General features: G+C 44.4%; 1 protein-coding gene across 1 annotated transcript; it reads left to right on the top strand.

Moving 5' to 3' along the window:
- Nucleotides 1-51,500: 51,500 nt before the first annotated feature.
- Nucleotides 51,501-213,143, top strand: SLC6A17 (solute carrier family 6 member 17). Its single transcript, XM_069756318.1, has 12 exons — nt 51,501-51,578; nt 89,562-89,944; nt 130,731-130,888; nt 138,763-138,889; nt 152,075-152,256; nt 159,654-159,764; nt 159,852-160,093; nt 168,331-168,523; nt 187,144-187,336; nt 189,687-189,846; nt 201,841-202,003; nt 207,429-213,143. Exons 2-12 carry the CDS (start codon nt 89,662-89,664, stop codon nt 207,795-207,797), a joined length of 2,181 nt encoding a protein of 726 aa, XP_069612419.1. The 5' UTR covers nt 51,501-51,578; nt 89,562-89,661; the 3' UTR covers nt 207,798-213,143.
- Nucleotides 213,144-288,358: the final 75,215 nt, after the last annotated feature.

The following is a 288,358-nucleotide window of genomic DNA, read 5'->3' as shown; positions in this document are numbered from 1 at the left end:
TAATTCTCCATACAGTATATGATCGGCCTCATACAGTATACTGAGTCCCATATATTGCTCCATACAGAATGGGCCCCATATAATGCTCCATACAGAATGGGCCCCATATAATACTCCTTACAGAATGGGTCCCATATAATGCTCCAAAAATAATTGGCCCCATAAGATGCTCCATGTATAATAGGCCCCATATAATGCTCCATATATAACTGGCCATATAAAATGCTCCATAGATAATAAGTCCCATAAGATGCTTCATATATTATTAGCCCCATATACTGCTCCATATGTAATTGGCCCCATAAGATGCTCCATATTAAATTGGCCCCATATAATGCTCCCTATAGAATTGGCCCCATAAGATGCTCCATATAGAATTAGCCCCATATAATGCTCCATATATGGGCCCCTTCTGATGGTCCCTAGATATTACTCCAAATATAAAAAAAAATGAAATACTCACCTCTCGTTGCGTGACGCTGCTCTGCTCTGGACTCCTCACCATCGCCATCTTCCTGCTCTCTGTGCTGCGACTGCTCAGGCAGAAGGTGCGCACTGGTGACGTCATTGCGCCCTCTGACCTTAACGTCACAGTCAGAGGATGGAAGACGCTGCAGCGCTGGAACCGGGAGAGGTAAGTATTGCAAGTGCTGGGGCCCGGAGCAGGTGGGGGGTCCACTTGCGGGGGCGGTCACTATGGCGCCCCAGTGTCCCCGATGGCGAGTGGGCCCCCTGCCTGCTCAGGGCCCCGGCACTTGCCCGGGTGCGCCAGGTGCTGATGCCGGCCCTGGTGGGGAAGTGTGAATATTGATTTCTCTTTAGCAGCGGGGACAGGCTTCTGGATCCAGCTGCTGCTCAGCTGACACTGGGCGACCCCCCTGACTCAGGGTCCCATAACTGCTGGGAGTGCTGCAATTAGCCACACACCACTGGCTGGAGGCCCCTGGAGCAGTGGGGGCCCTAGGCAGCTGCTGGCCAGTATTCCAGCAGGTGTCAGTGCCTGGGCCCACCGGAGAATCCTTCGGTTCTCCGGTGGGCCAGTCTGACCCTGATTCCAGGTGAAGTTAGGTCACAAGTGTCTGGGCAAATATTCACTATCAAAGTCAGGGCGCAAGTGTCAGGCCGGCGTCACACTACCGTGTTTTACGGACGTAAGAGAGGTGCTGAAAATACGGATTGCATACGGTGCAATGCTTCTCTATGCCCCAGCTCCTAACAGCCGTATTTTACTGATCCGTATTATACGGTCTTCTACAGCCATAGAAAATCGCAGCATGCTGTGTTTGTCACCGTATTGCACAAAAAATATGCCAATGAAAGTCTATGGGGGCCAGAAAAATACGGATTACACACGGACCAGCAGTGTGACTTGCGAGAAATACGCAGCGGTGTTAGAGAGAAAAGCCGGCAATTCAGTGCGGTGTACAGTAATTATCACACTGACTGCTTACAATAGAATAGGTAGAATAAATGTGTACACATAGAATAGGTATATATATATATATATATATATATATATATATGTCAGTGAGACATATATATAATATATATCATTATTATTATTAATATATATTAATATAATATATATATATATATATATATATATATATATATATATATATATATATATATATATATATATAATATTTCATACAGCGCTAGATAGCTTAAAAGCCGGTAATTCAATTGCCGGCTTTGCTATCTCCTTCCTAAACCCGACATGATATGAGACATAGTTTACATACAGTAAACCATGTCATATTCCCATTTTTTTTTGCATATTCCACACTACTAATGTTAGTAGTGTGTATGTGCAAAATTTTGGCGCTCTAGCTATTAAATTAAAGGGTTAAGTGGCAGAAAAAATTGGCGTGGCAACTTTCTCCGCCAGAGTAGTAAAGCCAGTGACTGAGGGCAGATATTAATAGCCTGGAGAGCGTCCATGGTTATTGCCCCCCCCCCCGCCCCCCCTCCCGGCTAAAAACATCTGCCCCCAGCCACCCCAGAAAAGGCACATCTGGAAGATGCGCCTATTCTGGCACTTGGCCACTCTCTTCCCATTCCCGTGTAGCGGTGGGATATGGGGTAATGAAGGGTTAATGTCACCTTGCTATTGTAAGGTGACATTACGCCAGATTAATAATGGAGAGGCGTCAATTATGACACCTATCCATTATTAATCCAATAGTCTGAAATGGTTAAAAAAAACACAAACACATTATTACAAAGTCTTTTAATGAATGAAAAACACAGGTTGTTGGAATATTTTATTATCCTGGTAATCCACCTGAAGACCCTCGCTCTGTAACAAAGGAAAAATAAAAAAACAACAATATCTCATACCTTCCGATGATCTGTCACGTCCCACGATGTAAATCCATCTGAAGGGGTTACATTTTTTTACAGGCAGGAGCTCTGCTATAATGCAACTGTGCTCCTGCCTGTAAAACCCCAGCAAATGAATGTAAAGTAGGTCAATGACCTGTAGTTACCTTCATTCGCGGTGATGCGCCCTCTGCTGGTTGTCCACATATGAACTCAAGCCTGGGAACTTTTCTGATTTTTTTCTCACGCTCGAGGGCCATCCAGCAGAGGGCGCATCACCGCGAATGAAGGTAACTACAGGTCATTGACCTACTTTACATTCATTCGCTGGGGTTTTACAGACAGGAGCACAGCTGCATTGTAGCAGAGCTCATGCCTGTAAAAAAAAGTTAACCCCTTCGGATGGATTTACATCGTGGGACATGACAGATCATCGGAAGGTATGAGATACTGTTGTTTTTTATTTTTCCTTTGTTACAGAGCGAGGGTCTTCAGGTGGATTACCAGGATAATAAAATATTCCAACAACCTGTGTTTCTCTTTCATTAAAAGACTTTGTAATAATGTGTTTGTGTTTTTTTTAACCATTTCAGACTATTGGATTAATATAATGGATAGGTGTCATAATTGACACCTCTCCATTACTAATCTGGCTTAGGCTGCCGTCACACTAGCAGTATTTGGTCAGTATTTTACATCAGTATTTGTAAGCCAAAACCAGGAGTGGGTGATAAATGCAGAAGTGGATTAGGATTATTTAGTCTAGAAAAAAGACGACTGAGGGGCGATCTAATAACCATGTATAAGTATATAAGAGGACAATACAAATATCTCGCTGAGGATCTGTTTATACCAAGGAAGGTGACGGGCACAAGGGGGCATTCTTTGCGTCTGGAGGACAGAAGGTTTTTCCACCAACATAGAAGAGGATTCTTTACTGTTAGGGCAGTGAGAATCTGGAATTGCTTGCCTGAGGAGGTGGTGATGGCGAACTCAGTCGAGGGGTTCAAGAGAGGCCTGGATGTCTTCCTGGAGCAGAACAATATTGTATCATACAATTAGGTTCTGTTGAAGGACGTAGATCTGGGGATTTATTATGATGGAATATAGGCTGAACTGGATGGACAAATGTCTTTTTTCGGCCTTACTAACTATGTTACTATGTTACTATGTTTCTATTATACTTTTCCTCTATTTGTTCCACTCCTGGTTTTGGCTTACAAATACTGATGTAAAATACTGACCAAATACTGATAGTGTGACGGCAGCCTTAATGTCACCTTACAATAGCAAGGTGACATTAACCCTTCATTACCCCATATCCCACCGCTACACGGGAATGGGAAGAGAGTGGCCAAGTGCCAGAATAGGCGCATCTTCCAGATGTGCCTTTTCTGGGGTGGCTGGGGGCAGATGTTTTTAACCAGGGGGGGGGCAATAACCATGGACCCTCTCCAGGCTATTAATATCTGCCCTCAGTCACTGGCTTTACTACTCTGGCAGAGAAAATTGCGCGGGAGCCCACGCCAATTTTTTCCGCCATTTAACCCTTTAATTTAATAGCTAGAGCGCCCAAATTTTGCACATACACACTACTAACATTAGTAGTGTGGAATATGCAACAAAAATGGGAATATGACATGGTTTACTGTATGTAAACCATGTCTCAAATCATGTCGGGTTTAGGAAGGAGATAGCTTTCAAGCCGGTAATTCAATTGCCGTCTTTTGCTATCTCGCGCTGGATGAAATATTAATATATATACATATATGTGTCTACTGACATATATATATATATATATAGAGAGAGCGAGAGAGACAGTATATATGTTGTTACGAATTTTTGAGAACATGGATCCATTGTATGTCCGTATGTCGGTTTTGCAAGCCTGCAAGAAAATCACGCAGTACGGATGCCATACGGATTACATACGGAGGATGCCATGCGCAAAATACGCTGACACACCATGCCTATGGAGGAGATGCGGACCACTATTTTGGGGACTTTTCTGCGTATTACGGCCGTAAATTACGGACCATATTTTTATACGCTGAGTGTGACGCCGGCCTCTGTCTTGTATGTGGTTCCTCTTATGTGACGTGTATGCAGTAGAGTTGAGCGACTTTTACTTTTTTTGGATCAAGTCGGGTTTCGCGAAACCCGACTTTGTCAAAAGTCGGGTCGGGTGAAATCGGCCGATTATTGCGAAAAGTCGGGGGCCGACTGAAACACGAAACCCAATGCAAGTCAATGGGGAATCAAAGTAGGCAGTGAGTGGAGGACAGGAAAACACCTACAGTGCCCATTTTAATGCCAAAAACATCAATTCTTATTACTTAAGCTTGTCAATCTTAATTTACTTTATAATAATATTTAGGCATTGAAAACTGGGGGTCATTTGGCTAAAGTTGTGGGGGGTAGGGCTTGCTCAAGATTTTCGTGAGCCCAGGAAACGCGGAATACGTCACGGTGGTGGAGCAGGGAGAGGTAAGTATTTCAACTTTGCAAGTGCTGTGATCCTGAGCAAGCAGGGGGGCCCACTCGTTGGCACTGGCACAGGGCCCCTCATAGTACGGCGGTGTGTTTGACAGCGGGTGGCGCCTCCCACTGCCAGAGACACTTTTGCGTACTATGAGGGGCCCTGTGCTAGTGACGTCGCCAATGAGTATGCCACCCCCCCCACCTGATGAAGGAACCTGCACTTTCATCTGCACCTTCCTCTTTGTCCCCGTGTAAGGTGGTATAGTATGTGGGAAGGGGAACCTGACTTTCAGCAGGGTCGGATTCTGGCTGTGTAGAGTGCAAGGGAAATGTAGTGGTCTGGGTAAATGTACCAGCAGACTCATCTAGCAGTGGCTGGGCAATGGGCAGGATGAGGAGGAAACACAGATATAGGCCCAAATAATAAAGTAGGCTAAATGCAGTTCAAAATTGGTAACAGGACTAAACAGGCGGCATTGCTTTGTTCAGTGGAGGACAACTGTAATGAGTGGCAGACACAGTTAGTAGGCCCAAATAATAAAGTAGGCTAAATGCAGTTCAAAATTGGTAACAGGACTAAACAGGCGGCATAGCTTTGTTCAGTGGAGGACAACTCTAATGAGTGGCAGACACAGTTAGTAGGCCCAAAATAATAAAGTGGGCTAAATGTCTGCCAAAAAATTGTTCATAAATACACAGGCGACATTGCTTTGCTTAGTGTCGGAAAATTGTAATGAGTAGCAGACTAAGTTAGTAGGCTCAAATAATAAAGTGGGCTAAATGTCTGCCAAAAAATTGTTCAGAAATAAACAGGTGGCATAGCTAGGTATAGGGGTAGGCTCCTCTGCTGAGTAGCAGACAGTGGTAGTAGGCGCAAAGTATTAACTGGTCTAAATGGAGGCCAGGGCCCCTGTATATTTTAACTATCATCTATCATTTCAACAAATTTATATTGGCAGTGCCATTGAAGGATTTAACAGCACAGACTACACAGTGGTGGAGCAGAGAGAGGTAAGTATTGCAAGTGGTAGAGCACTGTTCGAGCTGGGGGGAACACTCTCTCGTGGGCGGCGGTACTGGCACAGGGCACCTCATATTACAACGGTGTGTCTGACGTTGGTTGTGCACCACCACCGTCAGAGACACTTAATTGTACTATGAGGGACCCTGTGCCAGTGCCGTCGCCCAAGAGTGGGCCCACCCACATGTCCAGGCAAACGGCACTCGCACGGGTGCTTGTGCCAGGTGGGGACCATGGCCCTGTGGGGGGAGTCTGCCCATTTAGGGAGGTGTAAAAATGACCTATGGTGGACATTCAGTAGCTGCAAATGGAGGAATTGGAGAAGTCAGTAAGAGGAGGCCAAAATCAAGACATTTTTCAGGCAAGCTACATGTCAGCAGAGGAAGGTGGTTCAAAATAATTTGAAATCCATGATTGGTTCATTTTAATGAAGGTTAGATCATCAACATTCTGGGTAGCCAATGTAAGTAGCAGAAAGTGGCTGGCTGATATACGACAAACTAACAGGACTGAAGTATATCCACTTTGTAAGAATTTGAATCTCACTTTTTTGGGGGGGAGACTGAACCAAAACTCAGGCCCTGTGCATAAAACAACACAATGTAAGTGGCAGAAAGTGGCTGGCTGACATACGACAAACTAACAGGACAGATGTATATCCACTTTGTGAGAATTTAAATCTCACTTTTTTATAGGGAGACTGAACCAAAACTCAGGCCCAGTGTATAAAACAACACAATGTAAGTGGCAGAAATTGGCTGGAAGATATAGGAAAAAATACAAGGACTCTAGTACAATTTCAATCTCCCTACAATGATCTCAGAAAAAGTATGGCAGCAATAAAAAGGACTGCTGCACACAAAAGTGTGGACAAATAAACAAGATAACTGTGCAGAAAGGAGCAACAGGATTTTGGCTTTTAATAAAGCAGTTGGTTTGCACAGCAGTGTGCAAACAGCAATGCAGCTATCAGGGAGCCTTATAAGGCAGCCTAATAAGCTACAGAGCTGATGCACAAAAATATAGCCTCCACTGTCCCTGCAAAAAAATGGTGGTGTTGGACAGTGGAAATCACTACAGCACAAGCAGTTTGGGGGTTTATCTTCCCTCCCTAACTATATCGCTTCTTCTGATGCAGCTGCAGCAACCTCTCCCTATGCTAAGATCGGCAGAAGTAAGATGGCGGTCGGCATGCACGCCCCTTTGTAGCCCCTGTGACGCCGCAGAAAGCAAGCCAATCACTGTCATGCCCTTCTCTAAGATGGTGGGGACCGAGACCTATGTCATCACGCTGCCCACACTCTGCGTCCTCCTTCATTGGATGAGAAATGGCGCTGAAAGCGTCATACGAAACGCAAATTTTGTGCGCAGATCGCTGACCTCATGGCCGATCCCACACTAGGATCGGGTCGGGTTTCATGAAACCCGACTTTGCCGAAAGTCAGCGATTTTTGAATTTGTCCGATCCGTTTCGCTCAACCCTAGTGTGCAGTACTCACGGACACTTAGCATGTGGCGCCTTTCTCCTGATTAGCCACCGGGCACACACTGCACGTTGCTCTCGCTCTCTGGTCCCCACTGCTGGTGGCAGGGTTGCTGTATGGATACAGGCCTGTGTAATGCTGATGCTCCCGGGACGGAGCACTTCCCTTCCTGGCTGCTGCTGCGCACACCTGGCTATGCACACTCTGCAGGCTCTGCACACTCTGCAGCGGTCCCTATCTCTTGATTGCTGCTGGGCACACTGCGCCCCTCCACGCAGCAGATCCTGTCCTTCTGGTCTGCTGCAACAGGGCCTGTCGCAAGGGCGGTACTCTGTGTTGGGACGGGGAGCAGAGCGCATCGCTTACCCGATTGCACGCTGCCCTCAGTTCGCACCAAATTGCTCGGTTGCACCCGCTTCTTTTTTCTCTTTCTATGCCCCCCTCGGTCAGCAGGAAGGCGCCCCTTACTAGCGTTTCCCTCAGGCAGCAGAGGAAGGTCCACCATAGGCTTCTTTCACACTTCCGTTTTTACAATCTGCATAGGATCTGTCAAAATTTTGAAATGACGGATCCTGTGAAAAAACACACTGGGCCCGTTATTCTGACGGACCCATCTAGGCTATGTGCACCTGTTGTGTATGCGTCTTCGCTAGTATAATGTTATAAACACACTAGTATAATGTTACCCTCACCTCATTGTTGTCCAATAATAAATAGCCAAAACCAGGAAGTATCAGGGCATTACTCATCATTCTTGTAACTGGGATAGAGTGATATTTTATTTTGCCACATGATTCAAACAACTCATACATTTTGCTTCATTAGTCATGTGTCCCCACACATAAAAACACTTGCAGGAGTTTTCCCACAAACAAAGAACATTTTAATTAATAAATCTTGGAATAATAATAACTTCCATAATTGGATGTGTTAAATAAAATGTTCCTGTGCTGAGATAATCTCATACATGTGCCCCAGCTATGTTTTATAATTAGTTGCATAATAATTCTACACATAGTTGCCCAATAATTATGCACACATAGATATTCTTCTAAGGGCTCATACCTATATGTGAGAAAAAAAGGTCCGTAATCTGGACTGAAAAAATGGACAAGTGCCATGCGAGTGTCATGCGAGTACAATGCAATTTTCACACCTAGCATCTAGGGTTGAACGACTTTTACTTTTTTAGGGTCGAGTCGGGTTTCGCGAAACCCGACTATCTCAAAAGTCGAGTCGAGTGAAATCGGCCGATTATCTCGAAAAGTCGGGGATCGACCGAAACACGAAACCTAATGCAAATCAATGGGGAATCAAAGTCGGCAGTGAGTGGGGGCCAGGAAAACACCTACAGTGCCCATTTTAATGGCAAAAACATCCATTCTTGTTACTGAAGCTTGTCAATCTTAATTTACCTTATAATAATAGTTAGGCATTGGAAATTGGGGGTCATTTGGCTAAAGTTGTGGGGGGTAGGGCTGGTTCAAGTATTTAGTGGGCCCAGGAAATGTGGACCACGTCACGGCAGTGGAGCAGGGTGAGGTAAGTATTTCAACTTTGCAAGTGCTGTGATCCTGAGCAAGCAGGGGGGGCCCACTCGTTGGCATTGGCACTGGCACAGGGCCCCTCAAAGTACGGCAGTGTGTTTGCACGGCGGGGGCGCCTCCCACCGGCAGCGACACTTTTGCGCACTATGAGGGGCCCTGTGCCAGTGACGTCGCCAACGAGTATTCCCCCCCACCACCTAATGAAGGAACCTGCACTTTCATCTGCACCTTCCTCTTTGTCCCCGTGTAAGGTGGTATGGTATGCGGGAAGGGGAACCTGACTTTCAGCAGGGTCACATTCTGGCTGTGTAGCGTGCACGGGGAATGTAGCGTTCTGGGTCAATGTACCAGCAGACTCATCTATCACTGGCTGGGCAATGGGCAGGATGAGGAGGAAACACAGATATAGGCCCAAATAATAAAGTGGGTTAAATGCAGTTCAAAATTGGTAACAGGACTAACCAGGCGGCATTGATTTGTTCAGTGGAGGACAACTGTAACGAGAGGCTGACACAGTGAGTAGGCCGAGATCAGTAAGTAGGCTAAATGCAGTTCAAAATTGGTAACAGAAGTAAACAGGCGGCACTGGTTTGTTCAGTGGAGGAGAACAGCAAGGAGCGGCAGACACCGTTAGTAGGGCCAACAAAACAAGTAGGCCAAATGCAGTGTTATATTAAAAACAATTTAACGAAAGCCTGAAGATTGAAGCTCAGGAAATGCAACCAGGAGAACACCTTGGAGCGGCAGACACCGTTTCTAGAACCCAACCAAACTAGTAGCCCCACTGCAGTTGTTCAATTAAAAAACTCTTTAACGAGAGCCTCAAGATAGAAGCTCAGGAAATGCAACCAGGAGAACACCCTGGAGCGGCAGACACCGTTTCTAGAACCCAACCCAACTTGTAGGCCTAATGCAGTGTTATATTAACAACTACTTAACAAGAGCCTGAAGATTGAAGCTAAGGAAAGGCAACCTGGAGAACACCTTGGAGCTGCAGACACCGTTTCCAGAACCCAACCCAACTTGTAGGCCTAATGCAGTGTTATATTAACAACTACTTAACGAGAGCCTGAAGATTGAAGCTAAGGAAATGCAACCTGGAGAACACCTTGGAGCGGCAGACACCGTTTCTAGAACCCAACCTAACTTGTAGGCCTAATGCAGTGTTATATTAACAACTACTTAATGCGAGCCTGAAGATTGAAGCTAAGGAAAGGCAACCTGGAGAACACCTTGGAGCGGCAGACACCGTTTCTAGAACCCAACCAAACTAGTAGCCCCACTGCAGTTGGTCAATTAAAAAACTCTTTAACGAGAGCCTCAATATAGAAGCTCAGGAGAATGTAGTGGAGCAGGAAAGACGTGCCTGGCTGGAGCTCCGATTACCCTGAACCATAACCCGCAGCTATATTGCCCAGAGAGATCTGGTATTGGTATCGCTGGGCTCCCCTGGGCACCTGGAGGCATCCGGCTTCTGAGGAGGTCGGTATCACGGCCGCAGCTGGATTTAATCCGGAGATACCCGGGTGGAGAGCAGTGTCTGCACGAGGCGGCAGCCATTTTTTAACAGTGCACCTGGAAGGAGGGGGACTCGGAGTGCTGGTGCTTGGCTCTGGACGGACTAGCTGGAAATCCTGGAGGTACGAGAGGGGGAATGTACGGTGTGTGCCCTGAGAGACGGGGACCCGTGCTCCCTCATTAACTACATAAACACTGGCCGGCTCCCAGCTTCTGCATTATCGTCTGTGCTCCTCCCCTCTGCTCCCTCAGCCTGGACCGAGGATAAACCTGCTAGAGATCCAACTTATCACTCACCCTGCTGAGTTTCTGTTGTCTCCTATCGCTGGGGCTACTGTTGTCTCTCATTACGCTGCAGAGAGGAAGGGAGTGCATTGAATAGAGATATACTGTATGCTGGACTCTTTTGGTTCTCAGCCTTGCTTCCCTGACCCTCCTCTCCCCTGGGGTGATAATTGCAACAATTTTCTGACTTTACAGTGCACTGTTTTGCTGAGCCTGCAGGCTCCATAGCTGCATTGAGCTATACAAGTATACTCTGGCACGCTAGGCTAATTCTGTCTGCATTCCACTAAAGTGTCATATACAGTGGGATAAAGAGGGTGCCCCAGAAGTCAGACGTTTAGTGACACCTAGTGCTCAATCTAAGAACTGGTGATACATTCTATAATACACAAAAAAGACTCAGCTGGTCACCAACCGTCTTCACTGATACAATAGCGACACCTAGTGTCCATGATGAGCTCTAATTTCGTGCACATTATGAGGATTACTTAAAAAATCTTCCTCTCAGAGCCGCATGTGCGGTCTTCGGCGGTGACAGTCATGTCTCGCTGATCTCCGCTACCCGACCTACCTATTTAGGCCCTAACTAGCACCTGAGCTACGCCAAACGCACCACAATTGGACTCACTACACTCTCAGGTGACCCTCTTCCTGGCGATGCCTAAGAAAGGAGGCACGGCACAACCACCGGGCCGTAACATCGCGGATCTTTTTCAGAACGGCGGCACCTCCAAGATGGCTACTACGACTTCTTTCCTCTCGGCCTCTGCAGGGAGCGCGGGAGATATTATAGACCAGGTCGAGACCGGTCCGCACATGGAGACAACGGTCTCTACAGCAGCTCTTACCAAGTCCTTACAAGAGACTTTCCGGTCAGAACTTACCTCAGCTATGCAGAAGATCTCCTCCCAGATACAGGACATTATGCAGCGTACGGTGGCCCTGGAGGAAAAGATGGATGCCACTGCAGACGCCTTAGAAGAAGATCGTGAAACCCTCAAACTACATGCAGAGCGTGTCGCAGAGCTAGAACTCCGATGCGAAGATTATGAGAACAGATCACGTCGGGGTAATCTGCGGATCAGGGGACTCCCCGAAAATATTGTAGCACTCAAAGACACTGCTACCGCTCTTTTCACTGCGCTACTCCCTGACACAGAACAGTCTATGCTGCATATCACCAGAATCCATAGAGCCCTGGGCAGGCCGCGCAATAATGATGTGCCCAGGGATGTGATCCTAAAACTACACTATGAGGAGGCACGAGATCTAATCCTGAATGCTGCACGAGATAATCCTGATCTGCCGGGACTGCCATCTTCAGTACATATCTATGCGGATATCGCGTCAACCACACTCGCCAGGAGGAGATCCCTCAAACCAGTAACAACAGCTTTGCAGACGGCACAGATTAAATACAGATGGAGCTTCCCCTTCGCCCTCATCTTTACATACAACTCTCAACTATACACTTGCCGTACACTAGAAGAAGGGAAACAGGCCATGATTAAAGCTGGGATCCCGATCTCCATAGAGACTTCAGCCATGCCACAGAGAAAACCAAGACCATCAAAAGAATGGCAGAACACCCCCAGAACGAGGAGCCAAAACGCACGGATCGTTTGATGTGTCTAACTTACAAGATCATCTGCCTTGTTTCCTGGGAGGCGAAGTGGGTTGTTATTGTTCACCCTGAATGCTCCTGGAGTTGGGGGGAAGGGGATGATAGTTCCTTGCCGTCTCTCCTTTTAGCCCTCCAGAATTAGTAATTGTATACTGATCGTTTACATAGATAAACTATTCTGGCTTTAACGCAAGAGGTCCATCAGATTCCTACATCTTTAATCAACCCTATTTCTTCCCTACCCTACCGCTCTCTGATTCCCCCCTGCTCTCCCTTCTCTCCCCAACAATTCCCATTCTGCAGTTCCCCCCTTCCCCCCCTCTCCTTCTCCTTCCCCCCCCTTTTCCCCTTCCCCCATTCCCTTCTTCCCTTCCCCCTCCCTCCCCCCCTCCCTCCTTCCCTATCCCATCCCCCCCTCTCCCTTCCTCCCCCCTCCCCCCACCTTTCCCCCCCTCTCCCTTCCTCCCTCCCCTCCCTCCATTCCTCCCCTCCCCCCTTCCTTCCCCCTTTCCTTCTCCCCCCTTTTTTTCCCCTCCCTTCCTTCCTCCCCCCCCTTTTTTTTTTTTTTCCCCCTTCACTCTTTCTCTCTTCCCTCCCCTTTGCACCTATCTTTCTATCAAGGGCCTAAATGTCGGGTTTACAACATGCTGCCTAAACTTGGCGACACCTGGTACTCCACCTAATATGGTAAACCAGATCGCCATATTTTTCGGATTTGATATCTGTTTGTTAATATTAATTGCTATGTTTGTCTTTGTCTCCCCCCAGTCTGTTTCCTTCCTATTGTTTTCCCACAGAGATTATCACTGCACTTATCAGTCAACTCAACAACCGCTAATCGAGGACACAGATCTGGACCCCGCTCGGGCCTCCTCATTCTTCAGCGGTAAATATTCACTGAAAAATGTGTAATGTTATTTCTCATAATGTCCGAGGATTCAACTCGCCCATAAAACGTAAGAAAGCCTTTCTTGATTACTCGAAGAACGTACCGGACATTATCTGTCTACAGGAGACCCATTTTTCCACCTCTTCCCACCCTAAACATTTTGATGCCAATTATTTACAACACTATATGTCGAGCTGGGATAAAAAAACGAGAGGTGTTGCCACTTTCATTAGAAATAACTTCCCATTTCAACTCATCAGCACACATTCGGACCTTGAGGGCAGATTTCTCATTACTCTTGGAACATCACGAAACCAGACAATTTGCATTGTTAATAGCTATTTACCCGCAGCTTCCCAAAGGTCGGTCTTTCAGCTAATTACATCAAAACTAGTCACTCTTACGTATGACCACCTTATCTGGTGCGGCGACTTTAACTTTACCATTAATCCTAAATTAGATAGCAGCGCTCAGAAGCACTCGGACATAACAAAGGCTGACAAAAAGAAAATCCAACATCTAATGAAAGAAAACTGCCTGGTCGATGTGTGTAGGGAATTAAATGGTCCTGTAAAGGGTTACACATACTTCTCACCTGTACATCAGTCCTATTCGCGAATAGACCTACACCTAACTACAGCAAGAACGATCCCATCGGTCCTATTCTCTCGTCATATTCCATCATCATGGTCTGATCACGATGTTGTCCTATCAACATTTAAATTCAACGTCACCACCTCTAAATTATTCAAATGGAGACTGAACGAATCCTTACTCTCTGACCCCACTGCTCTCTCAAAAATTAAAGAAGAGTTGGGACTATACTTCCAGACCAATTCCACTGATGACACTTCCCCTGGACTAGTGTGGATGGCACACAAAAAATTCATTACCGGCTCACTAATCAAAATTGCATCCAATAAAAAGAAACAAAGATCTGAATTACAAACACGCTTAGAGACCAAACTTATGAAACTTGAACTTGCTAACCAAGCCACCACTTCCCTCTTTTTGATTAAGCAAATCAGAGATACTAAGCTACAATTAGATACTATTCTTACAAATAAAACAGAGAGAGCGTTAACATGGACTAAGTCAACTTTTTATAAATACGCAAATAAACCATCTGGCATGTTGGCACGTAGGCTCAGATGCAAAGAATTCTTAAATAATGTCACCTCCATCAAAGATTCCAAAGGCAGAATTTCCGCACACCCGGATATAGTATACGAAACATTCCGAGACTACTATCAGAAACTATATACCTCCTCACAGATATCCTCACCACAATCCTTATCCTCTTTCCTAGATGAATTAAAAATACCTAAAATTCCCATCTCCACTGTAGATCAACTCCATACGCCAATATCTGAAGACGAAATCTCTGCAGTAATTAAAAACCTAAAGAAAAACAAAGCCCCCGGACCCGACGGCCTCACGGCACTATATTACAAGAAATTTACAAACATCCTCACACCACACATTAAAAATTACTGTAATGCTCTACTAAATGGCACCCAGATGCCCCCTGAATTCTATATTGCCCATGTGACGGTAATCCCAAAACCAAAGAAGGACAATCTCCTTCCCAAGAATTATAGACCTATATCGTTGTTAAATGTTGACCTCAAACTCTTTACATCCATCATTACTACTAGACTCAACAAATTATTACCTACCCTTATTCACCGTGACCAAGTGGGGTTCATACCTAATAGACAAGGCCCCGACAATATTAGGAGAAATCTAAATATTATACATTCGGCAAACTTCCACAAACAACCCCTGCTACTATTAGCTTTAGACATAGAGAAAGCTTTCGACTCGGTCTCATGGCCCTACCTATTTGAAGTCCTATCCAGATTTGGCATCCCTCGCACCCTTATTTCATGCCTCGAACTACTGTATGACAGCCCTACAGCTTATTTGAAACTCCCGTCAACTAGACCTACTCCTATCAACATACAAAGGGGGACGAGGCAGGGCTGCCCACTTTCTCCAGCCCTGTTTGCCATGGCCATGGAGCCACTAGCTGAGGCAATAAGGCTTAACCCGAACATACTTGGGCCTGTAGGACTTGGCGCACAATATAAGGCAAGCTTATTTGCGGATGATTTATTGCTGACTTTGTCCAGTCCACTTACCACTCTCCCAAATTTGTTTTCAGTCCTACGTAGATTTGAGTCGATCTCAGGACTCAAAATTAATGTTGACAAATCCGAAGCTCTATTTCTTAACACCACTATGGACATGCAAACAAATATTATTTCCCAGTTTAAATTTACAAAAAATGAACATTATATAACTTACCTCGGAGTCAATCTCACCTCTCATAAGTCGACCTTATTCAAGTGGAACTATCTCCCGTTAATAAAAAACCTCCGAGCTGAGTTAACTAGATGGTCTGCCATGAAGTTGACCTGGTTGGGCAGATTGCATGCAATTAAAATGGTCTCCCTGCCCAGATTTCTGTACTTATTCCGCTCTCTCCCCATTCCGTTGCCCCATAAGACTTTACACGAGATTCACTCTATGATTTCAAAATTTATTTGGCAGGGAAAAAAAACCAGAATCCGTCAAAGAACAATGTTCATACACAGAAGGTTAGGGGGGGCTTTCCATGCCCAACTTCACACTGTATTACAAGTCGGCTCAGTTGGCCCAATTGACTAATGCCTGCGCTGCCAACCATGCTCCGAGATGGGTTGGCCTGGAATCGTCCTTCTTACTTCCGTTTTCCTTGCCTGGCCTTATGTGGTCCACACAAAAACTACCAAAAGGGTTACACATTACAGCACCTTTCACAGCACATTCCCTGATCCTTTGGAGGAAGGAAAGGTTTAAATTTGATCTCCAATCTAAGTCCTCCCCACTGACCCCCCTCTTCTGTAACCCCATGTTTCCACCAGGACTTGACCCACGTTCTTTTGCTTGGTGGAAAGTTAATGGAATTACCACTCTAAAACACCTCTGCTCACCCTTTAATATAATTTTATCTAGACAAGAATTCCTCCGTAAATACAATCCATCCATTAACGAAACCTTTCGTATCTATCAGGTTTTCCATTTTGCGGAACAGTTTCTACAACATAAAATCCCTTTTCACGCGACTGGCTTTAAACAGAGGTGTATGGACGACCCACTGGGAAGGGGAACTATTTCTCTGCTATACAAATCTCTCAATGCGGCACATGGAGTCGAAAAATTACATTATATGAAACAGTGGGAGGAAGACCTGGGTATTCAATTAACTTTGGAAAATTGGGGGCGATGCTGTGACACAGTTTCCAGGGGTAGTCATCTAGCATCCCTGGCAGAAACATCCATTAAAGTCCTACACAGAACATACCAAGTCCCAAGTAAACTCCACACTATATACCCCAATATTTCAGATAAATGCGTTAGAGGATGTGGCGCAGTGGGAGATATGAAGCATATTTGGTGGGAATGTCCGATAGCCTCAACTATGTGGCGGGAAGTAGGATTAATAATTGAAAAAATGTATGGCGGGGCAATACAACTTGATCCGGCCACATTCCTTTTGGGAGCCAAGTACCCAGGCTTTTCTAACAAATTCCACAGGTTGATAGGCCAGCTGCTTATGGCCGCTAAGCTACATATAGCTACCAACTGGAGGTCGCCATTTCTCTCTGTCCAATCAGTTAGAGATAAAATGAATACAATCCTCTTATATGAACGTATACATGCGACTAGGGAAGATTTGTGGGAGGCCTTCTACCAAATTTGGAAACCGTGGATGGATCTTAACACGAACTTGAATCTTGAACAAACCTTGACTTTATCTATTTGAGACTTCATTATCCTGTGAGAGATTCTGATGACACTGGGGTTGAGCCTACGTTGGGTGGGGTGCGGGGAGGTGGGAGGCGAAACTCAAAACGGAGCAAAGTATAGTCCTGACTTGTAAATGTACTGCAGCTTACCATAAAGTAAAGTGCAGAATCTCATTTCCTTCCCCATTTTCCCTCTTTTATGTCCCCCATGTTCTTGTCTCGTCATATTTGTATTTTCGAATTTGAGTTAATATATGTATGGTTTTTCCTCTTTGTTTAGATTTAAGCTTATTGAACTCCCTTGTAAGGGAATCTGTTGTTCAATTGCTATGTTATTGAAAATAAAAAGTTATTGAAACTAAGATAGAAGCTCAGGAAATGCAACCAGGAGAACACCTTGGAGCGGCAGACACCGTTTCTAGAACCCAACCCAACTTGTAGGCCTAATGCAGTGTTATATTAACAACTACTTAACGAGAGCTTGAAGATTGAAGCTAAGGAAAGGCAACCTGGAGAACACCTTGGAGCGGCAGACACCGTTTCTAGAACCCAACCAAACTTGTAGGCCTAATGCAGTGTTATATTAACAACTACTTAACAAGAGCCTGAAGATTGAAGCTAAGGAAAGGCAACCTGGAGAACACCTTGGAGCGGCAGACACCGTTTTTAGGCTATAAAGGCACAGATGATTGGCCTCGGGGAGACCAAAACATCCAACACCGCGGAGACACCATCACGTGTTTCTCAACGCAGTGATTCCAGAACACTGCCCCCATCCCTTATGGGAAATATGCAGATGCATGTAAAGAAGCTGCGGAGACACCATCACGTGTTTCTCGACGCAAGCAGTGAATAGCCAGGCCTTTCCCCGGGAAGGAACAACCATGGGAAGGGCAGCATCCTATGAAGGAAAGCCACCTATGCCAAGCATGGTATCCATCCACAGACAGCTGTTTCTTTTTTTTTTTTTTTTTTTTTATTTTCCCTCAGATGGGAAAATCCACGGTCCAGAAATCCAAGACCAAAGAAAAATCCTAAACAGCTGCGTCAAATCCAAAACACAAAAGCTGTTCCCATCATCATCGGAAAATTTCAGTTTACTACAACATCAGAAAAAACAAATCAAGACATATTTACAAGGTATCTCCACTTCTTCACCTTCCAAATCCCTTCGGCATCCACCTCCCCCCTTCTTCTTTTATCCCATAGAAAACACACATACATCTTCCCCAAAATCACTTTTAGACTATTCTTTACTACAATTTCCTTTCTCTTAAAAACATACACATTCCTCACATCCCATAATACTTCCTTTATACATGCAACTATTAACCACAACACTCTCTCCTTCACTCCATCACACATTCCCAAGCCAAACATGAACAACTCGAATGATGACAAGCTCACACCACACAATTCTTTACACAACGGTCCCATTCTTCCAATCACCTCCCTAGCATAATGACAATTCCAAAACACATGTATTACACTTTCCCTTCCACCACACCCACCTCTCGGACACATATCATTTCTCCCCAACCCACGATTCTTCTGAAATTCTCTAACTGGTAACACTCCATGCAAAGACTGCCACACAATCTCACTCTGCCTATTCGTCATACCGTCCAGCCGCACTTTCTTCCATACTTTTTCTATATCATTCCCTCTAACCATGTTTATTCCACACTCTGTCTCTCTACATTCAATCATCCTATACACAGCCTTCTTATTACTCAACAACTTAACATCCACATCACACAACTCATACTTCACCAAAAATTTATAAACCCACACATACCATCTAGGCACGTCAAAAGCAACCGGATACCTCAGATCCCTCTCTTGCCACCTCAAACGAAATAAATACGCCCCAAACAAAAACCTACACAGACAAGAAAACTTCCCATCCATCCTAATCACCCTCAACACAAAAATCACAATATTTACACCAAAAAACACCTCAAGGTTTGGAAAACCCAACCCACCTTTTTCTAAACGTTTCACCAAAACCTCCCTCCTAGCCCTCTCCATTCTAGAATTCCACAAAAACACAAACAGAATCCTATTTAACCCTCTCATACACATATACCCCGGCGGAAAGACCACTGCAATATATAAGAAAATAGGCAAAATCACACTTTTAATAACTAAGATTTTTCCAAAAAACGAAAGACTTCTCATCTTCCAAAAACATAACTGCCGCTCAACCTTTCCTTTCGCATCATCCCAACTTTCTTTCCCATCCAAACTCTCTGAAAATTTCACACCCAAAACCTTAATAGACCCAGTCACCTCATTCACTCCTACATCCTTGCTTAAAACCCCTCCCCCAAAAACCTTACACTCACTCTTCTCCCAATTCACCTTAAATGCTGACGCACCACAAAAAATAGATGCTAATAACTTCACCCGCCTCACAGAATACTCTGAATCACACAACACACACACGTCATCCATATAAGCACTAACCTTCCATTCCCTCCCTCCACCTCCTGGCACTTGTACTCCTCTAATCACTTTATCTTTCCTCAACATACAAAGCAACGGTTCAATCGCACAAATAAAAACCACAGGAGACAAAGGACAACCTTGTCGCACACCTGAAAAAACATTCACTCTTCTACCCACAGAACCATTCATCAAAACACAACTATAAATGTCTTTATATAAGCTCCTCACCCTCCAAACAAAATCAGGCGGAAACCCCATTCTCAATAATACCCGGAACAAAAAACTATGTGCTAACCGATCATATGCCTTTTCAAAGTCCAAACTCAAAACAAATACACTCTCCTTCCGACTCATACAGTCCCACAAACAATCTCTCAACATACACACACACTCATGTATACGTCTCCCAGGCACTGCACAACACTGTTCATCCCCAATCACACTCTCTATCACATCACGCATCCTATTCGCCATTACTTTCGCATAGATCTTATAATCGCAATTCAACAACGTTATCGGTCTCCAATTTTTTAAACTCTTCAAATCTCCTTTTTTAGGTATTAACACAACCATACCTGCACGCATACTCTCAGCCACCTCCATACTAGACCACATATACTTACACATATCCACAAAATCCTTACCAATCACATGCCACATCACCCTATAAAACTCTATAGGAAGACCATCCTCTCCTGGAGTCTTATTTAACGCCATGCTATTCATTACCTTCCATACCTCATCACCTGTCACCTCACCCATCACTCTCTCTCTCTCCATCTCACTCAATTTATTTTCTAATACACTTAGTACATCCTCCTCCAAAGCCTCATCCCTCCACTTCACTGCATACAGCTCCTCATATAAGTTAGCCACATGTTCACACATATCCTCCCCACTTACCTCTCTTCCATCCACTGCATTCAAAACACCCATACTCTGCTTTTTCCCAAAAACCTTTTTAAAGAAAAACCTCGAACACCTTTCATCTTGCTCCATTCTATCAATTTTTGCCCTAAAAATAATACTCTTCCCTTTCTCTTCCAAAAACTCTTTAATTTCTTTTTAACCTTTTTTATCCCCTCCTCCACCTCCATTCCTCCTTCCCTCAATTTATACAATAAACATAAACGGGCATTCAACTTAACAAACTTTCCCCTCTTAATTGCCGCAAATTCATACCCCACACTTTTAAAAAACTTTTTTGTCTGCCTCTTAACCCAATCCCACCACTCACAAACATTCTTAAAATTTTCCTTACTTTTACACCACTGTTCATACTTTCTCACATACTCCTTCCTCACAGCTTCATTTTCCAACAAACCCTTTCCAAACACACCACTAACATTAATATCTAACTCGCACAACACACAAACATGGTCCGAAAAAACGACCCTATCCTGCTTATATCCAACAGGAATAATATTTTTAGAACTAAAACAATAATCCAACCTGGACTGTGCTCTTCCACTATCAGAAAAAAAGGTATCTAACAAAGGGTTAACCTTACACACACGCTGCATATCACTCAAATCAAAGTCAGTAACTAACTCCAGCAAAACTTTTCCAGACACATCCACATTCACTCCCCCCACATCACAATTCATATCACCCACAATCACCACAGGCACTCTTCCTGGAACAAAAAGCTTCACTTTTTCAAATAATAACTTACGCTCATTTTTTTCTACTGGCGCATAAATATTGATAACACAAAACTTAACATTTTTATATTCAAAATTTGCTAAGATACACCTCCCCACCTCCACCACCAAATAATTATTCAAAACCACCTCCTGCCCCTTAACTAAAATACCCACACCATCATTTCTATTATTTGCACTACCAGACCATACAGACGCACCATAAGACCACTCATCCCCTTTCACACCATCCACAATCCCACATTCTTGCAAACAAAAAATAGATGCACTCTGAATAGCTAAAAAATCCAAAATTGCTGCTCTCCTCCTCGCTTTCTTAAAAACTCTCACATTTTGAGAAACTATAGAAAAACCCATACTGCAAAAACAAAAACACAATGCAAAAATTACCACAAAATTACACACATTACACAAAAAGCCCTTGACAAAGGTCAAGACTCACAGAAAGGAGAGAAAAAAAAAACAACAGATCCACTGAGCTTTCATTTTACCCAGTATCACCATTGTCCTCCTCTGCCATTCGGACTGAACAGCAAGTCTCTGAACCACTAACCCCTTCGTGCTCACTCCATTTTTTTTTAGCTGGCCCAATTTTCCTCTTAGGCATACTACTGCATGCCTCATCACTTTCCCCATCCTCCTCCCTCTCACACTTATTCCCGCCCCTGTCCTCATCTGAAGAAAGCCCTCCAATATTCTGAGGATCTGAGGGGTGCACAGGGCTCTCAGCTTCAGAAATGTGCACATCTTCCTCCGTTGCATCCATTGCTTCCTCAAGAGAAAACATTTCAGGCACAGTAGAGTCATCATCTTCTTCCTCATCTTCTTCCTGATCTTCTTCCTTATTAAACCCCTTCTCTACTTTTTTTGCCGCCAACCAAAACTCCTTATCTTCCTTCTGTGCATCACTCATAGCACCACGGGGTGCTAGCACAAGGTCATCTGGAGTCACAGAGCGTCTTTCCCTCTCCCTCTCCCTCCTTTCCTCTCTCTCCATTCTTTCAGATTCCTTTCTGATAATCGTCAACCTCCTCCTTCTCTCCTCCTCCTCTCTCCATTCACTCTCTGAGCGTCTAGGCGCCCTCCGCGGACAATCCTTATACATGTGGTCACTACTACCACACACGTCACAGGTCTTAGCCATTGGGCAATCACCAGCCATATGCCCCTCCTTCTTGCAGTTTCGGCAACACTGCCCCTTCTGGCAGTCTGCCTGGACATGTCCAAAAGAGAAACATCTCCTGCAAAACAGAGGCTGCCCAGGGTACGTGAGGAAACTCCTATGCCCTGCCACAGAGAAGTTCGCCGGAGGGTGTCTGAACCCACCCACACTGCCAGGATCTCTTCTGAACCTTACACGATACTTGTATCGACAATTGAAGATTCCTAAGCAGTTCACTTGCTTCTCTCCCTTTGAAACAAAATCACAGTACTGTGAGAGAAAGCTCTCCAACAATGCAAATTCAGTAAAGGGGTTATAGACAGTGATAGACACCTGCCTTTCCTGAAGACCAAACAGTGGTTAACATTTGACTCCCTTCAAACAGGGATCTCCGGCATGATTCCGAAACCACTCATAGACATTCAGGCAATAATGCTCCGACATAAAAGTAACATCGTAGTTACCTTGATTAGGGAACTCATTGATACTAAAGATGTTCTCCCGTTTTCCTCCAGCCTTTTCCTCAATAAGGTCACGAACAATAAAGACCACGCTGTTCCTTGCCCGGAAAGATGGCTCCAACGTCACTCGGATGGTGTTCTTCACATAACTCATCTTCAAAGCTGTCGGTATAAACTACCACAGAAAAAAAACAGAATTCTCTGCAAAAAAGTCTGGATTCCTCCAGAAAACCTCACTCCTGACAGCTGTTTCGGGGTTTTTGCCCCTCATCAGTGTGGAGTAGGAATCTGGCTATTAGGAGCAGTGCCTAGTGAAAAGGCTATAAAGGCACAGATGATTGGCCTCGGGGAGACCAAAACATCCAACACCGCGGAGACACCATCACGTGTTTCTCAACGCAGTGATTCCAGAACACTGCCCCCATCCCTTATGGGAAATATGCAGATGCATGTAAAGAAGCTGCGGAGACACCATCACGTGTTTCTCGACGCAAGCGAGAAACACGTGATGTTGTCTCCGCAGCTTCTTTACATTCATCTGCATATTTCCCATATGGGATGGGGGCAGTGTTCTGGAATCACTGCGTTGAGAAACACGTGATGGTGTCTCCGCGGTGTTGGATGTTTTGGTCTCCCCGAGGCCAATCATCTGTGCCTTTATAGCCTTTTCACTAGGCACTGCTCCTAATAGCCAGATTCCTACTCCACACTGATGAGGGGCAAAAACCCCGAAACAGCTGTCTGTGGATGGATACCATGCTTGGCATAGGTGGCTTTCCTTCATAGGATGCTGCCCTTCCCGTGGTTGTTCCTTCCCGGGGAAAGGCCTGGCTATTCACTGCTTGCGTCGAGAAACACGTGATGGTGTCTCCGCAGCTTCTTTACATGCATCTGCATATTTCCCATAAGGGATGGGGGCAGTGTTCTGGAATCACTGCGTTGAGAAACACGTGATGGTGTCTCCGCGGTGTTGGATGTTTTGGTCTCCCCAAGGCCAATCATCTGTGCCTTTATAGTCTTTTCACTAGGCACTGCTCCTAATAGCCAGATTCCTACTCCACACTGTTGAGGGGCAAAAACCCCGAAACAGCTGTCTGTGGATGGATACCATGCTTGGCATAGGTGGCTTTCCTTCATAGGATGCTGCCCTTCCCGTGGTTGTTCCTTCCCGGGGAAAGGCCTGGCTATTCACTGCTTGCGTCGAGAAACACGTGATGGTGTCTCCGCAGCTTCTTTACATGCATCTGCATATTTCCCATAAGGGATGGGGGCAGTGTTCTGGAATCACTGCGTTGAGAAACACGTGATGGTGTCTCCGCGGTGTTGGATGTTTTGGTCTCCCCGAGGCCAATCATCTGTGCCTTTATAGCCTTTTCACTAGGCACTGCTCCTAATAGCCAGATTCCTACTCCACACTGATGAGGGGCAAAAAACCCGAAACAGCTGTCTGTGGATGGATACCATGCTTGGCATAGGTGGCTTTCCTTCATAGGATGCTGCCCTTCCCGTGGTTGTTCCTTCCCGGGGAAAGACCTGGCTATTCACTGCTTGTGTCGAGAAACACGTGATGGTGTCTCCGCAGCTTCTTTACAGACACCGTTTTTAGAACCCAACCCAACTTGTAGGCCTAATGCAGTGTTTTATTACCAACTACTTAACAAGAGCCTGAAGATTGAAGCTAAGGAAAGGCAACCTGGAGAACACCTTAGAGCGGCAGACACCGTTTCTAGAACCCAACCAAACTTGTAGGCCTAATGCAGTGTTATATTAACAACTACTTAACGAGAGCCTGAAGATTGAAGCTAAGGAAAGGCAACCTGGAGAGCACCTTGGAGCGGCAGGCACCGTTTCTAGAACCCAACCCAACTTGTAGGCATAATGCAGTGTTATATTAACAACTACTTAACGAGAGCCTGAAGATTGAAGCTAAGGAAAGGCAACCTGGAGAACACCATGGAGTGGCAGACACCGTTTCTAGAAGCCAACCAAACTTGTAGGCCTAATGCAGTGTTATATTAACAACTACTTAACGAGAGCCTGAAGATTGAAGCTAAGGAAAGGCAACCTGGAGAACATCTTGGAGCGGCAGACACCGTTTCTAGAACCCAACCCAACTTGTAGGCCTAATGCAGTGTTATATTAACAACTACTTAATGAGAGCCTGAAGATTGAAGCTAAGGAAAGGCAACCTGGAGAACACCTTGGAGCTGCAGACACAGTTTGTAGACCCCAACCAAACTTGTGGCCCCAATGCAGTTTTAAAATTCGAAAAGGCTTTAAACCTGACAATTGCAGCTCAGTTTTTTTAAGAGGAGGACAGCTGTATTGAGTGGCGCAGACAGACACTGCTAGTAGGCCTTACACCACAAAGTTGGCTCGCTGCAGGTTTAAAAAAGGTTACATGGGTACACGGGCAGCATTGGTGTGGCCAGCGGAGGACAATTTGAAGGATGGACCGCAGACAGACTTAGTAGGCCTAAAATAAAAAAAATAGGCTCAAAGCAGGTTCAATAATTTTGCAGGGGTGCACAGGCAGCCGGGAAAGGTGGGGCAAAATAATTAGATATCCATGAGTGGTTCATTTTAATGAAGGTTAGATCATCAACATTTTGGGTAGCCACACGAGTCCTTTTTTTGGTCAGTATTGAACCAGCAGCACTGAATACTCTTTCTGATAGCACACTAGCTGCTGGGCAAGCGAGCTCCTGCAATGCGTATTCGGACAATTCAGGCCAGGTGTCTATTTTGGATGCCCAGTAATCAACAGGGAATGACGGTTGAGGGAGAACATCGATAAGGGAGGAAAAATAGTTAGTAACCATACTGGACAAATGTTGTCTCCTGTCACTTTGAATTGATGCTGCAGTACCTGTCCTGTCTGCGGTCATTGCGAAATCACTCCACAAACTGGTCAGAAAACCCCTCTGTCCAACGCCACTTCTGATTTGTGCACCTCTAACACCTCTGCCCTGTTGCCCCCTGCAGCTCGTGTGAGAACCATCACCTGCGCTGTGTGCTGGGAATGCCTGAATCAAACGGTCTACAAGAGTTGCTTGTTTGGTTGCCAATATTTGTTCAAGGTTCTCATGTGGCATGATATTTTGCAATTTCCTTTTATAGCGTGGATCCAGGAGGCAGGCCAACCAGTAATCTTCATCGGTCATCATTTTTATAATGCGTGGGTCCCTTTTGAGGATACGCAAGGCATAATCCGCCATGTGGGCCAATGTTCCAGTTGTCAAATCACTGCTTGTGCTGGGTTGAGGAGCACTTTTGGGCAAATCAACGTCACTTGTCTCCCTCAAAAACCCTGAACCCGGCCTTGCAACACCAGCATTGCCCTATTGCCCCCTGAGAAGCTTCCTCATCCAAAAAATATTCATCCCCATCATCCTCATCGTCCTCCTCCTCCTCGCCCACCTCGTCCAGTAGACTTCCCTGACCAGACAATGGCTGACTGTCATCAAGGCTTCCCTCGTCCTCGGCTGCAGACACCTGCTCCTTTATGTGCATCAAACTTTGCATCAGCAGACGCATTAGGGGGATACTCATGCTTATTATGGCGTTGTCTGCACTAACCAGCCGTGTGCATTCCTCAAAACACTGAAGGACTTGACACAGGTCTTGTAGCTTCGACCACTGCACACCTGACAACTCCATGTCTGCCATCCAACTGCCTGCCCGTGTATGTGTATCCTCCCATAAATACATAACAGCTTGCCTCTGTTCGCACAGTCTCTGAAGCATGTGCAGTGTGGAGTTCCACCTTGTTGCAACGTCGATGATTAGGCAATGCTGGGGAAGGTTCAAAAATCTCTGATGGTTCTGCATACAGCTGGAGTGTACGGTCGAACGGCGGATGTGCGAGCAAAGTCTGCGCACCTTGAGGAGTAGGTCGGGTAACCCCGGATAACTTTTCAGGAAGCACTGCACCACCAGGTTTAAGGTGTGAGCCAGGCAAGGAATGTGTTTCAGTTGTGAAAGGGCTATGGCAGCCATAAAATTCCTTCCGTTATCACTCACTACCTTGCCTGCCTCAAGATGTACAGTGCCCAGCCATGACTGAGTTTCTTGCTGCAAGAACTCAGACAGAACTTCCGCGGTGTGTCTGTTGTCGCCCAAACACTTCATTGCCAATACAGCCTGCTGACGCTTGCCACTAGCTGTTCCATAATGGGACACCTCACGTGCAACAGTGGCAGCTGCGGATGGAGTGGTCGTGCGACTGCGGTCTGTGGACGAGCTCTCGCTTCTGCTGGAGGAAGAGGAGGAGGAGGGGTGCAAACGCCTACAGCCAACTGTTTCCCTGTTTCCTAGACCGTGGGCTAGGCAGAACTGTCCCAATATTGCTGTCTCCTGTGGACCCTGCATCCACCACATTAACCCAGTGTGCCGTGATGGAGACGTAACGCCCCTGGCCATGCCTACTGGTCCATGCATCTGTTGTCAGGTGCACCTTTCTACTCACAGATTGCCTGAGTGCATGGACAATGCGGTCTTTTACATGCTGGTGGAGGGCTGGGATGGCTTTTCTCGAAAAGAAGTGTCGACTGGGTAGCTCGTAGCATGGTACAGCGTAGTCCATCAGGGCTTTGAAAGCTTCGCTTTCAACTAACCGGTAGAGCATCATCTCTAATGATATTAGTCTAACAATGTGGGCGTTCAAACCCTGTGTACGCGGATGTGAGGATAAGTACTTCCTTTTCCTAACGAGAGTCTCTTGTAGGGTGAGCTGGACTGGAGAGCTGCAGATAGTGGAACTAGCGGGGGTGCCGGTGGACATGGCAGACTGAGAGAGGGTTGGCGATGGTATTCTTGCTGTTGGCCTACATACAGTGTTTCCTACCACGAACCTGGTGATTTCCTGACTGCTTTGGCCTTGCGATGACACCTCCACATTTGCTGCAGGTGGTGTGGTAAACGGTGGGCTTACAGTGAGGGAAGGAATGTAGCGTTGCTGACTAGCTTCATTCTGAGAGGGTGGAACAACGTTAAGGGACGTTTTGTAGTTAGTCCAGGCATGCAAGTGTATGGTGGTTAAATGTCTACGCATGCAACTTGTATTTAGATTTTTTACATTCTGACCTCTGTTGAAGGTCCTTGAGCATTTCTTACAGATGACTTTGCACTGATCATTTGGATCTTGGTTAAAAAAATGCCAGACTGCACTCTTCCTACTATCGGATACCTTTTCAGGCATTGCACACTGAGCTACTTTAACCCGATGGCCACGCTGTCCTACAACTGTTTTTGGTTTTGCCACATATTTTTGGCCAGATACAGGCCTGCCAGATGGAACCTGTTGCGATGTTGATGCCTGCTGCATCTCCTCCTCCTCCGCTTCAGAGCTACTGCCGGCTGCACCCTGTTCCCTCAATGGCTGCCAATCGGGGTCAACAACTGGGTCATCTATGACCTCCTCTTCTATGTCCTGTGCACCTTCCTCTGTGTCACCATGTAAGCCGGTGCTATAGCGTTCGTGACGGGCCTCCATAGTCTCATCAGGGTCAGATTCTGGCTCAGTACACTGCGAGGGCAATGTTGTGATCTGAGTCAAAGGAACAGCATAATAATCTGGCTGTGGCTGTGCATCTGTGCACTCCATGTCCGATTCATTTTGTAATGGGCATGGCCTGTTAACAATTTCCCTTTCTAACCCAGGAACGGTATGTGTAAAGAGCTCCATGGAGTAACCCATTGTGTCGCCTGACGCATCCTTCTCTGTTGTTCTGGGTGAAGAACACAAGGAAGTGACTTGTCCCTGACCGGGAACATCCACTGACGACGCGCTGCTTTTACATTTTGCACTTTCCGAAGAGGAAGCGAAAGAGCTAGAGGCAGAGTCAGCAAGGAAAGCCAAAACGTGTTCCTGCTGCTCCGGCTTTAAAAGCGGTTTTCCCACTCCCAGAAAAGGGAGCGTTCGAGGCCTTGTGTAGCCAGACGATGACGCTGGCTCAACAACTCTAGACTTAGGTGCTATATTGCTTTTCCCATGACCACCTGATGCTCCACCACCACTACCATCATTACCAGCTGGCAATGACCGCCCACGGCCACGACCTCTTCCACCATACTTCCTCATTCTTTGAAAAATGTAACCAAACAAACGGTATTTGGTACTGTAAAACCAGTTAGAAGTTGTACGCAAACTTGTAGTGAATTTAAATCTCCCTTTATAGGTGTGTGAGACTGCAGGGAAAATCAGGCCCACTGTATAAAATATGCCACTAACAGGACTGACGCAGATGCACACACTGGCAATAAAAATCTCCCACTTTTTTTTTATATGGGAGACTAGTGAATAAATCAGGCCCACTGTATTACAGTATATTTTCTGTGGCAGAAAAGGACAGATACCACAGACAGGACTGGCACAGATGCAGATTTGCCAATATAAATCTCCCCCTTTTTTATTTTTTCTGGGAGACTAGTGAATAAATCTGGCCCACTGTATTACAGTATATTTTCTGTGGCAGAAAAGGACAGACAGATACCACAGACAGGACTGGCACAGATGCAGATTTGCCAATATTAATCTCCCCCTTTTTTATTTTTTCTGGGAGACTAGTGAATAAATCTGGCCCACTGTATTACAGTATATTTTCTGTGGCAGAAAATGAGTGACAGATACCACAGACAGGACTGGCACAGATGCACTGATTGGCAATATAAATTTCCTTTTTAGGTGTGGGACAGTGCAGAAAAATTCATGCCCACTGTTTTACACTACACAGTTTCAGGGGCAGAAAGTGGCTTGAAGATATATATATATATATATATATATATATATATATATATAAAAAAAAAAAGGGACTGCACTACAATTACCGTACTATCTCCCTACAATAATCTCAGAAAAGTATGGCAGGCAGCAATAAAAAGGACTGCTGCACACAAAAGTGTGGACAGACAAACAAGATAGCTGCGCTGAAAGGAAGGAGCAACAGGATATGTGCTTTGAAAAAAGCAGTTGGTTTGCACAGCAGCGTACAAACAGCAATGCATTTATCAGGGAGCCTTTTAGGGCAGCCCAATAAGCTACAGAGCTGATGAAGAAAAATCTAGCCTCCACTGTCCCTGCTAAGAAAAGGTGGTGTTGGACAGTGGAAATCGCTACAGCACAAGCGGTTTGGGGGTGAATGTACCCTGCCTAACGCTATCCCTGCTTCGGACGAAGCAGCAGCAATGCTCTCCCTATGCTCAGATCGGCAGCAGTAAGATGGCGGTCGGCGTGCATGCCACTTTATAGCCCCTGTGACGCCGCAGAAAGCAAGCCAATCACTGCCATGCCCTTCTCTAAGATGGTGGGGACCAGGACCTATGTCATCACGCTGCCCACACTCTGCGTCCACCTTCATTGGCTGGGAAATGGCGCTGAACACGTCATATGAAACGCGACTTTGGCGCGAAGGTCGCCGACCGCATGGCCGACCCCACACAGGAATCGGGTCGGGTTTCATGAAACCCGACTTTGCCAAAAGTCGGCGACTTATGAAAATACTTTGAGCTTCCCTTCCTACCTGGTAATAAAAACTTCAAGGCCGATGCAATTTGCAGGTCCTTCTTGTCAGAGGATATTGAGGAGGAGGCCATGCACATCATCGATCCTACCAAGATCATCACGGTTGCGCCGGTCTCTCTGACCTCTTTAGGGTACCGTCACACTATACGATTTACCTACAATCACGACCAGCGATATGACCTGGCCGTGATCGTAGGTAAATCGTAGTGTGGTCGCTGGGGAGCTGTCACACAGACAGCTCTCCAGCGACCAACGATGCCGAGGTCCCTGGGTAACCAGGGTAAACGTCGGGTAACTAAGCGCAGGACCGCGCTTAGTTACCCGATGTTTACCCTGGTTACAAGCGTTAAACTAAAAAAAAACAAAAAACAGCACATACTTACATTCTGGTGTCCGTCAGGTCCCTTGCAGTCTGCTTCCCGCACTCAGTGACTGCCGGCCGTAAAGTGAAAGTGAAAGCACAGCCGCTGTGCTCTGCTTTCACTTTACGGCCGGCAGTCACAGTGCGGGAAGCAGAGACGGCAAGGGACCTGACGGACACCAGAATGTAAGTATGTGCTGTTTGTTTTTTTTTAGTTTAACGCTTGTAACCAGGGTAAACATCGGGTAACTAAGCGCGGTCCTGCGCTTAGTTACCCGATGTTTACCCTGGTTACAAGCGAACGCATCGCTGGATCGCATCGCTAGATCGGTGTCACACACACCGATCTAGCGATGACAGCGGGAGATCCAGCGATGAAAGAAAGTTCTAAACGATCTGCTACGACGTACGATTCTCAGCAGGATCCCTGATCGCTGCTGCGTGTCAGACACAGCGATATCGTGACGATATCGCTGGAACGTCACGAATCGTACCGTCGTAGCGATCGAAATGTTATAGTGTGACGGTACCCTTACTTCTGTGTAAGACTTTTGTTTCTGAGAGGAACAAGTAACGCATTTTGCTTTGGGGTCATGCTCCCAAACTGGCGGGACATGTCGGCTTCAAAAAGACCCTCAGTCTGATTTCTCGCTACTACTGGTGGCCGACTCTTTCAAAGGATGTCTGAAGTTTCGTCGCCTCTTCTCCTTCCTGTGCTAAGAATAAAGTTCCGAGGCAGTTACCTTCTGGTCTTCTACATCCTCTTCCATGCCTACTACTCCATGGCAACATATTGCAATGGATTTCATTACTGACCTACCTCGTTCTTCTGGTTGCACCGTCGTCCTTGTGGTTATGGACCGTTTTTCTAAAATGGCTCATCTCATTGCCCTACCTGGTTTACCATCAGCTCCTGAATTGGCGAAATTTTTTGTTCATCATATTTTTCATATTCATGGTCTACCTCAACATATTGTTTCTGATCGAGGAGTCCAGTTCACCGCTTGATTCTGGAGATCTCTCTGTAAATTGATGAACATCTCGCTTGACTTCTCTGATGCTTACCATCTGCAGACCAACGGCCAAGTGGAGCGTACTAATCAGATTTTGGTGACTTATCTCCATCATTTCACCAATGCTCATCATGATGACTGGTCTGACTTATTACCGTGGGCTGAATTTGCCTATAATAACCATACCAGATAAGCTTCTACCAAGTCTCCATTTTTTTATCATCTATTGTCAGCATCCAGGTCTTCCTCTACCGGTTCCTCCTGTCTCTGCTGTACCAGCGGCTGATCTTCTGTCTAGAGAGTTCTCCAGGGTCTGGCAGGAGACCAAGTGTTAGGACTGGCGGAACGCACCAAGTTTAAGATGAAATAGTATTAGGTGCTTTCGCAGTCCGAAGTCCACCGTGCAGGTGAAAACCTGCTGCTAGTATTGACGGACGATATGGCGGTACAATGTGAATACACACACGGGTTAACTTCACCCTGTGTGAAGGAAGCGAACCCTGTTGCGTCACAGGGCCGCGGTACCGCACCAAGAGCACAAGCAAGGACTCATAACTCAATCCCAAGACACAGGATTTGAGTTCATGCGCTCGACACCGCAACTGGGGTGTCAGAGTGACAGAAATAATTGTATTTTAGATGCACGAGAGTGCGTGCGGTGCCGCACTGGCGGACGCCACTATCCACCCAGGCTTGGGTCAGGAAAGCGCTGAGAAAGCGCACGGCGCCGCACTGGCGGTCACAGCAATTAGACGCTGTAATGTGTGTTACGTGCTGATGGCTTGGACGGGCGCTAGATAGCTACCATCATTCGCGAACAGTCAACAACACAAGGAATGGGAATGATTTAGGAGCTTTCATCCATCGACATACATCCATCTACACACACACATTATCAAGTCAATACTAGTGCATGGCCATGCGGTCATGCGAAGCTTATATAGCTGCAGCACGTTCAGGACCTTCCAATAAAGGAGCAATGGGAAGCTGCCACCGAAGTTTAGCACCTTCAGGACCTTCCTGGAGGACCAATGGGATGTGCTGCAGTGTCTGAGCATGTAACCCTCGATCTCCAATGGGAGATCTTGCCCTGGGCATGCTCAGAAGGAGAAAAGCAGGACTTAGTCCCAAAAGCATCTGCTCGCCGCTGCCCAACACTGACTTCAATGGCAGAAGCAGGAAAAGCAGCAGTAACCCTATGCACAGAGTGAGACTGAGCAAGACGCTGGGAGTGACATCTCCGCTGAGCAGGCTGTACTGTGGCCGATGCAGAATAGGAGACCGCAGCAGACACGGATCGAGATTCCCCCTGTGCAGCAGAGGAAACTCGACTCCTAACACCAAGTCCGCTCTCGAACTAGCTCAGCAGAGGATGAAAAGACATGCGGATAAGAGGCGTCTCAATTCTCCTGTATATCATCCTGGGGATAAGTTCTGGCATTCTTCTAAATTTATCCTTTGCGGTCCTCGCTATATTGGTCTTTTGAGGTTTTGGCTCGCATTAATAATGTTTCTTACAAGCTTAAGTTACCTGCCTCGCTTCGTATTCCTAATTCCTTTCATGTGTCTCTTCTAAAGCCAGTGGTTTTTAATCAGTTTCATACCTCGACTTTCTGTTCGCCTTCGCCTATTTCTGCAGATGATGTCTTTGAGGTTAAGGACATTCTGGCCATGAAAAAACGTAGAGGTAGAACTCTATTTTTGGTCGACAGGAAGGGTTTCGGTCCGGAGGAGAGGTCCTGGGAGCCTCTGGCGAACATTCAGGCTCCTCGAATTTTAGCTAGGTTCCTTTCTAGCTTAAAAAAAGGGGGGCGTAAAGACGGGGGTACTATCATGCCGCTGCCGCTCCCTGCGCCCTGTCATACTCACATGTCCTTGGCGTCCCGGCACGTCTCCTCAGCTGCAGCGTCCTCTCCTCAGCGCTCGCTCCCGGCTTCTGCTGCTCGTCGGGTGCGCGCACACGCCAGGTTCAGTACTTCGTGTGCGCATTTCTAACCTTCTTCTGGCACTTTCTTCCTGTCCTCTCTATCTTCTTGGAGGACTCTCACCCGGAAGTAATGCGCAGCACTGCTTTATTAATCGCTTCCTTCCTCTCCCCTGATGATCATTTGTGATTTCAAGTGTTCTGGGCCGCACGTTCACCTTGTTTTCCTTGCTCTCCTTAGATCCAGTCCTGTGTCTCTGCATACCCGCCAGTCCTGGGTCTCTGCATACCCACCAGTCCTGTGTCTGGGCATACCCACCAGTCCTGTATCTCTGCATACCCGCCAGTCCTGTGTCTCTGCATGCCTGCCAGTCCCGTGTCCTCTCTATTCTCGCTAATTCTGTGTTCCTGCCTTATCCGCCTGTCCAGTGTCTCTTGCACTCCCGCTAGTCCGGTGTCTCCATGGATTACTTTCTTGTCCATCTTGGTCTCTCAGCTGCTGTGGCGATAGTCCCCCACGGGCCTGCCCCTAACTCTCCCTGTATAGGGGGTGGTCTATCTGGTCAGCTCGTCCGTGTGTGGGTCGTCATCACAGTCCAGTGGGTCCACTTTCCCACTTTCCCCTTTTTCTATAGTATCCTCACATCAGTTAGGATTAATAATAATAATAATAATAATCTTTATTTTTATATAGCGCTAACATATTCCGCAGCGCTTTACAGGTTTGCACACATTATCATCACTGTCCCCGATGGGGCTCACAATCTAGAATGCCTATCAGTATGTCTTTGGAATGTGGGAGGAAACCGGAATGCCCAGAGGAAACCCACGCAAACACGGAGAGAACATACAAACTCTTTGCAGATGTTGTCCTGGGTGGGATTAGAACCCAGGACCCCAGCGCTGCAAGGCTGCAGTGCTAACCACTGTGCCACCGTGCCGCCATAATTATTAATATTGCCGAATACCAGAATAATGAGAGAGAGAATGATTTAAAGCATTTTTATTACTTACTGCAAAGTCAAAAGTTTAAGCACACTAAGATTACTATGCCTTTAAACAATTCTGGTCTGCCCATATTGTAATATCATGTGTGTTTGAAGCTTCTGATAGGTTTTTTGGCAACATCTGAGTTAATTACAGACACACCTGTGGAAACACATTGCTTCTTTGTCTAGCATCATGGGAAAGTGTAAACAAATCAGCCAAGATATCAGGAAGAGAATTATGGACTTGCACAAATTGGGCTCATCCTTGGGTATAATTTCAAGCCAGATTAATGTTTGCAAGACCTTAATTTTTGGAGACATGTCTTGTGGTCTAATGAAACTAAAATTGAACTTTTTGGGCATATTGACATTCGTTACATTGGAGGAAAAAGGGAGAAGCATGGAAGCCTAAGAACACCATCCTAACTGTGAAACAAGGGGGAGGCAGCATCATGTTGTGAGGTTGTTTTGATGCAGGAGGGACTGGTGCAATTCACAAAATAGATGACATCATGAGAAAAGAAGATTATGTGGCAGTAGTGAAGCAATATCTTAAGGTATCAGCCAGGAAGTTAAAGCTTGGGCGAAAGAATGGTCTTGCAAATGGACAATGACCGAAAGCATAGCCCTGATCTCAATCTTATTGAAAATGTATGGGCAAAGCTGAAAAGGCAGGTGCGAGCAAGGTGACCTACAAACCTGGATCAGTTACACCAGTTTTTTTTTTAGGAGAAATGGGCCCAAATGCCGACCAACTATTGTGAAAAGCTTGTGGAAGGATATTCCAAACATTTGACCCAAGTCATTCAGCTTAAGGACAAAGGGACCAAATACTAATGAAATGTGTGTAAACTTTTGACTTTGCAGTAAATAATAAAAATGCCTTAAAACATTCTCTCTCTCATTATTCTGGCATTTGGCAAATAATAATTATGGTAATCCTAATTGACCTAAAACAGGAAAGGTGTATTCTTATTTCATTATAAATAAAACTTGGCACTCAACTTTTTTTTTAATCAAATTGATTTTTATTGATTTTATAAAATACAATAAACATTTAACAATAACACATGTGTTTTTCAATCCCCCCAGCATTAACCCCCCCTTTACCCATCCCACCTCTCTTCATCCCCATCCCTCCCCCCTTTCCCACTTAGACAGTTCACATCCTTCTTTTAGCATGTCTTGAAGCATTATATACTTTAATATAATATAGTGTGCTTCACTATGAATTTATAAACCATTATTTTATAGGCGAAACCTCCTCAGGCCTATTTCCCCTTAATCTCCTCCTAACCCAATTCCAACCAAGGCGTCCACAATTTGTCTTACAGATCCATTTTCCCTCTTTTCTGATATACTCCCTTTTCTAAGGGTATTACCTTCCCCGCATACTTGATGTATTCTCCCCTCGAGGGAGGCTCCTCTTTCATCCAGTTTCTTGCTATGACCTTCCGAGCCATGTATAGCAGTCTAGCGATTGCTATTTTCAATGTGTTATCTACAATTATCTCATCCACATATCTCAGCACGCACACCACTGGTTCCCTTGGAATTACACATCTATACACCCCTTCTATCTGGCTGAGAACCACTAATCAAAAAACAGTCAACCTCGGACACGACCAGAGCATGTGGAACATTCCAGCATTATCATTCCTACACCTAGGGTATTCCAAATCGGGTCTCAACCCAGCTCTATATAGAACATCCGGAGACCAATATACTCTGTGTATAATGTAAAGCTGAGAAAGTCTATACGGCTCATTCATTGATAGCTTCGGTACCCATTCCAAAACAGATTCCCATGTTTCGTCCTCCAAATGACCCAACTCTCTTTCCCATTTAGCCCTCGCCCCAAACGGATATCCCAATAAGTAAGTATGGAGTAAGTCCCTATATAGGGAACAGATAACACCCCTCGATGTTCCCGCACCGCAGATATATTCCAATACTAAGTCACTTTGGATTTTGAGGCAATCCCCCCTATTCTGAGCCAAAAAGGCATGTCGAACTTGTGCATATTGATAACCCCCGGATGTCTCAAGGCCATACTCAGACTGCAGCTGGGAAAAGGACTTCAACTCCCGTCGCTCTAAAATCTGATAAACATATTGAATCCCTTTAGCCTGCCATCCTGACATACATCCCATTGCCAGAAATTCTGGTGAATTATTATTAAACCATAGTGGAGAGAACCTGGTAAGACAAGTGACCCCACGAATATGTTTGACTCTTCCCCATATTTTATATATCAAAAGAAATGTTGGATATATTTTCCCAAGCATCCCAAGGGAGCCATCCTCTAAACACCGTACCGGCAGACTTCTTTTGGTGATCTTTTCTTTTAAGAGTTATACCCTGTTGGCGGACGTCACCTCCTCCCAGCCCTTTAAATGTTGACATTGGGCCGCAAGGAAATATATCTCAGGATTAGGCAAGGCCAGACCCCCCGCATCTTTAGGCCGCTGAAGCGTCTCCAACCTAATTCGTGGGTGCTGTCTCCCCCACACCACACTTCTAAATAACGAGTTAATCAGTTTGAATTTCCCACGTGGTATCCAGATAGGCGAATTATAAAGAATATACAATATTTTTTAGGCATCAGAATCATTTTGATAAGGTTAACTTGACCCACAACAGACAAATGCAGCTTAGACCAAGACCTTACCTTAGCCTTAAGAGTTTCCAGTACCGGTGTCAGATTCTTATGCAAGTAATCTGTTATCGGCAAAGAGATTGATATCCCAAGATATTTGAATTGGTCTGCTACCTTAAGTCTACCCCCTTCCGTAGAGTCACCCAGCTCACCCCCCACATCATCCACCATGAATAAAATTGATTTATTCCAGTTTATTTTTAGTCCTGATAACGAGCCAAATCCATCAATGAGCCGCATAGCATTGCTCAATGAGTCATGCGGGTTCCCCAGAAATAGCAGTATATCGTCAGCGTAAAGTGCTATCTTTTCTTCTATCGACCCATATTTGAACCCTAAAACCTCGGTGGACTGTCAAATTTTGGCGGCCAACGGTTCCACGGCCAGAGCAAAGAAAAGAGGGGAGAGCGGGCACCCCTGTCTCGTTCCCCTATGCAGCTGAATCGTGTGAGAAAGCTCGCCATTCACTCTCACTCTAGCTGATGGTTGCTCATATAGCAGCTGAACCCAAGACACGAAATGTGGGCCAAAGCCAAAACAGTGCAATACCTGCCACAGGTACCCCCATTCGACACTATCGAATGCCTTATGGGCATCTAAGGAAGCAATAACTCTATGCCCACCATTATCAGCCCCCAGTTGTAAATTCAAAAAGAGTCTTCTTAGATTCACTGCCGTAGACCTATCAGGCATAAAGCTGGACTGATCTGGGTGGATTAATTTAGAAACAACACCTGTTAATTGGGCTGCTAACACCCCTGCCAGGAGCTTAACATCTGTAGTAAGTAGAGATATCCAGCGATATGATTCAGGCCGCCGCAGATCTTTATCTTCCTTCGGAATTACTGCTATTATGGCTTCCCTCATGGAAGCTGGCAAGGTTCCCCTAAGCTTGGCCTCTTCCAAAACCACTCTTAATCTGGGTATTAACACCTCTTCCATCTCTTTATATATTTCGGCAGGTAGCCCATCTACTCCTGGCGCTTTACCTCTTGCCATTGCCCTTAAAGCCCGACTTAGCTCTTCATCAGTTTTAGGGCCCTCCAAACTTTCCCTATCCTCCTCACTCAGTCTAGGCAAGGCAATGCCCTCTAAAAATGCCATATTGTCTCCTTCCGATGGGACCACACCAGAAGAGTACAGATCCGCGTAGAATTCCATAAAGACTCTTAAAATCTCAGAGGTCTCCGATACTGGCACTCAACTTTTAGAAATCCGTTGAAAGAATTTTTAATGCATTTCAAAGAAAGTATAACAAATGTTTTGGTCTTAAATGGACCTTCATCAGTATACTGTACTGCAATGTACGGTGATAGAACTAAAAAACTAAAATACATATTTCATCAATTGGAGAAAAGAAGGAAAAGAGAACGACATATGAAATGAATAAAGAAATCCCAAATAAAATTTGCAAAACATATCATATGTCACAATTAATTCAAAACACCATGGATGTGGAAGAGGAGAGGTGAGGGTAAAATGAGGAAGGGAACAGGGATACCCACCAGACTGCTCAATTGTTGTAGTAGAAGAAGGGCATTAGAATGAACTTGGACTGTAATAATAGAATAATAATGCAAATTAAAAGATGATATAGTGTGTATGATTTTGGCATAAGGCCAATGATAGCGTACCTGTAAGAAATAAGTATCACACTTAGAGGCTTTCTTCAAAAAAGCAAAGATTGTCTGGTTGCATTGCTATGATATAAGGTGAACATATAGTGAAAAATAGTAAAAAAAATATTTAAGTGCAAAGCAGATATCAAAGAAAATGATGCCTACCATAGCAAAACGTAAAAAATAGGAAGGGGACTACAATGTCCAGCGGCTAGCATGATCGCCCTAAAAAAGAGGAATACTAGGTAACATAAAGAAAACCACTGAACTGACTGCCAAAATTAATGATATAATGCTCACTTCTGTTGCAAGTAGGTACTCGAAGTAGTGTAGGTCCAGTGTAGGACTGCCAGGGCACAAGCAAGAAAAACTGTGTCAAATATAAAAAAGGTAAGTGACAATACTGTGCGTCATAAGGCAATTAAATGAAAATATCTTACCAGTGGTGGATAGTGGTGCTGTGCCTGCAAAAATACTATTCTTATTTCATGTCATATATTGGGAAAACATGCATATGTGTCTTTTTATATAGTGTATGTAAACTTCTAATTTCAACTGTATATATATATATATATATATAAATAAATATATATATATATATACACAGTGTATACATACAGTGTATATATAATAATATATATATATATACACACATATATACATACAGTGTATATATACGGTATATCTATATCTATCTATATATATATATATATCTATCTATATATATACGGTATACATATATATAAATATATATACATTATGTATATGTATATATATATATAGATATATATATATATCTATATATATATATACAAACACACACACGGTCATGGCTGAAATTGTTGGCACCTTTGAAATTGTTCCAGAAAATGAAGTACCGCATATACTCGAGTATAAGCCGAGATTTTCAGCCCACTTTTTTGGGCTGAAAGTCGCCCTCTCGGCTTATACTCGAGTCATACCCAGGGGTCGGCAGGTGAGGGGGAGCGGGGGCTGTCTAATTATACTCACCTACTCCTGGCGCGGTCCCTGCAGGTCCCTGGCTTCCCCGGCGCCGGCAGCTTCCTCCTGTACTAAGCGGTCACATGGTACCACTCATTACAGTAATGAATATGCGGCTCCACCTCTATGGGAGGTGGAGCCGCATATTCATTACTGTAATGAGCGGTAACGGTGACCGCTCACTATGGGAAGAAGCTGCAGCGCCGGGGAAGCAGGGACTGCACAGCGCCAGGAGCAGGTAAGTATAACAGGGAGGGGAGTGCTGCGCTGCGTGATACTCACCTGCTCCTCGTTTCAGCGCTGTTCCATCTTCAGCAGGAGCGCTCAGGTCAGAGGGCGCGGTGACGTAGTTAGTGCGCGCCCTCAGCCTGAACGTCAGTGCTGAAGATGGAGCGGCGCCGGAACGATCAGCACGTGAATATTGAAAGCGCTGGAGGCCTGAGTGACGGAGAGGTGTGTGATTTTTTTTTTATCACAGCAAATGGGGTAAGTGTCTGTATGGAGCATCTATGGGGCCATAACGTTTGTGCAGCACTATATGGGGCCATAACGTTTGTGCAGCACTATATGGGGCTATAACGTTTGTGCAGCACTATATGGGGCCATAACGTTTGTGCAACACTATATGGGGCCATAAAGTTTGTGCAGCACTATAGGGGCCATAACGTTTGTGCAGCACTGTATGGGGCCATAACGTTTGTGCAGCAATATATGGGGCCATAACGTTTGTGCAACACTATATGGGGCCATAAAGTTTGTACAGCACTATAGGGGCCATAACGTTTGTGCAGCACTATATGGGGCCATAACGTTTGTGCAACACTATATGGGGCCATAAAGTTTGTGCAGCACTATAAAGGGCCATAACGTTTGTGCAGCACTATAAGAGGCTATAACGTTTGTGCAGCACTATAAGTGGCCATAACGTTTGTGCAGCACTATAAGGGGCCATAACGTTTGTGCAGCACTATATGGGGCCATAACGTTTGTGCAGTATTATATGGGACCATAATGTTTGTGCAGCACTATATGGGGCCATAATGTTTGTACAGCACTATAGGAGCCATAACGTTTGTGCAGCACTATAAGGGGCCATAACGTTTGTGCAGCACTATATGGGGCAAGTGTCTGTATAGGGCCATAATCAATGTTTGTGCAGCACTATATGGGGCAAATATCTTTATGGAGCATCTTATGGGGCCATAATCAGCATTTGCGCAGCATTATATTGGGCAAATATGTCTATGTAGCATCTTATGGGGCCATTATTAACCTTTATGCAGGATTATATGGGGCATATTTTAATATGGAGCATCTTATGAGGCCATAATGAACTTTATGGAGCATTATATGGGGTTCCTGATTCAATATGGATATTCAAAAACACTTAACCTACTGATGTCTCAATTAATTTTACTTTTATTGGTATCTATTTTTACTTTTGACATTTACCGGTAGCTGCTGCATTTCCCACCCTCGGCTTATACTCGAGTCATTAAGTCATTTTCCCAGTTTTTTGTGGCAAAATTGGGGGGGTCAACTTATACTCGGGCAGGCTTATACTCGAGTATATATGGTATTTTCCCAGAAAATTCTTGCAATTACTCCTGCTTTGTTATACACATGTTCATTTCCTTTGTGTATATTAGAGCAACGCAAAACAACAGAGAAAAAAAAGGCAAATTGAACATAAATTCACACAAATCCCCCAAAATGGGCAGGAATTATTGGTAAACAACTTTGTTTAAATCATGTGATGCTCGTTCGAACTCACTTGCGGCAAATAACAGGTGTGGGCAATATGGAAATCATACCTGAAACCAGATAAAAAAAGAACAGAAAAAAGAAAAGAGAACTGTCTGAGGACTTGAGAACCAAAATTGTTGAAAAATATTAACAATCTCAAGGTTACAAGTCCATCACCAGAGATCTTGATGTTCCTCTGTCCACAATGCAAAACGTAATCAATAGGTTTACAATCCATGGCACTGTAGCAAATCTCCCTGGATATGGACAGCAGAGAAAAATAGATGAAAAGTTGCAACGCAGGATAGCCTGGATGGTAGAGAAGCAGCCTCAATCAAGTTCAAAAGAAATTCAAGCTGTCCTGCAGGTTTAGGGTGCACTAGTGTCAGCTCGATCTACCTGTCAACATTTGAATGAAGTTAGATGATATGGCAGGAGACCCAGAAGGAGCCTGCTGACACAATAACATAAGAAAGCTAGACTACAGTTTGCTTAACTGTATGTGAATAAGCCAAAATACTTCTGGGAAAGCATCTTGTGGACAGATGAGACCATGATAGAGCTTTTTTGTAAAGCACACCATTCTACTGTTTACTGAAAATAGAATGAAGCCTACAAAGAAAAGAACACAGTACCTACAGTCAAATATGGTGGAGATCACAAGATGTTTTGGGGTTGTTTCGCTGCCTGTAGCATTGAGTGCCTTGACTGTGTCAAGGATTTTGGGTCACAATGTAGTGTGTAGCTGTGTTTGCATCCTAGGTCATGGGTCTCAGAGTTGTAAGAAACTTGCAGATGGTTGTAGGAAGCGATTAATTGCAGCTATTTAATCAAATGAGTGTGCAACCAAATATTAAGCTGAGAGTACCAACAATTTTGTCCGACCCATTTTTGGGGTTTCCTATGAAATTATGTTCAATTTGTCTTTTTTTCTGTTTTTTTGTGTTGTTCTAATTCACACAAAGGAAACAAAACATGTGTCACTGCAATAATTTTCTGGAACAATTTAAAGGGTGCCATCATTTTCGGCCATGACTGTATATATGGATTAATTTCTATTGTGTGTTCCTTATGCAAGGCCATTCAGCTGAACCAACCAGTATCAAATTTGGCACAAACGTCACTCAGGTGTTTTGGAAGGTTTTACACTTGGTTTTAGCTCTCTAGGATCTATCTTTGAGAAAGTCACTTAAAAATGGATCACAATTGCAAACATTAAATTTACAGTCAAACAGCTGAACCAATTTGTCCCAAATTTGACATACGGGTAAGTCGGCCGCTTTGGAGGTTTTACACGAGGTTTCAACTCTCTGGGACCTACCGTTCTCCACATATTAGCTTTGCACCAAATCCCAATTTTTGGATAAAGAGGCAACTGTGCAGCTTGTGTGAATTTTCTAGGTGCCGTTCCCTTATGCTCATCAGGTTAGATGGAACCACACTTCATGAGGTATTGCAAATGGCTGCTGATCATCATAACGAATCGCCAGATAATATTATTAGCACAGGTACCATATAGTGCCAAAAATTAGGCAAAATTCTATTTGCCACTAAAGACAAAGCAGACAAGTGATGTAAAACAGATTTTTACAGCATGTTACATTGTATACATTCTTACAAGTAACAGAGTACACTGTACTTACCGAATGACCTCTACTGCCTTTGCCTTATTGCATTATTAGTCATAGAGGTCATAAGGGTTTATTGTCAGAGAATGTAAACTGATACATCGGCCTCTTCTCATATTAATCCGCATCCACTGGAAGTTATTTAGAGAAATGGCTTAAAGAAAAATTGAAGAATGCATGAATGAATGAAATAACAGATCTATATAATGTTCTTACGGTGGACCATAGCCGGGGAACATAGCCTTAGAATATTGTACTGCTATTTTTACCAAAACTTGGCTCTAAAATAGGTATTTATTATGTAAAGCCCCAAAGTATGGTGCTTTGTTTATTAAGTGTAAGTTGTAATTATTTTTTTCCTGTACGTATGTGATAATATTTCTGAATTCCAATTCTGGAATCGTGATTTGCTTCTGTTCTTCCTCACAACGATGAAAGGAAAGATGTTTAATCTCCACATTCTAATCTGCTTAATCTTCCATGTGCAGAAATCTCTAGCTTTCTGCCGGGGATAATCTGTATGTTAGCTTTTGCGGCTGCTATTTTTTCGGGTTTGATGTGTTATGGAAAGCTCCCGGTTATCTCACTTATGCGCCAGCTGGTGTTTCTCAGACACAGGCAGGAGCATCTGAAAGATGCTGATCGGGTTTCCATGGTGACAGATCCTCGGCTCTGGATGCTCAGAGTCGGAAGGGTTGAATTCACAGCACTATTTATAGCTTGCCATCAGGGCACTTATGGAAATAGGTCTGCAGAGGACACGTGTACGGGGGTCTCGTCACCAGTCCTAGGGCACAATAACTGCAGCCAGTCACATGGGTGTGCGACTTACAAACGATCGGTTCTCTAATAACACACGTATTGTGGTAACACCAAGACACTCATTAAAGTGGTAATTGTAGATTTCAAGACGAGAGAGCATGAAACCCCCGAAGTTCAGTTTACTCATGCTGTGACTCAATATGTTCATGATCCAGGGCAACGTTTCTGTGCACATTACTATAAACCAGCCATCATGTTTCCAAACCAATGAACTGTGAATTTCATTAGCATCGTCAGCTCATTTTTGGGATGATTGTCAAATTGGTAAAACAGATCAAGAATGATCTAATAGCAGCAGGTAGTAGACTATGAGCAACAGTGATGTATAGTACAGACCAAAACTTTGGACACACCTTCTAATTTAAAGATTTCTCTGTATTTTCATGACTATGAAAATTGTACATTCAAACTGAAGGCATCAAAACTATGAATTAACACATGTGGAATTATATACGTAACAAAAAAGTGGGAAACAGCTGAAATTATGTCTTATATTCTAGGTTCTTCAAAGTAGCCACCTTTTGCTTTGATGACTGCTTTGCACACTCTTGGCATTCTCTTGATCTGAAATCAACTGTGGGAGCAATAATAAGAAAATGGAAGACATACAAGACCACTGATAATCTCCCTCGATCTGGGGCTACACATAAGATCTCACCCTGTGGGGTCAAAATGATCACAAGAATGGTGAGCAAAAATCCCAGAACCACACGGGGCGACCTAGTGAATGACCTGCATAAAGCTGGGACAACCATAACAAAGGCTACCATTAGTAACACACTACGCCGCCAGAGACTCAGATCCTGCAGTGCCAGACTTGTCGCCCTGCTTAAGCAGTATATGGCAGGGCCCATATGAAGTTTGCTAGAGAGCATTTGGATTATACAGAAGAGTATTGGGAGAATGTCATATGGTCTGATGAAACCAAAGAAGAACTGCTGGGTAGAAACAAAACTCGTCGTGTTTGGAGGACACAGAATGCTGAGTTGCCTCCAAAAAACACCATACCTACTGTGGAGCATGGGGGTGGCAACATAATGCTTTGGGGTTGTTTCTCTGCAAAGGGAATGGGGCCATATATCGTGAGATTTTGAGTGCAAATCTCCTTCTATCAGCAAGGGCCTTGAAGATGAAATGAGGATGGATCTTTCAGCATGATAATGATCCCAAGAACACCGCCAGGGCAACAAAGGAGTGGCTTCGTAAAAGGCATATAAAGGTCCTGGAGTTGCCTAGCCAGTCTCCAGATCTCAACCCCGTAGAGAACCTTTGGAGGGAGTTGAAAGTCCGTGTTGCCCAGCGACAGGCCCAAAACATCACTGCTCTAGAGGAGATCTGCATGGAGGAATGGGCCAACATACCACCAACAGTGGGTGCCAACCTTGTGAAGACTTTTACAGAAAACGTTTGACCTCTGTCATTGCCAATAAAGGTTATATAACAAAATATTGAGATGAACTTTTGTTAATGACCAAATACTTATTTTCACCATAATTCGCAAAATAAATCTTGCCAAATCAGACAAGGTGATTTTCTGGATTTGTTTCCTCATTTTGACTCTCATAGTTGTGGTCTACCTATGATATCAATTACAGGCCTCTCATCTTTTTAAGTGGGAGAACTTGCACAATTAGCGGCTGACTAAATACTTTTTTTCCCCACTGTATACGGTATATGTAATACCAAGCCCAAGGTTTAGTAATGAACAGGTGTCAGCAAAATACCCTCATCAATAAAACGGAACATAAAGAGTTAAATAAAGACACACACACAAACACTCACCAGCCTATGTAGGAGCATTAACATAATTAGCCTACATATGCTGTAACAAAACAGCAACTGTTAGAAATCTGCGTGAAATGCAATATCTGTTTATTTTTCAAATTTAAAAAAAAAAAATTACGTGCCCTCCTGCATAATTTTCATAACCAGCAGAGGTAAAGCCGACGGCTGAGGGCTGATGATAATATTCTGGGAAGCAGCCAATACCCATAAAGGTTCCCAGTCTACTATTATCATCTCACAGCTGTTTGCTTAGCTTTCAATGGACAGTTTACAAGGGCACCCCAGAAAAAAAACTGACATGGGGTCAACTTATAAAATTGAACCAACAAGGGATAGGCAGACAGCTGTGGGCTGATATTAATAGCCTGGGAAGGGGCCATTGATATTGGCACCCCCAGGCTGAAAACATCAGCTCTCAGATGCCCCAGAAATGGCATGTTAGGTGTCGAGTTCCCACCTCTGCACAGGGGGAATCTCAAATCATGTCCTCTGCAGTCTCCCATTCTTCCCCAGCCACAGAGGAGCCTGCTCAGCAGAGACATTGGTCCCAGCATCTTGCTCAACCTGATGCTGAGCATCTGGTTACTGCTGCTGTCCCTGGTTCAGCTATTATAACCAGCGGCGAGCAGACACTCCAGGGTCCTGCTTTTTGTCAACTGAGCATGCCTGTGGGACGACCTCTCATTGGAGGTCCGGTGTCATATGCTCAGATCCTGAAGCAGTCAAACAAACAAGGCAGCACACTGTAGCGCCAAAACATGCAAACATAAAATATGAAAGTTTCCCTGCTGAGAACAAACGTCTTCATCTGAATGGGTACCTGTGAAACCTCTTCTTAGACTAAATTTATCTCTCTGTGGAGGGGTAATGGACCTGCTGCAATTAAAACACCTGTCTGTGGCTAAGAGGCGGAGTGCTCGGTCAGAAGGCTAGTAAATACAAATTTCAAAAAACTGACCGTCACAACCAAACATAGATCAAGTGTGAACAGGTGCTTAACCTAGAGTCACCAAATCGTACACAGTCAAACAAACAAGGCAGCACACTGTAGCGCCAAAACATGCAAACATAAAATATGAAAGTTAGACTGCATTACTGCACTAGAAATATGAAAAAATGAGAGCGTTTAGCGCATAAATTGGCCAATTTACGTGTACCTGGTAGCACTTTACGGCATCTCTCGTATACCAGGTCCTATGCTTTCTCTGCTGAGAACAAACATCTTCATCTGAATGGGTACCTGTGAAACCTCTTCTTAGACTAAATTTCTCTCTCTGTGGAGTCTAACTTTCATATTTTATGTTTGCATGTTTTGGCGCTACAGTGTGCTGCCTTGTTTGTTTGACTGTGTACGAGTTGGAGACTCTAGGTTCAGCACCTGTTCACACTTGATCTATGTTTGGATGTGACAGTCAGTTTTTTGAAATTTGAATTCAGATCCTGAAGCAGTCCTGGTTGGACCAGGGGAAGGTCCCGGAAGGAGGCATCTATAAAAGGTTTGCATGGCCGCTCAGCCATGCGCTAGTATAAATCCAAAATCGTGTATGTGTGGATGTGTGTATGCAATCTGATGAAAGCTCCTAATTGATCCCCTTCCCTAGCATTGCTGACTGAGTGTGGGTGATTGGAGCTAACTAGCGCCAGATTGTGCCATCCAGCATAAGGCAGGACAGTACTGCATCTACAGCAGCGTCAATCAGAGTGGCGCCATGCGCAAATAATGCGCTTTCCTGGCCCAAGCTTAGGGTGATTTGTGGCATCCGCCAGAGTGGCGCTGTACGCACATAGTGCGGTAAATCTTTGCTTAGTTTTTCCTTGACACCGCAGTTGTGATGCTGAACATTAGTGGATCTAGAGGGACTCTAACCCCGTGTCCTTGGGGCAAGGTCCTGTGACCAAAACACTAGCATTCACTCTGCGGTGTTGCGGCCCTGTGACGCAACGGGGTCCGCCTCCTACATGCCGGGTGAAGTTAATCTGTGTGTGTTTATGTTATACTGCCATATACTGTCCGTCATTACTAAGCTGCAGGTGTCGTCTCTGCACGGTGGACCCCGGGCTGCGAACGCACCATAAATCCTCTTTAATATGTGGTGTGTTCTGCCAGCCCTAACATTGCGCATCTTATAGATGCGCCAATTCTGGCACTTAGCCTCACTCTTCCCAATTGCCCTGTAGCGGATTAGTAATGTAGAATTGTCAATAAGACACCTATCCATTACTAATCTTATAGTTGTATGGTAAATAAAGTCACAGCCAGAATAAAGTCCTTTATTTGAAATAATCACACAGACTCCTTTATTAATCTTAATTAAACCATACATATTGCATCGCCTAATCCCCGAATCCCTCAATCTCCTGCAACAAAAGTAAAATAATAAACCAAGTCAAAGAAATGTTGCATCTTATAGATGTGCCAATTCTGGCACTTAGCCTTGCTCTGCCCATTTGCCCTGTAGCGGTGGCAAGTGGGGTTCATATTTGTGGGGTTGATGTCATCTTTGTATTGTCATGTGACATCAAGCCCACAGGTTATTAATGGAGAGGCGTCTATAAGACACCTATCCAATAATAACCCCATAGTGATATTGTATAAAACACAGACACCCAGAATAAAGTCCTTTATTTGAAATAATCACACAGACTCCCTTATTGAATCTAAATTTACCATGCTTACTGAACGCCTAATCCCCGACGCCTTTGTCTCCTACAAAAAAAATCAAAAAATAATAAACCAACATATAATACTATCATATCCGACGTAGTGCATTTAATACCGACTGTCCCACGGCGATCTCACGTGTAGAACAGTCACATCGAGAGATGTAACTGCTCTAGCCGGCCTCAGGCGATACACTGACAAAAGGTGAGCGCTCCTGCAGTGTAGCACTGCTCTGCCGTGGGGATAGTGTTCTTTGGCTGATGAACTGTGTTGGTTTGGCACCAGACATAGTGTTTACATTGGTGGACAAAAAGTTCAATTTTGGTCTCATCTGATCACCGCACCTTCCTCCATTCATTTGGGGAGTCTCTGGGCAAACAGTGGACCTGCATATGGTCTCACAGTGGGTCTGAGGATCATCCCAGTACCTAATGGCAGCCAGACCCTCTAAAGAAATGTTTCCCCACACCATTACTGACCCACTGCCAAACAGGTTATGCTGGAGGATGTTGCAAGCAATATAATGTTCTCCACGGTGTCTCCAGACTCTGTCAAGTCTGTCACGTGCTCAATGTGAATCTGCTTTCATCTGTCAAGAGCACAGGGTGCCAAAGTCGAATGTGCCAATCTTGGTGTTCTCTGGCAAATGCCAATAGTCCTGCATGGTGTTGGCTGTAATCGCAACACCCAATTGTGGATGTTGGGCGCTCATACTACTCTCATGGAGTCTGTTTATGACAGTGGCTTGCTGGAGGTCATATTATGGGGCTCAGGCAGTGCTCCTCCTCTTCCCCCAAGCACAAAGAGGAAGGTAATGGTCCTGCTACAGTCCCCTCCACATCTCCTGGTGTAGTGACCTGTCTTCTGGTATCTGCTCCATGCTCTGGATACTGTGCTGACAGACACAGCTACCCTTCTTGCCACAGCTCGCATTGATGTGCCATCCTGGATGAGCTGCACTATCTGAGCAATTTCTGTGGGTTGTAGACACCGTCTTATGCTACCTCTAGGGATGAGACCAAAGACAAAATGCAAAAGTGACCTAAACAACAGCCAAAAAGGATGAGAACAGAGAAATGGGCTGTGGTCACCCCCTGCAAAACCACTCTTTTATAGGGGTTGTCTTGCTAATTGTCTATCATTTCTACCTGGTGTCTTTTCCATTTGCACAACATCAGGAGGAATTGATTCACAATCGGTGTTGCTTCATAACTGGACAAGTTGATTCCACAGAAGTGTAATTTATTTGGAGTTACATTGTGCCGTTTAAGTGTTCCCTTTATTTTTTTGAGCAGTGTCTAAAGTAGTGGCATATATCTGTATGCCAGATTATTAGTCTGTGCACTATTAGTTCAGAGGTACTTATTAGGGCATTCCTAAGTATTCGAATGCCACAATCATTGTTGTGATATTCAAAGGGTTAAATGGCAGTGATCACCTCTTTTAGTACCCAGTCAGGAGGCTGTATACATTAGACCAAGATCGGAACGCAATGCCTGGACACTTCCGAGTGTCCGACATGCTCTATTTAAGTACCGAGTACTCGAGCACTTGTATACCTAATATTAGCCGGGGGGCTTCCCTGTATCTATGCTGAGTACTTTCACAATATAGCAAGTTGTTTAGCTCACATTACATGGATAGATCATCGGCAATGAATGTGAAAGATGGCGTACAGGTAGCTTATTGTAGGCAGCACTTCCTTGGTTACAAAGGGAGATGTGCCGCCACCAAACAATGGTTTTAAAGGGGTTATCCACTACCTGGGCAAGCCCTTTGTAAATGAAGTTGCCCACTGTTTGATCTAAAACTAATACCGGTTCTGTTACACCACCACATTACCCCTGACACTGTTATGCCACTTTTGGGCAGCTGTGCGCTCACTTCTTTTACTTGTCTGACATTTGTCCAAAGAACATGAGAGGGCCGTAACCCAATAGCGGCCACTGATTGGCAGCAGATCTCAGGTGGCTTAATGTCACACAAGCACCGGGAGACTAAGCACTGACATCGCTGGAATGGCGCAGGCACCAAAGTTGAGTAGAGCTGTTTTTTTTTTGGGGGGGGGGTAATATAGCAATTTATAAGGGGTTGTCCGAGTGGTGGAGACTAGTGATGAGCGAATATACTCGTTACTCGAGATTTCTTGAGCACGCTCGGGGGTCCTCCGAGTATTTGCTGCCTGGTTGCTAGGGAATCCCCACATCTACTTATGCTGGCTAACAGATGTAAATCATTCAGCTGCGGCAAAAAAAACTAAACTAAAAAACTAAAAATGAGCGCTAAAAAATACTCGGAGGTCACCCGAGCGTGCTCGGGAAATCTCGAGTAACGAGAATATTCGCTCATCACTAGTGGAGACCCTTTGAAGGCTATCTGATCTCACGCGAGCCTCTGGAGGCCTGGTGCTGACCGCCAGGACAGTACCAGGGCAGGAGGTGACTGTGTTTTATTTACAAGGGGGAGTACTTAGTTTACATAGGCACTGTTCAGGTAGTGGACAAACCCTTTAATGTCCACATTAACGGTACAATCAACGGCAAATGAGTAGTTGCTTATTGGTGGCCATGTTTTCATAGACCATTGCTTGGAATTAAATGTCCACACGAATGTTTGATTGACTATTGGCCTGTAATAAAGGGTGCAGTGTTCGGCTTCATCAGTCCCATAGACAATGAATGGGGATGTATTGCTGTGCTCAGCCATGCTGCAGAATACCCCTAAACTAGAGATCAGTGGGATTCCCAGCAGTCAGATATTTATAACTGGAAGCCCCCATATATGTGCAGTACCCAGTAGAAGAGCACAGACCATGCTTGCAGCATCCTTCATGCAGGCAGGCCGGCACATGGCAGCAGTCCCATCATCACTGCCCTCCCCCATCCTCCCCATTCACAAGTGACAAGCATCTCTGGATGACTCAAGCCTGGCGTCAGAGCCCCCATCACTGGCGTCTGCAGGCAGGTAAGACGACCCTCGGTGCTGGGAGTGCTGACGTCACGCCTGCGTGCTCCTGGTGAATGGGTCTGTGGTCCCCTCCCCTGTGGTCCCCAGTGGTCCTCCCATCCCCGATGCTGGCGCACAGTCCCTCCTACCTGCATTAATCCAGGCGCATCCGTCCTCGCAGCATCACATGTCGGGTAAGGGCTCGCGTTTTCTGCTGGTGGCACATCTGCCAGGTTGTGCCCTGCTGATGGCGGTGTGAGGGGCAGGGGGCACAGACCCCTCCAGATTGCAGTTATGTCTGGTGTCCCCAGGGTGACATTGAAGGATGCCCTCACCTGCGCAGGGCTGTACTGGTCCCAGTAAGCTGGTGTGGAGTGGTGGGAGAGCAGGACGTGTGCCACCTGGAGGCCTGGCACGGCTCCTCACACCTTGTATCTGGGCTGTGCCCAGCCTCGCCTCTCATTGTGTGACCTTGAGTGCTATCCTCAGAGCTTCTGAATATTTCATGACATTGTGTGACATTTGCAGCATCTTGCATTGTTACATTGGTGCTGGGCTGGTGGTTAGTTCGGCTCTGCTAGAACTTCTGCCCGTGCCGTGTGTGCCTGTGCCACCAGCATTGTGCCCACCCTATCCCACCTGTAGCCCACTCTGTTACACCGTACAGCCGGCCAGCCCTACAATGGCCCCTGTGTGTGATTAACACCCGCCTGCCTCCTGGGATTTGTGCGCTCCTATTATGATCACGTCACGCGGCTGCTTTTCCTATGGCGTGGATTGTGTTGGATATTATTAACCCTTAAATAGCATGCTAGTGGGTCCTATAAGCGGTCAGCCGGTGATGGGCACAGGTGCGTTGGAGGTAGATGTGGCCGCCCTGTCCGACCCTGCTCTGTGATCTATGGGAACGCGGCGGAAATCAGAATTCAGGGCAGAGTGGGAATGCAGCGTATTAGGAAGTGATCCCATGTGATCCATTATACACAGGGATCCATCCCATAATATTCCATTGCAGGGATGTGTTATTATTGCAGCCCGTGTGTGATTTACGGACGGAGCGTGGCGGAGTTATGGGGCATCTGATAGTAAATTCATGCGGGCCATCACTCACTAATTGCTTTGTTGCCTGGTGACTGTACACGATTGATTGATAGTGTGTGCAGCTCATGGCAATGCGTGGTCCTCGGTGTGCTGCCTGGTGGTCTTTAGCCTGAGAAACCATGTGCTTCTCCCTGTGGAAAGACATAAGGAATCATTCTTCATGGTTTCACTTGTGGAGATCTCTTCCATAATTAATGTTCCTCTGACCGTGTCTGCATCTCTCCAGTATTCCATTAATACGTTGTTACAAATACATCGCTTTGTTGTCTTTTTATGTATTCGTATATTTTCAGATAGTCCCACAATTCCCTGATGGGGCCTGGCTCATGGCATCCAGATGGCTATAATGTGTACGGATCCGGTGTGGCGGAGCTGGTGCCCTTATACCTCAGTGATATGGCATGACGCATGCCTCCTCCGGTGCCTCTTGGCATCATATTACCTTCCCATTACAAGTAATTCAGTTAAATGACCATGTATATGACTCATTCCCTAAAAATGCCATAGGACAATTGATTGTGGCATGGTAAGGCCTTCTAGCAAATGAACGTCTCTGGAAAACACTAAGGCCTCATTCACACTTGATTTTCTGTTTACACCATACGGGAAGGCAGGGGCTCAGCCCTTGTACAGATGTTTAGATATCAGATAGTAGGAAGCTTATTTGCACTCCAGAAGAGAGCATCCAACGTTTCGCTCACTGGTCAGACCTTCATCAGGTGCACAGATGGCTTCTTCATGGATCAAGTTGTGATGAAGGCCAGGATGCCGCCGCTGGTGAGAGAAGAGCAATTCCTACTGTCTCATATCTATATACGTGCCTAGTTCTTAGAATTGACTTTATTCACAATTCCATGATTTTTCATGTATGCAAACGCTCCGAGTGTCGTCAGTGATTTGTCTTTTTACCATCATTGATTTTCACATATGGAGCAATAAATCAGTGACAAAGCTTCTCCTATCTATTCCAATGATAATCACGGACTACACAATGATGCCATCCGTGCGCTGTCCGTGATTGTCACAGACCCATAGACTTCTATGGGTGATTTTGATCTGTGACTCCAATCAAAACGGACATCTCTTTTTTGCGGATGCATAGTCCACGTAAAAACACGGCACCATACACTTTGAATTGGTATCTGTTCTACCTGTAAAAACCGCGCATAGAACATGTACGTGAAAAACAAATGTCTGAATGAAGCCTAATATGTAGCATAATGGACATCACATTCAGAAACTGATATCTATTGCCATTTTTTTGTTTCACCACCTTATAAAATGATCATAATTCCTTGAATGCACATAGAGGCAGGAGATCCTGTATGTACAGTCAAAAAAATGAAAATGTTATTTTAGATATTCCACCATCAGGGCCTGATGTGTCACTTACAGCTAGGCGTAAAATCTGAGGCTTGTGTGTCTTCTGCAACAATTATAGGCTTTGATTACAAGAATTGCTATGACATAACAAGTAATTGTAAAATTATTAACTATTTTTTTCTGGCTAATAGATCAGGATCAGCACATGAAAATATATATGGTGGCCTCTCAATGGTTCTCCTGATGATGGGGTAAAAAAGGAATGGACATATTGGATTTCAGCATGCCCCATCATTTGTTCCCTTGTTAGATGAACCGCTGTCAGAGGCGTCTAGAATGATCTTTTTTGCCCCATACATTGAAATATTAATGGAGTTGGATTGAATGGGTCCTCCAAAGATAAGCCCAGATAAATGTGTCTGTGTTCTGTCCCCACATGAGGCGAATGAAGGTGTCGCAGACTAGTAAGAGTTGTGAGAGAGATAATCGTACCTTCGTATTTCCTCGATATGAGGCAGACAGGACCAATGCTGCTCAGCGTCCAGAGAGATGATGCACTCCAGGGATTTTGTAATCCAGACTTGTTTATTTTGTAGATCTGGACATACAGCGTATAACTGGTAATACAGAACTTCTCCAGAAATGCAGGGTAGACAGGGTACAGTAAGATGTAGCACCAAATGTGTCTGCAAGTGTGAGCAGCATGAGAGAGTGGTCGAAAGACTGATGCCTTCCTAAGCCCAGTTCAAAAGCACGTCCTCTCACAACAGAAAGTAAACTGGAAATGGCTGCCAGAGGAAGAGAAGATTTGACCCCTGAACCGGATGTAAGACATGCCCACAAGAAATACATGAAAAACAAGCTGCCATACAGAAAAAGGCCATTGGGTGGCAGCAGAGTAAAATATAACAACATATGGAAACTGAGGAATATACATGGAACAGCACACTCCCCGTCTGAAATTCCGTAAGGGATTTCACTATATCAATGTCCTTAAAAAGTCCAACAACCTAGAAAGTGAAACCAAACATGCATGTAATGCAATAATAACTTTAAACAAGACATTAAGTCAGTTCCTGAGATAATCCAATGGAAAACCCATCTTCGGATCAGAGAAGCCGCACTAGGCCAAACTATCTCTGACCCACTGTAATCCAATGGACAAATAGTAGTGCAGTGTTCTGTTCATAGTTTATCCTACCGGAATGTCCTCGATTTGTAGTACCAGTACGAGCTCGTGGATAGGCCTCTGAAATGACTTAGGTTCACCTTTCCTAAGGACTTTCAGCTCCACCTTCCGGACCTTACCGTCTTCACTAGGGAAAGTCTTTGTAATGATTCCCATAGGCCAGTCAATCCTTTGAGCTTGTTGTTCCTTCATTAATACAATATCTCCTTCCTTCAAGTTTGGTTTACTCTGTTGCCATTTTCTTCTTCCTTGCAGAACCACAAGATACTCCTTTCTCCATCGGTTCCAGAAGTAATTGGCGAGGTACTGTACGCGTTTCCACTGCTTCTGGTAGGAGTTTGCGTGAGTAAACTCTCCACTGACTGTTAGCGGGTTCCCGATCTTTTGGGTAAGAAGAGTAGCCGGCGTAAGAATAGTTGGCGTTTCAGGATCCATTGACACTGGGACAAGGGGTCTTGAGTTGATTATGGCAGAAACTTCAGCCAGAAGAGTAACCAAGGTCTCATGCGTAAGTCTTGAAGAGTTTATGTCCATAAGCATAGAGTTCAAGATGTTGCGTGAGATCCCGATCATCCTTTCCCAGGAACCTCCCATGTGAGAACTATGCGGAGGATTGAAGATCCAGGTGCAACCTTTTTCTGCCAGTTGATCCTGAATTGGCTTGATGTCAATATCCAGCTCTCGACATGCACCGATGAAGTTGCTTCCGCGGTCGGACCTTAACTGTTTCACTGGTCCTCTGATCGCTAGAAACCGCCGAAGAGCGTTAATCAGGCTGGATGTGTCCATAGATTCTATCACTTCTATGTGAACGGCACGGACACTCATGCAAGTGAATAGTAAGGCCCAACGTTTACTGTTGGCATGACCTCCACGAGTCCTGCGTGCAGATACCATCCATGGCCCAAAGACGTCTAGGCCAACGTAGGTAAAAGGCGGTTCGGTGCTCAGTCTGTCGAAGGGTAGGTCGGCCATTTGTTGATGTACCTGTTTTCCTCTAGTTTTGCGACATTGCACACAGTGATGTATTGATCCCGCTACACGTCTTTTCATGCCTATGATCCAAAGTCCCGCAGACCGTATCTTGCCCTCTGTGATCTGCCTGCCTTGGTGTTCAGTTTTTTCATGAAAGTGTCGAATCAGTAGATCGGTGATGTGATGTCTACTGGGAATGATGCAAGGATGTTGCTCTGAAAACTCTAGCTTGGCTCGACTTAATCTACCTCCGACTCTCAGCAAACCGAAGCTGTCCATTAGTGGATTCAAATGGGCAATGGGGCTTTTCGGAGGGATCTGCTGTTTGTGGTATAAGCATTCCCATTCGGTACTGAATACACTCTGCTGGACATAAAGTATTATAAGAGACTCACAGTGAGAAATGTCCGCAGCAGAGAGTGGTTTTTGGCAGACGTGCCAACCATGACAGTCTTTGTCTCCATGTGAATTGTGATAAGATCTCGCAATGTGGACTAACCTTGCAATAGTCCTGACGAGTTTCATCCAATTGGAGAAGCGTTCGAAGCGCTGACAACCGAGGGTGGAGGTTGGTTTTGCATTCGTGGCCAGAGCACTGACCTCGGAGCGGACTTCTGGATCATCGTCCGGATCCTGGATGCTGAAGAATTCCTGAACACATTCACTTCCCTTCTGTTCCAGCAGAAACTTTGGACCTGAAAGCCAAGAAGAGTTAGCAAAGGAATTTATAGACATAGGTCTAGTGGCATGGTCGGCTGGATTAAGTTCAGATGGGATATAGTGCCACTGTTCAGGTTTGGAAGACCTTCTTATTCTCTCAATGCGGTTACTGACGTACACGTAGAAGCGCCTTGTTTGGTTGTAGATGTAACCTAAGACAACTTTACTGTCACTGTAGTATTGTAAGTCATCTATGTGAGTGTCCAGCTCATGCTGAATAAAGTCTGCGAGTTCTACTGCAAGCACAGCCCCACAGAGTTCCAGCCTGGGAATAGTGTGGTCAGGCTTGGGAGCCAACTTAGCTTTGCCGAAAACGAACCCAACATGATCTTGATTGTCAGATCCCGTTACCTTCAGGTAGACAACAGCTGCAATGGCCTCCGTGGATGCATCCGAGATCACATGGAGTTCCGTCCTAGTGCTAGCAGCAAGTGAGATTCCAGCGTAGCATCTCGGTATACGGATTTTATCTAAGGCACACAAAGACTGCTTCCAGGTTTCCCATTTTGGTTCCTTATCAGGAGGTAGAGGGGTATCCCAGTCCTTGACAGTTTCGGACAACTGTCTCAGAAGGGATTTACCTTGTATGGTAATTGGTGCTACGAATCCCAGTGGGTCATACAGGCTATTTACCACTGACAGGACACCACGTTTAGTGAATGGTTTGTCTGCACAGTTGATTTGGAATCCGAAGGTGTCGGCTGACAGGTTCCACCTCAGGCCTAAGCTTCTCTGCACAGGCAGACGGTCTGGTCCCAGGTCTATGTCCTTGAATCCAGGTGCGTGGTCGCTTGACTCAAAGGCTCTCATGACAGCCGGGCTGTTTGAAGCAATTTTGTGCAGTCTAAGCTTAGCTCGGTACAGCATATGTTGGGTCCTTTTGAGTAGGTCGATTGCAGCTTCTTCTGTAGGTAGAGATTTTAGTCCATCATCTACGTAGAAGTCTTTCTCTACAAAGTCTCTGGCGTCTGTTCCATACTCGGACTCTCCTTCTTGTGCGGTTCTCCGCAGGCCATATGTTGCCACAGCGGGTGAATAGCTGTTTCCGAATACATGCACCCGCATGCGATACTCCACCATCTCTTTGCTGGGGTCATTGTCCTTGTACCACAGGAACCTGAGGAAATTCCTGTGGTCCTCTCGGACTATGAAACAGTGGAACATCTGTTCAATGTCGGCGGTGATGGCAATGGGCTCTTTCCTGAACCTCATCAACACTCCTACTAAGTTGTTTGTCAGATTAGGACCTGTGAGGAGGACATCATTGAGAGATACGCCTTGATGTTTGGCGCTTGAATCAAAGACAACTCTAATTTGTTTAGGTTTCTTCGGGTGATATACTCCAAATGAGGGTAGGTACCAGCACTCCTCATTTTCCTTTAAGGGAGACGCTGGCTCCGCATGGTTGTTATGGAATATTTTGCCCATAAAGGTGACAATGTGTTCTTTCATCTCCGGTTTATTGCTTAGCGTGCGCTGGAGAGAGTTAAATCTGGACAAGGCTTGTTCACGATTGTTCGGGAGCCTTACCCTGGTAGCTCGGAAGGGTAAGGGGAAAATCCAGTGATTGGTTTCGTCCTTAACCCCTTTACCCCCAAGGGTGGTTTGCACGTTAATGACCAGGCCAATTTTTACAATTCTGACCACTGTCCCTTTATGAGGTTATAACTCCGAAACGCTTCAACGGATCCTGGTGATTCTGACATTGTTTTCTCGTGACATATTGTACTTCATGATAGTGGTAAAATTTCTTTGATAGTACCTGCGTTTATTTGTGAAAAAAACGGAAATTTGGCGAAAATTTTGAAAATTTCGCAATTTTCAAACTTTGAATTTTTATGCAATTAAATCACAGAGATATGTCACACAAAATACTTAATAAGTAACATTTCCCACATGTCTCCTTTACATCAGCATAATTTTGGAACCAATTTTTTTTTTTGTTAGGGAGTTATAAGGGTTAAAAGTTGACCAGCAATTTCTCATTTTTACAACACCATTTTTTTTTAGGGACCACGTCTCATTTGAAGTCATTTTGAGGGGTCTATATGATAGAAAATGCCCAAGTGTGACACCATTCTAAAAACTGCACCCCTCAAGGTGCTCAAAACCACATTCAAGAAGTTTATTAACCCTTCAGGTGTTTAATAGGAATTTTTGGAATGTTTAAATAAAAATGAACATTTAACTTTTTTACACAAAAAATTTACTTCAGCTCCAATTTGTTTTATTTTACCAAGGGTAACAGGAGAAATTGGACCCAAAAAGTTGTTGTCCAATTTGTCCTGAGTACGCTGATACCCCATATGTGGCAGTAAACCACTGTTTGGGCGCATGGGAGAGCTCGGAAGGGAAGGAGCGCTATTTGACTTTTCAATGCAAAATTGACAGGAATTGAGATGGGACGCCATGTTGCGTTTGGAGAGCCACTGATGTGCCTAAACATTGAAACCCCCCACAAGTGACACCATTTTGGAAAGTAGACCCCCTAAGGAACTTATCTAGAGGTGTGGTGAGCACTTTGACCCACCAAGTGCTTCACAGAAGTTTATAATGCAGAACCGTAAAAATAAAAAATCATATTTTTTCACAAAAATTATATTTTTGCCCCCAATTTTTTATTTTTCCAAGGGTAAGAGAAGAAATTGGACCTCAAAAGTTGTTGTCCAATTTGTCCCGAGTACGCTGATACCCCATATGTGGCAGTAAACCACTGTTTGGGCGCATGGGAGAGCTCGGAAGGGAAGGAGCGCCGTTTGACTTTTCAATGCAAAATTGACAGGAATTGAGATGGGACGCCATGTTGCGTTTGGAGAGCCACTGATGTGCCTAAACATTGAAACCCCCCACAAGTGACACCATTTTGGAAAGTAGACCCCCTAAGGAACTTATCTGGATGTGTGGTGAGCACTTTGACCCACCAAGGGCTTCACAGAAGTTTATAATGCAGAGCCATAAAAATAAAACAAAATTTTTTCCCCACAAAAATTATTTTTTAGCCCCCAGTTTTGTATTTTCCCTAGGGTAACAGGAGAAATTGGACCCCAAAAGTTGTTGTCCAATTTGTCCTGAGTACGCTGATACCCCATATGTGGGGGGGAACCACCGTTTGGGCGCATGGGAGGGTTCGGAAGGGAAGGAGCGCCATTTGGAATGCAGACTTAGATGGAATGGTCTGCAGGCGTCACATTGCGTTTGCAGAGCCCCTAATGTACCTAAACAGTAGAAACCCCCCACAAGTGACACCATTTTGGAAAGTAGACCCCCTAAGGAACTCATCTTGATGTGTTGTGAGAGCTTTGAACCCCCAAGTATTTCACTACAGCGCTGCAGCCTTCACAGTGCCTGCTCTAAGCAGGCTCTGTGAAGCCACCTCCCTCCCTGCAGGACCCGGATCCGCGGCCATCTTGGATCCGGGGCTCGAGCAGGGAGGGAGGTGAGGAGACCCTCGCAGCAACGCGATCACATCGCGTTGCTGCGGGGGGCTCAGGGAAGCCCGCAGGGAGCCCCCTCCCTGCGCGGTGCTTCCCTGCACCGCCGGCACATCGCGATCATCTTTGATCGCGGTGTGCCAGGGGTTAATGTGCCGGGGGCGGTCCGTGACCGCTCCTGGCACATAGTGCCGGATGTCAGCTGCGATAAGCAGCTGACACCCGGCCGCGATCGGCCGCGCTCCCCCCGTGAGCGCGGCCGATCGGCTATGACGTACTATCCCGTCCAGGGTCAGATAGGCCCAGGGCACCTCGACGGGATAGTACGTCTAAGGTCACAGAGGGGTTAAGGAACTCATTGTCCATTATCCTGACAAATTCCTTGTCTTCCATAGATGGGGCTACTTTGTTGTCATCCTTAGTGGTATGAAACACCAATTTTCCCAAGTCGTCTGCATAGGGAGAAGGGATAACATCAGGCAGCTCTACGGAATCTGGAAGCTTTTCCTTCACCTCATAGTGATGAGGACATGGTTTGCAGAAGGTAGTGCGCCTGTCTCAGCGTACGTACGTCTTAAAGGAGTGGACTCCTGTTTGGTCCAAGCATACATTTCTTATGACTACCCACCCCAAGTCAAGTCTCTGGGCGTAGGGGGCGTAGTCAGGACCATTACACTGTTGGCGGACCTTATGTATCCTCAAATTGTCTCTGCCGAGCAGAAGTAGAATTTCAGCATCTGTGTCCAAAGGTGGGATAACGCTGGCTAGGTGCCTTAAGTGTGGTTGGTGGAAAGCAGCTTCCGGGGTAGGGATCTCATCCCTTTGGTCTGGTATTTGATTGCATTCAATTAGCGTAGGTAGGGGTATTTCTACGTCTTCATTGACAGGAGAAGCGATGAAACCTTGTGCTCTTCTGCCGCTAGTCTCTATGCGCCCCGAGCAAGTATTCAGAGTGTAGGGCGTTGCTGGTCCCTTGATTCTAAAGGCTTCAAAGAACTTAGGTCCAGCTAGGGATCGATTGCTCTGATCGTCAATGATGGCATACATTTTTACAGCCTTCTCTGGTTGCCCTTCTGGATAGACTCTGATTAGGCATATCCTGGCACAGCATTTAGCACTTTGATTCTCCCCACATACCTCTGAGCATGAGCAGGACACAGCTGTGGTGGACTTGGCGTGATTCTGTGGCTCCTCGCCATGGTTTGTAGCGGGACCAGAGGTAACTGCGACTGCTGGATCGCTGGTGGCTGAGCCTGGGTGCAAGGCTGATGGGTGTCTGTCGCTATGACACTCTTCACACTTAATGGCAGATTTACAGTCCTTGGCCATGTGTTCTGATGAAGCGCAGCACTTGAAACATACCCCAAGTTCGTTGAGGATTTTCTTGCGCTCCTGCATGGTTTTGGACCTGAAGCCTCTACATTTGTTCAGTGAGTGTGGTTTTTTGTGAATGGGACACTCACGATTGAAAGACTTATCCCTCGACGGAATAGTGTACTGCTTGTCGGCAGGTACTGCAGGTGATGGCAGGTTAGTCTTTCTGACGCTTACACTGTTCCTTGAGTCCTTGCGTCTATGTGCGACGCTTTCATACCTTGATGAAGGTGTTGCTGGAGCTGCAGTGTTAGACTCCAGGAAGTCGAGGCTAGGGTCGTTCCTCATTTGGGCTTGTTCGTCAATGAACTTGCAGAACTGAATGAACGGAGGAAAGGTGACGTCATGTGACCTTTTATACCTGGAGACGCACACTGCCCACTTCTCTTGCAGACTGTGTGGCAGCTTTGAGATGATCGGGTTCACCCCGTGGGCAGTGTCCAGGTAGCACAGTCCAGACAGACGAGGGTCTCTTTTAGCAAGTTCCAGCTCCATAAGCAGGTCACTTAAATCCAGAAGCTTGTGGGCTTCCTTAAGGTTGATCCTTGGAACGTTCTGCAGTCTCTTGAATAGGGACTTTTCTATGGCTTCAGCGCTGCCGTAGGTTCTTTCAAGTCTCTGCCAGGCCGCAGCGAGACCTGCTTCAGCTTGCCCCACATAGACGGTCCTAAAGGCCCCGTCACACATAGCGACGCTTGAGCGATTCCGACAACGATACGACCTGTCAGGGATCGCTCAAGCGTCGCTATGTGGTCGCTGGTGAGCTGTCAAACAGTGAGCTCTCACAAACGACGCAGCAGCGATGCGGCGACCTGTAGAACGATGCTATTTCATGATGATTCAATGGGACGTCCTGTCAGCGAGGTCGTTGGTAAGGTGTCAAACACAGCGATGTGTGCTACCCAGCGGGACCTCAACGATCAAAAAATGGCCCAGGCCATTCCGACACGACCAGCGATCTCACAGCAGGGGCCTGGTCGCTGCTACGTGTCACACATAGCGAGATCGTTACTGAGATCGCTGTTGCGTCACAAAACTTGTGACTCAGCAGCGATCTCGCTAGCGATCTCGCTGTGTGTGACGGGGGCTTAAGACTCTTGATACGGTTTGTGGATTCAGGACCCAACCATTTTACCATGAGGTCGAGCTCCTGCTCCGCGGATAGGTTGAGATCAGCAATGGCGGCCTTGAAGGTTGCTTTCCAGGCTCTGTAGTTCTCTGCACGGTCGTCGAATTTTGAGAGGCTAGTGCTGATTAGCTCCCTGCTCACCATGAACCTGGCAAACTCGGACATGTCTGATCCTTCACTCCTTGTTACCATATTAGCTTGTGGTGCCCCTCGGGCGTATAAGCTGTGTGGCGTGGAAGGGTGAATTGTTCCCGGGTAGAATGATGTCGCTGCAGGGTTGAGCTGTGGTTTAACCTCTAGAGATTCTGATGACTGCTGCTTGAACTGTGGAGGCGGGCTGGAGTGTGCCTTGTGGTCGTCTTGCGATGATGATTGCTCCTGAGGGGGTACATCACGGCGTTGGTCTTGGGTCTCTGTAGGGGCTGTGGGCGATACTGGCACCATAGGTTGGGCTGACTTGGACGTTTCCGCAATGTTGGGTTGAACGTCACTGGAGAAGGTGTGCGCTGCAGGTATCTGTTTCTGCACGTAGTCTCTGGTACGAACAGCTGGGTCGTCTTCTTCCTGTGGTGGCAGGCAAATTGGGTCGAGGTTTTGCTTCAATGCTTGCTCGAGTATTTTTACTTCGGCTAATGCAATTTCTTCCTCCATTTCTGTTTGAAGAATCCTTGCTTGAGCCTCTGCTTCTGCTCTCTTCGCTTCTGCTTCTGTTTGAAGAATCTTTGCTCGAGCCTCTGCTTCTGCTCTCTTCGCTTCTGCTTCTGTTTGAAGAATCTTTGCTCGAGCCTCTGCTTCTGCTTTCTTTTCGGTGTATGAACGTCTTAGTTTGGACCGCTCTGCATTTAAACGGGCCTCTAGGATTCTGTCGCTGAGGGCTGAAGTTCTTGAGCAGGATGATTTGTATGACCGAGCAGAGTGTTTAGACGAGGCTGACCTGTGCGATCTAGTTTCTTGCAGATGGGTGATACGAAGCTCCGCTTTATCTTTGGCGTCTTGCACGGCGGCGTCCCTTTCTCTGTCTGTGGAATCTGCCTTGCTTAACTCTGATAGGGCTTCGTCGATTTTAGATTCTTTTAGGAAGGCAGCATACTTTGTGGACAGTCTCTTGTATCTGCCGTGGGCCACGTCTAGCTGTCTTATAGTGTCCTGTAAACCCGCTGCATCATTTTTATGGCGTTGGACGCTTGACATAAGGGAGGCGACTCGTTCCCATAGGTCGTCCAAGTTGTCATTGAACTCATCCCTTGTGGAACAGTAATTCTCGAGGACCTTTAATGTTGGCTTGATGGAACGTACTGGTCGTGCATCTGGGTCTGCTGTGGAAGCGGGCTCTGCTTCCTGGTCTTCATAATGGACAGTATCAGGTTGTATTTGCTCTGTTTCAGCATTGGGGAACTGTGGAAGGTCCTTTTCGGCCATTTTGATTTAAGGTGCGCTGTCCCTTTAAGAAACTGAACCTTTAAATTGGGGGCTGGAAATTGCGGTGCAGCCTAGTTGCGACCCCCTGATAAGATTCCCAAGGTGTTGTTGGAGAATTGTGGGGTTCTGCGGTCCGACGATCTGCAGCAGTGCGGTATAATACACAGAGAGTCTTTATGTACAATGCAGTCTGAGGTGATGCTGCAGGAGATTTCTTAGCAGAGCAGGGCTGCAGTATGTGAGCGGGCACGTGAATAGTGATATAAGGGTGATTCTGGCCGGGCTTCAAGGCAGTCTTTCGACTGTTCTGTCCCCACATGAGGCGAATGAAGGTGTCGCAGATTAATAAGAGTTGTGAGAGAGATAATCGTACCTTCGTATTTCCTCGATATGAGGCAGACAGGACCAATGCTGCTCAGCGTCCAGAGAGATGATGCACTCCAGGGATTGTGTAATCCAGACTTGTTTATTTTGTAGATCTGGACATACAGCGTATAACTGGTAATACAGAACTTCTCCAGAAATGCAGGGTAGACAGGGTACAGTAAGATGTAGCACCAAGTGTGTCTGCAAGTGTGAGCAGCATGAGAGAGTGGTCGAAAGACTGATGCCTTCCTAAGCCCAGTTCAAAAGCACGTCCTCTCACAACAGAAAGTAAACTGGAAATGGCTGCCAGAGGAAGAGAAGATTTGACCCCTGAACCGGATGTAAGACATGCCCACAAGAAATACATGAAAAACAAGCTGCCATACAGAAAAAGGCCATTGGGTGGCAGCAGAGTAAAATATAACAACATACATGGAAACTGAGGAATATACATGGAACAGCACAGTCTGTGATGGAGTATAGAACATTTACTTGTGAAACAAGACGATACTTGGCGGTACCATAAATAGTCGGTGTAATGACACATCGTTGCATAAAGCTTTACATAACTGAACGTGTGGCCAGACTAGTCATGAGCAGATCACATCAGTGGGGTTCATTCATAAGCTGGAACTTCATGATCGAACAGTGATGAGAAAATCATCTAAGCTTCGATATCAGAAGCCAACACAATGGAAAGTAATCAGAATTCTAGACAACGGAAGCTGCAACCTTGACTTCCCGGGAAACTGCAAAAAAATAGCAAAACTGCAATATTGATCATCTGCTAAAGATACAGAGCTAGTTGGAGAATATGGCATTGGCTCTGTTCAGTGTAATCAATAGGTTTTTAACCAGTTGCTCTACAATTAAGGGTTAATTTATCTTAAGAGGATTGCCAAAATTCTGATCAAGGTCATGGAGCTCTGAAGCTGTAGCTCCATTTTTCTGATACAGTGCGCCACAATTGCTGTATAGGCATAAATTAAAGGGAATCTGTCATCAGAGAGCAGCATGATGAATAGTTAGAGACCCTGATTCCAGTGATGTGTCACTTACTGGGCTGCTTGCTGTAGTTTTGAGAATAATACCAGTTTTATCAGCGGAGCTTATCACTAGAGGACCTGCTGCCATATAGTTCCCCATATTAATGAGTGCTGTATAACCCCACCCCCATCACTGATTGGCAGCTTTCTCTCTAGGCACAGTGTACACACAGCCGTCAATCAGTGGTGTGGGCGAGGTTATACAGAGTCTGCAGCATATAAAACAGTGATTTTATCAAAACTGCAGCTAGCAGCCCAGTAAGTGACATGTAGCTGGAATCAGGGTTTCTCCCCTACATCATGATACTCTAGGATGGGGAAGAAAAAACTTAGTAACAGGTTCCCTTTAATAGATTACATGCTGGCTGCCAAGAGCTGCGACTACAGAGTGCTCAGGAGCTGACTGCATTTCACCTTTATACACTGAATGCAATGATAACACAGAATGACCTGCGCTCCCTGGCTCCCTCTAGAGGCGACTGCAGTCAGCCAGCAAGGAAGATTTTCAACCACCGATTCCCAAAATGTAGCTCTAATCCCTCATATCAAACCAGTGATAATCAGCAGAGGTTCACTATTAGAGATAATGTATTTTAGAATTTAAGTTAATATTTTAGAATTTAAGTTAAAGATAGAACATCGTGCCATTTCTTATCCCTCTTAGTGTCTTCCTTACACCAAGGCCTTGTGCCAGATCAGCTGTAAAGAGGTCCTATCACCAGGCCAAACGTTTTCTCTTGTATGCCTGCTGCCCTCCTAAGTAATACTTTTACATTTTGTTTTTTTTTTGTTTTATTTTTAATCTGTCATTCAGTTGTAGAGACATGGGCTGTTTTCGTTTAGCGGTTCTTTTTATGGTCTTTACCAAGGGGGCATGACCCACTGGAATATCCAGGGCAGGTCTTATAAACTGCTCTGCATAACTTCCCTGTAAGCCACGCCCTCTTGTTAAAGTCCAGAAAAATTTGCGCTAAATAAAAAGGCCCCATACCTCTGGAACTGTTCGGCAGACTAAAATGATACAAAAATCAGAATATTCAGGTGAGCAGTGGGAATAAAATAAGCCAAAATTGTCCACTTTTGACCTGGCTACAGGTCCTTAGTAAGTCACATGACTGCCACGACCCTTGATTTTTCAGCAGGACATTGACCTATTCATCACTGTTCCCCAGCCGATTTGTATTTTTTCATGGTGCATCCTGGTGCCATTTCTTCCGGATGTAAAAGAAAAAAAATAGGTTTGGTAATGGTTTAGGTAACGTTCACATTAGCGTTTCCCGACGCAGCGTCGGGAAACGCTGCGGCGACGCATGCGTCATGCGCCCCTATATTTAACATGGGGAACGCATGGACATGTGTTGTGCTGCGTTGTGCGACGCATGCGTTTTTTTTGCCGCAAGCATCGGGCGCAGGAAACGCAACAAGTTGCATTTTTCTTGCGTCCAAATTTCGGCAAAAGAGACGCATGCGTCGCAAAACGCAGCGTTTTTGCGTGCGTTTTGGTGCGTTTTTATTTGCGTTCTGCGTTGCGTCGCCGACGCAGCGGCGCACAACGCAAATGTGAACGTAGCCTTAGCCAGTTTAAAAAATATATATATTAATGTCAGTATTACAGGGGTAGTCCGGCCTTAGGGTACAAGTCTGCAGTTACTCTATATGACTGCAGACCTGTGAATCCTCACAGCGCGCGCACTGCACACTGTGAGGTTTCGCATATGCGGGCAGTCATTTGTCCGCAAGTATGCAGTTTGTTTTCTCTTGGCTACATTCCGACTAGACTTGTCCAGCATCGTTCAATGCAAGTCCATGTAGTCTATCGCTTCCAGGGGAAAATCATCACAGAAGTGCCTATGATGTGAGGATTCACAAGTCTACAGTCAAATAGAGTGACTGCAGACTTGTAGCCCAAGGCCGAACAAACCCTTTAATGAGCTATAGGCGTAAAGAGCTATAAACAAAAATCAAGTTATCCATTGTAGAACTTGCTAATCACTGGGGGTCTGACCGCTGGTTCCCAGTAATCCCAAGATCGGGACTCTGGAAGAAGATTTTACAGTTCTAAAAAGAGTGGAAGTGCTGGTTCACCTCGCTACCCCTTGATGCGATTGTGGGGTCCTCCTGATGAGTTACCATGACAGCTGGGGGCCTGCTGAGCTTCAAATCAGAAGAGCGCGATTTTCACTATATACTGTTGTATGGAAGTATATAGCGCAAACATTTGTGTTCAGAAAATAATTTTAGTAAATAATTTTTTATTCAGGTTTACGTTGGGATGAAATTTATACAATTCCACGAATAATTCTATTAGTTTTTGTTCAGGGCCAGATTAGGATTAAAGTTGAGTTAAAAATGTTGCAGAACCCTGGTCCAGTGGCCTGGTCGGTGGTCCATAGCATTTGGCCCAGGGCCCTGGAAACCTCCTCATATGTGATGGAATCCCCGGCTCCTCTTCCGATTTCTATGCCCAACGCAACATTATCATTGTGATGTGACAGATCTATGACTTCATGCCAGTCCTACTAATTAAAAAAAAGGCTCTGGAGTGGTAGGAGGATATTTTGCAAGAAGAGGGAAAAAAGCTACACAAGAGGGCAGCTGCACCTCTAACCTTTTGATTAAAATGACCATTGATTGAGTTAATGGGACAAGGACACAGCACCTTGCCATGTCACTACTAATTAGGCATGCAAGATGGATTCATCTAAACATAAAAGAGATTTAGTGGCAGCTACAGGGCTGAAGGTGATAATGCACACATGGTTGCAGGACCAAGGCTCTTGGTTAAATTGTCATTCTCTTGACAGATGGATTGGGTAGAAGCATCAATGAGAAACAACATGGAAATAACTTGGTGTGTGGAAAAATAATTTTATTGATATATAATCATTTAAAAACACTTACAAATAGAAAAGGTACAAGAATATTGGAGACAAGAGAAGTAATATATTGCTAGCGGACAGATAAATGCATTGCAAGCCTTACTAAATGATCCAATACCAAATAGGTATCAATTACCGTACAATGGTATATTTCACAAATAATGACTCCATTTTCCAAAGCTGGAGTACTAGTAGTGCTTAAGGAATATTCACTTACAAAGCTGGGTAGTTAGACCATCTAACATTAATTCTGGTATATTCTTATAGTTATCAAGAGATTACAGAGAGGTATTTTTTGTGTTGGTTGACCACAAGATGCTTGATGTTTGTCTGTTTTTATAATTTCATAGTAGTAGCATTTTGTGGATAAATCACTCGTTGCAATGAGGTGGTTTTGGTCTAATTACCCAGCTTTGTAAGTGGTTATTTCTTTACACTGCACCACTAGTACTCCAACTCTGGTACATGGAGTCATTATTTGTGACTCATTCCTGCCCCCATATGTCCTCCCATCCTGTCCCCCATATGACCTCCAATCCTGCCCCATGTCTCTATCCTGCCCCCAAATGTCTCCATCCTGCCCCCAAATGTCTCCACCCTGCACCCCCATGTCTCCATCCTGCCCTCTCTCTTGTCTCCATCCTGCCCCCATATGTCTCCATCCTTCCGCCATATGTTGCCATCCTGCCCCCATATGTTTCCATCCTGCTCCCTATATGTCCTCCTATCCTGCCCTCCATATGTCCTCCCTTCCTTCCCCATATATCTCTATCCTGCCCACCAATGTCTCCATCCTGCCCCCATATGTCTCCATCCTGCCCCCATATGTCTCCATCCTGCCCCCATATGTCTCCATCGTGCCCTCATGTTTCCATCATGCCACCCTATATATCCTCCAATCCTGCCCCATATGTCTCCCTCCATCTTGCCCATATGTCTCCATACTTCTCTCCATATGTCCTCCCATCCTGTCCCTCATATGTCTCCATACTGCCCCATGTGTTCTCCATCCTGTCACCACATTTTTCCATCCTGCTCCTTCATATGTCCTCTCATCCTGCCCCCTAATATTTCTCCATCCTGTCCCCATATGTCTCCATCCTGCCCAGGGCTGCCACCAGGAATTTCAGAGGCCCATCAAACACCAGATCACATATATAGCCATCAGCTTTTGTTTTGACCAGACTCTATTGACAGGGCCCTACTCTACTCTAACCTATTAAACATTTGTTACAATATTTGAAATATTCAATATCTTTTTAGGTATATTTTGATTTTTTTTAAGGGAATGTGTCACATACATTTTTTAAAATTACCAATAATACCAAATCCAGAGACAAACACCACCACATAGTGACCGAATAATACCACATACAGGGAACAAATATCGTCACACCATGACTTGACCACATATTACCACCACAAAGAAACTGAATAATACCACATGCAAGATACAATACTGCCACACCATGACCAGACAACATATTACCACCACATAGTAACTGAATGCTACAATACTGATCATTAATTTAAAAAAAACAACACAATACTAATATTACCATCAGTGTCATAATATACAGGAGCTCTGTTTATAGTATACAGTGTATAGTGTCAGTGTACAGGTAATAATGACACACCAGTGACATTATACACAGGAGCTCTGTATATACTATATAGTGTAAGCGTACAGGTAACACACTGACTTACCAGTGACGTCTCAAGTTGAAGATACTCATTTTCGCTTTGCTTCTTCATCCAGTGTAGACCGCCATCACTTCTTCCAGTCAGGACTCGTCTCTGCAGAAAATAACACAGTTATCTAGCGCACATTCCCCAATTTTTCCCCAGTTTCTACACTACGCCAGATGAAGAAAAAAAAACGACGGTGTCACCCTGCACAGTAACCGACAACCCACTCTGCATGGGTCCTGCATGGCAATAGATTTTAACTGAATGTGCATCCAAGGACACACATTCAGTTACTGAGCAAATGGCCGAATCCTGAAGATCGGGCTCCCTCCTCACCGGACCCCATATGCCAGTAAGGGCAGTAATGCCCTGATGGCAACCCTGCCTCCACATAAATGAGGCTGTTCTGACCTCTAAGATCAGACATCTGCACAGTCTTTGGAGGCCTTTTCAGACAACTATATTTACTTTGAGATGACACCCCCTTTAATAGCTTACAGAATGTTGCAGAGTAATTCCCCAACTAAACCCTTCCTTGTAGGCCCAGAATATCCGTTGATAGCAAAATTTTACCGATGCTCAGAAATAGAAGCAGCACAAATTCAGATGAAAATGTCATAATCAGTGATCCAAAAAAGAGGAAAAAACAGCTAAGGTAATAGAGGGTGAGTGCAGGTGTCGAGATCTGAAGGGCTTTTCAGAAACGTAATTGGGACCTGTCCTAATTACCATTGGGGTCTCGTAGATCAAGTATGTGTGCGTCAGCAGCACATGTATGGTGGGACGAATGCATAGGTCAACATACCTCCCAACTTTCGAGGAAGGGAAAGAGGGACAGCGGCAAATTTTAGGCCACACCTCTGACCACACCCATTTCACAACTAGTCACGCCCCAACCACACCCATTTAGCACTTCTGATCACAATGTTTCGTAAACAATAATTATAAACCAAAAAAATATGGCCACACAGTGCTCCATACAGTATAATGGGCCCACATGATGCTGCATACTGTATAATGGGCCCACATGATGCTGCATACTGTATAATGGCCACGCATGATGCTCCATACTGTATAATGGCCACACATGATGCTCCATACTGTATAATGGCCCCAAATGATGCTGCGTACAGTGTACTGGCCCCACGTGATGCTCCATACAGTACAATGGGCCCACATGATGCTTCATACTGTATAATGACCACACATGATGCTCCATACTGTATAATGGCCCCAAATGATGCTGCGTACAGTGTACTGGCCCCACGTGATGCTCCATACTGTATAATGGCCGCACATAATGCTCCATACTGTATAATGGCCCCAAATGATGCTGAGTACAGTGTACTGGCCCCACGTGATGCTTCATACAGTATAATGGGCCCACATGATGCTGCATACTGTATAATGGCCCCAAGTGATGCTGTGTACAGTGTACTGGCCCCACATGATGCTCCATACAGTATAATGGGCCCACATGATGCTGCATACTGTATAATGGCCACACATGATGCTCCATACTGTATAATGGCCCCAAATGATGCTGCGTACAGTGAGCTGGCCCCACGTGATGCTCCATACAGTATAATGGGCCCACATGATGCTGCATACTGTATAATGGCCACACATGATGCTCCATACTGTATAATGGCCCCAAATGATGCTGCATACAGTGTACTGGCCCCACGTGATGCTCCATACTGTATAATGGCCACACAGTGCTCCATACAGTATAATGGCCCCAAATGATGCTGCATACAGTGTATTGGCCCCACGTGATGCTCCATACTGTATAATGGCCACACATGATGCTCCATACTGTATAATGGCCCCTAATGATGCTGCGTACAGTGTACTGGCCCCACGTGATGCTCCATACAGTATAATGGGCCCACATGATGCTGCATACTGTACAATGGCCACACATGATGCTCCATACTGTATAATGGCCCCAAATGATGCTGCGTACAGTGTACTGGCCCCACGTGATGCTCCATACAGTATAATGGGCCCACATGATGCTGCATACTGTATAATGGCCACACATGATGCTCCATACTGTACAATGGCCCCAAATAATGTTGCTTACAGTGTACTGGCCCCACGTGATGCTCTATACTGTATAATGTCCAAACATGATGCTCCATACCGTATAATGGCCCCAAATGACGCTGTATACAGTGTACTGGCCCCACGTGATGCTCCATACAGTATAATGGGCCTACATGATGCTGCATACTATATAATGGCCACACATGATGCTTCATACTGTATAATGGCCCCAAATGATGCTGCGCACAGTGTACTGGCCCCACGTGATGCTCCATACTGTATAATGGCCACGCATGATGCTCCATACTGTATAATGGCCCCAAATGATGCTGCGTACAGTGTACTGGCCCCACGTGATGCTCCATACAGTATAATGGGCCCACATGATGCTGCATACTGTATAATGGCCGCACATGATGTTCCATACTGTATAATGGCCCCAAATGATGCTGCGTACACTGTACTGGCCCCACGTGATGCTCCATACAGTATAATGGGCCCACATGATGCTGCATACTGTATAATGGCCCTAAATGATGCTGCGTACAGTGTACTGGCCCCACGTGATGCTCCATACTGTATAATGGCTCCACATTATGCTCCATACTGTATATTGGCCACACAGTGCTCCATACTGTATAATGGCCACACAGTGCTCCATACTGTATAATGGCTACACATGATGCTCCATACTGTATAATGGCCACACAGTGCTCCATAGTGTATAATGGCTACACATGATGCTCCATACTGTATAATGGCCACACATGATGCTCCATACTGAATAATGGCCACATTATGCTCCATACTGTATAATAGCCCCACATGATGCTTCGTACTGTATAATGGCCACACATGATGCTGCGTACTGTATAATGGCCACACATGATGCTCCATGCTGTATAATGGCCACACATGATGCTCCTTACTGTATAATGGCTCCACATGAGGCTCCATACTGTATAATGGCTCCACACAGTGCCCCATACTGTACAATGGCCACACATAATACTCCATACTGTATAATGGCCACATTATGCTCCATACTGTATAATGGCCCCACATGATGCTGTGTACAGTGTACTGGCCCCACGTGATGCTCCATACAGTATAATGAGCCCACATGATGCTGCATACTGTATAATGGCCACACATGATGCTCCATACTGTATAATGGCCACACAGTGTCCCATACTGTACAATGGCCACACATAATGCTCCATACTGTATAATGGCCACATTATGCTCCATACTGTATAATGGCCCCACATGATGCTGCGTACAGTATACTTGCCCCACGTGATGGTCCATACAATATAATGGCCCCACATAATGCTTTGTACAGTATAATGGCCCCACACGATGCTGTGTACAGTATAATGGCCACACATAATGCTGGGTACAGTATAATGGCCCCACACGATGCTCCATACAGTATAATGGTAAAATAAGGGGACCTAAAACATAACATTTATTATACTAGTTAAAATGACATAACCCAACACATATAGACAAACATGTAAAATACCAACAGTTGGTCAGACAATTATCCAAGAAAAAATCACAAAGACAAAACGGTACTTAAAGCAAAAACAAAGTTATTAAAAACTGCTTTTCCTGCTAGCATGTCCCTACCCAGGGCTCCAGAAACACAGCTGAAGGAGGGTATATGTAACAATGCTGCCTTTTGTACCTATGTGCTCTTGCTCAGGAGTATGACCTCAAAACAATATCATCAACTGCATCTGCAAAAGTCACAAACAGTGCACCACATAGTATGGAACAGTCTCACCCGTTCCTGAAGAAGCCATACACAGGGTGCACGCCACCACTCAGTCATTCAGGAGGTTTCAGAAAATTCAATATCACACTCCATAGACCATCTCTTGATCAGGACCACCTCCATCAGTTGATGATATTGTTTTGAGGTCATACTCCTGAGCAAGAGCACATAGGTACAAAAGGCAGCATTGTTACATATACCCTCCTTCAGCTGTGTTTCTGGAGCCCTGGGTAGGGACATGCTAGCAGGAAAAGCAGTTTTTAATAACTTTGTTTTTGCTTTAAGTACCGTTTTGTCTTTGTGATTTTTTCTTGGATAATTGTCTGACCAACTGTTGGTATTTTACATGTTTGTCTATATGTGTTGGGTTATGTCATTTTAACTAGTATAATAAATGTTATGTTTTAGGTCCCCTTATTTTGCTATTTACATTTATAATTTTGGGCACTTTTGGCTTGTATAAATATTGTGGTTGGCCTCCACCATTTTGCTTAATTTTTTTATACAGTATAATGGCCCCACACAATGCTGGGTAGAGTATAATGGCCACACATAGTTACCCCACCCCCATCATTTCCTTCTCCATCACTACACACACACACCATTCACCGCGCATCCTCGCAGCAGCCGGCAGCTTCCACTCCCACGGCGCTGAATGGTGTCATCCAGCTGCGCCGCTGACTGCTCATGTCACTGCAGCTGTGATACGCCACTGATAAAGACCTCTCCGTGTCTCCTGTGCCAGTCAGTGTCAGAGCGAGGAGCAATATCTGCTCTGATCCGACACAGCCAGCGTCCGCACCGTACACCTCGTACACATGTGACTCCGCTCCATACACCTCGTACACACACGACTCCGCTCCATACACCTCGTACACACACGACTCCGCTCCATACACCTTGCACATGCAGCTCCGCTCTGTACACCTCGTACACACACGGCTCTGCTCCATACACATCATACGCAAACGGCTCCGCTCCATACACATTGCACATGCTGCTCCGCTCCGTATACCTTGCACACACATACAGCTCCGCTCCGTACACCTCATACACACACGGCTCCTCTCCATACATCTCGTACACACACGGCACCACTCCGTACACCTCGTACACACGTGGCTCCACTCCATACACATTGCACACACTGCTCCGCTCCGTATACCTTGTACACACACAGCTCTGCTCCGCACACCTCGTACACACGTGGCTCCGCTCTGTACACCTCGTACACACATGGCTCCGCTCCATATACACCTCGCACACACACGACTCTGCTCCATACACCTTTCACACTCTGCTCCGATCTGCACACCTCTTACACACATGGCTCCGCTCCGTACACCTTCTACACACATGACTCTGCTCCATACACCTTTCACACGCTGCTCCGCTCCGTACACCTCGGACACACATGGCTCCGCTCTGTACACGTCTTCCAGATGTGCCTTTTCTGGGGTGGCTGGGGGCAGGTGTTTTTAGCCAGGGGGGGGGCAATAACCATGGACCCTCTCCAGGCTATTAATATCTGCCCTCAGTCACTGGCTTTACTACTCTGGCGGAGAAAATTGCGCGGGAGCCCACGCCAATTTTTTCCGCCATTTAACCCTTTAATTTAGTAGATAGAACGGCCAAATTTTGCAAATACACATTACTAACATTAGTAGTGTGGAATCTGCAAAAAAAATGGGGAGAAGACATGGTTTACTGTATGTAAACCATGTCTCAAATCATGTCGGGTTTAGGAAGGAGAGAGCAAAAGTCGGTAATTGAATTACCGGCTTTAAAGCTATCTCGCGCTGGAAGAAATATTAATATATATATATGGGTCAACTGACATATATATATATATATATATATATATATATATATAGACAGTATATATATATATATTTATTTTTGGTGACACATGGATCCCTTCTATAGCAGTATGTTGGTTTTGCAAGGCTGCGAGAAAAACACGCAGTACGGATGCCATACGGATTACATACGGAGGATGCCATGCGCAAAAAATGCTGACACACCCTGCCTACGGAGGAGCTACGGACCACTATTTTCGGGACTTTTCAGCGTATTACGGCCGTAATATACGGACCGTATTGTTTTACGCTGTGTGTGACGCCGGCCTTACGCACACAGGTGGCGCACGTGGTTTGTGAAACCACTGTGTCACGGCGCTGGGCTTACCTAGGAGTGTAGCTAAGCAGCTATCAGGTTTTCATTGGAGCTCCTGATGGTGGACTCAGGCTTGGCTGCAGGTAGCCGACAGGTATGTTTCCTAGACAGTCCCCAGTACTGCAGCTGCTGACCCCAGGGGTCAGGTATGCAGACACGGATAGGACTAGGGCTCCTTTCAGACTACTAAGTTCTGGATCTTCTGTAGAACGGTTACTGAAATGGAGATGGACTCGAGCTTTGTTTAGACTACTAGGTCCAGAATCATCTGTAGAACAGTTACTGACACACAGTCCCAGACAGGGCTGATTCGGAGAAGGTTACAACAGTCCAGATACACAGAATACTTGGATAGGCACACATTCAGACACACGAGTCTCGGATACTTACTCAGGGACTGGCCGCACACCAACCAGGGACTTTGGGTTCCGGACTGACCGCAAATGGGCCAGGAACTTCAGATTCAGGACTGGCAGCAGAAGGTCCAGGGTGTATGGGTTCAGGACTGTCCGCACAAGTTCCAGGGACTTTGGGTTCAGGACTTTGACTGCACCAAGACCAGGCACTTTGGGTTCAGGACTCTGGCCACACCATGACCAGGGGACCTCACAATTTCATTAGGAGACTACCTCACTCACTAATGATTCACTGTGTTGCTTGGCATAGTGCATGTGTACTCTGTTACTAAATGCCTTCCTGCTATTGGCTGGGGGCATTTAACTATGTGCACGCACTGTCCCTTTAAGAGCAGGGTAGTGCGTGCACACTAGATGTGCTGCCCGTAAATCCATTGCTCACACTGCAGGAGATAGGAAGCACGTCGGGGACCACACCGCGCAGGTCGGGGCAGTGAGTATGTTGGTGCCTTCTTGGAGGAAGTAGGGGAACCATGCAGGGGTGGCGGCAAACAGTGTTACAGAAAGTCATAAAAGTGATTGGTCCCTAGTGCAGTTTCTATGAGCTATGTTGCGACACGTTAAACATTAATCTAGTACCGACAGATATTCAAAATGGAGACACTTAATCACAACTGCAAGAGCATGTGCAGCGCCCCAGGGTCCTGGTCATTGCAGTAATGTCATTTTCCTCTAGGGGAGAGTGATATTACGTTTGGAGGCAAAGAAGGACAACTGAATCCAGGTATCACAAACATGCAACACATTTTGCACTCCAGGCCACCAGGGGGAGCTCTGCTCCTATTTATTAGGGCACTCCTCACACTTAGGTAAAACTGGTTGCCTGGGGAGGAAGTTAGTTAGTTGCTGGCTGAGCTTCGCTCAGGTAGTTGGTCCCTGACAGGGGTGGGATCCTGTCCGAGATCGAGGAAGAAGGACACGGAGCTGTGCAGGCCCTGAGAGCTGCAGCTTCTAGGAAGAGACACTGAAGGAGAACTGTATTGCAGAGAGGGTGAAAGAAGTCGTAGCAAAGGAGTGGATTCCAGGAGGGGAACAGCCCTACACAGGCTGCCTCCTTTCTGAGGCGCAGGATCCCGGTAGCCGGAATACTGAGGGAGCAACGATCCTTTATGCCTTGCTCCAGAGACTGGCAGGACAGCTGATTTCACGTTACCTGCCCGCCCTATTCCCAGGATGCAAGGTGGCACCCCTTAGAGGCTGCGGCATGATAGAGTCCCTAGGCGCTAGAGGAAGGCTACTGATTTCTACCTGGATAAGGGGACTCTGGACTTGCCTCCAAGCCGGCTGGACTCTGTCTGCCCTGTGATCTGGTGTCCTGGACTGTGGATGCTGAAGTCTTCAGTAAAGGTAAAGAGACTGCAACCTTGTGTCCTCTTTCTTCTCTGCGCCTCTCACCATCCACCATCTACACACCGGGAAGTCCTGGGGACATACTTCACCTGTGGGAAGGTATACCATCTAGCTGCCATAACATCACCCAAGCGGACCCCTTAAAGCAGCGTCGGTCATCCTTACCGAATACCACAGGTGGCGTCACAAACACAAACTTTATCCCTTTAAGGACCTTTCCCTTTTACACGGCCGTCCCAGGGCAACGGACCGGGTCAACCACCGTGACATCCCCCTGTGAACTGCAGGACCCGGTACCGAGTACCCCACGGCCCCATGGGGTTGATCCACATGCATCTCCGTACTATGGAAAAAATACCGCTCCGACAATCTCCCTCTGGTTTACTAAAATAAATGAGGTGTTGGTAATGCAGGAGCTCTCTTTAACAATTAAAAACTCTTATGATATTTTTTACAAAACCTGGTATTATTGGCTGGATTTTAAATCTTTGGCTTTGTGGCCCTTATTGAGGAAATCTGAATCATCATTCTTTGGGCCCCATTTTTGTACACTTTCCCCAGTGGCATAACTAGAGTCTGATAAGTATCGGTGTAAGATTTGGACCGGGGCCCCCATGCTTATTATTTATATACTGTATATATGTCCCTCATCCTGGTATATCTATATATATGACCTCCATCCTGGTATTTATGTCCCTTATCCTGGTATATATGTCCTTCATCCTAGCCCATCCTGGTATATATTCCCCATCCCGTTATATGTGTCCCTTAATCTGGGCCCCATCCTGGTATTTACAGTGGGTAAGGAAAGTATTCCGACCCCTTTAAATTTTTCACTCTTTATTTCATTGCAGCCATTTGGTAAATTCAAAAAAGTTCATTTTTTTCACATTAATGTACACTCTGCACCCACCTTGACTGAAAATAAACAGAAATGTAGACATTTTTGCAAATTTAATAAAAAAGAAAAACTGAAATATCACATGGTCATACGTATTTGCTTAGACACTCATATTTAAGTCACAAGCTGTGCATTTCCTTGTGATCCTCCTTGAAATCGTTCTACTCCTTCATTGGAGTCCAGCTGTGTTTAATTAAACTGATAGAACTTGATTTAGAAAGGCACACACCTGTCTATATTAGACCTAGACCACAGCTCACAGTGCATGTCAGACCAAATGAGAATGATGAGGTCAAAGGAACTGGCCAAGGAGCTCAGAGACAAAATTGTGGCAAGGCACAGATCTGGCCAAGGTTACAATAGAATTTCTGCAGGACTCAAGGTTCCTAAGGCTACGTTCAGACTAGCGTTGTGCGCCGCTGTGTCGGCGACGCGTCGCACAACGCACCGAAAAACGTGGCAAAACGCACGCAAAAACGCTGCGTTTTGCGACGTGTACGTCGTTTTTTTGCCGAAAATCGGATCGGACGCAAGAAAAATGCAACTTGTTGCGTTTTCTTGGTCCGACGCTTGCGGCAAAAAAGACGCATTTGTCGCAAAACGCAACAAGCAAAAACGCATGCGTCCCCCATGTTAAACATAGGGGCGCATGACACGTGCGTCGCCGCTGCGTCGCCCGACGCGACGCCGACGCACACTAGCACAACGCTAATCTGAACGTACCCTAAGATCACAGTGGCCTCCAAAATCCTTGAATGGAAGAAGTTTGGACCACCAGAAGTCTTCCTAAACCTGGCCGTCCAGCCAAACTGAGCAATCGTGGGAGAAGAGCCTTGGTAAGAGAGGTAAAGAAGTACCCCAAGATCACTGTGGCTGAGCTCCAGAAATGCAGATGGGAGAAAGTTTCACAAAGTCAACTATCACTGCAGACCTCCTCGAGTCAGGCCTTTATGGCAGAGTGGCCCGCAAGAAGCCTATCCTCAGTGCAAGACATATGAAAGCCTGCATAGAGTTTGCTAAAAAACACATGAAGGACTCCCAGACTCATCTCTGGTCTGATGAGACGAAGATAGACCTTTTTGGTGATAATTCTAAGCGGTATGCGTGGAGAAAACCAGGCACTGCTCATCACCTGCCCAATACAATCCCATCAGTGAAACATGGTGATGGCAGCATCATGCTAAGGGGGGGTGTTTTTCAGCTGTAGGGACAGGACGACTGGTTGTTATTGAAGGAAACATGAATGTGGCCAAGTACAGAGATATCCTGGATGAAAACCTCTTCCAGAGTGCTCTGGACCTCAGACTTGGCCGAAGGTTCACCTTCCAACAAGACAATGACCCTAAGCACACAGCTAAAATAACAAAGGAGTAGGTTCAGAACAACTCTGTGGCCATTCTTCACTGGCCCAGCCAGAGCCCTGACCTCAACCCAATTGAGCATTTCTCGAGAAACCTGAAAATGGATGTCCACCAACATTCACAATCCAACCTCACGGAACTGGAGAGGATCTGCAAGGAAGAATGGCAGAGGATCCCCAAATCCAGGTGTGAAAAACTTGTTGCATCATTCCCAAGAAGACTCGTGGCTGTACTAGCTCAAAAAGGTGCTTCTACTCAATACTGATCAAAGGATCACATGGTCATAATCAAAGGATCTTATGACGATGTGATATTTCAGTTTTTCTTTTTTTTATTTGCAAAAATTACTACATTTCTGTCTTTTTTTCTGTCAAGATGGGGAGCAGAGTATACATTAATGAGAAAAAAATGAACTTTTTTGAATTTACCCAATGGCTGCAATGAAACAAAGAGTGAAATATTTAAAGGGGTATGAATACTTTACGTACCCACTGTATATCCCATCCTGGAATATGCCACTTTTCTTTAACCCCTTCATGACCCAGCCTATTTTGACCTTAAAGACCTTGCCGTTTTTTGCAATTCTGACCAGTGTCCCTTTATGAGGTAATAACTCAGGAACGCTTCAACGGATCCTAGCGGTTCTGAGATTGTTTTTTCGTGACATATTGGGCTTCATGTTAGTGGTAAATTTAGGTCAATAAATTCTGCGTTTATTTGTGATAAAAATGGAAATTTGGCGAAAATTTTGAAAATTTCGCAATTTTCACATTTTGAATTTTTATTCTGTTAAACCAGAGAGATATGTGACACAAAATAGTTAATAAATAACATTTCCCACATGTTTACTTTACATTAGCACAATTTTGGAAACAAAATTTTTTTTTGTTAGGAAGTTATAAGGGTTAAAATTTGACCAGCGATTTGTCATTTTTACAACGAAATTTACAAAACCATTTTTTTTAGGGACCACCTCACATTTGAAGTCAGTTTGAGGGGTCTATATGGCTGAAAATACCCAAAAGTGACACCATTCTAAAAACTGCACCCCTCAAGGTACTCAAAACCACATTCAAGAAGTTTATTAACCCTTCAGGTGCTTCACAGCAGCAGAAGCAACATGGAAGGAAAAAATGAACATTTAACTTTTTAGTCACAAAAATTATCTTTTAGCAACAATTTTTTTATTTTCCCAATGGTAAAAGGAGAAACTGAACCACGAAAGTTGTTGTCCAATTTGTCCTGAGTACGCTGATACCTCATATGTGGGGGTAAACCACTGTTTGGGCGCACGGCAGGGCTTGGAAGGGAAGGAGCGCCATTTGACTTTTTGAATCAAAAATTGGCTCCACTCTTTAGCGGACACCATGTCACGTTTGGAGAGCCCCCGTGTGCCTAAAAATTGGAGCTCCCCCACAAGTGACCCCATTTTGGAAACTAGACGCCCCAAGGAACTTATCTAGATGCATAGTGAGCACTTTGAACCCCCAGGTGCTTCACAAATTGATCCGTAAAAATGAAAAAGTACTTTTTTTTCACAAAAAAATTCTTTTAGCCTCAATTTTTTCATTTTCACATGGGCAACAGGATAAAATGGATCCTAAATTGTGTTGGGCAATTTCTCCTGAGTACGCCAATACCTCATATGTGGGGGTAAACCTCTGTTTGGGCACATGGTAAGGCTCGGAAGGGAAGGAGCGCCATTTGACTTTTTGAATGAAAAATTATTTCCATCGTTAGCGGACACCATGTCGCGTTTGGAGAGCTCCTGTGTGCCTAAACATTGGCGCTCCCCCACAAGTGACCCCATTTTGGAAACTAGACCCCCCAAGGAACTTATTTAGATGCCTAGTGAGCACTTTAAACCCTCAGGTGCTTCACAAATTGATCTGTAAAAATGAAAAAGTACTTTTTTTTCACAAAAAAATTCTTTTCGCCTCAATTTTTTCATTTTCACATGGGCAGCAGGATAAAATGGATCCTAAAATTTGTTGGGCAATTTCTCCCGAGTACGCCGATACCTCATATGTGGGGGTAAACCACTGTTTGGGCACACGGCAGGGCTCGGAAGGGAAGGCGCGCCATTTGACTTTTTGAATGGAAAATTAGCTCCAATTGTTAGCAGACACCATGTCGCGTTTGGAGAGCCCCTGTGTGCCTATGCATTGGAGCTCCCCCACAAGTGACCCCATTTTGGAAACTAGACCCCCCAAGGAACTTATCTAGATGCATATTGAGCACTTTAAACCCCCAGGTGCTTCACAGAAGTTTATAACGCAGAGCCATGAAAATAAAAAATAATTTTTCTTTCCTCAAAAATGATTTTTTAGCCTGGAATTTCCTATTTTGCCAAGGATAATAGGAGAAATTGGACCCCAAATATTGTTGTCCAGTTTGTCCTGGGTACGCTGATACCCCATATGTGGGGTAAACCACTGTTTGGGCGCACGGCAGGGCTCGGAAGGGATGGCACGCCATTTGGCTTTTTAAATGGAAAATTAGCTCCAATCATTAGCGGACACCATGTCACGTTTGGAGAGCCCCTGTGTGCCTAAACATTGGAGATCCCCCAGAAATGACCCCATTTTGGAAACTAGACCCCCAAAGGAACTAATCTAGATGTGTGGTGAGGACTTTGAACCCCCAAGTGCTTCACAGAAGTTTATAACGCAGAGCCATGAAAATTAAAAAAAATAATTATTTTCTCAAAAATGATCTTTTAGCCTGCAATTTTTTATTTTACAAAGGGTAACAGGAGAAATTTGACCCCAATATTTGTTGTCCAGTTTCTCCTGAGTACGGTGATACCCCATATGTGGGGGTAAACTACTGTTTGGGCACATGCCGGGGCTCGGAATTGAAGTAGTGACGTTTTGAAATGCAGACTTTGATGGAATGCTCTGCGGGCGTCACGTTGCGTTTGCAGAGCCCCTGATGTGCCTAAACAGTAGAAATCCCCCACAAGTGACCCCATTTTGGAAACTAGACCCCGAAAGGAACTTATCTAGATGTGTGGTGAGCACTTTGAACCCCCAAGTGCTTCATAGAAGTTTATAATGCAGAGCCGTGAAAATAATAAATACGTTTTCTTTCCTCAAAAATAATTATTTAGCCCAGAATTTTTTATTTTCCCAAGGGTTACTGGAGAAATTGGACCCCAGAAGTTGTTGTCCAGTTTCTCCTGAGTACGCTGATACCCCATGTGTGGGGGTAAACCACTGTTTGGGCACACGTCGGGGCTCAGAAGGGAAGTAGTGACTTTTGAAATGCAGACTTTGATGGAATGGTCTGCGGGCGTCACATTGCGTTTGCAGAGCCCCTGGTGTGCCTAAACAGTAGAAACCCCCCACAAGTGACCCCATTTAAGAAACTAGACCCCCCAAGGAACTTATCTAGATATGTGGTGAGCACTTTGAACTCCCAAGTGCTTCACAGACGTTTACAACGCAGAGCCGTGAAAATAAAAAATCATTTTTCTTTCCTCAAAAATGATGTTTTAGCAAGCATTTCTTTATTTTCACAAGGGTAACAGGAGAAATTGGACCCCAGTAATTGTTGCGCAGTTTGTCCTGAGTACGCTGGTACCCCATATGTGGGGGTAAACCACTGTTTGGGTGCACGTCGGGGCTCGGAAGTGAGGGAGCACCATTTGACTTTTTGAATACAAGATTGGCTGGAATCAATGGTGGCGCCATGTTGCGTTTGGAGACCCCCTGATGTGCCTAAACAGTGGAAACCCCTCAATTCTAACTCCAACACACCCCTAACCCTTCTCCCAACTGTAGCCGTAACCCTAATCACAACCCTAACCCCAACACACCCGTAACCCCAACACACCCCTAGCCCTAACCACAACCCTAATTCCAACCCAACCCTAACCCTAAGGCTATGTGCCAACGTTGCGGATTCGTATGAGATTTTTCAGCACCATTTTTGAAAAATCCGCGGGTAAAAGGCACTGCGTTTTACCTGCGGATTTACCGCGGATTTCCAGTGTTTTTTGTCCGGATTTCACCTGCGGATTCCTATTGAGGAACAGGTGTAAAACGCTGCGGAATCCGCACAAAGAATTGACATGCTGCGGAAAATACAACGCAGCGTTCCCGCGCAGTTTTTTCCGCACCATGGGCACAGCGGATTTGGCTTTCCATATGTTTACATGGTACTGTAAACCTGATGGACCTCTGCTGCGGATCCGCAGCGGCCAATCCGCACCGTGTGCACATAGCCTAATTCTAAAGGTATGTGCACACGCTGCGGAAAACGCTGCGGATCCGCAGCAGTTTCCCATGAGTTTACAGTTCAATGCAAACCTATGGAAAACAAAAATCGCTGTACACATGCTGCAGAAAAACTGCACGGAAACGCAGCGGTTTACATTCCGCAGCATGTCACTTCTTTCTGCGGATTCCGCAGCGGTTTTACAACTGCTCAAATAGAAAATCGCTGTTGTAAAACCGCATTGAAATGCGCAGAAAAAACATGGTAAATCCGCCATAAATCCGCAGCGGTTTAGCACTGCGGATTTATCAAATCCGCAGCGGAAAAATCCGCAGAGGACCAGAATACGTGTGCACATACCGAAACCCTAACCCTAACCCTACCCCTAACCCTAACCCTACCCCTAACCCTACCCCTAACCCTACCCCTAACCCTAACCCTACTCCTAACCCTAACCCTAGTTCTTACCCCAACCTTAGTGGGAAAAAAAAAATAAATTTTTTTTTATTGTCCCTACCTATGGGGGTGACAAAGGGGGGGGGGGGGTCATTTACTTTTTTTTTTATTTTGATCACTGAGATATAACCTATCTCAGTGATCAAAATTCACTCTGGAACGAATCTGCCGGCCGGCAGATTCGGCGGGCACACTGCACATGCGCCCGCCATTTTGGAAGATGGCGGCACCCAGGAAAGAAGACGGACGGTCCCCGGGAGGCCAGGTAAGTATAAGGGGGGGGAGATCAGGGCACGGGGGGGGGGCGTCGGAGCACGGGGGGGTGGATCGGAACACGGGGGGGTGGATTGGAGCACGGAGTGGGGGATCGCTGTGCGGGTGGGTGGATCGGAGCACGGGGGGGGAATCGCTGTGCGGGGGGGGATCGCTGTGCGGGGGGATCGCTGTGCGGGGGGGATCGGAGTGCGGGGGGGTTTGATTGGAGCACGGGGGGAGCGGGCAGGAGGACGGGGGAGCGGAGCACAGGACCGAGGGGAGCGGACCACAGATCGGGGGGCTGGGGGGGTGATCGGAGGGGTGGGGTGGGTGCACATTAGTGTGTCCAGCCATGGCCGATGATATTGCAGCATCGGCCATGGCTGGATTGTAATATTTCACCATTTTTTTAGGTGAAATATTACAAATCGCTCTGATTGGCAGTTTCACTTTCAACAGCCAATCAGAGCGATCGTAGCCACGAGGGGGTGAAGCCACCCCCCCTGGGCTAAACTACCACTCCCCCTGTCCCTGCAGATCGGGTGAAATGGGAGTTAACCCTTTCACCCGATCTGCAGGGACGCGATCTTTCCATGACGCATATGCTGCGTCATGGGTCGGAATGGCACCGACTTTCATGACGCAGCGTATGCGTCAAAGGTCGGGAAGGGGTTAATGTATATAAGAAAATAAACCATTATACTCACTAGGGGCACACATAGAAGTCATGGGGCCCCATAGCTGAAGTATAATGCTCTCCCTATAGTCCTACCTATAGTATAATGCACAGACCATAGTCCTTAATATACTAGAATGTGCCCCCCATAGTCCTCCATATAGTATAATGCAAACACTGTAGTCCTCCATATGGTATAATGCACCCCATACTCCTCCAAATAATATAATGCATGCCATAGTCCTCTATATAGTATAATTCACGTTCTATAATCATCCATACTGTATATAACACACAGACCATAGTCCTCCATATAGTATCATGCACAGCCCATAGTCCTCCATATAGTATCATGCACCCTATAATATGATACACCTCTATATATAATGCGCAGCCCACAGTCCTCCATATTAGTATAGTGCACATCCCATACCTTCATATAATGATGCTCAGCCCATAATGATCCATTTAGTATACTGCACAGCCCATAGTCCTCCATATAGTATAATACACAGCCCATAGTCCTCCATATAGTATAATGCACAACCCATAGTCATCCATGTAGTATAATCCATAACTCATAGTCATCCATGTAGTACAATGCACAGCCCTTAGTCATCCCTGTAGTATAATGCACAACCCATAGTCATCCATGAAGTATAATGCACAGGCCACAGTCATCCATATAGTATAGTGCACAGTCTATAGTCATACATGTAGTCTAATACACTACCCTTAGTCATCCATGTAGTATAATGCACAGCCCATAGTCATCCATGAAGTATAATGCACAGCCCATAGTCATCCATATAGTATAATGTACAGCCTATAGTCAAACATGTAGTCTAATACACTGCCAATAGTCATCCATGTAGTATAATGCACAGCCTATAGTCATCCATATAGTATAGTGCACAGTCTATAGTCATCCATGTAGTCTAATACATTGCCCTTAGTCATCCATGTAGTATAATGCACAGCCCATAGTCATCCATGTAGTGTAATGCACAGCCCATAGCCATCCATGTAGTATAATGCACAGCCCATAGTCATCCATGTAGCAGTATAGTCACCGTGTACTAATTTTTTTCAAAATAATACCTTTTCTCCGCTCCCCTGCTGCAAGTGACAGGAGCACATAACATCACTGCCATGTGACCCCGGTCATGTGCATGCTGACGTAAGCTGCTGGCCTCTGATTGACTGGCGGCGTGTATTGTCAGAGGACGCATATCCAGCTGAAGTATTTGCTGTCACCGGCGAACCCCTCACCCGTTGGACCCGGTCGCTGCGGCGATAGAGATAGTTACGCCCCTGTTTTTCCCTATATACCTTCCCCTCCACTCCTTTCTTCTCTACTTGTTTCTTTTGTCTTTCTTCTTATCTCTGTATCTATATTCTTTCTCTTTCATCTACTATTTTGTGTGGATTACTCTGCTCAGTCTGGGTGATTTTTGATATGTACTTTCTTATCCTCATTTTGTGCTATCCAGTACATATACGCCGCGCGGTGGTAGTACATTGTATTAACTATTGGCTTACATCTGAGTGAATCACCATATACAGGGGTGTGGTATCCATCTGTAGCTTGAGAAGTCAGAGTGAGCGCAGGTGCCCTGTACTACATTACACTATCATTTTGTGCTATTGTCTTTTCAGGTTTTGACTACCAAGTTAATAACTTAATTTGTTATTTCCTCTCCCTCAGTAATTGTTTATATTTATTGGCACAGTTAGTGCAATGTGATTGTACTTTTTTTTCTCTTTATTAATTTCATAAAAACAGACAAGGTTTAAAAAACAACAACAGTAATCTGGTTATTGTTTGGATTCTTTTCTATAAACTAAGATGTCTTTCATTTCTTGGAGTGGGCTCCATGTTCTACTTTCTAGAATATTAACAGTTGTTCAAGGTTCAAGGATGAGATGTCAGTTTTGATTGCATCAGTTTCTCTTTGTGCATAGTGAGTAAAGGTCAAATGAAGGATTTTTCAGGATTTCATTAAACTATAGACAAAATATAGAATTGTTTGGTTGGTTGCAGATGTAATGTTAAACCTCCCCCGGGATATGATTCATGTATTGACATCCAGTAAGTGTGATTATGTGCATTTACAGTGTAGTTTTCTCTTTTCAAGTTTCTCTGGTGGTGGGGTGGCTTTTACGTTTTTTTTTAATCCACATTATATTAACCAAGCACCCTATATTATTTTCATGCACTATTGCTATTTATTTATTTACTGCAGGGTATTTGCTCACTTTGTTTTTATCTTAGGTTTTGTCTGTTTAGTGGTCAGTGTGAACATGCGCCTAAACGCTGCATGCACACCAACTTATATTCCAGTTCATATCTAGTTTATGGTACAGCTTATCATTGGCTTTTCAGGTTTCCAGCGCATTCTCAATTTCTACATAAAGTTCCAATCTTGCAGCCCTCTTCAACATAGCCCTCCTTCTACAAAATTAGTGCGGTGCGACCCACAGCAGTATGCTTTGGATAGTTGCTAACCTATAATCTCGATACAGACCGTTAAATGTCCCTACTCTGTAATAATGCCTCAGGCTGTAATAGTGCTCCCTGTACTTTAATTCCCTTCCTTTTGACCCCACACATCAATAGTGCTCCTTGAACCCCCAAATAATAATCGTATCGTATCGTAATTCTTCATGCTTAGTGCACTCAACATATTAATGATGTTCCCTTAGTGACCCCTATATTATTGGTTTTCCCTTAGTGTCCCACACAATAATGACATCTTTCTTGTATCCACTACTCACTAATGATGTTCCCACAGTGTACAGTACATGCACCATTAGTACCCTCCACCGTATAGTTGCCTTCTATTAAAATAATAAAATTATACCACACAATTTTATAATTACCGTAGTCTTCGTTTGCACAGTAGAGCAGCACTCCACAAGCTTCTTTAAACTTGCAATAGGGGCTATTTTGGACAAACAGGGATAATGATGTCACTTTATTACGCCACCTGTGCTGGTGTTCTATGCCCAAATTTGTGCACCTACTTGCATAGAGCCATTGATAGCAAAGTGAATAGTGGAGCAGTTGGTGCTCAACTAAGGGACTAGGGGAAAAATCACAGGCTTGTATTTCTATTTGCTTGTTTTCGAACAATCTCCCACTTTTCTATGTCATTTAAAAAATTAAAAAGGATTGGGTTTATATGGGAGAACAAACTAACCTTTGTTTTCTTCAGCAGCTGCTGCTTGGCATTGAGTGTAACTGCCCAGTTAATTGTTTACATGTATTCCCAAGTCTTAGTTAATATTCAGGCACCCATACTATTTTGGGAGCCTAAGTGTATGCCATCTATCTGCTTGTAGTATTAAAAAGTAGCTTATCTGTACATAAAATAATTGTTTTGATTTAGTTTTCCTTTAATTACAATTTCTTAATATATTATAGTGGATTTTATGTTGTACCAAAAGTTCCAGACCATAGTAATAATATGCAAAGCCATAACTTGTCTGACTGCCAAAAAGGTACATACTGCTGTAAACCCGATCCAAATATCTTATTAATCCGTCTGTAGCTTGCTGATAGATCATGAAGGAAAGCATAGAGAATTTTGACTGTACCTGACGGAGCTATAATACCTTAATTTTGTATCTGCAGCTCTTGATAACTAATCAAGGAATAAAATTATGTGAATTTTGTAAATTTATATTTTAAGAGTTCCTATCACCAGTCTGGGGCTATACGTGATAGGTACTATTGAAGCATGTTTCTATGTGTATATATCTGTTAGCTAATCACTTGTGTGTACTTTTTTTTTAGGTTACATTAATTATCATGTAATTGAGCATTTTTACAAAAAGTAACTTTTTTTTCTAAGTTTGTAGAATCTAAATTTTTCTTTTTTTTCCAGGCCAATATTGCATGGAAGAAAGTATTAAATAACTCCTTGTGCTGGATTATTTCTGTGCACCAGAATCTACCTTGGTGTTCTTCAACTCACACTTCTCCAAATGCCTAAAAACAGTAAAGTGACTCAGCGAGAGCACAGCAACCAACATGTCACAGAATCTGTCGCTGACTTGCTGGCCCATGAGGAACCAATAGATCATAAAGCGAGTGCACTAAATGTATCTGGTGAAGAGAGTAGAGGAAAACCGCTGGAAGATATTTCTGAATTAGAGGACAGACCGGCATGGAACAACAAGCTGCAGTACATTCTTGCACAAATTGGATACTCTGTGGGTTTGGGCAATGTTTGGCGATTCCCATATCTGTGCCAGAAAAATGGTGGAGGTAAGTACAAATGATTGTGAAACAGTATGGTTAATTTGTTGATGGGTCTTTTGTATATATTAGGACTTTTTTTTTCTTAGTGCTCTACAGTGTCCTACCGTAGTCTTCTGTCTCTATGGCACTGTGTTAGAGCGGCTCAAAGAGGTAGGCACAGGGATTCTTTCCATTTAAGTCTTCAAATGGTTTATTAACACGTACTGCATAAACCAGTGCAAAGTTAAATAAATAAACACGGCCTTCTGGCATAATGGGAAAAACAAAAAAGCATACAGTACAGTCTGTGTGGGTACGGGGATCTACCCACTCAGGAAAAATAACACATGGTTCAGTTCTCTTTAAGACGAGCACAGCTCTGGAGACTTTGTTTCCGAACACACCGAACACTGAATGAGTCCAAAGACGTCATGTTTATCTTCTGTACCACACCGTGGGGTGGAGATATGGTGAACAGCCTCCCACCCATTCTTCAGCTACCAGCAAAAACCCAGCCCTTAATATGGCCCATTAATCCCTCTCAGCAATTAGTATGCTGGAGCATTTTTCAAGGTTTATATCACTGAGGCCAACATCCTGAGTGACACAAATTTCCCCTCCTGCATTTTACCAGTGACCTTCTCACAGCAGATTAAAGGCTAGTTCACATTTTTTATTTTGGTAGTTTTCTTTGGAACAAAATCTTATAATGGATGTGGAAAAGAGGGCAATTTATGAAACTTTCCAACTGAACATGGGGGTCTTAAAATCCTTACTGCCCTGTTCGTTAATTCAAGAGAACAGAAGATATGTGTAAGTTGTATTCGGTAGGTTGTATATATTGAAACCTCTCCAAAACCCCATGAGGACTATCCTTTACCTATACCTTTTATAAAGCAGCTGTGGTTGTTGGCTTAAATGGGAACTGTACTTTCAGAAATCTGTGTATAATTCAATAATACAGACAATTGTATGAAACTTAGTGTGACGCCCAGGAGACCGGGGTACCCAGCACCGGACCAATGGGGTCTGTATCTTGAGGGAGATGTCACGGGTGGCTTGACCTGGTGCTGTGGCCTCAGGCAATGCACAGTGTAAGGGGTATCATGAGGGAACAGGCACTTACTTGATCAGCAGCAGGTTCTCCCAGCGGTGATGATCCCGATCCTGGATAGATGGCTATTGTCCAAATGAAAGTCTCAGGCACTGAAACGTTTAACCAGTTTACTTCAACATAAAGGGATTTACAACCAGTCCTGTCACCGGAGTCTGTATGGGAACTCTGAGTTACTTTGACCCTGCCGGGGTCTTCGCCTCTTATTGTGCGCAGTTTCTGTGTGGCCCTGCTGCTGTATGTGAACTGGCTGCCAGCCCAATCTGTCCCCTCCGGGTCCTGGTTCGACGGGCAACCCGAGTCCTTTTATCGGCTTACCCCCTCCGGGAGTACCGCTGAACTCTGTGTCTGTTGCTGCGTCCGACCCTAGTGAAGCTGATATCACCTCACGTTTTTCCGGTTGCTGTATTATATGTAATGAATACAGCCACGGATCCGGTATCCGTCTTTGCGCCTGTTCTGGGTAGTGATTAATGCTACCCGGTTCTCACAATGTCCTTTTTCTCTATCCCTCTTCTCCTCAGGCCGGTGATTTGGGCCTGGAAACCGTCATAGGGCTGTTAGAAATTCAGCTGTATGACCTCTCACTTTCAGCTCCTTAGCCCAACTGCCCAACTGCCAGTTCTTCTCTCAGACCAGAATGGATCAAGGGGAGTCTCTGGAGCTCCCCCTTCTGGCCGGAGGAGGTAGTGCAGTCTTGCTATTTTAGTATTTGTATTCAGTGTCAGTAACTATATTTGTGGCAAATACCTCTAGGGGTGCCACATTCCCCCTTAGTTAAGAACAGTACTCCGGGACTGTGGGACGATAACATTTTGAAATAACAATTAATATGTACAGAGTCTTAAAAATGAAAAGTTACAAAAACCACTCAAGGAAACAAAAATAGAGTTTTGTAAAAAGTCACTTCAAATAGCGTCCATTAATACAGTTCTATCCTTGAAGGTACTAGGAAAGGCACTGCACTTTGTGTCCAAGAATTTTGTTCCATTTTTCCAACGGAGTTACCAATATAAAGTCTAAAGAAAGTTCAAAATGAGCAAAAAGCAAAAAAAGCTTTGATTTAGTGCCTCCGGGCTGATAAAAAGTTCAAGAATATGCAATAAGTTCATACAGACAAGTCTCTGTAGGCACTGGGCTTAAACGTTGCAGAATGATAACAATGACTATAGTTTTATAGTTGGTAATCCGCATGCCTGGCCGGTAATTGACCCTGGGTACTGCGCTGTGATCTACGTAATAGCGGTGTCTCTTCATGTGGTGTACTACTGTCTACTGCGGATGTAGTATCTGCCCGCTCTGCTAAAGATAATTCCACGACTATGGAGTTGGCAAGTCCACCGTGAATGGGATTACTCTGACCAGGAATCTGTTCTTCCTGGCCTGGAACCTCCCATAGTACGAGGTCAGCCTCCTCCTGTCTTGGGACTTCTGGTATTGGGTTCGGTGTTGGGTAAAAGGCCACCATGGGAACCACTACTGCACCATGGTATGTTAGTAGGGTTTTGGGAAAGTCTCCTATACAGGTGTGATACATTTCCTCTTCTTTTTCCTTTACTGGTTGGACCTGCATGGGTTGAATAACTTCTGGTTCTGGCTGGACAACTTCTGGCTCTTTCAATGCTTCCGGACACAATTTAAGATTGTCTCTTGACACTAATACAGATGTTAAGCCTCCGTTTTTGCTAATGAGACACATTTTAGGATTATCCATTCTTGTTGGTAAAACTGTGTAGGGTACGGCTTCCCACTGATTGTCTAGTTTATTGGTTCGACGGTTTCTCTTGAGCACTTGGTCACCCGGTCTTAATGGGGTCGCTAGAGCATTCTGGTTGAAAGTTCGCTCTTGTCTTTCTCTAGTTTGCTGAAGGCTTCTTTCCACACTCTCTTGCACTTGGCGATACTGCTTTTGCCGTATGATATCCCAATTGGAGTCTTGAACTTCTGCGTCTGGTTTCAGAATTCCCATTTCTAGATCAATTGGTAATTGGCCGGGTCTTGCACGCATAAGGTAAGCTGGGGTGCAGTTGGTGGAGCTCACCGGGACATGATTATACAGATCCACCAAGTCAGGCAATTTCTCTGGCCATTGATTCCTTTCTGCCTCAGGTAAAATCTTTAGTAGGTCTATTACAATATGGTTCATCTTCTCACATAAGCCGTTTGTTTGTGGATGATAGGCCGTCGTCCGGATCTTTTTGCAACCATACATATTACAGAATTCTCTGAAGATCTCTGATTCAAAGGCTGTACCTTGGTCGGTGAGAACCTGTTCCAGATATCCATGGGGTCTACAAAAGTACGTTTGGAACGCTTTGGCTGCTGTTTTTGCTGTCAGATCTTTTACAGGTACTACTACCAAGAAGCGTGAATAATGGTCCACGATGGTCAAGGCATAGACATAGCCGGACCGGCTTGGTGTCAACTTCACGTGGTCCATGGCTACAAGTTCAAGTGGTTGTTTGGTGATTATGGGCTGCAGTGGTGCTCTTTGGTTCTTTTGATCGTTTCTTCTGAGGTTGCACGGGCCACAATTTCTGCACCACTGTTCGATTGATTTTCTCATCCCGACCCAATAAAATCTTTCTCTTAGAAGTACTTCTAACTTTTTCCAACCGAAGTGACCAGCACCATTATGGTAAGCCTATCTTGTTTAGGCACGATAATCTGCCAAACCAATTCATGTGTTTTCGGATTGGTGTACCTTCTACAGAGCTTCCCTTGATACAGGAACATTTTGCCTCTCTCTTTCAAGAGTTGATGCGTCTCTTCTGGGGCATCCTCATCGGGATATGCACTTTGCTCAGTCAGCAGTTCCTTCACCAACTTCACAGCTGGATTGCTGTCTTGGGTGTCAGCCCATCTATGGTGTGCTAACGGATTAAAATTCACCTCTTGTTGTTTCTGATAGGTACTTGACTGATGATGTTTTGCCTTGGGATGATGGAAGGCTGGTAGTTCAATTTCTTCAAGCTCCCCCGTTTCTTCTTCTACATCTCTCAAGTGTGGCATCCGGGATAGGGCACCGGCATTTCCATTCTTGCGACCTGCTCGATACTTGATTATGAAGTTGTAATTAGATAACCGGGCTATCCATCGCTGTTCTAACGCACCTAATTTGGCTGTGTCCAGATGGGTCAACGGATTGTTGTCAGTATAGACAATAAATTCTGCAGCGGCCAGATAGTGTTTGAAACGTTCAGTCACAGCCCAAACTACTGCCAGTAGTTCCAATTTGAAGGAGCTATAATTTTCTGGATTAATTTCAGTAGGCCGGAGCTTTCTACTTGCAAAGGCGATGACTTTCTCCCGACCTTCTTGCTTTTGTGACAGCACCGCTCCTAGTCCCACATTACTGGCATCGGTGTAGAGGATGAAAGGTTGATGGTAATCTGGGTATGCCAGAACCTCTTCACCGGTTAGTGCCTTCTTTAATTGTTCAAAGGAGTCTTCCCTTTCATCGTTCCACTGGAAAGGAGGGTTTCGGTTTGAAGGTTTCTTTGTCTGCCCTACCAAGGCGTCTTGCAAGGGTGCTGCCAACTTGGTAAATCCTTTTATAAATCTGCGATAGTAACCCACCAATCCCAGGAATTGCCTCACTTCTTTTGCGCTGGTAGGTCTCGGCCAATCCCTTATGGCGGTTATTTTCTCGGGATCCGGTGCTACTCCCTCCGAACTCACGATGTGTCCCAGATACTGTACCTTTGGCTTGAGAAGGTGACATTTGGATGGCTTGATTTTCATGCCATACCTGGATAAGGCTTTGAACACTTCTGCCAGGTCTTTTAAGTGTTGTTCGTAAGTCTTTGAGTAGACGATCACATCATCTAGGTACAGGAGGACGGTCTCGAAGTTCTTGTGTCCGAGGCAGCATTCCATCAGCCGCTGGAAGGTACCGGATGCATTGCAGAGTCCGAACGGCATGCGATTAAATTCACTTAGACCCATTGGTGTGGTGAATGCCGTCTTTTCCTTATCTCTCTCAGCCACAGGGACTTGCCAATACCCGCTTGTTAAGTCTAAGGTGGAAAAATAATTAGCAGATTTCAAAGCAGTCAAGGACTCTTCTATCCTAGGCAAGGGGTAGGCGTCTTTATGGGTGATGTTATTAATCCGCCGGTAGTCTACGCACATTCTCATGGTTCCGTCCTTTTTTTTGACAAGCACTAGAGGGGCCGCCCAGGGGCTACAGCTGTCTCTTATTACCCCGGCCTGTTTCATCTCCCTCAGCATATCTTTTGCACATTGATAGTGAGCGGGCGGTATGGGTCTATATCTTTCTTTTATTGGGGGATGGTCACTGGTGGGGATTGTGTGTTCTACCCCTTCTATCCGTCCGAAGTCCAATGGGTGTTTACTGAAGACTTGTTCATATTCCGTCACTAGCCTATACACCCCTTGTTTTTGATGGGTAGGTGTTGAATTTATGCCCACGTGTAGCTGTTGACACCAATCCTCCAATTCTCCGTCTGAGCCGTTGCCTTCCACCTGACAGGTTGGTTCTAAGGGCTCAATGGTTGTGATGGCATTGTTGTCAACAGTATATAGCTTTGCCACTGTAGCATACCTTGGCAAAGTGACCTCTTCCTCTCCACAGTTCAAAAGTCGTACCGGCACTCGTCCCCGGTGTACCTCGACTACCCCTCGTGCTGTGAGTATAGTGGGCCTGTTGTCGGTGTACACTGGTTCTATTAAGGCTTGATAATCTCGTCCCTTAGTACCAATGGCTGCTCTACACCAAACCAGCATTTCTGTTTTTGGTGGGATTACAATAGACGTTGGATCACTTACCCTCACACTACCGATTTCTCCACCTGCAACTTCTACCTGTTGCCTTAACATCAATACTTTTATTTCCCTCCGGAGAACTCTCTGCTGGTAGGATTGGGCAGTTTCAGCAATTTGCTGTAAGACAGAAATAACTTCGGCAAAGCAGTTCTCTAACACATTCATTCCTATCAATACAGTTGGTTCACAGTTCCGCCGGTCAACATCAACAACAATTATACCCTGTTTCTTCAATTCTACTTTACCAATCTTTATGGTCATCTCCCTGAATCCTAGTTTCGGTACCAACTTACCATTACTGGCCCATATATCTAGTTCAACATCAGAGGGCCCTTTATCAATATCTGCATCAGCCCAGTACCTCTTATAAAGGATATACGGTATAGATGAAATCTGGGAACCTGTGTCCAGCAAAGCGTTGAGGGGAATTCCGTCCAGCACGATAGGGATAATGGGTCGTCCTCCGATGTACCTGTTGTGCCAGGGTGTTGGGCCTTGAAAGTTCATTCCTGTGAAGCGGCCCGCATTCCCAGGGGATTCCCGTTTAAATCACAATCTCGTGCAAAGTGGCCTGGCTGCTGGCAACGGCGGCAAATGGGCTGTCCATCCGGTTGGTAGCGGTCGCGGGGTCGTCCTCTCCATGTCGGGCATTTCCGGGGTCCCATCCATGGAACATCCTCTCTAAGGTTTGCCAACTCCATCTTGGGTCCTCTCATCTCCTGCATGGTTTTAGCCATTGAAGCAACAACATCAGTTAAAGAGTCAAGCTTTTGTTGAAGAGCCTCATTAGTACTGGGCCCCAGGGGCTTAGCAATGGCCCCGGACATAGCTGATGTCACTTGCACTCCCTGTTGTTGAGGTGCCTCTGCCATGGGTTGCGCAGGATCCTGATCCCGAGGTGCCTCTGCCAGCTGGAGATGTATAGCGCTCTCCTTTAATTGGGCAAATGTCAATTCAGGGTTCTTAAAAACAAGCATACTCACATGCCCCCGGTGAGAAGGGGTGTAGAGTCCCTCAATAAATTGATCTCTTAGCAGTTTATCCGCTCCGGTGTTAAAAATGGGTTCAGCCAGTGTAAGTGATTTAAGGGCTTCCTGCAGGTTTAAGGCAAAGTCTCTCACGCCCTCATTAGCTTTTTGTTTGCAATTAAAGAATCGTACTTTAGCTTTGCTGCCGGCAGTGGTTTCAAATATAGCTTTTAATCCAGCAAATATGCATTCAACAGTGCCTTTTAGATCAGCTGCCCATGCTGTGACTTCTCGCTTAGCATGGCCACTTAACTGCATCATCAGGAGACTAACACGCTGAAGTTCACCCACGGGGAACATGTCAAAATGGGCCAGCATCTTTTCTCTGAAATCGTCAAGGGTATTAGGCTCACCTTCATACATTGGAAGCCACGGGCCACCCGGGGTATATGGCATCAGCACCGGCATGATGGGTGCCGCTCCTTGCACCGCTGCGCTACCAGACTCTCTATCGACACTCTGTCTTTCAGCTGCATTAGCGTCGCCGGGTGCTGCGGCGTCTCCGTGCTGCGACATACTGTGCACCCTTAGTTAATCCGGACCCTCCCGGTCCTCCGCTTCCGTCGGGATAGTGTAGATTTGTTCCGCTGCACAGCAGGATTGGTTTTCCCCTTGCTCTGACGTCAGAGCGCTCAGCTTGGTGCCGCCCACAATGACACGCCCCCTGCTGCTCCCGCCCGCAGAATATCCCTCTAAGCAAACTATAACTATAAATGAAGTAACCTGATAATACAAACAATCATGAGCAGTTTACCTGCTTAGAGTTGGTCTTCAGGGAGCAAATATATAGCTTTATACTGTAAGGAGTACAAATTAGATGCATATATTGTCAAGTGAAGGATAACTGTGTGTTGTGTGTTCTGAATGCTCCCATGAAATTCTCCATTATTGCAGTACACATAAGCTTGTAGCTTGATACACCATGGAAACAGCAGCTCTTCTACATTATTCAAAGCCTTCAGTCAGAAGGTGATACTAGGAAACATAGTGCTAGATACTGTAGGATCATTCACCCAGAAGGTAAATAAAATTCAGAATACTTGGAATTTTTTTGTTGGGAACTGGTTTTGTAGAAAGTTGAAATATACTAATTAAAGGGAATCTGTCAGTAGGATCAACCCTCCTAAGCCATCTATGTATATGGACATGTAGGTCATAGAAAATTGAATAAAATGATACCTTGATATCTGCAATTCGTTGTCATATTTCAGAGAAATCCATGTTTTTGTTAGATGTAATTGAGCTCTGAAGATCTATGGGCCTGACATAGATCTCACTGAGAATCTGCCTCCAGAGCTGATTTTAAATGGAAGGAGGCGTTACTAGTGTAAGACATGTCATAACTGACAGTCTGCCCTCCTGGTCTACATGTACACTGGTAACTTCTCCTTTCATTTAAAATAAGTCCTGGAGGGGACATCAGTGTCCAGCCCATAGATCTTAAAGCCAGTCTGTCAACCCTGAAAACTGGTTAAACAGTTATGTAGGGAGCACTTTCAGTGAGAAGGAGAGATTATTTACGTCTCCTGTCTTCAGTTCATCACAGAGTAGGTGTGTACTGAGGTCTTGAGGTGCATATAACCGATCTCTTCTCTCCTCTGAAGCCAATTGCTACACTTCTGAATGTAGAACATTTACAGGAGGCAATGATGGAAGAGGGACCTGCCTCTGTATTCTGTGTGCAACGCTGACTCCTGCATAGTCAGTTTGCATGCGTAGCACCGCAGTTAGGGTTCAGGCAGTACTTGCTCTAGCCAAGTGAGCGCTGTCAATTAGAGTCAGGCAATGGCTCAGAATGTAAATGGAGGAAGGCATAACGGTGCATCAAGCTCTTGACCATGCCCCTTCATTTGCATATAGAATATAAAGAGTTTTCAAACTAATTCCGACAGTGAAATATATACGGCTAGTATGATTTTTATAGGGGTTAAGTCCCCTACATAACATTAATTAGTTCAGTTTGCATTTCAGGAGGGCAGGCTCTCTTTAATAGCTCACTTGAATATTTAAAAAAAATGTGGATTTATGGAATAAGACATTGGATCGTAGATATGAAAATGTAACACCCCCGGTTGTTACAGTGGTGTTGCCTTCCTTTCGGGGAGGGTGATGCCATGCCTGGAAGCGACAAGGATCCCTTTAGCAGGTAGCACATAAATGCAACATGTTCTAATTCCAGGCCAGAAGGGGGAGCTCTAGACCTGGTTTCAGTGGATCTTCCCTATATATATTCTGGCTGGAGGATGAGTTAGTTAGTTAGACAGAGGGAGAGAGTCGAGAGGAGACCTGGAGCCATGCAGACATGAGTTTCTGCAGCTCCTGACTGGAGTGGAGGAGTCAGACAAAGTTGAGTTAGAACGCCCACCAGGGCCGTGGGGTACCTGGTACTGGGTCCGGTATTCACTGGGAGATGTCACGGTGGCGACCCGGTTCGTGGCCCTGGGCGCCCATGTCAAAGGGTAATTGAATAAAGTTGATGTTCGTGACGCCACCTGTGGTATTCGGTCAGTGAGGACCGATGCTGCTTTAAGAGGTCCTCTGGGATGATGTTATGGCAGCTGGATGGTATAACTTCCCACAGGTGAAGTATATCCCCAGGGCTCCCGGTGTATAAATTTAGGTTTGCAGTCTCTTTACTTGGTTTACTGTAGCTTCAGGCAACCACAGTCCAGGGCACCAGATCACAGGACAGGCAGGGTCCAGCCGGTTTGGAAGCGAATTCAGAGTCCCCTTTACCAGGTGGAGTTAAATGCCTTTCTCATAGCGCGGTGGTGTTGTAGTCCCTTACTGCCTATGGCTTCTGATAAGGTCCTCACAATTCTCTCTGTCCTCCATAAAGGTGGAACATAAACCTGTATTGCCCGTGACTCGAGCCTTTTTACAGGATCTCTATCATGACCCGCGCTTTATGTGTCACTGTCCCTACTGGGTATTAGGGCGGACAGGTGATGTGTAATCCAGCTGTCCTGCCAGTTTCTGCTGTCAGTCTTAGAGTCCCTCACAACCTCGGTGTTCCGGCTACCGGTAATCTGCGCCAGCCAGGGACGTAGCTAATTCACTGCTCTGCTCCACTGGCTTTCCTGCTCCTGTGCTTCGCTCTCCCAAACGCTCATTAAAATCTGTTCAGCTTTTGTTATTATCTCTGTCTAGGAGCTGCAGCAATTTCTCGTGGCTGCATGGATCCTCATACGTTCTTCCTGCCTCAGACTGCTCCAGAAATAGGATCAAAAGCTCCCCCTTGTGGCCTGGAGTGTGGACATGTTGCATGTTTGTGTTACCTGGTGAGAGGTATCCTTTATTGCTTCCAAGCATGATATCACTCTCCCCGTGAGGAAAGCAATGCCACTGTGATGACCAGGACCTAGGGGCATCACACTCCCCCCCCTGTTAAATCCAGTACTCCCGGACTGGGAAAAGAAGAACAACAATACAAATTAGCAAAAAGACATACAAATTTTTAAATGCTGTAAACATGTAAAACAAGTTAATTAATGCAAACTGGAACTTTCCTTTATGAGAGGAGTTGATGCTTGAACGTTACAAGAACATATTTACATGGTATAGATACTTTCTTTAAAAATATAGAACTTTTACTATATTATACTATGGAACAGCAACTACCCCTACAGGTATACTATCTAGATTTCTCTTTATTCAAAGTGCAAAACTGAACATTAGTTTTATTTTCAATTTTTAAACCTATCCTGTATCTCAATACTATCTGTATATAATACTTTCACTTACGATACCAGCTCACTTCTTCTAACACCATCAATCACTTTCCTACAAGTGCAAAGTTTCAGCTTTATTCGTAGTCACTATCTCTCACTAGTATTTTCCACGTACAATACTATCTTTAATACTATCAAACATTTAATAAAGTGCAACAAGTCAACATTCCCTTTAAGGGTGCAAACAATTCTCAACATTTTTCTGTATGGAGGTAGTGCATTTAATTGTGCAATTAATATTCAAGTCAAGTAATAACTTTGTAACAGCAGCAACGATGCCAGGGATCTGTCATGAACCCCCAACGTAGGTTTTGGGCGGGCTTCAAAGCGTGTATCCAGACCAGGAACTGTGCCAAATGGGTTTTTCTTCGGGTCTCTGTAAACAAATCAATATTTAAGGCAACGAGAAACAGTTCTTTTAAAGCTCCATTGTAAAACCAGTAGGAAGCACCCAAAGAGGTGCCAACTATGTACAATGGAAAGTTTTTGGATCATACATTGTCCATGAACTCACTGTCTTTAAACAAATGATCCCTTTTAACAACTGAACTCCTTAATGCAAAAACCTTTTCCAGTTTAAACAAATCTTGTAAACAGTTAACTTATTCACAGTCAGGTTTTTCTCTTTTAATTTTTCTTTGATTGTCTTCATGGTATGACTTGGGGTTAGTTGCTTTCTGTCCTGGGAAGGTCATGGGTCAAGGTTATGCCTGGTGACAGGTAGGTAGACTGTTGTGAATTCCGCTCTTGGGCTCCCTCCGGTGGTTGTAAGTGGCACTTTTGTGAGTTCTGCTCTTGGGCTCCCTCTTGTGGTTTCTAGTGGTATGGCTGCTCCTTGGAGTTAGCTGTCATCAGCTGCCTCCACTTATCGTCTCTTCTGCTCGGCTATTTAGGCCTGGCTCTTTCTTCAGCCAGTGCCACTTGTAAATGGTTCCTGGTTGGATTCACATCTCTTTGGAGTTCCCTGTTATCCTGACCAGTTCAGCAAAGCTAAGTTTTTGCTTGCTCTTTTCTGTCCATAGATTGTGGACTTATCCATTCTGTGCTTTCTATGTTTGTCCAGCTTATCAGTGTGAATTAATTCTGTCTTGCTGGAAGCTCTGGGAGGCAGATTTGCCCTCCACACCTTTAGTCAGGTGTGGAGATTTTTTGTAAACTCTGCGTGGATTTTTGTAGTGTTTTATACTGACCGCACAGTATTCCATCCTGTCCTATCTATTTAGCTAGACTGGCCTCCTGTGCTCATCCTGGTTTCATTCTGTGTATGTCCGTTCCCTCTCCACTCACAGTCATTATTTGTGGGGGGCTAATCTATCCTTTGGGGATTTTCACTGAGGCAAGATAGCTTTCCTGCTTCTTTTTTTAGGGGTAGTTAGCTCTTAGGCTGTGACGAGATGCCTAGGGAGAGTTAGGAGCATTCCACGGCTACTTCTAGTGTTGTGTTGAGCTTAGGGACTGCGGTCAGTACGGTTACCACTTCGTTCAGAGCTCTTTCCATGTTGCTCCTAGACCACCGTATCATAACAGTAGACATCATGTGTTTTGTATTCCTGTACAGTCAAGTCATGTCCTGCAATAGAGGTTTGCGTGGCCTGAGTACGCGGCTCCTCATACATTCTTCCTGCCTCAGACTGCTCCAGTCTGCTCTCCGGGACTATCTGACTAACTTTCCCTCCAAACCACAATATATTTCTATATGTAGGGGAGTCACCTAGAAATAGAATCAAAAGCCCCCCTTGTGGCCTGGAGTGTTAATATGTTGCATGTTTGTGTTACCTGGTAAGAGTTATCCTTCATCGCTTCCAAGCGTGACATCACTCTCCCCGTGAGGAAAGCAGTGCCACTGTGATGACCAGGACCCTGGGGCGTGCCTGCCATGCGGGTACTGTCCTAGGACACAGAGACAGAAAGAGAGAGGACCTTGTGAGAAGCCATAGGCAGCAAGGGACACACCTTACATCGCAGCAAGGAAGGCTCCTAATACCACCTGACTAAGGGGATCCCTAATCGTTTCCAGGCTACCTGGACCTCACCATCACCTGTTACCAGTACCCTGGACTGTGGCTTTCCTCCACCAGTAAAAGGTAAAGAGACTGCAACCTTGTGTTCTTTATTCTTTCTGGCACCACACCATCTCTGCCTATTACACCAGAAGCCCTGGGGACTAAGCTTCACCTGTGGGAAGCCACACTGGACCCCTTTAAGCAGCGTCTGTCATCCCTGACTGAATACCACAGGTGGCATCACGAACATTCTTTATTCAAAATAACCCCTTTAAAGACTTTCCCGTTAACTTGGACACCCAGGGCCACGGACCAGGTCACTGCCACCGTGACTACCCCTTTAACCCCTTTCTGACATCAGGCGTATTATCCCTTCGAGGTGACCTGGGCCGTATGACCATCGACGGGATACTTCATATGGGATCAGCCGCGCTCACAGGGGGAGCGCGGCCGATCGCGGCTGGGTGCCAGCTGATTATCACAGCTGACATCCGACATTGTGTGCTAGGAGCGGTCACGGTCCGCTCCCGGCACTTTAACCTCTGGAACACTGCGATCAAACAAGATCGCAGCGTTCCGTTGGCATATGGAAGCATCGCGCATCCCTGCGTGCTCCCCTGAGACCAACAGAACAACACGATGTGATCGCGTTGTCCTGAGGGTCTCCTCCTGTCTCATTTCTGCAGGCCCCCAGATCCAAGATGGCCACGGGGTCCTTCCGTGTCCTGCAGGGAGGTGGCTTGTCAGTGCTTTCTGAGAGCAGGCACCAGCAAGCTTCCTGCACTGCCTGTCAGATCGCTGAACTGACACAGTGCTCTGCAAAGGGTCAGATCAGCGATCTGACACTATATAGTGATGTCCTACCCTGGGACAAAGTAAAAAAGTTTAAAAAAAATATTATACTGTGTGAAAATATTTTTTTTTTAAATTCCTGAATAAAGAAAAAAAATAAAATAAATATTGTTCTGATAAATACATTTCTTTATGTAAATAAAAAAAACAATAAAAGTACACATATTTGGTATCCCGGCGACCGGAACGACCTGACATATAAAACTGTCTCACTAGTTAACCCCTTCAGTGAACACCGTAAAAAAAATATAAAAAAAAAACGAAGCAAAAAACAATGCTTTATCATCATACTGCCGAACAAAAAGTGGAATAACACATGATCAAAAAGACAGATATAAATAAACATGGTACCGCTGAAAACGTCATCTTGTCCTGCAAAAAAAGAGCCACCATAAAGTGCCATCAGCGAAAAAATATAAAAGTTATAGCTCTCAGAATAAAGCGATGCAAAAACAATTATTTTTTATATAAAATAGTTTTTATTGTATAAAAGTGCCAAAGCATAAAAAAGATATAAATGAGGTATCGCTGTAATCGTACTGAGTACTGACCCGAAGAATAAAACTGCTTTATCCATTTTGCCACACGCGGAACAGTATAAATGCCCCACCAAAAAGAAATTCATGAATTGCTGGTTTTTGTTCATTCTGCCTCTCAAAAATCGTAACAAAAAGCGATCAAAAAATGTAATGTGCCCAAAAATGGTACCAATAAAAACATCTACTCGTCCTGCAATAAACAAGACCTCACATGACTCTGTGGCCCAAAATATGGAAAAGTTATAGCTCTCAAAGTGTGGTGATTCAAAACTGTTTTTTTGCAATAAAAAGCGTCTTTTAGCGTGTGACAGCTGCCAAACACACAAACCCGAGATACAAACCTATAAATAGTAAATCAACCCCCCCTTTATCACCCCCTTAGTTAGGGAAAAATAATAAAATAAAAAAATGTATTATTTCCATTTTCCCATTAGGGTTAGGGTTAGGGTTGGGGCTAAAGTTAGAGTTAGGGCTAATGTTAGGGTTAGGGTTGGGGCTAAAGTTAGGGTTGGAGCTAAAGTTAGGGTTGGGGCTAGATTTGAGCTTAGGATTTGGATTACGTTTATGGCTGGGATTAGGGTTAGGGTTGGGATTAGGGATAGGGGTGTGTCATGGTTAGGGGTGTGGTTAGGGTAATGGTTGGGATAAGGGTTAGGGGTATGTTGGGTTTAGGGTTGTGGTTAGAGTTGGGATTAGGGTTAGGGGTGTGTTGGGGTTAGGGTTGTGGTAAGGGTTGGGATTAGGGTTAGGGGTGTGTTTGGGTTAGGGGTGGAGTTAGAATTGGGGGGGTTTCCACTGTTTAGGCACATCAGGGGCTCTCCAAATGCGACATGGTGTCCGATCTCAATTCCAGCAAATTCTGCATTGAAAAAGTAAAGTGGTGCTCCTTCCCTTCTGATCTCTGCTGTGCGCCCAGTGGTTTACCCCCACATGTGGGGTATCAACGTACTCAGGACAAATTGGACAACAACTTTTGCTGTCCAATTTCTCTTGTTACCTGTGTGAAAATAAAAATTTGGGGGCTAAACATAATTTTTGTGGGAAAAAATGATTTCACGGCTCTGCGTTATAAACTTTTTTTTAAACCAAATACTTTTTATTGAAGAAAGCAGAAAGGATAACATTACATACATTAGAGTACAAATTATAATACTTTCCCCATTTTTTAATAAATGTAAATACACCAAACACATCCCTCCCCCCTCCCATAACAAGAAAACCTCCCCCAACCTCCCCCCGTCACTCTTGTACAATCCTTATCCATGTATTACAATGTTACACTCTTTTATAACCCTAATATCCTATTTTTAACTAGTTCTGCGGAAGCCAATCCGGGAAACTCCAACCAGCCCCCCCAGATATTCTCGTAGTGGTTCATCTTGCCTCTTTTCATGTATACGCTTTGCTCCATAAGGATTACAAAATTAAAGGTACCATCACACTGGACGATATCGCTAGTGATCCGTGACGTTGCAGCGTCCTGGCTAGCGATATCGTCCAGTGTGACACGTAGCAGCGATCAGGCCCCTGCTGTGATGTCGCTGGTCGGGGAAGAAAGGCCAGAACTTTATTTCGTCGCTGGCTCTCCCGCTGACATCGCTGAATCGGTGTGTGTGACACTGATTCAGCGATGTCTTCGCTGGTAACCAGGGTAAACATCGGGTTACTAAGCGCAGGGCCGCGCTTAGTAACCCGATGTTTACCCTGGTTACCATCGTTAAAGTAAAAAAACAAACGCTACATACTTACCTACCGCTGTCTGTCCTCGGCGCTCTGCTTCTCTGCTCTGGCTGTGAGCGCCGGGCAGCCGGAAAGCAGAGCGGTGACGTCACCGCTCTGCTTTCCGGCCGCTGTGCTCACAGCCAGACCAGAGAAGCAGAGCGCTGAGGACAGACAGCGGTAGGTAAGTATGTAGTGTTTGTTTTTTTACTTTAACGATGGTAACCAGGGTAAACATCGGGTTACTAAGCGCGGCCCTGCGCTTAGTAACCCGATGTTTACCCTGGTTACCGGCATCGTTGGTAGCTGGAGAGCTGTCTGTGTGACAGCTCTCCAGCGACCAAACAGCGACGCTGCAGCGATCCGGATCGTTGTCGGTATCGCTGCAGCGTCGCTTAGTGTGACGGTACCTTAACTCTATTTACAAATTCCTTCCTAGTAGGAGGATTTTCATCTAACCAGTGCAAAGTGATAGTCTTCCTTGCAAGATAAAGCAGTCTGGCTATTGCTAGCCTACCCCATTCATCCGACGCCACCTTCTCTACATGTCCTAAAATACACGTCAATGGATCTCGAGTAATAGTTGCTTCCGTCACTCTTTCCACCAAATTTAGGACCACAATCCAAAATGCCTGTAATCTTGGACAAGACCATAGCATATGAAGAATATCAGCTTCAGCTATCGTAGATCTCGGGCATCCAGAGTCCGCCCTTAGTCCAGCTTTTTTCATCCACACAGGTGTCCTGTATACCCTATGTATAGTGAAGAACTGCGACACCCTCCTAGATTCACTTATAGATATTTTAGGGACATATTGTAAAATCGACTCCCACTGATCATCCGATATGTCTCCCAAATCCCTTGTCCATTTAGATCTAGCCATCAATGGGCATCTTTCCAAAAACTTATCCAGCAATCCCCTGTAAATTAGCAATATAAGACCCCTAGTATCCCTCTGTGGACCAAGTATATTCAACATACTGTCACTCTGTATCACTATTGGTGACCTTCTCCACTGTCTAGAGAATGCGTGTCGCAACTGTAGATACTGGTAGAACATAGCATGCTCCAAAGGGAACTCTTTCCTGAGTGTTTCAAATGTTTTAAATCTCTCACCATCTAGCAGCTGTGACACATACCATATACCTATTCTTCTCCAGTGTCCAAAATTCCGTAGACTTAGCAGTTCAGTCAGCCAGGGATCATACCACATGGCTGTGTATCTCCTGTATTCCCCTATACCCCTCCATAGCTTTATTTTTTTCCAGAGTTTTTCAAACAACGCAAAAGTTTGAAACCTTTTAGGATTCAGAAATTTACCTGCCTCCAGAGCAGCTAGTAGCCTGCCCCTCCGCACCACATGAGAAATAACCTTCCCCACTGAGCTTATAAGATCATGATCCCCCCATCCCACCAAATGCTGGCATTGGGACCCAATATAATACAGCTATGGGTTGGGAACCTCCATCATCGCGTTATAAACTTTAGTGAAACACTTGGGGGTTCAAAGTTCTCACAACACATCTAGATAAGTTCCTTGGGGGGGTCTAGTTTTCAGAATAATGTCACTTGTGGTTTTTTTTTACTGTTTAGGCACATCAGGGGCTCTGCAAATGGAACGTGATGCCCGCAGACCATTCCATCAAAGTCTGCATTCCAAAACTTCACTAAATCTCTTCTGTGCCCAAACAATAGTTTTCTCCCACATATGGGGTATCAGCGTACTTAGCACAAATTGCACAACAACTTTTGGGGTCCAATTTCTCCTGTTACCCTTGGGAAAAAAATTTTTTCGAGCGAAAAGATCATTTCTGTGAAAAAATATGATTTTTTTATCTTTACGGCTCTACATTATAAACTTCTGTGAAGCACTTGGGGGTTCAAAGTGCTCACCACACATCTAGATAAGTTCCTTAGGGGGTCTACGTTCCACAATGGTGTCACTTGTGGGGGGTTTCCACTGTTTAGGCACATCAGGGGCTCTCCAATTGCGACACGGCGTCCGATCTCAATTCCAGCCAATTTTGCACTGAAAAGTCAAATGGCGCTCCTTCGCTTCCGAGCTCTGTCATGCACCCAAACAGTGGTTTACCCCCACATATGGGGTATCGGCGTACTCAGGACAAATTGTACAACAGCTTTTGGGGTTCAGTTTCTCCTGTTATCCTTGGTAAAATAAAAAAATGGATCTGAAGTAAATTTTTTGTGAAAAAAAGTTAAATGTTCATTTTTTTAAAACATTCCAAAAATTCCTTTGAAGCACCTGAAGGGTTAATAGACTTCTTGAATGTGGTTTTGAGCACCATGAGGGGTGCAGTTTTTAGAATGGTGTCACTTTTGGTTATTTTCTATCATATAGTTCCCACAAAGTGACTTCAAATGTAATGTGGTCCCTAAAAAAAATGATGTTGTAAAAATGAGAAATCGCTGGTCAACTTTTAACTCTTATGACTCCCTAACAAAAAATATTTTGGCACCAAAATTGTGCTGATGTAAAGTAGACATGTGGGAAATGTTACTTATTATGTATTTTGTGTGACATATCTGTGTGATTTAAAGGCATGAAAATTCAAAGTTGGAAAATTGCAAACATTTTCTAAATTTTCTCCAAATTTCCTTTTTTTTCACGAATAAATGCAAGTCATATCAAAGAAATGTTACCACTTTCATGAAGTACAGTGTGTCACAAGAAAACATGTCAGAATCGCCAGGATCCGTTAAAGCGTTCCAGAGTTATAACCAGATAAAGGGACAGTGGTCAGAATTGTAAAAACTGTTTCCGGTCATTAACGTGCTAACCATCTTCGGGGGTAAAGGGGTTAATGACCACCGGACCCGGCCTGAGCACCCGAAGGCCCTAGCGGATGCTCCAAAGATATAATTTTATTAATTCTCACAGCTGAAAAAAGGTACAGTGTACCGGTGTTATTGTATTTGCAAATATTCACTGTAAAGCCCCGTACTTAAGATAGGTTAAACTGTAGCTTTTAATTATTTGATTAGAATATACTTATTTGTAAAGTGTAAAAGTTAACACAGAACCACCATCAGAGTATCAAAAAGACACTTGCAAAGGTATCATAGGGAGGTGCCCATCCCTATTACAAGGCTGAATCACCCTACCTAACAGAGGAGGTTAGCACCTTATCACCTGCACAATGGGCGCCCCTGCTCGACGACTCACCCTGCTGGCCCTTAATGGGACGTCTGAGTGTGATGTTATGATGACATGTATGTGGCACCATAGTTAAGATGAAAATGCGGCTGATTACACAATGTATATATCCTCGTAGGAGATAACAAACAGAATATATATGTAAAAATATTATATATACTGCCTCTATGTATTTAGTGCTGCCTAATAGCGGGGGTTGGCACCATAAATGCAGTAAAAATGGCACACCCGTTTAACGGCGGCTATGTCTCCCGTCCCTCACTGGTGTATTAAACATACATTAGACGCCATAATGTGCCCATCTATTTACTAATCAGTCTTTTCAGTTTGAGAAGCGATAGCACATCACCACGTACAATGGTGCAATAGAAATGTGTTGTTGTTTTTTCAAGTGAGTAATCATGATGCCATCTGGCAGTGTGACTGATGAATCTGGGTTTGCAAAATGACAATCGGACACTTCCTGTTTGAATCCTTCTAATTGTAAGGGCTTATGGATTAGGAAAAATAGTCTAAGACCCCCATACACATTAGATAAAAGTCGTCTGTACCATAGAAAAAGGACGACCATTTAATGTTCATTTAAAGCTGCCAAAAAGAAAGCTACTTATTATTTTTAGGCTTATGAAGAGATAGCAATATACAGTGGCATAGCTAGAGTCTGGTGAACCCCAATGCAAGACGCCCTTGAGTCGCCCGTCAGGGCCGTGGGGTACCCGGTACCGGGTCCGGTGTTCACAGGGGGATGTCACGGTGGCGACCCAGTCTGTGGCCCTTGGCGCCCATGTAAAAGGGAAAAGTCTTTAAAGGGATTTGGTGAATAGAGTTTATGTTTGTGACGCCACCTGTGGTATTCGGTCAGTGGGGACCGACGCTGATTTAAGGGGTCCTTTGGGGTGATGTTATGGCAGCTAAATGGTATAACTTCCCACAGGTGAAGGATATCCCCAGGGCTCCCGGTGTGTAGATGGAAGATGGTGGAAGGTGCAGTAAAGAACGAGGACACAGGTTTGCAGTCTCTTTACCTTGTTTACTGAAGACTTCAGGCAGCCACAGTCCAGGGCACCAGATTACAGGGCAGGTAGGGTCCGGCTGGCTTAGAGGCAAGTTGGGAGTCCCCTTATCCAGGTAAAGATTAAAGCCTTCCTCTAGCGCGGTGGTGTTGTAGTTCCTTACTGCCTATGGCTTCACATAAGGTCCTCACAGATCGTCTCTCTGTCCCCCATATAGGATAGGCGATAACTCGTATGACTGGTGACTTGAGCCTTTTTACAGGGACTCTAGCACGCCCCGGGCTCCATAGGTGTCACCATGCCTCCTGGGTATTAGGGCGGACAGATATTTTGCAGTTCAGCTGTCCTGCCGGTCTCTGATGTAAGTCATAGAGACCCTTACGACCTCTGTGCTCCGGCTACCGGTGTCTGCGCCTCAGAAGGAGGCAGCCTGCTCGTGGCTGGTCTCCCACTGGTCTCTTCACCTGTGCTCCTCTCTCCTACATGCTCACTTCAATATATTCGGCTTTTGTATAATCTCTTCCCAAGAGCTGCAGCACTGCGGCTACACAGCTCTGTACACCTTCTTCTGCCTCAGACTGCTCCAGTCTGCTTCCTGGCACTAGCTGACAAACTTTCCCTCAAAACTACCATATATATATGGGGAGTCACCAAGTAAATAAGATCAAAAGCTCCCCCTGGTGGCCTGGAGTGTGAACATGTTGCATGCTTGTGTTTACCTGGTGACAGTTATCCTTCCTTGCCTCCAAACGTCACATCACCTCCCCCGTGAGGGAAGCAATGCTACTGTGACGACCAGGACCCTGGGGCACCACACTCCCCCCGTTAAATCCAGTACTCCCGGACTGGGAAAAGAAGAACAACAATATGTGTCAGTAAATAAGACATACAGATTTTGAAATGCTATAAAACATGTAAAACAAGTTAATAGTACAAACTCGAGCTTCCCTTTATGGGAGGTATGGATGCTTGAACGTTACAAGAACATATTTACATCATAGGCCTACTTTTAACAATAGAGAACCGTATAATAACTAACTATGAAATGCACTGACCCTTACAGGTATACTATTTCTTAAGGCTTCAAGGGCAAAACAAGCATTATTTTTATTTAATTCAAAGTGCAGAACTTTCCTACTAACAGAGGCTACCCCTACAGGTATACCACATCAGGTCTGTTTAATTCAACAGTGCAACATTTGACATTTTTATTACTTTCGGCACACAACACTATCTAGGTTCAAGTTTCAATTTTTATTCAGTATATTATCTCACTAATATATTAACTTTCTAGCATATAAAGTACAATTCTTACTAACTTTGGATATTATTTCAGCAAAGTGCAACAAGTCAACAATCCCTTTAAGGGTGCAAACAATATTCAAGTTTTTTAATATGGAGGTAGTTTAATTAAAGGTGCAATTTAATACTCAAGTCAGTTAATCAGCATCGATGCGAGGGACCCGTCATGAACCCCCAGTGTAGGACTTGGGCAGGCTACAAGGCGTGTATCCAGACCTGAAATCCTGCCTCGCCCAACGGGTTTTTCTTCAGGTCTCTGTAAAACAAAGCAACTTTCACAGCAATATTAGAAACAGTCTATTTAAAGCTTCTTTGTAAAACCAGTAGGAAGCACCTTTAAGAAGGTGCAAACTATTTACAAGAAAGTTTGTGAACCATTCACCGTTCATGATTCAAATGTTCCTTAAACAGATGAACTCTTTAAACAGAGGATCCCTTTAAATGAGAGACCCCTTTTAAATAAAACCTGGTCAGGTTAAACAAACTTTTAAATTGTAGCAGTCATTTTTAAACTTGCCAATAATGGGTTAACTTCCAACTATTTACAGTCATATTCAAACTTTGCAGATCTAGTTCTTTTTCCAAGGTAGTACCAGCGGATTTGGACGATTGCCAGATACGACATAAAGTGCGTCAATACTCAAAATGGGAGTCTGGGTGCTCCTTGAACTTTGTTCAATTACAGTTTGGGTAGACTTTGAGCACATGGTGACGGGTGCTCTGTGAGAAGTAGGTGTGATTGTCACCTTGCCAGGTGGGGATGCTGGTGAGCAAAAAAGGGCTGCTTGTGGTGGCTCAAGGTCACGAGCTGGTGGTTTGGTGACTTTTGGCACACATTTATGCACATGCAGAGCATACCATCCTTTATTTCCCCAGTGCCTGGTGTAGGTGACGTGGTCACCAGGCTAGAGGTCCCTACCTGGGTGTCCCTCCTGCAGGTGAGCCTCTGCATCCCGTCTGGTGACAAACACCTCTGGATCTGGATATAGGTCAGGTTCTTTGATAAATTCCTACTGGATTTAACGCGGAACGCCACCACAGTCCCACATCTCCGTGGGCCCCTGTCCTCATAATTCATTCTCCTGGCCTGAGTTTTAGTCTGTAGATCTTTCTCTTTTGTGGCCTTAAGTCGGAGGTCCTGCTCCCTGTCCTCGTTGAAGCTCCTGCTGCCGACGGTACTCATCCTGGCTGATTACTTTTAGCTGCTCTCCTTCAGCTTGGGCCTTCCCGGGGAACGCAATTAGGTTGGTGCTGGAGTGCTGCCACCAGAAGGTCACCCATTCCCTATGTACATCTGGGGCCTCCCTGGTCGGCTGTAGCGGGGCGTCAGCAGCTTGTAGTGTCTCCCAGGGCCGTTCCCACGCAAAGAAACTTCACAGCCGGCCGGCTGGTAGTGGCGGTGGGGCATCTAGGGAACCTAGCAGGGTGTCCTCGGCTACCGGGGGTTGTGATCAGGTGGCCTTGGAGCAGCATGAAATGACCTTCGCTGGAGCAGTGGTAACTTTACTGACTGCAAACCCTGATCCTATCACCGCAACTAGAAGTAGCCATGGGGTGTGCCTAACCAGACCTAGACACCTCGACACAGCCTAAGGACTAAATATCCCTAAAGATGGAAATAGGAAAACTCTCTTGCCTCAGAGTAGACCCCCAAAGGATACGTAGCCCCCCACAAATAATGACTGTGAGTAGGAGAGGAAAAGACACACGCAGACAGAAAACAGGGATAAGCAAAGGAGGCCACTTCTACCTAGATAGGAAAGGATAGTACAGGATACTATGCGGTCAGCATAAAACACTACAAAATATCCACAGCAGAAAAATACAAAAACTCCACCACCTAACTAAAGATGTGGAGAGTATATCTGCGACTCCAGCGAGTCCAATTAGACTGAGAAAAACATCAGGCACAGTCTAGCAGGAACAAAGTAGAAACAAGATAAGCACAGAAAATAAACACACAGCAGTGTGTCTAAAAAATGAAGCAAAACACTTATCTTTGCTGAATTCGCAGCAAGCAGGAGAGGCCAGGCAGAGGACCAACACTTCCACAGGAACATTGACTACTGGCAAGGACTAATGAGTCCTGCACAGCTAAATACCCCAGTCAGAATTGTGATTAGCCGAAACACCTGTCCAAGACTGCTGCTCAGGAATAACTGCATTACCATCAACAACCACCGGAGGGAGCCCAAGAGCAGAATTCACAACAGTACCCCCCCTTGAGGAGGGGTCACCGAACCCTCACCAGAGCCCCCAGGCCGGTCAGGACGAGCAAGATGAAAGGCACGAACCAAATCAGCGGCATGGACATCAGAGGCCGAAACCCAAGAATTATCCTCCTGGCCATAACCCTTCCATTTGAGAAGGTACTGAAGCTTCCGCCTCGAAAAACAAGAATCCAAAATCTTCTCAACCACATATTCCAACTCCCCATCGACCAACACAGGGGCCGGAGGATCAACAGAGGGAACAACGGGCTCCACATATTTCCGCAACAAAGATCTATGGAAGACATTATGGATAGCAAAAGAGGCTGGAAGCGCCAGACGAAAAGACACCGGATTAATAATCTCAGAAATCCTATAAGGACCAATAATCCGAGGCTTAAACTTGGGAGAAGAAACCGTGATAGGAACATGACGGGAAGATAACCAAACCAGATCACCAACCCGAAGCCGGGAACCAACACAGCGACATCGGTTAGCAAAACGTTGAGCCTCCTCCTGAGACAACACCAAATTGTCCACCACCTGAGCCCAAATCTGCTGCAACCTGTCAACCACAGAATCCACACCAGGAAAGTCAGAAGACTCAACCTGCCCAGAAGAAAAACGAGGATGAAAACCAAAATTACAAAAAAAAGGCGAAACCAAAGTAGCCGAACTAGCCCGATTATTAAGGGCAAACTCGGCCAATGGCAAAAAAGCCACCCAATCATCCTGATCAGCAGACACAAAGCATCTCAAATAAGTCTCCAAAGTCTGATTAGTACGCTCGGTCTGGCCATTTGTCTGAGGATGAAATGCAGAAGAAAAAGACAAATCAATACCCAGCCTAGCACAAAAGGCCCGCTAAAACCTAGAAACAAACTGGCAACCTCTGTCGGACACAATATTCTCAGGGATACCATGCAAACGGACCACATGCTGAAAAAACAACGGAACCAAATCAGAAGAAGAAGGCAATTTAGGCAAAGGCACCAAATGAACCATCTTAGAGAATCGGTCACAAACAACCCAGATAACCGACATCCTCTGGGAAACAGGAAGATCGGAAATAAAATCCATAGAAATATGCGTCCAGGGCCTCTCAGGGACTGGCAATGGCAAAAGCAACCCACTAGCATGTGAGCAACAAGGCTTGGCCCGCGCACAAGTCCCACAGGACTGCACAAAAGACCGCACATCACGCGATAAAGAAGGCCACCAAAATGACCTACCAACCAAGTCTCTAGTACCAAAAATGCCAGGATGACCAGCCAACAGAGAACAGTGAACCTCAGAAATCACTCTACTAGTCCATCTGTCAGGAACAAACAGCTTCCCCACAGGACAACGATCAGGTTTGTCAGCCTGAAATTTCTGAAGAACCCGTCGTAAATCAGGAGAAACGGCAGAAAGGACCACCCCTTCCTTCAAAATACCGACTGGTTCCAAGACCTCAGGAGAATCAGGCAAAAAACTCATAGAGAGGGCATCAGCCTTAATATTCTTAGAACCCGGAAGGTACGAGACCACGAAATCAAAATGAGAAAAAAACAAGGACCATCGAGCCTGTCTAGGATTCAACCGTTTGGCAGACTCGAGGTAAATCAGATTCTTATGATCGGTCAAGACCACAATACAGTGCTTAGCTCCCTCAAGCCAATGTCGCCACTCCTCAAACGCCCACTTCATAGCCAACAACTCCCGATTGGCGACATCATAATTGCGTTCAGCAGGTGAAAACTTACGGGAAAAGAAGGCACACGGTTTCATTAAGGAACCAACAGGATCCCTCTGAGACAAAACAGCCCCTGCCCCAATCTCAGAAGCGTCAACCTCAACCTGAAACGGAAGAGAAACATCCGGTTGACGCAACACAGGAGCAGAAGTAAAACGATGCTTAAGTTCCTGAAAGGCAGAGACAGCCGCAGGGGACCAATTCGCCACATCAGCGCCCTTCTTCGTCAAATCAGTCAAGGGTTTAACCACGCTGGAAAAATTAGCAATGAAGCGGCGATAAAAATTAGCAAAACCCAAAAATTTCTGAAGGCTCTTCACGGATGTAGGCTGAATCCAATCATGAATGGCCTGAACCTTAACCGGATCCATCTCTATAGACGAGGGAGAAAAAATAAAGCCCAAAAAGGAAACCTTCTGCACCCCAAAAAGACACTTAGACCCTTTCACAAACAAGGCATTGTCACGAAGGATCTGAAATACCATCCTGACCTACTGCACATGAGACTCCCAATCATCGGAAAAAATCAAAATATCGTCCAAATATACAATCAGGAATTTATCAAGATAATCCCGGAAGATATCATGCATGAAGGACTGAAACAGATGGAGCATTAGAGAGTCCGAATGGCATCACAAGGTATTCAAAATGGCCCTCGGGCGTGTTAAAAGCAGTTTTCCATTCATCACCCTGCTTAATACAAACAAGATTATAAGCCCCCCGAAGGTCAATCTTAGTAAACCAACTAGCTCCCTTAATCCTAGCAAACAAATCGGAAAGCAAAGGTAAAGGATATTGAAACTTGACCGTGATCTTGTTCAAGAGGAGATAATCAATACAGGGTCTTAAGGAACCATCTTTTTTAGCAACAAAAAAGAACCCCGCTCCCAACGGTGAAGAAGATGGCTGAATATGCCCTTTCTCCAAAGACTCCTTAATATAGCTCCGCATGGCGGTATGTTCAGGTACAGACAGGTTGAAAAGTCGGCCCTTAGGAAACTTACAGCCTGGAATCAAGTCAATAGCACATTCACAGTCCCTGTGTGGTGGAAGGAAACTGGACTTGGGCTCATCGAATACATCCTGAAAATCAGACAAAAACTCCGGAATTTCAGAAGAGGGAGAAGGGGCGATAGACATCAGAGGAAAATCATTATGAACCCCCTGACAACCCCAACTAGTCACAGACATGGACTTCCAATCCAAAACAGGATTATGTACTTGCAACCATGGAAAACCCAGCACGATAGCATCATGCAAATTATGCAACACCAGAAATCGACAATCTTCCTGATGGGCTGGCGCCATGCGCATGGTCACCTGTATCCAAAACTGGGGCTTATTTTTAGCAAAAGGGTGTAGCATCAATGCCCCTTAAAGGAATAGGGTTCTGCAAAGGCTGCAAGGGAAAACCACAACGCCTGGCAAACTCAAAGTCCATTAAGTTCAAGGCGGCGCCTGAATCCACAAACGCCGTGACAGAAAATGATGACAATGAACAGATCAAGGACACAGATAACAGAAATTTAGGTTGTACAGTACTGATGGTAAATGAACTGGCGATCCTCTTGGTCCGCTTAGGGCAGACAGAAATGACATGGGAAGCGTCGCCACAATAATAACACAACCTATTCTGACGTCTGAAACCTTGTCATTCCATTGTAGACAGAATCTTATCACACTGCATTGGCTCAGGAATTTGCTCTGAGGATAACGCCATAGCGCGCACAGTTCTGCGCTCCCGCAAGCGCCGATCAATCTGAATGGCCAGAGACATAGAATCACTCAGATTGGAGGGTGTGGGAAACCCCACCATAACATCTTTAACGGATTCAGAAAGACTCTTTCTGAAAATTGCCGCCAAAGCATCATTATTCCATTTAGTCAATACAGACCATTTTCTGAATTTCTGACAATACAATTCTGCCGCCTCTTGACCCTGAGACAGGGCCAACAAGGTCTTCTCAGCTTGATCCACCGAATTAGGTTCATCATACAGTAATCCTAACGCCTGAAAGAAGGAGTCTACATTAAGCAAAGCAGGATCCCCAGATTCCAGGGAAAATGCCCAATCCTGTGGATCACCACGCAGCAGGAAAATGATGATTTTAACTTGTTGAATGGAATCACCGGAGGATCGAGGTTTCAATGCAAATAACAGTTTACAGTTGTTTTTAAAACTCAAAAATTTGGACCTGTCACCAAAAAACAAATCAGGAGTAAGTATCTTCGGTTCTAAAGCAGGAGTCTGAACAATGTAATCAGAAATACCTTGTACTCTAGCAGCAAGCTGGTCTATACGAGAAACTAATTCCTGACCATTCATGCTAGCACAAGGCTCTTCAGCCACCCAGAGATAAAGAGGGAGGAGAAGACAAAACAGACTGGAGAAAAAAAAATGGCTCAAGATCTTTCCTCCCTTCTTCTGAGATGCAATTAACTCATTGTTGGCCAGTAGTACTGTTGTGATCAGGTGGCCTTGGAGCAGCATGAAATGACCTTCGCTGGAGCAGTGGTAACTTTACTGACCGCAAACCCTGATCCTATCACCGCAACTAGAAGTAGCCGTGGGGTGTGCCTAACCAGACCTAGACACCTCGACACAGCCTAAGGACTAAATATCCCTAAAGATGGAAATAGGAAAACTCTCTTGCCTCAGAGTAGACCCCCAAAGGATACGTAGCCCCCCACAAATAATGACTGTGAGTAGGAGAGGAAAAGACACACGCAGACAGAAAACAGGGATAAGCAAAGGAGGCCACTTCTACCTAGATAGGAAAGGATAGTACAGGATACTATGCGGTCAGCATAAAACACTACAAAATATCCACAGCAGAAAAATACAAAAACTCCACCACCTAACTAAAGATGTGGAGAGTATATCTGCGACTCCAGCGAGACCAACTAGACTGAGAAAAACATCAGGCACAGTCTAGCAGGAACAAAATAGAAACAAGATAAGCACAGAAAATAAACACACAGCAGTGTGTCTAAAATATGAAGCAAAACACTTATCTTTGCTGAATTGGCAGCAGGCAGGAGAGGCCAGGCAGAGGACCAACACTTCCAAAGGAACATTGACTACTGGCAAGGACTAATGAGTCCTGCACAGCTAAATACCCCAGTCAGAATTGCGATTAGCCGAAACACCTGTCCAAGACTGCTGCTCAGGAATAACTGCATTACCATCAACAACCACCGGAGGGAGCCCAAGAGCAGAATTCACAACACCGGGGTAGGGTTGTTGTTCCTACCTTCTGCCGTGACGTCTCCGGTGCCGGTCTCTTCTGCCACAGGCTTGAGCTCCAGGGGTTGCCTGCGCTGCTGCTCCCGGATGTTTGCAGTGGCGCAGTACCAGGAACGCCAGAGCTGACGGCATAGCTCCTCCAGCTCTGCTCCAAGAACCTCCGGGTTCATCAGTGACAACGGGGCCTCCTCCTCGTCCAATTAGCTGGGACAGCTGCCGGCTTCCTCCCCTTCCTCCGGGTGACCTCCGCTTGCCATCTTGCCAGCCAGGTTCTCCTCGGTGTCTTCCGGTTGTGGGCGGTTTCTCCTTCTTCCCCCACCATCCCAGACTAGGAGGCAGACCTGTTTCGTTGATGGGCATATTCTGTGAGCGGCGGCTTCTACTTTTGCGCCGTTTTTCCAAGCTCCGCCCACGACAACATGCCCCAATCCTCCTGCACGCCACATGGTGCTCTAATGGTGGCTGTTTTGGCGGCAAATTACTTTACACAGTCTCACAATTAACCACAGTTCAGGCACAATCTCTTAGGTGCACATGACCCGATTCTCAGGGTCGGCCCATCCTGTTCGTGACGCCAAGATGAGTCACCTGCCAGGGCCGTGGGGTACCCGGTACCGGGTCTGGTGTTCACAGGGGGATGTCGCGGTGGTGACCTGGTCCGTGGCCCTGGGCGCCTATGTAAAATGGAAAAGTCTTTAAAGGGATTTGGTGAATAGAGTTTATGTTCGTGACGCCACCTGTGGTATTCGGTCAGTGGGGACCGACGCTGCTTTAAGGGGTCCTCTGGGGTGATGTTATGGCAGCTAGATGGTATACCTTCCCACAGGTGAAGTATATCCCCTGAGCTCCCGGTGTGTAGATGGAAGATGGTGGAAGGTGCAGTAAAGAACGAGGATACAGGTTTGCAGTCTCTTTACCTTGTTTACAGAAGACTTCAGGCAGCCACAGTCCAGGTCACCAGATCACACGGCAGGCAGGGTCCGGCTGGCTTGTTGGCAAATTGGGAGTCCCCTTATCCAGGTGAAGATTAAAGCCTTCCTCTAGCACGGTGATGTTGTAGTTCCTTACTGCCTATGGCTTCACATAAGGTCCTCACAGATTGTCTCTCTGTCCCCCTTATGGAATAGGAGATAACCCGTATGACTGGTGACTTGAGCCTTTTTAGAGGGACTCTAGCACGCCCTGGGCTCTATAGGTGTCACCATGCCTCCTGGGTATTAGGGCAGACAGGTAACTTGCAGTTCAGCTGTCCTGCCGGTCTCTGATGTAAGTCGTGGAGACCCTTACAACCTCGGTGTTCAGGTTACTGGTGTCTGCACCTCAGAAGGAGGCAGCCTGCTCATGGCTGGTCTCCCACTGGTCTTCTCGCCTGTGTTCCTCTCTCCTACATGCTCACTGCAATATATTCGGCTTTTGTATAATCTCTTCCCAGGAACTGCAGCACTGCAGCTACACAGCTCCGTACACCTTCTTCTGCCTCAGACTACTCCAGTCTGCTTCCTGGCACTAACTGACTAACTTTCCCTCCAAACTACCATATATATATGGGGAGTCACCTAGTAAAAAGCTCCCCCTGGTGGCCTGGAGTGTGAAGATGTTGCATGCTTGAGTTTACTTGGTGACAGTTATCAGTCCTTGCCTCCAAACGTAACATCACCTCCCCCGTGAGGGAAGCAAAGCTACTGTGATGACCAGAACCCTGGGGCACCACACCCTCCATGGTTGTATATATGTCCCTCATCCTGGTATATATGGGAATATGTACTGCACAGCTTGATATACACTGCACAGCCCATAATCATCCATAAAGTATAATGCACAGCACAGTCATCCATAAAATATAATGTACCTTCAAAGCCACCAATAAAGTATGTACAGCCCATAGTTACCCATAACGTATAATGTACAGCCCATAGTTACCCAGAAAGTATAACATACAGCCCATAGTTACCCATAAAGTATAATTTACAGCCCATAGTCACCCATAAAGTTTAAGGCACAGCCCATAGTCACCAATAAAGTACAATGCACATCCCATAGTCACCCATAAAGTATAATGCACATCCAATAGTCACACATAAAGTATAATGCACATCCCATAGTCACACATAAAATCTAATGCATATGCCATAGTCACCTATAACATATAATGCACTCCCACAGATATTCATGTAGTAGTATGGCCACTGATTTAATAATTAATAACTTACTCACCTTCCCTCTGCCAAGCTCGTCCTCTTGTAAGCCAGCAGCTGACTTCATCGAGCGACAGGAGCGCATGACCTCACTGCCATGCGTCTGTAATGACCAGAGGTCCGAATAAGATCCAGTGAGTCACAAACCAAGACCAAGGCAGAAATCTCCAACGGTATTTACTCAAAGGCAAATTAATCAAGGTAATATGGAGAATATTAAGGCAGATGCACCCCAAAGATACACTAATTCAGCAGCAGCTGAAATCACTGTGCCACTCAAAGGTCTCCTGAGAACTGTGTACTACAACAGACTAGTAAGAAATTTACCTAACAGGCAACTAAAAACAGGAACAAGTGTAAATTGAATGTAGTGTTATTAAGGGAGCCCCTGAAATGGCACATTGAGTATAACTTACACAACTCTAATATAAGATACACCTCTAAAGTAACAATTTAACACTCTGAGCAGAGATACCCGGGTATCTATAACTATGGTACCGTATCCTGAGATGGATTTCCTCTCAGGCAGGAATCCGCAGAGGCTGTAGCCAGTTCATATCTTCAGCGCCAATAAGTTACAGCAAGCTCCTCTTGTCTTGTCGGCCGATGCTGAGCCCAAACGCCGGGGACTTAGTTAGTGGTCTCACGATGTAGTCTCTGCTTCTGTAGCTCCTAGGAATGGTTCCACGACAATCCGTCCGTCTCTGTATCAGCAGTCTGTCCAGACTTGTTCCTCCACTCAATGCACAGGGAATCCACAGACTTCCAAATTCGTACTGGGTTCTTAGCAAAGTCTCCGTCTTTTCTTAGATAAAGGGTTAGCTCCTCTCCAGGAAACGTTAGCAACACAAGTCTCTCACAGAGTTAAACAAAAGGTTAGCTCTTCTCCAGGGGAACGTTAGCAACAAAAAGTCTCTCAAAAGCTTCTTTTCCTCCAAAAACACTTGCAGTAAATCCACACAGTCTCTTTTTAAGATCTCACAGCAGCTTCTCCTTTTCTTCCCGCCTTTTCTCTCTCAGCTCTCACTTCCTACTTTCACTTTACACTCGAGACACTAGACCCCACCCCGCAGCACACATTGTCTCTGGGAGGTCTGTCCTCTGCTGCAACAGGCAAAAACCACAGGGTCCTAGTGCCCTCTCAGTGGGACTACAGTTCACCCTCTTACATGCCACTAGACCCCACTAGAGGTTGGCGTCCTCGACATACCTTCCCACTCAAATTCATCTTGAGCATATCGCTGAGGCGGTATTCCTGCCGTAGATCGTGTAGTTCTCCTGAGTCCTACATCAACAGGTGCGACCTTAGAGGGAGCTAGAGTCTCTTCCGTGGTCGTGTTAGTGGGCGTAAGTGGAGTTGTCTCCTCCTGCGGCTCGATGTCCTGTGATACAGCGTCAGGACCAAGCAGTTGACCTGATGCACTCTCCTCAACAACATCCTCCATATCCCCAACATTCTCATCACCCGAGGCCAGATCGGTCACAGGGGGCAAATAAGCAGGCGCAGGAGTAAGCACACCATCAAACTCAAGATCATTCAGAGCTTCCGCCCCTTGGAACATGGCCTCTGGCTCTAGGGGGGTAGGCGCCGAATCTTCAAACCAGCACCGTTGTAACATGTTACGATGCAAATTACGGGTTGGCCCCCCTGTCCCCACCGGTTCGACCTCGTACACTGGAATCTCAGGATTCACCTGTTTTTTTATCAGATACGGTATCACCTCCCATCGGTCACTCAGCTTTCCTGGCCGTCGTTTTGATCTCACCAACACTCTGTCCCCCGGAGAGAACAGCTCTGTTTGTACAGGTCGCGTGTCCTTATGGACCACCTGTCGAAGGCGGTCGCCCACCACCTGATGCACCACCCTCAACCGCTGCCGATGCTCTCGTACCCACTCGGATGCAGTCCGAAGGGGGGCGGAGGAGGGATCTGGCATGTTCAAATCCTCAATGTCTCGGCCAGGTCTACCAAACATCAACATGTGTGGTGAGTAACCAGTAGTACTGTGCACCCTGTTATTGTAAGCCCACATCAATTCGGGGAGATACTCAGGCCAGCATGTCTGTTGCTGACTCTCTAAGGACCTCAACATTTGCAACAGGGTCCGATTAAAACGCTCACACGCCCCGTTACCCTGAGGGTGGTAAGGCGTTGTTCTCGACTGCTCGATACCATAGAGCTGGTGCAACTCTTTCATCAGCGTCCCCTGAAAGCAGGCCCCTTGATCTGAATGTATTCTCTGCGGACACCCGAACACTTGGAAGAAATGTCGGCACACTGCCTCAGCCGCCGACTTGGCCGTCTGATCTCTTGTCGGCACCGCTACAGCATACTTGGTAAAGTGATCTGTCATCACCAGGCAATAGGAGTACCCTGACGTAGAGTACCCTATCAACACGTAGTCAATCATGAGTAGCTCCAGTGGAGCTGAAGTCTTAATAGACTGTGTGGGAGCCCGCTGCTCAGGGCTTTTGTTGAGCCCACAAATTCGGCACTGCCGACACGCGTCGGCCACCATCCCTCCCAACTCAGGGCAGTAGAGGACTCGCTGCAACCACTGAAGTGTCTTTTCACTTCCAAAATGGGCCCCCTTCTCATGCACCTCACGAGCGACCACTGGCCCCATCCCCACAGGAATTATCAGTTGGTACCGATGCTGCAGCTCCGATGGCAGGTACACCTTACGATACAAAAGACCTTGCTCCACATACAATTTATCCCATTGTCGAAGGAGTTTCATTCCTTCCATGGACAACTGAGCCTTGTCCTCTGCACTGGGCCAGGCCTTGTTTTGTACCCAACGGCGCACAAGTGCAATGTCCGGACACTCATCCTGGACTCTTGTCCAATCTGAGGGTGTTTTACCCAGGACACAGGGCATCCCGGTGGCCACCCCACTTGAGTGTACCACACTTTGGAAGATAGGTATCTGCCCCAAAGCTGGAGTTTCAGTATCCTCAAGTTGTTCATCAACATCTTCCCCGGATGACCCAAGGGGCACCCTTGACAATGCATCTGCATTGCCGTTCTCTCGACCAGAGCGAAATTTAATGCGGTAATTGAACTTGGCCAGTCTGGCGACCCACCGCTGCTCCAACGCCCCCAGTTTTGCATTCTCTAAGTGAGCTAGCGGGTTGTTATCTGTCATGACTAGCACCTCAGCCCCTGTTAGATACTCGGCGAAGCGTTCTGTCATTGCCCACACCAGGGCCAGCAATTCCAGCCGGAATGAGCTGTAGTTAGCCGGATTTCGCTCGGAGTCTCTTAAAGATCTGCTGCCATAAGAAATCACTCGTTCTCGGCCGTCCTGCACCTGTGCTAGTACTGCCCCCAACCCATGAAGACTACCATCGGTATACAACAAAAAAAGGGGTGTCAAACCGGGCGTAGGCCAGCAATGAGGCACTCGTTAGGGCGGTTTTCACTCCATCAAATGCCTTTTTCTGTAGGGGCCCCCATGGAATGGGGCGATTTCGAGGACCCAGCGCTGTCCCTCTCAAAAGTTCATTCAAGGGACTCACCACTTGTGAGAATTTAGGCACAAACCGCCGATAGTATCCTGTTAGGCCCAGGAAGGCCCGCACTTCTCGCAGGTCACAAGGAGGTGGCAACTCTTGTACCGCCTTAATCTTACTGGCTAAAGGTAGTACCCCGTCCGGGGTCACCAGATGCCCCAAATATTCAATCTGGTTTCGTAACAGTTGACATTTTTTTGGCTTTATTTTCAGGCCGTAGCTCTTGAGCCGCCGGAGAACTTGACGCAGCTTCTCCAGATGATCTTCAAATGAGGTTCCGAACACCACAATGTCGTCTAGATATATCAGGACTGATTCAAAATTTAGATCGCCCAAGCAATGTTCCATCAGGCGTTGGAAGGTTCCTGGGGCGGTAGCGAGGCCAAAGGGCATCCGGTTGAACTCAAAGAGCCCCATTGGCAAGACAAACGCCGTCTTGGCCCGATCTTTTTCAGCCATTGGGACCTGCCAGTACCCGCTTGCCAAATCCAACGTTGAGAAATACTTGGCCCGACCCAGGGCCGACAGGGATTCTTCAATACGGGGTAAAGGATATGCGTCCCGTACGGTGTGGGCATTCAATTTCCGATAGTCCACACAAAATCGGAGTGTCCCATCCTTCTTGCGGACCAAGACTACAGGGGCCGCCCAGGGACTCCGGCTCTCTCGGATCACTTGGTTGTCCAGCATACTGGCCACCATGCTCTTCACCTCTTGATAGAGCGCCGGAGGAATTTGACGATATCTTTCTCTAATGGGTGGAGTATCCCCCGTTGGAATCTCATGCTCAATCGTCTGGGTACACCCGAAGTCCTCTCCATGTCGGGAAAATGTCTCTTGATGTTCCCACAAAACTCTCTCCAACTGCTCCAACTGCACGGGGGTCAGCTTCTCCCGATCCACTCCCATCTGCTCCATGATCACATGAACATTCCATTCCTCCGTAGGAGGTTCAGTCCGGCCTACCTCGACCGCGAATGTCCAGGATGACTGTTGGTCTGGTCGCAATTCGAACCCTGCATTTTCCGGCACCTTCTCTGCCGGCACGAACAGTTCAGCCAGTATGGTCCCAGCGGGAATTGCAACAGCTTCATCTAAAACATTGATGCATCGGACCGGTACTCGTCCATTCTTCACAATCGCCAAAGACCGGGCCACATGTACCTTGGCAAATGAGGAACCCTCTCGGGCGGGCTCAAGTAGCACTTCAAGCCCATTCAATCTCTGTGCAGCTCCCACAGGCAGCATTAAGAGTTCCTCTTGTCTGGGTCCCAGCAGGATCGGGGCCCTCGAAGTCACTCGGACCCGGCCCACCCGGCCACCTGGGACCGCACTTTTCAGCAAGTCGCAACTCAGCACTAGACGGTGTAGAATTCTCTGTGTGGGTCGGTGTCTTGTCGCACGGGCCCAGTATCGGGGTCCTTCACTGGCATACATCTGGTGATTCAAATCTCGCAGCACGTTCATTCCGAGCGTCACTTCCATCCCTCTTCTAGGGGGGTGATCCACCAGTACTACCCCTTTCTGCCCCAGCTCTTGACCAAACATTTTTAGTTGCATCCACACGATCCCTTTGACTGACAATTGACCATTATTTGCGGCGGTCAGTCGTATCACTCGGCCATCCTCTGGAATCACTAGTCGACTGAAGTATCTCTCATATACTTCTAGAGGCATTATAGTACATTCGGATCCCGTGTCAACCAAGCACCTCATCTTCCGCCCTTCAAACTCTGCTTCTATCACTGGACTACATGCAAACAAATCTTGTTCATTCCGTCGAGGGCTTTGTGTGGGTGGGGCCGCTGCTGCTTGCCCTCTCATGGCAGCGGCCGGAAGTTTAAAGCCGGCGATGGGGTTTCTGGGGCTGTAAGCGCCCGGCAGTAACGCGAGATGTGTCCCTGGCGGCCACACTTCCAGCAGGTGATTGTTCCTCGTGGGCGAGGGCTTGACTCATTCTGATAGGACGACCTGGCCATTTGCGGGGTCACCGTTCCAGGGGGTGGGGCAGGAGGTTCCCGTGAGGTGGTAGAGGCGGGATTAACTGTCAGTTGAGACAATTTCAGCTTCAACTCCTTCACCTCAGCACGCAAAGCTTGTACCACGCTTACAAGCCCCTCTCCCCCCAACCCTGATGACACACCTTCCTCCAGCTGGGCACTGTTCACTGACCCCTCGGGAACATAGGCTGATTTCTCTTCCCTTTCCACTGCAGCTCGGTAAATCTGCCAGAAAGATAACTCTGGTGCAACCCGGGCCATTTCCAACAGCTTGTCCCGGAGAAGTCTATGGGCTAAACCGGTGATGAATTGGTTCCGGAGCAAGCGGTCTACCTCCCGGAACGCCCCCATGGCCCCCGGGTCTAGTCGCTGCATCTCATTCAACATCTCTTGTAAAATATTAGAGTACTGCATCAGGGACTCACACTCTCTCTGGGGACGATTAAAGAATAGGGACCGAAGCTGGGCCACACGCGCTCGGCCCCCCAAACTCCCCTCTAACAGTTCCAAAATCTTTTCTAATGTATCCCTCTCTGATTCTGGGCGCACCATCACCATACGCCTAATATCACCCTCCAGTGCATTTAATGCCAGCTCAGCGCGTAACGCGGGGGTCAAATTACACATGCGCAGAATACTCCGGATTCTCTCAGCCCAATCTTGCAACGCCATATTGCGCCCATCGTATTTCGGCATGTGCTGAAGTAAAGCTCCTACAGGCACATACCCTCCCGGAGTCGCAGCGGCTGCCAGGGGAACCCCAACCCCCGAGGAGGATGCGGATACAGCGGGGTCATTTCCACCCTCGCCCTCGTCCATGACAAACACTGGATCCTGCCGACTACGCGAAAAATGTAATGACCAGAGGTCCGAATAAGATCCAGTGAGTCACAAACCAAGACCAAGGCAGAAATCTCCAACGGTATTTACTCAAAGGCAAATTAATCAAGGTAATATGGAGAATATTAAGGCAGATGCACCCCAAAGATACACTAATTCAGCAGCAGCTGAAATCACTGTGCCACTCAAAGGTCTCCTGAGAACTGTGTACTACAACAGACTAGTAAGAAATTTACCTAACAGGCAACTAAAAACAGGAACAAGTGTAAATTGAATGTAGTGTTATTAAGGGAGCCCCTGGAATGGCACATTGAGTATAACTTACACAACTCTAATATAAGATACACCTCTAAAGTAACAATTTAACACTCTGAGCAGAGATACCCGGGTATCTATAACTATGGTACCGTATCCTGAGATGGATTTCCTCTCAGGCAGGAATCCGCAGAGGCTGTAGCCAGTTCATATCTTCAGCGCCAATAAGTTACAGCAAGCTCCTCTTGTCTTGTCGGCCGATGCCGAGCCCAAACGCCAGGGACTTAGTTAGTGGTCTCACGATGTAGTCTCTGCTTCTGTAGCTCCTAGGAATGGTTCCACGACAATCCGTCCGTCTCTGTATCAGCAGTCTGTCCAGACTTGTTCCTCCACTTAATGCACAGGGAATCCACAGACTTCCAAATTCGTACTGGGTTCTTAGCAAAGTCTCCGTCTTTTCTTAGATAAAGGGTTAGCTCCTCTCCAGGAAACGTTAGCAACACAAGTCTCTCACAGAGTTAAACAAAAGGTTAGCTCTTCTCCAGGGGAACGTTAGCAACAAAAAGTCTCTCAAAAGCTTCTTTTCCTCCAAAAACACTTGCAGTAAATCCACACAGTCTCTTTTTAAGATCTCACAGCAGCTTCTCCTTTTCTTCCCGCCTTTTCTCTCTCAGCTCTCACTTCCTACTTTCACTTTACACTCGAGACACTAGACCCCACCCCGCAGCACACATTGTCTCTGGGAGGTCTGTCCTCTGCTGCAACAGGCAAAAACCACAGGGTCCTAGTGCCCTCTCAGTGGGACTACAGTTCACCCTCTTACACGTCCACCGTCACATGCACGCCGACATCAGCTGCTGGCCTCTGCTTGACCGGCAGCGTGCATTGCGGTGCACAGACCGATCAGTCTGCATGGGGCAATACACTTCAGCTGAATGTGCGTCCAAGTTTATGCTGGCGTCGGCAGACCCCTGACCCGCTGTGCTCAGTCGCAGTGGCGACCACTGAGATCGCAGTCATTACATTACTGGCAATATATTAGGAGCATAAAAACTGATGGGAGTACTTTTTTAACAAATTGTTCATTTTCATACTGAGAATCACTAGTGATTGAGTGTTTGTTTTACTCCCCCTATTATTCATGTCCCTTTAATGTTTATGAGAGCCTCCTAATTCTCTTCTACAAGTGATGTTGAGGGAAAGAAGGAACCGTCTGTTGAATTTCTACTGCAACAGTTTTCGGCAGCATGTAGAGGAGCCTCTCTTCTCACAGAGACACAGGAACTATAGGCCGCAGCAGGCATTCCTTTCTATTGGTAAGTCGGGAGTGTCAGCTGTCTACCCACAGCTACCTATACGTCCTAATTCGTAAAGGGGTTATAAGTAAGCAGTCAGCAGGTTTTTGCTAGGTAATCTGACAGCAGCATGAGTAAGGGACAGCGACCACGATTCCAGCGATGTATCACTTAGTTTACTGGATGCAGCAGTTATGATAGAGTCATATAGAGTCATAGACTTCTGTGTTGAGGATCCAACAGAGCTCAGTAGTTGATCTGTGCGTAACCCTGTCCACACCACAGCTTTCTGCATGCATTACATAGTGACAGAGAGCTGGTAGTGGGGTTGCACTAGGAGGCACGAGACACCTAGTCCTGTATTGATAATCTCCTGCTGATTAAACACTGATTTTATTGAAACAGCAAAATACAGCTCAGTAAGTGAAACATCACTGTAATCAGTGTATCCTCTCTTAAGGTACCGTCACACTCAGCAACTTTCCAACGATCACGACCAGCGATACAACCTGGCCATGATCGTTGGAAAGTCCTTGTGTGGTCGCTGGGGAGCTGTCACACAGACAGCTCTCCAGTGACCAATGATGCCGAAGTCCCCGGGTAACCAGGGTAAACATCGGGTTACTAAGCGCAGGGCCGCGCTTAGTAACCCGATGTTTACCCTGGTTACCATTGTAAATGTAAAAAAAAAAAAACACTACATACTTACATTCCAGTGCCTGTCATGTCCCCGGCGTCCGCTTCCCTGCACTCCTCCTGCATCCTGTGTAAGCGCCGGCCGTAAAGCAGAGCTCTGCTTTAAGGCCGGCGCTGACACAGGATGCAGGAGGAGTGCAGGGAAGCGGACGTTGGGGACGTGACAGGCACCGGAATGTATGTGTTTTTTTTTAAATTTTACAATGGTAACCAGGGTAAACATCGGGTTACTAAGCGCGGCCCTGCGCTTTGTAACCCAATATTTACCCTGGTTACAAGTGAATACATTGCTGAATCGGCGTCACACACGCCGATTCAGCGATGTCAGCGGGTGATCCAGCGACGAAATAAAGTTCTGGCCTTCTAGCTCCGACCAGCGATGTCACAGCAGGATCCTGATCGCTGCTGCGTGTCAAACACAACGATATCGCTATCCAGGACACTGCAACGTCACGGATCGCTATCGTTATCGTTGTAATGTTGTTCAGTGTGAAGGTACCTTAACTTTATGGTGCTCTCAGATTACATACCAAAACCTACTGAAAGATTCCATTTAATGTGATAGTGCTGTTCTCATGTCTGTTTCATCATTGGCTTGGTGCCTAAAAGCACAGAAGACAAGTTCAGGGCCAGACTGGCCATTGGGCAATTCTGGCAAATGCCAGAAGGGCCTGTCTGGTCATGGGCTGCCTTGTCTGCTACGTTGTTAACAGAATCAGTGTTCTCAAGACTCCCATACTGTTAAGAGTAGTGACGAGCACAAAGTCGCTGACTCCATCACTTACCCCAGCAGGCCACGGGTATCATTAGAAATATTGGTGTTGTAGTAAATCTTGCTTTCCTCCATCCACGATATTGTTAATATATCCTCATCTGTTGCTTGGAAACGGGACAACATGGGCCTGTGTGATTGCAAATGCCAGGGCTGAATTTTAGTCCCAGTCCGTACCTGGACAAGTGTATCTGACTACAGAGGGTTACAAATATGAGTTTTGTTTTGTGGTAATCTCGAATACTTATGAAAGCTTTAAACCTTTTCCTAGCTTTTGGACTTTCCGCTCTACCACGTGTCTAAAACCAATGTCTGTCTCTATAACCTGCATAACTACTTGGCTCAGCATGTCTACTTGGCCTTCATGGACTCTGTAAAGTCACTGACATTTGGGTCCAGTTCCAACAACCTTTTCCTATTGCTCTACCTCAGCCATCTTATTCTTATTAAAAAAAGAAAAATGCAGTCAGTCTCCTTCTTCATAGACTGCTGAAAAGAACAATACATTGGATTGAAGAGCACATCAATTATTAACACAACTAGAGGGTCTCAAGACAATGTGCGTTGCGGTGTAGTAGACCATGCGTTTCAGTAAGGTCACACTACTAGTATCACTCATAGTTATATCCTAACCGATGTAAGACAAAACATGCAGTTTCTAGAATAACCTTCCTGTTATAATGTTCATTTTGTTTTTGTTTTCCTTTTTGTTGATTTATATTTTTCTTTTCGTTCCTTTGTTTGACCTTGAATTACATACTGACGGTTTTATTTTTTATTACCACAGGAGCATACATGGTCCCCTACCTGATCCTACTCATTTTGATTGGCATTCCTCTCTTCTTCCTTGAGCTGGCTGTGGGGCAGAGAATCCGCAGAGGTAGCATCGGAGTCTGGAATTACATATGTCCTCGGCTTGGAGGAATTGGCTATGCTAGCTGTGTTGTAAGCATTGGATTCCAATAGTTTTATTTTACCATGTTCCTTAGGTCAGATTCACACCATCTGGTTAATAGTGTGGGAAAAAAAGAACACCACCATAAGCCTTAGAAATATACAATTTAGCTACCACTAGCTGTACCCAAGGAATTGTTGTAGAACCTAAAATGGGATTCTTCTACAAACATGATCATGGCTTACAGCTCTTTTGCCCCATGAATTTGCAAGGTAAGAAGACTACCATAATATCCCTGTAGTAAAAAAAAAATCAAAAACAAACCAAAAGCATGTTACTAATAAGGAAAAAAAAAAGAATAAAGGCTATTAATTGCTAAGTAATCTTCTCAGTGTCGAAAAACATCGTTTTCGACTCTGGCGATTTATGTTTCCAGTGTTAAGATGATCACCTATTGGGGCAAGAACAGAATAAAATCCCCTTTTAGGTTATATCTTTATAATATTAAGTGAGTATTATGTGTATTATATTCCCTTTCCTTTTAAAAATTTGCAATAAAAACAATTTGAGACAGAAAAATACCATAAAATATGGGCAGCAAACGGATGTAACATAGATGGCATCTATGTGCTGTTTATTCACATGGACCCATTTATTTAAAATAATCTTGACATTAGTCAGTCAGTCTGACCAAACTGGGACATTGCTATATTTTTTTGTTTTGTTTCGAACTAATGGACTGCCAAAAAAAGGGAACATGTGAAATGAGCCAGAGTCTAGAGCTGGGGTTATACTCGGCCTGCGGGGCATTGGGCTCCCGGGATATCTTTTGGACAGCAGAGAGCACACTGTATCAGTGTAATTGTAAGCCAATTTGTATTTGTAAGCCAAAACCAGGAGTGGAACAAATAGAGGAAAAGTATAATAGAAACATGTCACCACTTCTGTATTTATCACCCGCTCCTGGTTTTGGCTTACAAATACTGATGTAAAATACTGACCAAATACTGCTAGTGTGACGGCAGCCTTAAACTGACAGATCTACAATCCCACAAAATATTAGATCAGCGATCAGGCAAGTAAAAGTTAAATACCCACACTGAGGACTAAGTAAAAAAAAATAAAAGGAAAAAGAAATTGTAAAAATTAAAAAGAAATAAATAAAAAAAAATAACCTATGGAAAAATAGCAGAAAAGTATTTTGCCACTAAAAACTTATGCGAGAAAAAAAAACAAAAAAAGTATTGCAAAGTCTATAGTGACCCATGCTAAGAAACTGTGCCATAACACGTACAAAAACCATCTTAAAATTTTTTTAAAAAACCTTCAAAAATGTAGCAGTTTCTGTACACTGACACACAAAAAATGGAATAGAAAGTGATCAAAAAGTCATATAGAAAAAAATGGTATCACTGAAAATGTCACCTTGTCCCACAATGAATGTGGCCTGTCAACTTCAAATTTTTCTTATGTGTGACCTATTAAGCTGGCTGAATTTGAGACATCTGGTCTATCTGGCATCTGAGTGCTATCCATTAAAAAACACAGATAGTGTACATGAACAGTGTCGGACTGGAACACCATGGGCCCACCAGAGAAAATCATTCTTGGGGCCCACTATGTAGCTACATAGAAATAGATACAAGACCACCAATTGTGCGGTAAAAAGCACTAATATCAGGGTATAATTTAAGGTAGTACACGTCTTAATTATGTAGCAAGGGTTGGGGTAGCCCCCTCGCAGAATATAATTCAGCCCCCTCACAGAATATAATTTAGCCCCCTCATAAAATATAATGCAGTCCCCTCTAATAGAATATAATGCAGCACCCCACAAAATATAATGCAACCCCCTCAGGTATAACGCAGTCCCCACCATAGAATATAATGTAGCACCCTCATAGGGTATAATGCAGCCCCCTCATATAGTATAATGCAGCCACCACAGAATATAATGTAGTCAACTGAGATAATGCAGCCCCACCACAGAATATAATGCAGCCCCCCCATAGAGTATACTGTAGCCCCCTCACATAGTATGATGTAGCCCCTCATAATATAATGTAGTCCCCTGAGAATAATGCAGTCCCCCCACAGAATATAATGTAGCCCCCTCATAAAGTATAATGCAGCCCCTCTCCACCCTCATCATTGTCCTCATCACCACTTCCATCATTGCCTTCTCCCCCACCACCCCTATCATTCTCCACCACCACCTCCATCACTGCCCATTCCACCAGTTGCATCATTGCCTCCTCCCCACCATCATTGTCCATTTCATCACCTCTATCATTGCCTCCCCCCACCACCATCATTGCCTCCCCCACCACCATCCTTGCCCATCACCTCCATCATTGCCTCCCCCCACCACCATCATTGCTTATTTCATCACCTCCATCACTGCCTCCCACCACCACCATTGCCCATCACCTCCATCATTGCCTCTCAATCATCACCATCATTGCTCATCACCTCCATCACTGCCTCCCCCACCACCATTGCCCATTTCATCACCTCCATCATTGCCTCCCACCACCACCATTGCCCATCATCTCCATCATTGCCTCCCCCACCATCATCATTGCCCATCACCTCCATCTTTGCCTCCCCCACCACCATCATTGCCCATTTTATCACCTCCATCACTGCCTCCCACCACCACCATTGCCCATCACCTCCATCATTGCCTCTCCCCCACCACCATCATTGCCTCCCCCACCACCATCCTTGCCCATCACCTCCATCATTGCCTCCCCCCACCACCATCATTGCCCATTTCATCACCTCCATCACTGCCTCCCACCACCACCATTGCCCATCACCTCCATTATTGCCTCTCCCCCACCACCATCATTGCCCCCCACCTCCATCATTGCCTCCCACCACTACTGCCCATTTCATCACCTCCATCATTGCCTCCCCCCACCACCATCATTGCCTATCACCTCCATCATTGCCTCCCATACCATCATTACCTATCACCTCCATCATTGCCTCCCCCACCATCATTGCCTCCCCTCACCCTCATTGCCCATCACCTCCATCATTCCTTCCCTCACCATAATTGCCCATCACCTCCATCATTGTCTCCTCCACCATCACTGCCCATCACTTCCATAATTGCCTCCCCTCACCTCCATCATTGCCTCCCACCACCACTGCCCATTTCATCACCTCCATCATTGCCTCCCCCTCACCACCATCATTGCCTATCACCTCCATCATTGCCTCCCATACCATCATTACCTATCACCTCCATCATTGCCTCCCCACCATCATTGCCTCCCATCACCCTCATTGCCCATCACCTCCATCATTCCTTCCCTCACCATGATTGCCCATCACCTCCATCATTGTCTCCTCCACCATCAGTGCCCATCACTTCTATAATTGCCTCCCCTCACCTCCATCATTGCCTCCCCACCACCATCATTGCCCATCACCTCCATCATTGTCTCTCCCCCACAATCATTGCCCATCACCTCCATCATTGTCTCCCCCAACCCCAGTCATTGCCCATCACCTCCATCATTGTCTCCCCCCACCAATATCATTGTCCTTCACCACACACACACAGCTCACCGCAGCTCATCACACACACACACACACACACACACACACACACACACACACACACTCTCGCTCTCTCACTCACACACACACACACACACACAGGCAGGCAGGCACACACACAGGCACACAGCACAGCTCACCTCCCCACAGCAGCAGCTCATTCCAGCAGCCTCTTCCTCGCTGGATTCCTGGAAGCTTTCTGACTGAGACAGCAGCACGCTGGATGATGACGTCATCCAGCTGGGCTGTCTCAGACAGGAAGCAGGACGCTGGGAGCTGAGCTGCTCTGGGAGTCTGTGTGCCTGCGTGTGTATGTGTGCGGTGCTGTTCTGTGTGTGGGTGTGCGATACTTTGTGAGTGTGTGTGTGTGTGGTGCGGCTTTACATGCGGGCAGTGTTAGCTGCAGCCTGCGGCTAACGCTGCCCGCTATTAAAGAGAAAGGGTATTCACGCCTCTTCCACGCCCATAGGGGCATGGGGAAGTGTGAATATTCATTTGGCTTTAGCAGCGGGGACAGAATCCTGTCTCCAGCTGCTGCTACTGGCACAGGGCGGGCCCCCTTGACTCAGGGGCTCTATAGCCACTGGCAAGGGGCCCCTGGAGCAGTGGGGGCCCTAGGCAGCTGCTGGCCAGTATGCCAGCAGGTGTCAGTGCCTGGGCCCACCGGAGAATCCTCCAGTTCTCCGGTGGGCCAGTTCGAGCCTTTACATGAAAAACAAAACAAAATGCAACATGTTGCGCTCGGCGCAGCATCAAAACGACACATGCGGATGCATCCGCATACATTCGCATGGCTTGCGTACCCAATGGTAAAGATAGGTACGCAGGACGCATGCCGACGTAGGCGGAGCTGAATGGAACATGTGTGGCAGTGGGCGGGGCTTAACAGAGGAACTACACAGCCCTCCGCAGCTCTGCCCTAGGCAAGTGTGAAACCAGCCTAAGATGGATGAGGATCGCAATGCAATGCTCCGACTGGCTGTCGACACTCCCAACCCGAGCGTGACAGCATGTCACACTGGGGTCGGAGTATCCGCCGGCCAGTCCGAGCACTGCATTGCGATCCTCCTCCATCTTATACGACTTGAGAAAAGTGACTTCCAATCACACAAAATACTCTGTGGTGAGGCGGCTAGTCACAGCCACTTATGATGTAGGAAAGAAGCGGAGCTGGAAATGGCACAAAACATTAACTGGTAAGTATTTTATTGCACACACTGATCATTCATTACGGATCGCTAATGGATAGTTAAATAAAAAAAGCACACTAAAGTGGTAATTTAAAGTAAATGTCTGTCCTGGAAAACCATTTTGTTTATTCATTTCAATTAGCTGAGTTTTGTATACTAATTAATATCTTAACATATCTTTAAAGGGAATCTGTCAGCAGGATTTCACATCCCAAACTATTCATATGTGCATTTAGATCTTTCAAGGACAAGTCCAGTAATATTTTACATGGCCAGTCCATTCCTGCGTTACTGAGAAATCAGCCTTTGAAGTAATATGCAAATGTGGATGAAGACCTATGGTAGATCTGAAGCCTCTGTCACTCCAACTATATTTCCCACCTATTGCCGCTTGATTCTGCTTGACCGACGACTCCTTTGCCTGAAGTTACACAGCACAGAGGCTGTCAGTCAAACAGGAAGAGGCAACACTGGGCGGGGAATAGAGCTGGTGTGACGGAGGCTTCAGATTTTCAGCCTCGTTTGCATATTAATTCAAACACTTATTTCTCAGTAATGGAGGAATGGATTCACCATGTAAAAATATTGTTGGATTTGTCTTTGAAAGAGCTACATGCGTGTATAGCTTTGGGGGTAACATCCTGCTGACAGATTTTTCTGGCAGATCCATTTTTCCAATACAGAGTTCTAAGTCTCTTGTGTACACATATACTTAAAATAAAAGTACTTGCAGCTGCCAATAGGAGTGAATAGCATATTTGTTTCTCTGCAACTGAACAATAGTAATGGATGCAGTGAACTAGTGATGCCTGCTCTCTATGCAGGAGAATGGAATCTCTGGGTCTGTAAAGCAAAGTATCGACCACTATCACTAATATTGTAAGATACATTATGAAATTGTTAATCAATAGAAAATTGTGATCTGAAATGACATTGTGTTAAAGGGTTATTCCCACATTTATAACGACCACCTATCCAAAGGAAATATAACACACGCACACCCTGCCATAGAGAATGAAGGAGCCATGGTGAGCATGTGCACCTGCACTTCAATATTAATTGCCAACGCAGTGCTCCATTTTTTTAGTTGTCCCATCCGTCAGAACCGTTCTATCCAACAAAGGAAACAATAATGTTGTTTTAACCTTTTCAGGACGCATCTATCCTAGACAAAGTATTTGTTGCATTTTTATTACTGTATTCCAAAACCTATAGCTGTGTAATTCATCCACCAACGTTGCCGTGCAAGGCGTTTTTTCGTATTTTTAATGGTACCATATTGATGTACATATGATGGGTCCAAAACCTTTAGTATTTTTTTTCTTTACTAATAAATGCTGCTGTTTTTTTCTTTATGATGATGTGGATTTTCCATGTGCCATATTCAACTAGTTATGTATATTTTTATGTTTTGCTACTTTTGTGCTTTAAAAGCATTTGAAAAAAAGTTTATTTCTTATCTATCACACCTCCAAAAAAAGTTATGTTATCATTTTCCTTTTTTATTTGTTATCTTCACTCTTTTTTTTAGATTTTACTTCTTTAGCACTAGAAAGTGCCCTAAAAATATCATTTGTATAGCCTTATTTTGAGGGGCATGTTTTTTTTCTAGATCTTTTTCTCAACAAAATTGTATAACTCCTTATGTGGGATGAGTTGAGGTGTTCATTAATAATATTTTCGGGCATATGTAATTATTTTAATGGAAACCGGTCAGCAGATTTTTGCTATCTCATCTGAAAGCAGTATGATGTAGGGATAGAGTCCCTGATTCCAGCAATATACAACTTACTATATTTTTCGGATTATAAAACGTACTTTTTTCCCGTCATCTAATGACTAGCTTTAAGGGTCTGAGTTAATTATTCCCTTAGCTCAGTAATACGGGTGGATTAGGATATACCACAGAAGGGGACACCGGTGAAGGATTTGTTAGAGAGTCATGAATTAGCTTGATGATCACCTCATTAATTGTTAGGAACTCACATACACTTTTACAGAGATGTTCTTTTCTAGATCTGATAGTTGTCTACATTTCTTTTCGTTTACTGCTTTCATTATATATTTTATTATCATTACTTATATTTCAGTCTATACAAATATTCTGGATTTAAGGGATCTTTACAAGATAATATACAGTATAATATATGACATTTATGGCATGTACATAGCTATAATGGCTGATATTTGGGGGTACCACCTCTGGACCCCTGACCCTCTGTTCTGCTTGTGAATTAGCCCATAGTTGCGGCCTGATGGGTGGAGAATAAATGGTGAGGTGGCTACATATATTATATACATTGGACTTTCCATTAAAGGGCTGTTCCCATTGTGTACATCTATAGCATATACGAGTCCCACCAATGGGATCTGCATCTGAGAATGACGCTCTCCGTGGAAAGGTGGTTGCATGTCACATACACTACTAATCCAGTCACTTGAATGGGAGATGCCACCAACACTCCATCAATGACCACTGCGCACAGGGGACCAGTTCTTGAGATAAATGTGAGGACCTCCATCTTCCATAAATTCACAGCAATGCGACTATATCTTTTCATTTCATTGATTTGAGCATGTCAATCAGTTTTGTAATTCATTATTATTGTCATTTCTAATAACTTAGATGCCTAATGGTTTCGGGACTTATCAAAAATATAGAAATTTTGTGACTTAATGAATAGATTTTAAAAAAGGTCTGGTTCTTTCAGGTAAGTATGAGACAACGACAAGGGCTTTTCAGTCGCTGATTTTTATTTCGGTTCCATGATGATCATGCCAGGTACTCATTGATAGAAGTAAATCGGCTCTGCCAGTGCAAAACGTAGCCTAAAGGGGTTGTTTTTCCCTATAACTGGGTACAGTGGAAAAATTAATTATGAATGTCCCCAGGGTTCTCTTACAATCGCTTATTGAGGATATGTGAATGAAATATATTTAAAAGATACACCGCACCACCCAAACTGTTCTCATAGCCTCAGATCTTTCCAATACTCATGGTCATTTTAAAAGATGAAGAAGAACAAGTGATGTACAATTCCATGAATTCATTAGCGTAATTACACGATGTGAGTTGGCAGAACATGTAATTACATTTACCACGGCAGAGAGAGATTCCACTAATCTGTATTTAATAAGGGTATTTTTCACTTGTTCCTTAGGTCTGCTTTTTTGTCGGGCTTTATTACAATGTGATCATTGGATGGAGCATATTCTACTTCTTCAAGTCTTTTCAGAATCCTCTACCGTGGTATGAATGTCCCAGTGTGAAAAACGGCTCTGTAATCCGTAAGTTGATGATAAGTTTTATATTGCATTGTTATTTATGATGATATGACGATGTTCAACTTTTTTGCCAAATTCTTTAAATAATGATTTTTTTTTTATTTTAAACTGTATATATCAGTATAAACATTTTTTTTTTCTCCTCAGCATTGCAGAGATTTGGGCTTTAATAGTTTATATGCAAATTTCCACTTCCACCAAGGGGCGTTATTATAGATTCTTGTTTGGGGCATTGACTTTTTTCCCATATGACATTGTCCAATCATAAAAAAGCAGTGTAACAGTGGCATGTAAAAGTTTGGGCACCCCTGGTCAAAAGTACTGTTATTGAGAACAGTTAACAGTTAAGCAAGTTGAAGAGAAAATTATCTCTAAACGACCTAAAGTAAAATATGACACATTTCCTTTGTATTTTAGGCAAAAAAATAAACATTTTTGACATTTTGCAAAAAGGAAAATGGGGCTATGTAAAAGTTTGGGCACCGTGCATGGTTAGTACCTAGTATCACCCCGTTTTGAAAGTATCACAGCTTGTAAACGCTTTTTGTAGTCAAGAGTCTTTCAAATCTTGTTTGAGGGATTATGATCCATTATCCCTTGGTAATTTCTTCCAGTTCTGTGAGATTTCTGGGTCGTCTTGCATGCACTGCTATTTTGATGTCTATCCACAGATTTTCAATGATGTTCAGATCAGGGGACTGTGAGGGCCAGTGTAAAACCTTTTGCTTGCACCATTTGAGGTAGTCTATTGTAGATTTTGAAGTGTGTTTAGGACCATTATCCATTTGTACAAGCCATCCTCTTTTCAACTTCAGCTTTTTTACAGATGGTGATATGTTTGCATCAAGAATTTGATGAAATTTCATTGAATCCATTCTTCCATCTACCGGTGAAATGTTCCCCGTGCCATTGGCTGCAACACAACCCCAAAACATGATTGATCCACCCCCATGCTTAATAGTTGTGTTTTCCTGAAATTCTGTGCCCTTTTTTCTCCACACTTATCTTTGATCATTGTGGCCAAAGAGTTCTATTTTAATCGCATCTGTCCACAGAACTTGTTTCCAAAATCCATCAGGCTTGTTTAGATGTTCTTTTGCATTCTTCTGATTCTGAATTTTATGGTGAGGATGCAGGAGAGCTTTTCTTCTGATGACTCTTCCATGAAGACCATATTAATGCAGTTGTCTCTGAACAGTAGAACAATGTACCACAAATCCAGGGTCTACTAATTCTTTCCAAAGTTCTTTTGTGTTCCAGAGGGGGTTATGATTTGCCTCTCTAGCAATCCTATGAGCAGATCTCACTGAAAATTTCTTTGTCTTCCAGACCTTATCCTGACCGCCATTGCTCCTGTTAACTGGCATTTCTTAATTACATTTTGAACTCAGGAATGGGAAAGTTGAAAATATTTTGCTATCTTTTTCAGAGTGCCAAGCAGATGGCTGTTGTTATTTGGCACAAGTTTTGATGAGGCTAGGTTTTTATACTGCTGCAAAATTTTCATCACCTGGCCTTTCCTAATGATTATAGTAAACAAGTCATAACCATAACAGGTTAATTAAGTAAGCAAGCCATAACCATAACAGGTTAATTAAGGTCTGAAACCTTGCTCAAAGTTATCTGAGCACACAAATGTCCAAGGGTGCCCAAATTTTGCATTGACCCATTTTCCTTTTTGTAAATTTTAAAATGTAAACAATGACAGTATTTTTTGCCTAAAATGCAAAGGAAATGTGTCATTTTTAACTTTTGGCATTTTAGAGATTATTTCATCTTCAACTCACTTAACTGTTCACAATAACAGTAATTTTAACCAGGGATGTCCAAAGTATTACATGCCACAGTATACAGAGGAAAATAAAACAAACAGAACATGGAGACATCTCCTATCTGCCTTGGCCTACTGATATTACAGTGGCAGGAGAGGAAGAGAGCTACACTGTAATGTCTATACATATAATGCTTTGGATGTATCACAAGTAGTTTGAAATAATGCCCTAATAACTGGGATAGGTACAGTATGTGATAATTGCTGCTTGCACAATCATCGTCCCTCAATTGCTGCTTCCCTCTGCAGCTCTTCTCTCCCGGCACTGTAATGTCAGTAAGTCAATTCCTCCTTCACATGTCCATGTTTCCAGTGCGTGTAGTATCCATTTTTTCACTGATGCCACGAGTACTCATAAAAACAAACGGTGCTATGCACATGTTGTGCTTTTACATGGACTGTACGTCCATGCAGAACACACGGAGGCAAGTCTATTTTTTTCTGTCAGTATGGATGAAAAGGGCCCATACAAGTCTATGGGTCCGTGAAAAACGTGTAATTTCTTTCTGTATTCATCCACACTGGAAAAGCGCTGATGATGCACTGATGGAAAACACTGATAACATTGGTACCGGTTTTTCACATACGTGCTTTATTCAGACATGTGAAGGAGGTCTAAGGGTATGAGGAGATCTAACTGTGATCAGGTTTAGATACATCAAGTCTCCCTGACATTCTCTGGGGACAGTTGCTTTCTTGCCCCTGTATAACATTGCCTTCTTATGTTTGAGCGATGGCATACAGCGTCACCACCCTCCCCCCAGAGAAGAATCTCTGCTACTGCCCCCTTGATTTAAGTGAAAATTTGCATATTGCTGTGGAAATAAAACAACAAATGTTTTAATCAGCCCTTCTACCACTTTTCAGTGATATATACATTTTAAAATGAAAAAAAAGATAGTGTGTGGGTAGGCTTAGACTTTTCAGTGATATATACATTTTAAAATGAAAAAAAAGATAGTGTGTGGGCAGGCTTAGGAGATTGACCCTCCCAATGCAACAGCAGCAATCAGAGGTAGATTACCGTAAATCACTGCCGATGAACCACATAAATTGAGCAGTCAATGTATGTCACCAACATTTGTGTGGGATCACCATTTTACCACCTTCCCCCCTCAGCGTGATTGTGGGGTGTCGATGTGCTGTTGAATGCTAATTTTGTGTTCCTGGGAAGTCCAGCATAAGGCTGCCGTCACACTAGTAGTATTTGGTCAGTATTTTACATCAGTACTTGTAGCCAAAACCAGGAGTGGAACAATTAGAGGAAAAGTATCATAGAAACATGTCACCATTTCTGCATTTATCACCCACTCCTGGTTTTGGCTACAAATACTGAGGTAAAATACTGACCAAATACTGCTAGTGTGACGGCAGCCTAAGAGTTTATTTTTAGCATGTACTGCAATACTAAAGTTTTCCAAAATATAAACTACCGTAATTAAAAACTATAATAAAATAACTGCAGCACATACTACAAGTGATTTTCAATAGCAAAAAAAGCATAAAAGTTTGAATTAGGACCCTGTTCCCCATTTGAAAATAAATACATTATTTTATTATGCATACGCAAAAGTCCAATGTATCAAAATATGTAATTATTTAACATAAGAATGCTGTTTTTCAGTTCCAGCACTTCCCCTAAAAATGTAAGTCAAAGTGAGTTAACCACTTCATGACGTTACAATTGTCCGTTTTTGCGCTTTCATTTGTTTCCTCTACTGTTCAAAAAGCTATAACTTTTTTAGTTTTCCGTCCCCATAGCCGTATGAGGCCTTTATTTTTGCGGGACGAGTTGTACTTTTGAATGACACCACTCATTTTATCATGTGATGCACTGGAAAGCTGGAAAAAAAATTCCAAGCGCATTGAAATTGCAAAAAAGTGCAATTCCACAATTGTTTTTTTTTTTTTTTCGTTTACCATGTTCTACATGGTCAGACTGGCCTGCCAATATGATTCTCCAGGTCATTATGATTACGCAGATAACAAACATTTATAGTTTTTTTTAATTTAAGTGGTAAAAAAAATTGAAAAATTTGTAAGAATTTTTTTTGTTTATGTCACCATTTTCCGAGGCCCGCAGTATTTTCATTTTTTGGTATATGTGGCTGGGTGACGGCTTATTTTTTCGCCCTGAACTGACATTTTTATCATTACCATTTTGGGGTAGATACGATGTTTTGATCGCCTTTTATTACAATGTTTCGGCGGTCAAAAAAACGTAATTCTGGCAGTTTGAATATTTTTCTTGTTAATCTGTTTACCAGTCGGATTAGTTTATTTTATATTTTGATAAATCTGACTTTTTGGAACGGAGCGATGGCACTTATGTGTATTTTTTTAAATTGTTTTATTTTTAGTAGGGTAAAAGGTAGGTAATTTGAACATTTGTGTTTTTTTTTCATAGTTATAAAAACTTTTTCCTCACTTATTGCTCTATTTGTTAGTCCCCTTAGGGGACTTGAAGCTGCGATCATCCGATCACTTGCACTATACATAAGGCCGGTTTCATACGTCAGTGGCTCCGGTATGTGAGGTGACAGTTTCCTCACGTACCGGAGACACTGACTCATGTAGACACATTGAAAGCAATGTGTCACTGCACATGTCAGCGTGTTTTCACGGACCGTGTGTCCGTGTGCAAAACACGGAGACATGTCAGTGTTCGTGGGAGCGCACGGATCACACGGACCCATTAAAGTCAATGGGTCCGTGTAAAACACGTACCGCACACGGACAGCGTCCGTATGCAGTCCGTGTGCCATGCAGGAGACAGTGCTACTGTAAGCGCTGTCCCCCCCACGTGGTGCTGAAGCGGCCATTCATATCTTCTCTCCAGCAGCGTTCGCTGGGAAGAAGATATGAAAAATCCTTTTATTTTTGTCCTCGTGTTTAAAATAAAGATTTCCGGTACCGGAATTATCTGGACGTGTGAGACTGGCCTAACAGGGCATCAGCTCTGCTATGTGTAGCAGAACTCATGATCTCCTATGAACGCTGGCCCGCTCATAGGAGGAGCATAATGAAAGGCACTGGGGTCATCTGCAGACCCCCGACTGTTATGTCAAACCATCGTTTCATGACAGGGGTGCAGATGGGCGGGAATAATGATGTGCTTTCGCCCAGCAGGATTTAACTGGTTAACACCCAGCACAGCTCCACCCACGGTTGTTAACCCCTTCCCGACCTGTGTCACAGCGTATGCGTCATGAAAGTCGGTGCCAATCCGACCTGTGACGCATATGCTGTGTCACAGAATGATCGCGTCCCTGCAGATCCGGTGAAAGGGTTAACTCCCATTTCACCCGATCTGCAGGGACAGGGGGAGTGGTAGTTTAGCCCAGGGGGGTGGCTTCACCCCCCCCGTGGCTACGATCACTCTGATTGGCTGTTGAAAGTGAAACTCCCAATCAGAGCGATTTGTAATATTTCACCTAAAAAACTGGTGAAATATTACAATCCAGCCATGGCCGATGCTGCAATATCATCGGCCATGGCTGGAAACACTTATGTGCACCCACCCCACCCCACTGATCGCCCCCACAGCCCTCCGATCTGTGGTCCGCTCCCCTCCGTCCTGTGCTCCGCTCCCCCGTCCTCCTGTTCGCTCCCCCCGTGCTCCAATCAAACCCCCCCACACTCCGATCACCCCCCCGCACAGCGATCCCCCCCGTGCTCCGATCCACCCCCCCCGCACAGCGATCCACCCCCCCGTGCTCCGATCCACCCCCCTGCACAGCGATCCCCCACCCCGTGCTCCAATCCACTCCCCGTGTTCCGATCCACCCCCCCATGCTCCGATCCACCCCCCGTGCTCCGACGCCCCCCCGTGCCCTGATCTCCCCCCCCCTTATACTTACCTAGCCTCCCGGGATCCGTCCGTCTTCTTCCCTGGGCGCCGCCATCTTCCAAAATGGCGGGCGCATGTGCAGTGCGCCCGCCGAATCTGCCGACCGGCAGATTCGTTCCAAAGTGAGTTTTGATCACTGAGATATAACCTATCTCAGTGATCAAAATAAAAAAAATAGTAAATGCCCCTCCCCCCTTTGTCACCCCCATAGGTAGGGACAATAAAAAAAATATATTTTTTTTTCCACTAAGGTTGGGGTAAGAACTAGGGTTAGGGTTAGGGGTAGGGTTAGGGGTAGGGTTAGGGTTAGGGATAGGGTTAGGGGTAGGGTTAGGGTTAGGGGTAGGTTTAGGGCTAGGGTTAGGGGTAGGGGTAGGGGTAGGGTTAGGGTTTCGGTATGTGCACACGTATTCTGTTCCTCTGCGGATTTTTCCGCTGCGGATTTGATAAATATGCAGTGCTAAACCGCTGTGGATTTATCGCGGATTTACCGCGGTTCTTCTGCGCATTTCACTGCGGTTTTACAACTGCGATTTTCTATTGGAGCAGTTGTAAAACCGCTGCGGAATCCGCAGAAAGAAGTGACATGCTGCGGAATGTAAACCGCTGCGTTTCCGTGCAGTTTTTCCGCAGCATGTGTACAGCGATCTTTGTTTCCCATAGGTTTACATTGAACTGTAAACTCATGGGAAACTGCTGCGGATCCGCAGCGTTTTCCGCAGCATGTGCACATACCTTTAGAATTAGGCTATGTGCACACGGTGCGGATTTGGCTGCGGATCCGCAGCGGATTGGCCGCTGCGGATCCGCAGCAGAGTTCCATCAGGTTTACAGTACCATGTAAACATATGGAAAACCAAATCCGCTGTGCCCATGGTGCGGAAAATACCACGCGGAAATGCTGCGTTGTATTTTCCGCAGCATGTCAATTCTTTGTGTGGATTCCGCAGCGTTTTACACCTGTTCCTCAATAGGAATCCGCAGGTGAAATCCGCACAAAAAACACTGGAAATCCACGGTAAATCCGCAGGTAAAACGCAGTGCCCTTTACCCACGGATTTTTCAAAAATGATGCTGAAAAATCTCACACGAATCCGCAACGTGGGCACATAGCCTTAGGGTTAGGGTTGGAATTAGGGTTGTGGTTAGGGGTGTGTTGGGATTATGGGTGTGATTAGGGTTACGGCTACAGTTGGGATTAGGGTTAGGGGTGTGTTGGAGGTAGAATTGAGGGGTTTCCACTGTTTAGGCACATCAGGGGTCTCCAAACGCAACATGGCGCCACCATTGATTCCAGCCAATCTTGTATTCATAAAGTCAAATGGTGCTCCCTCACTTCCGAGCCCCGACGTGCGCCCAAACAGTGGTTTACCCCCACATATGGGGTACCAGCATACTCAGGACAAACTGCGCAACAATTACTGGGGTCCAATTTCTCCTGTTACCCTTGTGAAAATAAAAAAATGCTTGCTAAAACATCATTTTTGAGGAAAGAAAAATTATTTTTTATTTTCACGGCTCTGCGTTGTAAACGTCTGTGAAGCACTTGGGGGTTCAAAGTGCTCACCACATATCTAGATAAGTTCCTTGGGGGGGTCTAGTTTCTAAAATGGGGTCACTTGTGGGGGATTTCTACTGTTTAGGCACACCAGGGGCTCTGCAAACGCAACGTGACGTCCGCAGACCATTCCATCAAAGTCTGCATTTCAAAAGTCACTACTTCCCTTCTGAGCCCCGACGTGTGCCCAAACAGTGGTTTACCCCCACACATGGGGTATCAGCGTACTCAGGAGAAACTGTACAACAACTTTTGGGGTCCAATTTCTCCTGTAAACCTTGGGAAAATAAAAAATTCAAAAAATTCTGGGCTAAAAAATTATTTTTGAGGAAAGAAAACGTATTTATTATTTTCACGGCTCTGTGTTATAAACTTCTGTAAAGCACTTGGGGGTTGAAAGTGCTCACCACATATCTAGATAAGTTCCTTGGGGGGTCTAGTTTCTAAAATGGGGTAACTTGTGGGGGGTTTCTACTGTTTAGGCACACCAGGGGCTCTGCAAACGCAACGTGACGCCCGCAGACCATTCCATCAAAGTCTGCATTTCAAAAGTCACTACTTCCCTTCCGAGCCCCGGCATGTGCCCAAACAGTGGTTTACCCCCACACATGGGGTATCAGCTTACTCAGGAGAAACTGGACAACAACTTTTGTGGTCCAATTTCTCCTGTAACCCTTGGGAAAATAAAAAATTCTGGGCTAAATAATTATTTTTGAGGAAAGAAAACGTATTTATTATTTTCACTGCTCTGTGTTATGAACTTCTGTGAAGCACTTGGGGGTTCAAAGTGCTCACCTCACATCTAGATAAGTTCCTTTCGGGGTCTAGTTTCCAAAATGGGGTCACTTGTGGGGGGTTTCTACTGTTTAGCCACATCAGGGGCTCTGCAAACGCAACGTGACGCCCGCAGAGCATTCCATCAAAGTCTGCATTTCAAAACGTCACTACTACACTTCCGAGCCCCAGCATGTGCCTAAACAGTGGTTTACCCCCACATATGGGGTATCAGCGTACTCAGGAGAAACTGGACAACAACTTTTGGGGTCAAACTTCTCCTGTTACCCTTGGGAAAATAAAAAATTGCGGGCTAAAAAATTATTTTTGAGAAAAGAAATTTTTTTTTAAATTTTCATGGCTCTGCGTTATAAACTTCTGTGAAGCACTTGAGGGTTCAAAGTGCTCACCACACATCTAGATTAGTTCCTTTGGGGGTCTAGTTTCCAAAATGGGGTCATTTGTGGGGGATCTCCAATGTTTAGGCACACAGGGGCTCTCCAAACGCGACATGGTGTCCGCTAATGATTGGAGCTAATTTTCCATTAGCTGCTGTTCGCCCAAACAGTGGTTTACCCCCACATATGGGGTATCTGCGTACTCAGGACAAACTGGACAACAACATTTGTGGTCCAATTTCACCTATTACCATTGGCAAAATAGGAAATTCCAGGCTAAAAAATCATTTTTGAGAAAAGAAAAATTATTTTTTATTTTCATGGCTCTACATTATAAACTTCTGTGAAGCACCTGGGGGTTTAAAGTTCTCAGTATGCATCTGGATAAGTTCCTTGGGGGGTCTAGTTTCCAAAATGGGGTCACTTGTGGGGGAGCTCTAATGCATAGGCACACAAGGGCTCTCCAAACGCGACATGGTGTCCGCTAACAATTGGAGCTAATTTTCCATTCAAAAAGTCAAAAGGCGCGCCTTCCCTTCCGAGCCCTGCCGTGTGCCCAAACAGTGGTTTACCCCCACATATGAGGTATCGGCGTACTCGGGAGAAATTGCTCAACAAATTTTAGGATCCATTTTATCCTATTGCCCATGTGAAAATGAAAAAATTGAGGCGAAAAGAAATTTTTTGTGAAAAAAAAGTACTTTTTCATTTTTACAGATCAATTTGTGAAGCACCTGAGGGTTTAAAGTGCTCACTAGGCATCTAGATAAGTTCCTTGGGGGGTCCAGTTTCCAAAATGGGGTCACTTGTGGGGGAGCTCCAATGTTTAGGCACACAGGGTCTCTCCAAACGCGACATGGTGTCCGCTAACGATGGAGATAATTTTTCATTCAAAAAGTCAAATGGCGCTCCTTAATAATAATAATAATAATAATAATAATAATAATAATCTTTATTTATATAGCGCCAACATATTCCGCAGCGCTTTACAGTTTAACAGTTTCAAACACAAAAGTCATAAGTAACAACGTTAACAATACAATAATTAAAGCAAAATAAGACGACCCTGCTCGTGAGAGCTTACAATCTACAATGAGGTGGGGGAGATGCAAAGTACAGGTGTGTATTTACAATTATGTATTTACAATCATGGTCCAGCCATCTTCAGGGGTTGGGGAATAGATGGGGATAGTGAATGGGCTACACACACACAAACATAACATAACTTTGATTAGTGAACGTGATAGGCCGCTCTGAACAAATGTGTTTTGAGCGAGCGCCTAAAACTATACAAATTATGGATGGTCCTAATATCTTGGGGTAGAGCATTCCAGAGGATTGGCGCAGCACGGGAGAAGTCTTGGAGTCAGGAGTGGGAGGTACGGATTAGTGCAGAGGTTAATCGAAAGTCATTTGCAGAGCGCAGTGGTCTGTTAGGCTGATAGACAGAAATGAGGGAGGAGATGTAAGGGGGTGCCGCACTGTGGAGAGCTTTGTGGGTGAGAACAAGTACTTTGAATTGTATACTGTAATGAATGGGTAGCCAGTGTAACGACTGGCGAAGAGCGGACGCGTCCGAGTAACGATTAGCCAGATGGACGACCCTGGCTGCTGCATTAAGGATGGACTGGAGAGGGGAAAGTCGAGTGAGGGGGAGGCCAATTAATAGAGCGTTACAGTAGTCCAGGCGGGAGTGGATCAGGGCGACAGTGAGGGTTTTAGCTGTCTCCATGGTGAGAAAAGGGCGGATTCTGGAGATGTTCTTTAGGTGTAAGCAGCACGAGCGGGCAAGAGATTGTATATGGGAGGTGAAGGAGAGATCGGAGTCAAACATAACACCCAGACAGCGCTCCTGCTGCCGGGGTGTTATTATGGTGCCACCCACGGAGAGGGAAATGTCAGATTTAGGGAGGTTAGTAGATGGTGGGAGCAGAAGAAGTTCAGTTTTGGAGAGGTTGAGTTTCAGATAGAGAGCGGACATGATGTTGGAGACTGCGGACAGACAGTCAGTGGCGTTCTGTAGTACAGCGGGGGTAAGGTCAGGGGATGACGTATATAGTTCCTTCCCTTCCGAGCCTTACCATGTGCCCAAACAGTGGTTTACCTCCACATGTGAGGTATCAGTGTACTCACGACAAATTGCCCAACAAATTTTAGGATCCATTTTATCCTGTTGTCCATGTGAAAATGAAAAAATTGAGGCTAAAAGAATTTTTTTGTGAAAAAAAAGTACTTTTTCATTTTTACGGATCAATTTGTGAAGCACCTGGGGGTTTAAAGGGCTCACTATGCATGTAGATAAGTTCCTTGGGGCGTCTAGTTTCCAAAATGGGGTCACTTGTGGGGGAGCTCCAATTTTTAGGCACACGGGGGCTCTCCAAACGTGACATGGTGTCCGCTAAAGAGTGCAGCCAATTTTTCATTCAAAAAGTCAAATGGCGCTCCTTCCCTTCCAAGCCCTGCCGTGCGCCCAAACAGTGGTTTACCCCCACATATGAGTTATCAGCGTACTCAGGACAAATTGGACAACAACTTTCGTGGTTCAGTTTCTCCTTCTACCATTGGGAAAATAAAAAAATTGTTGCTGAAAAATCATTTTTGTGACTAAAAAGTTAAATGTTCATTTTTTCCTTCCATGTTGCTTCTGCTGCTGTGAAGCACCTGAAGGGTTAATAAACTTCTTGAATGTGGTTTTGTGCACCTTGAGGGGTGCAGTTTTTAGAATGGTGTCACTTTTGGGTATTTTCAGCCATATAGACCCCTCAAACTGACTTCAAATGTGAGGTGGTCCCTAAAAAAAATGGTTTGGTAAATTTCGTTGTAAAAATGAGAAATCGCTGGTCAAATTTTAACCCTTATAACTTCCTAGCAAAAAAAAATTTTGTTTCCAAAATTGTGCTGATGTAAAGTAGACGTGTGGGAAATGTTATTTATTAACTATTTTGTGTCACATAACTCTCTGGTTTAACAGAATAAAAATTCAAAATGTGAAAATTGCGAAATTTTCAAAATTTTCGCCAAATTTCCGTTTTTATCACAAATAAACACAGAATTTATTGACCTAAATTTACCACTAACATGAAGCCCAATATGTCACAAAAAAACAATCTCAGAACCGCTTGTATCCATTGAAGCGTTCCTGAGTTATTACCTCATAAAGGGACACTGGTCAGAATTGCAAAAAACGGCAAGGTCTTTAAGGTCAAAATAGGCTGGGTCATGAAGGGGTTAAAGGCACATGATTGCTAATTAAATCAGTCATCATGTGCAGGGGGGGGGAAAGATGTGGGCTCTGCGTGAGAGCCCACATCAAAGGAATCAAAGGCATGGACACGATCTTTGATGTAAAATGTACGTCAAATGTCATGAAGGATTAAAGCATCTTAAGTACCCGAAAAAGCACACACAAAAATAAGCTCCCATAAGCAAGATCAATATAAAATGTATTAGTCACTGAAAATTTAAATATAAAACAATGTTCAATTTTTTTTAAATTCATTAACCCCTTAAGGAACTGACAATTTTTTGTTTTTATGCTTTTGATTTTTTTTCCCGTTCCTTCTTCCAAAAGCCATAACGTTTTTATATTTTCATCATCATTGCCGTATGAGGTCTTATTTTTAGCGAGACGTGTTGTACTTTTGAATGGCACCATTCATATTACCATACAATGTACTGGAAAATGGGAAAAAAATTCCAATTGAGGTAAAATTGCAAGAAAAAAACCTGCAATTCTGCATTTGGTTTTTGGGTTTTGTTTTTACGGCATTTATTGTGGGGTAAAAATAGTCTGGAAATATGATCTTCCAAATCTGTTCGATTGCAACAATACCAAATTTGCATAGTTTTTTTTTTATTTGAGTGGTAAAAGATTCTGAAATTGGTGAAAAAAAAATTATTTTGTCGTCATTTTCCAAGACCTATAACGTTTTAATTTGGCAATTGATGGAGCCGTGTTAGGTTTTGTTTTTTTTTTGCGTAGCAAAATTATGTTTTTATTGATACTATTTTGGGGCGTATATAATGTTTTGACAGCTCGTTATTGTATTTTTTGAGTTGTAGCGACCAAGGAACAATCATTCTGGCGTTTTGATTTCTTTTTCTCTTACATGATTTACCTATTGGGTTGATTAATTTAATATTTTCATAGATCAGACTTTTATTAATGCAATGGTTCCACATTTGCATTTTTGTAAAATTTATATTTAATATTTTGAAGATCTTTATGTACATTTATTTTTTAATATTCCTTTTCTTTTTTTTCACTTCCCAATGTATTTATTAGTCCCCTTAGTACAAGAAATCATCTGATCACTTGTACTATACACTGTATTCTCACAGTATTGCTGTATAAAGCACAAATCACAGCATTCTAGAAGTGTGACCCCCAAGAGATCCAAGGCCGTCTTGGCAACCCATGGGCACCCCGCGATCTCGTCATGGGGTGCCCACTGCAACTCTAAACTTGCCAGACTTAATTTCAATGCTATTTACCTGCAGATTATCACTACATCTGCAGGTATATAGAGATTTTGGTGATGACAGTTTCGTTTTAAGGTCCAGAAATGGGATTAGACTTTATGTCACTATGAAAGGCGCTCAATATAGTGATTAGGATCCCATCGATGACTCAACTGCTTGGCTCGCGGTCAAACCCATAATACTGCTATGGGCATTCGTCCAAAGAACGTGTCTAGAAAATCAGTATTTCTCATATTAACAAATTAAATGCCAGTTAATACAATGCTGAAACCAACTATTGCTATGTTTTTTTCAGTAGTGGAAGCGGAATGCGACAAGAGTTCAGCTACGACATACTTCTGGTATCGGGAAGCGCTGGATATTTCAAACACAATATCAGAGGGAGGAGGTCTAAACTGGAAGATGACCATGTGTCTGTTCTCTGCTTGGTTCATTGTGGGATTGGCTATGATTAAAGGCATACAGTCATCTGGCAAGGTGTGGTAATGCAATTGCTGCGGAAGAAAGACCCTTTTTGACCAAAATGTATGCAATGATGGTTACGCTTTTAGCACAAAATTGAAAAGGGTTTCTTAATTTTGCATTGTCTGTTCAGTACAATCATATTTTTTCTGTATTAGGGCATATGGATGTCTGGTACACCCTGCCCGTCCAGTCATTATATGGTACATAGAATTCAGAAATTTTCCATTCTGCTTTATATTTCAATTCCTTAACATTTTACCATCTCTGAATATCGGCAGTGGATTTAGTACATTCTTGTGTATATCCAGGGACTGAAATATTGATAAGGAAGGTGAATTAAATTGCTGTAAGCTACAGTACATCCATTAGAACAAATCCATACTTTCTCCGTAGTTGGCTACAGTGTTATCTAGATAAACTGATCCAAAGAAAAGAGTGGAAAAACACGAAGCACAAAATCAAAATAGGGTCTTATCTGGGTAACAATCTTGATAATGGCGCTCCCTGGTTGGGTTATGTGCACTCAACCTCTGGTAACGCTTAAGGCTGCTGCGGACGCACGAGAGGATAAACGTGCAGGTAATGGGTTAATTCTGCGCTGCCATGTAGGATGGATGAATTACCCATAGACTTGTATGAGTAATTTTCATCTGTGACTCTGATCAAAACTACACTGCTCAAAAAAATAAAGGGAACACTTAAAGGGACACTGTCACCTGAATTTGGAGGGAACAATCTTCAGCCATTGAGGTGGGGTTTTCGGGTGTTTGATTCACCCTTTCGTTACCCGCTGGCTGCATGCTGGCTGCAATATTGGATTGAAGTTCATTCTCTGTCCTCCGTAGTACATGCCTGCACAAGGCAATCTTGCCTTGCGCAGGCGTGTACTATGGAGGACATAGAATGAACTTCAATCCAATATTGCAGCCAGCATGCAGCCAGTGGGTAAGGAAAGGGTGAATCAAACACCCGAAAACCCCGCCTCCATGGCTGAAGATTGTTCCCTCCAAATTCAGGTGACAGTGTACCTTTAAAGAACAGAATATAACTCCAAGTAAATCAAACTTCTGTGAAATCAAACTGTCTACTTAGGAAGCAACACTGTTTGACAATTTTTGACAATCAATTTCACATGCTGTTGTGCAAATGGAATAGACAACAAATGGAAATTATTGGCAATTATCAAGACATACTCAATAAAGGAGTGGTTCTGAAGGTGGGGACCACAGACTACATCTCATTACCAATGCTTTCTGGCTGATGTTTTGGTCACTTTTGAATGTTGGTTGTGCTTTCACACTCGTGGTAGCATGAGACGGACTCTACAACCCACACAAGTGGCTCAGGTAGTGCAGCTCATCCAGGATGGCACATCAATGCGAGCTGTGGCAAGAAGGTTTCCTGTGTCAGTCAGTGTAGTGTCTGGAGGTGCTACCAGGAGACAGGCCAGTACACCAGGAGATGTGGAGAGGGCTGTAGGAGGGCAACAGCCCAGCAGCAGGACAGCTACCTCAGCCTTTGTGCAAGGAAGAACAGGAGGAGCACTGCCAGAGCCCTGCAAAATGACCTCCAGCAGGCCACAAATGTACATGTGTCTGCACAAACGGTTAAAAACTGACTTCATGAGGATGGTCTGAGTGCCCGACGTCCACAGATGGGGGTTGTGCTCACAGCCCAACACCATGCAGGACAATTCGCATTTGCCACAGAACAGCAGGATTGGCAAATTCGCCACTGGCGCCCTGTGCTCAGATGGAAGCAGGTTCACACTGATCACATGCGACAGACGTGACAGAGTCTGGAGAAGCCATGGAGAGCGATCTGCTGCCTGCAAGATCCTTCAGCATGACCGCTTTGTCAGTGGGTCAGTAATGGTGTGGGGTGGCATTTCTTTGGAGGGCCGCACAGCCTTCCATGTGCTCGCCAGAGGTAGCCTGACTGCCATTAGGTACCAAGATGAAATCCTCAGACCCCTTGAGAAACCATAAGCTGGTGCGGTTGGCCCTGGGTTCCTCCTAATGCAGGACAATGCCAGACCTCATGTGGCTGGAGTGTGTCAGCAGTTCCTGCAAGATGAAGGCATTGAAGCTATGGACTGGCCTGCCCGTTCCCCAGACCTGAATCCTACTGAACACATCTGGGACATCATGTCTCACACTATCCACCACAGACTGTCCAGGAGTTGGCAGATGCTTTAGTCCAGGTCTGGGAGGAGATTCCTCATCAGGAGCATGCCCAGGCATTGTAGGGAGGTAATACAGGCACATGGAGGCAACACACACAACAGAACATCATTTCCTTGTCTTGAGGCATTTCCACTGAAGTTGGACCAGCCTGTAATTTGATTTTCCACTTTGATTTTGAATATCATTCCAAATCCAGACCTCCATCGGATATTCATTTTGATTTACATTAATCATTTTTATGTTTTATTGTTCTCAACATATTCCACTATGTAATGAATAAAGATTTGCAACTGAAATATTTCATTCAGTGATATCTAGGATGTGGTATTTTAGTGTTCCCTTTATTTTTTTGAGCAGTGTATATTATACCAGAAGTGGATTTGTTGCTGGAATGTCAAACACAGAATCCGAGGACCAAGGATAGATAAAAGTGGTTTACTGTCAACGCGTTTTGAAGTCAAACCAACTCCTTCTTCAGAACAACCATTTTGAATTGCGATGACAATAAACCACTTTTTTCTATAGTTGGTCTTCGGATTCTGTCTGACAGTCCAGAAGAGGAGAACAAACCCACTTCTCCTGGTATGATATTGTTGTATTCTCATGGATGCTGCAGCGGCTGCTATTTTCACACTGTTAGTGGGTGTATAACACACAACCCCACCAGATGAGCATACCATATATTTACCCACTTTGCTTAACCTGGATAAGACCCTATTTGCACTTTACATTTTTCTCTAGCTTCTGATCAAAACTGGACATGTCTTTGTGATTTCTTATTTTTTTTTGTAGACACGTAGTCACATGAACATGTGAACAGCCCCATAGACTATAATGAGTTAATTTTATATCTGTGGAAAACAGGGATAGGACACATACAGTATGTGAAAAATAGACATAGGAATGAAGCCTTATATGCATTAACTCTTACCTCTTTCTGCCTTGCAGTGTATAATATATTGCTATAATAGATTGCTAACACATCGGGTATTCTAGAATATGCATGTCCACGTAGTATATTGTCCAGCCACGTAGTATATTGCCCAGCCACGTAGTATATTGCCCAGCCACGTAGTATATTGCCCATTGACATAGTATATTGCACAGCGATGTAGTATACAGCACAGAGCCACGTAGTATATTGCCCAGCCACGTAGTATATTGCCCAGTCATGTAGTATATTGCCCAGCCACGTAGTATATTGCCCAGCCATGTAGTATATTGCCCATCAACGTAGTATATGGCCCAGCGACGTAGTATATTGCCCAGCCACGTAGTATATTGCCCAGTTACGTAGTATATTGCCCAGCCACGTAGTATATTGCCCAGCCACATAGTATATTGCACAGTGACATAGTATATTGCCCAGCCACGTAGTATATTGCCCAGTTACGTAGTATATTGCCCATTTACATAGTATATTGCCCAACCACGTAGTATACAGCAAAGGGCCACGTAGTATATTGCACAGCAATGTAGTATATTGGCCAGCCACGTAGTATACAGCAGAGAGCCACGTAGTATATTTCACAGCGACATAGTATATTGTCCAGCCACATAGTATATTGTCCAGTCACGTAGTATATTGCACAGTCACGTAGTATATTGCCCAGTTACGTAGTATATTGTCCAGCCACGTAGTATATTGTCCAGCCACGTAGTATATTGCCCAGTCACGTAGTATACAGCACAGAGCCACGTAGTATATTGCACAGCGATGTAGTATATAGTACAGCAACGTAGTATATTGTCCAGCCACGTAGTATATTGTCCAGCCACGTAGTATACAGCACAGAGCCACGTAGTATATTGCACAGCGACGTAGTATATTGCCCAGCCTTGTAGTATATTGCCCAGTTACGTAGTATATTGCCCAGCTACGTAGTATATTGCCCAGTCACGTAGTATATTGCCCAGCCACATAGTATATTGCCCAGCCACGTAGTATATTGCCCTGTGATGTAGTATATTGCACAGCCTTGTAGTATACAGCACAGAGCCACGTAGTATATTGCCCAGTGACGTAGTATATTACCGAGCCACGTATATCACAGGTTAAAAAAATAAAAAATAAACATACTCACCTGATGATCCAAGGGCCCCTTGTAGTTTAACATATTCACCATTCTGGTCGCTGCTCCTCAGCGTCCTGTCTCTGCGCCTCCTGGGATCCAACGGCGCTGTGCAGATGGGCGCGCGGCTGCCGCCATCTTGCGTTCCCAGGATGCTTTGCGAAATTACCCATAAGACTTAGCGGTCTCGTTAGCGGTGACCGGAGGGGAGTATGCGGGCGCTGGGCAGTGACTGCGAGGAGTAAGGAGCGGAGCGCCGGGGACACTGACTGCGGGGAGCGGAGCGCCGGGGACACTGACTGCGGGGAGCGGAGCGCCGGGGACACTGACTGCGGGGAGCGGAGCGCCGGGGATACTGACTGCAGGGAGCGGAGCGCCGTGGACACTGACTGCGGGGAGCGGAGCGCCGGGGACACTGACTGCGGGGAGCAGAGCGCCAGGGACTCTGACTGCGGGGAGCGGGGAGTATGGAGCGGGCGCCGGCCACTGACTGCGGGGAGTATGGAGCAGCCATTTTCTTCCGGACTGTGCCCGTCGCTGATTGGTCGTGGCTGTTTTGCGGCGACCAATCAGCGACTTGGAGTTCCATGATAGACAGAGGCCACGACCAATGAATATCCGTGACAGACAGAAGGACAGACAGACGGAAGTACCCCTTAGACAATTTATTTATTAATTTGTGGCAATGTAACCTATTGTTGTCCCATTTTGCAAATTGTACAATCCTAATGAGGCTCTAGTTTTCCTTCAGTTGCCATTGGAACCATCCGTTAGTATTTCCAACTACTACTACTGGTCGACATTGTGCAATGCAGTCTCTCTCCACTGACATCCTGTCCTCACAGCTGTGCTGTCTCTAGAACAGAGTTCTGAAGTCATTCAGGGGGGTAATGCACAGGATCAGAGAGTGCACAGGATCAGAGAGTGTACAGGATCAGAAAATGCACAGGATCAGAGAATGCACAAGATTAGAGAGTGAACAGGATCGGAGAGTGCACAGAATCAGAGAGTGCACAGGATCAGAGAGTGTACAGAATCAGAAAATGCACAGGATCAGAGAATGCACAAGATCAGGGAGTGCACAGGATCAGAGAGTGCACAGGATCAGAGAGTGCACAGGATGAGAGAGTCTACAGGATCAGAGAGTCCACAAGATCAGGGAGTGCACAGGATCAGAGAGTGCACAGGATCAGAGAGTGCACAGAATCAGAGAATGCACAGGATCAGAGAGTGCACAGGATCAGAGAATGCACAGGATCAGAGAATTCACAGGATCAGAGAGTACACAGGATGAGAGAGTCCATAGGATCAGAGAGTGCACAGGATCAGAGAGTGCACAGGATGAGATAGTGTGCACAGGATGAGATAGTGTGCACAGGATCAGAGAGTGCACAGGATGAGATAGTGTGCACAGGATCAGAGAGTGCACAGAATCAGAGAATGCACAGGATCAGAGAGTGCACAGGATCAGAGAGGGCACAGGATGAGAGAGTCCACAAGACCAGAGAGTGCACAGAGGCATATGTTACATTTTGTAGTAGATTTGCTTGATGTTAAGGGTACCGTCACACAGTGCAATTTTCATCGCTACGACGGTACGATCCGTGACGCTCCAGCGTCGTAACAATATCGCTCCAGCGTCGTAGACTGCTGTCACACTTTGCAATCTACGACGCTGGAGCGATAATTTCATGACGTATGTGCGATGTAGAAGCCGTTGGTTACTATGCGCACATCGTATACGATATATGTTACACCATGCAATCATGCCGCCACAGCGGGACACTAGACGACGAAAGAAAGTTTCAAACGATCTGCTACGACGTACGATTCTCAGCGGGGTCCCTGATCGCAGGAGCGTGTCAGAAACTGCGATCTCGTACCTATATCGCTCGAACGTCACGAATCGTGCCGTTGTAGCGATCAAAATTGCACTGTGTGACGGTACCCTAACTCAGAGAAATTGTGCTAGTTAGGAGCACACAAGAGAGGGAGAAAGGAGTCAGCAGCACTGAAGATAAGCAAGTGCTACTGGGAAATGTAGTTTTAGCACATACAAATAGGACCCCTTATTCAGCTATGTGAAGTTGGATGCACAAATGTACAGAAAGAGTTAAAACCCCCCCCTGAAAGTTACAAGAAAAAAATATTATGCTGTTCTTAGGCTGTATATTTATAATATGTATGCATTTACTGTGCTTTGTGAAAAATAACGTGATTCTGGGAATTACCCTTTATGTACATTGAACATAAATATGAACGCAACACTTCTGTATTTGCTCCCAATTTTTAATGAGCTGAACTCAAAGATCTGGGACTTTTTCTATGTAAAAGGCCTTTATCTCTCAAATATTATGCTCAAATTTGTCCAAATCTGTGTTAGGCTACGTTCACATTAGCGTTCCGCTAATGTGCGTCGCTGTTGCAGCGGCGACGCAGCGGCGACGCGCCCCTATGTTTAACATGGGGGACGCGTGCGTTTTTTTTGTTGCGTTTTCCGACACGTGCGTCGTTTCCGACGCTAGCGTCGGACGCAAGAAAATGCAACAAGTTGCATTTTTCGTGCGTCCGATTTTCGTCAAAAATCGACGCACGCGTCGCAAAACGCAGCGTTTTTGTGTGCGTTTGCGCGCGTTTTTTTGTGCGTCGTGCGTTGCGTCGCCGACGCAGCGGCGCGCAACGCTAATGTGAACGTAGCCTAAGTGAGCACTTCTCCTTTGCCGAGATAATCCATCCGCCTCACAGGCGTGGCATATCAAGATACTGAATCATGACTATTGCACAGGTGTGCCTCAGGCTGGCCACAACCCCAATTAAGGAACCTAATTAGAATAAAAACAATTGATACCCCCTCTCACAGCGGCTGTGTCCCACTGTCCCCGGACAGTGACTTGTTGTGTCACATGTGGGCTGCAGCCTGAGTTAGTCATGAGGCGAGTCTCAGACTACCACCGACTCCCCGCAGACACTGTAGCTAAACTGCAGTCACATATCACAGCCATGTTCTTATGGAACTAAGCTCCAAAGCAAGCACAGAGGCACGTACCTAAACATTTATATCTGCACTCATTATTTCTGAATAACCTTGCACTTTGAATTTACATCACTGTCTTTTTAAGAAGTTATTAGACCCATTGTTTTCTCATCCCAGGTAATGTACTTCAGCTCCCTCTTCCCTTATGTGGTTCTGATATGCTTCCTTGTCCGTGGATTATTACTAAGAGGATCTGTTGATGGTATCCTTCACATGTTAACGCCAAAGGTAATTGTCTTTGTTATTTTCCAATAACATGCTTACCAACTTTCAGGTTTCCAAGAAAGAGTCTGATATGATTATTATCTGCCCTAGGTTGAGAAGATGCTGGATCCACAAGTATGGAGAGAGGCAGCAACTCAAGTTTTCTTTGCATTGGGTCTCGGCTTTGGTGGTGTCATTGCTTTTTCGAGCTACAATAAGCAAGATAATAATTGCCAGTTTGATGCAGCTCTTGTCTCTTTCATCAACTTCTTCACTTCTGTACTGGCCACTTTGGTGGTATTTGCTGTCCTTGGGTTCAAAGCCAATGTGATGAATGAGAAGTGTGTTGTTCAGTAAGTACTCAGGCTAAATTACTCAGAAATTACTCTACTTATACATATTTATAAAGCACAGATTCATCTGACTTCAATTTACAAAATTATCTTTAATTCATCTACAAGTAAATACATTTTAATGTTGCGTATGGTAAAATTTATGGGATTATAAAAGTTGATGAAGTTGAGATACGTTGACTTTTCTTACATGAAGTTTGTGTGACAAGAGCCAGATATCTACTTTACAAGGAGATAGAGATCTTACAAGCTGTAAAAGCCCATGGGTAAACTAGGCAAGTTTAAGGCTATGTATGCAATCTGCCTGATCACTCAAGTATAAGGCTACGATCCCACGATGAGCTTTGGTTGAGTTTTTGTTGTTGCACCATTTCTGAACCTATTATTTAAATTAGGTCACCTGCGTTTTTTCATTGCGGATTTTTAACATGCGTTATTATCACGTTTTTGATGCTGCGGTTTTTGTCTCTGGTGTGTCACTCTTTAACCCCTTAAAGTCTGCCGATATGACTTTTAACAGCAGCAGTTAAGGGTACTTATGCCTCAGTGCCACTTTTTAATGGCGCTAAGAAATAAGGGTATAGCGCCCCCCAGCATCAGAAAATCTCTGGCGTGTCGGCTACCGGGAGAACATGCCGGTTTTTATGGTCCCCTGTCATGTGATCTCCATTATTCACTAAATAATGGCGATCACAAAAAAAGTCTGATTTACAATTCATGATCTAGCATACCAGAGAAGAGAGAAATGGGGTCGACTGCCATCCCTGGGTCCTGCCACCTCGTCTGTTGGCCCATCATCTTCCTGAAAGAAAATGGTGGGCTCATGTGCAGTGCCACCGCCGAGTTTTGCCAGACGGTACCCAGCAACAATAGGGAATTTTTCCTATTGGTTCATTTTGATCACTGTGATAGACCATATCACAGTGATCAAAATAAAAAAAAATAATACATCAAACCCCCCTTTGTCAACCCCTTAGTTACATAAAAATGATAAGATATATATATATATATATATATATATATATATATACTAGATTGTGGCCCGATTCTAACGCATCGGGTATTCTATGCCATCATCGTCGCTGTGCCCGTTGCTGATTGGTCGAGGCCTGGCGGCCTCGACCAATCAGCACTGTGCCCGTCGCTGAATCAGAGACGCGGCATGTCTACGTCCTTTATGACATCATCGTCGCTGTGCCCGTCGCTGATTGGTCGAGGCCGCGGGATTTCTACGTCGATGCTGTGCCGGTCTCTGATTGGTCGAGGCCTGGCGGCCTCGACCAATCAGAGACGCGGGATTTCCAGGACAGACAGACAGACAGACAGACAGACAGACAGACGGAAAAACCCTTAGACAATTATATATATAGATATATATATATATATATTTTCCATTCTTTAAAGTTATGGTTAGGATTGGGGTTAGAGCTGTGGTTAGCGTTGTACTAGGGTTAGTGCTAGGGTTGTGTTAGGTTGGAGTTAGAATTGTTTTTTTTTCAAAAGTAAAAATAAAAGTGATGACGATATGATGTCTAGTGTTGAGTGCAAGTGCTCGCTACTCTAGTTTGCATCGGGTGCTCTGGTATGCACTGAGTATCACAGATCCCCACATTTTTTTGGGGGGTGTCTAACAGCCATGAAACATCAGGGGCTCGAGCATGTCACTCAAGCACCCGCGATAATTCGGTGCATACCCGAGCGCATGATGCCAATTGGAGTAGCAACACTAATGAATGGAATTATGTTTCCAAAATTGTGCTCATATAAGTAGACATGTGGGCAATGTTATTTTTGAACTATTTTGTGTGACATAACTCTCTGATTTAAGGGCACAAATTAAAAGTTTGAAAATTGCAAAATTTTCAAAATTTTTGCCAAATTTCCATTTTTTTCAAAAATAAACGCAAGTCATATTGAAGAAATTTTACCATTATCATGAAGTACAGCTTGTCATGAAAAAAACAATCTCAGAATCAGTGGGATTCGTTGAAGCGTTCCAGAATTATTATCACAGGTACACTGGGCAGAATTGTATAAATTGGCCCGGTCTCTAAGGGGTTAAAAAACTGCTTTGTTTTTTTAAACTTATTGGTATTTTTATTTCACTGAAATGAGGTGTGGATTATTTGGGTATTTATTAGGGTAAGCCTATGGAGAAAATGTATCTGCAAGAGAAATTGACAGGCTGCTGAGTAGAAACAAGCTGCAAGTGAGTTTATGCAGCACAATTAAGAAGCACAGTGGCTATGAGATTTCTAGAAATTCCATACACTTTGCTGGAATTGTAAGATTTTGCGTTTTTGAAGCAGGGAATACAAGTAGTGTCAAAAACATGTTAAAAGCTCATAGTGGGAACGTAGCCTAACAGTGCACTGTGTGAGGGAGGCTGGCAGCTCTAAATAGGGCTTTGTTTATCAGGTCCATGGGAATCCTCGCCTTCCTCCCAAGCCCCTACACAAGGATTTCGCCTTAAAGGGAACCTGTCACCTGAATTTGGCGGGACTGGTTTTGGGTCATATGGGCGGAGTTTGCGGGTGTTTGATTCACCCTTTCCTTACCTGCTGGCTGCATGCTGGCTGCAATATTGGATTGAAGTTCATTCTCTGTCCCCCGTAGCACACGCCTGCGCAAGGTAATCTTGCCTTGCGCAGGCATGTACTACGGAAGACAGAGATTGAACTTCAATCAAATATTTCGGCCAGCATGTAGCCAGCGGGTAAGCAAAGGGTGAATCAAACACCTGAAAACTCCGCCCATATGACCCAAAACTGGTCCCGCCAAATTCAGGTGACAGGTTCCCTTTAAGCAGGACTCTTGGTTATGTTTATGTAGTGGCTGCTGGCCAGTGGTGCAAGCTGGCAAAGAGAAGTGTTGTCATTTTGAGTTGAATACAGGAGGTTCAAGTTAGCAACAAAATCAAGAAATAGGTTGGTAGTTAAATACAAGCCAAAGACTGGAATCAGGCAGAATCAGAGCTGAGTTGCAGGAGTGTGAACTATAGATTTATAGAATGATAGAGTTGGAAGGGACCTCCAGGGTCATCATGTCTAACCCTCTGCTCAAAGCAGGATTCACTAAACCATCTCAGACAGATGTCTGTCCAGCCTTTGTTTGAAGACTTCCATTGAAGGAGAACTCACTACCTCTCGTGGCAGCCTGTTCCAGTCATAGATCACCCTCAATGTCAAAAAGTTTTTTCTAACATTTAATCTGTACCTTCTCCCTTTCAATTTCATTCCAATGCTTCTCGTGTTTCCATGTGCAAATGAGAATAATTATAATCCCTCTACACGGAGTCATCCCTTCAGATATTTATAGACAGCTATTAAGTTTCGTCTTAGCTTTCTTTCTTGGACACTATGCATTCTTAGATCCTTTAACCATTCCTTGTAGGACATAGTTTGCAGTCTGCTCACCAACCTGGTAGCTCTTCTCTGAACTTGCTCCAATTTTTCGATGTCTTTTTTAAAATGTGGTGCCCAAAACTGGACATGGTATTCCAGAAGTCTGACCAACGAGGAGTAGAGGGGGATAATTACTTCACGTGATCTAGACTCTATGCTTCTCTTAATTTATCCCAGAACTGTGTTTGCCTCTTTTACTGCCTCATCACACTGTTAACTTTTGTGAAGTCTGTAATCTATTAGTATACCCAAGTCTTTTTCATACATACTGTTGCTTAGTTCTATTCATCCCATTTTGAAGAAGTCATTTTCGTTTTTCTTTCCAGATGTAGAATCTTGCATTTCTCCCTGTTCAACACTATTCTATTAAGGTAGCATTACACTAAACGATTTACCAACGATCACGACCAGCGATACAACCTGGCCGTGATCGTTGGTAAGTCGTTGTGTGGTCGCTGGAGAGCTGTCACACAGACAGCTCTCCAGCGACCAACGATGCCGAAGTCCCCGGGTAACCAGGGTAAACATCGGGTTACTAAGCACAGGGTCGCGCTTAGTAACCCGATGTTTACCCTGGTTACCATTGTAAATGTAAAAAAAAAAAAACACAACATACTCACATTCCGGTGTCTGTCACGTCCCCCGCCGTCACCTTCCCGCACTGACTGTCAGTGCCGGCCGTAAAGCAGAGCACAGCGGTGACGTCATGACGAATGACGTCATGATGATGGTGAAGCTGACGCCGGGGGACGTGACAGACAACGGAATGTGAGTATGTACTGTTTTTTTTAACTTTTACAATGGTAACCAGGGTAAACATCGGGTTACTAAGCGCGGCCCTGCGCTTAGTAACTCGATATTTACCCTGGTTACCAGTGAACACATCGCTGGATCGGTGTCACACACGCCGATTCAGCGATGACAGAGGGTGATCAGCAACCAAAAAAAAAGTGATGATCATTCCCAGCGACCAACGATCTCCCAGCAGGGGCCTGATCGTTGGTCGCTGTCACACATAACGATTTCGTTAACGATATCGGTGCTACGTCATAAAAAGCAACGATATCGTTAAAGAAATCGTTATGTGTGACGGTACCTTAAAAGGGTACCGTCTCACAGTGGCACTTTGGTCGCTACGAAGGCACGATCCGTGACGTTCCAGCGATATACTTACAATCTCGCTGTGTCTGACACGGTACTGCGATCAGGGATCCCGCTGAGAATCGTACGTCGTAGCAGATCATTTGAAACTTTCTTTCATCGTCAAGTGTCCCGCTGTGGCGGCATGATCGCATCGTTTAACAAAGGTGTGCACGATATTGTATACGATGTAATGGGTGGAGGAGCTTGATACGTACGACTTCAACATTGCAAATACGTCATGAAATTATTGCTCCAGCGCCGTGCATTGCGAAGTGTGACCGCAGTCTACGACGCTGGAGCGATAATAGAGCGACTGCTGGAGCGTCACGGATCGTGCCATCGTAGCGACCAAAGTGCCACCGTGAGACGGTACCTTAAGTCACTGCCCTTTGTTCAAGCTTATCTAGATCCTTCTGAATCCTTTATCTGTCTTCTCTAGTGTTAAGGTACCGTCACACATAACGATTTCTTTAACGATATCGCTGCTTTTTGTGATGTAGCAATGATATCGTTAACTAAATCGTTATGTGTGACAGCGACCAACGATCAGGCCCCAGCTGGGAGATCGTTGGTAGCTGGGAGTGATCAGGACCTTTTTTTTGGTCGCTGATCACCCGCTGTCATCGCTGAATCGGCGTGTGTGACGCCGATCCAGTGCTGTGTTCACTGGTAACCAGGGTAAATATTGGGTTACTAAGCGCAGGCCGGGCTTAGTAACCCGATGTTTACCCTGGTTGACATTGTAAATGTGAAAACAAAAAAACAGTACATACTCACATTCCGGTGTCTGTCATATCCCCCGCTTTCAGCTTCCTGCACTGATTGTGAGCGCCGGGCGTAAAGCACAGCGGTGACATCACCGCTCTGCTCTGCTTTACGGCCGGCCGGCGCTGACACAGTCAGTGCGGGAAGCTGACGCTGGGGGACGTGACAGACACCAGAATGTGAGTATGTACTGTTTTTTTTTTTTTTACATTTACAATGGTAACCAGGGTAAACATCGGGTTACTAAGCGCGGCCCTGCGCTTAGTAACCCGATGTTTACCCTGGTTACCTGGGGACTTTGGCATCGTTGGTCGCTGGAGAGCTGTCTGTGTGACAGCTCTCCAGCGACCACACAACGACTTACCAACGATCACGGCCAGGTCGTATCGCTGGTCGTGATCGTTGGTAAATCGTTTAGTGTAACGGTACCTTTAGCTATCCCTCCTGCAGCAAGACATAGTATGTTTAGGTGAGACCACAAGTGATTATGGATATAATGGAATGAAAATTGAGGTACAGTACAGACCAAAAATTGGACACACCTTCTCATTTAAAGATTTTTCTGTATTTTCATGACTATGAAAATTGTACATTCACACTGAAGGCATCAAAACTATAAATTAACACATGTGGAATTATATACTTAACAAAAAAGTGTGAAACAACTGAAATTATGTCTTATATTCTAGGTTCTTCAAAGTAGCCACCTTTTGCTTTGATGACTGCTTTGCACACTCTTGGCATTCTCTTGATGAGCTTCAAGAGGTAGTCACCAGGAATGGTCTTCCAACAATCTTGAAGGAGTTCCCAGAGATGCTTAGCACTTGTTGGCCCTTTTGCCTTCACTCTGCGGTCCAGCTCACCCCAAACCATCTTGATTGGGTTCAGGTCTGCTGACTGTGGCTTAGCACCCCATCACTCTCGTTCTTGGTCAAATAGCCCTTACACAGCCTGGAGGTGTGTTTCGGGTCACTGTCCTGTTGAAAAATAAATGATGGTCCAACTAAACGCAAACCGGATCGAATAGCATGCCGCTGCAAGATGCTTTGGTAGCCATGCTGGTTCAGTATGCCTTCAATTTTGAATAAATCCCCAACAGTGTCACCAGCAAAGCACCAGCACACCATCACACCTCATCCTCCATGCTTATCGGTGGAAACCAGGCATGTAGAGTCCATCCGTTCACCTTTTCTGCATCGCACAAAGACACGGTTGGAACCAAAGATCTCAAATTTGGACTCATCAGAGCAAAGCACAGATTTCCACTGGTCTAATGTCCATTCCTTATGTTCTTTAGCCCAAACAAGTCTATTCTGCCTGTTGCCTGTCCTTAACAGTGGTTTCCTAGCAGCTATTTTACCATGAAGGCCTGCTGCACAAAGTCTCCTCTTAACAGTTGTTGTAGAGATGTGTCTGCTGCTAGAACTCTGTGTGGCATTGACCTGGTCTCTAATCTGAGCTGCTGTTAACCTGCGTTTTCTGAGGCTGGTGGCTCGGATAAACTTATCCTCAGAAGCAGAGGTGACTCTTGGTCTTCCTTTCCTGGAGCGGTCCTCATGTGAGCCAGTTTCTTTGTAGCACTTGATGGTTTTTGCCACTGCACTTGGGGACACTTTCAAAGTTTTCCCAATTTTTCGTACTGACTGACCTTCATTTCTTAAAGAAATGATGGCCACTCGTTTTTCTTTACTTAGCTGCTTTATTCTTGCCACAATACAAATTCTAACAGTCTATTCAGTAGGACTATCAGCTGTGTATCCACCAGACTTCTGCACAACACAACTGATGGTCCTAACTCCATTTATAAGGCAAGAAATCCCACTTATTAACCCTGACAGGTCAACCCTGTGAATTGAAAACCATTCCTTGTGACTACCTCTTGAACCTCATCAAAAGAATGCCAAGAGTGTGCAAAGCAGTCATCAAAGCAAAAGGTGGCTACTTTGAAGAACCTAGAATATAAGACATAATTTCAGTTGTTTCACACTTTTTTGTTAAGTACATAATTCCACATGTGTTAATTCATAGTTTTGATGCCTTCAGTGTGAATTTACAATTTTCATAGTCATGAAAATACAGAAAAATCTTTAAATGAGAAGGTGTGTCCAAACTTTTGATCTGTATTGTATACCCCCAGCCTTCTCCTTCACTTTGGCTTCAGTCACTTTCTCATGACAATATATGTGAAATTCTCCCTGCTGGTTAAGTAAAGAATATTTTTTAACCAATTAAAACTCAATCATTTTTTGTGAAACATCTATGAAATTGTCCATTATATTAACTCTAACATACATTTCAGGCTTGATGTTTTCAATATTTGCAAACACCGGTTCCTGCTTTCAGCCTATGGGTTGATACAAATGTGTCTAGGAAATACTATGTGAGCTAATCTCAGAAACAGTATACATTTCTATTTCATTTTACCGTGATTAAAGGGAACAACTACTTCCCGAATGTGGCCTCTGGGTCCCTTTCCTGACCTCTCTGGCAAAAGCTGATGTGTTGGTAGAAAAAATGCAGCATCAAATACATGTGTTTTTGACACTTTTTTTGCATGAGTTTTTAAGGTTTTTCCCATTCTTTAGTATGGGTGAAATCTGCAGCAAAAATGCTGAGAGAATTGAAGGCCCTGACTGACACTGACACACCATTAGTGCCAGCTGCCCGACAGGGTCAGGGGCACGGAACGCTGCCAGGCGGAGTAAATTTAATTTTCTCCTCGCATCGTACCGGCTGCGTGCAGGCAATAACGCTATTACCCTCCAGTTGACAGTTTCCATTTAGTAGAAGGTTGACTGTAGTCTGTCATAATTAAAGCTATATGCACTTGAGCACGCAGGTTGTTTTCTTGAGACGGCTCCTACAACCTTGTGTTGCATGTCTCGTTTTTTCTTTTCATGTAAAATATACTTTCTTTCCTCTTAGAAATGCAGAAAAAATCCTCGGCTACTTGAATTCGGGAATCCTGAGCCATTTCCTTATACCCCAACATGTCAACTTTTCTCACTTGACAACAGCAGACTATGCCGATATGTATGAAGTCATTAAAAAAGTGAAAGAAGATGGTTTCCAAGATCTCCACCTGGATGCCTGCTTATTGGAGGATGAACTGGATCAGGTGATTATAGTATTTGTACATTGGATGTCCCTGAAATTAGCTTTTTACGTGATGCATAAATTAGGCGCTGTTCACATCACGTTTGGACCATTCAGATTTCTGAAAACCGTGTAAAAGAAAAATCTTTGTTGTCCATAGCAACCAATCACAGTATAGCTTTCATTTTACTACAGCAGTTTAAGAAATGAAAGCTGAGCGCTGATTGGTTTTGGGGCTTTTTTAGAGTGAGTTTTAATAAATGAGGCAGAATCTAGGATACTGTATATGGCATATGATTGTTAATTAGAAGCCTTCAGAAACTGAAGATGGATAGTCTGAGTGTTTCACAACGGATAGCCTATCAATCTAGCATTTAGGAGGTCTACGCACTGGCCTCAACACTACACATACGCACCTCCTACTTTAAGCCCAACGTCAGTACGGATCCTCAGTAGTTGGGACTGAAGTTACTAAATTGGAGATATATCATTCTGCTCTGAGCAGTCTACATTTAGATGTCTAAAATCACTGGAGATGAACTATCAGAACTAACGTCAATGAATTAGTGGTTGTGAGCTTGGAGCTCTCTGCTCTTTGATCAATGATATATATTGATGGGAAATCTGGAGCTCCACACACTAAACCACTGATATTAGTTATTATTAGACAAATCAGACATTTGAATCTGGACTGTTCTGATCCCTTGTTATCTAGTAATCATTTAGATGTTGGTAGTCTATAAGCTGCTAAGAGCAGTTGGATATCTTCCATATCTTTCCACATGTGCAGTGACCCATGCAGCGTGTCTAATAACTGATACTTGACACTGGCACTTGTACAGGCACTTTTCACACCATTTTTTCTGTTCCATTTTTTGGAACAGAGTAATGAAATTCAAAATAAAGGTGTGAACGGAGCCTTTTTATAATGGGGAATTCCTGCTACGCCCATCAGGTGCTGACTGGGGCTGGTGGTATCATGTCTACAGATGTCTACCTGGTCACTTGTCCTAATGAGTAGAACTGCATGAAACCTACCCAATATTTGTCACCGTCCTCACCTCCTGATGTGGAAGTGCTCAGACCTGGAATACCAATGTATTATCGCTTATTCTATGTACAGTGGGTAAAATAAGTATTGAACACGTCACTAATTTTTTAAATAAATATAATTTTAAACGTACTCTTCACTTGAAATTCTCACCAGATGTCAGTAATAACCCATCCAATCCACACAGGCAAATAAATCAAGCCATAGATGTCCATTAATTGATTTATGTGTAATATTGAGAGATGACACAAGGAAAAAGTATTGAACACATGAAGCAAGAGAGGTCCTAAAAGCCATGGAAAGTAATGACACCAGCTAAAATCTATCAGTAATTCAAAAGCAATCCTGAGACTTAGTGAAAAATAATATCATCTGATTCATATGATGGCCTATAAAAAGATGTCTTATTGCCAACGTGCCATGCAAGAAACCTGTCATGATGGGTAATACCAGTGAGTTGTCTAAAGACCTTTGCAACCTTATTTTTGCAAAACATACTATAGCATTGACAGAAGAATTTGTAAATGATTGAAGATTCCAGTGAGCACTGTTGGGGCCATAATCAAGTAGTGGAAAGAACATTATTTCACTATAAACCGGCCACGACCAAGTGCTGCCGACAAGATTTCAGACAGAGGAGTGAAAAGAATTATCAGAAGAGTTGTTCAAGAGCCAAGAACCTACGGAGAGCTACAGAAGGACCTAGAATCAGCAGGTACAATTATTTCAAAGAAAATAATAAGTAATGCACCCAACTTCAGTGGCCTGTGTACACGCTCACGAGGCAAGACTCCAGTGTAGCACAAACAGCATGTTCAAGCATATTTAATATTTGTTTAATAACATTAAGACAAGCCTGTGAAATACTGTCAGAATATAGTCTGGTCAGATGAGACCAAAACTGAACTGTTTAGATGCCATTATATCCACCATGTTTGGAGGCTAAAAGGCACTTACTTCACTTCACATCAAAAACACCATACCAAGAGTAAAGTTTGGAGGTGGGAATATCATGGTGTGGGGCTGTTTTTCAGCATACAGCACTGGCAAACTTCATATACAGTAGTTGAAGGAAGGATGAATATACAAATGTACCGATACATTCTTGATTATAATCTTCTGGCATCTATCAGGATAATGAAGATGAAACGTGGGTCCACATTTCAGTAAGAAAATTAGCCCAAACACACAGCCAATTAAACTCTCACTTGGTTTCAGAGAAAGAAAATAAGGCTACTAGAATGGCCTAGCTAATCTCCTGACCTGAATCCAATAGAAAATTTATGGAAGGAACTAAAGCTAAGCGTTTGTAGAAGGAGCCCACGGAAACTTCAGGATTTGAACAGAGTTTGTGTGGAAGAATAGGCCAAAATCACACCTGAGCAATGCATGCGACTAGTTTCTCCATACAGGAAGTGTTTTGAAGCTGTCATCACCAACAAAGGCTTTTGTACAAAGTATTAATTAAATTTCAGTAAGCATGGTCAATACTTTTTTCCTGTGTCGTTTCTCATTATTATACATATCTTAATGTATGGCCATCTCTGATTTTATGTCTTTGCCTGTGTGAATTGGATAGGTTGTTACTGACATGTTACTAGCACCTTTAGAAATATATTTGCTTAGAAAAATGGTGAAGTTTTCAATTCTTATTTCACCCAGTGTATATGGCTTGAGCTGAGATACATGTTAGGTCACATTATATACAAAGATACATGTGTGTCCACATTATTTTCCTATTTCTATTCTATATGGACAGAAATCTGAAAATGACCAAACTGCCAGACTCTGTGCATGTCGGAAACAAGTGGCACCGAACAGACCCTATTGACTATATAGGGGGGGATTGGTTCAGGCATGGTAGCTGGCATTTTTACAGGAATACTATGACTGCACAATGTACTATTTTGGAATGTACTATTGTTGGATTTAAGGTACTATATATATGTCACTGTCAAAACTCCTAAGGCTTTATGTAAAAAAGAAATTTGCATCCATAAAATTCATATATATTCCAAGCTGTACAATTATGTGGTGTCACCTGTAAATGCTCGTGATGCCGCCAGACTTGTTGGATAATTTCCATACTTCTTCCTTAGTATGCATCTTTTTATGCATAATGACACAACAAAGTGTTGACATCAGTATGTTTAGTGTCCTAAACCCAGTTAGTATGATGAATTTGCCATTAACCCCTTCAAGTCGTGGCCCTTTTTCATTTTTGCGTTTTCGTTTTTCACTTCCCTCCTTCCCTGAGCCATAACTTTTTTATTTTTCCGTCAATATGGTCATGTGAGGGCTTATTTTTTGCGGGACAAGTTGTACTTTTGAACGACACCATTGGTTTTACCATGTCTTTTACTAGAAAACGGGAAAAAAATTCCAAGTGCGGTGAAATTGCAAAAAAAGTGCAATCCCACACTTGTTTTTTGTTTGGCTTTTTTGCTAGGTTCACTAAATGCTAAAACTGACCTGCCATTATGATTCTCTAGGTCATTACGAGTTCATAGACACCAAACATCTCTAGGTTATTTTTTATCTAAGTGGTGAAAAAAAATTCCAAACTTTGCTAAAAAAAAAAAAAAAAAGTGCCATTTTCCGATACCCGTAGCGTCTCCATTTTTCGTGATCTGGGGTCGGGTGAGGGCTTATTTTTTGCGTGCCGAGATGAGTTTTTAATGATACCATTTTTGCGCAGATACGTTCTTTTGATCGCCCATTATTGCATTTTAATGCAATGTCGCGGCGACCAAAAAAACGTAATTCTGGCGTTTCGGATTTTTTTCTCGCTACGCCGTTTAGCGATCAGGTTAATGCTTTTTTTTTAATTGATAGATCGGGCGATTCTGAACACGGGTATACCAAATACGTGTAGGTTTTTTTTTTTTTTATTGTTTTATTTAGGATGGGGCGAAAGGGGGGTGATTTAAACTTTTATATTTTTTAAATTTTTTTCATATTTTTAAAAACATTTTTTTTTTACTTGTGCCATGCTTCAATAGCCTCCATGGGAGGCTAGAAGCTGGCATAGCCTGATCGGCTCTGCTACATAGCAGCGATCATCAGATCGCTGCTATGTAGCAAAAATGCAGGTGTGCTGTGAGCGCCGACCACAGGGGGGCGCTCACAGCAGACCTGCATCAGTAACCATAGAGGTATCAAGGACCTCTATGGTTACCTTCCTGATGCATCGCCGACCCCCGATCATGTGACGGGGGTCGGCGATGACGTCATATCCGGCCGCCCGGCCGGATGCGGTAGTTAAATGCCGCTGTCTGTGTTTGACAGCGACATTTAACAGGTTAATAGCGGCGGGTGAATAGCGATTTCACCCGCCGCTATTGCGCGCACATGTCAGCTGTACAAAACAGCTGACATGTCGCGACTTTGATGTGGGCTCACCGCCGGAGCCCACATCAAAGGGGGATTCACGGCATGCGCAGTAGATGTACGGCGCATGTCGTGAAGGGGTTAATAAAGGCTATGCAAATTTACTGATGACTTCTTTATAAAGGCATCTTACGGGGACAGTGCCTGAGTAGTGAAGATGGTCAACTGGTCAGGCTTCGACAGCAGAAAATCACCCCAAAAGAACAAAAAGTCCAAACTATGGTACGACCAATAATATCATTTTTATTAATTAATAGCTTAAAACAATGAGATCAGAAAGATCCATACATGTAATAAAATAATATGTTAAAAACACTCAATGTATCTACTATATAATTGTCTAAGTGTCACTTCCGTCTGTCTGTCTGTCTGTCACGGATATTCATTGGTCGCGGCCTCTGTCTGTCCTGGAAATCCAAGTCGCTGATTGGTCGTGGCAAAACAGCCACGACCAATCAGCGACGGGCACAGACCGGAAGAAAATGGTCGCTCCATATTCCCCGCAGTCAGTGTCCCCGGCGCTGCTCCATACTCCCCGCTCCATACTCCCCGCGGCGCAGTCAGTGTCCCCAGCGCCCGCTCCATACTCCCCGCGGCGCAGTCAGTGTCCCCAGCTCCGCTCCATACTCCCCACTCCATACTCCCCGCGGCGCAGTCAGTGTCCCCGGCGCCGTTCCATACTCCACGCTCCATACTCCCCGTGGCACAGTCAGTGCCCCTGCGGCCGCTCCATACTCCCCCGCTCCATACTCCCCGCGGCGCAGTCAGTGTCCCCGGCGCCGCTCCATACTCCCTGCTCCATACTCCCCGCGGCGCAGTCAGTGTCCCCGGCGCCGCTCCATACTCCCTGCTCCATACTCCCCGCAGTCAGTGTCCCCGGCGCCCGCTGCATACTCCCCGCTCCATACTCCCCGCAGTCAGCGCCCGCTCCACAATCCCCTCCGGTCACCGCTCACACAGGGTTAATGCCAGCGGTAACGGACCGCGTTATGCCACGGGTAACGCACTCCGTAACCGCTGCTATCAACCCTGTGTGACCAAGTTTTTACTATTCATGCTGCCTATGCAGCATCAATAGTAAAAATATCTAATGTTAAAAATAATAAAAAAAACAAAAAACCTGCTATACTCACCTTCCGTCGTCAGACGATGCGCTCGCGCCAGCCGCCATCTTCCGTTCCCAGAGATGCATTGTGAACTTACCCAGAAGACTTAGCGGTCTCGCAGGGATATGGTGCACACACTGCTAAATACTGCATGGGCAGTGTTATATACCTTCGTGTCTGGGCAATATACTACGTGACTGGCCAATATACTACGTGACTGGCCAATATACTATGTGACTGGCCAATATACTACGTGACTGGCCAATATACTACGTGACTGGCCAATATACTACTTGACTGGCCAATATACTACGTGACTGGGCAATATACTACGTGACTGGGCAATATACTACGTGACTGGGCAATATACTACGTGACTGGGCAATATACTACGTGACTGGGCAATATACTACGTGGCTGGGCAATATACTATGTGACTGTGCAATATACTACGTGACTGTGCAATATACTACGTGACTGGGCAATATACTATGTGGCTGGGCAATATACTACGTGACTGGCCAATATACTACGTGACTGGTCAATATACTACGTGACTGGCCAATATACTATGTCGCTGGGCAATATACTACGTTGCTGGGCAATATGCTACGTCGAAGGGCAATATACTATGTCGCTGAGCAATATACTACGTGACTGGGCAATATACTACGTGACTGGGCAATATACTACGTGGCTGGGCAATATACTACGTGGCTGGGCAATATACTACGTGACTGGGCAATATACTACGTGGCTGGGCAATATACTACGTGGACATGCATATGGAGCGGCCCCAGATGCAGGGCTGCGGGTTACTCGGTACCGGTCCTCTCTGGCTCAGTTCTAGGGTTGTCACGGTGGCTGGACCCGGTCCGTGACCCTGCTAAGGGGCGTCCAATAAAAGAGATAATGAAAGTCAGCTAAGGTTTCATGATGCCACCTGTGGTATTCGGTCAGGGTGACCGACGCTGCTTGGGGTCCACTGGGGTGATGTGATGGCAGCTAGATGGTATACCTTCCCACAGGTGAAGTATGTCCCCAGGGCTTCCCAGTGGTGTAGGTGGCGATGGTGTGAGGCGCAGTCAATAACGAGGACACACGGTTGCAGTCTCTTTACCTTTTACTGAAGGCTTCAGGATCCTCAATCCAGAGCACTGTCAACAGGGCTGTCTGAGACCGGCCGGTCCGAAGGCACATCCAGAGTTCCCTTTGCAGGTGGAAATCGTTGCCTACCACTATCGTCTGTGTGTTGTAGTGCTTCCCTGCCGAGCATTCGGGATAGTCCTCACAACTTCTGTTCTCGTTCTTTCTAGTTCTTTCTATTCTCCGTCCCCCAAGTTTGTTATGGCTAGGACGCACCCATTTGACGGGAAGGCACGGAGCTATTCTGGGACCCTAGAGACGCCCCTCTCCACGCGTGCCCCCTATGTCTGCTTAGGTGATGTAAGGTAGGCAGCCAACCTATAACTGTCCTGCGGTATTTGAAGTAAGGCATAGAGTCAGTTACTTCCTCGGTGTTCCGGTCACCGGCTACGCGCCTCAGTAGGATGTTGCCGTTCTCGGGGCACGACTCCTACTGGCTCTCCTTTGTGCTTGATCTCGTTTCTCACTGTCCACAATATCCTTCGCTTCGTGTCCTTTCTTTAGATGCCGCCGCAAGGTAGTGCAGGCGCGGCTCTGTAACGATCTGTCCTTGTCGCTAAGTCACTGCCAGGTTCCCACGGCTGACAGGGACCCCTCTGAATCTTCCCCGCAACACCCCCTGCCACGGGATGTTGCCTGGGCAAAACCCAGCCAGCTTCTGCTTAACTTCCTATCCAACCCCTAGTTTTACCAGTGTGAGGAGTGGCCTAATAAATAAAACCTTTTGCTCCCCCTAGTGGCCGGAGTGTGAAGTATAATGTGTGCTTGTGATACCTGGTCAGATGAACTCCTTTAGTGCCATTAGATGTACCATCACTCTCCTTAGTGGCAGAGCGACACCACCAGGTCTCTGGGGCGCTGCACTCCCCCCCGGTTAAATCCAGTACTCCTGGACTGGGAAGAAGAACAACAATACATGTTAGCAAAAGACATACAAAATTTTGGAATGCTTGAATCAAGTAAATATAACAGTGCTTCCCTTTTTGGGAGGTGAGGACACTTGCATGTTACAAACAAAAACAAGGTTAAATTTTTTAAATAACACTCTGACTATAAATAACTTCTGGTACCCTGCCAGGTATTCTACTAAGTGCAAATTCTGAACAATAATTTAACTTCTCCTTTAAGGGCGAATAGACTGAACCCACTAAAGGCTTCCTATAAAGTACTATAATGCAAACTCAACTTTTTCTTTATTTTTCTAACTTCACAATTGCAGGACCGCCTAGCTCCTTGTCTGGGCCTACTGCCATTGTTCTTCTATCAGCGCAATCAATCATCTTTCTATGGTTCTCAGGAGGACTCTCTAACCCCTACGGGTTCGCTATGTTGAAATTCGGCTTCCAACTTTTCCTGTCCTCAATTTCTAGTAACATTATTAACATTTCCTAAGTCTCAACACTATTACAATTGAACTTTCTTAAGGCAACATTATACTTAAGTGCAACATGTGAACATTCCCTTTATGAGGGAACCAAGTCTCTTTGAAGTAGTGCAGATTCTCTCTATCTGCAAGTCCGTTGGAATGCAAGAACTTCTGTGCTGTATTCAAAAACAGTCTCTTCACAAAGTCTTCTTTCTGTGTAAAACCAGTAGAGGGCACCTTTAAGAAGGTGCAAACTATTTACAAAACAGTTTGTGAACCATTCACCGTCCATGATTCGGCAGTCCTTGAAAACAACGATAACTTGGGCAAAAATAAAACGAGAGGGATCCCGAGTAAACAAAGGGACCCCTTTAAGAATTAACCCTAGACGGGTACCAGCAGCAAAACAGCAGGAAGACAAACAATTAACTATTTACAGTTTCAGGTTTCCGAGGTTTATTCCTATAGCAGGTGACAGGACATCAGCTGGTAGTGACCACTTCCCGACTGGGGAAGGTCTGGCTCTGTGCCATCGTCCAGCACTGTCTTAACGTCTTTGGATTGTCTCTCAGGCATCATCAAGTCAGTAGTGGTCTGGGTACGAACGGTGGTGCCGGTGGCAGATTCCGCAAGCAGGACACCACACGCCGGGATCGTAGTGCTGAGTCCTGCGGGGTCGGGGGTCGGCGGAGTACCGTCACCAGTTTCGGTCGTGATTGTAGATGGCGCGACCACAGGCGTGCATCGTTTGACTCTCTTGGCATACCATCCTCGCTCACTCCAGTGGCGAGTGTAGGTCACGTGGTCTGTTATGATCTGGTGGCCTAGGAGCAGCATGAGACGGACTCTGGAGAAGGTGGTCCCTGTACTGACCGCAAACCCTGAACCTAGCAGCGCAACTAGAAGTAGCCGTTGGGGGTACCTAACACTCCCTAGACCCCTCGGCACAGCCTAAGATCTAACTACCCCTAAAGACAGAAACAGGAAACCTATCTTGCCTCAGAGAAAATCCCCAAAGGATAGATAGCCCCCCACAAATATTGACTGTGAGAGGAGAGGGAAATAACATACGCAGATATGAAATCAGATTTTAGCATAGGAGGCCATATTAGCTAAAAAGAAAGAATAGAACAGAGTACTATGCGGTCAGTATAAAAACACTAGAAAATATCCACCGCAGAAAATACGAATCACCACATTTGACTAAAGACATGGAGGGTATATCTGCATCTCCAGAGAAATAGCTAGGCTGCAAAAAATCCTTCACAGACTAAGCTGGACAAGAAAAAAACATGAAAATGCACAGCACTATATGGTCCACAGCAGGTGGACAGCAAAAACAAAGCCAGGACTTATCTTTGTAGAAAAACACAGCAAACTGGAGAGACCAGCAGGGAAGTGAATCCTTCAAGAACAATGGACAACTGGCACTGACTAAAGGATCCTGCAAAGCTATATACCCCAGTCAGTTTTGTAATTAGTAGATACACCTATCCACTCCTGCAGTCCAGGCACAACTGCATTACCTTCTACAACCACCGGAGGGAGCCCAAAAGCGGAATTCACAACAGTACCCCCCCCCCTTGAGGAGGGGTCACCGAACCCTCACCAGAGCCCCCAGGCCGATAAGGATGAGCCCGATAAAAGGCACGAACCAAATCAATGGCATTGACATCAGAGGCAGAAACCCAAGAATTATCTTCCTGGCCATAACCCTTCCACTTGACAAGGTACTGAAGCTTCCGCCTCGAAAAACGGGAATCCAAAATCTTCTCAACAGCATATTCCAACTCCCCATCAGGGGCCGGAGGATCAACAGAGGGAACAACGGGCTCCACATATTTCCGCAACAAAGATCTATGGAAGACATTATGAATAGCAAAAGAGGCCGGAAGCGCCAGGCGAAAGGACACCGGATTAATAATCTCAGAAATCCTATAAGGACCAATAAATCGAGGCTTAAACTTAGGGGAAGAATCCTTCATAGGAACATGACGGGAAGATAACCAAACCAGATCACCAACCCGAAGCCGGGAACCAATACACCGACGACGGTTAGCAAAACGCTGAGCCTCCTCCTGAGACAGCACCAAATTGTCCACCACATAAGCCCAAATCTGCTGCAACCTGTCGACCACAGAATCCACACCAGGAAGGTCAGAAGGCTCAACCTGCCCAGAAGAAAAACGAGGATGAAAACCAAAATTACAAAAAAAAGGCGAAACCAAAGTAGCCGAACTAGCCCGATTATGAAGGGCAAACTCGGCCAATGGCAAAAAAGCCACCCAATCATCCTGATCAGCAGACACAAAGCATCTCAAATAGGTCTCCAAGGTCTGATTAGTTCGCTCAATCTGGCCATTTGTCTGAGGATGAAATGCAGAGGAAAAAGACAAATCAATGCCCAGCTTGGCACAAAAGGCCCGCCAAAACCTAGAAACAAACTGGGAACCTCTGTCGGACACAATATTCTCCGGAATACAATGCAAACGTACCACATGCTGAAAAAACAACGGAACCAAATCAGAAGAAGAAGGCAATTTAGGCAAAGGCACCAAATGAACCATCTTAGAAAATCGGTCACAGACAACCCAGATAACCGATATTCTTTGGGAAACAGGAAGATCGGAAATAAAATCCATAGAAATATGCGTCCAAGGTCTCTCAGGGACCGGCAATGGCAAAAGCAACCCACTAGCGCGGGAACAGCAAGGCTTAGCCCGCGCACAAATCCCACAGGACTGCACAAAAGAACGCACATCCCGTGACAAAGAAGGCCACCAAAAGGACCTACTAACCAAACCTCTGGTACAAAAAATCCCAGGATGGCCAGCCAACACAGAACAGTGAACCTCAGAAATCACTTTACTAGTCCATCTATCAGGAACAAACAGTTTCCCCACAGGACAGCGGTCAGGCTTATCAGCCTGAAATTCCTGAAGAACCCATTGCAAATCAGGGGAGATGGCAGAAAGAATCACCCCTTCCTTCAAAATGCCGACCGGCTCAAGAACCCCAGGGGAATCAGGAAAAAAACTCCTAGAGAGGGCATCCGCCTTAACATTCTTAGTACCAGGAATGTACGAGACCACAAAATCAAAACGGGAGAAAAACAGGGACCATTGAGCCTGTCTAGGATTCAGCCGTTTGGCAGACTCGAGGTAAATCAGATTCTTATGATCGGTCAGGACCACAATACGGTGCTTGGCCCCCTCAAGCCAATGTCGCCACTCCTCAAATGCCCACTTCATAGCCAACAACTCCCGATTGCTGACATCATAATTGCGTTCCGCAGGCGAAAACTTCCGAGAAAAGAAGGCACACGGTTTCATCAAGGAACCATCAGAATTCCTCTGAGACAAAACGGCCCCTGCCCCAATCTCAGACGCGTCAACCTCAACCTGAAATAGAAGAGAAACATCTGGCTGACGCAACACAGGGGCAGAAGTAAATCGGCGTTTAAGCTCCTGAAAGGCAGAAACAGCCGCGGAGGACCAATTCGTCACATCAGCACCTTTCTTGGTCAAATCGGTAAGGGGCTTAATCACGCTGGAGAAGTTAGCAATGAAACGGCGATAAAAATTAGCAAAGCCCAAGAATTTCTGAAGGCTCTTCACAGATGTGGGCTGAATCCAATCATGAATGGCCTGAACCTTAACCGGATCCATTTCTATAGATGAGGGAGAAAAAATGAAACCTTCTGCACTCCAAAGAGGCACTTTGACCACTTCACAAATAAAGCATTATTACGGAGGATCTGAAATACCATCCGGACCTGTTTCACATGAGACTCCCAATCATTGGAAAAAATCAAAATATCATCCAAATATACAACCATGAATTTATCAAAATAACTCCGAAAGATATCATGCATGAAGGATTGGAACACAGATGGGGCATTAGAGAGTCCGAATGGCATCACAAGGTATTCAAAATGGCCTTCGGGCGTATTAAATGCAGTTTTCCATTCGTCACCCTGCTTGATACGAATAAGATTATTTGCCCCTCGAAGCTCAATCTTAGTAAACCAGCTAGACCCCCTAATCCTAGCAAACAAATCAGTAAGCAAAGGCAAGGGGTATTGAAATTTAATCGTGATCTTATTCAAGAGGCGATAATCAATACAGGGTCTCAAGGAGCCATCCTTCTTGGCAACAAAAAAGAACCCCGCTCCCAACGGTGAAGAAGATGGCCGAATATGCCCTTTCTCCAAAGACTCCTTAATATAGCTCCGCATGGCGGTATGTTCAGGCACAGACAGGTTGAAAAGTCGGCCCTTAGGGAACTTACAACCTGGAATCAAGTCAATAGCACAATCACAGTCCCTATGCGGTGGAAGGGAACTGGATTTGGGCTCATCGAATACATCCTGGAAGTCAGACAAGAACTCAGGAACTTCAGAAGAGGGGGAAGAGGAAATTGACATCAAAGGAACCTGATCATGAACCCCCTGACAACCCCAACTAGTCACAGACATGGATTTCCAATCTAACACCGGATTATTTAGCTGCAACCATGGAAAACCCAGCACAATATCATCATGCAAATTATACAGCACCAGAAAACGACAATCTTCCTGATGGGCTGGCGCCATGCGCATGGTCAGCTGTGTCCAAAACTGAGGTTTATTTTTAGCCAATGGTGTAGCATCAATGCCCCTCAAAGGAATAGGGTTATGCAAAGGCTGCAAGGGGAACCACAACGTCTGGCAAATTCTAAGTCCATTAAGTTCAGAGCGGCGCCTGAATCCACAAATGCCATGACAGAAAATGATGATAATGAGCAGATCAAGGTCACAGATAACAGAAATTTAGGTTGTATAGTACTGATGGCAACAGAACTAGCAATTCTCTTAGTACGCTTAGGGCAATCAGAAATAACATGAGCAGAATCGCCGCAGTAAAAACACAAGCTATTCTGACACCTGAATGTTTGACGTTCAGCTCTAGACAAAATCCTATCACACTGCATAGGCTCAGGGCTCCGCTCAGAGGACAACGCCACAGTGTGCACAACTCTGCGCTCGCGCAAGCGCCGATCAATCTGAATGGCCAGAGACATAGAATCACTCAGACCAGCAGGCGTGGGGAACCCCACCATAACATCTTTAACGGATTCAGAAAGACCCTTTCTGAAAATTGCCGCCAAGGCATCCTCATTCCATTTAGTCAGTACAGACCATTTTCTAAATTTCTGGCAATACAATTCTGCCGCTTCTTGACCCTGACACAGGGCCAATAAGATTTTCTCAGCCTGATCCACAGAATTAGGCTCATCATACAACAACCCCAATGCCTGAAAGAACGAATCAACATTAAGCAGAGCAGGATTGCCAGATTCCAGGGAAAATGCCCAATCCTGTGGGTCACCACGCAGCAGAGATATGATGATTTTAACCTGCTGAATAGGATCACCAGAAGACCGGGGTCATAATGCAAAAAACAGTTTACAGTTATTTTTGCAACTCAAAAATTTGGATATGTCACCAAAGAAGTTTCGGTCGTGATTGTAGATGGCGCGACCACAAGTGTGCATCGTTTGACTCTCTTGGCATACCATCCTCGCTCACTCCAGTGGCGAGTGTAGGTCACGTGGTCTGTTATGATCTGGTGGCCTAGGAGCAGCATGAGATGGACTCTGGAGAAGGTGGTCCCTGTACTGACCGCAAACCCTGAACCTAGCAACGCAACTAGAAGTAGCCGTGGGGGGTACCTAACACTCCCTAGACCCCTCGGCACAGCCTAAGATCTAACTACCCCTAAAGACAGAAACAGGAAACCTATCTTGCCTCAGAGAAAATCCCCAAAGGATAGATAGCCCCCCACAAATATTGACTGTGAGAGGAGAGGGAAATAACATACGCAGATATGAAATCAGATTTTAGCATAGGAGGCCATACTAGCTAAAAAGAAAGAATAGAACAGAGTACTATGCGGTCAGTATAAAAACACTAGAAAATATCCACCGCAGAAAATACGAATCACCACATTTGACTAAAGACATGGAGGGTATATCTGCATCTCCAGAGAAATAGCTAGGCTGCAAAAAATCCTTCACAGACTAAGCTGGACAAGACAAAAACATGAAAATGCACAGCACTATAAGGTCCACAGCAGGTGGACAGCAAAAACAAAGCCAGGACTTATCTTTGTAGAAAAACACAGCAAACTGGAGAGACCAGCAGGGAAGTGAATCCTTCAAGAACAATGGACAACTGGCACTGACTAAAGGATCCCGCAAAGCTATATACCCCAGTCAGTTTTGTAATTAGTAGATACACCTGTCCACTCCTGCAGTCCAGGCACAACTGCATTACCCTCTACAACCACCGGAGGGAGCCCAAAAGCGGAATTCACAACAGTGGTCCCCTCTGTACAAGTTTCGGGTAGGAGGTACACTGTGGGACTGGGGTTCTACATTACAGCTAGTCACAAAGACTTCAGTTGGCAGCCCTGGCTCCAGTATAAAGCCACAACCCCTTCTCAGGTGGAAGGCCAGCACTATCCCCTGTTTCACCAAACTCTCAGGGCAGCAGTTGATGAGGGGCGTCCGTACCTCTGGTCGGGCAGTCTGTTCTGTTCGTTCTCAGTCTTTCCACTGCGAAATTAAGCTTCGTCGATACTGCTCCCAGGTGAGCCCGACGACATAAGAGCCCTCCTGTCTGGAACCGTCTGGTTGGAACCTTGGAGCATCCCATTCAAAGATCACCCCCTCGTGACTCACGTCTAACGGTTCGCCCATAGATGTCGGGAGCGGGGGCAGTATCCCCTTCATGGCGTAAAGAGCCACCACCACAATCTCAGCAGCGGGAGACAAGTCATAGATGGGACGGGAAACGGTCGCTGGAGCTGGATCGGTCGGTGGGGCAGGGTCGCTTTTGGTACCTGCGTCTGATGTGGTTCCACCGATGTCGATCGGCTCCGCTGACGAGGACACTGGAGTCTGCGGCGGCTCTGACCACGGTTCTCCCTGTGCGATCTTCTTGCACAGCTCCGACTTCCATTTCTTCACCGTCGCCGACCCCACGTCCAGAGTCGGGAGGTCAGGCACCTCCAGTAGCAGCAGGCTCTGACTCGCCTCCGGTGGACTGAGGGGGTCCTGGGCTACTTCGTCGCGGTTCAGGCACTCGCTGTTCGCCATCTCTACTTCTTGATCTGCGGCGGCACACACACGAGGCTCCTCCATCTTCTGGGGTGTGAGCTCCTGCATTCCTGAGCTCGTCATCCTGCAGCCGTAATCGGAGGGGGCGGATGCTGCTTTTGGCGCCGCTTTCGCGATCTCCTCCCATGGCACGCCCTCCTTCTACTGCGCTCCTCGTGGCGCGGCAATGGTGGCGGTTTTGGCGGGAATCTTTGCGGCAATCAGCAGTGCACAGTCTTCGCAATAAATCACAGTTCAAACACAATTCAATCACAGTTCCAAGGCACACATGACCCAATTCTTCAGGCTTAAGTACAATCCTGTTCGTGACGTCAAGTTGGAGCGCCCCCAGACGCAGGGCCGCGGGTTACTCGGTACCGGTCCTCTCTGGCTCAGTTCTAGGGTTGTCACGGTGGCTGGACCCTGCTAAGGGGCGTCCAATAAAAGAGATAATGAAAGTCAGCTAAGGTTTCGTGACGCCACCTGTGGTATTCGGTCAGGGTGACCGACGCTGCTTGGGGTCCACTGGGGTGATGTGATGGCAGCTAGATGGTATACCTTCCCACAGGTGAAGTATGTCCCCAGGGCTTCCCAGTGGTGTAGGTGACGATGGTGTGAGGCGCAGTCAATAACGAGGACACAGGGTTGCAGTCTCTTTACCTTTTACTGAAGGCTTCAGGATCCTCAATCCAGAGCACTGTCAACAGGGCTGTCTGAGACCGGCCGGTCCGAAGGCACATCCAGAGTTCCCTTTGCAGGTGGAAATCGTTGCCTACCACTAGCGCCTGTGTATTGTAGTGCTTCCCTGCTGAGCATTCGGGATAGTCCTCACAACTTCTGTTCTCGTTCTTTCTCGTTCTTTCTATTCTCCGTCCCCCAAGTTTGTTATGGCTAGGACGCACCCGTTTGACGGGAAGGCTCGGAGCTATTCTGGGACCCTAGAGACGCCCCTCTCCACACGTGCCCCCTATGTCTGCTTAGGTGATGTAAGGTAGACAGCCAACCTATAATTAAATGTCCTGCAGTATTTGAAGTAAGGCATAGAGTCAGTTACTTCCTCGGTGTTCCGGTCACCGGCTACTTGCCTCAGTAGGATGTTGCCGTTCTCGGGGCACGACTCCTACTGGCTCTCCTCTGTGCTTGATCTCGTTTCTCACTATCCACAATATCCTTCGCTTCGTGTCCTTTCTTTAGATGCCGCCGCAAGGTATTGCAGGCGCGGCTCTGTAACGATCTGTCCTTGTCGCTAAGTCACTGCCAGGTTCCCACGCCTGACAGGGACCCCTCTGAATCTTCCCCGCAACACCCCCTGCCACGGGATGTTGCCTGGGCAAAACCCAGCCAGCTTCTGCCTAACTTCCTATCCAACCCCTAGTTTTACCAGTGTGAGGAGTGGCCTAATAAATAAAACCTTTTGCTCCCCCTAGTGGCCGGAGTGTGAAGTGTAATGTGTGCTTGTGATACCTGGTCATATGAACTCCTTTAGTGCCATCAGACGTACCATCACTCCCCTTAGTGGCAGAGCGACACCACTGCAATGACCAGGTCTCTGGGGCGCTGCACATATTCTAGAATACCCGATGCGTTAGAATCGGGCTACCATCTAGTATTAATATAAAGACCCAAACAAATCCAGTATACCATTATTCATAGAATACACTGACATCAATAGTTGGCTAATAAATGTGAAAAAATGTATATATTTATAGTGCAAACAATTAACGTGCATATAACTAAAAGAATAAATAGCAAACGTTATAAAGTGCATATGTAGAATTTCATCAACAAATGCATGATAAACGTGTGTGAAAAGTGCAAATATGAGCTCTATTCAAAGTGCAAGAGTGCAATTTGCCAAACCCTTGGGTGTTGGACGCCATTCCAGGAGACCAGGTATACATTATATTGCTCTGTAAGTATCTTATTGCACTTCATTCCTTGGTTTTTGAGGTTAGAATTTAAAGTATGTAGCTTACAGTTATACTACTGTCCTGGTCTCACTACTATGTATGTGGAGACACTGACTCCTACTGGCGGTTTGGCAAATTGCACTCTTGCACTTTGAATAGAGCTTACGTTATATTGATGAAATTCTATATATGCACTTTATAACGTTTCCTATTTATTCTTTTAGTTATATGCACATTAATTGTTTGCACTATAAATATATAAATTTACACATTTATAAGCCAACTATTGATGTCAGTGTAGTCTATAAATAATGGTATACTGGATTTGTTTGCGTCTTTATATTAATATACAGTGAGTGTTTTTAATATATTATTTTATTACATGAATGGATCTTTCTGATCTCAATGTTTTAAGCTATTAATTAATAAAAATGATATTATTGGTCGTAACATAGTTAGGACTTTTTGTCGTTTTTTTGTTCTCTTGGTGTGATTGCATTACCGACTGTCCTTCCAGTTATTTGGATTTACCTCCCAATATTTTATATATTTGATATACACTGGTATATACATATATATGTACATATGCAACTAAGTAATTAATTAGCTCTTTTGGGAGGCATCCCTGTCTCGTGTTAATTATTCGACAGCAGAACCATACTCTGAGGCTACTTTCACACTAGCGTTGTTTGCTGTACGTCGCAATGCGTCGTTTTGGAGAAAAAACGCATCCTGCAAATGTGCCCGCAGGATGCGTTTTTTTTCCATAGACTTGCATTAGCGACGCATTGCGACGTATGGCCACACGTCGCATCCGTCGTGCGACGGATGCATCGTGTTTTGGCGGACCCTCGGCACAAAAAGACGTTACATGTAACGTTTTTTTGTGCGTCGAGTCTGCCATTTTCGACCGAGCATGCGGTGGCAATTTCACTTCATGTTAAAGGGAATCTGTCACCAGGTTTTTGCCACCTAATCCGAGAGTGTAGAGACAGAGACACTGATTCTAGCGATGTGTCACTTAGTGGGCTACTGTAGTTCTGATAAAATCACTGTTTTATTAGCAGGAGATTATCACTAGAGGCCTAGTAAGCCTGCTGCCATGTAGTCCTCAGTAGTCATGAGCTCTGTATAACCCCACCCCACTACTGATTGACAGTTTTCTACCTATGCAGAGTGTTCATAGAAAACTGCCACTCAATGGTGTGGGTAGGGTTATATAGAGCTCAGCAATCAGAGAACTGGTAGGTCTGCAGCAGATAATGCAGCACTTTATCCCAGTAAGTGATACATCTTTGTAGTCAGGGTCTCTCCCCCTACATTATTCTGCTCTCAGGTGGGGTAGCAAAAGCCTGGTGACAAATTTCCTTTAAGACACACCACAAAACCATACATTTTTATCTTTGGTGGGTATTATTTTAGGAAAAGGTGACAATTATAAATAGGTCTACGATCTTTCATAGACTAATGTGTTTTGTCACTAGAGAATGCGCACTTTGAATAACATGAATTTTGATTGTCACGTTTTTGCAGGCAGTACAAGGAACCGGATTGGCATTCATTGCGTTCACTGAAGCCATGACCCACTTTCCAGCTTCTCCATTTTGGTCCGTCATGTTTTTCTTTATGCTGATCAATCTTGGTCTAGGAAGCATGATTGGCACTATGTCTGGTATTACCACTCCTATTATTGACACCTTTAAAGTCCGAAAAGAAGTTCTGACCGGTAAGTGACGTGAAGTCGACTTATTTTTGCTGTCTCTGTGCATGGAAAGTCCTCCTATAATAATCGTGTAAAATATATAACCATTAATTTAATCCCTGTTTTCTCTGTTGTAGATATAGTATTGTATTACATACATAATTATATGATACCTAGTCAGACAGTGATAATATCCTGCTGATAAAACACTGATTGTATTGAAACTATAACACATAGCATAGTCATTGACATATCCTTGGAATCAGGCTCTCTTGCTCTATATTATGCTACTCTCAGATTAAACAGCAAAAACATGCTGAGAGATTAGCCTTGAATGGATTCAGCCAGCAGGATTTCACCCCTCAATCTATTTATATGTGCATGTAGATCTTTCAAAGACAAGCACAGCAATACTTTTACGTTGCCAGTCCGCTCCTCCATTACTGATATATCAGCGTTTGAATTGATATGCAAATGAGGCTGAAAGACTATGTAGATCTGAAGCCTGTGTCACTCCATCTCTAGTCCCCGCCTCCTCCTGCTTGACTGACGACTTCTTTGTGTGAAGTAACACAGCATACAGGCAGTCAGTCCAGCAGGAGGAGGGGAATAGAGCCGGAGTGACAGAGGCTTCAGATCTACAAATGAATGTTCATTTGATTATCAATTCAAATGCTGATTTCCCAGCAAGAGCAAGAAGATCGGACTGGTCACCTAACAGTATTGCTGGATTTGTCTTTGAAGGAGCTACATGGACATACTGTGTAGTTTGGGGAGGGTGATTTCTTACTGACAGATTCCTTTAACGACAGGAGGATGTCACACTATCCGTCATTCTCAGTAGAACATTCTTGGATGGTCTGGTTTAATCAAGCTGCAGATATTTTTGCCAATTTTTGGTGAAATTAAATCATTAAACCTCCAACCATGATCTGTTATAGCCAATCATAGATGCAACGTTGAATATTTATCTCAAATTGTCAGCATAATTATTATGCTAGTGGACAGTGTTAATAAATTACCTTAATTTCGGAAATAACCTTTTTGGTAAATGATTTTTAATCTGCCACATGCCTAAATGCCAAGTATCGGATGGGCATTTCCCAACAGGAAAGTATCCCATGCCCTCCTCACCAACTGCTCCCTTGCCCTCTGTTTTTGAGAGATTGATCCATCGGGCTCCTGGGTGGATGCTGGAGTCGTCTCGGAGCCTGGAAGTTGGAAACCTATTTTCATTGGCCATGCCCTACACAGAACACCCAGATAGATATGTTTAAATATGATTCTTGTCACATGTCTAGGAGTTAATTCCCTATAATTCCCTATAAGTGCTTACACTGAGGTTTTATAGAGTTATGGAGCTGAAACTGAGTGGAAGGTCTCTAGACCTTCATCAAAAACTTGGAGCTTCTGCTCAGGTTCCACTCCAAAAACTATGTGCACAAACACTAAGAATATCCTAAAATGTTTTTTTACAACTATGTTTCCTATCAAATAATGCCTTTATATGTACACCCGAGGACATGGGCTCCATGCAGATGAAGTTAGCAAATTTTAATAGATTCTCATGAAAATCAGAAAGAGGTTCTGTTTGGGTTATTATATGGTTTTAATTGCAGTAGTCGATATTGTATTGACGATACCTATTTCCAGTCCTTTAGACTTATCAACTATTTCCACCTGCATTTATAGGATTTTCGTAGCTCTGGAATTTCTGCATATCTGCTCCCATTGTAAATGGTAATGTTTTGTCCTTAGGCACTTAAATATACTTTGACAATATCAAATATTGTGTTGATGTATTCTTTTCTAGATTTTTTATTCCTTGCCTGTGTGGTAGAATTACAGCTTTGCAGACCCGTATTAACAATGACAACACTAGACAACCAGTAGAGATGAACCAGTACAAATGGGAGGTGATGAACACCTACTGTACCTTATGTCATACAGATATGTGTAAAGTTTCCCTCTTTAGACAATGCCTGTGTGGCCGCCATATAAGCATGTTCACCAACCAGACCATACAATGTAAATATGTCTACGAGGAGGGACAGAATCATTACCATTTATGACTCCTGATGCACTGATGATCGGCTGGTGGCCATGGCATCTTCTCCACCATCTGGAGGATTACTTCTATGCATCAGTCTGTGGAGCGCAGACCTTTGGCTTAGCATGTTTACGAATGTCAGACTCAATTGATTTAACTTTTACAGCAAAACCATGTGGATCCTGAATGTGGAAGTTCTGCCGACAGCTGAACTGTCCCGATCCGCTGTGGGTTGCATGTATGACTTGCATGTCGATACTGTTACATTCATGTCCCATGCGCATCATTTCACTGTATAATTTTTCTTTCTGCTAATCCTTGTAGTCAGCTGTTGCATCCTTGCCTTCCTGCTGGGCTTGATCTTTGTTCAGCGTTCCGGAAATTATTTCGTCACCATGTTTGATGATTACTCTGCCACACTACCACTCACCATTGTGGTCATCCTGGAAAACATTGCTGTAGCTTGGGTGTATGGCACAAAGAAGTAAGAATTCTCCCACTCCATGTTTTTGTCAGACCTCCCCCCCCCCCAATCCCTTCCATCCTGAACCTTCTCTCTTCAAGTAGGTTCTTTCTGATCACATACATACATACAAAATCAACAAAGCAGAAATATCTTCAAGAGGAGTGATGTACTTAGCACTGTCTATGTCTTATTGGGCTTCAGCATGAAAGCTAAAAAAAAAATCAGTTGATTGTCCAGGACTGAGACATTAGTAGTCTATTTTAAAGGGGACCTGTCAGAAACTTCTAACCCCCTCTAACCAACCATTAATATGATTATATAGCCCTTTAAAAGATAAGCCAGCTGATCCCCTTATGGCCCCAAAGCACTGCTCCAGTCTTCAAGTGCCTTGGTGTGTGATGATGGACTTCTAGTTTATCACAATCATACTGTATTTGTTACCTCCCCTGGATGATTGCGAGCTTGTTTTGTTCTGATTATGGCCACTGACCTGTCAGTCACCCAGGGAAGAGTGCTGTTAGGTAGGAAATCCAGCACAAGGCTGACAAGCTAGAAGTGCATCATGACGCCACAACACACTTCCAGATACAACTTCAGGATGTGATTTCTAACTGCTGGAGAGGCAATTTCGGGGTCATAAAGGAATGAACTGGCTTATCTTTTAAAGGGCTACACAATCAAAATAATGGTTTGTACAAGGAAAAAAGTTTGTAACAGATTCCCTGTAACTTCCCATTAACTTCTATAGGAGCTGAGCTGCAGTACCTGAGAATGGCCTCTACATAGTGTAGAGAGCAGAACTCAACAGCTTCATGCATTAATTGCCTCCAGCCACGGCGAGACCTTGATGGAGGTATCGGGAGTCAGACCCCTACTGACCTGAAGTTGATGTCTTAAGGATTGGTCATCAGAATCATAATCCTGGAAAATCCCCACATAAATCCTGGTTGATATAAATCCATATTAACATACGTACAGTGACATGTAAAAGTTTGGGCACTTCTGGTCAAAATTACTGTTTTAATGAACAGTTAAGGAAGTTGAGGATGAAATGATCTCTAAAAGGCCTAAAGTTAAAGATGACACATTTCCTTTGCATTTTAGGCAAAAAAAATATTTATTGTCATATTTTTTTCATTTTAAAAATTACAAAAAGAGAAATGGGCCGATGCAAAAGTTTGGGCACTCTTGGACATTTGTGTACTCAGATAACTTTGACCAAAGTTTTAGACCTTGATTAGCTTGTTAGGGTTATGGCTTGTTCTCTATCATCAATAGGAAAGGCCATGTGATGCATACGTGCCAGCTTTATAAAAACCCAGCCTCCTCTAACCTGCAAAAAAGCAGCAGCCATGGGTCCTTCTAAGCAGCTGCCTAGCTCTCTGAAAATTCAACGCTGGCGTCACTGTTTCCGCCTTCGGACAAATCGAACATAAAGAGGAAATCGGCGCTGCAGCTGATCTTGGACTTCCTCTTCCTGCTCAATTCGACAGAAGGCGGGGACAGTGACGCCAGCGCTGATTGGGAAAATTATTGCAGTGCCCATAGCAATCTGTAATCTTAGTCACCTTTCTAGGGCATAAAGAGGAGTAAGGGGTGTACATGGTTCATGGGACACGTTGTTGGCTTGTGCAATTAAAATTATTATGGTTTCTAAGAACTGCAATAAAATTTTAATTGGTATCCTCAGAAATCATATAACTGTATGTGTTAAAAGTCTGATGGGTCAGTTAGACTTTTGGAAACAGACACGCCTTAGCATTTTCCAACTCCCATTTACCACAATGAAGAGACATACCATAAATGCTTCAGATGCAAATCCCCTGTTAAAAAGGCCTCTCTGGGTATCGTCCCACTTGCATTTTTTCTTCAATATATTTGACTTGTGCTTTGTGAACACTGGCACTGAAGGTTACTCCAGGGTCCCATTTACTTGCCACAAGTCAAAAGAAATTCCATATGGCTACAGCCAGGTCTGTATACATGGGCATACTTTAAGTCTGCATGTAAGAAAAACTTCATTAGGCCTAAAACAGTTTTGCCTGGAATGTTTGCTTAAATTGCTAAAGAAAATCTATCATCAAATGTATGCTTTCCAATCTGATGTCTGCATAAAATAGGCATAGAATCCCTGCTCCCAGTGACGTGTCACTTATTAGGCTCCTTTGTGTAGTTTTCAGAAAATCACTGTTGTACTGTATGTGCTGCATATCTGCTGGTACAGTATTCTCAATGATGAGCTCGATCAAACTCTCCCTGCACCATTCATTGACAGCTTCCTGTATACATTGTGCATAGGCAGAAATCTTCCAATCAGTGGTGAGGGGCTTGGATAGCTGGATCTCATGACTATCAAGGACTACGTACCAGGTGCTTACCACTGAGAGGACTAGCAGATCTGCAGCAGATAAAAATGCACGAAGAAAACTATAGCAAGAAGCCCAAATAGCAAACCATAGCGTGAAGCCGGTGCTCAGGATCAAGGTTTCTGGCCCAACTTTGTGCTGCTCTTAGGGGAGAACAAAAACCTGGTGAAAGATTCACTTTAACATTTTTGCAGCTCTTTAGTGCTCCTATCACAGTGTCCGCCACACATTGCTGCGTCACGCCAGTGACAGCTGTGTGCTACTTCTCTTTATTAATCTTCTTCTTGGCATGCAAAATACACTGAGAAACAACAGGGGGCACTCCCATGTATCTGCACTGATAGCTATGATCAACTCAGGAAAAAAACAGTACTGACAATTCATTCTCTGTAGGGATGACGCTGTGTTATCACAGCCTTGTCTTACAGTATTATATTATGCACGTGTTCTTATAAACTGGAGATGAACATAATAGCATTATAGGTCACAGGTTTTCCATTGCAGTAGTTTTTTTTTTAAGAACATTCTCTTGTTTCCTGTGCAAAATCCATGAAACTACCTAAACCTAAAATCACTCTGTGCAAACCTTCGGCTTGTAGATATGTTCATTATGTGATGTACTTTGTGTTATCTTTATATGTTTTGCTTTGCTCAGCAGTGAAAATAAATAACTTGGCACTCAACTTGGTGGATAGTGGTAGTTAAGAAAAACAAAATTTATTACTTTCGAGTAGCAGTCCAGAATATTAAGACGTTTCGGTCATTTACAACAGACCTTCTTCAGTAAACTGCACGAATATATAACAGTGTATTACAATTACAATGTTGGAAATCAAACAAAGAAATCAAAATAAGATAAATCTCAGAAACAAAAACACAATCAAAAAATAAGTGATGGAGGGGAAGGAAGGAAGGAGAGGAAAGGAAAATATTATATTTTTACATACCCGACTGCTGTAAAGGTGAAGTATAGATGATCCTAGTGTAAGTATATATAGAAGACAGAGGGGTCCCATGTAGGAATCCCAATAGGACCTATCTGATAGCGGCCAAATAGCCTGGAACAGTAGAACAATGTATTAGGACCAGTGCCATATAGGTGGATTGGGTATATGTAGGAGATGTATATATATAAATGTATGCATATATACACTAACCCAGATTGTAAGTCATCAGTATTCATCCACTCCAGGATAAGAAAGAATGTAATAGGGGACACGGAGCTGCAAGGGTAGAATAGTGGGAATTAAGTCTCAAATAGTGAGACTAAACTATAGCAGGAATTAAATCATTAATAGTGAGATTAGACCATAGGAAAACATGAAGGAGCAAGAATCTCACCTAATAAAGATGTCAAGAGGAGTATATGACCTCAAAAGTAATTTCACATGTGTGGCAGAGCAGTATATCCAGCGTTTAACACAAGTAACAGAGTAGTTGATACTCCAAACTAATGGAGAGCTGGAAAAAATAAGTTATATGATTTGCCATAAAGGAGGATTCCAACAGACAAAGAGGACTAAATATTATATATATATATGTACACACACAGTTTATGTAGCTCACCATATAAAGAAAAAGTCCGAAGGAAATGGGAGCTAGAAACACCCTCTTGTAGGTTAAACTAATGGGCACAGGCAGCTCCTAGGAAAATACATGAAATGGAAGCTAATAGTATAATGACCCCCAAATGTAGGGATAAAGTTGCAAGTGCAGAGCAAGAGCGACTGTAGTAACTTACCGATATAAAGTGAGTGGCGGGCGTACATCAATGCGGTGTCCACCGCTAATTGAATGCAGACCTAAGAACGGAGCCACACTATGTAGCGGTAGGGCGGGACTAAAACCGGAAGAAAGTCTAACCGGAAGTGGCGCGGCGCCTCATGGGACATGTAGTTCTAAAATCGGCTGGGGCCGGAACTAAGGACGCCGTATGTGTCGCGGCTGAAAGCGGGGGGCGTGTCCTAGATTGCCGGAAGTAAACCGGAAATATCGCGGCGCATCTCGGGACATGTAGTTCTAGAAACGGCAATAGCCCGAACTACGTATATAAAAGGAAAAAGAATGCCGTGTGTGGCGTGGCCAAAGTAAGGGGGCATGTAATAAATGACAGGAACAACCGAAATTGGAGCAGCACTATGTAATAAAGGAAATGCCTACAAATATACGATATATAATATAATATAGGGGCCACAATGGAAAAGCACTAATATGGCAGGTAATATATATAGGACAATATAGCATGAATGTAGAAGTAGATCGAAGTACAGACCATATAAGAGACAGGGGATAGAAGTAATAGAATAACAATAGATGCAGTCGGGTAGGGAACAAGGGAAAGGAAAATCCAGGGAGGGGGAGGGGGCAGGCAGTGATTTGCATGATGAGCGTCAATATAGGCGGCTCTGTAAAGAAGAACAAGCTAATTAGTAAATGACAAATTGTATAGATTCTATATAGCATATAACATAATCGACAATAAATTGGTCTCTGTAAGGAAGCGGATAAGGTATTATAAAACGGCATGACCCAACTGTGTGGATCACGGGATGCTTGGCCTGGAGGAGAACTACTATTTGACCATAATATAATATTTAAATAAATGCCAGTGGATCATATTCCCTGTTAAGGCCTTTAGGAGACAAGGTTTGTAGTTCATGGATCCAGTAGGCCTCCTTCTTTTTAAGGAGGTGGATCCTGTTCCCACCCCGTCTCTGTACTGGGATATGTTCCAACACCTGGAATCTCAGTTGTGATATGTTGTGGCCCTTTGACACGAAATGGGATGGGAGTGGTAGAAGTAAATTCTGACAACGAATCGTGGACTTATGTTTAGAAATACGTGATCTAATAGGTTGTGTAGTCTCGCCAATATATAAGAGGCCACAGGGACACTTGATCGCATATATGACAAAAGATGAGTCACAGGTAAAAAATCCTTTGATATTATATCTCTTACCAGAGTGGGGATGATGGAACGTGTCGCCCTTGATAACACTGTTGCACTGATTGCAATGCAGACATGGAAAGGTACCATGTTTAGGTTGTGTAAGGAATCGTTGGGTGTTGTCCTTATTAGTACCTAGATCCGCTCTGATCAGTGTGTCGCGTATGTTCGTGGGGCGTTTATAGCAAGGTAAGAAATGGTCTTGAAATTCTGGGATTTGTGGGTGGGCAGTTCGTAGTAGGTTCCAATGACGTCTGATCTTGTGGTGCAGGATGTGTACATACGGATGATACATATGTACAAAGGGTACTCTTTTGTTATTGAGGGGACGTTTTGTGACGCGGGGAGTAATAGCCTCTGTTAGGAGGTCTACAGGATAACCTCTTTCCCTGAACTTGAGAAACATCTCATCAGTTCTGGTCTGTAATAAGTCGGGATCGGTGACTATCCTCTGTACCCGTGTAAATTGTGATCGGGGAATAGATTTTTTAGTGGCAACCGGATGAAGGCTGCTGTAGTGTAACAGACTGTTTCTATCGGTTGACTTGGTGTACAGGTCTGTCTTAAGGTTACCTTGCTCGTCCCTAAAGATTAGAGTGTCAAGGAAACTAACTTTTTCTGTGCTACTTGTCATAGTGAACATTAGTCCTGGCCAGGCCGTATTTAATGTATGTAGAAATAAGTCCAAAGTCTGTGATGTGCCAGTCCATAGACAGAAGACGTCGTCTATGTAGCGTCTCCAAAAGGGACAGTGGGCTTGAAATAGGGGGTCCGGGTAAACAATCTCCTCCTCAAAGAGGGCCATGTAACTGTTGGCATATGGCGGAGCCACGTTTGATCCCATGGCGGTCCCTTTAATTTGTAAGTAAAACTGGTCCTCAAACATGAAAAAATTCCTAGTAAGGACTATTGTTAGTAAATCCAAACAGAGATTGATCACATCAGGGTGGAGTGAAGAGTTAGTGAGAAGATGTCTTACGCTAAGGATCCCTTGTGCATGGGGAATAGATGTATAAAGGTCTTTGACATCTAGAGAGACTAGTAGGAGATCAGTAGGAAGAGGGTCTAGATTCCGTAATTGGCGTAAAAAGTCACCTGTGTCAAGGAGAAATGATGGAGATGAGCGTATAAGAGGTGTCAAGACTTTCTCTAGAAAGATGGCTAATGGAGAGAGTATGGACTCTGTAGAGGCTACTATTGGGCGGCCTGGTGGATGTTCAAGATTTTTGTGAATCTTGGGCAGTATGTAAAATACCGGAGTGATTGGAAAGTCCTTGGTTAGATACTCTTTTGTTTTGCCATCAATGACACCCTTTTCCACATAGGGATCTAGAGTGTCTTTGATGAGATCCCTAGTCATGATGGTGGGGTCACCTGGTAGCGGGCGATATATAGTATCGTCTCTTAGCTGTCGATATATCTCCTTTGTATATTCGGATTTATTCATAATCACTATAGCCCCGCCTTTATCAGCTGGCTTAATGATAATCTCCTTATCGTTTCTTAGTGTCTGTAGTGCTTGGAAATCCGGGGCACTAAGATTAGTAGACGTGTGTAGTTTGTGTGTCTCAATGTCTTGACGGAGTTGAGAAAAAGACTGTTCAATAATGCCAATGAAGGCTTCAACTGCATGTGAGGACCTAGGTGGTCTATATGTGCTCCTATTACGTAAGCCCAGACTATGTGATGAGATCAGAGATCTAGGGGAATCTGAGGTGGTAACAGGAGTCGCCTCTGAGGAGTCGAAGTGTACTAATAGTCTCAAGCGGCGGTAGAAACGATGTAAGTCCATGTCCATTGTAAATGTGTCAAACTTATAAGAAGGGCAAAACGAAAGACCCTTCTGCAGGACACTGTGTTCCGCAATGCTGAGAGTCTTTGTAGAAATGTTAATTACCAACGGTGTTTTACCTGGGATCGAGTCACCCTGTAAAAGTCCGCGTCTCTTCCTTCGTTGACTCCTCCTCGTCCTCTTCTTCTTTGTTGCGGTTGTCGTCTTCTCCGCTGGCCTAAAAAAGCGTTGGAACCACTGGGATTGTTACGTCTATCGGATTCCGAACCTGAGGTGGAAAGGTCAATGGAGGAATGAAAATCAGATTTGGTCGTGTTAGACTGAAAAGTTGTTCTGTCCTGCCAGCGGTAGACACGGTTATTTTGATAATCATCGGCGTCTCTCTGGAATTTAGATCGCTTTCTGTATTCAGTATCACGTCTATGTTGGTCAGTGACTGTTTTGAGGCGAGTTTTTAAGGCCTCAAGTTCTTCAACTGTGCTGGAGGATGATAGTTGCGTCTCAATATTTTTGATAATGTCTTTACTGGAAGCAATAGCTTTCTGTAGATGTTCAACAGTAAGAGTCATTAAGTCAAACGAGCATTTATTCAGTATTTGCTCATATTTCTGACAAAATTCCTGACAGTCCCCAAACAAAGTGGGACGGAGAGGAACTCTCAAACCCCTGGGAATTCTCTTCACTCGTAGGTATTCGGTGAGAGTAGCGCAATGTAACTCTAAATTGATCTGGTGTCTTTGTTCACGTTCCAGGTCCCTCCCTCTCGTTTCTCTCGGAGGTGTTTTGAGGAAATCACTAGGGAGATTTAACTTAGAGAGTATGGTATTAGTTTCATCAAGGTTATATGAAAATGTCAAAGATGACATAGCAGACAGCGTGCTCGCGTAAAGGAAGTCAATAGTAAAGTATAGCGCGGCACAGCTGTGTCGGTGCTCAAGAGAGGTTTCCCACACCAGTAAATAGAAGTAAAAATAAATAACTTGGCACTCAACTTGGTGGATAGTGGTAGTTAAGAAAAACAAAATTTATTACTTTCGAGTAGCAGTCCAGAATATTAAGACGTTTCGGTCATTTACAACAGACCTTCTTCAGTAAACTGCACGAATATATAACAGTGTATTACAATTACAATGTTGGAAATCAAACAAAGAAATCAAAATAAGATAAATCTCAGAAACAAAAACACAATCAAAAAATAAGTGATGGAGGGGAAGGAAGGAAGGAGAGGAAAGGAAAATATTATATTTTTACATACCCGACTGCTGTAAAGGTGAAGTATAGATGATCCTAGTGTAAGTATATATAGAAGACAGAGGGGTCTCTCCATTAGCCATCTTTCTAGAGAAAGTCTTGACACCTCTTATACGCTCATCTCCATCATTTCTCCTTGACACAGGTGACTTTTTACGCCAATTACGGAATCTAGACCCTCTTCCTACTGATCTCCTACTAGTCTCTCTAGATGTCAAAGACCTTTATACATCTATTCCCCATGCACAAGGGATCCTTAGCGTAAGACATCTTCTCACTAACTCTTCACTCCACCCTGATGTGATCAATCTCTGTTTGGATTTACTAACAATAGTCCTTACTAGGAATTTTTTCATGTTTGAGGACCAGTTTTACTTACAAATTAAAGGGACCGCCATGGGATCAAACGTGGCTCCGCCATATGCCAACAGTTACATGGCCCTCTTTGAGGAGGAGATTGTTTACCCGGACCCCCTATTTCAAGCCCACTGTCCCTTTTGGAGACGCTACATAGACGACGTCTTCTGTCTATGGACTGGCACATCACAGACTTTGGACTTATTTCTACATACATTAAATACGGCCTGGCCAGGACTAATGTTCACTATGACAAGTAGCACAGAAAAAGTTAGTTTCCTTGACACTCTAATCTTTAGGGACGAGCAAGGTAACCTTAAGACAGACCTGTACACCAAGTCAACCGATAGAAACAGTCTGTTACACTACAGCAGCCTTCATCCGGTTGCCACTAAAAAATCTATTCCCCGATCACAATTTACACGGGTACAGAGGATAGTCACCGATCCCGACTTATTACAGACCAGAACTGATGAGATGTTTCTCAAGTTCAGGGAAAGAGGTTATCCTGTAGACCTCCTAACAGAGGCTATTACTCCCCGCGTCACAAAACGTCCCCTCAATAACAAAAGAGTACCCTTTGTACATATGTATCATCCGTATGTACACATCCTGCACCACAAGATCAGACGTCATTGGAACCTACTACGAACTGCCCACCCACAAATCCCAGAATTTCAAGACCATTTCTTACCTTGCTATAAACGCCCCACGAACATACGCGACACACTGATCAGAGCGGATCTAGGTACTAATAAGGACAACACCCAACGATTCCTTACACAACCTAAACATGGTACCTTTCCATGTCTGCATTGCAATCAGTGCAACAGTGTTATCAAGGGCGACACGTTCCATCATCCCCACTCTGGTAAGAGATATAATATCAAAGGATTTTTTACCTGTGACTCATCTTTTGTCATATATGCGATCAAGTGTCCCTGTGGCCTCTTATATATTGGCGAGACTACACAACCTATTAGATCACGTATTTCTAAACATAAGTCCACGATTCGTTGTCAGAATTTACTTCTACCACTCCCATCCCATTTCGTGTCAAAGGGCCACAACATATCACAACTGAGATTCCAGGTGTTGGAACATATCCCAGTACAGAGACGGGGTGGGAACAGGATCCACCTCCTTAAAAAGAAGGAGGCCTACTGGATCCATGAACTACAAACCTTGTCTCCTAAAGGCCTTAACAGGGAATATGATCCACTGGCATTTATTTAAATATTATATTATGGTCAAATAGTAGTTCTCCTCCAGGCCAAGCATCCCGTGATCCACACAGTTGGGTCATGCCGTTTTATAATACCTTATCCGCTTCCTTACAGAGACCAATTTATTGTCGATTATGTTATATGCTATATAGAATCTATACAATTTGTCATTTACTAATTAGCTTGTTCTTCTTTACAGAGCCGCCTATATTGACGCTCATCATGCAAATCACTGCCTGCCCCCTCCCCCTCCCTGGATTTTCCTTTCCCTTGTTCCCTACCCGACTGCATCTATTGTTATTCTATTACTTCTATCCCCTGTCTCTTATATGGTCTGTACTTCGATCTACTTCTACATTCATGCTATATTGTCCTATATATATTACCTGCCATATTAGTGCTTTTCCATTGTGGCCCCTATATTATATTATATATCGTATATTTGTAGGCATTTCCTTTATTACATAGTGCTGCTCCAATTTCGGTTGTTCCTGTCATTTATTACATGCCCCCTTACTTTGGCCACGCCACACACGGCATTCTTTTTCCTTTTATATACGTAGTTCGGGCTATTGCCGTTTCTAGAACTACATGTCCCGAGATGCGCCGCGATATTTCCGGTTTACTTCCGGCAATCTAGGACACGCCCCCCGCTTTCAGCCGCGACACATACGGCGTCCTTAGTTCCGGCCCCAGCCGATTTTAGAACTACATGTCCCATGAGGCGCCGCGCCACTTCCGGTTAGACTTTCTTCCGGTTTTAGTCCCGCCCTACCGCTACATAGTGTGGCTCCGTTCTTAGGTCTGCATTCAATTAGCGGTGGACACCGCATTGATGTACGCCCGCCACTCACTTTATATCGGTAAGTTACTACAGTCGCTCTTGCTCTGCACTTGCAACTTTATCCCTACATTTGGGGGTCATTATACTATTAGCTTCCATTTCATGTATTTTCCTAGGAGCTGCCTGTGCCCATTAGTTTAACCTACAAGAGGGTGTTTCTAGCTCCCATTTCCTTCGGACTTTTTCTTTATATGGTGAGCTACATAAACTGTGTGTGTACATATATATATATAATATTTAGTCCTCTTTGTCTGTTGGAATCCTCCTTTATGGCAAATCATATAACTTATTTTTTCCAGCTCTCCATTAGTTTGGAGTATCAACTACTCTGTTACTTGTGTTAAACGCTGGATATACTGCTCTGCCACACATGTGAAATTACTTTTGAGGTCATATACTCCTCTTGACATCTTTATTAGGTGAGATTCTTGCTCCTTCATGTTTTCCTATGGTCTAATCTCACTATTAATGATTTAATTCCTGCTATAGTTTAGTCTCACTATTTGAGACTTAATTCCCACTATTCTACCCTTGCAGCTCCGTGTCCCCTATTACATTCTTTCTTATCCTGGAGTGGATGAATACTGATGACTTACAATCTGGGTTAGTGTATATATGCATACATTTATATATATACATCTCCTACATATACCCAATCCACCTATATGGCACTGGTCCTAATACATTGTTCTACTGTTCCAGGCTATTTGGCCGCTATCAGATAGGTCCTATTGGGATTCCTACATGGGACCCCTCTGTCTTCTATATATACTTACACTAGGATCATCTATACTTCACCTTTACAGCAGTCGGGTATGTAAAAATATAATATTTTCCTTTCCTCTCCTTCCTTCCTTCCCCTCCATCACTTATTTTTTGATTGTGTTTTTGTTTCTGAGATTTATCTTATTTTGATTTCTTTGTTTGATTTCCAACATTGTAATTGTAATACACTGTTATATATTCGTGCAGTTTACTGAAGAAGGTCTGTTGTAAATGACCGAAACGTCTTAATATTCTGGACTGCTACTCGAAAGTAATAAATTTTGTTTTTCTTAACTACCACTATCCACCAAGTTGAGTGCCAAGTTATTTATTTTTACTTCTATTTACTGGTGTGGGAAACCTCTCTTGAGCACCGACACAGCTGTGCCGCGCTATACTTTACTATTGCTCAGCAGTGAGACTTACTCTGCTGGATCATACAATTTCTCTTTCTGCATTTTCAGATTTATGCAGGAGCTCACGGAGATGCTTGGATTCCGTCCATACAGCTACTACTTTTATACATGGAAGTATGTTTCCCCAATTTTTATGGCACTTCTGCTGTCGGCTAGTGTAATTCAACTAGCTTTCAGTCCACCCGGTTACAGTGCTTGGATCAAAGAACTGGTAAGTAGAGTGTGCCCAGATCACACATTGCGGGTTAAAGTTTTGTGACTAGTGTTTGCTATTAGTGATGAGTGCAAGTGCTTGTTACTTACGTTTGCCTAGGGTATGCACCGAGTATCGCTGGTGCTCGAGTAACATGTTCAAGTCTCACGGCCACGTTTCGCAGCTGTTAGGCAGCCACACAACACAATGCACATGGCAAACATGGGCAATCCCAGCATGTTTTGTGGCTGCCTAACAGCTGCAAAACATGTGGGCGCTGGGATTCGATCCTGTCACTCGAGCACCAGCGATTCTCAGTGCATACCCGTGCCCCCTAGGCTAAATTGGGGTAACGAGCACTTGCGCTCAACAGTATTTGCTATAGAAAATTAAAATAAAAGAGAAAAAAAACAAGGGACAATAGAGATAAGAACATAATGTAGTCTGGAGGTAGCAATAATGACCTATGTATGACAGATATATGAAGGAAGTAGACATTTGTAGTAGTGAAGAGTTTGTTTCTCTGATAATTGACTCTAGCATTTACAAGGTGAAGCTCATCACATGCAAAGCCACAGGAGATTCTTGACTTGGAAGTAATGAAATCGTAGAGATCATTATGCCCACCTGACTCAGGCTTAAATCTGTATGTAGTAGGCTTCCAGTAGTGGCAGCTGCAGAAAGACAATTTAGAGGAACACTAAACATAGAAAATCTACAATAATGAACAATAATAATTCCTCCTCTGATTTAATGATTTTAGCTGATCCTTTGTGTTCTCATAATTAGAGTTAAAACTGAAAAATATATAAAGTAACTTCTGGAGATCAATCATGTTTTCTGTCCTCTTCCACACAATAATGTCTGGGTCTGGCTGTGAGACAACTGTCTGCAGCATGATCCTCCCCACTTTGCCCTCTCTGCACTGGGACACAAATACAAACAAACCTAACCTTGCAGTAAAGCCATTTTTCCGCTAATACACCACTTTGGAATTGTGTGGCACAACAGCCCAACCTTAACCCCTTCATGACCTTGGGATTTTTAGTTTTTCCATGTTCGTTTTTCACTCCCCTCCTTCCCAGAGCCATAACTTTTTTATTTTTCCGTCAATTTGGCCATGTGAGGGCTTATTTTTACGACGAGTTGTACTTTTGAACGACATCATTGGTTTTAGCATGTCGGGTACTAGAAAACGGGAAAAAAATTCCAAGTGCGGTGAAATTGCAAAGAAAGTGCAATCCCACACTTGTTTTTTGTTTGGCTTTTTTGCTAGGTTCACTACATGCTAAAACTAACCTGCCATTATGATTCTCCAGGTCAGTACGAGTTCATAGACACCTAACATGACTAGGTTATTTTTTATCTAAGTGGTGAAAAAAAAATCCAAACTTTGCTAAAAAAAAAAAAATTGCGCCATTTTCCGATACTCGTAGCGTCTCCATTTTTCATGATCTAGGGTCGGTTGAGGGCTTATTTTTTGCATGCCGAGATGATGTTTTTAATGATAGCATTTTCGTGCAGATACGTTCTTTTGATCGCCCGTGATTGCATTTTAATGCAATGTCGCGGCGACCTAAAAAACGTAATTCTGGCATTTCGAATTTTTTTCTCGCTATGCCGTATAGCGATCAGGTTAATGCTTTTTTTTTAATTGATAGATCGGGCGATTCTGAGCGCGGTGATACCAAATATGTGCAGATTTGATTTTTTTTTATTGATTTATTTTGATTGCGGCAAAAGGGGGGTGATTTAAACTTTTATATTTTTTTTATTTTTTTCACATTTTTTTAACTTTTTTTTTTTACTTTTGCCATGCTTCAATAGCCTCCATGGGAGGCTAGAAGCAGGCACAACTCGATCGCCTCTGCTACATAGCAGCGATCTGCTGATCGCTGCTAAGTAGCAGAAATGGAGGTGTGCTGTGAGCGCCGACCACAGGGTGGCGCTCACAGCCACCGGTGATCAGTAACCATAGAGGTCTCTAGGACCTCTATGGTTACCATCCTGACGCATCGCCGACCCCCGATCATGTGACGGGGGTCGGCGATGACGTCATTTCCGGCCGCCCAGCCGGAAGCGGTAGTTAAATGCCGCTGTCTGCATTTGACAGCGGCATTTAACTAGTTAATAGGTGCGGGCAGATCGCGATTCTGCCCGCGCCTATTACGGGCACATGTCAGCTGTTCAAAACAGCTGACATGTCCCGGCTTTGATGCGGGCTCACCGCGGAGCCCTGCATCAAAGCAGGGGATCTGACCTCGGACGTACTATCCCGTCCGAGGTCAGAAAGGGGTTAAAGATAAGGCCCCTCAATTAACCCTATCCCAAACTCTTAGCTAAAATAAAACACCACTGTATAAGGTTGGATGTAAAAAGGCTACAGCAGCCTCATTTATTAAAATAACAACAATACATAACATCAAAATGTTGACGATTTCCTCCAAGCAGCTCGATCCAGCTACAGCCAAAGATTCTCAGAATTTCGGCGACTCTTCACTCTTCGCAGGATGCACCAGAAATATGCAAATGGTCTCCCTCAAGCTTTAATTCCTAGTTTAACGATTTCCTCCAAACAACTTGATCCAGCAACACCCAAAGATCCTCAGACTCTTCACTTTTCCCAGAATGCGCCAGGAATATGCAAGTATTTCTCTCTAGCTTCAAATCCAACAACTTGTCTGCAGGCAAACGGCATTCCGTATTGACAGAATCAATCTCAATGGCCAAAAACTTCAACACTGTTGACGGTCCCTCTGTCTTTTCATGAGCCAATGGAATACCAAAACGTTGATTCACCTGTTCTATCGTCCTGGGCAGCGACGAACAAAACAGGACCCCATTGCTCCAATACAAAAGAAGTCATCCAAGTAATGCAAAACTGAGTCCAAACCGGACTTCTCTCTCACTACCGATTCAATAAAACAGCTAAATTTCTCAAAATAAGCCCATGAAATCGAACAATCCATAGACAAACAATAATCCACATAAAAATTATCATCCTAAAAACAGTCTAACAAATGAAAACTTTCCAGATGCAGTGGAAACAAATGGAACGTAGACTCAATATCCATTTTAGCCATCAACGACCCCCATCCAAACGTACGCACCCAGTTGACTGCCTTATAAAAATGTACATAGGAAGCTGACACCAACTCTGCGCTTATACCGAAATTAACTGACGAACCGGTCGGATATGACAAATGGTGTATTTCCCTAACCTTATTAGGCCCCTTTTTAGTAACCATTTCCAAGGTGTAAACCCACAAATCGAGCCACAGCGGGGAATCATCCATGCTGCTGAGCGCAACTTCTTTCTGCAATTTGTCGCTAGCAAAAATTGAAATTGTTCAGCTTCATAGTACCCTGTTCAACCAAAGATGACATCTTAAAACCCAAACTGAAACCCTTACGCAACAATCAGGCCACCTCCCTGTCAGGATACCAACTCAAAAAAGGTAGCATCCGATCTATTCGCACCAGAGTCTTCCCTTTTTGATGAAAACTCGCTGGCTTTGCCCTTTACCTTCTTAAAATATTTGGTATGGCTGTGGGATCCCACACATCTGGAGCATTCATGCCTAAACTTGCATGGTGATCCAAAACGGCACTCTTTTTTAATTGAATTACCAGCACATGCCTTTTCTTGTACCGGAAAAGGTTGCTGGCGTCAGCTCCAGAATTTCCGAAAAAGGAATGTGATGACAATTTTAGGGCTGCCATTAGGCGCAAACATAGGCAGGGACTTCAGCTGCATGCCTGCAGCTAACACTCCTGGTACCACCCTGCTGCTTCTTTGCCCTATTGTGCTGTTCCCTAGCACTGACAGCACCACTGACTCATGGCCCTTCTGCTGTTACACACCTGTCTGATGTGCTGTGTACCTGCCGCTGTGCCTGTCGCAAATCTTCTGGCATGTCCTGCTGTTGGGCCCTGCGTGGCCGCACAGGCCGCACTTACGGGTTTGTGGCTAGCTCATGTGACGATACCGACTGCATCATCTCGCCAACCCCACACCGGAAGAGGGGCCAGTGATGTTACTCACCTCCTCCATGATACCAGGCCAGTGCTGTGGATTCCTTCTAGCCAGTGATGTTACTCACCTCCTACATGATACCAGGCCAGTGCTGTGGATTCCTTCTAAAGCGTCACACTGGCAATGAAGACAGAGGCACCGCTCGCGGCCCAGGAGCGTCTCTGCTAGGGCTCTGTATCCTGCGTCTTTAATCAAGAGTCACATCGTGGCTGAGTCTCTCCTGAGACTGGTACCGCCTCAAGTGCTCTGGAGGTTCCAATTCTTCAGTCACCTCACTGACTCCTCTGGCTGTAGTCCATTGCTCTATCTGGCTATGTAGCCTCTGCTAGCCTCTCTGTTCTGCCAAGGACCTAATCTCTTGAAGCAAGGCCTCCATCTTAACAGATGTAACAATGTAAGTTCATCGTTCAGATGAAGATGTAAGTCCGGAGTCCAGGTGTAGAATGCCTGCCCCTTTCTTGACCCTAACCGATATCTACCCACATCAGTCACTCCCACTAACCAATCTATAAAGACCCTCAAACCCCTTCACTCCTCATTCCCCTCCCCTACATTTGCCCACACAAGTCACCCCCCAAAATTAACCCCTTATACACCAAACAGCATCCTTCCTGAGTCGTGGAACTCTACCCTAAGCCCCATGGGGGGCATGCAGTCCAGGCTATTATTTTATGTCCAATGTTCTTTGGAGCGTTCCTTCAAGACTGTTTGTATCAGGAATATAAGAAAAGTAAATTAATTTAAATTTTTTTAGGTTTAGCATTTTCTAAACAGGATTTCTTAATACGATAGCCCTTTTTCAAGTAAAGATGGCTCGGCAATCGGTTTATTGTTGCATTCTTGGTTCTGAAACTCATGCCAAATACATTATGCTGCAGCGGCTTACATTCTTGCCTAAAGAAATGTAGTATTACACTAATTCGCATAATTAGGAAATCATCTGATGCAAGGTCAGGCTGAGCTTTCAAACGCAAAAGCTGCACCATTCTTCATTACTGTGGTATGGTGAAAAAATGCCATATTTTATCATTGTAGTTTTTGCATATAATTTACTACTTCCTGTTAGGTTCATTGTTTATAGGGTTAGCTTTATTCTAAGATTTTATCACAGTTCTCCCTCTCCCTCAGTATGACTTTTATAACTTTTTTTTACACCAGTCTATTCATTTGTCCTACAATCTATAATAATGTTACTGCCCCAGAAAAAAAAGGCGAGAGTCGGAGAGATTGCAGTCACTGCACAGGACTAGGTCACATTTAGATTTTTGGCTTCAGTCGCATGTAGTAATAATTCCTGCCTCTCGAGTCAGTGGATGTCTGGTTGTAAAGACAGGTTTTTCCAATTATTTTTTATGTCAGTGAATTGTCTCTGGGGTTTAATATCACAATACCATTTTTCTTTTTCAGGCTGCAGAACAATATCTGTTGTATCCTACATGGGCTCTGTCATTACTTATTTGTCTTATAATACTAGCAATCCTACCGGTGCCTCTTATCTTCATTCTTTGGCAATTTCAATTAATACCTGATGGCTCCAACAGATTATCTGTGTCATACAAGAAAGGCCGTATGATGAAGGATATCTCGAATTTAGAAGATAATGATGAAACTCGCTTTATCTTGAGCAAAGTGCCTAGTGAGACCCCATCGCCAATGCCGTCCCACCGCACATACTTAGGCCCGGAAAATGCTTCTCCTTTGGATTTGGGCGGAGGATCCAATGGGCGGTATGGAAGTGGATATCTAATGGCAACCACTCCGGAATCAGAATCGTGATCCTACTCTATGGCTCATCGTACCATATTGTCAAATGCAATTAAACATTATGTTTTGTAAATTGTAGCACTTTCTAAAACACTTCCCTGCAAAAGCCAGACAAAGGGATGGATTGCTTGTGTCCAAAAGCAGATGAGGATGTTTCATCCCAACGCTTCTCTGCTACATCAGAAAATGTCATCCGTACTGCAGTGTTCTCCAAATCATGGACTTCGGGCATAATTTGCGTCTGTTTTGTGAGTTTATCCAGCCCGCCACTAATATAGATAATCTGAAAAGCTAGAGTGTGTGCAGCACTGCATACTTTACTTTATTACACAGGCATGAAACACAATCAACCCATCTGTTCAATTCTTAGAAGCGCTTGCACATGACTACCAAGCACACATGCGGGTCCAGATAACCTGCATAATTAATTAGCACAACCAATATAGAACCTATTTAGGTCTGAACAGTACAATAAGATAAAATCACTTATTTATTAAAGTTTGGAGATAATCATTTTTAAGACGTTTTCAAAATTCCAGCCATAGTTCGCAAAATGAAATGATTACATTTCTATTTATTGTTAGTATTTATTGTTAAATTTAATATTCAGATTCCCGATGCTTCCTCTTTAAAATGAAGTCTATAACTCTAAACGTACATATTACAAAGTGTGTATATTTTATTTATTATTATGTTTTGCTTACTGTACATAGCGCCATCATATTCCATAGCGCTTTACAAACATTATCATCACTGTCCCCATTGAGGCTCACAATCTAGATTCCTATAAATATGTTACAATGGAAGATTAAAGCACTATTTAGTTTAATATTTTTATATTTTAAATGGTGATGCAACCGTGTAATTACTATAATGCCTCATGCACATAGCTGAGGCTACAGAGCTATATAGCTGCATATTAAGTCATCCATTGTCCAAACTCACCCAAGTGCAGGAGTATGTTAAAAAAAAATGGATAGCATTCGAATGGCATTTGTATGTCCGAGTGCTGTCCACTTTCTACTGTTTAATGAGTAAGATAAGTTTGAAAAATGTATATATACAATCCTCAATATTAAAATTGCAACACCGAGAAGGAAAAGTCATGGAGATATGGAATGAACAGGACTGATATAAATGGAAACACAGAAATACACTCACTTACACACATTGGCTGTTATCAATGAAGCTAAAGGTTGTTTGAGGGTTATTCTGCCAAATTCAATGCACTTGGCACGCCAGTCATCAAAATCCGCTGCTGGCAGCTCCCTTTGCAGTTGTTGACCAACGATATACAAAATGTGCTGAATGGGAGGGAAGTCTGGATATGTTGAAGGCCATAGTAGCAAGTTTGGTCCACACAAACTGCTCACAGTAATATGTAGTCTGATGTTATTGTGTTGAAAAAATGAATCTCATTGATTTTGCTGCCCAATTACATCCAGCGTGGCAGAACATTCCTCAGACAACCATTAATAACGTCATTGATAGCATGCTAAGTGCATGTATTTCTGCACGTGGCTCTCATTTGTGATACTGAATAAATCAAGATGTTCTGAAAATGTTTCCATTTTATCATTATTTGCACGTGATTACCATGTCTGTTGATACTGTGATTTTCAAAATTCCACTTTTCCTACTTGGTGTTGCAGTTTCAATGTTGAGGAGTGTATATAAGAAAAATGGGTGCCACAAAAGTGGACAAAACACTTATGAAAAGCTTTTATTTTTCTTCTCTATGAATTTAAAAGGTTTATCATTATGATTTCAAAGTTTGGCTCTGTCAAATTTCCTTCTTTCCTTTAGGACTCATTTGCACTGCATGCAGCAGACTTCTGTGGCACTTAATACTACACAGCCATAGGCACTCTGTGTGCCACCTTATGCTGTTCTACTTCTTCACATAGTAGGAAGAGCATATCTGCAATTATCATCTAGTGGTAAATTATTTAAAGAAGCACTCCTATGAAGTTTTTTTGTTACTAAACCTGCGTATATGTGCATGTAGTGTAGTGTGTATGTATTAATATACTCACCTACTGTACCCTTCTCCTGGATCCAGCACTGTTCTGCTCCTCTTCTCAGTGACATCACTGCTCTTCAGACTAACCGAATCATCTTCTTTCTGCATGACCCAGAAGTGGCTTTTACAATCTATACCTATAAAGCGCCAGAACAAGGCTCCAATGGCTTACATTGTAAATGAGACTTCCAGCTAACATATAGAACATGGAGTGATCTAAATAGTCTGAAGAGCGGTGACATCACTGAAAAGAAGAGCAGAACGGCACGGAATTCCAGAGATGGTGATTGTAGGCGTGGATATTAACACATACTATAGTACAGAGGTCCCCAACTCCAGTCCTCAAGGCCCACCAACAGGTCATGTTTTCAGGATTTCCTTTGCATTGCACAGGTGATGCAATTATTACCTGGGCAAGACTAAGGAAATCCTGAAAACATGACCTGTTGGTGGGCCTTGAGGACTGGAGTTGGGGACCTCTGCTATAGTACATACACTTTGCACAGATCTAGTAAAAAAAAATAACTCATGGAAGGGCTTTTAAAAAGGATCCGTATTTTTCTTTGCTTTATGGATTTGAGCAGTGATTTCTATATGAAAATGTACTTTAAAGGAACTCTCCAGCCAAAACTGATACACTGTGTTATGCCTAGTGGAAGACCTTGAGGTCCTGCATGACATGGTGATCAAAGACATGATATCTGTGCCTTGCACCACCCCCTCAACCATAACAGGGGTATTAGATCTATCCAAACCATTGATATTAAAAGACCAAATTGGCCTAAAAACAGAGCTGGTGCAAATCTTAAATATCCTGCATGATAAATATGGTCATGTTTCCTAGATTTTGTTCTTTTTTGTTTTTCCTTCTTGTACACATGCACTTTAGATGGAAATATTATAACTCAGGGTCCCTACATTTTTGGTTCACCATATAAATTTCACACTGTGGAATGGAAAAGTATGAGAAATCAGTATTTACAGTGCTTTTTGTTTCTTTTTATAAAGAGAACCCGAGAGCTCTCCTGATATGTCTGTTTTAGTGGATATTAATTAAAACCCAAGAAATAATAATTCTAAAGCATCTAATAATCCTGCATTGTGACATCTTTCTATTATTCCTCTTTGAAATGTATACATAAATTAACTGCTGGGTGTTACTATTCCTTTTGTTAATAGGATGTGTTTGTACGGTATAGGCCTGGGTTTTGTATGGCCAACATTTCTGGACTGGTTGTGGGTCTTTTGACCCAAGTTCCACAGCTTTATAGACATTTATGGCTATCTTAAATCAAGTGATTCATTAAATAAAGCTGTTGGGTTAGGATAGACATTGATGAGACATAGATGAAGCTTTTGGGTTACGATAGAAATAGATGAGACTGTTGGGTTAGTATATTGTAGGCATAGATGATGCTGTTGGGTTCAGATAGGCATAGATGCGGCTGTTGGGTTTGGATAGGCATAGATGAGGCTCTTGGGTTCTGGTAGGCATAGATGCAGCTGTTGGATTTATATAGATATATGAGACTGTTGGGTTAGGATAGACATAGATGTGGATAGGTGAGGATATGTATAGGTGAGGTTATTAGTTTATGAAACACATAGATGAGGCTGTTCAATTAGAATAGACATAAATGAAGCTGTTGGGTTAGGATAGAGATAGATAAGGTTTTTGGATTAGGATATACATATATGAGACTGTTGGATTAGGATAGACAAAGATCAGGCTGTTGGTTTAGGATAGACATAGATAAGTCTGCTGGGATAGGATCAACAGATGAGGCTGTTGCTTTAAGATATGCATATATGAGGCTGTTGGGTCAGGATAGACATATATGAGGCTGTTGGGTTAGGAGGATAGAAATAGATGAGTTAATTTGGTCAGGATAGACATAAATGAGACTGTTGGGTCAGGATAGACATAGATAAATCTTTTGGGTTAAGATAGACATAGATGAGACTGTTGGGTTTGGATAGACAAAGATCAGGCTGTTGGTTTAGGACAGACATAGATAAGTCTGCTGGGATAGGATCAACAGATGAGGCTGTTGTTTTAAGATATACATATATGAGGCTGTTGGGCCAGGATAGACATATATGAGGGTCTTGGGTCAGGGTAGACATACAGTATTTGAGGCTGTTGGGTTAGGATAGAGATAGATGAGGCTGTTGGATTAGGATAGACATAGATGAGGCTGTTGGGTTAATATAGACATATAAGGCTGCTGGGTTAGGATTCACATAGATGAGGCTGTTGGATTAGGATAGACATAGATGAGGCTGTTGGGTTAGGATAGGCAAATATGAGGCTGTTGGGTTATGATTGACATAGATGAGGCTGTTGGGTTAGGATAGGCAAAGATGAGGCTGTTGGGTTAGGATAGACATAGATAAGGCTGTTGGTTTAGAATAAGCATATATGAGACTGCTGGGTTAGGATTGACATAGATGAGGCTGTTGGGTTAGGATCGACATAGATGAGGCTGTTGGGTTAGGATAGGCAAAGATGAGGCTGTTGGGTTAGGATAGACATAGATGAGGCTGTTGGGTTAGGATAGACATAGATGAGGCTGTTGTTTTAGAATAAGCATATATGAGACTGCTGGGTTAGGATTGACATAGATGAGGCTGTTGGGTTAGGATCAACATAGATGAGGCTGTTGTTTTAGGATATACATAGATGAGGCTGTTGGTTTAATATAGACATATGAGGCTATTGGTTAGGTTAAGGTACCTTCACACTGAGCAACTTTACGAGAACGACAACGATCCGTGACGTTGCAGCGTCCTGGATAGCGATCTCGTTGTGTTTGACACGCAGCAGCGATCTGGATCCTGCTGTGACATCGCTGGTCGTAGCTGAAAGTCCAGAACTTTATTTGGTCGTCAGGTTGGCGTGATTCGTCATGTTTGACAGCAAAAGCAACGATGCCTGCAATGTTTTTTTCACAGAACTAACAACCAGCGAGAACGATAAGTACGTCACTGGATCACTCCTGCATCGTTCTGGAGTTGCTGTGTTTGACATCTCTACAGCGACGCTCCAGCAATCTAGTTTAGGTCGGATCGTTGTCTATATCGCTGGAGCGTCGCTAAATGTGACGGTACCTTAAGACATAGCTGAGGCTAGACATAGATAAGGCTGTTGGCTTAGGATAAACATATATGAGACTGTTGGTTTAGGATAGAAATATATGAGGCAGTTTGGGCAGGATAGACATAAATAAGGCTGTTGGGTCAGGATAGACATAGATGAGGCTAGACATAGATAAGGCTGTTGGCTTAGGATAAACATAGATGAGACTGTTGGTTTAGGATAGAAATATATGAGGCAGTTTGGGCAGGATAGACATAAAAAAGGCTGTTGGGTCAGGAAAGACATATATGAGGCTAGACATAGATAAGGCTGTTGGGTCAGGATAGACATAGATGAGGCGGTTGAGCAGGGTCAGAAGATGCGCAATCTGTATTTAGATCTTGGATATCGGACATGTGAAACCAACCTAGCACAATTAGCACTAATTTGATTACAATGTGTAGGGACACCCTCTACTAAAAAAAGGATCTCAACACCAAGTTGTCAGATGATTGATATTGGAGGAATAACAGAGGGATGTCACAATGAAGAGTTCTAAGTGAAAAGGCTCAATAATTTTTTTTTAGTACTTAAAAGTGGGAAACAAGTATTTCCTAAAACAGACATTTCAGTAGTGGTGAAAGGTGTAATTTATACGTCAGTGTGTGGCTATATTTTCTAAAATTCAGTATGTATTGTTGTTTGTTAGTATAACTTGTGATGTTGCCTGCAGCACCAGGTGAGATACCCTGGCAGCTGTGCATTGTGAATCCCACCTACTGCCTACAGTACGAACATAGCATATATTTATTTTACGGTCAGGCCGAAGAAATCACTTTACATCTGACCTTCAACCTCCTCGAGATTGGTACCAAATGTTAATATCTGTAAACAGAATATTTTCCTATTGTAATATTGAAGCCGCTAGGACTTCACGTTAGTCAAACTGCATACTCTGAATTAAATGTATCATGAATATATATTGTTACATTGTATATTATATTGTACATGTCTGTGTAAATTTTGTCTCTCTAGTAACCTGTGAATTAATTTGTATACGTTGTATATATTGCTGTATACTGTACATTAGCTTTACTTTTCCCGTAAGTTGGCTGTGACTGTAGCTTCTCCAGACCCGCTTGTCGCCTTGTGTCATTTACTATGTGTATACAGTTCAATGCTAGCGATAGGGCTAGTTAACACTGTGTGTTATGGGTAGAATAATCTATGTGCCTGTATATTTTAGAGCCATGTAGAATGTATCCCTCTTTGGAAGCAAAAGAGAGGCGGAATGCACATATCAATTGGATGAAGCCTGCTCCAAACCTTATTACTGATAATATCCAGCCACCTGATCCCCTGCAATTAATAGCCTGGGAGAAAGCCAGTCCTATGTAATGGGCCAATTAGAAGCATTTCTGGAGCTCAGTATAATGCCTCCTCGGTCTCTGAGGTCGGCTCCGACGATATCTGATCTGCCCTAAAAATACATAGGTTTAAAATAGCACATGAAAAAAAAAGCACAAAGGAAACTGGATGAGATGTTATCGTCCCTGACAAAGAGCACAGATGTTTTGTAAATTCCCAATCCTATAGAAGGCCACCGTCACCCCCACTGCGCCCAGATGTAAGGTAGAACGCTGGGTGTCGGGTACAATAATTATAGCATAATGTAAGATGTTGGCTTTGTAAATAAAAGGATAAAAAAAAACAAATAGCAATAAAAATAATAGGTGGAAAGGTTTAACTTACAGATTGAGATGTGAGAATAAGTGATCCTGTAGGTGAGGATTATTTCGAGACCAGATTCACCAGCACTTTAGGCTGCTGCACATATGATTACTGTTATATACTGCGGAAATAATCATTATAATCAAGTACTGTTACAATGAATCACTAGATGCGGTAAAGACATCTGTTCAAGCAGTGGAACTGTTATCGAGCAATAATAGGAGAAACATATAATGGTTACCAATCGGTGATAATGTGCTCACGATTGGTAACGTTGATGTGGACCATGTTCCTCCATGCCTGAAAGGGTTTCCAGGATTTAAAAATAATGGAGTTCAAAGTAGGAAAATTAAAAAAAAACCTCAATATTTACCAATTTGCAGATCCAGCGCCAAAGCTTTGATGCTTTGCTATGTTCTCTGTTTACTTCCGTGCAGTGATGATGTCATGTCCATTCATGTGACTGCTCCAGCCAATCACTGGCCTTAGCAGGCTTACGTCATACATGGCAGCATGACCGCTAGGGACAGTAATTGGATGTACAATACTGCAGGAAAGTAAATCACAGCCGGTGACGACCAAAGGAGATCTAGCACTGGTGAGAATTGTTTGTATTTTTTTTTTTTTTACTTTAGAAATGTTCTTAATTTCCTTTCCCCTTAAAACGACACCTCATTAGAAACATACAGGAGGCACACAGCCCTTCTCCCTTACTGACATATTATCTAATGAGTAACAGCATAGATTGATAAGGTGCAATTATAGAGACTCTGTCACCAGGTTTTTGACATATAATCTGAGAGCAGCATGACGTAGTGGCAGAGACCTTGATTCCGGCGATATATCACTTACAGGACTGCTTAGTATAGTTTTCATAAAGTCAGGAGATTTTCCCTAGAGAACTAGTAAACCTGCTGCCTAGTAGTCAAGCATATTCTTGAACTCTGTTTAACCCCGCCCCCTCCTCTTATTGGCAGCTTTCTGTGTATGCTGCACATGAGCAGTTGGGCGGCGGGGCTCTACAGAGATCTACAGCCAGATAACTGCTAGATATTATGCACCAGATAAAACAGTGGTTCTATAAAAATGATATACAGGAGCCCAATAAGTAATACATTGCTGGAATCAGGGTGTCTGACCCTACATTATACTGTTCTCAGAAGGGCCGGCAAGAACGTGGTGGTCATTTCCCTTTAAGAACCTTTTATCATTGTAGAGATGCTTGTGTGTAACATGAAGGTAAAATATTGATGGCAAGTAGACTGGGGTTATCCTAATTAATCGCAATAAGATTATTCAATGTTTTAGTTCAGATATTAGGAGAGTTGCTTGAATAGTATGGAAGGCACTGCAGATGGATCATCAATGCTTTCTCAATGTGACAACCCACTTCCAACTGATTTCCACTTTCAAAGAATTGATGCATCTTTCCATTAGGGGCCTTCAATTTACAGCAACATGGGTGGCATGGGTGTGGAACATAGCAACTTGTCAGATCTGTCTTCTGTCATTCTCACTCTGGAAAATAAAAGCAGTTACCTGACATTGATAAATGGGGAACTCATCTACTAGCTTTGTAAATCTCCGATCGTATCTTTTTATTCATTGTTCCCATTGTCTTATCTGATAATGGATAATTGTGATTGCAGAAGGTGAATATCATATATAGTGCAAGTATTAGGATTTCCTTGCATAATAAGTGCAGAATGTTTCCCAAGTAATATTTCTCAAGGATAATTCCTCCACGTCTTACTTAATGCTAGTTATGCCACCTCCTTTGGATGGCACCAGGGCCGAACTGGCCATCTGGCAAATGCCAGAAGGGCCTGTCTGGTCATGAGCTGCCTTGTCTGCTACGTTGTTAACAGAATCAGTGTTCTCAAGATATCCATACTGCTAAGAGTTGTGATGGAGCACAAAGTTGCTGACTCCGTCACTTACCCCACCAGGCCACGGGTATCATTAGAAATATTGGTCTGATAGAAAATCTTCCATTCAGGGTAATATTAGTGATATTTGCCATTTGGTTCATGGGGACCTGCCCTGTGTGATTTCAAATGCCAGGGCTGAATTTCAGCCCCAGTCCATACCTGGATGGCACTGTTGTGTCCCAAACATTACGGCATATCAGCTGTGGAGGATCTCCGCATCCATGGTCTTTGGATGCCATTCACATTCACATATACTGTATAAATGCCATAAGCAGTGAGACTATGGCCCTGATTCATCAAGACCGGTGTTTTGTATGCCAGTCTTGATGAAGAGTGCGCTGAAATGTTCTCCAGTCGTGGACTGGAGTATGTTTCTGTTATAATTTACACTTCTTTTTGGCATAAATTCTGAATTTGTAGGCCATGCTTGGCTAAGTCCCCTCTCAACTAAGCTCTAACCACTTTTCAAAAAGTTGGCTGACAGGGTCGGGACTGACGTAAAAACACCAAAAGTCATAACATTCTTGCTGAGTTATGAGTTGTGCAAAAGTTTTGTGAAACTGCAAGATAAATCGGGGCCATGGTGTTCACCTGCCAGGCATTGGAACAACCAACTTACTGTTCACTTGAGTCTTGTAAACTAATAAAAACTAAGTACTAATAGCAGAAAAGGAGAGACAAGCATAGCCATACCAACCACATTCTGCAGAACCCTAAAAAATCCACCATAAATAAAACTATTGATAGGAAATGGTGCCTAGAAGAACTAGAATGAAGTGGCGCATTAGCAATAATTTCATAGCTTATGTCTTCGAGATTAATATAGGCAAGTATCTACCCGAGAAAAATTGTAACGAATGCACAATATTTAATCCTTAGCACAATGGAAGCACACTGTTTATATGTCATTTCTGTAGATTAGAAAAGCATTCATATACTAGAGTGTTGTATCATAATAATATGCGACAGACGACGCGGTCTTCACTCCAGATGCTGTATTCCAACTCTTATCATTTATGGCTGGTCACAGATTACCTACCTCTAATAACGTGAGGAATATTGTGGGAAGCTGACTTGGATTGTGACATGACGGAAAATATTGCTTGCACATGTCCAACCATATACAGTATGTGTTTGTCATTGGCGAGTCTTTCGAGCCGCAAGCGGAATTTCTTGTAATAATGGCTGATTTTTTTTTCAGTTGTAACTTGGCAATAGAGGCCACTGGTTTCAGTGTAATGAAATGACAGGCCCAGTTTCAATAAGATGGAAATATGCTTCATGCTGTATATGTATATTATGCAGAATCTTAACACCCAATGTGGTATATATATATATAGTAACAAGTCTCTTGCACTGAGAAATGGCTGCATCTTGTGGCTGAGACATCTTGTGGTCGTTGAGGAGTGTATCTGACATTACGTTGTATCACTCCCTAATGAAGCATATTACATGTATCTGTTGTCAGATACAACTTCTGCTCATTGTGTGTACTAGATGACGTCTACGAGTGTTCTCCAGTGCTCTGTTAGTGTAGACATCAAAGTGTGTAACAAATCATACAGTACTCATTACATGGAATAAACTCTGTTCTTACAAGAATTATGTCTTTGAGTCATTATTGCTTCACAAATTAATATTTTGTCTATCAGTAGTGTATATAGCATATGGGCAGGTGGGATCACCACTATGGGGGTACTTCATGCAAGCACTAATTTCAAAGTTAGCGGTCTGTTGAACAGATGCCGTTTAGTTCCTGCTACCCAGAGACAAGCTAGGGGTGGTTCGTACTTATATCCAAAATCTATGCTGCCCATGGTCATATTTGAGTGTGGATGGTATCCAATACGAAGACTTCTTTATGCCACCATTTGAAACGTGAGATATATGAAGGGTCCATATACCGAAGGGTGTACCGAGACGTACACCCTCTAGTTGGACTACCATGCTTTTCTGCCCACCTAGAATGACTCTGTACCTCTCTCTGTACCTGAATCTCATTGATCTAGTGTAGAGCACAGTATTGGTGGGTTCTAGGCCTTAGCAGATCTAGTGACTGCTTTTAGGGAAAAAAAATGGGTACAAAAACCTGACACATAGGAGTGCATCTATCATGCTTCAGGGTTGTGTTGCAGCCAATGGCACGGGGAACATATCCAACAATAGACTACATCCAAAGGTGCAAGCTGAAGGTTTTACAATGGCCCTCACTGTCCCCTGATCTGAACATCATTGAAAATCTGTGGCTAGATCTCAAAAGAGCAGTGCATGCAAGACGACCCAGGAATCTCACAGAACTGGAAGCATTTCCCAAGGAAGAATAGATGAAAATCCTTCAAACAAGAATTGAAAGACTCTTAACTGGTTATAAAAAGCATTTACAAGCTGTGATATTTTCAAAAAGGGAGTGCTACTAGGTACTAACCATGCAGGGTGCTCAAACTTTTGCATCAGCCCATTTTCCTTTTGTAATTTCTAAAATGTAAAAGATGAAGATATATATATATATTTTTTTTTTTTTGCCTAAAATGCAAAGACGTATCATCTTATCTTTAGGCCTTTTAGAGATCATTTCATCTTCAACTTGCTTAACTGTTCACAATAACAGTAATTTTGACCAGGGTGCCCAAACATTTACATGCCACTATATATACATATATAAAAAACAGATCCAAATGGAAAAAGCCCATATTCGGCATACATTTCATCCATCATATTCTATGTAAATCCTTTTGAATACTTTTTTTTGATTGATGAACACTCCAAAAAGTCACCCCCCCTCCTCAGTTTGTGTTACCTAACATGACGGGTATTCTGGAGTGATTCTGGTTTTTCTACTATATAAACCCAGAGAGAACTTAAGATAAAAACAAAGTGAGGAAATATGCTTCAATAAATAAGTTGTAATAGTACATATCAATAACATAGTGTACATAGTTGACACTAGTTTGATCAAAAAGGGTAAAATCCATCTGACCATGACAAGTTGTGTCCAATAGGGACATATCATAACTCTTTCATCTCACTATGTGTCAGCAGACCTCAAAATAGATAGGGGCAGAGCAGGACCCAGACCCGACTGTTCAGACACCTGTCTATACAGACAAAATGCCCAGCTCAAAAAGGAGCCACACCACTGTACAAAAAACTGTGCAGAACCAAATAAATGAGCCGAAACATATGTTTGTATAAATGTAGATCAAGAGAGCAGACTATCAGTCATTACATGTCTCACACTGGTAATGCCTTCTTTCATTTAAAATAAGCTCTGGAGGCTGATTCTCAGTGATATCTCTGTCCAACCAATAGATCTTAATACCTAATTTACATATTAAAAAAATTGTGGATTACTCTGGAATAAGACATCGGATCACAGATATTAAGGTATCATTTTATTCAACCTTTATTACCTGCATATCCATATAGACAACTTAGGAAGGAGGATCCTATTGACAAATTACCTCTAACTATAAGATGCTGCCTTTTTTTTGTGCAACTGGAACATGTAGCGTCAAAAACTCACCAAGAGCTCATCGTGGGAAGATAGCCAAAATGGGTTTCTTGAGTTTATAAAAAAATATATCAATAGGATAAAAAGGAAATCCATCCAATCTTGCTTATGGGTTCCAAATAAGAACCCAATTTATCATTGCCATTTATCCAGTTTTTAGTGGCTTTAGTATTTGCGTATTATCCTCTGCGTTTTGTGCTACTTTTTAAGTTGTTTTTTTTTAAGTATTTTTATTTTTCCTTGACAAGTTTTCTTATCCAAATGTTTCAGGTAAAGTTTTCAATTTGGCATACAGTGCCTTGCGAAAGTATTCGGCCCCCTGGAACTTTTCAACCTTTTCCCACATATCATGCTTCAAACATAAAGATACCAAATGTAAATTTTTGGTGAAGAATCAACAACAAGTGGAACACAATTGTGAAGTTGAACGAAATTTATTGGTTATTTTAAATTTTTGTGGAAATTAAAAAATTGAAAAGTGCTGCGTGCAATATTATTCGCTCCCTTTAACTTAATACTTTGTTGGGCCACATTTTGCTGCGATTACAGCTGCAAGTCACTTTGGGTATGTCTCTATCAGTTTTGTTCATCGAGAGGCTAAAATTCTTGCTCATTCTTCCTTGGCAAACAGCTCGACCTCAGTGAGGTTTGATGGAGATCATTTGTGAACAGCAGTTTTCAGCTCTTTCCACAGATTCTCGATTGGATTGAGGTCTGGACTTTGACTTGGCCATTCTAACACCTGGATACATTTATTTGTGAACCATTCCATTGTAGATTTTGCTTTATGTTTGGGATCATTGTCTTGTTGGAAGACAAATCTCCATCCCAGTCTCAGGTCTTTTGCAGACTTCAACAGGTTTTCTTCAAGAATGGTCCTGTATTTGGCTCCATCCATCTTCCCATCATATTTAACCATCTTCCCTGTCCCTGCTGAAGAAAAGCAGGCCCAAACCATGATGCTGCCACCACCATATTTGACAGTGGGGATGGTGTGTTGAGGGTGATGAGCTGTGTTGCCTTTACGCCAAACATATCGTTTGGCATTGTTACCAAAAAGTTTGATTTTGGTTTCATCCTGCCAGAGCACCTTCTTCCACATGTTTGGTGTGTCTCCCAGGTGGCTTGTTGCAAACTTTAAACACCACTTTTTATGGATATCTTTCAGAAATGGCATTTTTCTTGCCTCTCTTTCATAAAGGCCAGATTTGTGCAGTGTACGACTGATTGTTGTCCTATGGACAGACTGTCCCACCTCAGCTGTAGATCTCTGCAGTTCATCGAGAGTGATCATGGGCCTTTTGGCTGCATCTCTGATCAGTCTTCTCCTTGCTTGAGATGAAAGTTTAGAGGGACAGCCGGGTCTTGGTAGATTTGCAGTGTTATGATGCTCCTTCCATTTCAATATGATCGCCTACACAGTGCTCCTTGGGATGTTTACAGTTTTGGAAATCATTTTGTATCCAAATCCGGCTTTAAACTTCTCCACAACAGTATCACGGACCTACCTGTTGTGTTCCTTGGTCTTCATGATGCTCTCTGTGCTTCAAACCGAACCCTGAGACTATCACAGAGCAGGCGCATTTATACGGAGACTTGATTTCACACAGGTGGATTATATTTATCATCATTAGGCATTTATAATAATAATAATAATAATTTTTATTTATATAGCGCCAACATATTCTGCAGCGCTTTACAAATTATAGAGGGGACTTGTACAGACAATAGACATTACAGCATAACAGAAATACAGTTCAAAACAGATACCAGGAGGAATGAGGGCCCTGCTCGCAAGCTTACAAACTATGAGGAAAAGGGGAGACACGAGAGGTGGATGGTAACAATTGCTATAGTTATTCGGACCAGCCATAGTGTAAGGCTCGGGTGTTCATGTAAAGCTGCATGAACCAGTTAACTGCCTAAGTATGTATCAGTACAGACACAGAGGGCTATTAACTGCATAAAGTGAATGAGAACATAATGCGAGGAACCTGATTTTTTTTTTTAAATAGGCCACACAGGGATCGTTAGGTTAATGCATTGAGGCGGTAGGCCAGTCTGAACAAATGAGTTTTTAGGGTACGCTTAAAACTGTGGGGATTGGGGATTAATCGTATTAACCTAGGTAGTGCATTCCAAAGAATCGGCGCAGCACGTGTAAAGTCTTGGAGACGGGAGTGGGAGGTTCTGATTATTGAGGACAACTTAGGACAACATTGGATCATTCAGAGATCCACAAAGAACTTCTGGAGTGAGTTTGCTGCACTGAATATAAAGGGTCAAAACAACAAAGTCCATGATGGTATGATAACCCATGGACAATAAGTGATAAGGCAAAGGGTTAACCCCTTAGTGACCGAGCCAAATTTTTGAAATCTGACCAGTGTCAGTTTATGTGGTAATAACTCTGTAACGCTTCAACAAATCCCAGTGATTTTGAGATTGTTTTTTCGTGACACATTATACTTTATGATAATGGTAAATTTAGTTCAACATTTTTTGTGTTTATTTATAAAAAATATAAAAAATTTGAGAAAAATGTTAAAAAATTAGCAATTTTCTAAATTTGAATGATTATCCCTTTAATCCAGATAGTCATACAACAGCAAACCATTAATAAATAACATTTCCCACATGTCGGCTTTACATCAGCACCATTTGTAAAATGTTATTTTATTTTGTTAGCATTTTAGGAGGTTTAAAAATGTAGCAGCAATTTTTCATTTTTTCAAAGAAATTTACCACATTTATTTTTTTAGGGACTTATCCATGTTTGAAGTGACTGTAGGGGTCCCATATATTGGGAAACCCCCAAACGTGATACCATTTTAAAAACAGCACCCCTAAACATATTGAAAACTGCTGTCAGGTAGTTTATTAACCCTTCAGGTGCTTTACAGGAATTAATGCAAAGTGACATGACAGAAATGAAAATGTGTATTTTTACCACCTAAATGTTGCTAACTTCTAAACAGATTACTATAGCCGTCAGACTCTAAGGCCGCTATTTGGTCATGAATTGCCATCGCAAACATCAAGACCACAAAATCATGATCTAAGTGCACCAATTGGGATAAAGAGGAAGCCCCCACACTCTGTTAACCATTTATAATGATGTAGTCACTATTGACAGCAGCATCTAAGGGGTTAAACAGATTTAGAAGGTGCAAATACTGATCGTGGCTGATACAGCAAGTTGTCAGCTATAGTGTACAACCAACAGATGCTGGATTGTCATCTGTATGGGGAGGCCATTCTCTTATATGTCAGGTCAGTTAAAAGGCGTATTGGCGGTCATTAAGGGGTTAAATTAAAGGGTTATATCTTTATTACAAAAAAAATTAAAACCAAATCAATAACAGGGCTAAGAAAAACCTCCATAGGGAAGGACCAACAGCATAACAGACGCAACATGTAAATTGTTACATAACCTTGCAATATAATGCAAAATACAAATATATGCTAATAGTAGATATAGAAAAAAATCAATAAGACTGCAAGTAATGAGTAAACAAATGTGAACAGAAGCAGAAGCTCAATCTCCCCAACCTAACTATAGGGACCAAACTGTAGTATCCAAAAAGGAGTATACACAATGTCAATATGAAATATACCAAAGTGGCAGCTCCGGGTGCAAGAAATAACAATACAGTGTGATAAGTCACAAGCCAACGGCTGGCAAAAAGTGCCTATAGTATGGCCAAATGTATGACGGATATACCACAAAACGTATAGCACCAGGCAAAGTGTAAAGCTGCAACATAGGAATCACGGAGTGCCAATATAATACAGAGAATCCAATAATATGGGCTAATATGGTAAACCAGAGAGGTGCCAGAGGTAGGTGAAAGTATGGGCGTCACTGCGTCTGGTGTCCTTCCCTCCCTTGTGCCCCCTCTTATGCCAATTTGTTCATGGGGGCTTGGGAGAAAAGTATTTTCCAAGACGGCACCATCCCTGAAATGGACAAAGTTCAGGGATGGATGCGTTATATCGATGACATATGGTTCGTGTGGGAGGGGACAATGGATGAATTACATAACCTCATGGATAAACTTAATAACAACTCCTTGAATATCCATTTAACCTATAAATACGGAAGGAAACTGGATTTCCTGGATTTAAATATTGAGGCCTTGGACGATGGAACCATCATAACAGATCTCTATAGGAAACCTACCTAAACAAACTTTTTATTACACTATTCCTCATCACATCCAGCATCCACGATTAGAGGAATACCGATCGGTCAATTTCTTCGGGCTCGAAGAATTTGTTCCCAACAAGAGACTTTTGAAGATCAGGCGGTAGATTTAGCGTGCAGGTTCTCAAATAGAGGATATAGCAAAAAATCCATCAGACGGGGCTACAAGAGAGCCATCAATACCCCTCGTGCAAGACTAATCCATCCCCCCTATAAAAAATGTGAGGCTAATAACTCCGTGATTCCTATGTTGCAGCTTTACACTTTGCCTGGTGCTATACGTTTTGTGGTATATCCGTCATACATTTGGCCATACTATAGGCACTTTTTGCCAGCAGTTGGCTTGTGACTTATCACACTTTATTGTTATTTCTTGCACCCGGAGCTGCCACTTTGGTATATTTCATATTGACATTGTGTATACTCCTTTTTGGTTACTACAGTTTGGTCCTTATAGTTAGGTTGGGGAGATTGAGCTTCTGCTTCTGTTCACATTTGTTTACTCATTACTTGCAGTCTTATTGATTTTTTTCTATATCTACTATTAGCATATATTTGTATTTTGCATTATATTGCAAGGTTATGTAACAATTTACATGTTGCGTCTGTTATGCTGTTGGTCCTTCCCTATGGAGGTTTTTCTTAGCCCTGTTATTGATTTGGTTTTAATTTTTTTGTAATAAAGATATAACCTTTTAATTTAACCCTTTGCCTTATCACTTATTGTCCATGGGTTATCATACCATCATGGACTTTGTTGTTTTGATTCTATGCGAGTGTTGTTTTTGAGGCACAATAATTACTTTCTCTAGAGACATTCTGGATGAATATAAAGGGGCCAAATAATATTGCACGCCCCACTTTTCAGTTTTTGAATTTCCACAGAAATTTAAAATAGCCAATAAATTTCGTTCAACTTCACAATTTTTTCCACTTGTTGATTCTTCACCAAAAATTTACATTTGGTATCTTTATGTTTGAAGCTTGATATGTGGGAAAAGGTTGAAAAGTTCCAGTGAGCCGAATACTTTCGCAAGGCACTGTATTTTTAGACAAATGTGCACCTTTTTAAAATATTTTCATCTTTTGCACCTGTAAAGTCGCAAAAATTTGTTAAAGAAAATAAAAGAACTTATTTGATTTTGCACCAAATTCATGAACCGTGTGTTCTATTTGGACGAATATGGCGCAAAAAACATCAATGAATAAAACAAGCGAAAAAAAGAGAAGTGACTTCAAGAAATCTCAACTGATGAATCAAGCCCATATGTAGTCTAGAAATATGGACCATGTCCCTACAGGGCAGGTTTTAGACTAGAGAGGTGCAGCACCCCAGAGACCTGGTCGTTGCAGTATGACGCTCTGCCGCTAAGGGGAGTGATGGTACGTCTGATGGCACTAAAGGAGTTCTGACCAGGTATCACAAACACACATGACACTTCACACTCCGGCCACCAGGGGGAGTGGTTCTATCTAGTAGGCCACTCCTCACACTCTGGTAAAACTGGGGGTTGGACAGGAAGTTAGACAGAAAGAGCCCGGGAGAGTTCGGGAGAGGACCTGTCAGGGGTGGGATCCTGACAGCAGTCTAGAAAGAGAACAGATTGTTACGGAGCCTGCACTACCTTGCGGCGGTATTCTAAGAAAGGACACAAAGCGAAGTTGATTGTGGAGAAGTGAGAAGCAGGATCACAGTGTAAAGGAGATAGAGCCAGTAGGAGTCGTGACGTGAGACCGAGGCAACATCCTACTGAGGCACATAGCGGTGGCCGGAGCACCGAGAAAGTAAGACACTTTACGCATTACTTCAACACGGCAGGACAGTTAATTATAGGTTGGCTGTCTCACCTAAATCACCTAAGCAGACAAGGGAGGCAACTGTGGGAGAGGGGCGTCTCTAGGGTCCCAGAATAACTCCAGGCCTACCCGTTATACGGGTGCATCCTAACCATATCATCTGGGGGATGAAGAGAGAGAGTAAGAACAATGAACACAGACACAACAGTTGTGAGGACTATCCCGTGGTGCTCAGCAGGGAAGGACTACAACACACAGGCGTGTTGTGAATTCCGCTCTTGGGCTCCCTCCGGTGGTTGTAAGTGGCACTTTTGTGAGTTCTGCTCTTGGGCTCCCTCTTGTGGTTTCTAGTGGTATGGCTGCTCCTTGGAGTTAGCTGTCATCAGCTGCCTCCACTTATCGTCTCTTCTGCTCGGCTATTTAAGTCTGGCTCTATCTTCAGCCAGTGCCACTTGTAAATGGTTCCTGGTTGGATTCACATCTCTTTGGAGTTCCCTGTTGTCCTGACCAGTTCAGCTAAACTAAGTTTTTGCTTGCCCTTTTCTGTCCATAGATTGTGGACTTATACATTCTGTGCTTTCTATGTTTGTCCAGCTTATCAGTGTGAATTAATTCTGTCTTGCTGGAAGCTCTGGGAGGCAGATTTGCCCTCCACACCTTTAGTCAGGTGTGGAGATTTTTTGTAAACTCTGCGTGGAGTTTTGTAGTGTTTTATACTGACCGCACAGTATTCCATCCTGTCCTATCTATTTAGTCAGACTGGCCTCCTGTGCTCATCCTGGTTTCATTCTGTGTATGTCTTTTCCCTCTCCACTCACAGTCATTATTTGTGGGGGGCTAATCTATCCTTTGGGGATTTTCTCTGAGGCAAGATAGCTTTCCTGCTTCTATCTTTAGGGGTTAGCTCTTAGGCTGTGACGAGATGCCTAGGGAGAGTTAGGAGCATTCCATGGCTACTTCTAGTGTTGTGTTGAGCTTAGGGACTGCGGTCAGTACAGTTACCACTTCCTTCAGAGCTCGTTCCATGTTGCTCCTAGACCACCGTATCATAACACAGGCGCTAGTGGCTAGGCACTGATTTCCACCTGCAAAGGAAACTCTGGATGTGCCTTCGGACCGGCCGGTCTCAGCCAGCCCTGTTAGCAGTGCTCTGGATTGCGGATCCCAAAGCCTTCAGTAAAGGGGTAAAGAGACTGCAACCCTGTGTCCTCGTTATTCATCGCGCCTCGCACCACGCATCACACCATCACCTTTCATTGGGCGCCCCTTAGCAGGGTCACGGACCGGGTCTAGCCACCGTGACGACCCCAATACAGAGACTGAGGGGCCTGGTATCGAGAACTTGTGGCCCTGTGTCTGGGGGTGCTCCAGAGGCACTGGGCAAAAATTTAAAGTGGGAACACATTGTACCATCACACAAACATTTCAGTTGCATTTACATGTGTTGAGTTAAGACCGTTAAACGAGCATGATCGACAATATTGAAGTCGTTCGACTCTTATTTCCCAGCATGTTTAGACAGGCTGAGAAACAATGAAAGGCACAGAACAATCAATAGTAGATCAATCTGTCCCCATACTTTGTTCTGCTATCAGCAGCACATGTAGTTTACACAGGTGATGTTCTGCTGAGAACAATGATTTTTGTTGCAGTATAAGCAATCCAATCACACAATGAATGAGCAGCATTTTGCTCATTTGTTGTATGATGTTTACACCTATGAACTCTCGTCTGTGCGACTGGGATTATTAAATGTGGATCCCACATAGACATTATGTGACATGAATATTGTATGTTACAAACACACATGTATGCACCAAACACATACAGTATACAGATACACGCAGGGTCGGACTGGGATATATGGGGCCCACAGGGGGAATGGACCCTGGGGGCCCACCCTACAGCTATATGCAAATACTTGTTAGCCGTTCTCCCCGCTATAGTGGAGCATTGACTGTAAAACAAGGGCAGTTCCTGCACACCTGCTGTCAGGGCCAGTTTTAGGCAAAGTGGGGCCCTAGGCAACAATTTTAAATGGGGCCCCAAATGCTGACATATTGCACATCACACAGAAGCATTTCTGTTGTATTTACATGCGCTGAGTTCAGGCCGCTAAACAAGCATGATTGACAATTTTAAAGTTATTCGTTTGTTTCCCGGCCTCTTTACACCAACTGAAAAAGAATGATGGGAACAGAACAATCACAATTAGATCAATCTCTCCCCATACAGTATCATGTTATCAGCAGCATATCTACAGTTTACACCGGCGATGTGCTGCTGTGAACAATGATTTTTGTTCCCGCTTAAACAATCCCATCACTCGATGAATATGCAGAATTTTGCTTGTTTAGTATAATACACCCCATAGTCCTCCACATGGTATAATGTTCACCACAGTCCTCCCATATTGTAAAATGCACACCCCATAGTCCTCCATATAATATAATGTGCCCAATAGTCCTCCATATAGTATTATACACTCCTCATAGTCCTCCATATATTAAAATACACTCCTCAGTCCTCCATATAATATAATACACTTCTCATAGTCCTCAATATATTAAAATACATTGCTCAGTCCTCCATATAGTATAATACACTCCTCATAATGCTCCATATAGTATTATGCACTCCCCATAGTCCTCCATATAGTATAATACACTCCTCAGTCCTCCATATAGTATAATACATTAATCATAGTCCTCCATATTGTATAATACACTCCTCATAGTCCTCCATATAGTATAATACATTCCTCAGTTCTCCTTTTAGTATAATACACTCCTTATAGTCCTCCATATATTAAAATACACTGCTTAGTCCTTCATATAGTATAATACACTCTTCATAGTGTTCCATATAGTATAATACACTCCCCATAGTCCTCCATATATTAAAATACACTCCTCAGTCCTCCATACAGTATCATAGTGCTCCATATAGTATAATGCACAGCCATAGTCATCCATTTAGTACAATTCACTTCCCATAGTATAATGCACCCCATAGTTCTTCATATAGTATAATGTATTTCCCATAGAGTATAATGCAGCCACCCCACAGAATATAATGTAGCCCCCTGAGTATAATGCAGCCCTGCCATACAATACAATGTAACCCCCCATAGAATATAATGCAGCCCCCTCATATACAGGGTAGGCCATTTATATGTATACACCTAAATAAACAAGTTTATGACCACTTATAAAATGTGTTCAAAGTGCTGCCCATTGTGTTGGATTGTCAATGCAACCCTCTTTTCCCACTCTTAACACACTGATAGCAACACCGCAAAAGAAATGCTAGCACAGGCTTCCAGTATCCATTGTTTCAGATGCTGGGGTCATCTGAAGGCAATTGTCTATGCTTTGAAGATAGGAGATTTGCAGCATCTGAAACAACAGATACTGGAAGCCTGTGCTAGCATTTCTTCTGTGGTGTTGCTATCAGTGTCAAGAGTGAGTTGCATTGACAATCCAACACAATGGGCAGCACTTTGAACACATTTTATAAGTGGTCATAAACTTGTAAATAACTCATGAAAGAATAAAGTTATGTTAATTCCAAGCACATCATTGTTTTTCTTGTGAAATTCTCAATACGTTGGATGTGTCACATGACCCTATTCTCATTGGAAAAAATAAAGTTGGATCCAAAATGGCCGACTTCAAAATGACCGCCATGGTCACCGTCCATCTTGAAAGTTTCCCCCTCCCATATACTAATGTGCCACAAACAGGAAGTTGATATCACCAACCATTCCCATTTTATTTAGGTGTATTTATTTAAATGGCCCACCCTGAAGTATAATGCAGCCCCTCCATAGAATATATGGTAGCCCCCTCATAGAGTATAATGCAGCCCCCCATAGAATATAATGCAGCCCCACATAGAATATAATGTAGCCCCCCATAGAATATAATACAGCCCACCTTCCCATTGAATATAATGTGGCCTCATAAAAGATTATGATGCAATCCTCCCTCATAGAATATAATACAGCCCCCTATAGAATATAATGTAGCCCCCATAGAATGTAATGCAGCCCCATCAAAGAGTATGATGCAATCCTCCCTCATAAAATCTAATACAGCCCCCCACAGAATATAATGTAGCCCCCAGAAAATATAATACAGCACCCCATAGAATATAATGTAGCCCCCAGAGAATATAATACAGCCAGCCTTCCATTGAATATAATACAGCCCCCATTGAATATAATGTAGCCCCCCAGAGAATATAATACAGCACCCCATAGAATATAATGTAGCCTCTCAGAGAATATAATACAGCCAATCTCCCCATATAATATAATACAGCCCCCCATAAAATATAATGTAGCCCCCCAGAGAATATAATATAGCTCCCCATAAAATATAATGTAGCCCCCCCAGAGAATATAATACAGCCCACCTCCCCATATGATATAATGTAGCCCCATCAAAGAGTATGATGCCATCCTCCCCCATAGAATATAATACAGCACCCCCATAGAATATAATGTAGCCCCCCAGAGAATATAATACAGCCAATCTCCCCATAGAATACAGCCCCCGAATAAAATATAATATAGCCCCCAGAGAATATAATACAGCTCCCCATAGAATATAATGTAGCCCCCCCAGAGAATATAATACAGCCCACCTCCCCATATAATATAATGTAGCCCCATCAAAGAGTATGATGCCATCCTCCTCCATAGAATATAATACAGCCCCCATAGAATATAATACAGCCCCCATAGAATATAATATAGGCCCCCATATAATCTAATACATCCCCCCATAGAATATAACACAGACCTCCCCCAAAGAATCTAATACAGCCCTCCCCCATATAATCTAATACAGCCCTCCCTGTTATGGCTGGCAATCAGGCAACACAGCGTGCAGTAATCAGCGCACATACAGAGATCTGGCAATAACCAAAAACAATAGGACGAGCTCTGAGACGTGGAATCTCTGTAGACTGCAGTACCTGATCTATCCTCACACAACTATAAGCAGCAGTGGATTGCGCCTATAACTACCTATGCAACTCGGCACTGCCTGAGGAGCTGACTAGCCTGAAGATAGAAATACAAGCCTGACTTACCTCAGAGAAATACCCCAAAGGAATAGGCAGCCCCCCACATATAATGACTGTTAGCAAGATGAAAAGACAAACGTAGGAATGAAATAGATTCAGCAAAGTGAGGCCCGATATTCTAGACAGAGCGAGGATAGCAAAGAGAACTATGCAGTCTACAAAAAACCCTAAAACGAAAACCACGCAAAGGGGCAAAAAGACCCACCGTGCCGAACTAACAGCACGGCGGTGCACCCCTTTGCTTCTCAGAGCTTCCAGCAAAAGTTAATAGCAAGCTGGACAGAAAAAACAGAAAACAAACTAGAAGCACTTATCTAGCAGAGCAGCAGGCCCAAGGAAAGATGCAGTAGCTCAGATCCAACACTGGAACATTGACAAGGAGCAAGGAAGACAGACTCAGGTGGAGCTAAATAGCAAGGCAGCCAACGAGCTCACCAAAACACCTGAGGGAGGAAGCCCAGAGACTGCAATACCACTTGTGACCACAGAAGTGAACTCAGCCACAGAATTCACAACAGTACCCCCCCCTTGAGGAGGGGTCACCGAACCCTCACCAGAACCCCCAGGCCGACCAGGATGAGCCACATGAAAGGCACGAACAAGATCTGGGGCATGGACATCAGAGGCAAAAACCCAGGAATTATCTTCCTGAGCATAACCCTTCCATTTGACCAGATACTGGAGTTTCCGTCTAGAGACACGAGAATCCAAAATCTTCTCCACAATATACTCCAATTCCCCCTCCACCAAAACAGGGGCAGGAGGCTCCACAGATGGAACCATAGGTGCCACGTATCTCCTCAACAACGACCTATGGAATACATTATGTATGGAAAAGGAGTCTGGGAGGGTCAGACGAAAAGACACCGGATTGAGAATCTCAGAAATCCTATACGGACCAATAAAACGAGGTTTAAATTTAGGAGAGGAAACCTTCATAGGAATATGACGAGAAGATAACCAAACCAGATCCCCAACACGAAGTCGGGGTCCCACACGGCGTCTGCGATTAGTGAAAAGCTGAGCCTTCTCCTGGGACAAGGTCAAATTGTCCACCACCTGAGTCCAGATCTGCTGCAACCTGTCCACCACAGAATCCACACCAGGACAGTCCGAAGACTCAACCTGTCCTGAAGAGAAACGAGGATGGAACCCAGAATTGCAGAAAAATGGAGAGACCAAGGTAGCCGAGCTGGCCCGATTATTAAGGGCGAACTCAGCCAACGGCAAAAATGACACCCAATCATCCTGGTCAGCGGAAACAAAACATCTCAGATATGTTTCCAAGGTCTGATTGGTTCGTTCGGTCTGGCCATTAGTCTGAGGATGGAAGGCCGAGGAGAAAGATAGGTCAATGCCCATCCTACCACAAAAGGCTCGCCAGAACCTCGAGACAAACTGGGAACCTCTGTCAGAAACAATATTCTCAGGAATGCCATGTAAACGAACCACATGCTGGAAGAACAAAGGCACCAAATCAGAGGAGGAAGGCAATTTAACCAAGGGCACCAGATGGACCATTTTAGAAAAGCGATCACAGACCACCCAAATGACCGACATTTTTTGAGAAACGGGAAGGTCAGAAATGAAATCCATCGAAATATGTGTCCAAGGCCTCTTCGGGACCGGCAAGGGCAAAAGCAACCCACTGGCACGTGAACAGCAGGGCTTAGCCCTAGCACAAATTCCACAGGACTGCACAAAAGCACGCACATCCCGTGACAGAGATGGCCACCAGAAGGATCTAGCAACCAACTCCCTGGTACCAAAGATTCCTGGATGACCGGCCAGCACCGAACAATGAAGTTCAGAGATAACTTTACTAGTCCACCTATCAGGGACGAACAGTTTCTCGGCCGGACAACGATCAGGTTTATTAGCCTGAAATTTCTGCAACACTCTCCGCAAATCAGGGGAGATGGCAGACACAATGACTCCTTCCTTGAGGATACTCGCCGGCTCAGATAGCCCCGGAGAGTCGGGAACAAAACTCCTAGACAGAGCATCCGCCTTCACATTTTTAGAGCCCGGAAGGTATGAAATCACAAAATCAAAACGAGCAAAAAATAACGACCAACGGGCCTGTCTAGGATTCAAGCGCTTGGCAGACTCAAGATAAGTAAGGTTCTTATGATCAGTCAAAACCACCACGCGATGCTTAGCAACCTCAAGCCAATGACGCCACTCCTCGAATGCCCACTTCATGGCCAGCAACTCTCGGTTGCCCACATCATAATTACGCTCAGCAGCAGAAAATTTCCTGGAAAAGAAAGCACATGGTTTGAACACTGAGCAACCAGAACCTCTCTGTGACAAAACCGCCCCTGCACCAATCTCAGAAGCATCAACCTCGACCTGGAACGGAAGAGAAACATCAGGTTGACACAACACAGGGGCACAGCAAAAACGACGCTTCAACTCCTGAAAAGCTTCCACGGCAGCAGAAGACCAATTAACCAAATCAGCACCCTTCTTGGTCAAATCGGTCAATGGTCTGGCAATGCTAGAAAAATTACAGATGAAGCGACGATAAAAATTAGCAAAGCCCAGGAATTTCTGCAGACTTTTTAGAGATGTCGGCTGAGTCCAATCCTGGATGGCCTGAACCTTAACCGGATCCATCTCGATAGTAGAAGGGGAAAAGATGAACCCCAAAAATGAAACTTTCTGCACACCGAAGAGACACTTTGATCCCTTCACGAACAAGGAATTAGCACGCAGTACCTGGAAAACCATTCTGACTTGCTTCACATGAGACTCCCAATCATCTGAGAAGATCAAAATGTCATCCAAGTAAACAATCAAGAATTTATCCAGATACTCACGGAAAATGTCATGCATAAAAGACTGAAAAACAGATGGAGCATTGGCAAGTCCGAACGGCATCACCAGATACTCAAAATGACCCTCGGGCGTATTAAATGCCGTTTTCCATTCATCTCCCTGCCTGATTCTCACCAGATTATACGCACCACGAAGATCTATCTTGGTGAACCAACTAGCCCCCTTAATCCGAGCAAACAAGTCAGAAATCAATGGCAAGGGATACTGAAACTTAACAGTGATCTTATTAAGAAGGCGGTAATCAATACACGGTCTTAGCGAACCATCCTTCTTGGCTACAAAAAAGAACCCTGCTCCCAATGGTGACGACGATGGGCGAATATGTCCCTTCTCCAGGGACTCCTTCACATAACTGCGCATAGCGGTGTGTTCAGGTACGGACAAATTAAATAAACGACCCTTAGGGAATTTACTACCAGGAATCAAATCGATAGCACAATCACAATTCCTATGCGGAGGTAGGGCATCAGACTTGGACTCTTCAAATACATCCTGAAAGTCCGACAAGAACTCTGGGATGTCAGAAGGAATGGATGACGAAATAGACAAAAATGGAACATCACCATGTACTCCCTGACAACCCCAGCTGGTTACCGACATAGAGTTCCAATCCAATACTGGATTATGGGTTTGTAGCCATGGCAACCCCAACACGACCACATCATGCAAATTATGCAGTACCAGAAAGCGAATAACTTCCTGATGTGCAGGAGCCATGCACATGGTCAGCTGGGCCCAGTACTGAGGCTTATTCTTGGCCAAAGGTGTAGCATCAATTCCTCTCAACGGAATAGGACACCGCAAAGGCTCCAAGAAAAATCCACAACGTCTAGCATAATCCAAATCCATCAGATTCAGGGCAGCGCCTGAATCCACAAATGCCATGACAGAATACGATGACAAAGAGCACATTAAGGTAATGGACAAAAGGAATTTGGACTGTACAGTACCAATAACGGCAGAGCTATCGAACCGCCTAGTGCGTTTAGGACAATTAGAAATAGCATGAGTAGAATCACCACAATAGAAACACAGTCTGTTCAGACGTCTGTGTTCTTGCCGTTCTACTTTAGTCATAGTCCTGTCGCACTGCATAGGCTCAGGTTTACTCTCAGACAATACCGCCAGATGGTGCACAGATTTACGCTCGCGCAAGCGACGACCGATCTGAATGGCCAAGGACATAGACTCATTCAAACCAGCAGGCATAGGAAATCCCACCATTACATCCTTAAGAGCTTCAGAGAGACCCTTTCTGAACAAAGCCGCTAGTGCAGATTCATTCCACAGAGTGAGTACTGACCACTTTCTAAATTTCTGACAATATACTTCTACATCATCCTGACCCTGGCATAAAGCCAGCAGATTTTTCTCAGCCTGATCCACTGAATTAGGCTCATCGTAAAGCAATCCCAGCGCCTGGAAAAATGCATCAACATTACTCAATGCAGAATCTCCTGGTGCAAGAGAAAACGCCCAGTCCTGTGGGTCGCCGCGCAAAAAAGAAATAATAATCAAAACCTGTTGAATAGGATTACCAGAAGAATGAGGTTTCAAGGCCAAAAATAGCTTACAATTATTTCTGAAGCTCAGGAACTTAGTTCTGTCACCAAAAAACAAATCAGGAATCGGAATTCTTGGTTCTAGCATCGATTTCTGATCAATAGTATCTTGAATCTTTTGTACATTTACAACGAGATTATCCATTGAGGAGCACAGAGCCTGAATATCCATGTCCACAGCTGTGTCCTGAAGCACTCTAATGTCTAGGGGAAAAAAAAGACTGAAGACAGAGCTAAGAAAAAAAAATGATGTCAGGATTTCTTTTTTCCCTCTATTGGGAATCATTGGTGTGGCTCCTTGTACTGTTATGGCTGGCAATCAGGCAACACAGCGTGCAGTAATCAGCGCACATACAGAGATCTGGCAATAACCAAAAACAATAGGACGAGCTCTGAGACGTGGAATCTCTGTAGACTGCAGTACCTGATCTATCCTCACACAACTATAAGCAGCAGTGGATTGCGCCTATAACTACCTATGCAACTCGGCACTGCCTGAGGAGCTGACTAGCCTGAAGATAGAAATACAAGCCTGACTTACCTCAGAGAAATACCCCAAAGGAATAGGCAGCCCCCCACATATAATGACTGTTAGCAAGATGAAAAGACAAACGTAGGAATGAAATAGATTCAGCAAAGTGAGGCCCGATATTCTAGACAGAGCGAGGATAGCAAAGAGAACTATGCAGTCTACAAAAAACCCTAAAACGAAAACCACGCAAAGGGGCAAAAAGACCCACCGTGCCGAACTAACAGCACGGCGGTGCACCCCTTTGCTTCTCAGAGCTTCCAGCAAAAGTTAATAGCAAGCTGGACAGAAAAAACAGAAAACAAACTAGAAGCACTTATCTAGCAGAGCAGCAGGCCCAAGGAAAGATGCAGTAGCTCAGATCCAACACTGGAACATTGACAAGGAGCAAGGAAGACAGACTCAGGTGGAGCTAAATAGCAAGGCAGCCAACGAGCTCACCAAAACACCTGAGGGAGGAAGCCCAGAGACTGCAATACCACTTGTGACCACAGAAGTGAACTCAGCCACAGAATTCACAACACCTCCCCATAGAATTTAACAGCCATCCCCGTAGAATGTAATGTAGCCAATGCACCCCGAGAATGGCCCCTCAGTCTAGTAATCACTCATTGATATATTAAAAAGAAACCACACAATCCTCACTTCTCATGCCCCACGATGTTCCTGATGCTCCAGGCTCGGCTTCCGCTCTCATCGGCTGCAGTCTGCCTGGCACACAGCAGGTACGAGATGAAGTGAGGTCATTGCGCACCAACTGTGTAAGAGGCAGATGACGCTAGTATAGTTCAATGCGGTGGCGGTGGCGGGGGGCAGTCGGCGGTGGCAGGGGGGAGTCGGCGCTGGGGTACCAACCGTAAACTTTGGCACTGATTGTAAACTGCCAAGGATGTTTGCATGGCATATGGGGGCCTGAAGGGGTCTCATCTGCATTGCTGATACTGTTGCACCATCACGACATTGTATGTGAAGAGACGACTCCTCGATGGGCGGCATAGGTTGTAATTAGTGATGAGTAGTGTTGAGCATTCCGATACCGCAAGTATCGGGTATCGGCCGATACTTGCGGTATCGGAATTCTGATACCGAGTTCCGATACTTTTGTGGTATCGGGAATCGGTATCGGATCCATATTAATGTGTAAAATAAAGAATTAAAATAAAAAATATTAATATATTCACCTCTCCGGAGGCCCCTGGACATCACCGCTGGTAACCGGCAGCCTTCTTTGTTTAAAATGAGCGCGTTTAGGGACTTCCATGATGTCACGGCTTCTGATTGGTCGCGTGCCGCTCATGTGACCGCCACGCGACCAATCACAAGCCGCGACGTCATTCTCAGGCCCAAAACTCCTCATTCTAGGAATTTAGGACCTGAGAATGACGTCGCGGCTTCTGATTGGTCGCGTGGCGGTCACATGAGCGACACGCGACCAATCAGAAGCTGCGACGTCATTTTCAGGTCCTAAACGCGCTCATTTTAAACAAAGAAGGCTGCCGGTTACCAGCGGTGATGTCCAGGGGCCTCCGGAGAGGTGAATATATCAATATTTTTTATTTTAATTCTTTATTTTACACATTAATATGGATCCCAGGGCCTGAAGGTCTCCTTCAGACCCTGGGAACCATCAGGATACCTTCCGATACTTGGTGTCCCATTGACTTGTATTGGTATCGGATATCGGTATCGATATCCGATACCGATACTTTCAAGTATCGGATGGTATCGCTCAACACTAGTGATGAGCGAACATGCTCAGATAACATGTTATCCAAGCATCTTGGATGTGCTCGAATATTATGTTCGAGTCACTGCACCTATTGGACCACATTCGCACGTTCAGTATTCGGTCAGTATTTTCCATCAGTATTTGTAAGCCAAAACCAGGAGTGGGACAATCAGAGGAAAAGTATAATAGAAACATATGCACCACTTCTGTATTTATCACCCACTCATGGGTTTAGCTTACAAATACTGAGGTAATATACTAACCAAATACTGAATGTGTGAACATTGCCTTAGAATAGGTGACTACTAGTTTTCACTGCAGAACCCCTGTAAGTGCATATTTGCTGCTGTGCAATAGTCACAGGACAGGGAGAGGTTAAACATCCAAGTATTTAATCAGTATTGGAAATCAAGAATCTTCCCCTTATTAATATCAGAGACAAGTCATCTCCTAAGGGTATGTTTCCACGTTCAGGGAACGCTGTGTGTTTGACGCTGCGTAGAGCCGCAGCGTCAAACACGCAGCGTCCAGATGTTACAGCATAGTGGAGGGGATTTCAAGAAATCCCATCTCCACTATGCGTTAAAACACGCAGGCAGCAGACCCACGTAAACGGACATTCGGCGTGTCTTTTCAGAACGCATCATGTCTGTTTACAATGCGGTGACGCTTCATCGCTGCGCCGTAAATTTCCCATAGACTATCATTAGATGCTATAAATCACATAATTTTGGTGATTATACTACGCAGTAAATCCCAAAACAAGAGGTACTTTCTAGATAAAATATAGTTTATTACACAAAAAATAAAACATACATAAACATCCAATGACAAAAATTGACAAAAAATAATTACAAAAAAAGTGCAGAATCCACTAAAAAGAGGGACATAACCATAGGAGAACCACCAAATCCTATAATACTGCGGTGATCAGGGCCGTATTTGCCACTAGGCACGCGAGGGCATTGCGGGGGGCGGCACCTGAGCAAAGTGTTTTTTTTTTTTTAATAAGTCCCGGGTCAAAAACGTGACCGACGGCCCCGCCCCCCGCCTCCGAGTCCCCCCCACCTCCGAGTCCCCCCACCTCCAAGTCTCCGAGTCCCCCTGCCTCTGAGTCCCACCCACCCTCCTTGAAGACGATACTCACCTGCTCCAGCGATGCCTGGTCTCAGCGTCTGTAGCGCGTCCTGAGTGAGCGGTCATGTGGTACCGCTAATTAAGGTCATGAATATGCGCATATTCATGACCTTAATTAGCGGTACCACGTGACCACTCACTCAGGAAGAAGGCGCTGCGGTGGGACAGAGCCGGAGCCGGAGGGATGTCGGCGCGGCGTGTGGGACAGGCAGCTGACAGCCAGGTGAGTATGAGGGACGAGGGACGGGGGGCGGGGGGAGGATGGTCTCTCCTTGGCGTCCCTCTGCAGATGTTGTATGTTGCACATACAACATGTGACATGCAACATACAACATGTGACATGCAACATGCAACATACATGTGACGTGCGACATGTGACGTGCAACATACGACATGTCCAAACTTTTTTTTTTTTTTACAAACTTTGGATTTTTTTTCCACCACTTAAATAAAGAAAAACTTATACCTGTTTGGGATCTACAAACTCATAATGACATGGAGAATCATATTGGCAAGTCAGTTTTAGCATTCAGTGAACATGGTAAAAAAAAAAAGCAATTGTGAAATTGCACATTTTTTTTTGCAATTTCACCACACTTTGATTTTTTTTCTCATTTTCCAGTAGACTATATGGCAAAACCATTGATGTCATTCAAAAGTACAACTCGTCCTGCAAAAAACAAGCCATCACATGGCCATATTTACTAAAGATTAAAAAAGTTATGGCTCTGGGAAGAAGGCGAGCAAAAATCGGAAATATCCCTGGTCCTTAAGGGGTTAAAGGGGTGGTCCAAAAGTAAATTATATTTTCATCCTGAACTCTATTTAATGCCATAATCTAATCTTCTACTGGGATTTTCAAATGTATTGCCATCAAAGAGAAAGTAAATATCATAATAAAGGACTAAAACAATCTATAGATTTATTTTGAGGGGTAACTCTCAAGTAGAATGCAGATCTGAAAGAAAGGAAAGCATTAATACTCAAATTTATAATAACAGATAACCTTTTTTCAAAATTTAAACAAACATAATTAATAAAAAGATTTAAACAAGGAGTGCGGGCAGAATAACCCGATCTCCCCAAGGATTGTGTCACGGTTTGTCTTGTTTGGTTCTTTTAGGGTTAACTCCTGTAGCCTCACATTGGTCCTGGGTGGACTTTATATAGCCTCCTTCTGGGAGGTTCCTTTGTCAGTTATACTTCCGCCCTTGGCTAAGTGTGTTGACCCTTGAGTGTGTTTTGTGCTGTGTGCTGCTTTGTTTGATCTCTTGGCTTTCTGACTCGGTCTGCTCTCTGGATATTGTTTATTGGATTCCCTATTGGTACCTTCTCTGTCTGTTCGTTATTGACCTCGGCTTGGCCCCTACTATCCTTCCTGTCTAGTCCCTTGGTACTATAACGCTATCCTGTGCTCTGACCCCGGCCTGATCTGTTTTTGTCTCTATCTTTGCCCCTTGGTAGCTTTGTTTGTTAGTTGCCTTTCTAGGAGTTTTCTTTCAGCTTCTAGTTCCCTTGAGCTTAGGCCACGCCCACTTGTAGTCAGGTGATTCAGGTCCTCTCAGGCCTGAAGCCAGTCTTGCTTGCTCTGCATTCCTGGGAGTCTGCGGCTCTCTCCAGATCCTGTTTTTCCAGGAATTAGTATCGGTGAGTGTCGCTCATATTTCCCATTCTGACAGATTGTAGATAGACAAAACATAACAGGTATTGCACAGTAATAATTTTAATTTATATAGTCATATGAATGATTGAGATTATGAAACCTGTTCTGTCTCCACCATCTAATTTGTTACCTCTGATTATCTGTTTGCATAATTTGCAGTTTTCTCAGCCAGTATACAGCAACTGATGTATTCATACCTTTATTTGTAGCGTTTTGGCTCCCTCTAGCGGTCAGAGTCATGTTCACACTTCTATTTCTGTTTTTTCAATTTTTTCCATGTCTGATTCTCCTCCCCCTTTGCAAAGCAATATGGTAGCTCAGCCTACATCTCCCTCCATTTTCTTTTCACGTCCTTCAGTCTGCTTTCATGCTTTCAAGGAAAGACGCTTGCACTTCATCCCCCTTGTGATTGCATTGCCGGTATGTCTTTATGCTTTCTGTAGATAATTTCTGCTCTATATTAGCCTAGCTTAGTCAGTTGTACTCTTAGTTCAGTTACTAGCTTTTTAAATGTTTATGCATAATGTACATCATGTGTAGTATATATTTCTTCTATACCATGCACTGATTGTATGTATATCATTCTTTACAGTTTCACCGCATCAATATACCACTATGTTCAATAAAGCACTGACTCAACCACAGTCTCCTTATTGGACTCTGGTATAGTGGTTTAGCTGCCTGTATAGCTACATGAGCCTGCCTCACTTAGTGAGGACAGAACAAAACCACCTGTTTGTTGGATTTATGTCAATATTATTATTACCAAACGGGGATCATAATATCTATATGTGAGCCATTAAAGAAAAATTATACAAAGTTTGCAGAACAAGGAGCATACCACTAATTAATTAATGTGGATCAAAGTCATACAGTGAGCTGAGCAATAAATAAATAAGTAAATAAATATCTGTAAAATATATATAAACAGATGTAAATGATTATAAAGTGTAAAAGTTGTGCACACTTCCATCTCCATCACAGCCATGTCAAGTAATGACCCAGCCTGATCATGTAAAATAAATAAATAATTTAAAAAAAATGACATGTGGTCTCCATCTTTTTTTTTAAAGCCAGCCAAGGGAAAACAGACAACTGTGAGCTGGTGTTATTATTCTTGGACAGGGACAATATCCATAAAGGTTCTCCGCCTATTAATATCAGCTCACAGCTGTCTGCCTAGCCTTTGCTGGTTATTGAATTGGGGGACTCCAACAAAAAAAATTATGGAATTACTTTCATTTTTTATTTTCTATTTTATCTTAATAAATGGGTGAATGAGGGGATGTGTTGGGGAGCCTTTTGTTAGATTAAATGACTTTTCTCGGTGTGTGTCTTTCTTACTTTTGACTACAGGGTTAGTAATGTGGTGTCTTATAGACGCTTCTTCATTACTAATCCCTGGGATTCATGTCAGCAGACATACTACAGCTCACATCAACCCAAAAACCATTACCCCGCTTGCCAACACACCAAGGTAAGCGGGAAGAGTTGAAGCTAAGCACCAGAAATGGTGCATCTAATGGACATACAGTGCCTTGCGAAAGTATTCGGCTCCCTGCAACTTTTCAACCTTTTCAAATATATCATGCTTCAAACATAAAGATACCAAATGTAACTTTTTGGTGTAGAATCAACAACAAGTGATACACAATTGTGAAGGTGAATGAAATTTATTGGTTATTTTAAATTTTTGTTTAAATTCAAAAACTGAAAAGTGGGGCGTGCAATATTATTTGGCCCCTTTACTTTCAGTGCAGCAAACTCACTCCAGAAGTTCATTGTGGATCTCTGAATGATCCAATGTTGTCCTAAATGCCTAATGATGATAAATATTATCCACCTGTGTGTAAACAAGTCTCCGCATAAATGCACCTGCTCTGTGATAGTCTCAGGGTTCTGTTTGAAGCACAGAGAGCATCATGAAGACCAAGGAACACAACAGGCAGGTCCGTGATACTGTTGTGGAGAAGTTTAAAGCTGGATTTGGATACAAAATGATTTCCAAAACTTTAAACATCCCAAGAAGCACTGTGCAAGCCATCATATTGAAATGGAAGGAGTATCATACCACTGCAAATCTACCAAGACCCAGCCATCTCTCTAAACTTTCATCTCAAACAAGGAGAAGACTGATCAGAGATGGAGCCAAGAGGCCCATGATCACTCTGGATGAACTGCAAAGATCTACAGCTGAGGTGGGACAGTCTGTCCATAGGACAACAATCAGTCGTACACTGCACAAATCTGGCCTTTATGGAAGAGTGGCAAGAAGAAAGCCATTTCACAAAGATATCTATAAAAAGTGTTGTTTAAAGTTTGCAACAAGCCACCTGGGAGACACACCAAACATGTGGAAGAAGGTGCTCTGGTCAGATGAAACCAAAATTGAACTTTTTGGCAACTATGCCAAACGATATGTTTGGTGCTCAGTCAACACAGCTCATCACCCTCAACACACCATCCCCACTGTCAAACGTGGTGGCAGCATCATGATTTGGGCCTGCTTTTCTTCAGCATGGACAGGGAAGATGGTTAAAATTGATGGGAAGATGGATGGAGCCAAATACAGGACCATTCTTGAAGAATACCTGTTAGAGTCTGCAAAAGACCTGAGACTGAGACTGAGATTTGTCTTCCAACAAGACAATGATCCCAAACATAAAACGAAATCTACAATGGAATGGTTCACAAATAAACGTATCCAGGTGTTAGAATTGCCAAGTCAAAGTCCAGACCTCAATCCGTGAATCTGTGGAAAGAGCTGAAAACTGTTGTTCACAAACGATCTCCATCAAACCTCACTGAGCTCGAGCTGTTTGCCAAGGAAGAATGGGCAGGATTTTCAGTCACTCGATGTACAAAACTGATAGAGACATATTTAATGGTACAATCTCTGCTTGCTGTCATCTGTGTTAGGGCTAGCGGAACGCACCGAGTAGAAATAGATATTTATTATAAATGGTGCGTTCGCTGCCCGGGGTCCACTGTGCAGGAAGAACCTGCCGCTAATAAGACGGACTATATGGCGGTACTAAAAGTATACATGCACGGGTTAACTTCACCCTGCGTGAAGGAAGCGATCCTGTTGAGTCACAGGACCGCGGTACCGCACATAGAGCGCGAACAAAAAGTCAGCGAACACAACCCCAACACAGGATTGAAGTCCGATTAGACCACTTGCTGGCACAACACCGCAACTGGGTGTGTAAGGAAACTATAAAAATAGTATATAAAGGCACGAGAGTGCATGCAGTGCCGCACTGACGAATGCCACTAACCACCCAGGCTTGGGTAAGGAAAGCGCAGAGGAAGCGCACGGCGCCGTACAGGCGGTCACAGCAACTAGACGCTGTTATGTGTGTAACGTGCGGTTGGATAAGTCGGGCGCTAGATAGCAAACATACACCTTCCGCGAACAGTCATCCAATAGGGAGGGTATTTTAAATAGCGACTTTCACACACAACACACACACATATTATCAAGACAATACTAGCGCATGGCCGTGCGGTCATGCGCAGTTCATATAGTTGCAGCACAGGAAGCTGCTACTGAAGTTTTGCCCTTTCAGGACCTTCCTGGAGGACCAATGGAATGTGCTGCAGTACCTGAGCATGTGACCCTCGATCTCCAACGGGAGATCTTGCCCTGGGCATGCTCAGTGTGTGCAAATAAGGACTTAGTCCCAGAGAAGCCCACTCGCCGCAGATCAGTGCAGGGTACAACAGGAGAGCCAGAAAAGGCAACAGTAACTCTTTGCACAGAATCAGTCCCAGCAAGACGCTGGGAGCGACACCTCCGCTGAGCAGGCCCCACTGCGGCCGGTACAGAATGGGAGACCGCAGCAGACAGGGATCGAGATTCCCCCTGTGCAGCAGAGGAAACTCGACTCCTAACATTATCCCCCCCCCCTCCTTGGGCCCCGCTACGCTCGAAGGCAGCAATGAGCTGCGGAGCCCGAATGTGCTCAGCAGGCTCCCAGGATCTGTCCTCAGGACCATAACCCTTCCAGTCCACCCAAAAAAAATTTTTGCCACGTACCACCTTGCACCCCAAAATAGCATTCACCTCATAATCGTCCGAAGACGAACCCGATGACCCAGCAGATGACTCGGAAAACCAGGACATGTACACAGGTTTCAGGAGGGACACATGAAAGGTGTCGGTGATACCCAGGCGTGGCGGAAGAGCCAAGCGATAAACCACAGGATTAACCTGTTCGAGCACTTTGAAGGGACCCAAGTAGCGAGGAGGAAACTTAGTGGACTCAACTCGCAGCCTGATATTACGGGCGGAGAGCCACACCAAGTCGCCAGGAGCAAAGGTCGGAGCGGGGCGCCGATGAGCATCGGCGGAGGACCTCATTCTCTCCTTAGAGGCCCGAATAGCATCCTGAGTGCGGTCCCAAATGTCCCGTGCCTCCACTGCCCAGTCTGCCACCCTGGAGTCAGCAGAGGACACGGGCATAGGCACAGGAACCCGCGGATGCTGGCTGTAATTAAGGAGGAAAGGAGTCTGACCGGTGGAGTCGGCTACAGCGTTATTAAGGGCGAACTCTGCCCATGGTAATAAAGATGCCCAGTCATCCTGCCTGGCAGAAACAAAATGTCGTAGATATGTGACCAGAGTCTGATTGGCCCTCTCTACCAACCCATTCGTCTCGGGATGATATGCGGAAGAGAGATTTAACTCAATGCTGAGAAGACGACAAAGCTCTCTCCAGAACCGAGACGCAAACTGGGGACCCCGGTCACTGACAATTTTGTCTGGCATGCCATGTAGGCGGAAGATGTGTCTTATGAACAACGCTGAAAAGGTCCGTGCAGAAGGTAACCGTGGGAGCGGCACCAAATGCACCATTTTCGAGAAATGATCGGTAATAACCCAAATGACGGTACAGCCGCGAGACTTGGGCAAACCCACTACAAAGTCCATCCCGACCATCTCCCAGGGCCTGTCTGCCACCGGCATGGGATAGAGTAACCCAGACGGCCGTTGTCGAGGAGACTTATTTTTGGCGCATGAGACACACGCCAGAACGTAATCTCTGACATCTCGGAGCATATGCGGCCACCAGTACGTCCTCGCCAGCAGCTCAGATGTCCTTTTTGTCCCAAAGTGTCCACCCACCCTGGAGGAATGAGCCCAAGAGAGAACCTCCGGTCGCAAATTTATGGGCACAAAAGTCTTGCCCGGAGGCACAGACTCAAGCGACACCGGAGCCACGGTTCTCAAGCTCTCAGAAGGAACAATAAGCCGAGGCTCTCCTTCCTCCTCCTCAGATGACACAACAGAGCGAGAAAGAGCATCAGCTCGAATGTTCTTCTCCCCAGCGAGATAATGGAGGGTGAAGTGGAATCGGGAGAAGAATAAGGACCATCTGGCCTGGCGAGAATTTAGCCACTGGGCTGTTTGCAAATATAGCAAATTTTTGTGGTCTGTAAAAACTTGAAAGGGAAAACGAGCCCCCTCCAAGAGATGTCTCCACTCTGAGAAAGCCAATTTCATCGCTAGCAACTCCCTGTCCCCGATGGAATAATTCCTCTCCGCTGGTGTGAAGGTCTTGGAGAAGAAGAAGCACGGATGCTTCCGACCTTGAGCATCCTTTTGGAAGAGGACTGCTCCAGCACCAACGGAAGAGGCATCCACCTCCATTATAAACGGCTTGTCGACATCGGGACGATGTAGGATGGGAGCACTAGCAAAATGAGACTTAGTAGAAGAAAAGGCCCTGGAGACCTCTTCAGACCACACTTTGGGATTTGCTCCCTTCTTGGTGAGGGCTACCAAGGGAGCTACCAAGGTTGAGAAATGTGGAATGAACTGGCGGTAATAATAATGAACCCCATAAAGCGCTGCACCGCTTTAAGTGAATGGGGTTCTTGCCAGTCCATCACAGCCTGTAGTTTGGCAGGATCCATAGCCAATCCCTGGGCAGAGATGATATAGCCCAGGAAAGGTAAAGACTCCTGCTCAAACACACACTTCTCCAACTTTGCGTAAAGAGAGTTTGCCCGTAAGAGGTCGAAGACTCTGCCAACATCTCTCCGGTGGGAGTCAATATCTGGAGAAAAGATGAGAATATCATCCAGATAGACTACGACCGAGGTGGAAAGCATATCCCGGAAGATGTCGTTGACAAAGTCTTGGAAAATGGCTGGGGCATTACAGAGCCCGAAGGGCATCACCAGATACTCATAGTGCCCATCTCTGGAGTTAAACGCCGTCTTCCATTCGTCCCCCTCACGGATGCGAATCAGGTTATAAGCTCCCCGCAGGTCTAATTTGGTAAATACCTTAGCTCCCCGTAGCCTATCAAAAAGCTCAGAAATCAGGGGCAGCGGGTACTTATTCTTAACGGTGATGGCGTTAAGACCCCTGTAGTCTATGCACGGACGCAACTCTCCATTTTTCTTCTGTACGAAGAAGAACCCTGCCCCTGCTGGTGACACTGACTTCCTAATAAACCCTCTTGCCAAATTCTCCTGGATGTATTGGGACATAGCCTCCGTTTCCGGGAGAGAGAGGGGATAGACACGTCCCCGAGGAGGTTCTGCTCCAGGCAAGAGATCTATAGGACAGTCATAGGGACGGTGAGGCGGAAGGGTCTCCGCTGCCTTTTTGGAGAAGACATCTGCATAGGACCAATAGTATTTGGGGAGAGTAGAGAGATCTGCGGGTATCTCAGTGGTGGAAACCTGTACGCACTCTTTCACACATCTGCCCTTGCAGGATTCACTCCAACCCAATATCCTCCCAGAGGTCCACTCAATATGTGGGGAGTGGAAACGGAGCCAGGGTATTACCAGCAGAATCTCATCCATTCCCTCGGGAAGGACAAGAAGGGAAATAATCTCCTGGTGGGATGGGGACATGGCTAACGTGAAAGGGACAGTCTGATGTGTGATCTGTAACGGAAGTGTCGACCCATTCACCACTCTAACGGTGACTGGTTTGGCAAGCATAACCAGAGGTATTGCGTGGTGCAGAGCAAAAGCAGAAGACATAAAATTTCCCTCTGCTCCTGAATCCACACAAAGCTCTACTGTAAGAGTGGATGGGCCTAACAGGATTGTCCCTTTAAAGGACAATTTGGAGGAAAATGCCGCTGTGTCCAGTGAACCTCCTCCAATGGTCACTAGACGCGATCGTTTTCCCGACCGCCGTGGACATTTATTAGCGTAATGTCCCGGTTGCTGGCAATTTTTACACACCACAGGTACTTGAGCGGTCTGAGACCTAGGTCCCGCTCGAGAAACCTCCATGGCCTCATGGGAGTCGGACGCCATAACAGGAGATTCTAGCGGTTTGGCAAAGGTGGGAGCCAGCCGAAACCTCTGCCTACACTGGGTCCGCTCCAACCTACGCTCGTTAAAACGGAGATCGATGCGGGTAGCTATAGTAATAAGCTCCTCCAGTGTGGCGGGAATCTCCCTGGTGGCCAAGGCGTCTTTTACATGATCTGCCAGTCCTTTCCAGAACACCGGAATAAGGACTTTATCTGGCCATTCCAGCTCAGAAGCTAGAGTCCGGAATAGGATGGCGAACTGGCTGACCATGGACGAAGCCTGAGTAATTGCCAACAATTGGAGCGCGGTATCGTGGGTGACACGGGGTCATAAAAAGACCTGCCTCAGAGCATCCAGGAAGATAGGAGCACTCTGTACCATACGATCACCACGTTCCCAAAGCGGCGTTGCCCACTCCAACGCCCTGCCCGACAAAAGAGATAAAATGAATCCCACTTTCGCCCGTTCCGTAGGAAAACGTGCAGCCAGCAGCTCGAGATGTATGGAGCACTGGCTCACGAATCCCCAACATAGCTTACTGTCACCAGCAAACTTGTCTGGAAGCGGGAGACGGGATAAGGTCGGAGCAGGGGTGGCAGCGGACAAACTGGCTGCAGCTGCACTTGCAGCCTGAACAGCGACAGCAGTAACGTCCACAGCTGAGGTTGCACGCTCTAGAGCCACCAACATACCCTCCAACTGCTGGATGTACCGCTGTAGACGCTGACCGTCCGCCTTTTACTAGCCAGACCCTGGCGCTAGTATTATGTTAGGGCTAGCGGAACGCACCGAGTAAAAATAGATATTTATTATAAATGGTGCGTTCGCTGCCCGGGGTCCACCATGCAGGAAGAACCTGCCGCTAGTAAGACGGACTATATGGCGGTACTAAAAGTATACACGCACGGGTTAACTTCACCCTGCGTGAAGGAAGCGATCCTGTTGAGTCACAGGACCGTGGTACCGCACATAGAGCGCGAACAAGAAGTCATCGAACACAACCCCAACACAGGATTGAAGTCCGATTAGACCACTTGCTGGCACAACACCGCAACTGGGTGTGTAAGGAAACTATAAAAATAGTATATAAAGGCACGAGAGTGCATGCAGTGCCGCACTGACGAACGCCACTAACTACCCAGGCTTGGGTAAGGAAAGCGCAGAGGAAGCGCACGGCGCCGTACAGGCGGTCACAGCAACTAGACGCTGTTATGTGTGTAACGTGCTGTTGGATAAGTCGGGCGCTAGATAGCAAACATACACCTTCCGCGAACAGTCATCCAATAGGGAGGGTATTTTAAAGAGCGACTTTCACACACAACACACACACATATTATCAAGTCAATACTAGCGCATGGCCGTGCGGTCATGCGCAGTTTATATAGTTGCAGCACAGGAAGCTGCTACTGAAGTTTTGCCCTTTCAGGACCTTCCTGGAGGACCAATGGAATGTGCTGCAGTACCTGAGCATGTGACCCTCGATCTCCAACGGGAGATCTTGCCCTGGGCATGCTCAGTGTGTGCAAATAAGGACTTAGTCCCAGAGAAGCCCGCTCGCCGCAGATCAGTGCAGGGTACAACAGGAGAGCCAGAAAAGGCAACAGTAACCCTTTGCACAGAATCAGTCCCAGCAAGACGCTGGGAGCGACACCTCCGCTGAGCAGGCCCCACTGCGGCCGGTACAGAATGGGAGACCGCAGCAGACAGGGATCGAGATTCCCCCTGTGCAGCAGAGGAAACTCGACTCCTAACAATCTGCTGCTTATTATCCTGCAACTATTCCTTTAATGGTATATAACAGTGCCTGCTGAATGTTTGCTAAATTTATTTGTTGCATTGTATTAAATACTGCTCTACATCCATGCTGGGGTCACAGGAGATATCATCTTGTGCAAGGTGTTACAGCATATTGTTGTAGCCAGGCCCAGTGCCTTTGATCATGTAACCTCCCCTGGTGTGATGGCCAATTGCTAATTTATCCCAAATAAGGTCCCACAATCCCTCTCACCTGATCCTTTACTCAGTCCTATAAATTTAGTAGCATCTTAAGAGGTGCACAAGTGTGGGGTCAGGCACGCGCACTCTTGCAGCAAAGCATCACGGCAGCTAAGCATCGAGACGCTGCAGTTATTTCAACGGCAGTTAGTCACAGCAGGAGTCAGGACCCCACTCTATGTACAGTGGGGCAAAAAAGTATTTAGTCAGTCAGCAATAGTGCAAGTTCCACCACTTAAAAAGATGAGAGGCGTCTGTAATTTACATCATAGGTAGACCTCAACTATGGGAGACAAACTGAGAAAAAAAAATCCAGAAAATCACATTGTCTGTTTTTTTAACATTTTATTTGCATATTATGGTGGAAAATAAGTATTTGGTCAGAAACAAAATTTCATCTCAATACTTTGTAATATATCCTTTGTTGGCAATGACAGAGGTCAAACGTTTTCTGTAAGTCTTCACAAGGTTGCCACACACTGTTGTTGGTATGTTGGCCCATTCCTCCATGCAGATCTCCTCTAGAGCAGTGATGTTTTTGGCTTTTCGCTTGGCAACACGGACTTTCAACTACCTCCAAAGGTTTTCTATAGGGTTGCGATCTGGAAACTGGCTAGGCCACTCCAGGACCTTGAAATGCTTCTTACGAAGCCACTCCTTCATTGCCCTGGCGGTGTGCTTTGGATCATTGTCATGTTGAAAGACCCAGCCACGTTTCATCTTCAATGCCCTTGCTGATGGAAGGAGGTTTGCACTCAAAATCTCACGATACATGGCCCCATTCATTCTGTTATGTACCCGGATCAGTCGTCCTGGCCCCTTTGCAGAGAAACAGCCGCAAAGCATGATGTTTCCACCACCATGCTTTACAGTAGGTATGGTGTTTGATGGATGCAACTCAGTATTCTTTTTCCTCCAAACACGACAAGTTGTGTTTCTACCAAACAGTTCCAGTTTGGTTTCATCAGACCATAGGACATTCTCCCAAAACTCCTCTGGATCATCCAAATGCTCTCTAGCAAACTTCAGACGGGCCCGGACATGTACTGGCTTAAGCAGTGGGACACGTCTGGCACTGCAGGATCTGAGTCCATGGTGGCGTAGTGTGTTACTTATGGTAGGCCTTGTTACATTGGTCCCAGCTCTCTGCAGTTCATTCACTAGGTCTCCCCGCGTGGTTCTGGGATTTTTGCTCACCGTTCTTGTGATCATTCTGACCCCACGGGGTGGGATTTTGCGTGGAGCCCCAGATCGAGGGAGATTATCAGTGGTCTTGTATGTCTTCCATTTTCTAATTATTGCTCCCACTGTTGATTTCTTCACTCCAAGCTGGTTGGCTATTGCAGATTCAGTCTTCCCAGCCTGGTGCAGGGCTACAATTTTGTTTCTGGTGTCCTTTGACAGCTCTTTGGTCTTCACCATAGTGGAGTTTGGAGTCAGACTGTTTGAGGGTGTGCACAGGTGTCTTTTTATACTGATAACAAGTTTAAACAGGTGCCATTACTACAGGTAATGAGTGGAGAAAAGAGGAGACTCTTAAAGAAGAAGTTACATGTCTGTGAGAGCCAGAAATCTTGATTGTTTGTTTCTGACCAAATACTTATTTTCCACCATAATATGCAAATAAAATGTTAAAAAAACAGACAATGTGATTTTCCGGATTTTTTTTTTATCAGTTTGTCTCCCATAGTTGAGGTCTACCTATGATGTAAATTACAGACGCCTCTCATCTTTTTAAGTGGTGGAACTTGCACTATTGCTGACTGACTAAATACTTTTTTGCCCCACTGTATCTGTCTCTTTTGGGTATGTCTGCTGAGTAAGCACTTCTTATTACTTGGATCTAGCTTTTGTATTAACCCATCTTTCTCCTTCATCATGTTTACATATGCCCTTACAGTATTTGCTCCACTAATCCTCTCTCTCTTTTGCTGTCCACAAACCCCAGCACCCTCTAACCAAATAATTATCTCCCCTTCCCTCTTACCTACCCACCTGTCCTCCTTTGCTGACCTGCTCCTCAACCTCAAATCTGTCCTAATAAAACATAAAACAAGCCTGCACTCTCCTTCTCCCACCTGGTCTCCTTTTCTCTGCTTCTCCTCACTGCTGGCGACATATCTCCCAACCCTGGACGCCCACAGCTCATACCTCCCATTACTACCCCATCCTACCACTCCCTATCTAACATGAACTACCGCAATCTTTCCAACATAAAACCCGTGCCCCTGACACCCACCCCCCTGCTCCCTCTCTCCGGAGCCCTCTGGAATGCCTGCTCAATCTGCAATAAGCTTCATGTGATTTATGATCTTTTTCTCTCTCACAATCTTGCCTTCCTCGGCCTCACAGAAACATGGCTAACACCCTCTGACACCGTCTCCCCTGCTGCGGTGTGTGACGTTGGCCTCCTCTTCACCCACACCACTTGCCCCGGCAACATACATGGTGGAGGAGTGGGCCTTCTCCTTTCTTTAAACTGCACCTTTAACTCAATCCCACCTCTACCCTCCCTCATCCACCCCTCTTTTGAAGTTCACTCTGTCCTCATCTACTATCCCTCCAACCTCCAAGTGGCCGTCATATACCGACCTCCGGGCCCGGCCACTGCCTTTATTGACCAAGTCTCCACCTGTCTTCTTCACTTTCTCTCTGTTGACATTCAACATCCCCACTGATACCCTTCAGTCAACAGCCTCCAAACTTCTGTCCCTTACTTCATCTTTTGGACTTACTCAGTGGCCCTCCGCAGCCACCCACACAGACGGACATACACTAGACCTGGAACCTACAAGAGAAAAAGGTAAACGAAAACCCTGATGTAACTAAGTCAAAAACCAAAAGTGCATTTAAATAATGCAGAGTTTTTAGTAATACTGTTTTTTGATAAAAAATAGCACAAAAGCCATCCCACCTCGTCACGTCAACTCTGATTGGGACAGTCCTACACTGTCTAATATTAAAACCTTACATTGTGCCAATGTTGACCTCAGTGTGAATAAGGTCTCTGCTCTCTATCTAACTTCACAACCTCCCTCTATCCAACCACCATCTGCTCACCTTCTCATCCCTGTCCTCCTCACCGGTCACCCATGTCCAGCAACATGCGCACCCCCGCAGAAACCTTGCACACCTAGATGCCCACACACTCTCTGACTCTATCCTACCACTGGCATCCATATCCTCACTCCGCAACACAGACAGTGCCACTGCTTTCTATAATACCACTCTCGCATCAGCTATTGACACGGTTGCCCCTCTCGTTCATGGCAGAATGTGATGCATTAATAGACAACCCTGGCACAATAACACCACTAAAAAGCTCCAGCAAGTGTCCAGGGTTGCAGAGCGGCATTGAAAGAAAACACATTCGCAAGACGACTTCACTGCATTCAAACAGGCAACACTAGCTTTAAAATCTGCTCTCACCTCTGCTAAACAGGCCTGTTGTGAATTCTGCTCTTGGGTTCCCTCCTGTGGTTGTTGGTGGGAATGCAGTTGTCTCTGACTCGCAGTCCTGGCCAGGTGTATCGGATAATTACAATTCTGACTGGGATATTTAGGTGTGCAGGATCCTTTAGCCCTTGCCAGTTGTCAATGTTTCTTGTGAAGTGTTGGATCTCTTTCTGGCTTCTCCTGCTTGCTGCCAAATTCAGCAAAGATAAGTGTTTTATTTTTGTATCTGTGGCACACTGCTGTGTGCTTGTTTCAGTTTATTCCTGCTCTGTTTGTAGGATTCACTGGAGTTGCAGATATACGCTCCTACATCTTTAGTTAGATGTAGGAAGTTTTTTGTATATTCTGCTGTGGATTTTTTGAAGGGTTTTAATACTGACCGCACAGAACTCTGTCCTATCCTGTCCTATCTAGCTAGAGTGGCCTCCTGTGCTAAATCCAGTTTTTTCTGCCTGTGTATGTTTTTTCCTCTTCGACTCACCGCCAATATTTGTGGGGGGCTGTCTATCCTTTGGGGATGTTCTCTGAGGCAAGATAGTATTCCGATTTCCATCTTTAGGGGTATTTAGTCCTCCGGCTGTGACGAGGTGTCTAGGTGTGTTAGGTACACTCCACGGCTACTTCTAGTTGCGGTGTTAAGTTCAGGTTTGCAGTCAGTATAGTGGCCACTTTCTCCAGTGAAAGTTCTCATGCAGCTCCAAGGCCACCTAATCATAACACAGGCCTACTTCACAACCCTCGTATCTTCCCTATCCTACAACCCCAAATAGTTATTCAAAACCTTTAACTCCCTCCTCCACCCCCCACTGCCCCCTACAACTCCCCTCACCTCTGCTGTGGACTTTGCCACACACTTTAAAAATAAGATCAACCAAACAAGGCAAGTCTTCATTGTTCAACCACCACAACCCCTTTGTATACCAGACCAATGCCCAAACCCCATAACCTCCCTATCCAACATCACTGAAGGGGGGCTTAATTGTCTCCTCTCCAAATCGCACCTCACCACTTGTGCGCTCGACCACATCCCATCCCACCTGCTTCTCAACCTCACCACCACTTTTATGCCATCCCTAACCCACCTCTTCAACCTATCACTAACTTCTGGCACCTTCCATTCTGCTTTCAAGCATGCCACATGTTGTGAATTCTGTGGCAGAGCTCCCTCCTGTGGTCACAAGTGGTACTTCGGCTGGTTCTCTCTGTGAGCTTCCGTTGGTGCAGGAAAGTGGTACTGCGGCTTCTGAGTTTCCTTCCTCAGGTGATGTGGTGAAGTCGTTAGGTGCTGCTCTATTTAACTCCACCCTGTGCTTTGATCCTGGCCTCCAGTCAATGTTCTAGTATTGGACCTGTTTCCTCCTGGATCGTTCCTGTGGCCTGCTGCTCTGCATAGCTAAGTTCCTCTTTGCTATTTGTTTGCTGTTTTTTTCTGTCCAGCTTGTCAATTTGTTTTTTTCTGCTTGCTGGAAGCTCTGGGACGCAGAGGGTGTACCTCCGTGCCGTTAGTTCGGTACGGAGGGTCTTTTTGCCCCCTTTGCGTGGTTTTTGTAGGGTTTTGTGTTGACCGCAAAGTTACCTTTCCTATCCTCGCTCTGTTCAGAAAGTTGGGCCTCACTTTGCTAAATCTATTTAATCTCTACGTTTGTCTTTTCATCTTAACTCACAGTCATTATATGTGGGGGCTGCCTTTTCCTTTGGGGTATTTCTCTGAGGCAAGGTAGGCTTATTTTCTATCTTCAGGCTAGCTAGTTTCTCAGGCCGTGCCGAGTTGCATAGGGAGCGTTAGGCGCAATCCACGGCTGCCTTTAGTGTGGTTGGAGAGGATTAGGGATTGCGGTCAACAGAGTTCCCACGTCTCAGAGCTCGTTCTTGTTTTTTGGGTTATTGCCAGGTCACTGTATGTGTGCTGACCTCTATGTCCATTGTGGTACTGAATTACCTTTCATAACAGTACTGGAGGCCCAAAGTACTAATGATTCCCAATAGAGGGAAAAAAGAAGTTCTGAGACCATTTTTTTTTCTTTGCACTGTGTTTTGCCTTTTTTTTCCCCTAGACATTTGGGTGGTTCAGGACACAGGTGCAGCAATGGACATTAAAGGTCTGTCTTCATGTGTGGATCAGCTCACGGCAAGAGTACAAAGTATTCAAGACTTTGTGGTTCAGAATTCTATGTTAGAACCGAGAATTCCTATTCCTGATTTGTTTTTTGGAGATGGAACTAAATTTCTGAGTTTCAAAAATAATTGTAAACTATTTCTGGCTTTGAAACCTCGCTCCTCTGGTGACCCAGTTCAACAAGTTAGGATCGTTATTTCTTTTTTGCGTGGCGACCCTCAGGACTGGGCATTTTCTCTTGCGTCAGGAGATCCTGCATTAAGTAATATCGATGCATTTTTCCTGATGCTCGGATTCCTGTACGATGAGCCTAATTCTGTGGATCAGGCAGAGAAGAATTTGCTGGCTCTGTGTCAGGGTCAGGATGAAATAGAGGTATATTGTCAGAAATTTAGAAAGTGGTCCGTACTCACTCAGTGGAATGAAGGTGCGCTCGCAGCTATTTTCAGAAAAGGTCTCTCTGAAGCCCTTAAGGATGTCATGGTGGGATTTCCTATGCCTGCTGGTCTGAATGAGTCTATGTCTTTGGCCATTCAGATCGGTCGACGCTTGCGCGAGCGTAAATCTGTGCACCATTTGGCGGTATTACCTGACCTTAAACCTGAGCCTATGCAGTGCGATAGGACTTTGACCAGAGTTGAATGGCAAGAACACAGACGTCTGAATGGGCTGTGTTTCTACTGTGGTGATTCCACTCATGCTATCTCTGATTGTCCTAAGCGCACTAAGTGGTTCGCTAGGTCTGCCACCATTGGTATGGTACAGTCAAAATTTCTTCTGTCTGTTACCTTGATCTGCTCTTTGTCATCGTATTCTGTCATGGCATTTGTGGACTCAGGCGCTGCTCTGAATTTGATGGACTTGGAGTATGCTAGGCATTGTGGGTTTTTCTTGGAGCCCTTGCAGTGTCCTATTCCATTGAGAGGAATTGATGCTACGCCTTTGGCCAAGAATAAGCCTCAGTACTGGACCCAGCTGACCATGTGCATGGCTCCTGCACATCAGGAGGCTATTCGCTTTCTGGTGTTGCATAATCTGCATGATGTGGTCGTGTTGGGGTTGCCATGGCTACAAGTCCATAATCCAGTATTAGATTGGAAATCCATGTCTGTGTCCAGCTGGGGTTGTCAGGGGGTACATGGTGATGTCCCATTTCTGACTATTTCGTCATCCACTCCTTCTGAGGTTCCTGAGTTCTTGTCTGATTACCGGGATTTATTTGATGAGCCCAAGTCCGATACCCTACCTCCGCATAGGGATTGTGATTGTGCTATCGATTTGATTCCTGGTAGTAAATTCCCAAAAGGTCGACTGTTTAATTTATCTGTGCCTGAGCACGCCGCTATGCGGAGTTATGTGAAGGAGTCTTTGGAGAAGGGGCATATTCGCCCGTCATCGTCGCCATTAGGAGCAGGGTTCTTTTTTGTAGCCAAGAAGAATGGTTCACTGAGACCTTGTATAGATTACCGCCTTCTAAATAAGATCACGGTTAAATTTCAGTACCCCTTGCCATTGTTATCTGATTTGTTTGCTCGGATTAAGGGGGCTAGTTGGTTCACCAAGATAGATCTTCGTGGTGCGTATAATCTTGTGCGTATTAAGCGAGGCGATGAGTGGAAAACTGCATTTAATACGCCCGAGGGCCATTTTGAGTATCTAGTAATGCCATTCGGACTTGCCAATGCTCCATCAGTGTTTCAGTCCTTTATGCATGACATCTTCCGAGAGTACCTGGATAAATTCCTGATTGTGTACTTAGATGACATTTTGATCTTCTCAGATGATTGGGAGTCTCATGTGAAGCAGGTCAGAACGGTGTTTCAGGTCCTGCGTGCTAATTCTTTGTTTGTGAAGGGATCAAAGTGTCTCTTTGGTGTTCAGAAGGTTTCATTTTTGGGGTTCATCTTTTCCCCTTCTACTATCGAGATGGACCCTGTTAAGGTCCAAGCCATCCATAATTGGACTCAGCCGACATCTCTGAAAAGTCTGCAAAAGTTCCTGGGCTTTGCTAATTTTTATCGTCGCTTCATCTGCAATTTTTTTAGTATTGCTAAACCATTGACCGATTTGACCAAGAAAGGTGCTGATTTGGTCAATTGGTCTTCTGCTGCGGTGGAAGCTTTTCAAGAGTTGAAGCGTCGTTTTTCTTCTGCCCCTGTGTTGTGTCAACCAGATGTTTCGCTTCCGTTCCAGGTCGAGGTTGATGCTTCTGAGATTGGAGCAGGGGCTGTTTTGTCGCAGAGAAGTTCTGATTGCTCGGTGATGAAACCATGCGCCTTCTTTTCCAGGAAGTTTTCGCCTGCTGAGCGAAATTATGATGTGGGCAATCGAGAGTTGCTGGCCATGAAGTGGGCATTCGAGGAGTGGCGTCATTGGCTTGAAGGAGCTAAGCATCGCGTGGTGGTCTTGACTGATCATAAGAACTTGACTTATCTCGAGTCCGCCAAGCGGTTGAATCCTAGACAAGCTCGTTGGTCGTTGTTTTTTGCCCGTTTTGACTTTGTGATTTCATACCTTCCGGGCTCTAAAAATGTGAAGGCGGATGCTCTGTCTAGGAGTTTTGTGTCCGACTCTCCGGGTGTATCTGAGCCGGCGGGTATCCTCAAAGAGGGAGTAATTGTGTCTGCCATCTCCCCTGATTTGCGGCGGGTGCTGCAAAAATTTCAGGCTAATAAACCTGATCGTTGCCCAGCGGAGAAACTGTTTGTCCCTGATAGGTGGACGAATAAAGTTATCTCTGAGGTTCATTGTTCGGTGTTGGCTGGTCATCCTGGAATCTTTGGTACCAGAGAGTTAGTGGCTAGATCCTTTTGGTGGCCATCTCTGTCGCGGGATGTGCGTACTTTTGTGTAGTCCTGTGGGATTTGTGCTCGGTCTAAGCCCTGCTGTTCTCGTGCCAGTGGGTTGCTTTTGCCATTGCCGGTCCCGAAGAGGCCTTGGACACATATCTCTATGGATTTTATTTCAGATCTTCCCGTCTCTCAAAAGATGTCAGTCATTTGGGTGGTCTGTGATCGCTTCTCTAAGATGGTCCATTTGGTACCCTTGTCTAAATTGCCTTCCTCCTCTGATTTGGTGCCATTGTTTTTCCAGCATGTGGTTCGTTTACATGGCATTCCAGAGAATATCGTTTCTGACAGAGGTTCCCAGTTTGTTTCGAGGTTTTGGCGAGCCTTTTGTGGTAGGATGGGCATTGACTTGTCTTTTTCCTCGGCTTTCCATCCTCAGACTAATGGCCAGACCGAATGAACCAATCAGACCTTGGAAACATATCTGAGATGCTTTGTTTCTGCTGATCAGGATGACTGGGTGTCCTTTTTGCCTTTGGCTGAGTTCGCCCTTAATAATCGGGCCAGCTCGGCTACCTTGGTTTCACCGTTTTTCTGCAACTCTGGGTTCCATCCTCGTTTCTCTTCAGGGCAGGTTGAGTCTTCGGACTGTCCTGGTGTGGATACTGTGGTGGACAGGTTGCAGCAGATTTGGACTCATGTAGTGGACAATTTGACTTTGTCCCAGGAGAAGGCTCAACGTTTCGCTAATCGCAGACGCTGTGTGGGTCCCCGACTTCGGGTTGGGGACTTGGTTTGGTTATCTTCTCGTCATATTCCTATGAAGGTTTCCTCTCCTAAGTTTAAACCTCGTTTTATTGGTCCGTATAGGATTTCTGAGGTTCTTAATCCTGTGTCTTTTCGTCTGACCCTTCCAGATTCTTTTTCCATACATAACGTTTTCCATAGGTCATTGTTGCGGAGATACGTGGCACCTATGGTTCCATCTGTTGATCCTCCTGCCCCGGTTTTGGTGGAGGGGGAGTTGGAGTATATTGTGGAGAAGATTTTGGATTCTCGTGTTTCAAGGCGGAAACTCCAGTATCTGGTTAAGTGGAAGGGTTATGCTCAGGAAGATAATTCCTGGGTCTTTGCCTCTGATGTCCATGCTCCCGATCTTGTTCGTGCCTTTCATATGGCTCATCCTGGTCGTCCTGGGAGCTCTGGTGAGGGTTCGGTGACCCCTCCTCAAGGGGGGGTACTGTTGTGAATTCTGTGGCAGAGCTCCCTCCTGTGGTCACAAGTGGTACTTCGGCTGGTTCTCTCTGTGAGCTTCCGTTGGTGCAGGATAGTGGTACTGCGGCTTCTGAGTTTCCTTCCTCAGGTGATGTGGTGAAGTCGTTAGGTGCTGCTCTATTTAACTCCACCTAGTGCTTTGATCCTGGCCTCCAGTCAATGTTCTAGTATTGGACCTGTTTCCTCCTGGATCGTTCCTGTGGCCTGCTGCTCTGCATAGCTAAGTTCCTCTTTGCTATTTGTTTGCTGTTTTTTTCTGTCCAGCTTGTCAATTTGTTTTTTTCTGCTTGCTGGAAGCTCTGGGACGCAGAGGGTGTACCTCCGTGCCGTTAGTTCGGTACGGAGGGTCTTTTTGCCCCCTTTGCGTGGTTTTTGTAGGGTTTTGTGTTGACCGCAAAGTTACCTTTCCTATCCTCGCTCTGTTCAGAAAGTTGGGCCTCACTTTGCTAAATCTATTTCATCTCTACGTTTGTCTTTTCATCTTAACTCACAGTCATTATATGTGGGGGCTGCTTTTTCCTTTGGGGTATTTCTCTGAGGCAAGGTAGGCTTATTTTCTATTTTCAGGCTAGCTAGTTTCTCAGGCCGTGCCGATTTGCATAGGGAGCGTTAGGCACAATCCACGGCTGCCTTTAGTGTGATTGGAGAGGATTAGGGATTGCGGTCAACAGAGTTCCCACGTCTCAGAGCTCGTTCTTGTTTTTGGGGTTATTGCCAGGTCACTGTATGTGCGCTGACCTCTATGTCCATTGTGGTACTGAATTACCTTTCATAACAGCCACAATCACGCTTATCCTTAAAAAGCCAACCCTCGATCCAACAACTATGTCAGCTATCGCCCAATATCGCTGCTCCCATTCGCTTCCAAACTCCTGAAGCAGCACGTCCATGCTGAACTTTCCTAGCACCTCTCATCTAATTGCTCTTTGACAATCTACTATCTGGTTTCTGCCCCATCACTCAACTGAGACAACCTTGAACAAAATTACTAATGACCTACTTACAGCCAAAGCTATCGGATAATACTCTGTACTCCTCCTTCTAGACCTGTCCTCTGCTTTCGACACAGTTGACCGCTGCCTCCTACTACAGATCCTCTCCTCCTTTGGCATCAAAGACCTCACCCTATCCTGGATCTCATAGCTTTCCAACAGCACATTCAGCGTCTCCCACTCCCACACTACCTCCTCATCCACCCTCTCTCTGTTGGAGTCCCCCAAGGCTCTGTTCTAGGACCCATAGTCTTCTCAATCTATACACTTGACCTGGGACAACTCATAAAGTCTCATGGATTCCAGTACCACCTTTATGCTGATGACACTCACATCTACCTTTGTGGTCCAGACGTCACCTCTCTGCTGTCCATTATCCATTAGTGTCAATCAGCCATATAGTCCTTCTCCTCTCACTTCCTCAAACTCAATGTAGACAAATCTGAACTCATCATCTTTCCTCCATCTCATAGATCTTCCTTACCTGACTTATCTATCGCAATTAACGACATCACGCTTTCCCCCGTACCGGAAGTCCGCTGCCTCGGAGAAACCATTGACTCTGCCCTGTCCTTCAAACCTCACATCCAAGCTCTTTCCACCTCCTGTCACCTCCAGCTCAAAAATATCTCCAGAATCCGTCCTTTCCTCAACCGTCAATCTACTAAAATGCTTGTGCATGCCCTCATCATCTCCTGCCTTGACTACTGCAACATCCTTTTCTGTAGCCTCCCTGCTAACACCCTTGCACCTCTCCAATCCATCCTTAACTCTGTTGCCCAACTAATTCATCTCCTCGCTACTTCTTCGCTTTCCCCCTCTGCAGATCTGTTCACTGGCTCCCATGCCCTCAGCGTATCCAGTTCAAATTACTAATACTAACCTACAAAGCCATCCATAGCCTGTCTCCTTCATATATCTCTGAACTAATCTCCCAATATCTTCCCTCACGTAATCTCCGGGCCTGCCAAGACCTCCTTCTCTCCTCCACACTTATTTGCTCCTCACCCAACTGCCTCCAAGACTTCTCCTGAATATCCCCCATCCTCTGGAATTCTTTGCCCCAACACGTCCGACTATCAGTCACATTCGGATCCCTCAGACGGAACCTGAAAACCCACCTCTTCCAGAAAGCCTACAGCCTGGAATGACCCCGCTGCTTCCTCATCACTACCGAAGCAACCGCCTCACCAACACCTGAGCTCCTGCAAGTCTCAACCTTTTGTCTCCTTCCCCACCATTCTACAGAATGTAAGCCCACAAGGGCAGGGTCCTCGCCCCTCTGTATCAGTCTGTAATTGTTAATTTGCTTACTGTAAGTGATATCTGTAATTTATATATAACCCCCTTCTCATGTACAGCACCATGGAATCAATGGTGCTATATAAATAAATAATAATAATGCCTCAAGCGACTTGCAGCTGTAATCGCAGAAAAAGGTGGTGCAACAAAGTATTAAGTTAAAGGGGGCAAATAATATTGCACGCCCCACTTTTCAATTTTTTAATTTCCACAAAAATTTAAAATAACCAATAAATTTAGTTCAACTTCACAATTGTGTTCCACTTGTTGTTGATTCTTCACCAAAAATTTACATTTGGTATCTGTGTGTTGAAGCATGATATATGGGAAAAGGTTGAAAAGTTCCCGGGAACCGAATACTTTCGCAAGGCACTATACTATTTATGTGGTGGCTGAGGGCTGGTGTTATTATTCTGGGAGGGGGACAATATCCATGGCCCCTTCCCAGCCTATTAATATCAGCCCACAGCTGTCTGCATAGCCTTTGCTGGTTATTAAATATAGGGGGGACTTTGTGTCATTTGCTTTTGGGTCCCCCCATTTTAATAACCAGTAAAGGCTACGCAGAAAGTTGTGAGATGATATCAATAGGCTGAGAACCTTTATGGATATTGGCCTCTTCCCAGAATAATAACAATGGTCCCCAGATGTCTGTTTTCCCTTGGTTATAAAAAAAAAAGGGGGACCCCACGTCATTTTTTTTTTTTTTTGTGGGGGGGGGGGGGGACAATAACACCAGCTCACAGCTGTCTGCTTTTCTTACTAATGTGATTTAATGGGTGGGTTTCAATAAATGGTTGGATATTTACACATGACATTGATATGAATAGCTTACATTGACTTCAATTTTTTATGGATGGTGTGTTTTCTAGCCTCACACCATTCTATTGATTTTATCCAGGCTGTTGGGTAAACTAATTAACTCAATGTTTAATGTCTAATTTAAGGGATTCACATCTTTTTTCTATCCACATCTGTTTGCGGGACAATTGTCTTGCTCTTAACACCATTTTGCCTCTTTTTGCAACTGACTAGCCCTTACTATGACCATTTTACAGCTTCCAAGTTCGGGTCCCCATTAACTTGTAATTGGTTTGGGTCCCCATTGACTTGTAAAGGGGTTCAGGTTTGAGGTCAAGTTCAGAGTCAAGTTTGGACCCGAACCAAACTTTTAACTGTATAGTCGTCAAACCTGCTGAACCCGAACATCCACAGGTCCGCTCATCATTAATAGAGAGACTGTTGATCAATTTAGATAGCCTGGTACTCCATGTTGAGGAGTGATGCCATGGGTAGCCAGTCTGTGCTAGGGAGTTTGCAACATTTCATATTGTGTGATTCATTAAATACACTCTTTATTTTGAGATTTGCATTCAAAAGTCATGTCATGCACTCCAAGGACCATAAGTACTCCACCGGATGTGACGTTTTTGCTTTCCAAATACCAGTAGAGCACTAGGGTGGAACAGTGTAAGGTCACCAGCATCATAATTAGACCCAAATAGGGTATATACAATCCAAAGAAAATGGGACCAAAGGAAGGACCATATTGGACCACTGCACTGAAATCGACAAAAACCAATAGAAAAAAAGCAGCTTAAAGTCCAGATAAATATGTATAACAAACTTTATTGATAATAATTCCAGGTTTAAAAACAACAAGTGGAAATAATCCCCGTGCTGTACTCAGCACGCACCTACATGAACAGGGGACAGGTGCCTACAGTGTAAGTATATCCACATTATAACCGAGACAGGTATCACAGAAAAATCAAAGTGACTGTGCAAGTAAATAAAGTACAAACACCTGCATTAAACACATAGGTCCAGAGGATTGTATAGAGAAGCACATACACAATGAATAAAGCTAATATACATACCGGTCAGTGTAGAAAAAATCTCGGCGTGGACTGGCACCTCACCCCTGTCCCCCCCGACGCGCGTTTTGGCTATTGCCTTTCTCCTCTGCACTGTTGGAAACCTTGCAGTGTTTTTTATGCATTCTAATAAATGGAAAAAAACACAAGCAAAAATGCGACAAAAACTAATGTATTTTATTCAGCTTTTTTTCTTCCAACACTCTGATTTTTTCTAAACGTTGCAAAGACACAATGTTTGAATATACCCTTGAGGTCCAACTTCAATTTTGGCTGCCATTTTCTTTTCAGTTAACCAGCTATGCACATTCCTAGATCCATATACAGCTCTAGCTGTGAACAATATTTATCTTGGATATCTTTATGCATGGAATTATATTTTTATTATTTATTTAACAGCTTTCAGTTCGATGTCGAGCCATGGGATCTTGATAGATGAACACTCCGTAGGAAGATGGATCTTGTGCAAGCCTCAGTGGCGTAGGAAGGGGAGTGCGGGGGGGGCGGTCCGCCCCGGGCGGCACAATGCGGGGGGCGGCCGGCGCTGCAGGAGAAGAAAAAAAAAAAAAAGACGCCCCTTTAAATCTTCGGGCGGCGCCGTCCGCCGCCACGACCAGGGCCAGCTCCCCCCACCACCGGACCCCGCCCCCCGCTCTATACTCACCTCTCCTGGTTCCTGCGGCGCCGGCAGCTGCAGCGTCCTCTGACTCTGCGACGTCTCAGAGCAGAGGGCGCGATGACGTCATTACTGTGCGCGCCGCTCTGCCTCTCTGTCCTGAGCGTCGCAGAGCCGGAGAGACGCTGACTGCACCGGACCTGCGCTAGGAACGGGAGAGGTGAGGATTTTACTTTTTTTTTTTTTTCTTTATGTCTGACTGTCTGGGGCTGGGGCAATGCTGGACACACTGGGGCAATACTGGAGACCATGGGGCAGATTGCTGGACACACTGGGGCAATACATGAGACCATGGGGCAGATTGCTGGACACACTGGGGCAATACATGAGACCATGGGGCAGATTGCTGGACACACTGGGGCAATACAGGAGACTATGGGGCAGATTGCTGGACACACTGGGGCAATACTGGAGACCATGGGGCAGATTGCTGGACACACTGGGGCAATACAGGAGACCATGTGGCAGAATGCTGGACACACTGGGGCAATACAGGAGACCATGGGGCAGATTGCTGGACACACTGGGGCAATACAGGAGACCATGGGGCAGATTGCTGGACACACTGGGGCAATACTGGAGACCATGGGGCAGAATGCTGGACACACTGGGGCAATACAGGAGACCATGTGGCAGAATGCTGGACACACTGGGGCAATACAGGAGACCATGGGGCAGATTGCTGGACACACTGGGGCAATACAGGAGACCATGTGGCAGAATGCTGGACACACTGGGGCAATACAGGAGACCATGGGGCAGATTGCTGGACACACTGGGGCAATACAGGAGACCATGGGGCAGATTGCTGGACACACTGGGGCAATACTGGAGACCATGGGGCAGAATGCTGGACACACTGGGGCAATACAGGAGACCATGTGGCAGAATGCTGGACACACTGGGGCAATACTGGAGACCCTGGGGCAGATTTCTGGACACATTGAGGCAATGCTGGAGACCCTGGGGCAGACTTCTGGACACACTGGGGCAATGCTGGACACTGGGGCAGATTGCTGGACACACTGGGGCAATACTGGAGACCATGGGGCAGAATGCTGGACACACTGGGGCAATACAGGAGACCATGTGGCAGAATGCTGGACACACTGGGGCAATACTGGAGACCCTGGGGCAGATTTCTGGACACATTGAGGCAATGCTGGAGACCCTGGGGCAGACTTCTGGACACACTGGGGCAATGCTGGACACTGGGGCAGATTGCTGGACACACTGGGGGTAATATGCTGGACACACTGGGGCAATGCTGGACACTGGGGGTAATATGCTGGACACACTGGGGCAGACTGCTGGACACACTGGGGAAAGGCTGGACACTGGGGCAGATTGCTGGACACACTGGGGGCAGTGCTGGACATACTGGGGCAGATTGCTGGACACACTGGGGGTAATATGCTGGACACACTGGGGCAGATTGCTGGACAACATGGGGGTAATATGCTGGACACACTGGGGCAGATTGCTGGACAACATGGGGGTAATATGCTGGACACACTGGGGGCAGGACTTGAGGCATGGGCAGAATGTAGATACGGGGCATGATTGGAGACACGGGGCAGGATTGGATCATGGGGCAGGACGGATACGATGGAGGCTGGTGGGGCAGGATGTGGAGATCATATGGGGTAGAATGGATACTCATGAGGGCAGGATGCGAGAACATATGGCTGGAGCCAGGAATGAGAAACGGGGCCAGGATGTGGAATATTATTACCATAGGGGCTAATTAAGGGATATTATTACTGCAGTGATGTATTTATTTTATTTTTTGAGTATACTGTTTTAAATGGGGGGGCGGTCCTGTTACTGTGCAGAGTGACACTATATCACCTTTTTTTCTTCATGTGATGTAATGTAGAAGTTGTGAAAAATTAAGTAATGTGTTCTGCAAGCGGAGCTCGAGATAACTGTGTTATTTCCTGCAGAAACGAGTCCTGGCTGGAAGGAATGATGGCGGTCTGTGCTGGATGAAAGATGAAGGACTTCACCTAGAGACGTCACTGGTGAGTCAGTGTTACCTATACACTGACACTATACACTGTATACTATATAGAGGTCCTGTGTATAATGTCACCAGTGATCTCTGTATTACCTCTACACAGACACTGCATACTAAGTACAGATCTCCTGTGAATACTGGCACTTATGGTGATAGTATTGTGGTTTTTTTTTTATTACTGATCAGTATTGTAGTATTCAGTCACTATGTGGTGGTAATATGTGATCTGGAAATGGTGTTGTGGTATTTGTCCCTTGTATGTAGTATTATTCGGTCACTATGTGGCCTGGTCATGGTGTGGTGGTATTAAGTCACAGGTGTGGCATGTGGGGGTGACACCATTAGGCCCAGTTTAAGTTCTACAAAACAGGAAAACCGTTTTTGGTAACCTTTGTGTGTATTGAGCCGGGGGGGGGGGGGGCGCCAAACTCGGGAACAGCCCCGGGCGGCAAAAGCTCTAGCTACGCCTCTGGCAAGCCTAGAAAGGTCCACCAGAGTCTTCTTCAACTTTATCTTGATAGTATCAAGCTATCTGGTTGCTGGTCTTCCTTTTCGCCTTGATCCTTCTAGTCTTTTCACTAAGATGTTCTTCTCCATTGATTGCTCTCTTTGTATGATGTGTCTAAAGTTGGCAAGTTGTAACTTGGTGATCCTTGCTTTGAGTGGCATGTCTGGTTTGATTTGTTCCAAAACTGATGTTTGTTCTTCTTGCCAAAGTATTGATGCCAAGTACTTTATTTTCAGTAAGGTTGACATGTAAAATATAGCAAAAAGTTCTGGGAGATGTGCGACAAGGGAATTCCCTGTTCCACCAGCACCTCAAATCTTGACCAATTGAACTATAATCTTTCTACACCTTATCCATGGTATTATTAACATCCTTCTCCAGCACCATATTTCAAAGGCGTTGATTTGTCTTCTGTCTTGTTTCTTTGTCATCCAGGTCTCCAGGATGGATATATTTTCCCCTAAAAGCATTGCTTCTAGGAGAAATTTTTCTGTATTAAAAGAAGTCTGATTTTAAGGCAGTGCACAAAAGGAGGCATTGTTCAAACCAACTAAATTCACGCGTCCATGTCACACACCCTTGCATTGTCCGTTTTTCTTGGACAGCACACACAGAGATCTATAGAGTTTCAAAGATTTATCACTTTTGAAAAAAAAATCTCAAGACCATGAAACTTGTAACATATCCTATTCGCATCCATTTTGTACATCAGACGTGGCCATTAATGTCAGTGGGTATAAAATGGATGAAACGCAGAAGACAGACTTTGTACTTCAAACGGATGATAAAAAAATAGATGCAACTAGGATGTCTCCTGAGAAAAAAATTGTTCAGTTTATTTCAGATGGAAACACACACATGGATGAGTGAATGCAGCTTAAAGGAGTTATACAGGCTCCATGCATTGCCATACTTGCTCCATGTCATCCATCCCCAACAGCGGGAATTTTTCACATTACACTTGCCTTTCAGACACAAGAGGGCAGTGTTTCACACCTTGTGGATGGAATTCAATGTATTTCAACCTGCTGCAATCCTTTCCTTTTAAAAAGTAACTAAATTCCGACAAGGTGCTCACAGACTTGGGAGGGCGCCATTTATATTCATACAGTTTGAGGGAAGCATTGTTTGTCCAATGAAAAATAGAGGATTTTCTAATTGCTATATATATTATGCATATATGCAGTACATAATATAATAAATCAGTATAGACATTTTTAGCATATAACGATATTAAGGATTCTTTGTGGCCATCCAGTATAATAGACACGTATGAAAAAAAGGGTATTTCCTGGGGGAAAAAAATCAGTTAAGTGGATTCTGGCAGAATAACTGTGCACTTCTGGGTCTCCACATTACTGAATTTCAAAATAGTTTATACAACATATCAGACTCTCGCCTACCATCAAAACCTTCAAAAAGAACCTGAAGACCCACCTCTTCCGGCAAGCCTACAACCTGCAGTAATCACTGATCGACCAAAGCACTGCACGACCAGCTCTATCCTCACCTACTGAATCCTCACCCATCCCTTGTAGATTGTGAGCCCTCGCAGGCAGGGTCCTCTCTCCTCCTGTACCAGTTGTAACTTGTATTGTTCAAGATTATTGTACCTGTTTTTATTATGTATACCCTTCCTCACATGTAAAGCACCATGGAATAAATGGCGCTATAATAATAAATAATAATAATAATAAATTTACTGTGAATTAAGACGAGCATATTAACTGTCTGTGTTCTGTCCATGTGCAAAGCTGATGCACGGACAGCAGAATAACCAATGGATATCAATGTGGATGTGCAAATTAATGTTTTTACATGTGAAAAATTGCAGCATGCTGGATCAGACTCACTCACTTTACAGTCATGGCCAAAATTATTGACACCCCTGCAATTCTGTCAGATAATATTCATTTTCTTCCTGAAAATGATTGCAAACACAAATTATTTGGTATTATTATCTACATTTAAATTGTCTTAAATGAAAAAACGCAAAAGAGAATGAAGCAAAAAGCAAAACATTGATCATTTCACACAAAACTCCAAAAATGGGCCAGACAAAAGTATTGGCACCCTCAGCCTAATACTTGGTTGCACAACCTTTAGCCAAAATAACTGCGACCAACCGCTTCCGGTAACCATCAATGAGTTTCTTACAATGCTCTGCTGGAATTTTAGACAATTCTTCTTTGGCAAACTGCTCCAGGTCCCTGATATTTGAAGGGTGCCTTCTCCAAACTGCCATTTTTAGATCTCTCCACAGGTCTTCTATGGGATTCAGGACTGGACTCATTGCTGGCCACCTTAGAAGTCTCCAGTGCTTTCTCTCAAACCATTTTCTAGTGCTTTTTGAAGTGTGTTTTGGGTCGTTGTCCTGCTGAAAGACCCATGACCTCTGAGGGAGACCCAGCTTTCTCACACTGGGCCCTACATTATGCTGCAAAATTTGTTGGTAGTCTTCAGACTTCATAAAGCCATGCACACGGTCAAGCAGTCCAGTGCCAGAGGCAGCAAAGCAACCCCAAAACATCAGGGAACCTCTGCCATGTTTGACTGTAGGAACCGTGTTCTTTTCTTTGAATGCCTCTTTTTTTCTCCTGTAAACTCTATGTTGATGCCTTAGCCCAAAAAGCTCTACTTTTGTCTCATCTGACCAGAGAACATTCTTCCAAAACGTTTTAGGCTTTTTCAGGTAAGTTTTGGCAAACTCCAGCCTGGCTTTTTTTTATGTCTCAGGGTAAAAAGTGGGGTCTTCCTGGGTCTCCTACCATACAGTCCCTTTTCATTCAAACGCAGACGGATATTACGGGTTGACACTGTTGTACCCTCGGACTGCAGGGCAGCTTGAACTTGTTTGGATGTTAGTCGAGGTTCTTTATCCAACATCCGCACAATCTTGCGTTGAAATATCTTGTCAATTTTTCTTTTCCGTCCACATCTAGGGATGTTAGCCACAGTGTCATGGGCTTTAAACTTCTTGATGACACAGTGCACGGTAGACACAGGAACATTCAGGTCTTTGGAGATGGACTTATAGCCTTGAGATTGCTCATGCTTCCTCACAATTTGGTTTCTCAAGTCATCAGACAGTTCTTTGGTCTTCTTTCTTTTCTCCATGCTCAATGTGGCACACACAAGGACACAGGACAGAGGTTGAGTCAACTTTAATCCATGTCAACTGGCTGCAAGTGTGATTTAGTTATTGCCAACACCTGTTAGGTGCCACAGGTAAGTTACAGGAGCTGTTAATTACACAAATTAGAGAAGCATCACATGATTTTTCCAACAGTGCCAATACTTTTGTCCACCCCCTTTTAATGTTTGGTGTGGAATTATATCCAATTTGGCTTTAGGACAATTCTTTATGTGTTTTTTCATTTAAGACAAAATAAATGAAGATAATAATAACAAAGAATTTGTGTTTGCAATCATTTTCAGGAAGAAACTGAGTATTATCTGACAGAATTGCAGGGGTGTCAATACGTTTGGCCACAATTGTACATCCAAACACATTTGGTTCCCACCTTCCTATAAATACAGGTTTTACCATGACATTAGCCAGAGGTAAGTGTTCACACTAGGCAGTTAGGTCAGGGACCCATCCGATTCATGAGATTACCTTGACGTTGGTGGATTGACTCACATTTTTTGGGCAAAATTTTGTGCTAAGCATCTCATGTGTTTTTTTCCAATAGATTTCACTAGCCATTATGCTACTCACATTTCATGTATCACACATTCATTTGCTTTAGTACAATTGAGTTCAGCCATTTATCTATTTGCTATTCTGTCCTAAGAAACAGCTTGATACAGCTCAGTTTTGTAGTGATATCGAGGAATTCTTCAGCAGATTGTGACTCAAAGAATTCTTTCATAACCATGCAGATATCACATCACAAGACAATGTGAGCGACAGAAAAAAGGAAAAAGAGGACAAACTGGACCCTGCAACCATGGGACAACCAAACTCTGGATCACTACATAGACTGTTTCCATAAAAAAGTTAAATAAGTTTTTTTGGACAGACACCATAAAGTGCCACACAATATCAGTATGGAGGAAAGAAAAGCCATACAATCCTTAAAAGCCAACAACAATATAATCATCAAATCAGCAGATAAAGGAGAAGTTGTAGTCATCACGAACATGTCAGATTACAACCAGGAAGAACACAGACAACTCTTGGATATAAAATACTACCCTCCATTTTAGGAAGATCCCAACAAAAATGACACAGAGGAAATAACACACCTCATTTTTAGGGAAATTAATTATTTGGTGAGCAGCAGCATCTTGGGCAAATTCCACAAGTAGGACCCCGTGCAGGATTGGGCCCCTCTGTAAGGATGGGCACAAAAGGACAAAATTAGTTATGAAACAGACTGTTCAGCATTTATGACTCAAAATTTTCATTAGATCTGGATATCTGCACAGGTCACAACACATAGGGCAAACGTTGTAATATAGCAATCAAAATTTTGGGGCATTCCATTAATGCAATTTTCTTAATCGACATTCTCAATTGTTGCTTAAATATTTAATTATTTTTTTGTTGTTGGGTGAAGGGTTGGGCCCCTGCTCAAGATTGGAAACATATAAGGTGTTTATACTGTTTCTCCTTTATTTATTCTGCTGGCATTCACTATGAAGCAAATATCAGGTAGCTTAGAAAGCAACTGGTCAGACATAGCTTCTAGAGATGATGGATCAATCCTTTAAAGGGACACTGTCACCTGAATTTGGAGGGAACAATCTTTAGCCATGGAGGCGGGGTTTTTGGGTGTTTGATTCACCCTTTCCTTACCCGCTGGCTGCATGCTGGCTGCAATATTGGATTGAAGTTCATTCTCTGTCCTCCATAGTACACGCCTGCGCAAGGCAAGATTGCACTGTGCAGGCATGTACTACGGAGGACAGAGAATGAACTTTAATCCAATATTGCAGCCAGCATGCAGCCAGCGGGTAAGGAAAGGGTGAATCAAACACCCAAAAACCCCGCCTCCATGGCTGAAGATTTTTCCCTCCAAATTCAGGTGACAGTGTCCCTTTAAGGGTTTGAAGTTCCAAAAGAATTTAATTAACATAAGTAATGGCTAATTCTTCTGGGTCAGGAGTGTCTATTGCACATTCTTCAGCTACAACATCACAATGCTCCAATACAGGTTTTCTATTCAGCAGTGCCATTTGTTGGCACACATCATATGGATGGGGAGGGTGGTGATCACGCAAAGTATTGAACCCCAGGGTGGCCAACCGTCCAGAAATTCCATGACATTCACAAAAAGTAATGCACTTTTTTGACCTGTCTGTGAAAAAAAAAGTAAGGCGTCTGTGATTTTTTAAAGATGAAGAAACTTAAACAGACTAATTTGACTGTAATTATCATAAATTTACAGTTTACTGTGAATGCAGATAATGTCTTCATATCAGGATTATGCGCAGTAGACATATACCAATTATATTCATAAGAATTTATTGTGAAATTCCAATGTGTTCATAAAAAATATTGTCTTATTTTTTTCTGGACAGAAAAATCCCAAAGTCAAGTTGGCAACCCTGTCGAGTCTTGATGTTTTGTTTCTTGCTGGCTGGCACCATGTTACCTAATGGAAAGTATCAACCAAATTTAATAGTACAGAAGCGATGTCGACACTAAAGAATGGAGGGCTGTCATCAAGTCAAGGACCATGTGTTCATCGTTAAAAAATTCATGGTCATGTTTGGTGTAGACCACAGCACTGGCATGTGACTTGGCAATGTACAAGAATTTTTTTTTCGGTTGTTCATATACTGTAGACTTACAGGCAACAGCATAATGGTCTGCCTGTTCACAAAAGACTAAGAGAAATAGCTTTTGGACAATTTTTGTTTTAATTTTAAAAAGCATGGAAAGTCTGGCTGTGATGAGTGTTATGAAACAGCCTGTTGGTTACCACCAATTAGCAACTATTTTCCCATAGTCAGATATGTTGATGTCATTTAGATATTACTAAGGCTGTTTTTGTGTTGAAGTGCTCGAAAGGGGATCAATATTGTTGTTGCAATATTCAGATTTGTAGTGATTTAAATACACTAGGGATTGGGGAACCCAACTTACTCTTCTTCAGTCCGCCTGTCTTGGCCCTTTTTCTAGGTTTTCTAAACTTTCAGTTTTTGGGATGTTAGGGCTTTCCCACAGAGCAACATTCCCTGTATTGCCTGTAGACAAATCTGATTCTATGGGAAATACAGTATATCTTTCTTCAGCAATCTCTGACTACCAGAATCCCAACAGCATGATAACATTTTGAAAATGATATTTTCACACGTAATGGGGTGCACTTCATCTAATGCATGCATTGTTAATAGGAATATTAAGAGCTGTGATCTGGAAAAACTATAAAGCACATGCTGCTGAAAGAACGGCAAATGGAATATTTCAATATCCTCATTGTAAGTAGCATGGGGAGCACTTATACACTGCATTTCTAATGCATTTCAAATGGTGTATCGACGCAATGATAACATTTACACTAATATTTATTGTCATAATGGACTGCACACAAATTCTATGCAAACCGGCTAGATAGACTATAGATGTTAGACATAAGCTGTTCGGAAATATTACTGTATATTTCAAAGATTTGCTTAGAATGAAAGCAATGCACTCAACCAAGCATTAATATTTCATGAATTTCTATTATTTCCCCTTTACAAAAACTACAACTTCTCTAAGAACCACTTTAAGGCCAGAAATATGATGAATAGCACAGAGCATTATAGTCATATCAGTTTGTTTTACTGAAATAAATAAGCTTTCTTGTATTTTTGAAAAGACAAAGAAATATAAACTCAAGAATATGTTAAATAGGTACACATTGTGCAAATGTAAAATCTTTGCATACCCATATATAGAAAGAAAATGAATCGCAAATTGTTCAAATTATCCAAGATCTGTGAATTTTATGACTTTCATCACAAAGTCAATTCACTTTGGAATAATTTGATCATCTCTTTTTCAAAGCTATTGCTTTTTTCACTTGCAATTCCGTTGTCATAAAGCTACTATCTTTTGTGAACATGGGATTAAAGCAACCAGATCATTTGTAGTGTACAACTTTAAAAGATCCATGGGCCGGACGCAGATATCCCGGAGAATCTGCCTCCAGAGCACATTTTAAATTAAAGGGGGCATGTAGGTCAGAAGAGCAGACAGTCAGTCATTACATGTCTGTAACAATACAGTATATAGGTACTAAGGAATCTGATAGCGTGGGATAAAACCAGTCTGAGAGCAAAGCTGTAGTAAATGATGTATTTTAACAAAACAAAAATGCAAACAGAACTAACACAGAAATTCCTGCAATTGTAACGAGGTGCTCAGCTAATATGGTAATCTCAGCACAGTGAATAGCGGGACGCGACCGCTAATATGAACCAGTCCAGCAAGGATGACGAGGGGGCAAACAAGACACTTGACAAGGAAGTCCAGTAGGTTATTAGTGGAAATGCACACAGTACTTGGGAATCTAGCAGAAGTGAAGTAGAAATGCACACAGTACTTAACGAGGAAGTCCAGCAAAACTTGATCACACGTGCGCACAGCACTTGTTTGTGGAAGTTCAATAATATGCAGGTGGTGCATTGAGCATGAAGTCCTGGTGAAAGAGGATGAAGGGAAAAAGAGGGAGAGCGCTATTTAAGCATAGTAGATGAGTAAAACTCATGAGTAGAATCTTGCTCACCTGGTGTGGTTGTGCTAAGAGGCACAACACTGGGAAAAGTTTAGCAAACAAGGGAAATCCTTCCACAGGTGTGCTGCCCGACACAGCAGTTCCAGAGGTGAGATGCAGCTGAAAAGGGCGAGGCAGACCACCGAGTAGTGAGCAGCTGAAGCAGGGAGTTCCCCAGACCACAGGCAGAAGCTCAGGAGCCAGCAGCACAAAATACTCAGGCACAGAACACCACATGACTCGGACTTAAATAATCAGGACAGAGAGGAAGTTCCATGACAGGGTGAGATCCAAGACTCCATCTTGGATCAGGGCGAACAGGAACAAGGGAAGTCCGGAATCCTTACAATGTCTCACATTGTATCACAAATATCAAGGTATCATTTTATTTAACTTTCTAAGACCACATGTCTTTATAGACGGCTTAGAAGGGTTGGTTATAATGACAGATAACCTTTAATGTTAATCTCCATAAGAAAGTTGAAGACACTGGAGTGTTTTCTCATTTTACCTACCAAATAATATATCTAGTCTAAATAATAGACGTAAGATGAGACAGTGATACAATGTGTGAAAGAGTTGATCTAACATCAATTCTGCCAAAGCTCCCCATACTCTGCGGGGAGAAAATTAACTTTATTCCCCCCCCCCCAGCTGCCAGTTTCAGTCATGGCAGCAGTGCCGGCGCTGGTTCAGTCACCACTCTGTGTATAGAAAGTGGTGTCTGGAACCGCACCCCTGGCCCCAATGTGGAGCCTAAAACATTTTGGAAATTTCATAAGACATCACTGTAAAACAAAGGGAATGGGCCAAGTCACACATTGACTACATTGGCTCAAGATGATATCTTGTTGATAAACTTGCCCCAAACCTCCCTACTTGACCTAATGGATGCTTTTGAAAGCAATTGTATGATTCAGGTTCCAAAATCAATAACTCAAAATTTCAAGTGGTAAGGGAATTAGATACCATTAGAAGAACTAGAACTTTAACTCTCAATGTCAGATCACCAGATAAAACTTTCATTTCTATCCAGAACAAAAATCTTTCTACTTTATGATGAAGTGTGAAAATTTAATAGATGGCTTCTAAAATTGTTATACTTTGTTGGTAATACATATTTTGTGGTCACTAAAAAAATGGTTTGAGAATGGAGGTCTCCTGACTTTCAGGAGGAGAGCACATGGCATTATCTATTGTGCTATGTGTTTTCTCCTGAAGGGGTTAATTGGCGGGAAAAGTGCTTTCCCACCAAATCTCTAGGGAGCATATAGGCATTAGTGGCAGGGTAGTGGTTGGTAGGGGTGCTCTCCAATCATGGGGTGGTGTCTGGGGTAGATGTGTATTCTGTCTTGTGATCGCCCCATGATTGGGTGGGCTAAAAGTAAATAGTAACAGGTGTACATATATGAGGGGGGAGCATCAGCGCTGCGGGTCCCGTGTGTGAGAAACCACCTGTGGAGCTACTGCCCCATCCTCCCTCCCATTTTTTAATTGTCCGGCTTTGGGGTTAGTCGTTCAGGGAGCTGACTGGACAGAGAGTTCTGGGTTAACGGGCTTGAGCTTTTGTGGCTGAGCTGCCTTGTTTGGTTAAAGTTGATTTATTAAGTTCGAAGTTATTGATAATTTTTATTGTATGTTATTGATTTTATAAAAGCCGTGGCCAAAATATTCTCCATCCAAATCAATGTGTCTGTGTGTTCTATTTAGGTAAGGAAAGTATTAACCCTTTCGTGACCTGGCCAAATTTTTTAAATCTGACCAGTATCTCTTTATGTGGTAATAACTCTGGAACGCTTCAACAAATCCCAGTGATTTTGAGATTTTTTTTGTGGCAAATTATAATTTAATATAATGGTAAATTTAAGTCAATATGTTTTGTTTTTATTTATAAAAAATATCAGAAATTTGACAAAAATGTCAAAAAATTGCAATTTTCAAACTTTGAATGATTATCCCCTTTATCCAGATATTTATTAATGTTTTTCTGTGGTATGGTTAACATTTCCATCATGTCTGCTTTAAATCAGCACCATTTGTAAAATGTTATTTTATTTTGTTAGCATTTTAGGAGGTCTACAAATGTAGCAGCAATTTTTCATTTTTTCCAGGTTTGAAGTAACTTTGGAGGTCTTATACTGTATATTGAAAAGCCCCCGAAAGTGATACCATTTTAAAAACAGCACCCCCTGACATATTGAAAACTGCTGTCATGTGCTTTATTTACTCTTCAGGTGATTTTCAGGAATTAACGCAAAGTGACATTACAAGAAAGAAAAAGTGTATTTTTTACCACCTAAATGTTGCTAACTTCTGAACAGGTTACAACAGCCGACAGACTCTAAGGCCACTATTTGGTCATAAACTGCCATGGCAAACATCAGGACCACACAATCATAATCTCAGGGTGCCGATGGGGATAAAAGAGGGAGAAGCCACACTCTGTTAACCATTTATGTAATATAGTTACTATTGACAGCAGCATCTAAGGGGCAGCAAGTTGTCAGTTAGGCTGGTTTCACATTTGTGTTTTTTGCCGCAGAGTTTCTACCGCATATAAACGCATGCGTCGTGTTTTCCTATATTTAACATGAAAAACGCATGCATTTATTATTGTTCGCGTTTTGCCGCGTTTGACGACGCATGCGTCGTTTCGTTGCTTGCGGCTTGGCATGGAAATGCAACATAGAGCAATTTCTAGAGGCATCTATTTGCTGCCAAGAAATGCATGCGTTCGATTGCGCAAGGTTTGCGTTAAAAAAACGCATTGCTGTCTATGTAAACGCATGCGTTTTTAAGCACATGCGTTTGGTTGCGTTTTTGAACGCATGCGTTTCAATTGAGAAAACCATCTGTAGACACTGATAAGCCACCCCCCACCATCAAGGTGATTAAAGGGAGGGTGTGGACAGTTGCAGGTCACTTCTCACCAGACTCTGAAGCAGATGAGACACAGACAGGCTACATCTTGGAGGATAACAAGACCCTGAACAATGTGAGTATATCCTAGCCAATGACTTTATTTTCTATTTTCGGTCTCTACATGTCCTAATTTCTGCCATTTCTTTCTTTCTACATGAATCAGAATGTCTTCTTCGGATTCTTCATCTGGTGAGGAGTTTCGGCCAGGACAGTCGGAAGTGGAGCATGTCAGTGAGGTGAGTATTTGCCTCGTCAGATTGGTAAGTATTCACTGTCACATCGACACATGTGACAATTTGATTTTTCCTTTTTTTTAGAGCTCTTCTACTGCGGCACAGACAGGGCAGGAGCAGCGGAGTCATGGTCTGGTGGAAAGACGGCAGCGGGTACGTATACAAGGCTGACTGTCCTCAGTGTAATATTCTTGAATCTTCCTTTCTTTCCACTCGTATTTCTTAACTTTTTTCTTCTGGAATCCTTTTGTATATTGACTTTCCTATTCATGCCATTTCTCAGCATCTTTTTTCTTTCTTTTCCTTATGTAATTGAGCAAACTTTAATGACTTTCTTTAATTTTTAGGTTTCACAACGGGACGATGACCTGATAGAGAATGACCTCCTTATCACCCTGGTCCAGGAGCGAGTCCCGTTGTGGGACAGCCGGGATCCACTGCACTCGAACAACACCACGATCCGGCGGTTATGGAATGAGGTGGCCCAAGCGATGTGGGATGGCTGGGACAACGCCCTGACACGGGTCTGAACTTCACTTGGTAAGTATTGCACTGCAGTGTGAAGCAGCAGAGACCTTGGCCGTGCTCACTCGACTGTGTGTGATGAAAGAAACTCTCAGGAGTTTCTCTCATCACACACAGTTGTGTGAGCACGGCAAAAAGTCAATTTTCTGACCATAATGGTTTTTTTTTAACAGTGGGCAAAGTCAAAACACGTTGGCATTCGATGAAGGACCGCTTCAACAAGGACCTGCGTCAAGAGAGCCATGTTCCCAGTGGTTCAGGAGCAAGGATCAGACGCTACAAATACCATCGCGTTCTGTCATTTTTAAGACCGGTCCTTGCCCAGAGAACGTAAGTATTTATCACGTGCATTAGGTTGTATTGTATTGCCATAATCTGTATTTTTAAATTCAACAGGATTTTGCGTCTGGTTAATTTTTGGTATTAATTTGTTTTTTCCTTTTTTCACAGCACATACAGCACGACTGTCGGCCCAGGTTCTGGAGCGGTCCTTCATCCGACAGCCACGGACCCGTCCCAGCCATCCAGCAGCGCAGCAGCAGGTGGGCCTTCCACACTAACTGGAGACCAGGGAGCTGGTCCATCAGGTCTTCCCCTTTCGCAGTCCTCTTCCACTGCCCCCTTTTTTTGGGGCACATCCCGGCAGCGGCAGAGGGCTTCGGACAGGTCACTCATGCCCGAGTTTTTGCACTTGAGCTCCATTTTACACGAAGCAATCAAGGCTTTAGGTGACCGAATGGATGTTTCACATAACCTCTTGAATGCCCGTATCCAGGAGGTCACCAAAAGCCTTGATCAAGTGAAAGCCGACCTCCAGAGGCCAGCTCATCATTTTTTTAACCAAATTGAGCAGGGCATGTCGGAAAACCTTACTCCTGATCTCCAGCTGAGTGTCATGCAGGCCTGCAATGCTGCTTACGTGCAGGCTATGCAGCAGAGTTGGTATTTCCAGCAGACAGTGGCGGCATATCCAACTGTGCCTTCACTGTCACGATTAACCTCAATGCCGACCTCTGCTGCATACCACTGCACGGCCACCTCTATTCCTTCCACAGGCGGACTCCACTACAGTGCCAGCACCATGACGAATGCAGTTGGACATCCCACCGCCACCACCGTGACAACCGCTGCTCCTGCTTGGACCTCCTCCACTAACACCATGATGCAGCAGGACACTGGCATGGCTTACCGGACCGCCCCCACCACGATGCAGCAGGACCCTGGCATGGCTTTCCGGACCGCCCCCACCACGAAGCAGCAGGACCCTGGCATGCCTTTACGTACCACCCCCACCACGATGCAGCAGGACCTTGGCATGCCTTTATGTACCGCCCCCACCACGATGCAGCAGGACCCTGGCATGCCTTTATGTACCGCCCCCACCATGATGCAGGAGGACCCTGGCATGCCTTTACGTACTGCCCCCACCACGATGCAGCAGGACCCTGGCATGCCTTTACGTACCGCCCCCACCACGATGCAGCAGGACCCTGGCATGGCCGTCCGCTCGACAATCACTATGGACTGTGACACAGTGCAGCCGGACCCTGACATGTCACCCGCCACCACGCCATGGCATATGAGCCCACCAAGACATCCCACAACCGGGCAAACAAAAAAAAACCCAGAAAAAGAAAAACAGAGGACTCTTAGCATTCCTCCTCCTTCACCTACCAATGTGTCTGTAATATCAGTTTTGTCTCACCCTTCCAGTGCGTCTCAAGCTTCTCATGTGTCAAGCCCCATCCCCGAACTTCCAGACCCTTCTAGTTTCATTGCCCCTTCTCCTGCCACCTCTGCGTCGTCCACGGTTAGCCAGGCCTCAGTTCTTCACACCCCCCGTTTACATCACTCTACCCCAAGCCGGCGCAGTAAAAAATAAATTTTTTTGTTAAATAAATAAAAAAGTTTGATTTGCCACAATTATGTTTGGTTTATTGTGCCTATCGCCGCCGGCAACACACACCGTGCGCCAAGAAACATCGCTACTAGGGTTGAGCGAAACAGATCAGCAAATTTCAAAAGTCGCCGACTTTTGGCAAAGTCGGGTTTCGTGAAACCCGAACCGATACTGTAAACCATGTCATATCCCCATTGTTTTGCATATTCCACACTACTAATGATTTGTAGTGTGTATGTGCAAAATTTGGGCACTGTAGCTATTAAATTTAAGGGTTAAATCGTGGAAAAAATTGGCGTGGGCTTCCGCGCAATTTTCTGCGCCAGAGTAGTAAAGCCAGTGACTGAGGGCAGATATTAATAGCCAGGAGAGGGTCCATGGTTATTGGCCCCCCCTGGCTAAAAACATCTGCCCCCAGCCACCCCAGAAAAGGCACATCTGTAAGATGCGCATATTCTGGCACATGGCCACTCTCTTCCCATTCCCGTGTAGAGGTGGGATATGGGGTAATGAAGGGTTAATGTCACCTTGCTATTGTAAGGTGACATTAAGCCAGATTAATAATGGAGAGGCGTCAATTATGACACCTATCCATTATTAATCCAATTGTATGAAAGGGTTAAAAAGACACACGCACATTATTAAAAAGTATTTTAATGAAATAAACACACAGGTTGTTTTAATACTTTATTGCTCTCTCAATCCACTTGAAGACCCTCGTTCTGTAACAAATTAAAAATAATAAACCAACAATATACATACCTTCCGATGATCTGTCATGTCCCACGCTGTAAATCCATCTGAAGGGGTTAAATAATTTTACACCTAGGAGCTCTGCTAATGCAGCTGTGCTCGTGGCTGTAAAACCCCGGAGAATTAAGGTAATGTAGGTCAATGACCTGTAGTTACCTTCATTCACGGTGTTGCGCCCTCTGCTGGATGTCCTCATATGACCTCGAGCCTGGGAACGTTTCTGAATATTTTCCCACGTTCGAGGGACATCCAGCAGGGGGCACATCACCGCGAATGAAGGCAACTACAGGTCATTGACTTACATTACCTTCATTCCCCGGGGCTTTACAGCCACGAGTACAGCTGCATTAGCAGGGCTCCTGCCTGTAAAATATTTTAACCCCTTCAGATGGATTTACATCGTGGGAGGTGACAGATCATCGGAAGGTATGTATGTTGTTGGTTTATTATTTTTCCTTTGTTACAGAGCGATCGTCTTCAGGTGGATTGAGAGTACAGTAAAATATTACAACAACCTGTGTGTTTATTTCATTAAAATACTTTGCAATAATGTGTGTGTGTGTTTTTTTTAACCATTTCATGTTATTGGATTATTAATGCATAGGTGTCATAACTGACGCCTCTCCATTATTAATCTGGCTTAATGTCACCTTACAATAGCAAGGTGACATTAACCCTTCATTACCCCATATCCCACCGCTACACGGGAGTGGGAAGAGAGTGGCCAAGTGGCAGAATAGGCGCATCTTCCAGATGTGCCTTTTCTGGGGTGGCTGGGGGCAGATGTTTTTAGCCAGGGGGGGCCAAAACCGTGGACCCTCTCTTGGCTATTAATATCTGCCCTCAGTCACTGGCTTTACCACTCTGGCGGAGAAAATTGCGCGGGAGCCCACGCCAATTTTTTCCACGATTTAACCCTTAAATTGCCTGTACTTGTTAAATTTAAGGGTTAAAGACAATTTAAGGGTTAATTCGCGGAAAAAATCGGAATGGGCTCCCGCGCAATTTTCTCCGCCAGAGTAGTAAAGCCAATGACTGAGGGCAGATATTAATAGCCTGGAGAGGGTCCATGGTTATTGGCCCCCCCTGGCTAAAAACATCTGCTCCCAGCCACCCCAGAAAAGGCACATCTGGAAGATGCGCCTATTCTGGCACTTGGCCACTCTCTTCCCACTCCCGTGTAGCGGTGGGATATGGGGTAATGGAGGGTTAATGTCACCTTGCTATTGTAAGGTGACATTAAGCCAGATTAATAATGGAGAGGCGTCACTTATGACACCTATCCATTATTAATCCAATAACATGAAATGGTTAAAAAAAAACACACACACATTATTAAAAAGTATTTTAATGAAATAAACACACAGGTTGTTTTAATAATTTATTGCTCTCTCAATCCACCTGAAGACCCTCGCTCTGTAACAAAGGAAAAATAATAAACCAACAATATACATACCTTCCGATGATCAGTCACGTCCCACGATGTAAATCCATCTGAAGGGGTTAAAATATTTTACAGGCAGGAGCTCTGCTAATGCAGCTGTGCTCGTGGCTGTAAAACCCCGGGGAATGAAGGTAATGTACGTCAATGACCTGTAGTTACCTTCATTCGCGGTGATGCGCCCCCTGCTGGATGTCCCTCGAACGTGGGAAAATATTCAGAAAAGTTCCCAGGCTCGAGGTCATATGAGGACATCCAGCAGAGGGCGCATCACCGCGAATGAAGGTAACTACAGGTCATTGACCTACATTACCTTCATTCCCCGGGGTTTTGCAGCCACGAGCACAGCTGCATTAGCAGAGCTCCTGCCTGTAAAATATTTGAACCCCTTCAGATGGATTTACATCGTGGGACGTGACAGATCATCGGAAGGTATGTATATTGTTGGTTTATTATTTTTCCTTTGTTACAGAGCGAGGGTCTTCATTTGGATTGAGAGTACAATAAAATATTACAACAACCTGTGTGTTTATTTCATTAAAATACTTTTTAATAATGTGTGTGTGTCTTTTTAACCCTTTCATACAATTGGATTAATAATGGATAGGTGTCATAATTGACGCCTCTCCATTATTAATCTGGCTTAATGTCACCTTACAATAGCAAGGTGACATTAACTCTTCATTACCCCATATCCCACCGCTATATGGGAATGGGAAGAGAGTGGCCAAGTGCCAGAATAGGCGCATCTTACAGATGTGCCTTTTCTGGGGTGGCTGGGACAGATGTTTTTAGCCGGGGGAGGGGGGGACAATAACCATGGACCCTCTCCAGGCTATTAATATCTGCCCTCAGTCACTGGCTTTACTACTCTGGCGGAGGAAATTGCGCGGGAGCCCACGCCAATTTTTTCCGCGATTTAACCCTTAAATTTAATAGCTAGAGCGCCAAAATTTTGCACATACACACTACTAACATTAGTAGTGTGGAATATGCAAAAAAAGGGGGATATGACATGGTTTACTGTATGTAAACCATGTCTCATATCATGTCGGGTTATGATATTAACATAATAACTAGCACCTCTGCCTTTATCACCCACTCCTGGTTTTGGATTACAAAAAATGATATTAAATACAGATCAAATACTGCCAGTTTTAGAACAACCTTGGTTTGGAGAGGAAAAAGATAGGAGAGATGGTCAACACAAATAAAACTAAAGTTTATTAATGAGAAATATTATTATGATTGTAGAAAATTACTGGTACCGATATAATTACAACAGGACATTTACACAACATTGTCCTGCCATGACACACGTCCAATATCTGAATAAATAAAGGCAGCAAATTGGTCCCGCATGTGACCAACGGCTGCAGCTGACTGCAGCGGGTGATGCTGGAAATCGGGCAGTGGGTGTGCAACTGGTTCATCCAGTTCAATGTTGGGTCGCTCCTTAGTCATTATGTAATTGTGGAGAACCACACAGGCTTTGACCACCTCGTCGACTGTTTCCACTTTTAGATTTATGGCTAATGCAAGAATGCGCCATTTAGCGACCAGAATGCCAAAGGTACACTCTACTGTTCTTCGGGCCCTGGTCAGTCTGTAGTTAAAGATCCTTCTAGTGTGGTTCAAGTCCCGACTGGAATAGGGCTTTAGTAGGTTTTCACACATCTGGAAGGCCTCATCCCCAACCATAATGACTGGCAGAGGTGGACCTTGAGTGTTGGGGAGAGGTTGTGGCGGGGGAAAATTGAAATTTTGGGCATACACACGCTGGCCCATATCTGAGTTCTTGAAAGTCTGGGAATCGTTGCCACGGCCAAAAGCTCCAATGTCCACGGCGATGAAGCGACAGTCCGCATCAGCTATTGCCATGAGCACAACAGAAAAATATTTTTTATAGTTGAAGTACTCCGATCCTGTTCTGGCAGGTTTGATAATGCGGATGTGCCTTCCATCCACCGCTCCTAAACAGTTGGGGAAATCACACACACTCCAGAATTTTTCAGCTATTTCAAGCCACATGTCCGCGTGGGTATGGGCATAAACTAATCCCAGAGTACATTCCACAAAGCTCGGCAGGTGTCCGCAACTATTCCGGACAGGGTGGATATTCCAAGCCGGTATTGGAAGTGGAGGGATGATAAACTCTCTCCGGTTGCCAGAAATCTGTAAGAAAAACAGAAACAAAAACCATTACAATCTATTCTATTTATGGTGTGTTTACGCTAAAGAAAGATAGGTAAATAGCCAAAACATACATGTGTAAAAACAAAATATTTGGACTGTCATTGGGTTTAGATTTGTAACGTACCTTAATGTAACCAGCAGACGTTCCTCTGGTGGAATCGCTCTACAGAGCTGGGTGTCCTGTCTCCGTATGGTTCCTTAGACACGAGCAAGCAAATCCCGGAACGAGTCTTGCGACATCCTTGTATATTTGTGGAATTTCTTCGGGTTGGCATTAAGCTCGGCATAGAGCGTGTGATAGGCTCCACGGCTCTCACGTACTTCGATAATGGGGTGCCTCCAAAAACGCCTACGTTGTCTCCTTCTCCATCTTTCGCGATTTCTGTCTTGCTCCCAAGCAAAAGCACAGGCAAGAAACAGCTTGAAGCTGAAATCCAGGTTGAAATAAAAGCTCTCCATGCGAAGATCCATCATGACACAGGATACAGTAGCAAACTGTTAAAATTTCAGTAGCCCTAGGGTCTATATATAGAGATCCCAACATGTACGCCCTCTTTAGTCCCATTGGCGGTGTCTGGTTATCTTGATTTTTCTCTTGTGAAATTTCTCATCATGGGAACAAAAAACGCAAATGCATGTAAACGCGTAAAAACGCAGCGTTTTTTTACCGCATGCGAAAACGCTTGCATCTAAAAACTGCAGCGTTTGTACGAGTTTACATGCGTTTTTTACACCACCTGCGTTTGCGTTTTAAACGCTGCGTTTTTAAACGCAAATGTGAAACTAGCCTGAGGCTGGTTTCACACTTGCGTTTTTGTCTGCTGCGTTTTTTTTCAAAAAAACGCATGCGTTTTTTTTCCCTATATTTAACATTGAAAACGCATGCGTTTTTTTGTGTATGCGTTTGGTCGCGTTTTGCAACGCATGCGTTTTTTTACTGCATGCGTTTTTTTTCTAAAATGCTACTTGTAGTATTTTTAGAAGCGTTTTTTGGACCAAAAAAAAAACGCATGCGTTTTCATGCGTTTTTTTTGTGTCAAAAAATGCATTGGAGTCAATGGGGACGCATGCGTTTTTTGGTGCATGCGTTTTTTGCGTTAAAAAACGCATGCGTTTTTTTATTAAAAACCCTGAAAACACACTAATATGCCACCACCCAACGTAAAGGTGATAAAGGGATCCTAACCCTACCCCTAACCCTAACCCTAACCCTACCCCTAACCCTAACCCTAAGGGATCCTAACCCTACCCCTAACCCTAAGCCTACCCTTACCCCTAACCCTAAGGGATCCTAACCCTAACCCTAACCCTACCCCTAACCCTAACCCTACCCCTAACCCTAACCCTAAGGGATCCTAATCCTACCTCTAACCCTACCCCTAACCCTAACCCTAACCCCTTTATGGTTAGGGGTAGGGTTAGGGGTAGGGTTAGGGGTAGGGTTAGGATGGGTTAGGGTTAGGGGTAGGGTTAGGGTTAGGGTTAGGGGTAGGGTTAGGGTTAGGATCCCTTAGGGTTAGGGGTAGGGTTAGGGTTAGGGTTAGGGGTAGGGTTAGGGTTAGGATCCCTTTAGGGTTAGGGTTATGATCCCTACCCCTAACCCTACCCCTACCCCTAACCCTAACTATTTCTGTTTATAGTGGGTTTTTAACTTTTTTTTAATGATTGGCAGCTGTCACACATTTCTCAGCATGCGTTTAAAAAACGCAAACGCATGAAAAAACGCATGTAAACGCGGTAAAACGCCGCGTTTTTTACACCACATGCAAAAACACATGCGTCAAAAAAACGCAGCGTTTGCATGCGTTTACATGCGTTTTTTCACCATGCGTTTTTTTGCGTTTTTTACCGCAAAAACGCACCCAAAAAAACGCAAATGTGAAACCAGCCTTAGACAGATAAGCAAGTTTGCAATTGACTTGTTTTTTTCTATCTGCTGTCATTCTCTTGATATGAGAACATTCATCTTACATAAGGTATAGCTTGTTTCCAAGGAGCATGACTACCAGTGTCTGGCTGAAAATGTGTAAAAATTATATCCAGGAGAGGAGTTAACTCATAAAAGTCACCTCTCTTCACCCCATTGGTTTCTATACAGCAATTCCTGAGCCCACATTAAAGAAAGGGACCCGACATATGACATACAGTTAGGTCCAGAAATTTTTGATCTTCGTGATTTGAGCTCTGCATGTCACCATTTTTTATCTAAAATTAAACAACTGAGACACAATTGAAGTGTAGACTTTCAGATTAAATTAAAGGATTTGACCAAAAATATCTTGTGAAACATTTAGGAGTTGCAATCATTTTTCTACAAAGCCTCTTCATATCAGGGGCTCAAAAGTAATCGGACAAATTAACTTTGCCATAAAAAAAAGTATAATTTGCAATACTGCCAGATAAGCTACTGCAAATTGTACAATTTCTCACGGTTCCCTTCCTGCAACAGGGCTGCCATCAGTAGCATAGCTACCAGAGAGGCAGAGGGAACTGTATCGATATGCAGAGCAGCCAATATTGTTAAACACTGCAGTAGAGCAGGAAGCCCTGTCCTACCACTTTTTAGTCTGTAGAACGCAGGTTGCTTTAGGCCTTCAGAATGCAGGAGCAGGCACAGGTCACCAGAGTCAAGGTGCAGGTGGCATCATGATGTTGGGACACTGACTGTGTCAGTGGGCTTGTCAGGATCCAGGGTTAGGTGAGAATATAGTGTTTATTTTTTTAGTTTATGAATCAGTGACCACTCTCTGCTCATTCTTCTCGACCTTTCTGCAGCTTTCGACACTGTTGACCACCCTCTCCTACTCTCTAGGCTCCAGTCACTTGACATTAAGGACACTGCTCTCTCCTGGTTCTCCTCCTATCTTTCTGACCGCTCCTTCAGTGTTCTGTTCTCTGGCTCCACTTCATCTCCTCTCACTGTCGGGGTACCTCAGGGCTCAGTCCTTGGCCCCCTTCCCTTCTCTCTCTACACGGCCCCAATTGGACAGACCATCAGCAGATTTGACTTTCAGTACCATCTTTATGCTGATAACACACAACTATACACATCCTCCCCTGACCTTACCCCCGCTGTACTACAGAACGCCACTGACTGTCTGTCTGCAGTCTCCAACATCATGTCTGCTCTCTATCTGAAACTCAACCTCTCCAAAACTGAACTTCTTCTGCTCCCACCATCTACTAACCTCCCTAACTCTGACATTTCCCTCTCCGTGGGTGGCACCATAATAACACCCTGGCAGCAGGCGCGCTGTCTGGGTGTTATGTTTGACTCCGATCTCTCCTTCACCTCCCATATACAATCTCTTGCCCGCTCGTGCCGCTAACACCTAAAGAACATCTCTAGAATCCGCCCTTTTCTCACCATGGAAACAACAAAAATCCTCACTGTCACCCTGATCCACTCCCGCCTGGACTACTGTAAAGGTACCGTTACACTAAACGACTTAGCAACGATCACGACCAGCGATACGACCTGGCCGTGATCGTTGGTAAGTCGTTGTGTGGTCGCTGGGGAGCTGTCACACAGACAGCTCTCACCAGCGACCAACGATCAGGGGAAAGACTTCGACATCTTGAAACTGTCTTCAATGATGCCGAAGTCCCCGGGTAACCAGGGTAAACATCGGGTTACTAAGCGCCGGTTGCGATGTGCCGTTCTTTTGTGACGGACCTCGGACGCTGCTTGCAGCATCCGAGGTGTTTCCGAGGTCCGTCCCTCACTAGCGCAGATCGGGGATCTGCGCTAGCGGGGA

This window comes from Ranitomeya imitator, chromosome 3 (assembly GCF_032444005.1).
Source record: "Ranitomeya imitator isolate aRanImi1 chromosome 3, aRanImi1.pri, whole genome shotgun sequence".
NCBI classification, from domain to species: Eukaryota; Metazoa; Chordata; class Amphibia; order Anura; family Dendrobatidae; genus Ranitomeya; species Ranitomeya imitator.
The sequence above is the reverse complement of the archived record's forward strand: the minus strand, read 5'-3'. Positions and strand labels throughout refer to the sequence as shown.

Bases quoted from the DNA above. Each gene is read 5' to 3' on its own strand.
- SLC6A17 (XM_069756318.1), top strand. From the start codon at position 89,662: ATGCCTAAAAACAGTAAAGTGACTCAGCGAGAGCACAGCAACCAACAT. The intron at 159,765-159,851 runs GTAATTGTCTTT...TATCTGCCCTAG, and splicing joins TTCACATGTTAACGCCAAAG to GTTGAGAAGATGCTGGATCC. The intron at 189,847-201,840 runs GTAAGAATTCTC...CTGCATTTTCAG, and splicing joins TGGGTGTATGGCACAAAGAA to ATTTATGCAGGAGCTCACGG.